General features: G+C 38.5%; 8 protein-coding genes and 3 long non-coding RNA genes across 15 annotated transcripts in view; 6 read left to right on the top strand and 5 right to left on the bottom strand.

Annotated features, from left to right (window-relative positions):
• The window catches only part of gse1b (Gse1 coiled-coil protein b), a 325,637-nt gene extending 286,460 nt beyond the window's left edge, over window positions 1-39,177 (bottom strand). For 2 of the 4 annotated variants that reach the window (XM_067419768.1, XM_067419769.1), the window contains exon 1: window positions 36,751-39,177. In XM_067419768.1, coding sequence (XP_067275869.1) covers window positions 36,751-38,919 — 2,169 coding nt within the window. In that variant the 5' untranslated portion in view covers window positions 38,920-39,177. The remainder of the gene's footprint in view (window positions 1-36,750) is intronic. The other 2 variants (XM_067419770.1, XM_067419771.1) reach the window with 1 other exon arrangement.
• Window positions 23,902-46,802, top strand: LOC137043483 (phosphatidate cytidylyltransferase 2-like). Its single transcript, XM_067419772.1, has 3 exons — window positions 23,902-24,032; window positions 44,040-44,359; window positions 46,054-46,802. Exons 2-3 carry the CDS (start codon window positions 44,207-44,209, stop codon window positions 46,792-46,794), a joined length of 894 nt encoding a protein of 297 aa, XP_067275873.1. The 5' UTR covers window positions 23,902-24,032; window positions 44,040-44,206; the 3' UTR covers window positions 46,795-46,802.
• Window positions 46,803-58,119: 11,317 nt separating this feature from the next.
• LOC137043572 (uncharacterized) lies at window positions 58,120-63,132 on the top strand. The gene is made up of 5 exons (XR_010898523.1): window positions 58,120-58,835; window positions 58,944-59,003; window positions 59,097-59,234; window positions 59,412-59,528; window positions 62,610-63,132. It is a non-coding gene; the product is annotated as an uncharacterized lncRNA (long non-coding RNA).
• A 10,512-nt stretch (window positions 63,133-73,644) lies between these two features.
• Window positions 73,645-75,281, bottom strand: LOC137043704 (uncharacterized). The gene is made up of 3 exons (XR_010898559.1): window positions 74,525-75,281; window positions 74,353-74,417; window positions 73,645-73,808 (listed from the first exon to the last, which is right to left on the bottom strand). It is a non-coding gene; the product is annotated as an uncharacterized lncRNA (long non-coding RNA).
• Window positions 75,282-76,195: 914 nt separating this feature from the next.
• On the top strand, window positions 76,196-131,623 carry si:ch211-220f16.2 (putative leucine-rich repeat-containing protein DDB_G0290503). Of its 2 annotated transcripts, none has more exons than XM_067419763.1 (21): window positions 76,196-76,385; window positions 76,786-76,950; window positions 77,270-77,419; window positions 85,870-86,152; window positions 86,703-86,818; window positions 86,904-87,030; window positions 89,017-89,084; window positions 89,390-89,540; window positions 97,424-97,530; window positions 100,830-100,941; window positions 103,521-103,654; window positions 112,885-112,994; window positions 114,044-114,212; window positions 115,101-115,205; window positions 115,352-118,567; window positions 119,307-119,432; window positions 119,542-119,694; window positions 123,106-123,203; window positions 123,284-123,397; window positions 126,906-127,023; window positions 130,732-131,623. In XM_067419763.1, exons 2-21 carry the CDS (start codon window positions 76,906-76,908, stop codon window positions 130,891-130,893), a joined length of 5,664 nt encoding a protein of 1,887 aa, XP_067275864.1. In that variant the 5' UTR covers window positions 76,196-76,385; window positions 76,786-76,905; the 3' UTR covers window positions 130,894-131,623. The 2 variants fall into 2 exon arrangements, with proteins under 2 accessions (XP_067275864.1, XP_067275863.1); XM_067419762.1 differs by having other exon boundaries at window positions 89,017-89,108.
• An 8,308-nt stretch (window positions 131,624-139,931) lies between these two features.
• On the bottom strand, window positions 139,932-147,191 carry LOC137043479 (protein phosphatase 1 regulatory subunit 3E). Its single transcript, XM_067419764.1, has one exon. It carries the CDS (start codon window positions 146,473-146,475, stop codon window positions 145,555-145,557), a length of 921 nt encoding a protein of 306 aa, XP_067275865.1. The 5' UTR covers window positions 146,476-147,191; the 3' UTR covers window positions 139,932-145,554.
• A 546-nt stretch (window positions 147,192-147,737) lies between these two features.
• Window positions 147,738-152,086, top strand: si:ch73-103b9.2 (uncharacterized protein LOC100150067 homolog). The gene is made up of 2 exons (XM_067419746.1): window positions 147,738-147,997; window positions 151,079-152,086. The coding sequence occupies exons 1-2, from the start codon at window positions 147,809-147,811 to the stop codon at window positions 151,919-151,921; spliced, it is 1,032 nt and encodes a 343-aa protein (XP_067275847.1). The 5' UTR covers window positions 147,738-147,808; the 3' UTR covers window positions 151,922-152,086.
• Window positions 152,087-155,391: 3,305 nt separating this feature from the next.
• On the bottom strand, window positions 155,392-167,563 carry atmin (ATM interactor). Its single transcript, XM_067419748.1, has 4 exons — window positions 167,250-167,563; window positions 163,098-163,223; window positions 162,707-162,906; window positions 155,392-158,939 (listed from the first exon to the last, which is right to left on the bottom strand). The coding sequence occupies exons 1-4, from the start codon at window positions 167,463-167,465 to the stop codon at window positions 157,199-157,201; spliced, it is 2,283 nt and encodes a 760-aa protein (XP_067275849.1). The 5' UTR covers window positions 167,466-167,563; the 3' UTR covers window positions 155,392-157,198.
• An 823-nt stretch (window positions 167,564-168,386) lies between these two features.
• cenpn (centromere protein N) lies at window positions 168,387-189,574 on the bottom strand. Its single transcript, XM_067419337.1, has 10 exons — window positions 189,296-189,574; window positions 188,952-188,997; window positions 184,012-184,071; window positions 182,820-182,893; window positions 182,537-182,710; window positions 182,244-182,345; window positions 173,512-173,566; window positions 171,943-172,052; window positions 169,032-169,155; window positions 168,387-168,800 (listed from the first exon to the last, which is right to left on the bottom strand). Exons 1-10 carry the CDS (start codon window positions 189,464-189,466, stop codon window positions 168,679-168,681), a joined length of 1,038 nt encoding a protein of 345 aa, XP_067275438.1. The 5' UTR covers window positions 189,467-189,574; the 3' UTR covers window positions 168,387-168,678.
• A 600-nt stretch (window positions 189,575-190,174) lies between these two features.
• Window positions 190,175-197,952, top strand: cmc2 (C-x(9)-C motif containing 2). Its single transcript, XM_067419761.1, has 4 exons — window positions 190,175-190,481; window positions 193,369-193,502; window positions 196,185-196,256; window positions 197,522-197,952. Exons 2-4 carry the CDS (start codon window positions 193,422-193,424, stop codon window positions 197,603-197,605), a joined length of 237 nt encoding a protein of 78 aa, XP_067275862.1. The 5' UTR covers window positions 190,175-190,481; window positions 193,369-193,421; the 3' UTR covers window positions 197,606-197,952.
• A 59,870-nt stretch (window positions 197,953-257,822) lies between these two features.
• On the top strand, window positions 257,823-276,061 carry LOC137043622 (uncharacterized). The gene is made up of 3 exons (XR_010898547.1): window positions 257,823-258,296; window positions 258,557-258,621; window positions 276,003-276,061. It is a non-coding gene; the product is annotated as an uncharacterized lncRNA (long non-coding RNA).
• The last annotated feature ends 12,297 nt before the right edge of the window (window positions 276,062-288,358 follow it).

Here is a 288,358-nt window from a genome sequence, read left to right as displayed (position 1 = left end):
TGCAAAAAAAGGAAGACAGTAGGCCTACATGTAAAGGCAATGCACAAAAAGTCTTTGGATAAACAAAGAAATCAAACGCGAGTAAATATCGTTGTGGCTTTCCAATGATGGCCAGAACTGAGGGACCTCAAGGGGCTGAAAAGCGACTCATTGCTGGCTGTATTTCTGCTGGACAGGTAATCTTTCATTTTGATTATACATTTTTTCGTTTTATATTTTCATGAAGCATGTATCAAGAGCACATGTAGCTGCCTAATATAGCATAACATTGCTTAGCTTTAAGTTACAATATTATACACTTAGCCATTAGTAGAGAGGATAAATACTCAATATGCTTAGTTCAAGTTAATCGCTGTCGTGTTGAATTTCGAAATTTTTTCCTTTAGATAACAAAATGCATGTGTAAAAGCTAGTACGCAGCAACTTTTTTTAGAACTAAGTTAGCTTTAGCTACTTCTAATCAACAATGCTTTCATCATGGAAACTCTTACATGCAAAACACAGTATATGTTATGAATCTTACACGAAATTCATCTTCATTACAGCATAACTGATGTTATTGGGGGAAAAAAGTATCAATGCTACCTGTTTTTAGCTTTGCCCTATAAATATAACTAGCTCGTTACCGAATTAAACAAAAATATATATTAAACTTTACCAGTATAGGTATTCTAGCTTGATAGTGAGTACTAAAAGACATCTTATTTGTTTATATTCATACTGATAAAGTTAGATTTTTTATTACATGTGATTCTAACATGATGTCACTACATGCACACTGCTCGTCTGAGGTAAATAATGCGTCTTCCAGCTGATTCCAGCTGGTGCGTTCATGCGTTTTGGGGGCGTGGCTTTGGAAAGAGCCCAGAAGGGAGAAGGTGGAGTGAATGGAAATAATGAGCTATCTTTAAAACAGTCGTGAGAGGTCTAAAGACACTCAAATTGTATACTTTCTTTTTTAGAGTACTTACATTTTAATTATGTATTGATATATAAAGAACGTTTAAACAAATTTGGAAAAAAATTTTTTTAACCAATTCTTACCTACCCTACCTTTAAAGGAGTAGTTCACATTAAAATGAAAATTACCCCATGATTTACTCACCCTTAAGCCATTTTAGGTGTATGAAAACTTTCTTCTTTCTGATGAACACACTCTAAGTTATATTAATAAATATCCTGATGCTTCCAAGCTTTATAATGGCAGTGACAGGGTCCAATGAGTTCCATCTCTCAGTTCAAAATGCTTATACTGCGTTCTAATGATAAGTCACACCAGTTACGTTTTTTTTTTCTTGTAATTTTAATATGGAAGGCGGTCTCCCGGAAGCTAGATATTTTACTTTATAAAGTTTTAAATATGGATTTTCGCTTCACTTCAGAAGGCCTTTATTAACCTCCAGAAGCCGTGTGGAATGTGTGTCTATTATGGATGGATGTGCTTTTTTGAGCTTCAAACTCAATGGACCCCATTACTGGCATTATACATCTTGGAAACATCCAGATATTTACTTCAATTGTGTTTAACTAACCCACACACCTAGGATGGCTTGAGGGTGAGTAAATCATGGGGTAATTTTTTTTATTTTAAAGTGAACTACTCGTTTAAGCCATGTTGTCAGATAAGGTATGCTAAACTTTGTGTATGTCAAAAATGTGGTTTTCCCAATTTGAGGAAAAAAACAGGAAAATGTATGTGGTATTTACACTCTCCCATTTTCTTTGCTTCTGTTTTAGAACTCTTGATGATTATCTAAACAAAACAACAAAATATGCTTTACAGTGATTTGTTCTGATTTTTTTTATTTTTCTGTCGGCTGCATGAACATATCAATCTGCTTCTTCGTGTCACAGCAATGCAAAGGAATGGGAAAATATCCAAGATCCAGGGATATTCATTTCAACATACTATGGATTTGAGACACGATAATTCTAACCCTGGATATTATTTTGGGGCAGATGCGGATGCTGGGTCTGATTAGGTATGCTGTGATTGAATAATGGAAGGCAAGGAATTTCTGCACAATTTGCAAAACCAAAAACACAGAAATGTAAGACTTCATTAATAAATCAGGTTATTTCCTGGTAGTGACGTCAAAAACGTAATCATTGGTGTATATTACTCAGAATTTTTCTTTGTAATGTTAAATAAAGCATGAAAAACTTGAATAGTGGGAAACTTACAGATATTATGCTCTCAAGTAGTAACAGATGCAGCATTTTGACTGTACCATACTTTGGCTGCATAAGAAGAGAACACATTGAAAGAGTCTGAGTTTGCAATATATTTCCTCCTCCCTTACCGCAAAACACTCGCTCTATATGGATGCATTTAAATCTGAAGCAATGATGCTTTCCTGACACATAACACACATGCACAGTTTAATAAGCCAATCGAATGCAAGTTAAAGTGCTTACCTGCTGGGCAAAATCAGGGTAAGGAGTGACAATCTAGCTGTGTCAATTGGTTTATGACCTTATGTATTGTAGCTTAAGCATGATTGGGTTGCAAATGTGCATGTAAACATGTTAGCATGATGTGTTTTTTAATGTTAGTGAGATGAGTACAAAGAGTATTTTCATGCAAAAACTTGCTTAGGCTCATGCCTGCAAGCATGTATGTAGGTTTGACAGAAAAGTGAGGATGCATGTAACTGTGTGTTAATTGACAGTAAGGAACACTGGGTAACACTTTATCAGTGTCTTCATGACATATATTACATGTAATTACCATAGTAAAAAGAGCAAATTGTGTCCCAGTAATATGCATGTTAAAAAGCAACTAGTTAATAGTGAGAATTGAACCCTACACTAAAGTGTTACACCGCCATTTCTCATTGATAGTGAAAATGATTGTTGCATTAATGCATCAAGACATGTTCTTCCAACAATAAAGGTGTGGAATTTGTCATATTGGTCATCGGTTCTATTTTAATTCAGAGAATTTTGGCTGAACTGACTTTAGTTTTAACATAATTTTAGTTCTGTAAATGCATAAATAAAATGCTATAATCTAAAGGTTGATCCTAAAATCAAATCTGTCATGCATTACAGGTAACACAGCTCAGAGATTACAGTGTGTGTTTGTATGAATCAGTGTTGCTATTAAGAGCTTAAGGAGGGCGAGGAGTCATGAATAAGGGATCAAATAGTCTTAGGATCTCTGGAATTCTTTCCACTCGATTGTATGGGGTATTCACATCATATCTGACACAAATGTCCTCAGAGTAGCATGAGTAAAAGCACACATTTCATTTCCATGATCAAACAAATTCTACAAAACAATGTTTGGTTACACTTTATTTTAAGGTGTTATTGTTACAGTGTAATTCCATTTAAAGGTGTCATGAACTGGCTTTTTAAAAAATGTTATACTTTTGTCTGAGGTCAACTAAGGATGTTTGTGTGGTTTTTACATTCAAAAACATCATAAATAATAAGTAATAGGCTATTTTCTACACTGGTTTTGAGGCTCTCTCCAAAATGATGGGTTTTGATGGGCGTGACACTGAAAACTTGGAAGTAAACGCCCACGGCTAGGATTGTATGAGATTTGCATATTTAATGAGCTCCCCTATCAGTTCACGAGAGAGAGGAGAGATTAAGGGAGAAGCGACAACCTGAATGATTCTCTCGACCACAGGGTTTGTAAACGTCTTTATCAAACAAACACAATGTTTTATTTCTCATCGACCCGCGATTGATTGGACTATTATTTTTATATTACACATAGCCCGCAAGATCGGACGATATAAGCGCGAAATGTGCGCATACACATACACATTCTGTGCCCTACAGATGTCAACTTGAGAAAGAGAATAGCAGAACAAGAACGGAATATAATGAGATTCATCGGCCTGCCGGGCTTTTCGAGCCCTGACCCATACGTGCCTGAGTCGAGCGTGCTAAAGTTATGCTCTGTTAGACACGTACACATAAGCAAAACGATCTATAACAATGCAATACTATTACATATAAAAACGCGTTTTACTCACATAAGTGTGTTGCACCATTCCTGTCGGATCCAAATCCAGCATCGACCGGAGGTTTGTTTACAAATGATTCCGCAGTAAACTGAAGTGAACATCTTCCCCATGTGAGCTGGAACTTCTTTAAAAATAAAGTTCAACCACTCATTCCTAATATATTAGGATCAGAAGGAAGCTTATGCAGCGACTGTGTTCTTCCACAACCATCTTAATTAATCTTCCTCTGCATATTTATTATTGTTGACCAGCTAGCACGAGCCCTCCATGAGTCGGTGGGCGGGGCTACTGGATTAGACGTGCTGTAGAGACGTGTTTCGTCACGCACTGATGTCAGTAGAAAACACAGGACCGTTTGCTCAGCCTGTTGTCTATAAAAGCTTTTCTTTGACTAACAAGGAAGTTTTCAGCTCTGAAACTTAGAGGACATTCTTATATTACCATGACCTTTATACATCAAAAGCTCATGGAAAAGTTGATTTCTCAATTCATCACCCCTTTAAGTACCCCTTTAAGAGTAATATTAATTAACTACATGTACTTACTATAGGGTTAGGGTAGGATTAGGATTTGATTTAGGGTAAGTTACTTATCAAACTGTCCTCCAAAAAACTCCATAGGTTTTTCTAGCACATTATTATTACAACCTATATTTACATTTTAAAGGTGCCCTAGATAGAATGAAAAATTGCCTCCTACTTCTTTTGTAAATCTCGTGAATCCAAAACTCCACTGAAAAAATAGTGCCTCTCAACATAATGCCAACCGTGACGCAAACGTTGGGGATCATTTATATGTAAAGTTGGGCATCGTTTTCATTTGAACGATTCTGATTCCGATTCTTACTTTCGATTCCGGTTCTTTTCGATTCTCGATTCCGATTCTTTGAGGGGTGGAGTCAAAACATGTCACATCGATATTCAATGCTATTTTCGACTCCACGGGGAGGAAAACGCTGCATATACTGTCAATTAGATATCTTTTATATAACAAAATAAAAATTGTCCGTCATCAAAAATTTCTTCTGAAGAGATCACTTTATATGATAAAGCTTTTAAGCTTTTTCTCCTATATAAACATTGATCAATTAGCATTAAAATTCTCACAAATATTTGCTAACTCAATGTATTTTTTACAACGGGGTAATTGTGTTGCAATAGCTTACACACAGCACAAGTAAGCTTGATTTCGAATGGTAAATTGAATTTAAAAAGACGAATAAACAGTAATAAAATAAGAACAAATAAACATATTACAAACAATAGCACAAATAAATGCAATAGAATAAAAGATACAAATGAAATAGACTGCTTTATTTTTTCAGGTAGGTCTAACATTCAGGTAAGAAACTGAATAAAAAAACGCAAAGTAGGCTAATTAAATTTAAAATAACATTGGATAATGTTTTTTGTAAAAAAAAAAAAAAAAAATAGCTTCATATGAAACCATTAAAGTTACACAAGTTGATCAGTCAAGAGCAGTGTGATCGTTTGTCTCTTTGTAGTTTGACTTTGAATAACTGCTGTCCCTTTAAGAACTGCCGCACTCATGGATCCTGAACACTGCTCCTGTTACTCAATCTTCATTTCTTCCTGAACTGTTTATGACTGTGTTTACATTAATACTCTTCAAGATGTGCACTGAGATTTTTTTTTTTGTATATTTGACCAATAATAAGCTGGAAAAAGAAGCAAATGTTTGCACTTGTATGTCAGAGGCGGCTTTATAACGGTGTGTGTGTGTTTGCTTAAGATGTGAGCGCGACATCTGCGGGGATGAGTAGAATTATATGCAATCCCGCGCGAAAATCAGACCGTTCACACACTAATACTAACAACACACTGTCATAAGGAAAAGTCCAGCAGAATGCGTGTTCGCCTGAGTGATATGCGGTGCGTGTCAACTCGCTGACGGTCGGTCGGTCGGAGAGGAGGGCGCAGCTGGGATCGATACAGTAGAAACTGAGTAGGCTATCATATCTTTTCAGATATTTCAGTATCGATATTTTTGACAACACTAGTTGCACTGTGCCGACCCAGGCTTTTTAAAAGTTAAATAAATCCCTACTTCAGAGAGCCCCGTGCCCCATGGCTAAAAGAACAAGCGGGCACGCACGCACCGGAAATCCATGGTGGCCATGGAAACCAAAACTTGCGCGCTTGGAACCGATGATCGGAACCGAAAACAAATTTTCTAAACAATTCCAATGGCATCGTTATTTTTAAAACGGTTCCAAGTTAGAGCCGGTTCTCGATGTCCAACCCTATTTATATGCACGCCCCCAACATTTGCATCCATCCAAACATGTTCATTGTCAGGTGGAAATGGAGCGAATCATCAGGTAAACAAGCTGCTCGCATGGACACACGTCATGTTCAGGCTGTTCAGGAGACCTGAGGACTTTTCTAAACTTCCCAGGATAAAAAATGTTAACAGTCATGGTTGATGTTTATAATCCGATACCACAACAATTTAATTCTAAATCTTTTGTTTGTTCGGCCCATTTCAAGCAAGCTTCGCTCAACGTTTTAAACTGAAGAAAGTGGCAACTATATTCCTGCAAGCAGTAAGTAGCGATTTTATCCACTTATTGACTGTTTAAACAATTTCCGATTTAATTGAAAGTTTCTTAGAGAGACAGCATTGTCTAGATAACGCAATATGCTAGTACAGTAAGAATAGGAAACACACAGCTCAACAAAAAAAGTGCAGTATAACATGTCTTGATACTTTTTTTATTTTTAAACGCCATATTTTTCTTATATTTTACCTTTATTCCACACCGCTGTCTCCACTGTCCTTTGAACGGCTCGTTTACTTCCTGCTTCTATGAAGCCCATCCCTCCGAAAAACGCAGTGGTCTTAGATTGGTTAGATGGCCAAATGTAGTTTCATGTATTTTTATTGGCTGAAGTGCCAAGCACAGGTTGCTGGAAACGCCACACCCCTTACCATCTATGGGCAGATCCACTCGTCCGTGCAACACTTGTCACGCCGCGCTCCACTTTATTCCTATGGGTGACATCGAGCGACTTCAACGCTTTAGCACAGCATTCCGGGAAGGCAGCGCTGCATTTGAACCGATTTGAACGCAGAAATGACGGGAAGCTTCACAACATCGCTTCAGTCGTGTCTCCAAAAGTGGATCTCCACGGTCACTGCTGTCACAGGACTTCAAAAAATCAACAGTTACCAAAGAAGTGTGTTTTTGACGGAGCGGTCCCAACGATAAATCTTCACGGTCGTGCTTTGGAAGCTTTATCGTTATGTTGTTGGCTATCGTCACGTAAGTAAACATCAGTAGGGCAGGGCATCAGCAATAATGACACTAGACTCACTTTTAACTTAATAATAACAACAATAATTTAACTTATTAACTTTATGTTTATTGACTTAATACATTGGCTTTGCGTTTTATTTAGAGCAGTTATCATAGAGAAAACTAAAATGAAATAAATGCTTCCACTGTAGACATAAACTACCATTCACCATAATGTAAAAAACAAAACAAAAACAAAAAAACAGGCAGCATGGGTTGGGTCGCATTCGGTTTGACATGAGAGTATCGAGTTTGTACCATGGGTGGTGTATTATGGTTTTTCTGTGCAGTGTAAATATTGGTACACCTATAATCCGTGACATTTAATATTTTGACATGGTATAACTATAAGCATATCTGTATATAAGCCTATCATATCGTACAAGGTTTAAAACATTTCATAGACATATCAAGTAGTAGTAAAATTTGTATGATTCAGTATCTTAGTTGATATTACTCTTGGCAATTTGTGATCATGCTACTTGTTTCATTTATAGAGTTTACATTCATTTGGGTATTATACCACACATGGTTTAAAATATTTAAATAGATATTTCTATTTGAAGAAATGTGTATGATGTAGTATTTTAGTTGATAATTCTTAGCAAGATCTGATTGGTGAGACGTGCAGAGATGGCAACACAGCTTTGACACACTCATTATTAGAGGTTTATTTGTAATATCGTGCTATTTACTGGATCACCTGTTATCCAAGAAACATGAGGAGTGAATGTGTCCGCCAAATATTTTTCCTATTATTCTGTAGAGTTTGTTATCCGTTTTCCGTGCCTTTCCGAATAAGGTATTCGACTTCGGGAACATCCCTAGTAGGTAGGCTTTTTTCAATCACAGATCAGTGAAACCTCTCATACTGCATCAAGCAGCAGTGTGTGTATTGTAAAGATGCTGAAAACACTTTCATGATTCGATTTTTAATGGTATTTGTACATGTTTGACATGCATGTTTGATAACTGACGCATTAATGTGAATCACTGTAGTGCTGTTTTACATTCACACTTTCAAAAAACATGCAAACATTTTACATTTAAGGGTACAACAGCTTGTCACTGGGGCAGTACCCTTAAAAGGACATCTTTGTACCTTTTTTACCCCTAAAATGTTCACAGTAATTCCTTACGGTACATATTGCTACTCTAAGGTACTAATATGCACCCTTAAAAAGGTACAAATATATAATTTTAAAAGGATAGTTCACCCAAAAAGGAAAATTCTGTCATCATGTACTCACTCTCAATTTGTTCCAAACCTGTATGAGTTTCTTTCTTCTGCTTAACACAAAAGAAAATATTGTGAAGAATGTTTGTAACCAAGCAGATAGAGAAACCAATGACTACCATAGTAGGGAAAAAATACTATGGTAATGAATGGTTGCTCTATCTTCTTTGTTACAAACATTGTTCCTAATATCTTATTTTGTGTTCAGCAGAAGAAAGAAACTCATACAGGTTTGGAACAACATGAGAGAGAGTAAATAATAACAGAATTACATTTTTTGAAGAGTGCAGAGAACAATCTAAAATGCAATCTAAATGTGGTGTAATATACAAAAAAACAATGACCAGGAAGATAAAACAAATGGTATCACACTTTTCTATCTTCTAAACAATTCACTATTAAAACAATGGGTCTCATTCATTTTTCCTGTCTAACTGATTCATTCAAATGCTTGTCTAATTCACAACTCTTACGCACATGAATTTGTTCTTAAAGGGTTAGTTCACCCAAAAATGAAAATTATTTCATTAATTACTCACCCTCGTTGGACACCTGTAAGACCTTTGTTCATCTTCGGAACACAAATGAAGATATTTTTGTTGAAAGCTGATGGCTGTGAAAGGCTTCAGATAGGCCTCTATTGGCATTCAGTACATTCCCACTCACAAGACCCATAAAGGCACTAAAAACATCGATACAAAGTCCATCTCACTACAGTGGCCGTGCAATCATTTTACAATGCGAGGAAAATAGTTATTGTGCGCACAAAAATCGAAATAATGACTTTATCCACCAAGTTATTGACGTGAACTTGATGCATGCGCGAGAATATGACGCAGATCCGGCGTTCAGATACATGATTCAGAAGAGCGGAGGAGCGTCGCTATCGTGTGAGTTCACATTCGAGACCTACACGGAAGACATTAAGTTGGCGGATAAAATCATTATTTTTTTATATATTTTTTTGTGCACAAAAAATATTCTCGTCGCTTCTGAAAATTTGTGAAATGATGAGTTCGGAGAAAAATGTACACATTATTACATAAATACCTGTTTGGTGGTACACTGAAGACCCAAATGCAAAGTTAACGAACATTATTGAAGGATTAAGGCGGTAATAAATCAACAGCCGGCAAGCCTGGGACGAACTCCAATCAACACTCTTTAGAGCAGTAAACACATGAAAGTGACCTGGTAAAATTACTAGGAGATTATATTTGGCTTAGAAAAATGCGCCATCATGTGCTCTTAACAGAGATTATAACGTGTCAGATAATTGTACTATTTATTGATAGTTCAATTGTATAGAGCAGGGATCCCCAGTCTTGGCCCTGGAGGGCCACTGTCCTGCAGAGTTTAGCTCCAACCCCAATCAACCACACCTGAAACAGCTAATCAATGTCTTTATAGGCCCTGTAACAGCTAAACTCTGCAGGTCCGAGATTGGGAATCCCTGGTATAGAGGGAGGCTGTATTGTCCTGCACACAGGGGCAAAACGTTGAGCCAGTTGTTACACTGTGTGCTGAATGAACAGAACTGAATGACTGATTCAGTGAAGGAGAGAGACTGGAATGAGCCATCACACAAACAGAACCAGAGGAGCAGTAAAGATGGAAAAACCCTCTCATTTCAGAGAGAGGAAGAATAAAAATAAACAGACTTCCATCACTAGCCTATCCCTGTGAGACTCGCCAACACACAAGAAAAAAAATCACAAATGAGATATCTGTTGTAACTTAATTGTTTCTCCAAGACAGAAATGGAGAGCAGTTTAATACTTGTGTTTGAATCTCCTGCTTTGAAGGTGTTTCTAAAAAAAGACCCCAGTAATCTACTTTAGAGTTTCAGAAGACAAATTATTTGAGCAAATTATACAAGCTATGCTATATTTTACAGCTCTATACTTTTTTTTCTCTCTCTGTCTCTAAAGTTGTTACTTAAACGAGACAACTGATTTCTCTATTTGCCGGGCAATAAAAATAAACTGTGTTTTTCACAGGGTACATCTTTCATTCAGCAAGAATGGGACATAGAATACAGAGATTTTCCGGGCGTGCTGCCACTGGCATGTTCAGTGGGGGTTTCACACAATTACTGGAGCTGAGACAAAAAGTCTTAAAGCGTGGTCAGGCAGGACAGGTTCTGTTTAGAGGCCAAGCGGAACCAGTCAAGCTTCTAGATCAGGAAAGAATGGCAGAGTGACACAGAACATGTCATTTTAAACACCCAGACCATTTATTTAAACTACACACACACACACACACACACACACACACACACACACACACACACACACACACACACACACACACACACACACACACACAAAAGACTCATTCAGAATGTTTATGGTTCATATGAAAACCCACATTTACAACTCAACACCTATTAAGTGTTCAGCAACTTGACCTGCCCAAATGAATGGTCGCAAAAAACTATGCTGTACATTACATTGAAATAAAAGCGTTAGTGCGATATGGCTTAGTTCAGTTTTAAAGAAAAGGGAAGCAATATGTGGTACTATTTCTTAGAGTGAAGCTCTTCATTTACGCGTGCATTTCATGTGTTTCAGAGCCTCAGAAAGGCTTGCTTGCTTCATTTATTGTGGATCAAGCAGTGCCCTCTAAAACCGGATGGTGCATTTATGTATTTGCCAGCAACCTGTCAAAATAAAAGCTTGATGGCATACTGTTTGTAAATTAAGACATTAAAAATATTACTATTGTAATTTTCTAGTAAAATAAAATATTTGTATTTGTTTATTTATTTTTACCGTACAATAGCATTACAGAATATTTCTTATTTTGTTAAATATATATAGTATATATAGTATGTATATAATAATCATAATAAAATGGTAATATTAATTGTATAGTTACATTGAATTGCCCAAAACAGTGTGTGTGAATGTGTTCTGAAAGAGGAAAATGATTTATGACTGGACAGGTTGTTAATGCACATGAAGGGACACTTACGTTACCTTTGAAAAAAAAAAAAAAAATCTGTCCAAACCACTTAGAATATAGAGATAATTCTATTTTTATAAATTGTCTCAAACATGGCAAAAGTGAGAATGTTTTCTGAATATTTTAAGGAAACATCTCATCATGCCTGTTCAAAGCGTTCATGAATGTCCTTGAAACATCGTAAGCAAATTTAGATTCATAAAACATGTGAATGGCGGAAATCCTCAATGCGGATTAATCTAATGTTTTGAGGAGTATGTGTGGCTGTCAGCAGTGTTGCCAAGTCTGTGGTGTTCCTGCAGAATTGGGCTACTTTAACACTGTTGCCGCGGGCTGTTTTTCATGTACACGGTTTAAAGCGACCCCAATTATGTGATATTTATCCCAGGGAATTTTAGCAGGGGAACCCCACTAAAAAAAACGCCATAGGATTAGTTTTGGGCAGCTTTTGAGTAGCAATTGGGCGGATTTTGTTGTGAAAACCTGGCAACCCTGGCTGTTAATCACCACACTGGTGTGGATACTGTACTTCAGAATCCCAGATTCTACGTCTTGGAGTACAGTAGTAGAAAGTTAGCCTGACAAGCCAGACCCACATCAAGATGTTTGGTCTGGGAACTCACCATTGACAGCTCAATCCGAGGGGCGGGATAAACGGTTGTCTTTCAAACTCCCTCTGCACACATTAGGATAGCGCTACAACCAATGTGAAGCGGAGCTAGTTGACAGATTAAACTTTTGCCGTATCTGGTCGGCAAAACTCCGAACACATCTTCCCTTTTTAAGAATGACTTCAATGCCATTCTTTGTTCTTTTCTCAGAGAAAAGCTTAACTCCAAGTCTTTCAGAGTGGCAGCCAAAGCCGATTCGAAAGACCGCCGTTCGCCAGCTTCAGTGTTTCACTAGAAGCATGCAAACGCAACTCTGCCTTGATTATGTTAAGCTCCACCCAACGACTCTATACACGATGTGATTGGCCTGACCAGATTAGATTTGCTGCCTCTAGGGTGCGTCTAGAATTCTAGGCTAGTAGAAAGTAACTTTTTATCAGACCAACTGAGTTAAAAATGGCATTACAATGAATCATGCTACCATTGGTGATTAAATAATGATAGTTTAGCTCATACCACCTCAAACAGTGAAAATTTATATTAATGTTATAGTTTGGTGTCAACAAAATCGTCATGGCGTTACTATGTTTATTTAGTGTATTTTAGTCTAACTTGTAGAAGTGTACAGTGTAATTCTTTTCTTTTGACTATGGTTGAATATCCAGCTGTCATTGATGATTGTCATTTGGACCTTTCTGGATTATAATCTGCCAAAAAAATATTACATTTAATTCCTCCAGCTGCTGTGAGAAAGGCTATACATGATCCGCCACCTGCATCATCCTCACATGTGATATAGCCTACCCAGGACTACTTCTTTATGTATACACACAGATGTGATGTAATGACGCAAAGACGAACGACGCCATTCTCAAATTTCCCTTGGAAAGCTACCAGTACCACTCAAATTATAGCACATTATTACAAGTTTACCATTGTGAACCGGTAAGGCGATGGTTTTAAACACTGCTTGGTTATGTACTTGCACAAAAAAGGATTTTAGATCATTTTTAACCAAAAAAAGTTACGGACTGCAGCTTTAAATATTGGAGAGACTCTATAAACAGCAAGCTGTGGAATAAGTCTTTAAAAGACAGGATTGATATAATGGCAAAAGATTGCCAAAACCTGTTCCACTGTATGAAATCACAGCAGCGGCAGGGAGGTCTGTGCTTATCATTTATGTTGATCAGAGATGCATCTAACTTTACTGCAATACATAGATGTGCTGCCTGTCATGGCCAAGTGCTTCTTAAACTTTTCTGAAACATTATAATGCATTAGTGATGCATTCTGTATTAAAACTGCAATATTCAAGTTTTATAAGACTAATAAGCAGCTGGACAGAGTCAAACAACATGCAGTGCAAAGACACACTCGCTGATTTTGCCTTCAAGTGTACTGTACAGGCCTGGAAAAATGACACAAGGGCAGTTAGTTACAGTAATTTCCACTGCTACTGAAACACACTAGTGGCACTGTGTGTGTGTGTGTGTGTGTGTGTGTGTGTGTGTGTGTGTGTGTGTGTGTGTGTGTGTGTGTGTGTGTGTGTGTGTGTGTGTGTGTATGTGTGTGTATTTGTGCACAGTCTTCCTGTTATATGAATTAACTTAAGAGAGGAATTAATGCTCTGGTTTACCTCATATGCGAACATGGGCTTGCTGAATTTCAAGCAGATTATATCAAATAAACATTTCTTGGAACATGTATTCAAGAGGTTTTGGATGGTCAAGGGCATACCGTCACACACACTCTAAAAACTAATACTATGATTTACTAAATTTTTTTGGTGAAACATTTTTACACTAAAAAAATTGAGTAAAATTTTAAAGCAGTGAAATCAATTAAAGACACCATATGAACTGAGTAAATGTAAGTAAAAAAATTAAGTAGATCTGAGTACCTGCATTTGTTACATTAACAAATTCAATTGAGTAGAAAAAATTGGGTAAAAAGCATTTTAAAAACCAATAATTATGACTAATATGAACTGTTTTTATTTATGAGTATTACTAACTTGTATAGTATAACTTTAATTTCCTCTAAACCTTTGTAAAATACTCCACAGTCCACACAAACACACTTATAAGTTACATGACATGGCCTTTTGTCGACGAGTACAGCAATAACGTTACAGCATATATTACTGTTTTGACATACGTTATTTTACAACATTTGAACTCATGTAACAAACATTTTAGAAGTAAAAATTAAACATTTAAAAGTAATTCAAGTGTAATCAACTGGTCTGTTATCCCATTTCCACCGTATCAGCTCTGTTTCTCGAGCCTGAGATGGACTAACGTTAGCGGTCTGCGGGTGGACTTTGAACTTGAGGCCGCTGTCCTGCATTTCATTCGTAGCTGAAAGATGCTGCGAGGCGCCAGACTCCATAACCTGACAATAAACAAACAGTCCCCAGTTTTAATAAGATTTTATCATCCAAATTCATTATATTCATTATCTTTACGAATAAAGTTCTGTGTTTTGAGCAACACAGCAGGCGTTTCAAAGACCAACGCCACACGTTAACTTAAGGTGACTCACACTGTCCCTGTATGTTGTTTTGAATTAAATAAAATGCCTTTTAGCACAGTAATGACTATATAGATAAAACAAAACATACAAACCTGAATTTCACTGAGGAAATGCCCCAATTCTGCGACGCTGAGAAGAAGAAACTGCTCTGGTGACTGAGGAGAATTCAAATATCCGCACTCACTCAACCGTCGAGCTGTCGTCGCGTCAGAGGGTGGGGGAGGGGTGCATTGTTTTAATCGAGGAAACTTACTCAATTTCTTCAGTGTGTGTTAAATATTAATAATCTTGATTTTAATTAAGTAATATTTGTGGTTCTTGAAACAGATCGGTTTAATTCTCCATTCTCAAATATTTTGAAATAAATTTCGCAAATGTATTAAGTATATTTAAAATAAATAATTGGTTATTTGAATACTAAATTATTTTAGTGAAAAAAACTTAAATATAACTATACATTTTAGACAAAATTAACTGTTGGATTTTTAGTCAATTATTTTGGTATGTTTAACTAAAACCATCAAGTAAATGATATTGAGAGATTTTATTAAGTTAATAAAGTTAATTATTACTGTGATATTTACTAAGCCACTGAATTATTTTTTAGAGTGCATAGATTAATCTGCAGCTTCTGAAGAAATATTGTTTCTATTCAAAAGGGGCTTCCTTAAAGAGGCTTAAAGTGACCTCCACCTGTGTGATCCTTGACCTCATATGACCCTTCATCTGTTGACACTTACAAATGCCTTCATACTTAAGCCCCTTTCACACGGCACGTCGGACCAGCAATATTCCCGGAACATTCCCGGGTCGCCTTCTGTGTGAAAGCAACCACATCCCGGAATTGATTACCGAATTGAACCCGGGTCGGGGACCTAGTAACATTGCGGGGTTTCGATCCGGGACGAGCGCTGTGTGAACAAAAGCCAAAACTAATGCCGCAACGTGTACGTAGTTATCGTGCGACTCCTAGAGCTTGTTTTTTCAATAATACAACCCTGCAGTGCCAGAAGAGCTAGTCAGTGTTTTAAACGCAGAGAGTGTTCGTATACAAAAGAAACTAAAATTAAACAAGCAGGAATGTGTGCAAACTGGACACAAATCGAGACCACGGAGCTCCTTACTATCCGCGCTGAAGCTGAGATCGCTCGCCATTATACGTCACATCAGGATGTCACGTGTCAACTCTATCCGGGACCGTTACGGGTTGCGTGTGAAAGCGCACATATTACGGTATTTCGCTGGCAGTGTGAATGGACCAAATCTAGCGGCCCGGGAACAAATGCCGGGTCGCATTATCCGTGTATTTGCCGGAATCGCAGTGTGAAAGGGGCTTTAGTGATACAGACATAGTAACCCTAGTGTGAACTCATTACAAAAAAATGTGTTAATTATTTTATCCAAGCAGTATATGTAAACACAGGATACTTAAAACACAACTAAAATCCACCTTTGACTGTCAGGCACATTCACATTACTATTAAAGGGGTGGTTGCATGCAATTTCACTTTTTTAAGTTTAGTTAGTGTGTAATGTTGCTGCTTGAGCACAAACAGTATCTGCAAAGTTACAGCGCTGAAAGTTCAATGCAAACGGAGATATTGTCTTTTAAAGGGATACTTCACCGCTTTTTCATATTAAACATTTTAAAATTAAACGAGTTGATACTAGTGATGTTACGTTCGTGAACGAATCATTCTTTTTGAACAAATCTTTTAGGTGAACGAATCGTTTTTGATGACGTAGTCTATTGACTTATGTTTCTCGTTCACTGAAATTCCTCCCTCCACCGCAGCGTGGCGCTATTAGCAGCGAGCGCATGTGCAGCTCTGTCGACTGTTTCATACTGTCAAAGAATGACAAAACCTCAAGCCAATAGCGTTTGAGTATGAGATGTGACAGAGCATGTGATTTGTTTAATTCAGTGAATGAATACGCCCTTTACTGACCGAGAGGCTTTGAGTCTGACTGAACGAGAAATGTCGTTCGTGAACGAATTGGTAGGCTACATGTCGTTCGTTCGTGAACGAAATGACCCAGTTGTTGAAGGATACTGAGAGCGAACGGCTTGTGTAGGTGGCATATTTGCAGCAAAGGAAGAAATGTACACTTTACCACTGTAATGAAAACAGTGTAATAATGCAGGTTGATGGTTAAATGATTACTACAGAGTAAAGTAAAGTGTGTTTGTATTTTATTTTATGTTTGAACCGTTTTCTTCATTATGTTTGAGTCATGTCATGCACTTCTCTAAAAACTGTAAAACAAATAAAAAATGTGACAGTGGCCTATGGTTTAAAAGATCTCGTGTCACGTCAGTAAATAGCATTCTACTGAACGAACTTCACTGACCGAATCGCTGTTTTGAGTCTGAACAAGAGAGATATCTCGTTCGTGAACGAACTGGTACTTCTCGTGAACGAAATGAACCAGCTCTGAACGATAGAGAGAGAGAGATCTCGTTCATGAACGAACTAGGCTACCTCAGTCATTTAGCATGCGTGTCAGTCTCGTTCAGCAATCAGCAGAAAGCGGATGCAAAGCACAGTTATAGACAAACCTCATGTTTATAACCCCATGTTTACCATAATCTCAGATACCGGTATATGAATGTCTAAATGTCTGACCAAACAATTAAATGTTAATCATGCAAGAAAACATGCTTTGGTCATCTGAACCACTTATTTAGACTTATTTTATTTAATGAGTAGATTATGTACATTTTAATAAAGCCAAATCAGTTTTTTTGTAAGTAAATACGTTCGTTGACTTAAGACATTACACATAAAACACTCTTTTTCATCATCAGCGGTCATATTTATGTAATATTTTTAAAAAAATGTTACTGAACGAATCAATGAACGAATCTGAACGAATCATTTTGCTGAACGAACTGAAAATGAATGACTCTCTTAAAAGAATCAAAATTTCCACCACTAGTTGATACAGACCTCTCTCGTCTCAGTGTTTGAAATTAATTGCTCTGACGCGCGGTGACATTATGATAGCATTTAGCTTAGCCCACTAAGCCCAGTTCATTCACTATGGTACCAAACAGAGATCAAGTTAGAAGCGACCAAACACCTCCACGTTTCCCTATTTAAATACAGTCACACAAATAGTTGAGCGATCAAGTATGGTGACATAAAATAAAACGTGGCGCTTTTCTAAGCGGATTAAAAAGGAGAACTATAATGTATGGAGGATTCTTCAGGCGTGACTTTTTACTGCGCCGAGTCAAAGTACTCTCAGAAGTGCTATTCCGCCATACATTATAGTTCTCCTTTTTCTATAATAATTCTCCTGAAAATATTACGCTCACACACACAGAAATGAAACACGCTCACTCACACTGCTTGCAGGAGTGTTTGTTTATATTAGAGCTTTTATCCAATCATATTTCCGGCATCATGTGTTGCCAGGGTCAAAGAAATCTGCCTTGAGGCCTTCAGAATCATAGACATCATATAGATAGACGCCCTATTGGCTGCTGGGCGATGAGATTTGCAGGGGCAATTTTGAACTGGTCATACTCCTAGTTTCGTTGCATAGCAGCAGTTAAGATGCCAGAGCACTGTGCAGCATGTTTTCCTGTTATAATCGGCGGACCATCGCAAGTATGGCTTGGGGGATTACTTTTCACAAGTAAGATTTAACATTAATATCTTCATACTATTGGTTGTATTTTGTCCCTAAATCCAGAGAATGGAGAAGGAGCAAGGATCTTTGATAGTACTGAAATCGTAGCTAGCTAACCTTAGCTAGGCTATCTCCCTCCCTCAACTCGTGTTTTCCACATAACTTAGTATTTAGATCAGAAAGAAGTTCGAAAGCACTTGTTAGATGCAGGAAACTTACTTTTAGCATTTGGAAAAGTTAAGTGCCAATTACCAACACAATCCAATCTGAAGTGAGTGAGTGAGTGAGTGAGTGAGTGAGTGAGTGAGTGAGTGAGTGAGTGAGTGAGTGAGTGAGTGAGTGAGTGAGTGAGTGAGTGAGTGAGTAGGTCACAAATCATTATACAGTTTCAATAGGGGTGACCCCTAATAGTCAAAGATTCGATGCATCGATATGCAGGACCTGATTCGACCACTGATCTCATGGTCGAATCTTCGCGTGTGTTATGAAAGCGATCGCCCCTTTAAGGGCACTGAGCTTCGCAACGGATGCGTCGCTCCTTTAAAATTTGAACCCATATACACCGACGGCGGCATTCGACGCCTGTCAGTGGCGATTAAATGTATATTTCCCTCAAATCGTGAATGTACATACTGATTTCACTAGGGATGGGACGAAATATCGTTTGACAAAATTTCGCGATACAAAACATGACGAAACGCATCGAGGTCGAAAAAAATGGATCGCGAAATAAAGATAGATGGCACTGCTGCATGATTTGCGTAGTATATAAATAATTTAGTGTATTGTGTGTGTGTGTGTGTGTGTGTGTGTGTGTGTGTGTGTGTGTGTATGGGGCAGACATAACAAAATTTAATAACAAGATTCTGTTTGATCTGAGGCATAGTTGGAAAAAGTGAGAGCAGTCAGACGCGATGCAACAGCAAACATTAAAAGGGAAAGAAAAGGGTTGACATTAGCATTAATATTCTAAACCAAAAATGCAGTTATTGCCTACATAAGCTACCATATTTTCTGTTTAACTTTTATAAGACTCCAGAAAGAAAAGTGTGTTTTTTCACTGAGCACATTCTCTGCAGTCTAAGCGCGATGCACTGCAGCTCACTCTCGCTCATGTCTGAGGTAAATCATTAACACCATAACCCCTTACAGAACACGTGTTTTATTGAGCTAAATACTTTACAATCGGCTAAAACTAATGCACAGGTTACTTTCCTGAACAAGCGCGCTCCCGAGTCGTCCGTGTTCTTCACACTGCCCACGTGAATCACGGCCCAGTTCGGCACGCACACTTAAAATACCGGCAGTTCAATAGGGAATGCGGATCTCTTAAAGGGGCCACACTATATTCCTCCTCGTATAATATAGACCTCCTCAACTGTCACTGAATATAAAGCACAGGATTGTGGGATATCAAAGGCAGCGAAGGAAATATGTACGCTGCCTTCCAAAACTCGATCAGATGAAGGTATCTCATGAGACAGGAAGTGAAGGAAACATTAGATTCGGACGCAGCTTGATCCCTTCCTGCCTTCAAATGTCCTCTGAAGGCAGCATTTTCCAGGTTTCGGACACAGCCATGATGTCTATGTTCAGAATCAATATTGCGGGCGCCTCGAGCTTAAAATAAATGGCAATGAAACAATGAGTTTAACCAATCAGATAATCACTCAGATTTAAAGAGCCAATCAGATATCGAGTTGGCGATACTGGGGCCATTTAGCAGGCGTATTGTCGCCATTTTCACGTTCTTTGATTGGATGGTCAGAGACCAACTAGTAGCCTAGTCAGAATAACTAGCAAATCACACAAGATAAAACATCTGTAGATTTAAAAGCGTTTTGTTTTTGTTTGTTTTTTAAACCACAATAGCTGATAGAGGAGTAGAAATTAATTTAATCACAGACATACAAAGCACATTTTCAAAATTCCCGCATACAGCCTCTCCAGCTTAACGCACAGTCACGGATGACTATTCGATCAGTCCCGACTAAAAACAGAACTGACTGTAATGTATGCCATAACTGATTTTGAAGTCCCGCGGATCTCCTTGATTTACTTCAGCAGAAACATATGGGTCAGCTGCACACACTGGCATGTTTTGTGTACAAATAATCAGTAACTTAGCCTATTTTAGTGAGTAGGCTATAATGCATTTTATTTAATTTTTTTTAACCTACAGTTCCATGATAAACGTGATTTATTTATTTATTGTAAAGTTATAATTTTTGTATTATTATTTTAATTATAATTATATTATTTTCAGCATTTTCATAATGTTAAAATTGTTTTGTGGGTTTAATACATTTTAATGAAAAACACTTTGTTGGTTATTATTTTTGAACCTCACATGAAATAAATTTGTCATACTTTTGAATTTTCAAGAACCATTTATGCTATTGTGTTTTCTTTCCTGTAGAATTTGCATGCAAAAAAAAAACCCCACACAATTTGCTTTCATTTTAAATGCCTGGGAAAACCGTAATTGCCATGGTTTCCGTAGTTGGAGAACTCAAAAGGAAGCCTACTACAAAAATCTGTGGCTGCGGTGAAAAGAGACTTGCTGAATTATGTTCATTGGGTTTCCGGCTTTAATAATGGAATTCATTCTCGCTTCATGAGAGACGCAACGCCCTTATACTGCGTTTCTGTATAATATTGATGGCTTCTATACCCGTGGCGTCATGACGATTTTATTAAGAGCTATTTAATTCAAGTAGGTTACAACTGAAGGCCTAGGTGTGAAATGCATGGCCCCCCACTGATATAGCATGATAGGTTGCTGCCATTACATATCAAGAACCAATTAGCTTGCACCACATAAGAATTTTGTGATTGAATTTCAAGTCATTCATTGTATAGAGCCTAGAGCTGCAACTAACGATTATTTTTTCTGTCGACTAATCTAACGATTATTTTTTCGATTAGTCGACTAATCTAACGATTTATTTTTTTACCCTTTGAAATTTTTCAAAATTCTGTGGCACCCCCTCGCATAAGTTACGCTAGAGGTGTAACAGTACAGACTGCTCACAGTTTGCTTTGTATCATGGTTTATGGTTCACGTTTCAGTACAGTTTGGTATTTGCTATGTTCAGGGGAAAAAGGACTACTGTCAAATGAAAATAAAGAAAATAAGAACAGATAACTTATATAGAAGCAGCAGCACAAATAAATACTATTGAGCAAAGATGAGAACAAAATAAACAATGCTTTTCAGGATTTTCAGGTAGGTCTAACATTAGTTTTTAGGTAGAGAAATGGAATGAAGTAATCAAAAGTAAAATAACCACACATTTAACTGTTTAAAATCAAAAAAATAATCCTTCTTAAACTTACAAAAGCTATTCAGTCAGGAGCAGTGAGTGATGTCTTTATCTTTTGTTTGACATTAAACAGACAGCAGTGAATGCTACTGCCCCTTTAAGACCCACGGATAGTCGTCGTATTTTCTGTATAAAGTTCACTGAAGGCATAGAGTAGGCTATGACAGTTTGACATACTTTTTGTGAGTTTGTCCGTTTAATCACAGGATTTGAAAGATAACTCATTATTTGCGCGCTTTGGGACGAGTGCAGAGACAGATCTTCTCATTCGAGTCTCCTTGCTACACGGGGGTGATGACTGTGAAAATGACTGCTCATATTCGGACGTACGGCAGCACTCGCATGCGTTTTATAAAGTTTACAAAGAGAGACCGTTTTGCCCACGTTTTTCTTTTATTATCGCTGTTGTTGTAGTGTATACCTGAGGAGTCAGCGCGTGTATCCATCGACAGAAACATACATACAGCATTATTTCCAAGTTACAACCCATATTAAAGATGCGTCATCAGATGCGAGATGAACCGAAGTGTAAGTGCGTCCCCGCAACTTTTGCTCGGGATCCCGGTTGGGAAACACTGGTCTGTATTGATAGACACCGCGCTGGTTTGTTTAGAATTATATGAGCGCCGTGGCCGCGTGATGAAGGCGTGTCGCAACTCTGTTATTCAACTGCTCTGGTTTTAAAAGCTATGTCATACTAAATGCGCCAAAATGCAATAAAACTTGTTTTACGGTCGAATGCAACGCGTGTGTGTGTGTGTGAGTGAATAAGAGACGCGCAAAAGGGCGGAGAGAGAAGTTAAGGAAATGCAGCTAAACGAATATGCGTGCGTCTTTTAAATAGCGTAAAAATGAATGAATGACGAATGTGGCGGCCGTTATTGATTATGTGGCAGTCCGCCACAAATTAGTCTATGTGTGAGAAACACTGTTTGGCCTCTGTTTAAAGTATTCCCATACTTTTGATATTCGCGGTCTAGGTTTTTGTGATGGAACCAGGAGCAGAAACCAACATTACGCGAGATGAACGTCTGACACGACGCGTCGACGCATTTCACGAACGTCGACGTATTTCTGTAGTCGACGTCATCGATGACGTCGACGCGTCGTTGCAGCACTAATAGAGCCGCTACTCTGTTACTCAGCAGAAGCACTACAGTACTTACAATAAAAAGTCTATGGGGTAAGCAAACTTTTCTCAGAACTGGAGATGTGTAGCTTTATGTTTTGTATTAAATATTAAAATTGTGCAGGATATACGGTTGTCTTATGGATAAAAAATGTTAGCCCTGCTGCATAAGAGACTAAAGCTATTTCTGCTAGAACCCAGTGATGCTGTCTTATGTTGGTATGATGGTGTTTCTGATAATATTAGCCAAGAGCTCAGATCTAAACATAGACAAAGTTTGTCACTCTAGCAGCAGGTCTTGATACAGCTCCCATTACACCAGAGCTATTTTAGACACACCCAGAGCAGAGACAAACAGCAATTCAACTTTTTATCTCATCTCACAGACTCACAGACAGGACCCAGAGGAAGAAAAACGTGTGGTTTAAAAAGAAAATTTCACACTAGTAAGAAACCCACCTCCTTAAAGCTTCTACACCAATATTGCCAAGTCCCTGGTTTTCAGACAGAATTGGGCTACTTAAAAAAATTAAAAGGGGTTGATTTCCACCCCTGTAAGTACGATTTTGGCGCTCCAACACCCCCTAGATGTACAAATTCAGTGTAGAATTTAGCCGTCCGATGGAGAAAATCGCATTGGGCTATTTTTGGGCAACTTTTGTTGCACAGACCTGGCAACCCTGCACCTTGACAACAGATGGCTGTATACATATAAAACTCAGCTGATCTTTGTTGAATGGCACAGCCTTTTAAATTATGATACATGCATAAGAGATACGCTATGAAAGTAAAACAACAACGATTTTACCTTCAGTCAATCAGGCATTTTTTTTGATAGAATAGAAATGTATAATTTTAAAACTAGCAATAATACTGATAAGATAACAATACTACTAATTGTACTACTACGTTAAAGGGGGGGGTGAAACACTCAGTTTCAGTCAATCTCATGTCAATCTTGAGTACCTATAGAGTAGTATTGCATCCTTCATATCTCCGAAAAGTCTTAAGTTTTGTTATATTTATAAAAGAAATATGGGCTGTACCAAGTCTTTCCGAAAAAAAACGAGCGCCTGGAGGCGTATCGTGTGGGCGGAGCTAAAGAATGATGAGCGCGCACAAAACGGTGACGTCCTCCAGCGTGGAGAAGAAAACACTACCCTAAATAAACCATGGCTATTGATCGGATTCAACTAATACATATATGATCCAGAATCAGATCCGGAGGCTGAAATAAATTGAACAGGAGAAGCAACAACAGCAGGACGTCCATCTCTGTGGTATGTACTGTATTAAGTGGCCTGTCAACATTTGTGTGTCTTCACTCGCAGTTTATGAGGACATGAATCGGTTTATGGACTATTGTATGCGACTAAACCTTAGGAGTAGCAAGCTAAACGGTTTTGCACGTCAGACTAGTGTAACGTTATACATAGAACAATGGAGTCCGTTAGTGCATTTGAATGACGAAGCATGCGATCGTGTCGTTTACTGATGTTTACTCACGCGATGATAGCCAACAGCATAGACATTTGAAGCAGTTTTACTCACCGGCTGCTTCCAAAGCAGGACCGAACCTTTATCGCTTGGACCGCTCCGTCAAAAACACACTTCTTTGGTATGATTTGGTGAAGTCCTGACAGCAGTGACTGTGGAAATCCACTTTGTGACGCGACTGAAGCGATGTTGTGAAGCTTCCCGTCATTTTTGCGTTCAAATCGGTTCAAATGCAGCGCTGCCTTCCCGGAATGCTGTGCTGAAGCGTTGAAGTCGCTTGATGTCACCCATAGGAATAAAGTGGAGTGCGGCGCGGAGTGTTTATGGGCGTGCATTTCCTCTCTCGCTCTAGTCACGCGCGCGCACCCTACCGGGAGAAGAGCCCGTACGGCCCATACAAGGACCTTCCGCTCTGTTCACGTCAAGCCGAGCCATACTCGAAAAAAACTTTCCGAAACTTGTGAGTATTTTTGACACAGAACTACTCCATCAAACGTCCAACATTAGTTTTTGAAAATTTGTCCATGTTTAGGATGGGAATCCAATCTTTAACAGTGTAAAAAGCTCAGTATGCATGAAACAGAATCCCCCCCCCCCCCCTTTAGGGCTAGGAACTGTACTCTCATTCCTGCGTAGTAATCAAGGAACTTTGTGCCGTACCATGGGTGCAGCGATGCAATGATATTAGATAATATTAGATTTCAGCGCCTGAAAATAGGCTAACTTCTGTCAACATAACCAATGTGACAAGCTGCTTGCACAGAGAGTATGCACTGCGTAATATCATTGCACAGCCGCACCCACGGTAGGGAAGCAAAGGTCCTTGATTATTACGCAGGAATTAGTTTCCTTAATTTTCTGTCGGTCTTAGTACATAGTTTAACTACACATCACAACATATAAATAGAAAAAATGTTGCTGTTATTTTGTCACTTATTGAGCAGTAGGTGCTAGCTGGAGCCATTTACCTCCAGTCTTTTTGCTAAGCTAGGCTAGCGGTGGGTGTGTCAGACTTTGCATCAGTTCGTCAGTTATGGCACACACAGAGATAAGAATGGTATGGACTTATAGTCACCGTGCTCCTTTAAAATAGTGATGTGCTGAATATCAGTATATACCTGAAAGTACTCTTCTAAGTTTAGATGGCTGCAGATGTAAATTGTATTTGCACGTCTGATAGGAGGATGTGACAACATTTGACGTAAAATCTAGGAAATAACTGTCTATACCAGCAGGTGGCAATAGTTTACATTTGTTATTCAAAAAGGAAAACTAAAACTAGTACTGCAGATATAAAAACCGTAAACAAAGCAGCTCTTGCTTATCAATTTGAATATGAAAATGTTATTCGGTTGGTCTTAATTTTCTTCATTCCAAATGTCCATGTCGCTATTAAAATATGTGTATACTGGAATGCTCAGGCTGCGTGTGTCCTCGTGACTTCATCATATGCTTGCTTTCATCCATCATTTTCATTTTTCTTCTTATGCACTGGTTTGCTAAGCTGAACAACCCAATCAGAGTGATCTCTCTCAGACTGCTCAACAGTGATTCGTCCAAAAAGCCAACTGGTTACACCTAGTGCCAACGTTGTTGAACTCACAGAAAAAACCTGATCGGATGGATGCTCAGCGATGGTGTGTCTTGGAAAAGGCCTCTTCTAGGTTTAGATGCCTGCTGGTGTGAATTATTGTTCCACATCTGACAGAAGAATCTAATAGCATATGATTATGTGTGATTATTAAAAGATGCTCTATAAATTATTTGCTAAAGGAAGTAAACTGAATCAATCTCCCAGTCTCCCTCAAAATATTGGCCTGGGACACTGTAAACAAGCTGCTATCTTTGAAATGGTTCTCTCCATCGTACACTTTTACATGTGCTCTCTCTCCCTCTCATGCGCACAGATGTTCACCCAGACATTATATCCAGCACTCTAACACCTGCTCAACCATAATCACTACCACACTTCCACAACTCAAAAATCTCTCACAGCTTAGATGACCACAGGTTCTCCATCTGTTTTTTTTTTTTTTCTAGCAAGGCCGCCTTCTGAATATAGGTGACCTTTGCCATCTGAATACTATACAAAATAGGAAATACATTGGAAAAAATGTAGAAAAATTGAAGGAAGGATACCATGGAGCAATCGACAAACAGCAATATGCTAAAGGCCTGCTAATGTTAAAGGGATAGTTCACCCAAAAATGAAAATTACCCCATGATTTACTCATCCTAAAGCCATCCTAGGTGTACATGACATTCTTCTTTCAGACGAATACAATCGAGTTATATAAAAAATGTCCTTGCTCTTCCAAGCATTATAATGGCAGTAAATGGCAGCCCAAGAAAGTGCATCCTTCCATTATAAAAGTAATTCGCCCAGCTCCAGGGGCTTAATAAAGGCCTTCAGAAGTGAAGCGATGCGTTAGTGTAAGAAAATTATCCAAATTTAACATGTTACAAAGTAAAATATCTAGCTACCGCCAGACCACCTGCCGTATTCAATCAAGCCAATGAGAGCGAGGAAAATATGATCTGAAAATCCTCTAGTGTCCCAGGCATTATGATGAGTATAATGAGTCAAATCACCACCATTTAACACACCATTACACTGTTTCAAATATCTGTAGTAAGGAAACACTTGCATTCCTGAAAAAAGTAGTATCAACAAGTTTACAATTACTGACCCAATTTGCATGCACTTAATGTGTTTCCACCTTGTTGTGAACATGAACAATTTACATGAACAATGATCTAACCTGGAAGATAAATACCAAACTTTCTTTTTTTGCTGCTGTTTCTTGCAGATTTATCTGATATTTCATCTGCATTGGCGTCTGTCATTTTATAAAATAGTGTAATTAGAGAATGTCAAATATAAACAATTCGGGACAGCCCCGAGTTATGCGTTGATTCACATTAGGACCAAGTGAAAGTAAAAAAAGAAGACTTCAAGTACTATGCTAGTTATTTTCAACCCACCTCTCTGCATATTTTGTCACCCTTACTTGATACACCTTATTCAGATCATTAGCTCACTAGGTGAGAGCTTTATGAACTGAACTAAGTGGGTGCTTCTCAAATGGAAGGCTGTGTCGTAAAGCCCTTCTTCTGCTGTCTGCGTACATGTACTGTCCATGTGACGTAATTTTCATCATTAGGAGGGTCCGCGCTGTGCGTGAGACAAAGTGGAACGCAAAAAATGTAACATACCCAGGCCTTAAGAATGCATATTTCAGCTACCACCTCATCAATCGCCGCCGAAAGCTCTCTCCAGTTGAAGGATCTCTGAAAGGCAGCATTTGTTTCGTGTCCTTAATTCAGCTCATTTTGAAGAATAAATCATCGTGAATATTTATACAGTGGGTATGGAAAGTATTCAGACCCCCTTAAATTGTTAACTATTTGTTATATTGCAGCCATTTGCTTGGGTGATTTATTAAAAAAGAAAACCTTAAATATCACATAGTCCTAAGTATTCAGACCCTTTGCTGTGACACTTATATATTTAAAGCAGGTGCTGACTATTTCTTCTGATCATCCTTGAGATGGTTCTAAACCTTAATTTGAGTCCAGCTGTGTTTGATTATACTGATTTGACTTGATTAGGAAAGCCACACACCTGTCAATATAAGATCTTACAGCTTGCAGTGTATGTCAGAGCAAATGAGAATCATGAGGTCAAAGGAACTGCCTGAAGAGCTCAGAGAAAGAATTGTGGCTAGGCACAGATCTGGCCATGCTTACAAAAAAAAATCCTGCTGCACTTAAGGTTCCTGAGAGCACAGTAGCCTCCATAATCCTTAAATGGAAGACGTTTGTAATGACCAGAACTCTTCCTAGAGCTGGCTGTCTGGGCAAACTGAGCTATCAGGGGAGAAGAGCCTTGGTGAGAGAGTTAAAGAAGAACCCAAAGATCACTGTGGCTGAGCTCCAGAGATGCAGTTGGGAGATAGGAGAAAGTTATAGAAAGTCACTGCAGCCCTTCACCAGTCGGGGCTTCATGGCAGAGTAGCCCGACGGAAGTCTCTCCTCAGTGCAAGATATATGAAAGTTTGCTAAAAAAAAACACCTGAATGACTCCAAAATGGTGAGAAATAAGATTATCTGGTCTGATGAGACCAAGATAGAACTTTTTGTCCTTAATTCTAAATGGTATGTGTAAATATTTTACCTGTCCAATACAGTCCCAACAGTAAAGCATGGTGGTGGCAGCATCATGCTGTGGGGGTGTTTTGCATCTAAAGGGACAGGACGACTGTGAATGAATGTGGCCAAGTACAGGGATATCCGGGATGAAAACCTTCTCCAGAGTGCTCAAGACCTCAGACTGGGCCGAAGGTTCATCTTCCAACAAGACAATGACCCTAAGCACACAGCTAAAATAATGAAGGAGTGGCTTCACAACAACTCTGTGACTGTTCTTGAATGTCCCAGGCAGAGCCCTGACTTAATGCATTTGCCCACATTTCTAAATGTAGAAATGAAGTTGAATAAGCCCTATTTCTAAAAACAGTGGAGTGTTCCTTTAAGAACTACATAAAGAGTAAGTTGACCAGGGGTCTCATTTATAACGCCAGTTCCCACACAAAGGTTGTGATCTATAAAAAAACAAACTTGACGCGAGAATGTGCAAACTTTTTTTTAAGCAAACATTATCATGAAGATTAAAACCAACAGTGTTATTTTTGTCGACTGATTTAGGCTATATACATCTAGTAAAATCCAAACGGAATTCAAAATGTATTTTAAAAAATATATAATAATAATAATCAGCGCTGCCTTACAATCACATTGTCCACAACGGGAGCAGAGGAGGAGATGGCGCGACTACATGTTATACAGAATAGCATGAAATACCCCTTTTTTTTAGAGAACTGCACAACACAGTGTAAAAACGAAATATTTACCTTAATGTACAAATATCATAAAATGTCAAAGTCTGCAAATACAGTCATGAAGCACAATCGCTCATTGGTCCTAACTATTACAGTGTTCATTACAAAACCGTCATGAAGAAGCATGTGTTCAACATTTTTGTCTTAAATTTTCACCTACAAAATAATTCTGTGATTTTGTCAAGGTGTCAACGATCAGTCTATTTGTTAGAAACATATAAATCCTCCGATGACCCGGGTAATGCTTCATGATGGCACGGCTGGCACTGTTGGAGGATTATGCCAATGGCAGAATATTTCATTCAGGGACATTATCAGCAAAACTGCATTAATTTTTTTTTATTTGAAGTGTTTAAAATTAACAAAATATTTTAAATTAAAATATAACTTAATTTTAAAAAAATACCTGAGAAGTATTTTATACAATTTGGTTTTATGGATATTTTGATATATTTATTCTACAACATAAAAAGGATATTGAATGATTTTCAGCAATGTAATGAGTAAGGCACAAAGGCATTTATTGTCCGTATCTAATATTTTTCATTGTCTTTTACCTTTGACACTGTTAAACATGGTGTCACGTGGATGGGAATATGCATGCAAATGATATGCAGATGAGATCATGCATAGTAAAACTAGGTGTTGTAAGCTCCATATATGGTGATTTCGGGGAGGAGACAGGGCGGAAAAGCACGCATGCACAATCTGCGGCTGGCTGTGATTTATAAAGGGATTTTTGCACAGGTTCTGGCGTATGCATGGTTTTATAAATCAGAATTTTTGTGTGCGTATAGCTTTTGTACGTACGTACACTTTTAGGATAAAATCTACGCAAAGTTTTATAAATGAGACCCCAGACGTCCCCGTTTTCCGGGAAAGTCCCGGTTTTTGGTGTTTGAGCTGTAAAATACAGCTTTACAGCTTGTTCAAAACAACCCACAAATACATTGCAAAAAAGCCTGACCAACATACAGCAGCCTGCTGGTTATTGAGCAATCATGTAGTGCTTATTTTCACCAACAGATGGCGCTGCAAGCTATGCTGGCTCTACTTGGTCGCATGCCATTACTTCATAAAGGCCTTCTCAAGCGAAGCAATGCGTTTGTGTAAGACAAATATCCATATTTAAAACTTCCACTAACTATCGTCCGTGCATTCACAAAAGACTGGCATTCCAGAGTATCGTCAAAACACCAATTCAAGGGGAGCTCTGCATTTTTAGAATGCCATGAGCGTAACGAGGCGCTGAGCGAGTATTTCACGCTCAAGCGTCGAGCGTTCGCCCTTTTTTACGGGCCGGCAAGAGTTTAAAAAAAATTCAACTTTGAGTAAAATGCAGCCCTCATCACTGTCACTTTTCACCCAGCCGTCCAATCACAGTGGAGGAGGGGCAGGACAAATACAACGCAGACCAACCACCACATTCTGCTTGTACAACATCAACAGATGACAGCAAGCAGCGTAATAACAGAACAAAATAAATTAGCACAAGAAACAGAGCAAATACTTTACATTGTATCTGCATTTTTATATAGAATCAATACAGAAACAAACTATATCTGAAATGAGATACTAATAACATTTCCGCGGATATTCCGTATCATAACAAGTAAAGACTCAACTGAAAAAAAAACCTTTCAAAACGTTCAGAAGCGCCCACATCGAGGCGTTTTCAGCAGAGTGCCTTTGGTGGACACACAGCTCAACATCTGACACACGGACCCATTATACTGTTTTATATAGGCAATATACTGGGCTTTATGTGCACTCTTTGGGTGTAAGCACAAAATCTGGCGGAATGACTAAAATGATGTGCAATATCACACCGAAAATCAAGCCCTGTAACATTAATATTTATCCAGAGCATATAAAACGAGTGAGTGTGGAGAAGCGGGATTGTGTGTCAACTTGCTGTCAAAGAGATGAGAGAGTGAGAAAGCACAGCTGGTATCATGTGAGTATTAGAAGTGTTCCAGATATTTCAGCATCGATATGTGTCACTACAACACTACAATGCACTTACTTTATTATTTCAGATGCCTTTTTAAAAGACTATATTGAAAAATTTGTATTATATAAAATTCAAACCACCAAAGTGGGTAGTATGAGTGCCTGCGTTACACGCCACTGCTGAAATCCTACCACAATTGGCGGGTTAGCGAGTGTTGAAAGAATAGTTCACCCAAAAATGAAAATTCTTTTATAATTTACTCACCCTCAAGTTGTTCCAAACCTCTATTGTTTGTTCTGCTAAACACAAAAGAAGATATTTTGAAGTTATTTGGACTTCTAAACTTCCGTAACTTACAAAAACGTTGCGCAGAAAGTTAATATGGAAGTCTAAACCTTCACAGACATCAACGATTAGCATATGAAACTCAACAATGCTGGCATGTTTCATGCTGCAATGCATGCTGGGTGTCAGCATAGTCCAAATATCATTCATGGCCATGTATGATGAGTGTAAATGTCTTAAGTGTTTCTAAATTTTTACATAAAAGATGTCGCCATTTTCAAATCACTTCATTTTTTCACATTTTTTAGTGTGGTGCAGTGATCTTTCACAACATTTTTTTTTGTTCATTAATGACACAAATTCAGACAAAACAGACTACAAGAAGAAGAAAAAACAGTGGCTTAAACCACTTTATCAGTCATCTGACTGTCATAAAAGCAGACATCTTATTCTTAACCTTATCAGGATTTCATCAATCTCTTTCTTTAACAATACACAAACATTCTCTAAAAAAACACTATTGCTGAAAAAGATTCAAATGAACAAAGTCAAGGATAAATCCCCCAAAATGGTGAATTGAAATGAAAGTTAATTTCAATAAATAATCAAAAAGATCTAGCTATACCTCTGTTAATTCTCAAGAACTTTTGTACACATATGAAAGAATTGGCAAACTGGTTTGTAGTAAGTGAATATGGTAATGTTTTGTTTTAATGTGTTCTTTTATTTGCAGTTTACTTTTGTTCTGTTATTGTTGTTCCTAAGTGATTCTGCTTGTTAACAGCAGGCGTCCAGTAGTTTTTATTTAACACTGAGGATTTGGCTGTGTATCACATTGTTACAACGTTCTCCGTGGGATTCATTAGAAATGTTTTTTGAGGAGGATTTTACTGAACTTGTCAGCAACATCATACTAACCTTTAAATTAAGAACACTGGACATTTTTATGTTCTTGTAAGGATTTTAAACAAATGTGTTAAAATTGCAAGGACATGGCACTTCATATTCAGTGTGCTTGGCACTTGTTATCTACAGAAGTGATCTACAGAAGGCACACTAAAATTCAATAAATACAATTTTATCTTATTAGATATTTCAGTAACACTTTTTATAATAAGCTCTCATTTTATTAACATTAGTTAACTTATTAACTAACATGAACTAACAATGAGCAATACATTTGTACAGTTTTTACAGTATTTTTATTTGAACAGTATACAGTATACACTATTTATTCATCTTTATTTATGTTAGTTAATAAAAAACTACAGTCATTCTTTGTTTGTTCATGTTAGATCACAGTGTATTAACTAATTTTAACAAATACAACTTTTGATTTTAATTTAGTAACCATTAAAATTAAGATTAATAAAAGTATTGTTAGTTCTTAGTTCATGTTAACTAAAGTAGTTAACTAATATTTACTAATGAATCCTTATTGTAAAGCGTTACCCATATTTCCTTGTTCGTTTAATTACATTTATTTGATTCATGGTTTCGTTTACTCATGCCTAATAAAAAAAATTACACAATAAATGTAACACTTATTTGTTCTTTTTCTTTATAGTCTTTCACAAACAACCAACAGTAACTAGTGCTTTGCATTATCCCTAAAAGACTAGTGCACACTGCACACACACTTCACCTCATATGACTTCCACAGACAGAGCAATTTGCTATCCATGACTAGCCTCTGCATTCAACTTCCAGAGAACGGCTTTCCGTATTTCAGGAAACCCCAGCGTTTATCATGGGAAAGTGTTACAGGAACAAGGAGCAGGGTAAACGAAAGCAAAACATGGTCATTTTTCATAGTAGCAGCCTAGCTGACGTCCAGACTGTGACTAAATGGTCAATTTAGTGGCTAAATTTGGTTAGCAGTATCTTTATTTCTGATACTTTTACAAAGTTGGTCAACTCTGTGTGATTAGGCTATTCATTGTTCCTGTAGCAAATGAGAAACATTAAGTTACGCCAAATGCTCAAAAGGTGGAACAAAACGCTGCAACCCATTTGAACCATGCAGAACAGACTACTTACCAGCCCAGTTTAAAACCAGATGAAACAGACTCAACATCCTCAATGGCACTATATATAGGCGAAATCATTGACTTATTGATTGTACACACAATTTACAAGACTTTTCAATCCACAAATCTCCATCCTTGCTAATATTTACAATGAATTTCCCTAAACTGTGCTAGAATTATATTAAATATTACTGCTAGTCATGTATGTTGTACAAGAGGAGTAAAGGAATATACAGTAATTACATTTTTATTATGGCCATTTATTATTTTTTCCAGCATAATATTACTTTTTCATAAAAAATATCATATATAGAGTTTTACAGTCATACCCATAATGGAATACTTGCACAGAGATTCGTGATGCACTACCGTTTTAAAATCACATTTATTTAGGTTATATATGTTATGTATATTTTTCATAGTACTCTAGTCATCGAGTTGACCAAATGCCACCAAAAATGAGTGTCCGGAAGAAGATTTCCAATTCTGGACATAATCAGAGACAGGAGAAGAGATATTCTGATATTACTGTGTACAGAATTTACACAGTAAATTTAGCACGATCATTTGAATATACTCCAAGGTTTCTACTGATGGCTACTGAAGCATACTGCATTCTACTGAAGCCAAATGCTAATCGCTGAAGTAAGTAACCCTTTAAGGCATGTCTCGAGCATTCATCATTTAACTATTTTAAAAGACTGGAATAAAGCTCCAGCACATAAAAGCAATCCTTTTTATCAGTCACATTCATTTCAAAACAAAAATGAATGGAATATTATATGATCAGTAAGAGAAAAACAGTTAATGACGGCCGTATCCTTCCAATAATTTGAAATGGCCAAATTGCCATTCTCCAGAACTCTGTGTGCTGTTGTTAGGATGACAAAAATGTTTAAAAGTCACATTTTCAGTCCAATCTAACAACTGGTCAATGTCAAAATGATTGAGATGGCCAATCAAATCAAAGTAGGCAGAGTTTACCAGTCACAGAAGCAGAGCGCATACTCCAGCGTGAAGTGTCAGTTTTAAGAAAGTGGAAGTTGGAAGAAAGTGAAACATTTAATACACGTGAACTGTTCTGCGACAGAAATTGTAAACGACCGACAGTAACATCCAGTGATCCAAACTACTTTTTTCCCCAAATATAGGCCGTTTTGAATTGAAAATATGCATATGTGATTTGTGTCATTCCTGTCAGACAAGAAACAGTTTCAGTTTTCCACATTTTTGGCACACAAATAAAAGACAGCCATGCTGTCATTCTGTACACCACATCCAACACATCAAACATGAACCACCACCTTCCACGTCACCATAAAAATGTGAAGACGGCCCCGGAGAAAACGAGCCTACCGAAGGGACAGCTGACCATGAAACAAGCACTGACACCAACTCTACCTCCGTCAAGTCCACGTGCAAAACAGATAACCAGGCTCATTGGCGAATTCATAGCGGACTATATGGCTCCATTTAACATGGTAGAGAACAGAAAATTCATCCAAATGTTCAATGTGCTGGAGCCCAAGTTTAAGATGCCATGTTGAGGACATTTTTCAGAGAAGGTAATCCCGGAAATTTATAATGAAACCAAACAAAGCGTAAAAGAGTATCTAAAAAATGACTATGTAATGAAAAAACAATAAGTTGTTGTTATACAGTAATATTTTCTTCTTTTTTTTCTTTTTTGATATCGTATTGTGACATATCGTTTCGCAACCCTGTCATATCGAGGTGCATCATATCGTGAGTTTAAGTGTATCGTCCCATCCCTAGTTTATTGACATCTTATTCTTTCTTAAACCACTTTTATAACGGACTTTTATATTTATATTACATTTTTATTTAATATATAATTAGTTCTCTAGATTTTTCTTCTGATTGTAATGTAATATATATATATATATATATATATATATATATATATATATATATATATAGTAACGAAAATAGCATTTAAGTGTCTGGATATACAAATGATGTATCTGAAGTTTAAGAAAAAAGCTGTAAGGCTAATTTGTAATGACTTAATACTTTTTAATGTAGTAACGTTTTTAAAACGTTTCACTAACAATGTAAGACTAATGATTTATAGCTAACGTTTTTAGAACGTTAATCAATAGCGAATAACGTTGGCACAACGTTCTAATAACGTTACTGCAAGAACTTTTTTGATAACTTTCAGAGAATGTTCTGAGAACGTTCCCTTTTAGCTGGGATTGCAGTCTCGCACTGTGTGACACACACACACACACACACACACACACACAGAAAAGTGAACACTGCTGGTCACTTTGAGAAGTTGTAGTGATGCTTTCTTTTCCCAGAAAGAATGTGAAACACAAATAGTTTTATTCTATTGCATGTCGCATTTTTTTTTCAATATCGCACAGCCCTAGTAAAAAGTATAGATACTGTAAAAGAAGGGTAAACCTGAAGTATAATTAAAATCAGTGTTTTACTACCAAATGTGCATTTCAGTAGGACAAAATATGCAATACTATTGCTGACTTTAGATTGTGTCCTTTATTATTGGTCCCCCATCCCACTGGTGCTAGCAAATAAAGAGCTGGTGCCACCATCTGTAAAACTTGTTGGCACCACTCTCATATGAAATTCACACAGTATAAATATATTTTTTTTAAATACAAATAAAAAAAGAGATGCTTTTGTTTAAAAAACACAAAACAAACATTTGCCTTGGTATTAAGATATCTAGACAATATGTAAATACAGCCATTTACAGCCTAAAACCCTCACACAAATTGCCACAAATTGTATAATGATATGTTGAGGTGGTTTCGTTTGTAACACCCTGAAAAAGTGTCTGTTCTGTCTCTCTGAAACATCACACACACTCACACACACAATTGCTATGTACTCACACCAGGAGACCAACAAAAGCTTGAGTTGGCCTCTGTGAAGAATGTTTTAAACAGAGCTTGCAACTACTAGACTGTCTACAAAATCTTTATTTATTTAATGCGACAGGCTCCATACTTGATCTACCCCCTGCCTTCTATGGCCGCCCCACTCACTAGAAAGAACAGCAGTCTGCCATAAAACTTTAGTTTCAACACTTGGCACACTCACTCATCAGTGCATCAGATGAACTTTTGCATGCTGGCCCAAAAACAGCTCCAGCCAAGCTGCCTAATAAACTGTGCTAACTGAGGCCCCAGAAGAATCTGAAAGACCATCTAGTGGTTACTAGAAAAAAAACAAAAAAGTAATCTGAGGTGATTCTAATGATTTTTTTTTAACTGTGTAAAGCTGTTTGTAAGAGTCTAAAGATAGAGATAATAAGCAATATGGCCCACAACATTCTTACCTTGTGCTGTGCGCTTCCACCGACCGGCTTCATGTTCTGTCCAGCCAGAACCATGGACTTACATTCCACACAGGAGCCAATTGTTAACTGCTTGCCATTGTCAATTACCAGTGTCTGGCTGACCCTTGGGGCATAGAGGAACACTGGCAAGCGGTCAACGCACACCGCTTTCAGCCCAAGAGGTCTCTTCTTCTCTTTCCTGCAGAAGAAGCAGATGAACGTGTTGCAGTTATACTGGCGTGCCCAGGGGCTGCTGGACGGGCCTGATCCTGAGCCCTGACTCTCATGTTGGGTCCACTGCCCCAACAGGTCATGGTAACACAATGCGCAGGCAGACACAAGGCCTGTGGCATCAGCGGGGCGGGCGCGGGGGGCGGGAGGGTGGACAGTTAGAAAAGGAAAAAAGGGCTCTCGCTCTCCACAACGCCCCGGAGGGTTAACGTGAAGCTGATACTCGCTTCCTCCAGAGAGCTCCTCCCCACACAAGTAACAGATGGAGGTGTGGCTTGTGGTTGTTATGGCGGCCTGAGAAGGGGTCGACAAAGGTCCTCTAGGGGGGGATACCAAGACTCCACCTTTTCCCATGGCCAGGTGGTATCTCTCAAGGAACGTGCTGACGGAAGTAATGAGCTCCTCACTTAGACAGTGGCGGTACTCTGCCCAGACCCTCTCCAATATGCTGTGACATGCGACACAGCAGTGTACCTGTCCGTTCCGTACACTCTGAGCATTTGGAGGGCATGGTAGCTGGTTTATGAATGGAAAATGCATTGCACTGCGGCCTTTACTTGCACCGGCGTGGGTGTATGCCGTCCTGACCTCTCGACCGCAATACTGCCCACATAGATAGCAGGCCTCCCTGTGATTCTGTGGCACGGAGGGGAGAGGGTGGATTTTTGGTAATCCATCCACACATTCATTCATGGCAGGTGGAGAAAGAGGGGTACCGGCACCAGTGTTGAGGGGTACTACATAGAGTCGCTGGAGAACGGGCACATCTGCTAGCTCGAACCCTCGCCACTGCTGCATTAGGGAGGAGTGGCAAGTGGTACAGACAAGAGTGTATCCACCCAGGTTGAGCGGCACAGCACCAGGTGGAGGAGTGTGAAGCCACAGAAAAGGGAAGAACGGTTCGCTGGACGCCCTCTCCTGCTTCTGCACAAACACTCTGAAGCGGCCTCCTGCTGAAAGCTGGCTTCCACAAATATAGCAGACGCATTCGTCAGCAGAAATACTGGAGTGACATTTGGCACCTTGACCCCTCTCTACATCAAAGTGCGATGATGCTGCGCGCTCTCTCTCATCATCGCTGGTGATGTCGATCTCGCAGCTGTCAGTTGCGTCTAACTCACTGGTGGACGCATGTATCCACTGCTTATTGCACGTAATGATGCCGTTGTCCTGCAGGGCTGTGCGCACCGATAGACCGTCATACTGCTGGACAGCCATGGGCACCGATGAGTGCGATATGTGATTGATGATTTTAGTCGCACGCCGATCTGATTTAGGTACGTCCTGAGCTGTGTAAACTCTGGTCGGATATCGCGCTGACTCAGGACTGCTCTTAACACTCATTGCGCTCTTTCTGCTACCTTCTCTTGAAGCTTTATTAGACGCACGGAAACCTGTGGCATTATTGCTATTCATTACACACACTGACAGGTCCAAGTCCTGCTCGGACAAATCATTATCGGAGAACGAGGACATGTCCGACTCATTGGCGTCGTAATTACTAACGCTCATTCTCCGCTCAAGATCGTAGGTAATGTTCCGTAAATCGCATTGGTATGGTCTCTTGAGCCAGTACATGCGCTTCTCGATGGGCGTCCTGTTGCGCTCGAATGAGTTCCACTGTTCGCGCAGGAAGCAGTGGCACACGGCGCACACCAGAGCGTCCCCATCCGGACCGATCTCCGGCGCGCCTGGAGCCGGGTCCTGGCCTTGAAGGAAAGGGAAAAACGGGCTATCCTTTTCCCGCTGGTATTTTACCTGTAAACTCAACTCTTTTCCCGGAGTCACTCCACTCCCACAGATAAAGCAGTGGATGAAAAAAATCCCGTTGCGCTCGGGGATGCACACGCTGCCGGGCAGAGCGCTTTCATCCCCGGGCAAAGACGAAGCCATTCGCTGGAGCGCCTTGGAGGTCGGCGTGAGCTCCGGATCGTTCATAGTTCCATGCGCAAAATGACTTCAGAATCACAGGCAGCGTGATTTCAAAGCCAGTTGCATTCTTTGTGCGTTTTCTCACATATGTAGCGCCATTGATCCCGCGGAAAAACCCGTTCGCTCCGCAAACTCACTCACTCCGCAGATTTCTGTTTTGTGTGTCAGTGTAACACTCCAGAAAAGCACATTTGGATCGTCGTCTGGAGTCCCATCCTTGTGAGGCGGTTTAATCCGTGTGCTGTTAGAGAGTAGAAAGTCTTATTGAAGTTGCCTGGCGAAGTTTCCTCACACTGTGGCTGTGAGACGAGTGAACTGAACACAGCGCCATCTCTCTCACTCACTCAGTGTCACACACAAACACCACACGCACACACACACTTAAAAGTTTGTTTCACTAGTTAGGGCACATCTCATACGCTGATTTTATAGGTTAATTATATTTTCTATCACATAACACGACCTCTGCAAATAAACATAACCCGATAGGCTACTTGTGCAAAATATTATTTAGCTAAATATAAATAAGATTGCCTCCGTCATAGACCCAAATCTTTTTTAACTTGTGAATTCTGGATTGAATTCTGTGAGGCGCTACAGGTTTATACAATTTTTTTAAATATATAATAATGATGACCTCATAGATTATAGTTTTTATATGAGGTTAATATTTTCTCTTGCACTGTAAAAAAAAAAAGGCAAATGTTGAACTTTTGCAATCGACTTGGATGTTTAAGTTATTTCAACTTAAACTATGTTAAACTGACTTTAAAAAATGAGTTACATCTTGTATAACTAATAAAAACAAATTTCTTAACTCATATTGATGAGTTAAAACAATGTAAAAACATCTCAGAGACTTGTGTAACGCACTATAATTAAATAAACATAAATTTGGCCACAGTTTTTTGAGAAAATCTCTTGTCAACTTTTCAACTTCAATGTCAGGCTTTTTTTTCTTTCTTTTTTTTCAGTTCCATTTCCATTTTTTATTTAATTATGAGGTTCAATGCTTCTTTCGGATGACTTTTCATGCACTAATTTGTGCTGGATTATCTTTTCTGCCGGTTGGCTATTTGTGCATCAAAAAGCATGTTTATTTATTAGGCTACATTGTTATCAAATTGCTAAAATCGTGTACCACCTTTTTTAGTTCAAACACACACTGTGTGTGAAGTGTATATTATTTGGCATAACCAAAACTTGCCCACAATGTTCAAATCACAAATTCACGTGATTAAGTGTGTTTTTGTTAAATTTCGTGAAACTTTTGAAGAAGGCACTAATTTACATTTGTAAGATCACTAATTGTCAGCAAAGTGCTTTAGCCTATTTATTAATAAAGCACACACACGCGCGCGCTAGTTTTTAGAGAAAATTTTAATTTCTCTGATCGGTGCATTAAGATGTTTGAAAGCAAACAAGGATGAGAAATAGCTTTAAAACCAAGACAGTGATTATTTGTCAATTCCTGCTCCCTCCTCATATCCATTAGCATAGCCTACTCTTTCTTTTTCTCTTTTTTTTCGCCCTGTCTATCCCTCCTAAAGCAGCCAGAAAGTAAACATAGGCTACAATTTATGTTTAGAATTTTTTTTATTAATCACTTTATAAGACAAGTTTATTTCTACTGAAGGCTACAAACGCTAGCTTGTTTTTTTTTATTATTTTTTTATTTTTTTTATAATAATAATAGCCTAATTCACTGGCTTAATTAAGCTTCGTTAATGTCTCTTGTCCTCTCACATTGACTGTTGCTAATTATTTCATTACATGAATCACAGCATAAATATGCCTATTTAAAATTAAAAATGACAAAATTAGACAAATTATTCGTTTGCCTGATTATTTTTGTCTGTAGTTCAATCCTAAAGCAGCTGCCAAATATGAAATGAAATGTTTAGACACGTTCTGACGGTTACTCAAGCGTCGCGCTGGAATTCGCTCCTCAGTCCTCAGCAACTCCAGTGAACAAAGCCCGTCTACTTTGACAGACAGGAGCAGGTAGCTCAGAAGATCTCGGTGCTTGGTCCTTGCTGCATTTTTTAAATTTAACTGGAGTTTTCAATATGGTTTTTTTCACCCCGAAATTCAACATATTGACACAAAATTGATAATTGCAAATCCACTGCCTGGTTCTTTGATTTGCTCTCTAATGGCTCTGTCCCCGCCCACCGAAATCGCAGAACCAATCAAATTGTAACTGGCCAGCATTCTGCAAGCAGCATTCGAATGTAATTTATACTGTGACGTCACAGTAATATGCGCTTAATCTCACTTTGCTCAGCCTGCATTATCTGCAGTTCCAGTGTTTTTCGCGCATCTTGCAGCCTGTATGGTAGCCTATAACTCATTAAAAATGGTACTACTTACTTTACTGGGACTGAGTGCTTTACTATTGACAGAAAGGAAGAAAGTCAAGAACACGAATTTAGGGCGAGATGAAAAAGTGGACCAAACTGATGTACTACCCGTGGGTAGTAGTGATGGTAAGTTATGTCCATGTTATGAGAATAACTTGATTTGTTTACTGGAGTCTACGCACTGCGCAGGGCTCTTATTTTCATGTTTAAAGTTTTTTCACGACAAGTAAGAAATTTAGAGGCACAGCTGAATTTCAGTTTCTAACTGAATCACTTAAAAGTGCACTATAGTATTTTTTTTTCAGTAAAATATCCAAAAACCACTAGGCCAGTGTTATATATTTTGTTCAGTTCCAACTATTTGTAAATTGTGAGAAAATTGCAATTTTAACCATGGACCCGGGATGTTTCAGTATAGCGTTGGAAGGAAGTTGCCTGTCAATTGTGTCATATCTGCGTTACCCTCAGTTTTATTCTGCAGAAGCGCTTTACCCTTAGCAGTGTGAACATGTCACAGCAGCGCCGAGCGAACGCACAGAGTAACGTCATAGCATCATTTTAAACACACTTAAATGTATCTAATATGATACACAGAGCTGCTTTACCTTATACTCCCGTCATAATAAAAGTCCAGGTGGTCGCGTGTGTTTGTATATTAAAGGGGGGGTGAAATGCTGTTTCATGCATACTGATCTTTTTACACTGTTAAAGACTTGGAATCCCATACTAAACATAGACAAGGTTTCAAAAGTTAAGGTGGACGTTTGATGGGAGTATTTCTTTGTCAAAAATACTACTTCCGGTTAGTCATAAGTTTCGGCAAGTTTTTTGAGATCATGCGTCCCCTTTGACGTTAATGGGGGCGGAATTTCCTTGTATGGGCCTTACGGACAATTCTACCGGAAGCGCGTGAGAGAGAGAGAGAGAGAGAGGGAGAGGGAGAGAGCGAAAGTAACAGGCTACCCCCATTAAAGCGCTGGCTTGTAGGATGCTGGACAGGTGATGTGCACATAATGTCACCAAAAAAGTGCGTTTTTGGTTGCCAGACCAAGACAGTCCTGCACAGATTCCCCAAAACCCCGCGTTAAGGCAACAGTGGATGTAATTTGCTTTTCTGGATCAGCAACTGAGTTGCACGAATGTTTATATCTGTTCGCTGCATTTCGGTGCCGACTGTTTCATAAACAAGGCCCAGCTTGACGCCGGCTTTTCCAATCACCTAATGCTGAAGGATGGAGCAGTCCCAACGATAAAGGTCCTAACGTTAGAACCGCAGGCGGTGAGTAAGAGTGCTTCAAATGTCTATGCTCATCAAGTAGCCCAAACATGATCACGTATAGTTAATTGATCAATGGAGCATGCGATGTGTAGTGCGTACATTTGTTTAGCTGGCCACTATATATGTAACTTTATGTTTGTGTATTGTAAAAGCACTCCAAACAACAATACACAAAGAGTGGGGAAATATGTTGAACTAAATAAGCACGCTTCTTCATTCAAATGCGCTACTATTCCGTGTCTATCTATGTAAACACTAGCCTGCGGTGCAAAACCAGTCCGCTTACTAACGTTACAATTGTCTACACAAACCACGCGTAAACACACAAACACACGTGCACAACTGCACTTCCCACATGTACACCTTTAAAGACAAAAATACGACGATATAATTCAAGTATAAATATGTAAATAACACAAGCCGCTAAGCATATTATATAGTAAGTGTATAACTTGTACCACATAGAGACGTCCTGCTCTAGTCGTTTTTGCTGCTGCTCCTGTTCAACTGCAGCCTCTGGGTCTGATTCCGGATCATAGATGTATGGCTGTATCTGATTAAAAGCCATATTTTTATTTTGAATAAAGTTTTTTTCCCGCTGTTAGGGATGACACAGCTTTACGACGCACTCGACTCAACACAAAAGCAGCAGCGGGCACACGTCATTATTTAGCTCCGCTCACACGACACGCCCCCACCCGCTCGGCTTTTTTCGGAAAGACTCGGAACAGCGCATCTTTCTTATATAATTATAAAAAAAATAAAGACTTTTCGGAGATATGCAGGATGCAATGCTACTCTATAAGTACTCAAGATTGACATGACACTGACTGAAACTGAGTGTTTCACCCCCCCTTTAATTGCTCCAGCGGCCGTGCTCATCTCCACAACACTCGGTCCTGCTCTGCTTCATACTACAGTAACGTTAATAACCGCAACCATTAACATGATTTCTGCCCGAGTCCTATTTTCCACCGGCTGTGAGGTGAAGACCACATGTCCCAAGATCCTGCACTCAAACTTGGCGTCATCAAACTACGCCTTTGTTTTGAAAAGGAGCCCTCCAGTGGACAGAAAGTTGCATAGTGCACCTTTAAAGCCCATTACAGCGTACATTAAAAAGCATGAATTAAAATTTTACTACAGATTAGAATTAATAATAAACGAGATTATTGATAGAGGACATTACACACCTTCTTTCCATTGATATCTTCATGAATTAATGCATTTACACAGAACATGAGCCATTTACAAGTCCAGTTTGTGCATGAATATTAATTAGGCTACATGATGTTTTCATTTAAGTTAATGAGGTGACATCTATTTATACTCACCTTAATTTATACTCAAAAGTGGAAAGCAAGAATGTGTCCTGTATGAATGAATGCTCCTCAAAAAAGTAACATCATAATTTACAGCAAGGTTAGTTGCAGTAATGTCTGTATTTATTAATATGGTTATGTTGATGTCATTACCCTCTTTAGGTCAGACTTCTCAGCATATCATCAGTGACCCTGACCCTGAAGTCCTCCCTACTTTAGAGGAACCTATCACTGCTCACCCTGAAATTGATGATGACGACGTCTTCCAAGACTGTGTGTGTGATTCATCCGAATGGAATGTCGATGTTGTCCATGCTCTCAACAGTGTCATGTGTGACTTTCATGTCAACCATCTTGACTTTAATGCCCCCCAACTCCCAGTCTCTGCCGTGTCAGACTGTAAAATTGATGTCCCCCAAGCTTCAGATAGTCCAACTGAGAACAATGTGGCATCTCATTCAAGCTTGGACAATGGCCTTCAGGTGAGGTTTCCATATTACTTAAAGGGATACTTCACCCCGTTTTATATTAAACTCTTATTCCCTTAACTAAGATGAGTTGATACATACCTCTCTTGTCTCAGTGCGTGCACTTAATCGCTCCGACGCTCTGATGGTGACATTCTGATAGCCTTTAGCTTAGCCCACTAAGCCCAGTTCATTCTCTATGGTACCAAACAGAGATCAAGTTAGAAGCAACCAAACACCTCCACGCAGAGCCGGCCCTAGAACTTTTAGGGCCCTAAGCAAAATTTGGTTGGAGGCCCTTTTGACCATTTTAAGTAAGGCCTAAAGGAAAGCAATGACTACCTTATAGACCCCTTCACGGGTGACGTCACAGGAAAATTCACAGTTCGCAATGCCCATGTCAGGGTCAGAAAGTTCATTCCATCCCATTGAATTGTATGTTAACCAGAGAATTTCTCGTCAAGAAAAAATTCCTACTTGCATCGTGAAGTGTGAAAATCCCACCAGTTGTGGAGTCAAGTTTTTCAGGATTTCCACAGGATCTCATCCGTTAAAGAACATCGACGACATATGCAAGCTATAACGGGCTGGGGTGTGTTAAAGATGTCATGCAGGTGGTGGAGTAATAACTGCTTTTAATGAATTAGCTCGAGATCGAATTCATGCTAGGTTTTTTTGTTATAAATTATAGACATGGCATCTGAGGACTAATTCTCCGTTATTTTGCTTTATTTCCAGATTCGTTCATAAGCTCGTTCTTAATGTGCACATGCGCTCTTAAATAAAGTTGCATTGAAAAACTAAGACATAAATGACATTTGTATGTATTCAAAATAAAATATATGATCATGCTGAATGTCAGCTTGCTTTATTTTGCTCAAGATAAGGATTTATTAAGTCCACGTCATGCAAACAAGAAAATCTGCTGCACAGGTCGAGAGCTATCGTTGCAACCACACAAGTTTGCGATGATGTTTATGGATGTTCGTTCGAACGATGATTTCGGGAAACACAGATTTGAACTTTGTTGATAACAATGAAACTAATAATGCTTTTGGCTAATGATGCTTTTGTGCATTCATTTAATCTAGCACAAACAATATAAATTGGTACGTTTATAGTCATTGTCTATGTTTTATATGTGCCTTATAAATAATTGCCCTTTATAGTGAACCTAAGCTGGTCCATTACCTGACTTAAGCCGAGGTAAAAAAAAAAAAAAAAAAATGTGGTAATTTATCGTTAGTAGTTAGCCCCTCACTCTCTGATTTCTGTCAATCGGGGGGAGGGGGAGATGTGAGCGAGGATGTTTCAGCCGGGACTTTTTACTGCGCCAAGTCAAAGTACTCTCAGAAGTGCTATTCCGCCATACATTATAGTTCTCCTTTTTAATCCGCTTAGAAAAGCACCACGTTTGATTTTATGTCACCATACTTGATCGTTCAACTATTTGTGGAACTGTATTTAAATAGGGAAAACTTGGAGGTGTTTGGTCGCTTCTAACTTGATCTCTGGCTAAGCTAAAGGCTATCAAAATGTCACCGCGCGTCAGAGTGCACGCACTGAGACGAGAGAGGTCTGTATCAACTGAGCGGTGAAGTAACCCTTTAACCGTTAGACATGCTGTAGTTTACACGCATAGAATGTAATTCAAGAAATTTTACATATCAATCTCCATCTAAGCATCATTAGAATTGTCTTTCTTCTAGGATTATACTAAACCCCTTCCTTTGGAGCAGCAACATCACCACTTGGAGGATGAAGAGAGAGATGGAGCCTCGGACAATGAGAGTAAACCAGACGACAGGGTTCCCGAAGTTCTCATTCCTACCAATGACACACCAGATTTTCTCAGCAGAGTCCTTTCAGGCCTTTCCTCACAATGGATGACTCTGGCAATGATCTCCTTGATCTTCATCAGTATTTATCTAGGACTAAAGGCGCTGATGATGTGTGTGCTGTGCGTTCAGATCAAGTTCTTCCATCAGATTGTCAGAATTGGTTACAATGTGTATCGCTGTTACTACATACCGTGGTTCAGAACCCTAAGCTGGTACATCCTGTTCTGCGTGATTTACTTCTTCTATGGAGAAACGGTCATGGATTATTTCTTCGCTCCGGTGCAGAGAGAGGAGTATGTACACATGCTCAGCGAATACCATCCCTTCATTTCTTCTGCCTTGTACCTCGTAGGGTTCTGCATGTTTGTTCTGTGTCTGGTGAAGGAACAGTTTCGCCAGCCGTTCTACATGTTCGCCTGTACTCATGTGATCCTGCTGAATGTAGAGATTCACTCCAGGTTAATCATTAGAGACCCTTATGAGTGGATGATGTGGTTTATGGTGCTCATCTCCTGTATTATTTGTAATAACATAATCGGTTACATGTTTGGCTTCTTTTCCGGTAGCACCCCTCTCACAGGGTGTCCGCGGGGTTTTAAAAAGTATTAAAAAGTGATAAATCCAAATTGTCAAATTTAAGGCCATTAAAAGTGTTAAATGTGGTCTCAGAGGTATTTTTTTTTTTTTTTTTTTTTTTTCCAAATTAGGTATTATTTTTTCAGACTATCAGGTGTCCTATTCTGATTGAAATGCTATCTCCGTTCGCGTTAGTTCGTTTAAATATGGACTTTAGCATATCTGGGCACATGATCAAAGATCTTTCGTCTCCGTCTCAACGTATGTTTGATGCTGACGTCATATTCAGCGGTCGTTCGGCATCATCTCAGAACAGCGGGGGTTGCGCAAGATGGCGACCGTGGAGGTTGTAAATCCGTGAGGTGGGAAAGTTTCATCTCCAAATTCCATACTTTTGTGGTAACTAGTTTAATTTGGTCGCATAGAAATTCTGCTAACTTGTTTACTCCGCATTTGAACTGTATTTGGTGCAAAAAATATATACCACTAATAAGTTTAATCCGTTGTTAACGTGCAAGCTGATTGACGTCGCTGAAAATCATGGCCGGAAAACGCAAAGAAAGACAAAGTTCCAAGAAAGACTCTCAAGAGGTGTGGACGGATGCTGAACAGGAAATTGTGGAGGTGCATAATTATGCACAAATCCTACAGCAACGTGAAACTTTGCTTTCTAAAGATTTGACCGAACTTGATTCGGCTCCGCATACCCCCGATTCAAAGAAATCAAAGAATGAGCCATCTCTTCTGGACCTGCAAAATAACGTCGTAAGATTGTTGACAGAAAAAATCAATGAAAGAGCTGACGGTCTGGAGAAAATCATTAAAAAGAATTCTGACGGGATCGAGGCTCTTCAGAAATCCACCGAATTCTTGTCTCGTGAGATTAACGACATTAAAGCAGAACTGACTGGTCTGAAAACATCGAGTAGTACTCACGACAAGAAAATACTGGATCTGGAAGCTAAAGTGAACGAAATGGAAAGATATAGAAGGCGCTGGAACCTGAGGCTTTATGGTCTTGACGAACGTGAAGGAGAAGATATTAAAAAGAAGGTCGTGGACATTTGCGCTGCAGTGCTTCCAGATGAAAGGGGAAAGTTCGTTACTGAGATTGACGTGGTTCATCGCGTGGGAAGGAGGCTTGATGTGATCCAGAAACCAAGAGCCGTGATTCTTCTGTTCAGATCCAGGCATATCAGAGATTTACTGTGGAAAAGTGCAAAGACAAGCAGTTTTTTGAAGGAAAAGAAGTTGAGGTTTGCTGAAGATCTAACAGCAGTTGATAAAGAAATCAGGAGTCAGCTGTGGCCGAGTGTTGAAGCTGCACGAAAAGAAGGCAAGAGGGCTTACTTTGTTGGGATCAGGGCGTTTGTGGACGGGAAGGAGATATTTGTGAAGTAGGCAATGACTTTTTGTCTGACTCGTGTTTAACAAGCCTACAGTATGCTAACGTTACCAGATTAACTTCAATGCTATATGCAGGGAGGTTTGGAGATGTAAACTTTTGTTCTGAAGTTTTGTGAGTATGGGTTCACTCGCTTTTTTCTCTCTTAATGTAAGAGGTATGAGAAACTTAGTTAAAAGAAAAGCAATCTTTTTGTTTTGTAGAAAATATTTTTGTGATTTTTATTTCATCCAAGAGACGCATGCATCTGAATCAGACTTCCAGTTTTGGAAAAGCCAGTGGGGAAACGATATGTGGATGTCATATGGTAGCAATCATTCTGCAGGTGTTGCAATTTTGAAAGGTAAATTTAGAGGGAAAATTGTTAAAAGTTTTTCACATTCTTTTGGAAGATGGGTCATTTTGATTGTCGAATTCAATCAGCAATATTTTGTGTTAGGGAATATATATGCAACAAACAGTGTTGTAAAGAATAAAAGTTTATTTCTAGACTTTGAAGAAAAAATCAGAAATGTTTTGGATACTTTTCCGGATGCTAAACTAATTCTTGGAGGGGATTATAATTCTATCTGGGATAATAACCTGGACTGTATTCCTCCTCGTGTGAATAGTTTAAATAACTTTAGTGAATTACATAATTTGTGTTTGGGATTAGATTTAATTGATATTTGGAGGACTCAAAACCCTACTAAACAAGAATTTACCTGGTATTCTGGTGACAGGAGTAAACAATCTAGGATAGACTTTTGGCTCATATCTAGTGTATTAGAAAATCAAGTCAGTCATGTTACTGTAGAAACTTCTGTCCTTACTGACCATAAAGTCATCTATCTAGTTATTAACTTATCTGGAAATACCGATAATAGTGTAAGAACACGAGCACACTGGAAATTAAATAAGGCAATATTGGAAGATGACTTGTTTAAAAAGGAAGTTAAAAATATAATTTTGAGTTGCTGGAACAATGCAAAGAGTTCAAATAAATACGGTAGCAATTGGGAATACATGAAGTATCTTATAAGGAAACAAGCCATTGTTAGAGGGAAAATAATAGCAAAGGCTAAAAGGAATAGAGAGGAACAAGTAATAAAAGAAATAGTTAATCTGACAAGTAATAATGTGACGAATCAACAGGACAAACTCAGGTTATTTGAATTACAGTTACAATTAGACAAGATGTATGAATATAAAGCTAAAGGGGCATTTGTAAGGTCTAGAGGAAAATGGCTTGAAGAAGGGGAGAAAAATTCCAGATATTTTTTTAACTTAGAAAAAAGAAACACTGAGTTAAATTCTTTGTTAAAATTAAATATAAATGGGGAGGTGTCTGAAGATCCGGTTAAAATTTCTAATTATATATCAACCTTTTATCAGACATTATACAGCAAAGAGGTTGATGGCAATACAAGACAATTTCTAGATAGCATAAAAGCAAATGCCAAATGTATAGATCAGGATTGTATGATGTTGTGTGACAAAGATATTTCTTTAGATGAAGTTAGATTTGGGTTCAGTAAATTAAAAGATAATAAATCTCCGGGTAATGATGGTTTGATTAGTGAATTTTACAAGGAATATCAAGAACATTTATCAGAATTTATATTGTGTGTGTTTAAAGAAGCCATAGAATGTGGTGAGTTACCTCCATCATTACGTCAGGGACTGATTAGTCTGATTCCAAAAGCTAATAAAGATACTACCCTTATCGACAATTGGAGACCGATTACATTACTTAATAACGATATGAAGATATTTGCTATTATTTTTGCAGAAAGATTAAAAAAATGCTTAGAACAAATTATAGATGACTGCCAATCAGGATTCATGAAGGGCAGACATATAAGTAATAACATTCGTTTGGTCCTAGATTTAATTGATTATAATGAATATATTGATAGTGAAAGTTTTATATTCTTTGTAGATTTTTATAAAGCGTTTGACACTGTTAAACACAATTTTATGTTTGAGACTTTAGACTTTTTTGGCTTTGGTAATTTCTTTAAAAGGGCCATTTGTACGTTATATAATGGGTGTAATAGCTCAGTAAAACTTACAAATGGCACTTCCCCTAGATTTGTTTTAGAAAGAGGAATAAGGCAGGGATGCCCAATATCACCTTTTTTGTTTTTACTTGTAACTCAGACAATGACTCTTTATATTCAAAAATTTAACTTTTACGGCATTAAGATTTTAGATAGAGAAATAAAATGCTGTCAATTAGCAGATGATACAACAATATTTGTTCGAGATTCATCAGAAATTAAAAATGTGATTGATTGTTTGAATAATTTTTCATTAGTCTCAGGGTTAAAATTAAATTTAAACAAATGTGAATTGTTCCCTCTAAAAAATTGTGATCTTCTTGATATTAATGGCATCCCTGTAAAAAATGTTATCACTTATTTAGGAATAAAAATATGTAAAGACGAAAAGGAAAGGGGTCAGCTTAATTTTCAATCTGTAGTTCAAAAAGTAAAAAATAGATTTAATTTATGGTTAATGCGAGACTTGTCAATTAATGGGAGAATTCTTTTATCAAAAACTGAATGTTTATCTCGTCTGCTCTATCCTGCTATTTCTCTAGAAGTCCCTAAAAACATCATTAAAGAAGTCGATAAGAATCTTTTTAACTTCATTTGGAGAAATAGATCTCATTACATTAAAAAAGGTACCTTAACTAATTCGGTTTGTAATGGAGGTTTAAATGTGCTTGATTTCAGCACTTCAAATACAATTTTAAAAAATAGATGGCTCAAGCATTACTATCAATACAAAAATAAAATTTGGTATTTAATTCCTAATCTAATTTTTGAAAAGATGGGTGGGGTTGCCTTTCTGCTGCAGTGCAGCTTTGACATCTGTAAAATTCCTGTTAGACTAAGTAATTTTCACAAGCAGGTGCTACTCTCATGGATGCTTATTTACAAACACAATTTTTCTCCAAACAAATGTATAATTTGGAATAACCGATATATAACGTTTAAACATAAAACTTTGTTTTTTCAAAAATGGGTTGATAATGGCATCATATTTGTTAAACAGTTATTCAATGAAAATGGGCACCTATATACATATGTAGAATTTCTTAAAAAATATAATATTCCAATAACCCCAAAAGAATATTGTATAGTGTTCGATGCTATACCATCCGGTTTAAAATCTCTGTTTAAAGGATATGTGAATAACGAGACTGTGAGTTTCAGAACTGATGTTGCAATTAAAGGAGTTAATATTACTGATAGTAGATGGAATAATTACTTTATTAGGATGTTACTTACAGAATTCAGTGCAATATCTTCTAAAACATATTGGCATTCTAAAGTTGAGTGCATTGACTGGAAATATGCATGGTTGCTGCCAAAAAAATATTGCATAATTAATAAGGTGAGAGAAGTACATTTTAAGATACTTCATCTGGTGTACCCAGTTAAAACTCTGTTTCTTCGATTTTGTGCTGATGTTGATATTGATTGTGATTTCTGTGGCACTGAGGAGGAAAATGTTGTCCATTTATTTTTCAGTTGCATTTACAGCCAAATATTTTGGGTAGATTTGGAATGTTATCTTCGTAAATGTTTAGGGATCAAAGTTTGTTTTTCTGAAAAAGATGTGTTTTTTTATTTTTATGGACCACAATTGTCACCAGATGTGGCATTCACTATTAATCTCTGTTTGATAATGGGAAAATATCATATTCATAAGCAAAAATGGGCTAAAGAAAAACCCAATTTTTTGTTGTTTCGGATAGAAATGAAGAGTTATATTGAATTATTACTTGGGATGAAAAACAGCAAAGCAAAACGTACTAGGTCTTTATGTGAAGCTTTCAGGTTATTTATTTAATGTTCTCATACTCTCTTTTTGTTTTTTTGTTTTGTTTTTTCTTTTCTTTTAATTATATAATTTAATTTTTAGACTACATTTAATTGTTTTGTATTGTTGAATTTGTGAATATATGTATTTTTGTTTTAAATTTGTTATGTATGTAACTGGCATTTAATAAAAAAAAAAAAAAAAAAATTAAAAAAAAAAAAAAAAAAAAAAAAAAAAAAAAAATCTCAGAACAGCAGCGCGCTCAACAGAAGGGGCTGGCTTACGTTTTATATTAGACTTGCTTCAAGGCATATCTTCAACGACTGTCCCCATAAGAGCAATCTTAAATGATTTATATAAAGTCTAAAATGAACAAAAAAGTTGTGAGAGAATGAGGCGCGATCCATAGACAGTATATAAACAGTGAGATCCGCGTGTCTGTCTGCTCTTAAAGGGACAGCAGCCAATAAAGCTTCCTGTCAGGGAACAGAGAAAATGACTCGCTGCTCTTGACTAAATAACTTTTGTAGCTTTAATAAGGATTAACTATTTAATTTATAGTTTATGCAGTGCAGACTGCATATAACTTTGATAACTGTATTAAATTTCTGTATATTTCCTAACTGTTAAGACAGGAAGGACTGGAGTAAACATGACATTTATTATGGGTTTATGTTAGCATTGTTTTAAGTTTACTTAAATTAAAAACTTATATTTTTGAAGCCTAATACTAAATGTAAAAAATAAATAAAAAAATCAGTAGCTGTATTAATATCAGTAATACTGGCCTTCATTCATAAAAAGATGCCATTTAATAAAGTATTTAAAATATACTGTCTTTATGTTGTTTCTACTTTAATTTGATTAACTGTGAAATTATTATATTAAAAACCTACAAAAACATTTTTTTTTATTGCAATTAATTGCGATTAGTCAAAAAAAATGTGTGATTAATCTAGTTAAAGTTTTTAATCGATTGACTAGTTTTTAGTATTTTGTTAAATTCAACAACTTATCACAGTTATAGAAATGTAATATTTGGCTCAGGTTTTGTTGTTTAAATAATTTAATTGCTGAATTACCAATTATTAATTGAAAACAAATGTGTATGCAGTAATGCTTCTCCTTAACCAACCTTTGTGAATGTTGAGATCTATTTTACTGTGTCGGAATGATAACTTATGACAGATTTCCTCCTGGTGTCGATTCTAAATCTATTCTTTTTTGTATGTTATATGTCAAAATCTGTGTAAATAATAGAAAGGTCGCTGATTAACACTTGCAATTCAGTGTCGTGATGGTTTTAAAAAATATTCTGAAGGTAGTAAAAAAGGTATTAAAAAGTAGTAAATTTAACTTAAGGATTGCTGTATATACCCTGTCTCATCTAATTGACTCCTAAGACTTTCAATATCTTATGACAGCACTTGTAAATCTTGCTGCATTCTTGCTGTCAGACCAGAGCAACAGCACCACATCTTTAACTCGATCAAGGCCCATCTGACAAGAAAAAGGCATTCTCCCTCCCTTGGAAGAGGTAGCATTTATGGACCATCCCAGGTGTATTGTGTACCAGGCAACACTCTACCAGGATTAGAGTCTGAATGAGGACAGAGATAGAGAGATTCAAGCCAACCGTTTATCGATAGACAAGATGACAGTGCAATGAAAAGGGGGCCGATCCTGTGTGTGGGAAAGAGTTCAGAAGAGAGTGGAAGAAGAGCAGAGCAGTACATGTATACAGATCTACAGCAGCTACAGTTAATGGCATATTTTGGGGATTAAAAACAATGAATAAACTATTTTGAAGAACACAATTTTCACTGCATTATTGTACTCTAGCCTGTTGGAGACTGAGATGCCGCCACCGCTGATATTTTCATATTTGCCACACTGACACTAACAGCCTATTTTAAGATCTGTCAGTTGCTTTCAGTTAACTTTGGAAAACACACACACACACACACACACACAAACACACACACACACACACACACACACACATGTTGGTCTATGTGGTTTACAGGGACTCTCCATAGGCGTAATGGTTTTTATACTGTACAAACCGTATTTTCTATCCCCTTACACTGCCCCTGCCCCTAAACCTACCCATCACAGGAAACATTCTGCATTTTTACTTTCTCAAAAAAACATCATTTAGTATGTTTTTAAGGCCATTTGAATTATGAGGACATTTGATATGTCCTCATAAACCACATTTATAGTGTAATACCCATGTAGTTATACAAATTTGTGTTCTCATAAACCACATAAACAGGCTCTCTCTCACACACACACACACACACACACACACACACACACACACACACACACACACACACACACTTTAAAACAACTTTGGGTAACACTTTATTTTACAGTGTCCTTGTTACATGTTCTTACTATAGATTACATGCAACTAACCCTCAATCAAATCTTACCCTAACGCTAGAATAAGTGCATGTTTTTAATCAATTACTCAGTACTTATATAATTAGTCAGACTGTAACAATGACACCTTAAAATAAACTGTAACCCAACTTTGTTGCCCAAAGTGATTCACAGTCATATTAGAAGAAGAGTGTAAAAAAAGTAAAAAAAAGAAGAAAAAAAAGATAAGAAGCAAATGCCATTACAATTATCATGCCTACACACAACTAACATTATCATGCCAAAGCTGAGAGACAATTACTTAAGGTCCCCCTCCTTCAAATGCTAGGTTAAAAACATACATTTTCAACTGAGACCTAAAAACATCTATAATATGGAGCCGTATAGGGCATTCATGAAACACGGGCAGAACGAATTTGTCTGTAAATCGTTTGTAAAGCCGCTCTGACCTAAATTTTCGAATTCATGAACGTTTTCGTATTTTCAAAATGTCAGTTGGTATGAAAGAAATGTACATCTGCTTCTTACCATGGTGCATAAAACATTTGAATGTTCTACTATAATTTAGGCAGACTAAAGACATTGCATTTGATGTACTATATGTAGGCCTACCATAAACTTATTTCAAAAGAGCATTGTCCAGAAGGCAGCGTTTGTCACTTTTCAGGCCGTCCAATCACAGTGGAGGAGAGGCGGGACAAGAACTACACCGACCAATTATCCCACTTTTACACCAACTGAACAACAATAATGGAGAAGTTAAAGGTGTCTTGAACTGGCTTTAAAAAAAAAAAAATTATATTGTTGTCTGAGGTCAACTAATCACGTTTGTGTGGTTTTTACATTCAAAAACATCATAGTCTCTTTTACATAGTGACTGATCACATCTAAATTTTTCAGTTGGTCGAATTGAAATTCTGTGCAATTTAATTCACAGAAATTCAGTTCGGCCAACTGAAAAATTTAGATGTGATCAGTCACTATGTAAAAGAGACAAGCTAGTAGTTGCTAGTAGTTGTCTTGCCTTATTCGGTGGTGGAAAACTCTTTTTAATTATTAAATCACATTTAATTAGTGTGCTAGAACCACGCTACGAAATCCCAATTAGAACGCAACTGACAGCTACGGTGATTGTAAAAGTAGTTACCAGTGTGGTATATGTTCATCTGTTCGGAAATAGTTTGTTAAGACAAAGATTGTTTAGAGAAAACTATGGATACGGCTGTTTTATTGTTTTTGTTTGTTTTGTTGTGAACTTGACTGTCATCTTCTGTGAAGAAGATGGCATTAACGAAAATGAAACTAGATGACATGTTATTTTGCTTAAGTTTTCAATTGACTGAAGATATAAGTTATTGTTACATTATGTTAACTCTTTCCACGCAGGCGTATAAAACCTTTTTTTTGCCAACCACCACCAGGGATTTTGACAATTTTCACAAAAATGTAGTAGCCCATATAGAATATTTTGTTTTATGAATATCTGAGCATGCAATATATCAAAAGAAAGAGCTGACCCTCTTCTTTTAAACAAACAAACAAAAATACATCTTTATCAACACTTGAATATGGGTAGGTTTCTGGGTCCACATTTCATTCACTAATATTAGATAGTTTGGATTTGCTGTGTTAATGTAAAAGGGTTACTTCAGCTATTAGCATATGGTTTGTATCAGTAGAAACCCTGGAGTAAATGATACCCCCCTCATATCCCCCTGAGACAAGAGATGTATGCATTTTCTTTCTGGAAAAATTCCTCCGATGACGCAAATTGAATTTGATGCAATTCCGATGAAGGAATTTTTGGCCAAAGGTTACAGCCAGCAGAGGGAGCCATTTCCGCATGTTTTCAACCCGCGCATGGGGGATGGGAGATCACACTCACAGCTCAGCACGCAGCTGCAGGCATTCATGGAAATGGAGCTATGGTGAGCAATGTAAGTGTTTTAACTTCTAAAATGAATTTCTATGAAAGTTAAGCTTCCAAAGGCATGAACTGAAAACGTGTCGGACTGAACACATGCTGTGAATGTATGCCGTGAGCGTGGTTGCAATTTACCTCTGCTCTGATCAGGAGAGCCCATTCAGCTCATTTATGATGGTGAATGTAATCTGACTCATGCTGCATTTGTGCTGTAAAACTTGTGCGGCGAATCAATCATTATATTGAACGGACACGTTCAGTATTTAATTGTAGTGTCTGTTCTCCAACTTAGTCACAGTAGCGGTGTCTTTGGGAATGGCCTCACTGGGCAGCGAAGCCTTCTGGTAATTGTTGTCTTTCATCCCCATGAGACAATTTTATTTTCTGTCTTTTCTCAGTCTAGAAAGCACCAAATTCAAAAATAATTTTACATTCTACTACATTAATGACCCATTTTAAATACAGATTCATCTTCCCTGAAGTACTACCCCTTTAATGATCATCTTATTTTACATATGCATTTGCTTGCATATGATTGCTTGTTTTACTGCGTCTTCCTCGCCTGTGTTTAAATCAGGAGATCCAGTAATCATTCAGAAGATGCGTAATAGCACCCCATCGCGTCTAACAGTGAAAACACGTAAACCCAGAAAATTCTGTGTTTGGCAGGGAAGCGTTTTCTCACAAATAATGGAAAATTCTGTGTTTGGCAGGGAAACGTTTTCTCACAAATAATGGAAAATTCTGTGTTTGGCGGGGAAAGAGTAAATAAATGTTTTAAATTTGACAATGTAGTGCAGTACATTGCGATCAAAGGTCAGATATTATATCTGATAATATCAGATATTATATAACATAAAAGTCTAGTCTAAAAATGGTATAGCAACCTGTGCTTTAAAAAAGTAATGTAAAAATCGAGAATCGAATTGAAACGTGAACTTAGAATCGAAAATTTTATCGAATCGAGGATTTGGAGAATCTTGACACCCCTATTTACCAATAGTATTTCGACACCACAGATTGCCAATTGGCGGGAAATAGTGTATATCATAAAAGTCAGCAAACAAACTGGGTCAGCACGTATTGATGAGGTACAGGTTTTAAATCATCTAATGAAGACCTGTAACCTCTTGAATGGACACTCTGTACCAATCACATATTCCCCACAACATGCAAGGTTCTTGTATATAAGCTGCTGACCCCCACCGCAGATTTTCAAGTCTAAGATAACTATTATTAATTTGATTAGTTAATTTTACCCTTTAATAATAATACCAGCTGACAGAGCTCCCTGTATGTTTCTAGGCTATGTATATTAATTTAAATGCAAAGTTTAATATTAATTGTCAATAAATATAATAATTCTATTAATATATGATATGCTGTATATTATAAATTATTAATATATTATATTCATCAACTAACCATTCAGAAACATCCTGTTATATTCACTGCTTTGTGAGTCTCTTCATCATTGGGTGCATTTACATGGACACCAGTAAGCCGATGACTTACAAATATCAGCTTATTGAAATAATCAGTTTTCCCCGTTTACATAAACCAGTAAACTGACAATGCAAGTAAACCACGTTTACATGACTTTATTAATAAACCGGGTTATTTCCTTGTAGTGACGTCAAACATAATAATGTCTGTGTTTGAGTATTCCAAATGTTATGTCAGTTATGTTAAATAAAGCATGTCAGCGGGAGATTTTCAGCTCATACACTGTAAAATTTTTTTTTGCGATTTTGTTATTTCAACAAATTTTTTTCAGTAGAGATAACTAGATTGTCCAGACAACAAGGCATTTTAAGTTTTCTTGTCCTCAACTAGACTGAAAGTTAAGTGAACAAGTATAATTGTTGTTTTAACTCAAAAACATATGTTGAAATAACTACACTAGATTTTCTGTTGAATGAACAAGTATAATTGTTGTTTTAACTTAAAAACATAAGTTGAACTGTTCTGGATTTTACTCCAATTATACTTTAGTCTATTTATTTAACTACAGTAAACTAAACTTAATCTACTATGTGCAGCTGATTTATATACAACACTCTAATTATATAGATATGAGCACATTTATTTAACTTACCGTATTTAATACGTACCATTCCACACCATATAAACCAAGTCTTAATTCAAGGAGTCAATGAGTAAAGAGTTTTTGTATTAACACGGCTAGTGAAAACAGCGCCATCTGGCGGAGAGGATAATTATGTACATCCAGGAAATGCACGTGCTGTATGCGCGCGCCCCCGTATCCCCTCCCCCACCGACTGACAGACCAGACGCCATTTCCCTTCAATCGCAATGCTGAGCAAATGAGTAGTGTTTACACCGGCATAGTGTTTTATCTCATTAACAGTATGAAGTTTATAACATTATATTGTGGTTGGATGGTATGTGTGTGTGTGTGTGTGTGTCCGTCCGTGCGCACCTAAACTTAGAGATATCTTCTTTGACTCGCGGTGCAGAGCGGAGGATAGAAACAGGCGACTGAGGCGAGAGAACTTTTTCACAGGGAAATATTATAAAGTAAGTGTTTTATCTCATTTACCATTTGTTTTTCATAATTTATTTATTTATACCAATATGTAACTTATATGCTGTGCGCGTTTAAACGAGCCAAAAAATTTCTCTCAGGGGACATGACTCACCGTGCAGTGCAGACATGGAGTTTACTTTTAACCAAGATAACACAAAGTAAGTTACGTGTTTAACCTCATCTACAAAGTGTATTTATGACATTATATTGTTTTATAATTATATTTGTGTGTGTGTGTGTTGTGCTCCCAGAGCCGTTGAAATACAGAGTTCCTAACGTTACACGCTTTTACCTCGCGGGGTTCATGGAGCTCTCAACAACTCGCGCCGTCTATTTGTTCGAGTGGTTGGAGGTGGACAGCAGTTTCACTATATTTGCTGCAATTTCTGGTAAATATTAACTTTATGAATTTAAATAATATCAAATTGTGAAATTTGAAGTATTCAGCCCTAATTAAATCACATTGAGTCATTGTACAGTGTAAACATTGCAACATGTTGTCAATAAGCCTATAAAATGTTTTTTTTTTTTTTTATGTTTTTTTTTATCTATTGCTCCTTGACAAGAAACTGAACTGGTTTACGGATCGGATGAAACTACATCTCGCTTCACTGCATGGTCTCTCTCTCAGATCGCCATCAGATACAGATAAGTTTCATGAAACTCCTTGAAAATTATTAAATGTGAGTTTGAATCGATACAGGTAAAATAAATAACTATTAAAGGGTAAGTTCACCCAAAAGGAAAATTACCTCATGATTTACTCACCCTCAAGCCATACTAGGTGTATTCCAGACGAATACAATCGGAGTTATATTTAAAAAAAATCTAAAGCATTATAAATGGCAGTGAATGGCAGTCCAAATTTTTAAGCCCAGAAAAAAGTGCATCCATCCATTGTAAAAGTAATCCACATGGCTCCAGGGGGGTTAATAAAGACATTCTGATGTGAATCGATGGGTTTGTAATGTAAAAAGTTATAATGTAAAATATGTAGCTTCTGGCGGGACGGCCTTCCGTATTAAAGTTACGGAAAAAGTGTAACTGGCACGGCGATGTCGTCGGATGTAGAGGGGAAGAAAAACGCAACTGGCGCAGCGACGGCATCGGACATGGTGTAAAAGAAACGTAATTGCCGCGACGATGACGTCGGACGTGGCGTAAACCTTTTGAACTTCGAGAGGCATTACACTTATTTCGTAAGTTGAAGGCGGTCCGCCAGAAGCCTTTATTAACCCCCCGGAGCCTTCTGGATTATTTTTATAATGGATACAGGGCTTGACATTAAGCATGTTCATGTGCTTGTCCGGAAAAAAGTTTGATATTTTGTGTGTGTGTGTGTGTGTGTGTTTTAATTATACTTTATTCTGAAGCAATATGCTGACCAGTATTCAATCAGCTTTGACATATTTAAATCTGCATATTTGTGAATTTTTTAATTATTATTTTTTACTTTATATAAAGGGCATTTCCCCTCTAATCTTATTAAATATAGGCTATGCTTCAGGTTTCATTTTATATTGTAAAATTTGATCTATACATTCATTTAAAATAAGACACTATAAGGGCTGTTACCAATCACATTAAATAATTTACACTGAAAAATTTAATTTGCATTAAATAATGTTTTGAAATTTGTATTTTTGGATAGACCAATAATGTTTAAACATCAAACCAAACCTCCAGTAGGTGGCAGCAGGTGGCCGTTTTAATGAGTGAGTCATTGAGTCGTTCATTCAAACGATTCATTCAAACGCTGAATCGTTCAGTAACTCACATCTCACAAATGCCATGTTGCTGTGACTTGTTGTGGTTCTGCTGTGAATGATTTTCACTGCTGAAATAGAACAAAACATTAAATATTGCTTCTTAAATGTAAGTGACTTTAAGGGAATGTTAATTTAAGTGAATGTTAATTAATTGTTTTGCTATGAACTGTCATATGAAGTCAGTGTCATTTTCAGTCGTGGTGGTATTCAGGAAAACAGGTCAAGTGTTGTAATGTCTCCTCTAGAGGCTGCACAAGTGTCAACAGCGCGACCTTGTTATCGTCAGTTCATTATATATTATTATCCACTATCAATCGCCACTTACACTAAATTAATGCAATCATTCTTGCATTTTGGTGATTCGCTAGCTATTTTTTGTTTTAATCAGGTCCTTCGGGCAAGTAAAATTCTTTTTCACTTGTCCCTTCGAAAAATCCACAAGCGTTAATGTCGAGCCCTGGGATAGATGCACTTTTTTTCTGGGCTTCAAAATTTGGGCAGCCATTCACTGCCATTTATAATTTTTGGATTAGCCAGAACTTTTTTTTAATATAACTGATTCAGGGCTCGACATTAACGCTTGTCTGGGACAAGTGAAAGAGAATTTTACTTGCCCGATGGACAAGGGCCTGATTAAAACAAAAAATAAACTAACGTTAGCGAATCACCAAAATGCAAGAATGATTGTGCATTAATTTAGTGTAAGTGGCGATCGATAGTGGATAATAATATATGATGAAATGACGATAACAAGTTTGCGCTGTTGACACTCGTGCAGCCTCTCGAGGAGAAATTACAACACTAGAGCCATTTAAGCTGTTTCCTGAATACAATCACGACAGAAAGTGACTGATTTCATGACGGTTCCATAAACATTACATTAACATTCACTTAGTCACTTACATTTTAGATGCAATATTGAGTGTGTTTGTTCTATTTCAGCAGCGAAAATCGTTCACAGCAGAACCGTAACGCGTCTCACAGCAACTGAACGATTCAGTGTTTGAATGAATCGTTTGAATGAACGACTCAATGGCTCACTCATTAAGACGGCCACCTGCTGCCACCTACTGGAGGTTTAGTTTCATGTTTAAACATACTTTCTAACATTTGTATTTGTCTATTCAAAACTACAAATCTCAAAACATTATTTAATGTAGTTGTGATTTTTCAGTGTAAATTATTTTATTTGATTGGTAACAGCCCTTATATTGTCTTATTTTAATTTAATGTATTGATCAAATTTAACAATATAGAATGAAACCTGAAGCAGAGCCTTTATTTAATAAGATTAGGGGGAAAATCCCCTTTATAAAAGGTAAAATATCCTACATTTCAAATGATTCAATATTTTTTTTTTAAATCACAAATATGCAGATTTAAATATGTCAAAGCTGATTGAACACTGGGGAGAATATTGCTTCAGAATAAATTATATTTACAACGCACACACACACGGAAAAACAAAAAAATATCGAACTTTTTTCCGGACAAGCACATTTTTTATTTGGCCAAGTGAATGAACGATTTGAAACAAGAATGTAATACACCTAGGATGGCTTGAGGGTGAGTAAATCATGGGCTAATTCTCACTTTTGGGTGAACTAACCCTTTAATATGACAGTGGTTTTAAATGTTGTTTTTGTTGCTTTTTTGCATTTGAATATTGCACTTTACTAGTAGATACAGCATGAAATAAACATGTATGAACATCAGAGAATATGTTTAAAGATACAGTACAATGTATGAAATCTGTATTGTCTCATGTAATCGCAGTGTTTCAACTGCGCAAACGTTAATAAACGTCAATAAATAGCTTTTAAGCAATGTCATGTCACATTTACCTCAGAAAAAATATTCTGTCAGCTAAAAAAAGTATATTTACTATATTGCATAGTTATTGTATTGCTGTTCTTTAGTATTTAATGTATGTTTGAATAAATATTTTATGACAGCACCACTTAAAATTTGTATCTGTGTCTCATTTTTTTCCAGCCAGATGATGATGAGAGAGACATTGTTCATGGGGTTAATGTAGGGCATCTTGACCATGAGTGAGGACATCAGACATGATAGTGCCTTCCCAGATGATGTTGTGGATGTGGATGTCATACTAGACGGAGATTGTGGTCATGGATCTAGAAGATGCCCTAAATGCCTTTGCCACACTGTTTGGGCTCGAGCTATGAGGTTATCCAACTTTTTATTTTATTTTTATTTTTAATCTAGGTTTAATGGTTGGGGAGAGCTGCAAAGCTGAAAAAAATGCAGTGAGGTAACACTGGTGCATATGTGCTGTTTATGCTCATTGATAAATGTACTGAAGCTTGAGAGCTTACACATTGTTAATTAAAATGAACTTAAATTAAGTTTAAATTAAAATGGTATAAAGCCAAATCAGAGGTGTTTAACAGTCTGTGCCGTTTCTTTTTGCAATTTTCTGAAGAAAGGACATTTCAGACCTTTTGTGTGGTTGTTTTTGGTGTTTGTTTTTGCAATAAATATAAATGTGTACTGATATGTGTTGCTGTGATTTTAATTTGCTATAGGTTTTATTCTAAATCAAATGTAATTTACAAATCAATATAGTAATGCAATTAATACTTATTAAAGCAGCTTTGCAACCAACTAAAGTGAAGTTATGATGACTAGAACATTTAAGTTCAGAAAACTGAAGTGAAGTTATGATGACTAGAACATTTAAGTTCAGAAAACTAAAGTGAAGTTATGATGACTAGAACATTTAAGTTCAGAAAACTAAAGGGGAAGTTTTTATTACTAAATGGAATTAGTTCAGATAACTTATCCAAATAAGTAAGAGAAACTTAAAAAAACCAATGCAAAAAGATAACAAAATATATTAAGTTAAGTCAACAAATAATTTTTTACAGTGTATAATCCCTCATGCAGTTACAGAAGTTTTGACTGAACCTCTTCTACATCTACTGCTTGAGAAGAGAACACATCTTTACAATTTTCTGGATCTTAAATAAGTCTGCGTTTGTGATATATGGCCTTATTTCATGCAAAATGCCAGCTCACTCTGTCTGGATGCATTTAAATCTGCTTAAAGTTTGCGTCTTTGTCACCTATCACACATGCACTCTTCAGTAAGCCGACAGAAAGCAGGTTAATGTGTTTACATGCAGCGCAAAATCGGGGTAAGAGGCAAAAAACTACCTGTGTCGACCGGTTTATGCTTATGCCGTTTATGACCGTACTCCGATAAAAGAAAACGGGTTACCGCATTCATGACCATGGTCATTGTCAGCTTATTAGGCATAGTCAGCTTAAGAACGTGCATGTAAACGCGCCCGTGACTCCAGTTTGAACATAAAAGGCTGAACAGTTTCTGACATTTTAGCAGCGTGTCTGCGTGAGGCATCGGAGCTGCTAACACAAGCTCTTGAAGCTCCATCCTCTTCTTGAAAGAGTAGCAGCTCATTTGCATTTAAAGGGACACACACAAAAATGGCACGTTTTTGCTCACCCTCAAAAAGGGAGTATTTTGAGTTAAAACTTCACATACACACTCTGAGGACATTAGAGACTTATTTTACATCTTGTAAAAAGGGGCATTATAGGTCCCCTTTTATTTGGAGCGGGTGTCACTTTGCTCACAGCTGATTGGTCCAGATTTGGGCCAGAATAAAATAATCTCTAACCCAGAATAAAATCTGCCTCGGGGTAAGTTAGCCAAGTAGCGTAAGTAACCATGGCGTTGAACACCTCTAAAAACCAATCCACCTTTTTGTGTGTGCAAAACCAAACTTAAACTTACCTGGGTATAGGAACTGAAACCTGCTTCATGTAACAGGGGCTTGTAACCATTATGGCAGTTGAACAAACTCAGGGTAATGGGATTCATTTTGAATTGACAAAAGCAAACTAATCCAATCAGGCTTTGACTATGACACTGATCATCAACATTCTGTCAACTCAAGCTTTGATCCTGAGTTAATGTGTGCACATGCAAGTGTGACATCAGTAGTGAACAGCCAATAACATGCCTTGAAAAATAGTGAAATTAAAAATCTCAGAGAGAACGACTTTGGTTGTGTCACTGTTCTGTGTGAGACCCAGACACAGAACGAGTTATTTATTAAAGGGGGGTGAAATGCTGTTTCATGCATACTGAGCTTTTTACACTGTTAAAGACTTGGATTCCCATCCTAAACATAGACAAAGTTTCAAAAACTAATGTTGGACGTTTGATGGAGTATTTCTGTGTCAAAAATACTCCTTCCGGTTTCTCACAAGTTTCGGAGAGTTTTTTTCGAGTATGGGTCAGCTTGACGTCGATAGAGCGGAAGGTCCTTGTATGGACCGTACGGTGTCTTCTCCCGGTAGGGTGCGCGCGCGCATGACTAGAGCGAGAGAGGAAATGCACACCCATAAACACTCTTTCAGCTGCAGATCCACTCGTCTGTGAACACTTATGTCGTTATAGTCCGTGCCGCGCTCCACTTTATTCCTATGGGTGACATCAAGCGACTTCAACGCTTCAGCACAGCATTCCGGGAAGGCAGCGCTGCATTTGAACCGATTTGAACGCAGAAATGACGGGAAGCTTCACAACATCGCAGATCTCCACGGTCACTGCTGTCACAGGACTTCAGCAAATCAGACCAAAGAAGTGTGTTTTTGACGGAGCGGTCCCAGCGATAAAGGTTCGCGGTCGGTGAGTAAAACTGCTTCAAATGTCTATACTGTTGGCTATCGTCGCGTGAGTAAACATCAGTAAACGACACTATCGCGTGCTTCGTCATTCAAATGCGCTAACGTTACTTCAGTGTTGTTCTATGTATAATGTTACACTAGTCTGACGTGCAAAACCGTTTTGCTTGCTACTGCTAAGGTTTAGTCGCATACAATAGTCCATAAACTGAATCATGTCCTCATAAACTGTGAGTAAACACACACAAATGTTGACAGGTCACTAAATACAGTACATACCACAGAGACGGACGTCCTGCTGTTGCTGTTTCTCCTGTTCAATTTATTTCAGCCTCCGGATTTGATTCTGTATCATTATCTGTATTAGCTGAGATCAATAGCCATGGGTTTCTCCACGCTTGAGGACGTCACCGCTTTGTTCGCGATCGTCATTCTTTAGCTCCGCCCACACAATACGCCTCCAGGCGCTCTTTTTTTTCCAGAAAGACTCGGTACAGCCTATATATATTTTATAAATATAATAAAACTAAAGACATTTCGGAAATATGAAGGATGCAATACTACTCTATAGGTACTCAAGATTGACATGCGATTGACTGAAACTGAGTGTTTCACCCCCCCTTTAACAACAATTGACACAACACAAGGAGGGTGAGGCGTGAACACAGTCCAAACAGTAGGGCACACAACAGGACAGGCTCATCGAGGATGAGGCAGCACCAGACGGGATGACAAGGCAGCAAGGCTGAGCACTTGGAGACGTGACTGAAGTAGCACCAGACTGGCCGCCACGCTGGTAGAATCAGAAACCAGGGAGGACACAGGACGCAGGGCAGGAATCAACACTAGACTTACAGCACACAATAACACACACATCGAAAAACTCATCTCTTTAACCTGGCATACACATAGAACCATATCAATTTATATTATTCAAATCAGTTAAAAGATTGTTAGGCTGCATTAACTAGGTCAGTCCAAACGGGAACACTTCCTATAACACCTGATGTACTCGTTACATTATTAGAAGAATGGCATCTGCGCTAATATTAGTCTCTATGTTTATCCCAAGGTTTGTCAGCCGGGCCATATCAAGATCAGATGGACCTACGCCTAGACACGACCACAACACGGTCCTGAAGTTCCAGCAGAGATTGTGTCAACTAGACTCTCCCCTGTGAAGGCCTCAATGACACAACAGCCAGTTGCACTGATCCTCAACAAGCCTGTCTATATACTGACGTAATGAATCGGATCTTCAACCAGATGGAACTGGATAAATATTCTGAATGGTCCAATCCAATCTGACTTCTAACTTGTAATGCTGCCTAAATCATAATCATACACTGTTCGTTCGATGGCCAGAAGAGAACTGGCCCTCCGACTGAGCTTGGTTTCTTCCAAGTTTTTTCCCCCTCCATTCTGTCACCTGATGGAGTTTAAGTTCTTTGCCACTGTTGCATTTGGCTTGCTTAGTTGGGGACACTTAATATTCAACTATATTATTGATCTACTTGCATTGACACCTTTGTATGAGAACTGAACTGAGCCGGACGATGACATCACTGTTTTCTCCAGAGCAGCTATACAGATAAACTAGCTAATTTAATAACATTTTTACAACAGAAATGAACCATCACTGAACTTACTTAGCAAGCTGGACTATTTTCTTCTAGATTTGCTGTACTGCCAATACAAACTTTGTTGCATTATTTTCTTGTTATCACTGTAAAGCTGCTTTAAAACAATTTGTATTTTAAACAGCGCTATATAAATAAAGCTGACTTGACTTTACATAACAAAAAATAAAAACTGACAAGAACTATGACTAGAGAAAACTAAAATAAAATAAATGTAAATATTACTGGAGCTAGCAAAGAGACTAATTCTATAAATAACAATCTGGAACTGCGAACAAAAGAAATAAAAAACAAGACGGAAACCTAGGAGGGAACTAGAGAGAAAAATAACAAAACAAAATCAAGAAAGAAACCAATCAAACATTTATAATAAACAAGGCTTGGTAACTTGAGAAAAAATAGAACGACAGAAACTTGACTAGAAGACAGGAAAGACAGGAAAAAAGAAACACTAGAATAATCCAAAAGAAATAAATACAAGGCTGAAACTGACAGGGAAAACTAATCGAAGCATCTGACGAGACCCGTAGACACAAACAAGAACCGAAAATTAATTGCAGTTTTTCCGAAAAATAAATAAAGCTTTTTTTTTATCTGTTCTTCATTAAATTCTTTCTCTGCTAAATTCACACTTACCACATATTTCTGTTCCATTCTTAATGCAGTGACAAATAACATGCTCCACTGACTCGTCTTCCATTCCACAATCACACACACTCAAAAAAAATGATACGTTGATTTACTTAACTTTTTTATGTCAACAGGTTCCACTTAACTGGGTTATGTTAAATTTAATAAACACTGTTTATTTCAATGCCATTTTGTTTTTGTTGTTGAATCAGGTTAACTTTCTTAAAACTATTAAATTCAATTATTTTAAAATGAATATCAAACAAAAACCGTAACAAGTAATCCAGTTTAATTTACAAATGTTATCTAACAAGAAAATATTTTACTAAATCGTATTGGCTAGCTAGGAGATGGTTACATCCATGGCATGCCCAATATATATATATATATATATATATATATATATATATATATATATATATATATATATATATATATATATATTTTATTATTTTTTTTTATTATTATTATTAAAACATTAATAATAATAAAAAAACATAAATAATTATTAAAACTTGGGTCCTCAGCCCAAGCACATGCTCTACACTTTACTACAACTATAACGTCTAAAAACACTAACATTACATAAACTTTTAAAGGTGCCCTAGAATTATTTGAAACAATATTTTAAATTGTTCTCTGATATCTAAATAGATGGTATGTGGCTTATTTAAGGTCCACAATTGTCCAGATACGGTTTTACAGGTCCATTTACAACCCTAAAAATTGTCCCTAGGATGTAATGCTCTGTTTTTGCCTTATTTGGAAGGGTTGTGAATATTAATGCAGAGTTCTGCTCTGATTGGCTGTTTCACTGCACTGTTGCTCAATGACAGCTAACACATCTATACCATCCGTCATGGCAATAATAGCTTCTCAACTTTGAATCACAAACTGAACTGGGTAGCGCATAAATAAGTTGCTTGTACAGTAACATTACAGTTTGACAGTAGAGTACTGATTTAAAAGTCGATTTATTTAGCCAAACAAAGTAATTCCCAGAATGCTTCGCTGCCCTACAATGCCACTCCCAAAGCCACCTACTAGATTACTAAATCACTGATCACTTTCCCACCGCGACCGCGTTCATTTTCATAAAATCAGTTCAGTTAGAGAAAAGACAGTACAATTAAAAACTGAATGTGTGTGTTCAATATCTGATTTAGCTGGTGAGGGAGTCTCACAGCCCAAAACGCTGCAGGAGTCATATATTGACAGTTATGGATGAGCTCATGATGAGTTCTGAGGTAAACGCGTCCGCGGCATAGATTCACAGCGCATGTTCATTCTGGCGCGTGTTCAGTTCATGCCTTTGAAAGCTTAACTTTCATTGGAATTAGTTTGAGAAGTTAAAAGACTTACTTTGCTCTGCTGGCCGCCGTTTAAACATGAATGCCTGAGGCTGCAGCTGCGAGCTGAGTGCTGTGTGATCTCCCATCCCCCACGCACGAGTTGAAAACATGCGGAAATGGCTCCCTCTGCTGGCTGTAGTCTTTAGCCTCTGGCCAACAATTCCTCCATATTTGCGTCATGGGAGGAATTTTTCCAGAAATAAAATGAATAAATCTCTTGTATCAGGGGGATATGAGGGGGAGAAGCACAATCATTCGAATATACTCCAGGGTTACTGATACAAAGCCATATGCTGATCACTTAAGTAACCCTTTAAATAAAGTGAACAGCTTTTGTGTACCTGAAGGATGCTTTCTCAATAAAAACCTTGTTTTATTTATCTCAGTATGTCCTATCCTCATCCTTGATACTATGATTTGCTCTCTGGGAGTTCTTCCTGTTGATTTCATTTTTCCTATATTTTATCTTGTATAAATGACATCCTTTACTGACTTCATCTCATTGTTTTTGCCCTGCATTCAATATGTTAATATATTTTTGCTTTCATTTTATCCTTACCTTATGATACCTCCATTATTTTGTCTTGTTTTAAAGCTTCCTTTGCTAAAACATTTTGCTATCTCATTGTAATGTCTAGTGTTTTGGTTTGTTTCATGTTCCATGTTCTTATTTGGTTATGTACAATCGCAGCCAATGTCGAATACATCTATTGGTTGATTTAGTCATGTGGGTTCTTAAATCAGTTCTGTCATTGGTTCATTGTATTGATTGTTCACAGGTGTGTCTTTAGTCATTTAGTCCTTGGCTGAATCTGAAACCACCACCCTAAACCCTCATTCACTATTCCCTACATTAGTCCACTAATATATAGTCAACTCCATCACGCAAATGCGTATAAATAGTACGAGTGTGCAATATCGTGGAATGTATACGCCAAAACAAATTTTGGCGTGCATATGCTACGCTGTTTTTCGCGTGCATATGATACGCACTTTATGGTGTGTATATGACATGCTCTTGTGTAGGATGGGGGTGGTGGGGTGGGTAGTTTGTGTGTATAATACGCCATAAAGTGCGTATCATATGCATGCGAAAAACAGCGTATGCACGCCAAAATGAGTTTTAGCGTATTCATTCCACGACATTGCACACTTTTACTATTTATACACATTTTCATGAGATCCGGCTGATAGTTCACTTGAAGGAGTGAATGAAAACGAGCCATTGAGTGTATAAGCTGAACATTCATTATTGCGGTGCAATGTGGGATTGAATGAGTGCAGTCAATAACGTCCACTATGGATTCAGACACACTACAAATGGCTGTCCCCCCAAATAATGCCCTGTTTGAGGGAATAGGGGGCAATTTCGGATTCAATCCTTGTGTAGCCTATTTAAACCCTCATGTTTGCCATGCATCTTGTATTGTGTTTGTTCTCTTTCACTACCATTGGTGAGTTCAAGTTTCGCGTCTGTTCAAGTTACCGCAGACTTTAGACAGAAGTCAGCACTGGCACCCTGAGTGGTCTGCGGCTATGCAGCCCCATACACTACAAACTGATGTGAAGCACTGTGTATTCTGACACCTTTCTATCGGAACCAGCATTAAATTCATGAGCAATTTGAGCTACCGTAGCTTGTCTGTATGACTGGAACACATGGGCCATCCTCTACTCCCCACGTGCATCAATGAGCCTTGGCCCATGTCCCTGTTGCTGGTTCTCCACTGTTCCTTCGTTGGACCACTTTTGATAGATACTGACCACTGTTATTGGTGTAGTGCAGGGACGATGAAGCGAGTTGAAACTGGGATCTTTTGCAGTTTTATTCAATAAACATGATACAAAGTTTTAGTTTTTAATTTTGTTAATAGTTTCAGGTAATAGTTTCGTGAAAAACTTTGGATCTTTTCTAAAAAATAAAAAAAGACTCATGCCTGTATTAGATCAAAATCGATAGGTACTTCTATTAAATACTGAGCAAAGGGTCTGAATACTCAGGACCATGTGATATTTCAGTTTTTCTTTTTTAATAAATCTGCAAAAATGTCAACAATTCTGTTTTTCTGTCAATATGGGGTGCTGTGTGTACATTATTGAGAAAGAAATGTACTTAAATGAGTTTAGCAAATGGCTGCAATAAAGAGTGAAAAGTTTAAGGGGGTCTGAATACTTCCTGTACCCATGCACTGTACTTGCATTGATAGTCAAACTTTCACTGCAGCAGCAGTGTTTATTCCCCCTTAAAAATGAGCACAAAGTCATGACATTTTTCATAACAATCTCTTAATCTTTAACAGAGAAGTTGTTAGGGTTATGTTCTGTTTTCTGTGTTTTGTGCATGTTTCCTTTGTTCTAGTTTCCCCACGTGTCTTATTATCGTGTTTGTAGCCTTATTAAATTACACTTCCATTAATCTTCCCTGTGTATTTATAGCCTTGGTTTGAATCATTCATGGTCTGTTCTCGCACTGGCGCCGTTGTACTGAGGCTGCCGTCGTATCATCCAAGTGGATGCTGCACACTGGTGGTAGTTGAGGAGAGACCCCTGTCATGAGTGTAAAGTGCTTTGGGTGTACAGCAGTACATATGAAAGCACTATATAAATGCCTCATTCATTCATTCATTCATTCATTCATTCATTCATTCATTCATTCATTCATTCATTCATTCATCCATTCATTCATTCATTCATTCATTCATTCATTCATTCATTCATTCAGTATAGTCTTTTGGTTCCATTGAGTTTTGAAGAAGTACTGCTGCATTTAAATACTTTCCTTTTTTTTGCGTAACCCACTGTGACATAAGAACAGACTGTAATTATGGATTTAAAGGTGCACTATGCAACTTTCCGTCCACTGGAGGGCGCCTATTCTAAAAAAATGCATAGTTTAATGCCGCCTAACATAGTTTAAGTGTGAGCGCAGTATCTTGGGACATGAGGTCTTCACCTCACAGCCGGTGGAAAAAAGGACTCAGAAATCACGTTCATGGATGCGGTTATTAACGTTACTGTAGTGTGAAGCAGAGCAGGACAGAGTGTTGTGGAGCTAAGCATGGCTGCTGGAGTGATTGTTACACAAACACACGGCTCACGAGTACCGGGACTTTTATTATGACGGGACCGGACACAATCACCGGGCGCCTGCACTTTCGCTTTTTCCGGTCATGATTATAAGGTAAAGCACCTCTGTTTATCATATTAGATACATTTAGGTGTGTTTAAAATGATGTTATGACGTTACTCTGTGCGTTCGCTCGGCGCTGCTGTGACATGTTCACACTGCTAAGAGAAAAGCGCTTCTGCAGAATAAAACAGGATAACGCAGATATGAAGCGATTGACAGGCGACTCGCTCAAACGCTATACGTCCCTGTCCTTAGTCAAATAGCAATTTTCTCACAATTTAAAAATAGTTGGAAACATTTGGGATATTATAAGTACTCAACTGAACAAAATATATAACATTAGCCTAGTGTTTTTTGATATTTTACTGCAAAGATACTACATAGGGCACCTTTAACAGCAGTTCGTATCCTTCTCTCCCAAGGGGACCACTTACTTGAGATTCACACACAGGACTTTCTGGACTATACGGTTCGCTACGACGACGGAAGCCTGCCTGTGTTTTTTCCAGGCAGGTCTCAGCACGGATACAGGAGCACACTGGCCAAGAGATGGACCTTGAGGGAGCTCCCAGGAGTTCATGGACTAGGACCCTAGGCCTTTACCACTCTTAACCTTACCGATGGACGATCTCAATGCAGCCAAGCCAGCCATCCACGCCACCACCAACCCAACACACATCAAGCCTAAGCCCAATATTGTCCTGGAGCCAGAGCCATACAAGTCTGACCAGGTGTGTGAGCCAGCAACATCTGTCCCAAAGGGATTACTAGTAGAGTATACGGGGATGGTGTAGAGCCCTGTCCTGTCAACTAAAGCGATTGTGGATGATTTATTTGGGGTATAAAGATAGAACCCTGTCTTTTGCTGCCCTGCCTCCCAACTTCTCAGCCTGTTCTGAAAATTCTGGCTGTCCTATATCAACCAAGGAAGCCATTTTTAGGTTGTTTGAGTGTTCAGTATCGGCCAGGAAGGTACATTTTATTAAACCCCTGTATACTTGCACTTCCCAGTATTTCAGCCCTGTCCTCACTTCCTCTTATCACCTCTTTGTCTTCTCCTGCGCTGTCTGCTCATCTCAGGCTAATTGTTTGCCGGCTCAGCCCTAGACTGTCAATCCCATTTGCTCCACCTACACTGTAAAAAAATTCCCCGTTAATTTACAGTAGATTGCAGGCAGCTACGTGACCTGTAGAATGCTGTAATTTTACAGTGGACCTACTGTAATCTGAAACAACAGTTAAATACTGTAAAAAATATTACAGTACTGTGCTGTAGAAAATATAGTCTGTACAGTATAATACTGTCAGGTGTTTCCCTCCCGTTATAATGTTATTTTAGTGTTCCTGCTGTAATTTTCATAAATAGTTTAATACTATAACATTTATTAAAGTACTATCAAATGTGATATTTATATTGCAACACTACAAGAAACTGATGATGTATAATTTACATTTTAAAACAAAAAACACTGAAAATTGCTGGCAAACAAATGGCTCAGACAAAAGATAACTTTAAAACATGCTTTTATTAAAGCTAATAACATAAAATCCATTCACTGAATGACAATATTTCTGCTTCACCAGTGAGACTGGGCTGAACAGAACATAATGCTGTGACTTTGCCCCACTCCATGAGTTTTTTAAGACGGTGACTAAAGATTCACAGTTGTTGCCTTTTTCATGCACATGCGTCCCTGTCTGCTTGGACACCACCTTTGCCTGGCTGGCTTTTGTTCCTCTCTTGGGGTTCACACAAATAGAGCATCTACAATATAATTACACAGAAATATAATATATTAGTGAGGTAAGTAAATATTAATTGCACTTTAGACATAAACACACTGCATTCAAATATAGGCCTTAATATTCTAGGTTGTTGACATTATGACAGTATTTGCATCAAATTTAGTTTACGTTTGATCTGAGGCATTAAGAGACCTGAGTATCTTAGAGTAATGTAGACAGCACTTTATAACTTTGTCAGCAGTATTAAAGGGATAGTTCACCCCAAAATTAAAATGTTGTTATGATTTACTCATCCTCATGTTGTTCCAAACCTGTATGAGTTATTTTCTTCTGTTCAACAGAAAAGAAGATTTTTTTAAAGAATGATGGTAACCAGACAGTTGACAGACCCAAATGACTATCATAGTAGAAACAAAAAATACAATAGGAGTCAATAGCTACTGTCAACTGTCTGGTTACCAACATTCTTTAAAATATTCTTTGAATACAGAAAAAGAACAACTAGAGAGTATGTTTTATTCTGTTTTATTGTTTTATACTCCATGCTTGCCTGTGACACTTACCTAGCAGTATCAGTGGACGCAGGGAGGGTCAGGGTGTGCTCAGCATCTGCTGCAGTGGCAGATATCTGTAGAACAGAAAAATGGTGGCCTATGTAGTGAAATGAAAATGTGTATACAGTCACAATAGGCATGAAGTAAATACTAAACAAGTGGAATACTAAGCAAAACTCACATCAGCACGGAGTATCATTGCCTCTATGTGTGACACTTGATGGCTGAAAACATAGAAAAATGTATTATGCACTCGGGGATACCACACTTTGCATTCAGCAAAAAACTATGACATTGCTGCGGGTCTTACCACATATGTTGCACATTAGCATTTTTATACTACAATCCACAGACCTACACAACAAAATAATCTTACCATTTTAACACAGACAATCTTTAATCTCTCAACGAATGGTAGGACTATGTAAAACAGAGGCAGCCAGCAGTGACTGCTAGTCTCATTGCTTTAGTGAGTAATTTAGTAATTTGCTTTAGTAATTTTTTCACATTTAAAACAAAAAAACAATACCTGATGTAGATTCGATAATAAATCAAGTCAGTTACAAAAGAACACTTTTTTTTCAGTTTGCATTTACCTTGATAAATTGGTGAAGTGAAAAGCCACATGCTGGTGATGCACCGTCGTCTGCTCTGTGCTGGCAGGGTCACAATCGGAGCAAAAATTCTTCCTTAATTTAATCCTCTTCTCATTCTTCTTTTCTCACAATAAAATATTAAAGTAATGTAATGTTAAACCTTAAATGTTATGGTAATCCTTTTTGGTTGCACGCCTGTTGATGAGATGTGATGCTTCCTGATTTTCCTATGAGTTGTGAGCAGACTCAAGCATGTGACTATAATATAAAAAATACTGTATTATCCCGTAAAACTGAACAGTAGCTTGCCGTTATTCATTTGCTCGTCAAATTCTGCCTCATTTACAGTATTCAGCTGTTTTAATGAAGAACGGTAAATTACTGTACAAAATGTCCCGTATTTTTACAGTAATTTTTTACAGTGTAGAACAACCGAGCAAAACCGTGCTCCATGCAGCCCCTTTGACCTGTCAGCTCCTCTGTTGCTCCTTGCCCCTTCGGCTCCATGGCCAGCTTCGGGAAGAGCCTTTCATTTGCTTTCCTACACTAGTCAGGAGTTTGTACTACTGCTGTAGCTATATTGTAATGCCGCGTAGCTTATTTTGCACATAACTTCATCCCCCTTTCTGTCGAAATATTCCCACACAGTAGGCTTCTTCTTTCCCTTTGCTTCATTTTGTGAAATATGTCTTTGTCCGCACATGTGATTGTATGTGTCTATGCACCCCGTGTAGGCCTACAATAAATACATAAATATGGAAATAAATGTATAAATAATTATTAATATTTTTTTTGCTTTTATTATTTATGTATTTATTTATTTATTTTTGCTTTTTTACATTTCCTTGTATATATATATTTTTGTTTGTGTTTATTTATTTTAAATATTGGCAGCTTTGACATTCCATACTCTCAATAATTGTAAAAAGTGAAAATTAGCAATGTTTTCTGTAAGCTATACTCAATAAAATGGATGCTTTACCCTTAATTTAATCAAAGAACGTTTTTACACACAATCTAATTTAGGCTATTTTTTTTATTAAACCAGTTTAGTTGGATTATGTCAAAATAATTAATATGTTTAACAATGTTCGTTTTTATATTTATTAATTTACTGAAGTTTAAATAATTCAAACACTGGTGTCAGTAAAGTCATTGTCAATCGAGTGAAGCTAGTGATCTCAGCTGGCGTCTCGGCGACTAGGCACAATGTACAGTAGGTGGCAGTAATGCTCCAAAGCAGTGAGCGCGCATTAAACAAGAAGAAGAATATTGCGCATTAGCAAGAGATGAGTGTAATATAACACATTAACCTGATAGAATATAAAGTTGCTGTGTCGCGGCTTTTAAATACAACACTCAATGTTAAACATGTGCGAGTGAACATATTGTCATGCACTGTGTTCGACATGTGACGCGATATGATTCCATGTTATTGGGAGGCAGGTAAGACTGTGTAAAGATTGTGTAAACTGGCATTTCATTTCATTTTCAAACATTCCTAGTTGCCGCAAGTCACGGTTTCAGTTCTAAGCGATTAGTATCAGATTTCTGCCACCATATAATTGGAATGAAGTTGTGCGAATTGTTCCGTTGTTATTGTTTTTTCTTTATCTTTTTTTTCCTGTCGTTTGATTGTGATGATGGTTAGCATTGTTTGTTTAGATATTCATTTATAATTTTTCTCTTCCTGAACACAGAAAGCTCCAATTAGATGGCATAGATAATGCACCTGTACAAGTATTATAATTAAATAAATGCATACAAATTATTTATTTATGTTTTTATTTGCACATTATTAACATAAACATTTATATATTTAAAATATTATTTTATTTTAATACAGGGCTGTGGAAGTCCAGGACTGGATTTGAAGTACCACTATGATGACTGTGAAATGAGTTGTGTGTCGATTTGCTTTACTTTATTTAAAACCTTCTGTCCTGGGCCACAAGTTGTGTAAACAATGCTGAAGTGGTTTTCGGCAGATGAGCCTGGCTCATCTCATGGAGTGAGTATTAAACATTCTTTAGTTCAAATATCTCATAATGCATTCTTTTTTTTTTCTTTTTTTTTTTTATGTATTTAATATCTCCTCCAGGGTACTTAGCCTTAAAGGTTAGGTGTGGGAATGTGTCATGTCAACGTATTTATTTGGTGAGATGCCGTGTAATAATCAAGTCATCCTGTTATCGCAAGATAATCCCCTTCGGGGTAATACAAGCCCCCGAACACACTCTGATCATCCTGGTTGATGATAACCTTGTTGAGTGTATATTATCCATTACATATATGTTCATCAACATTAATAGATCCTTTGCTTGCCTCAGGCTCCTGGCTCCCCATCGGTGGACACAGGCGACATACGATTTTCTGAGATCACTGAGCAGCTGATGCAAATGCAGGAACTTGTGGCTCATTTAAAAGAGTTGATCAGGGAGAAGGATGCAGCACTCGGCAATAAAGATGGACAAGTCAAGGTAACTTTCAATTGTGAAAAATATGTTCAATGTTTCAGTGGCGTGATGCCCATTGTTTTTATTTAGTTTATTAAAAAATGCATTAAGCAACTGTTCAAACATTCAATTACTTGATTACATCTCTTTTATAATGAACATGTTTTTAAGAAAGGCTCAGTCTTGCTCGTTTTGCAGAGCAGGATATATGAAAAAGCATCTTTGAGAGGAAATATAGTTAAACTTGGCTTAGTTCCACATTTTTGTGTAATTTCTATTGCTTTCCGTGTTCTTGGAATTTTAATCTTTAACTTGTATAACACTTTCTCAATTTATAACCAACAAAAAAAAAGCTTAATTTGCACAATGCGAATTAGCCACAAGGAGCACAAAAGAGAAGAAGGAAAAATAAACGGACAGAGCCTTCCGTCAGCATCTCCATTATTTTCAATGTCGTCTGCACGGCTTGTGCAGTTATCCCAAAAGTCTGTCATCTGGATGCTGACAATATTGCTCATTGTACTTTGTTCAGGGAGCGGGTGTCACGTGACATGATATGGCAACCACATAAATTAAATATAAACCAACATACCATAACTGCAGTTTCACTCAATACCCTAGTGTGCATGGTGTACTGTTAAAAGCTGCATGCAACTGTATGTTATGTAAAATATATAAGAACATATACATGGTCAAAGAATAACTGCACTTATCAGATGCTCACTGTAATCATGCGCAGCCATTTCCAATATTTTTAGACCCCTATTACATACGACAACAAAAATAATGTAACATTTATTGTTAGGCATTGTTATTTTTACACTAAAATAACATATTTTCTTAGCAATAGATGCTATTTACACTGTGCAAATAGTGATATTCTATTTACCCCATTTTAAAGTAGTTCTTTGCAATATGTGTAAATAGTAATTAGATGCTATTTATACTTTATTTTGACAGATGCATACTATTTGCAGCTCGGTATTGTTGTAAATTAACAGGATGCAATAATAACATAAATATTTATTAAAATTATTAAATTGATGCCGCCTTAATGAGCCAATAAGATTAGATTAGATCTTTATTGTCATTGTACATTTATACAACGAAATTATGTTGGAACAATCTAATTTGCAGCATAAAAACAATTAATACAAAAATATACATTCAGTCCATAATATAATAAATACATTAAAAACACAAGTTATTGCAGAAAGATCATGTGTGTCCCGAGCCCATTAGCCAATTTTTAAGACACATTTTTACCCACGGGGATCATTCATTAATGCACATGGTCCAATAGCCTAATGTCCAATATAGTCCGTTATTGCACATAGCCCCGGTATGACAGCATTATCCGCATATGTATATATGTGAATGTTGTATGCATGTAATCCCTCCCTTCACCTACCGCTATCCCTACCCAATAAATACTTTTATTTTGTTCAAATTTATTTTAAAGTTCATTTTGTTAGGCATTTTATTTCCACTTTTAGAACATTTTTATTGAAAGTAAATGCCTTTCCGATGTGATGGGAAAAGGGAGAAGGGCGAGCTCGACGAAGGGCAGGTTCGAAACCGGGTCGACCACGTCAAAACTAAGGCCGATGAGCCTTACGTTCTACTGACTACACCACTGAAGACAGTGATACACAAGCGTCTTTTTTAATCTTGTGTGGCCCAACCATTGTTAGGTGGAGCTAGTGTAAATAGCACTTGCCAACAAGGCATGCTATTTGCACTTGGTATAAATAGATACTCCGTTGTTTTTATTATTATTAGTATTTTCATTATTATTTTAATTGATTAATAATAAGTGTTACATCCATACTTGAAAATGAAATTTAATGCAAAAAACTGAATAAATGAGTCAAGTACTCACTCAGTACCATTTAAAGGGCTCATGAAATAGATTTTCAGATCTTTATATTATGTTTCTGGAGGTTAGCTTATGAAGTTAGCAAAATATTTGGCACCAAAAAAATAAAAATGTCCCTCTCTGTCAAAAACACTTGACACCTATTTCAGAAACGCACGTAAGAGCATTGGCGAACTTCACCGCACCATATTCACGCAGTATGTGTAACGTGTAACATGTTTTGATACTTGAGATATCAGTGTGGCTTTTTCTCACACTTGCTTCAGTCTATTTTCTATATATAGTTCTAAAATGTCTCTGGTTACTAAATGCAACTTCGGTTACCTGAGATGAGGGAACGAAACATTGAATCAGAAGCTGACACTATGGGGAAATTCCTTTTTTTATTAGACAATACTGAATCCTGATTGAATCAGCTCCGCAGGTTTGATTCTCAATACCGGTTCACAGTGAATGAATGCATAAGGGTGCATTTGGGAACGAAGCAAGCACCAGTTATGCATTATTTTCACATTTTGATAGATGATGATTTCTTTAGATTTATAATGAGACTCATTTGTAAACTTGTTTTCTGCCAAAATAAAAGCTCACTGGTTTATCTCTTGCATGTATAGAAATTAGGACACAACTAATTGTGAATGTTTCATTTATTTTTCAGGGCATTTGTTTTACAATATATGGTTATTACTGTCATAGAAATAATATTATAACTATATATTATTTTTATTATGAGTAGTAGTAGTATTATGTAATCTGTAGTGTAATGTAGACTGAGACACTATATCACAACTAAAAACATAGATATATATATATTTATATATATATATATATATATATATATATATATATATATATATATATATAGCACATACAGTGAGGAAAATAAGTATTTGAACACACTGCTATTTTGCAAGTTCTCCCTCTTAGAAATCATGAAGGGGTCTGAAATTGTCATCGTAGGTCCATGTCCACTGTGAGAGACATAATCTGAAAAAAAAAATATCCAGAAATCACAATGTATTCAATCAATCAATAAACTTTATTTATATAGTGCTTTTACAATCACGATTGTGTCACAGCAGCTTCACAGTGTCAAACAGGACAATATTGCAACAAAATTAGATTTGGCTGTACAGTCGTTCTGGAGAAAACAGTGATGTTATCAGCTTATTTTAATTTATCATATAGCGACAATGTTGGCAGATTAGTATTGTAGTTTATAGTTCATCATTTTAGTGTCCCCAACTGAGCAAGCCAAGCCAAAGGCGACAGTGGCAAGGAACCAAAACTCCATCAGGGCATGATGGAGAAAAATAAACCTTGGGAGAAACCAGACTCAGTCGGGGTGCCAGTTCTCCTCTGGCCTATTAACACACTGTGTATGATTATTATTCTGGCAACCTTACAGGTCAGAAATCATATTAGATCGGAATATTCAAAATTTCAGGGTATCACGCAAGAGATTTATTTAGGATGGTGCGTCGATTACACAAGAGTATGAATACTTGAAAGATTGGAGTTATTGCGCCATACAATGTATGATTTTTTAACTATTTATTTGTATGATACAGCTGCAAATAAGTATTTGAACATCTGTCTATCAGCTAGAATTCTGACCCTCAAAGACCTGTTAGTCTGCCTTTAAAATGTCCACCTCCATTCCATTTATTATCTTAAAATAAATGCACCTGTTTGAGGTCGTTAGCTGCATAAAGACACCTGTCCACCCCATACAATCAGCAAGAACCCAACTACTAACATGGCCAAGACCAAAGAGCTGTCCAAAGACACTAGAGACAAAATTGTACACCTCCACAATAGAGTGCGAATCGGGCCGCATTTTTTCTGTCCGAGTCCGGCCCGCGTCCGACAGAGCAGTAACCGAAACCGACCCAAGCCCGACAGTTAAAATCTATTTTTTTCCCTCATATACTAATGACACATGTAGCTACGTGTGTTTGTGTGGAAATAAAAGCCCGCTTTTATTAAGAAACTGTAGGAAGGCATTCTGAAATGTTTACAGACGAGCGCATCAGCACGCGCATGGGGCATCAAACGTTACACAGAGCCCAATAAAATAGCTAACTGAAATTAAATGAACAAATGTCTACTAAAAATGGCCCAAGCTAACAGAACAAAACATTAACGTAACACAATTAAAATGCTTATTGAAATGAAAGTCACTGCCAAGGAAAGGTCCTGCCAGCAGCGCTTAAGTTGCGCTCGTTGCTGCTGCTGCTGCGGATGCCGCGGGCAATATGCACACACTTGTTGCACTTGTTGTCACAGCGACACAAACAATTTTCCGCACACAGGAAGATGGATGTTAGGGTAATATTTTACATTTATTTCAATCACAAACAGGCCCATTGGCTACTTACATAATAAACCGTTTTAATTTAAAAGGTTCAATGCCTTATCGAGCTGATGTGACCGAGCCCGACCTGAACCCGAACGTCATTTTTAAATATCTGTCCGAACCCGGCTCGGGTTGGGTATCCATCCTCTACTCCACAAGGCTGGAAAGGGCTACGGGGATATTGCCAAGCAGCTTGGTGAAAAAAGGTCCACTGTTGGAGCAATAATTAGAAAATGGAAGAAGCTAAACATGACTGTACATCTCCCTCAGACTGGGGCTCCATGCAAGATGGACCCCATGCCCCTACCTCGTGGGGTCTCAGTGATCCTAAGAAAGGTGAGAAATCAGCCCAGAACTACATGGGAGGAGCTGGTCAATGACCTGAAAAGAGCTGGGACCACCGTTTCCAAGGTTACTGTTGGTAATACACTAAGACGTCATGGTTTGAAATCATGCATGGCACGGAAGGTTCCCCTGCTTAAACCAGCGCATGTCCAGGCCCGTCTATGACCATTTGGATGATCCAGAGAAGTCATGGGAGAAAGTCATGTGGTCAGATGAGACCAAAATATAACTTTATGGTCATAATTCGACTAAACGTGTTTGGAGGAAGAAGAATGATGTGTACCAAGAACACCATCCCTACTGTGACGCATGGGGGTGGTAACATCATGCTTTGGGGGTGTTTTTCTGCACGTGGGACAGGGCGACTGCACTGTATTAAGGAGAGGATGACCGGGGCCATGTATTTCGAGAGTTTGGGGAACAACCTCAGTTAGAGCATTGAAGATGGGTCGAGGCTGGGTCTTCCAATATGACAATGACCCGAAGCACAGCCAAGATAACCAAGGATTGGCTCTGTAAGAAGCATATCAAGGTTCTGGCGTGGCCTAGCCAGTCTCCAGACCTAAACCCAATAGAGAATCTTTGGAGGGAGCTCAAACTCTGTGTTTCTCCGCGAAAGGCCAGAAACCAGACTGATCTAGAGAAGATCTGTGTGGAGGAGTGGGCCAAAATCCCTCCTGCAGTGTGCAAACCTGGTGAAAAACTACAGGAAATATGACCTCTGTAATTGCAAACAAAGGCTACTGTACCAAATATTAACATTGATTTTTTTCAGGTGTTCAAATACTTATTTGCAGATGTATCATACAAATAAATAGTAAAAAACATACATTGTGAGGGATTAGGATTATGTCTCTCACAGTGGTCATGCACCTACGATGACAATTTCAGACCCCTCCATGATTTCTAAGTGGGAGAACTTGCAAAATAGCAGTGTGTTCAAATACTTATTTTCCTCACTGTACATATAGGACATTTAGTCAAAGATTTATCTATTTTTTAACAAACAAAACAAAAAAACAGTCAATTTTTTTTATGACTTTTACAGTCATAAAAAAAAAAAGTTTAGGCCTATATCATATATTTGTCATCTTAATTTATATTTACTAATATCAAAATGTACAGTCTTACAGACTATGATGAACTCTTTATGTAGCCTACATTAACAAGGATTTGGAACGGTTATGATACATTATAATGGAGGATTGCTGTGGCACTTCATTCAAGTAAAAATGTATAAATGAAGCATGGACATATGAGGTTTCCAACCGATAGCAACATTTTGTAAATATAAATAGGAGTAGTCTATCTTTAATTTATATAGTGAAGAGTGCAGTATTACAGTTTACCTGAAAACAATTTTTTCACCTGCCTGAAAAGCATGTCTTTGTTCGATTGTATTTATTTGTGGCTATTGCTTGTATTTGATTATTTGTTCTTATATTATTACTGACTGTTTACTTTTATTCAATAATTTCTTTAATTTTCTTCAACCTCCTATATGTGTAAATATCAAGGACATTATTGATTTTCCATTACATGACCCCTTTAAATAAAAAAATAAAAAAATCGTTCCAAATTTAATTATCACACATTACAAATTAATAAAAAAATTATTTCACTATTAATTCACATGCTATTATCACTCTGCAGTCACTGCTATATCCAGATAGTAATGTTTAAATAAGAACGAGGAGTTTTGCAGGAAGGAGTTTTCATTCCCATTTCTTACTTTTTAATTTTTTATTTAGTGTTAGTCAGGATTCATGTCTGTATTTAATGGGCACATGTTAGGACTGCAGCAGTATGTGTGTTAGCAGGAGTCTGATATGACTAATCTATAATCTGATATTACTATAATCTTATTATAATGTGTAGTTTCCTCAATGATCAGTGTCTGTTTGTATGTTTTGTGCACACATAAGTAAATTAAATAGTCAGAACCTCTACACATTTAAGTCTCTGGTGCTCACATTTATCTGATTCAATTTGTTAAAGGAGTCATATAATAGTACATGCACTTTTACAAGCTGATTGTATGGAAATGTGTGTTGGCAGTGCCTGTACACAACCATCCTATAATGATAAAAATCCAAGTGGCATTTTTTTTAATCCCCTTATATGTTTTCCTGTGTCTCAAATCGAGCCGTTCGACCATGTGATTGTCACACAGTCGGACATCCCTCCCAAGATTGTTGATTGACAAGCGTTTCATATCAAATCCGCCCTGAGCGAGCTCAAGCTGTCGTCGTCATAGTCCGCCATTGTATAAGTAGAAACGCTGGAGCAGAATGGCGTCTAATCGATTGTAGTGTTCTGTTATTGGGTGTAATGCAGTCATTCTGATGTTCCTAAATCCGAACCGCTGAAGACGCAGTGGCTGAGTTTTGTTTTTGTCTATGCTTTTGCAAACCGCAAAGCATTTCTCACCATGTATGACGTTTTCAATATAATACATAATCCCACGTTTATAATGAACAACGTGTTATGGTTATTGTGTTATTACGAACTGTAAACGCTGGTTTTAAATTTAATGTGGACGTGGCACCACTAAGATTAATTATGTAGATGGTTTATAACGCTGTCTGTTACTGTAAAAAAAATCGTCTTGTAACAGTTATTACACTGCATAAATAATGTTACACATCACTGACAAACCGACATTACACCGACAAAATAAGTTTTTATTGGCATTAGCTGTAACATCAATCTGTCAATGAACAAACGTAAACACATAGCATTCGCTCTAATATTACCCTGCCTGCCAGTACATAAAGATAGCTCAAAGTGACATTACGTTAACCAACCATTCAGAATCGTCCCGTCCTGTCCAGAATCCCCGAATTTCGTTGGAGCTGTCATCTTGTCCCAGTCCGACTCCGGTTCATATTGATACAGTTGCACAGCACAGATCTCCTCAGAAACCATAACTGTGCGTTCACACCGCCGGCGGCGAGAGCGGCAAGCTGGCCGGAAGTCATTCATTTTCAATGGGAGCCCGGCGGCGAGCTCCGGCGAGAGCGGCGCGGCGCGTCTTGGACGATTTGGGCGTCGAGGAGAGTTGAAATCAGCTCAACTTTATGGTAATGAGCTATGACGCGGTTCGGCGGCAACAGGCGGCAACCAGTCAGAATGTAGAAGTGCTCCGCTTGAGAGAAATCCAGAGAACGCAGGCCTGTAAACTTTGGTTCCGACCACATTAGTTCCCAAGCAATTTGTAGGAGAGGTTGATCATTGCTGTGCGGGGTTCCCTATCATTTATGACAAGATCATTCATAGTGATGTGTAATTTGTTAAGAAGTCACGCAACACTATATTATAGGCGCTAGAACGCTCGTTGTTCAGCGGGTGTGCAATTAATTCTTACTTTCACATTTAAACGATTTCATGAAGTTAATTTATACCCTACTTGTGGTTAGTATATCCATCAACATGCTTGTTTGATTTGCGGCCTCTTTAAATACAGTTTAAAAAAAGAAAAATCATTCGATCTACGTCAGAGCGGCAGCACGTCCACGGAGCTTTCTACAGCGTCGTTGTCAGGGCGGCAAGAGCGAATTTTGACGCTCTCGCCGGCGGCGGTGTGAACGCACGGTAAGAGACTCGTGTAGCCATTCTTTCGCCTCTACTGTTGTCAATGGCAACACTTCTCGTGCCACCCCACAGAACAGAGGGGCGGGGTCATTCATCATTTAAAGCTGTATACACTGAAATGGCTTGGTTAAAACAGAGCTGTTTTTGACCAGGTAAAATGAGTGTTTTCTTACAATACTAATGAGAATTTTTAATTGAAGTATATTACAAAGTTTTCATTTAGACACTAAAGAACCATATTAACTTGTATAAAATGGCATTATATGACCCCTTTAATTTATGTTTTTTTTTTTGTAGGAGTTGACAGAACAAATGCAGCACTTGCGGAGCGAGAGGGAAAACTTTCAGTCAAAGCTGGAGGCAGAGCGTCACATTACTCGGGCTCGGCTCAGAGATCTAATGGAGAAACACGACGCTGAGCTCCTCAGGGCTGCTGGTAAACATGAAGCTGAGTTGTCAGAGAAGGAGCAGGCCTTACGCAGACAGCTTGAGACTCTTCAGCGCTCTATATCACTACCTGCAGATGCCTCAGCAAACCAATCCACCTGCATCACATCTCAGAGAGTCACAGAGCTGCAAGGTAGTCAACTATGCCACATACTTATAGAATGCCATCTGCAGTTTGACCTTTGCTTCTCAGATGACTTCAGTGTGAGGTTAAACCCCTGTCCTATCAGTGACTTGGCATTGTTCATAGTAGGGAGTCTGTGATATTGACAAAACAAACTGATATTTTCTGATATTTTTGTTTATATTAATGATAATTTGTGTGTTTTTGTGCTGGTATCTTGGCCTGTTGAAGGCAGCTGACGCCCAAATATTTTCATACTCTGTTCTTTGGTCAGTTATCATCGTGACAGAAATGAACTTTTCCTTTATGAGGCATTTTTTACCTTATACCATTTCCAGGGTATTTTTGTTTTTAATGTTTAACCTTTTATTAGGGCATTTGTTTCTACTCTTATTAGATGAATAAGATAAACACACTAAAACATGCACTACTAATTTTATTTTGTGGGCCATTTTTAGGATTGTTGTGTCCTGTCGCTGCATTAATGAAACTCTCTGTGCCTTTTCTTCTCAGTAGCTTTGTTTTTATATTTCTTTCTGTTCTCTTCTGTCCAATTCAGCCCAAGTTAAACTGAAAGATTCCGAGGTCAGCAAAGCAGAGACAAAGTTCTTAAAGATGAAAGCATGGTCCAAGTCTCGGATCAGGCAGCTCGAGCAGGAGCTCAAAAAAGTTCAGGTCAGAGTATATTGCATTTTTCATCAGATTTGCACATAAATGTTCAGCTAAATTTAATTAACTTTTTTTCTGTTTTTGACTTCAGTCTGGAGTATGTCTTAATATGTCCCCTGACATCATGTCCCTACATGGTCGCATTACTGAATTGCAAGAGGAGAGAGAGGAAATGCTCAGCAAACTGGAGCTGTATGAAGATATGAAAGCAAAAAATGGTATAAATAAGCGGAGCCAGTATTTGAGTGTTTGAGTGGGGGTTAGTATTATAGACCAACAATTAAAATATCAGGTATATTATAATTATATGCACTATTTTTTTAATTATTGGGATATATTATATATTTTGTAAAACTAAATTGAATTGAAATTGTATTTAAATTGGGTCAGTTATGTAGTAGAAATGTGAAATTATTTTAAAAGTTGGTGCCTTCTATAATAATAATAATAATAATAACTTTATTTTATATAGCGCTTTTAAAAGTAAATTCTCAGAGCACTTCACATTTGTAAAATCAAGACAGATAAAACAGGGATGGTAAACACAATATAAAAAAACAAAAAAAACACAAGACATAGCAAACTCATAAAATACATCTCTTAACCAACCACAGGAAATCCCCTTTCACCCAAATGCTTCCTTAAAATAATACGTTTTGAGTAACGATTTAAACATATTCAAGGATGGTGCATTTCTAATGTTGGCAGGCAGATAATTCCATAATTTAGGGGCATTGAGAAAAGTCAGAAAATGTATTTTTGGCTCGTGTGGATGAAAGACAACAAGTCCCAGAATGCACTTGCACCGCCTCCACTGTCATTTTCATTTTTATAGTAATAAAATTTAGTTCAGATAGAGATAGAGAAAAACTGAACATTGAGTAATAATACAGCATGAGCCGAATGAGATTGGCAGCACAAACTCAGCAGGAGTCTCAGCTAATCGCGAGAGCAAACAGCTGACAGACAAGATGATCATGGAAGATTTGGTTTAAAAGCACAATGCGCCTATTTAAGTGAGTTTGTCATTGTACTGTTTTGTTGTTGTCTTTCTCATTAAGAATAACAGGCTAATGAACACACAGTTCAAACACCCCGCACCAGAATTGGTGCAAATTCTAAACCGAAACTAGAATTAGGGCGACCGCACGGGCATTCATTCATGGCCGCATTGTCATTCACAGTGCGTGTCGAGTCTGGCGCAATTTTTTTGTTAATGCCTATGGAAGCTTAACTTTCATAGGAATTAATTGAAAACACTCGCTTTGTTCCGCACCGCTTCGTTATTAATGCCCGAGCGGCCATGCTCATTTTACATTCCGTGAGCGAGATCCCACCCCTATGGGCGGGTTTAAAACATGCAGAACTAGCTCCTACTACTGGGTGTTGCCTCTGGCGAAAAAGCCTCCGGTCTGCTTTCTGAAAGAGATTTCTGTATTTTTCGTCTGTAAAAAAAACCTTCAATCAAAAAGTTATATGAGGTTTTTTTTACAGGTGAAAAATACAGAAATCTCTTGTCTCAAGAACAAGAGGGAGAAAAGCACGGTCATTCAAATATACTACCGTGTTTCTACTGCTACAAAGCTTAATGATATGTACATTTTTTCTGTTAAATAAAGGTCCAAGAGAATTAACAAATTCACATATTCTCAACTTTTCTAGAAACGTGGCTATCTATGATTGAAGGGACATGTAGATGGGAGTGGAAAGTTCTGTACTGACAACGTGCAAAAAAAAACACAGCCGTAGCCAGATAATTTCCATAACGACCAACGCAATCTACTCAGAGCAGCGCCAATTAGCATCTAATGGCGCAAATACCAGTAATTGACGAGCGCAAACCTTAGTAAATATCTTTGCATGATTAATTTAAATACTCGCCAAAAGTGAGTTTGCGCCGGTGTAAGCTGTTCGCAAATCTTGCCCTTAATATTTAGTCTTTCATCACTGTTTGTTTCATTCTTCAGAAAAAATACTAACAATTTTATCCAGGAAAGTTTCTGAAATTTGCTTAGTTTGACATTGAATTTCCCAAAATTGAAAGAGCTTTTTGGCACATTTGTTTGTAGAAGTTTTAATTCCATAAAAAGTAATGTAATGCATCAAGCATTTAATCACTTCAGAGGTTTTGAGATTGTGGGTACTTGTGTCCATCCCTAATTTGTATGTTGCTTTATGGTAAGATTTTGTTGGTAAATTGACAGATGAACTTCAGAAGCAGCTTATGGAATATAAGGAACAGCAGAGGAAGATGCAGGCCGACCTGGAGCAGGTGACCAAGAGAGCAGCATCACAGGCAATGATTCATTTATTTAGCTTTTATGACTTTATGATAAAAGTAAAGATTAAATCACTGTTACAGCCATATGTGGCCTTTTACTTTTTATTTATACTACAGTAAACAACATTATCGGTTTACTAGAGTCTCGCCTTAGAAAGGCGTTTTCAGTTTTATTTAGCATTTGTCACTAGTGTTCAACTGGCACTTTTAAAAGGTAACAATAGTATTTAACTAGCCTCACTAATCATGAAGTGGGTTGAATTGTGTATACAGTATGTGTATATGTCTGAAAACAGGTGAGCGAGACCTGCAGCATGGATGATGTGCAAGTGATGGAGTGGCAAGACATGGTTACCATGGTGACGGAGGCAGAGATGGTTCGAGATCAGGGTCACGAGAAAAATGTCATGTCCTTCAGAATAAGCCACATCGAGGAGGAGAGAGAGGGTGAGGACGCAAATGCTATACATTAACAAGTGTTTCAAAAAGAATCGTAGATTCTACCTAAAAGTAGCGATACCGATAACGATACCATTTCAATGATACTGTGTCCTAACCAGACATGCTGCGACATGCAATAAAATATAACGGAAAGACAAGAACATTCTAACTGTCAACTCATTGTGAACAGACAATCAATTCTAAGACAGATAGTTTTAGTAACTCGGTATGCATTTTTAATAATGTTAAAATGCTGTAGTGTTCATGAATATGATTCTTTAGTTTGTGCGCTCTTCTGATTGGCTGTGATAATTTTTTATTTTATTGACTTTATCTCATCTCATAGTCGTGTCACATCTACTGTGGACAGACAAATAATTTGTTGCTGGAATCTTATCACTTCGTGTCTGGTTAGGATATGGTGTTAGACAAAGCAGAAAGCATGATCAACTTGTGACGTAATAGCAAGTATGTGTTTGATTTTTTTATTAGCTAATATTAACATCAGAGTACTTTTTAAGTAGTAGACTAAGACTGAAATAGGATTGTCAAATATTCTCCAATCACTTTTTTTACAGCAACATTTTTTTATGGGTTAGCTAACTTTATTTATTTATATAGTTTTGTTATAAAAAAAATGTATATAGACAAAAACTTTTTTAATGTGTACAGTTCTTTATTTTGTGTTTTAAGTGAGCCATACTTTGTGCACTTCAGCGGCTAGGATGGCTCTCTTATCTGTTCAGTGCAGAGACAGGGCCCTTTGTTCATACACCCGGTGCAATGCGACGCAAGTGTTTTAGTTTCGGCCCAACGCAGTTATCATTTTCATGTCCAGTGCCATGTTATTTCAAATAGAAAATGCACACGCGCCCATTTGTTTGCCCATGGGCGTGCTGGTCTGAAAATGAGGTGTGTTCAGGGACATTGTTGGCGCGTTGCTATTTTGAGGCAACTGAAAAAGACTGCGCCATTGACCAACAAAAACCTTCTCTAAAGTCAATATTGCTATATATTTAGTGTTATATAAAAGGTGTGTTAGTAATATGCACCTATAGGCGGGGTCACAATGTGCATACTTGTTGCACACAAACATTTTTAAATATTAAATATTCCCCTCTGGAGAAGCGCTCAGTCTTTCCACTTGCAAATTCTGCCATGTAAATAGCGAATCTGCCATGGTGCAAGCACAACTGGCTTTTAAAGGGAATGGATTGAGACTCCGTTACGCCCAACACACCCATGACTCATTAAGAGACTAGGTACAGCCCTTTTGGACCATTTTTTTCCATCATTTAACTAGCAAAAGTGGATTTGGCTTCAGACCACGCGCTCAGATCGTTAAAATATGGCCCAAAAAGTGAAAACCCACCATGTGTCCAATTTCGTACAGTTTTTGTAAGAAACACAAGCATATTAACATGTTATATGTGACTGTATTTACGCGTCTTTGAAACAAGTCTTGCTTGTATGGTGAGACAACCACACGTTTAAAAGATGCAGTTCTATATTGTGGTTTATTATTTTGCTATTGCAAACATAACTTTGAGTTTTAAATGAACGTTTTAGTGGGGCAAATCTTCCTAAACTCAACCGTAATTCATAGGATTTCACTACTTGACACCTGGTTGCGTTTGCTCTGGTTGTCTGTTTTGTTACCACACTTTACCTTGGATCCGTGAAATTTGCTTCCTGTTTGTTTATTCATTGGCTCTGTTGTCCTTACTTGCTATGAATTGTGAAAATGGATAAACCCTTTAGGAAAAATGTCTGATGCTGTGTTCGAAATTGCCCCCATACCCTCATGCCCTCATGAACTATTTCCTACATTACTCCATTAATATAGTCCACTTGAAGGAGTGAATGAAAACAAGTGAGTAAATTCGGAAGGGCTACTGCTTTTGCATAGTTTGTGCTTGCTGTTTAATAATCATTTAAACTCTCCCATGGAAACTATAGCATGTTTAAACATTGATTTAAGCAATTTTTAATAATCAATTACAAAGGAATTTATACCTCTATGGTTGATATGATATGATTGGACCAGCTCGGTTTGGAAAATGGATGGATGGATGATTCAGCTGCGGGTGGCGTCTCCTGGCAAGACACGGAAGGTCATTCAGTGCGCGACTCTCACAGTGCTTTATGGGTATTCTCTAGCTGTTGAGCGTACATGAGTTGTACACTCGTTATTGTGATACATTGTGGGATTGAATGAGTCCACTCAATATTGTCCACTATGGTTACGGACACCACTATAAATGGCTGTCCCCTCAAATAGTGCCCTCTTTAAGGATATAGGGGGCGATTTCAGACACAGCCTGGGTTTCTTACATCTGTTTTGCACTGGAAGTGTAGCAGAATGCAGAGCGAAAGCAGCGTGCGCCCATTGTCCTTTCACACTGGCAGCATTTCTAGCGCACAACTGAACTTGAGCTGATGCTGTAGTCCTCCAATCACCATCAGCCTGTCATGTTCTTTTGTAACAGTGTTCCCCCCTATTACATACTCATGCCTTATAACTGTTAAACTATATTGTTCTATATAAATATATTATATAAACTGTGTAGTTTTATATGATACATTTGTTTTAACAAGATATGTTTTTTAGGATATAATGTAAATAGTTTAAACATGCTTTTATTCACAAACTGTTTAAAGTCATATTCGGACTGTGCGAAACACAATACACCTAATTTATATACCTTTATGTTAAAATTATAATTTTGAACACGAATAATACACTGGCGCTTTAACTGCACGTGAGATGAGCAGCAAAAATAGATTCTGCACGGCACTGCTGCTTCTGCTCTACTCCTGCTGCACTCACCTAGTGTGAAATGAGCCTTACTGACATGGTGGATTGCTTCATGAGTTTTAAAATGTTTTTATTTTTATTACAACATTTGTTTTGTAACACTTCTCTCCCACCTATTGGCCCTGAGACCCTCCTCCTCCCCATCTCCGCCTCTGTTCCTGCTCTGCATGATGGGTGCAGCCACTGAGAACAGTTTCCCATCAGTTTTGTGCATGCAGGTTTCATCGCCTCCATTGTTTGCCCCTGTCTGTGCTGCCAGTAGTTTTCTGCAACATTTAGTCTTCTAAGGAAACTCTGGCAGTACAGACGAGGCTGGCTCATGGGGTCCTGTCCTTCATCTGTCACTTTGTCTTTCTTTTTTTTTTTTGTCTTCTTCCAATTACCTGACTTTGCACAAGTCTGTGCTGTAAAATGGACCTTTAGCAACTGTTTACCAAGAATTATTACCTTTATGAATTGTAGTGTAAAGTTCAGGCTTGCACCCATTTAATTTCTGTAATAATTTACTCACCTTCATGTCATTCGGAACCAGTATAACTTTCTTTATGTGGACCACAAAAGAAGATATTTTGGAGAATACCTTAGGCCTCACTCTGATGTATTAGTAGGGTCTTAAACATTTTTGAGAACACTTTGAGAAAATAAGAAAATCAAAAAGTTTGTAACAACATGGAGGTGATTAAATGGTTGTAGTTTTTTTTTTCTTTTCTCTAGACAAGGAAATTCAGTGGGGTCCAGTGTTGTTAATATTTATTTGTTGTGGCCTCTTGTGGTCTGTTGGTTAAACCTGGTGCTCACTGATCTTTTCCCCTAACTGAATCGGACTCCCCAAAATCTTTATAATGTTGAATTTTGGAAATATTTAGGGGAAAATTGCAACTTGACGCTGCCATTTAAATAAATCATTAGATGTTATCAAACAGCATTTTGCAAGATGTTACAGCCGCATTCAGTGGGATGCGTTTCTGTAGTCAGACTAGACCAAAATACAGTATTTTGGAAAAAAAGCACCAGAAATGGGTTAGGTGTATACAGAAAAGCCTGACGTGGTCATACTCAATTCTAGTCAGAATATGATTCTGATACTGCTCCTTTGGGCTGTGATTATGGGGCGTGTTTCAACCGAACCAGGAAAGACATCAGTTGGATAGACCTACAACCAATCAGTGCAATGGAGCCACGCACAACGGCAGTTGTCAAATGTCAACAGAACTCAACTGCACTGTGTTGCCAAGTCTGCGGTTTTCCCGAGGGTTGTTTTCCATGTCCGCGGGTTGAAGAGACCTCAATTGTGTGATCTATAGACCCAGGAATGCAAATTTTAGAACAAAATAATACGTTTTATTGTTTGATGTTGTCAAAATGATCCCATTAACAGTTAACAGGGCTCTACAAAACAACTAATGATGGTGTATTATGCATGCCGAGCCAGTAGTTGGTGATGTCTCTTTGTAAAGAAACACTACCTGCCTAGAGTACGTAATGATGTACCGATGTATCGGCCAACAATCAGTATTATTTGATAAAAGCTATTATTTTCACTGTTAGCCATTAACCAATTGTTTTAAAATAGCAGATAATCAGGATTATATATCAGGAATATATATGATGATCAGGGATATATCCTGTCAATCAAAAAATGTGCTGAAAAATGTGTCACATTGCAACTCATATTGCGTGAGAAGAAAATCTCTCATGTTGAACTTAGGGCAAGTTAATGCAACAATGAGTTTAGAGTTAATAAGAGATTAAAAAAAAATAGCTACATAAAAGCAGGTTCCAATTGACTCTTTGAATCGCACATATTTCAAGCCAGGGTAGCTGGGGCTGAGGCTTTTCCCTGCACCAAGCTTCAGCCACGCCCTCCGTCAAGCGTTAACGCCAACGCTTGATGCAGCGTCACAGACAGCAGTAACAAAGCACAAAGCTCTTTTCTGTTATTGGATGCTACAAATCATTATTTGTAGCATCCACACATGGCCTTGGCATTAGCGCTTGTTCGTAGCTGGAGCGTCTTGCTGATGTGACCATCATAGTGACAACAGCTAATCACACGTCTGCTCTAGGGTTGCTTGAACACAATTGGCTAGCGTCTGCTCTAGGGTATTTGCATAGGGCGATCTGTTTGGATGACGCCTGCGTTGGCGCTTGAAAAGTTGAGAAATCTTTTAACTTCTGCCTCTTGCATTAAGAGTGATGCGACGTGATAGAACCATAGACTGTAAAAAAATATGGACATAGTGTCTGTGACGTCACCCATAGGATTCCAATAAGCCGTTCTGAAGCTTAAAGTAGGGGCGAGCTGGGCGTTGCCATCTTGCCAGCAAGTCATCGCGTCACTCCCGGATAACAGAAAATGAGGCGGCAAAGAGGCGGAATGTGGGTGGAGCTTAGGTGACGCAACGACTATAGATGCCGGATAAATGGCATCAAAAAAATCACACCCTTAATTATGCAGAACTTGAAGGCTTTATATAACGTAAACGAATGAGTTATAAAAAAAAAAATCACCCCCCTCACAGTTGTCATGAAGGGCAAAATTAGCCTTATAGGCCAAAACCAATTTGTACCAGGCTATAAACAGGTTTTTTTCTGCTGTAAAGTTGGGAATTTTAACATGTGGCTCAATGAGATTCTGCTCCCTTCTGGAGCCTGTCCCTAGTGGCCAGTCGATGAATTGCAGTTTACATTACTTCCGTATTGGCTTCAAGAGAGATCGCGGGAGGTTGCCACTTGGATAGAACCCAAAATTAATTTTCAAGCACCAAAGCAGGCCTCATCCAATCAGATCACCTATGCAAATGCCCTACCGCAGACGCTAGCCAAATGCATTCATGCAACACCTCATAATGTGATTGGCTGTTTTCACTGTGATGGTTGCTCCAGCACCAAGCTTCAGACACGCCCTCCGTCAAATGCCTACGCCCCGTGTGAATGCACTGTGAATGTCCTGACACATGCACAAGGTACAGAAAGATGTGCGCCAGTATCATGCACACAGACAGCGCGCTTAATTCAAATTCTCTTGTGAGAAAACGAGAGGCGTGTGAGATCCGCATCAGCGTCGGGTCTTAAATTGACAGCAGCAACTAATTCTGTATGTCATTAAATGTTAATAAAAGAACAAAGGGTAACAGAAAATTATTCACTGCTCTCAACTAAACAACTTTTGTAGCTTTTTTGTAGGATTAATTATATTTAATTCATAATTTATGACTGAGATACTATGGAATCCCGTTTCCACATCTAAATAAAAAGATAAAAAGAGTAATTGCAATTTTATCTCAGAATTCTGACTTTTTTTCCTCACAATTGCGAGTTATAAAGTCAGAATTGTGACTTTATATCACGCAATTACAGCTATATATCTCAGAATTCTGCCTTTTTATCAAAGAATTCTTACTTTATAACTCGCAATTGTGAGAAAATAATTCAGAATTCTGGCTTCATATCAAGCAATTGCGAGTTCATATCTCAGAATTCTTACTTTATAACTCGCAAATTGTGAGAAAAGTATGAATTGTGACTATATCACGCAATTGCTCCTTTATATCTCACAATACTGTCTTTTTAATCACAGAATTCTATCTTTATAGAATTGCAATCTTTATCTTTATGCAATTGTGGAAAAAAGTCAAAATTCTGACTTTTTTTCTCACAATTGCAAGTTATAAAGATAGAATTCTGTGATTAAAAAGTCAGAATAGTGACTTATTTTCTTACAATTGAAAGTTGTAAAGATATAATTCTGTGATTAAAAAGTCCGAATTCTGAGATATAAAGTTGCAATTGCGTGATGTGAGAAAAAGTCTGAATTTCTTTTATAATATGCGAGTTATAAAGTCAAAATTCTGAGATATGAACTCACAATTGCTTGATATGAAGCCAGAATTCTGAATTATTTTCTCACAATTGCGAGTTATAAAGTAAGAATTCTTTGATAAAAAGGCAGAATTCTGAGATATATAGTTGTAATTGCGTGATATAAAGTCACAATTCTGACTGAAAAATAAAGTCAGAATTCTATCTTTATAACTTGCAATTGTGAGGAAAACAAGTCAGAATTGTGAGTTTATATCACGCAGCTGCGAGTTTATATCTCAGAATTCTGACTTTATAACTCGCAATTGAGAGAAAAAGTTGCAATTACTCTTTTTATTTTATTATTTAGTGGCTTCCGTAAGATTATGAACTTTGTTCAAATATATTTTGTCAGTGTTAGAATGACTAAACACTATAGCCTCGTGGGCAGGCTTTAGACATCTATAGCTCAACTGCGCCTCCTGCGGCTTGCGTTTGATTCCCGACTCGAGGTCCTTTACCGTTCCACTCTTATCGACCCCATGCTTTTCCTTATACTCTACTATCCAATAAATACATAAAAAGGACAAAAGTAGACCAAAAATAAACAGCAAAAAAGAAAGGAAAAAAAAACATTCTAAATTTGTCAACTCAGTGAGTGGACAACATGTGAGGAAAGAGGTGGAGGAGAAGAGCTAATTAGCTGGTAATGTGATTGGTCTGAGTTCCTGAGTGTGTTATGCTGACAACTCACTGCTTATGGTTGTAGTTTTGTATGTGAAGAAAAGTTATCAATTGGTAAAGAGATGGTGGGAGGGGGGCATAGAAGAGAACTGAATGTTTCGAAGAGTTTGCATGTCTGAAGTGCATCTTTTTGTGGAAATATGAAGTTTTAGCAATTTGAACATTGACAGAAAAGATGCAAGCAAAGACTGATATATACTCTAGTCAGTTGATTCTTTTGATTTGCGCCATTTTCTCTCTGTTGCCTTGAGTTCGGTCTGGTGTTCACAGCCTGGAGGAGAGAGGACCCATATTGTCTAGAACAGGATGTTAAACTGGAGTAAAGTCATGCCTATTTTGCAAAGTGTGCACCTTCCCGCTGCTTTCCATCCCTTGACCACTCTCTGACCTGCACTAGAATTACCTGGCTGTCTCTCCTCATCCCTCATTTTGTACTCTGCCCTCCATATATTTGATCCATTCACTTTGTCTTGTGGCACAAAACTGATTGAGGATGACTGGTTGTTTCCTGGCTGCTCCGATCCAGCATTAGCCAATCGGCAACAGGAAGTGGAGGAGGAGTTGGCCCAGGCCCATGGACTCATCCCACAGAAAAGCAGGAAGCCCAAATATTTCACGCCACGCAGCCTACAGGTATGAACCAAAGTAATGAAATAAGTTGGATACAGACGAGTGACAAATTAAAGGAAAAAGTGTCTTAAGCCCCGTTTCCACCAAAATTACCCGGAACTATTTGTACCAGGAACTTTTTTACAGGAACTTTTCTCCCCCCCAGACCTGCAGCTGTCTGCGTTTCGACCGCGATAAAGTTCCGAGAAGATTAGGCAAATTAGTCCGGTGATGTAGGACTGCGCGCGACTGTTCCTCCAAATCAGTGAAGGACAGTAATCATTTGTGTGTGTACCGATTGAAAGATTTAGTGATCTGTTTACATGAGACGTTATCTAAACCGATCTGGTGTTTACATGTGATGACTTTCAATCGCAATCATTTTGTCACATGCAGTTTGTCTGCCGCACCAAAAATGTCAACGCTGTTTTCTCCAGCAGCTGGAGTGTGTTGACTGTAGCCATAGCAACTCTTAACGGCCACCAGGACTAATACAGTATTATTTATAGCTATTTGTTGTAAAGTGTAATAATCATCTCAGAAAAAAAAATCTTCTGTCAGGCGCAGTTAAAGTAAAAACTGCCTGGGGCAATATACGCTGTGTCATTACTCCAACATTATCTTCATAACTTACGAAATAAAAAGTTTACCCCTCAGAAAAATTAACTATCCTATCTTGTCAACATGAGCGCGGCGCGCGCCGTCACGTCATGTAAGGACACACACTTAAAAGTAATCGGTCAGGTCGTTTACATGGTGAAAAAAAATTAATAACGAGTATGGAAGAGATTCAAGCTTTGCTGCTTTTGCTGGTTATGTATAGGTTTACTAAAGAGGTAATTAACAACGACAGAAAAGAGCACTAATATGCAGATTCAGCAGCATGCAGCTGCAGCATATTCAGAAAGCTTGTAAAGCTAGATTTAAAATGACAATGTATATTATTATCAGCTATTACGGACATTGAACGTGAGATGGCTGAGACGACCGCGCGCCACCAGACAGAGAGCAAAGACTGATATTTACTGAACGCAGAACGAACCTCGCAAAAGACTTTTAAAAATGCCGGTTGAACTGCGTGAGCTCAACCAATCAGCATGTTCAGCGCCCAAGTCCCGCCCTCGAAAGTTCCTGAACTTTGAAAAAGTACTACCTCGCGAGCAGGGCCGTTTGGAGGGGGAAATATTTACCCGGAACTTCAATTTTACCCTGGTTCCTGCGGTCTAAACACACGAAGTACCACCCAAAGTTCCTAGTTCCTGGGTAAAGTTCCTGTGGTGGAAACGGGGCTTTAGTCAGGTGTTAGGCCAACACGTGCCACCAAATGTGCTTTGATATTGATTTTAAAAGTATCTGGATCCCTCCTACTTGAGGGATTGAACACCATTCTTCCAAAAGATTTGAACACGTGTTTTGATGATAGCATGGTGAGTGCTTTCTAACATGCCAGTCCAAAATCTCCCATAGGTGTTGTGTTGAGATTCTGGTGACTTCAAAGGCATAACATGCCTTGCATCATTTTCATACTCCTCAAGTCATTCAGTGAATGCTCATGTCCTGAAGTAGGGCTTTTTCATCCTGCATGAGATCCATCAGGATAAAAATGCTTCATCATTGGATAAAGCTGAGGACAACTTTACAACTGTATTGATTTACAGTGATCCGTCCCTCTTAGGGAGTGTTTTTCAACCAGACGGCCCAGGCCCACTGATTTCTATACCTGGAACAGTCATGTAAAGCAATACGATTGTAAAACTCCATGGGCATTTTTATATATATTTTTCTAGTTATGCCAAGCTCTTTTATTGGGTTGAAATTTGAGTAAAAATATATGTTTTTAAAATCCTTTTCCACTGTAAAGGTCATGTAAATTCAAGGCGGATGGGGGGCTTTCTAATTCAGAAAAGCCTTTGATTCAGAAAAGTGGAGAACCGCTCATCTAAGAGGACAAAATGGACCCAAAACATGGCTGCAAAATGCCCCCAGCCATGGGGTCCCTTAGATTTTACTTTAATTTGTCACCCATCTGTATTAAGTCCCTTTACACTTTTGCTGTGTTGCAAAGTTGAATTAAAGGAATAGTTTAACTAAATTAATTCAAACCATTTACTCGCCCCTGTGTCATTTCCAACTTTTCCTCATCAAACATAAACGAATTTTAACACTGACGAATATTTCTCCCCATATACAGTAATATAATCAAATAGTTACCAGGGTCTGAAAGTAAAAAAGGGCTATAAAAGTACTCCATATTGACTTGTGTGAAATAAGTATCTTCTGACACCATATGATTTAGTCAGAGATCTTCAGCCCTGTTTGTGGGGACCCACTGTGTCCAGCAGAATTGAGCTCCAACTATAATCAAATATGCCTGAAGCAGCTAATCAAGCTTTTTAGCTTTAGCTAAAAACTAACAAAAATGTGTTCGCATGGACAAGGCCTTTTTATGGATGCATTATTCTATTTACAAAATAGCTTTTTTTGATGGAAATGAAATGGGAGATATGTAACAATCAAGGATTCAATTAGTCCAGCCTGTGCGGTTCCAGAGTCAAGAACTAAAAAGCAAAGGTGTTTATTATTGCACTACCTAGTGTCCATCGGACACAATATAAAAATAGATGAACATGATATTTTGTGGTTGATGGTTCCTAAAACTTTTTGAACAAATGATGATGAATGCATTGGCTGAATGCTTGCCGACTTCGGGAAAGAGTGAGACAGAGAAACATGTTATGTTTTAAATCGTGAAAAGTATAAAACTTGTAAATAGACATATCAAGTAATATAAAACGTGTACAATTCAATACCTTAGATAATATTACTCTTGACAAAGCTCTGATTTCTAAGACGCGCAGGGATAGCAACGCGGCTATTTGGTTAGTGATCTCGCAGGTCTCACTTCATTCATAGTTTACACTCATTGCATAGTGATTTTAGAGGTTTATGAATAATATCATGCTATCCCCTGGCTCACTTGTTACCCAGCAAATACGAGGAGTAAATTGCTAAAATATTAGTACCAAATATTTTTCTATAATTCGATTTAAAGCCGTTGTTGATGCCTTTCGGAATAAGGTATTTGGCTTCAGGCACATCCCTAGTTAATATTTTTTCAAATGTCTTGTAACCGATCTTGAATCTCAAAGTTTGAAGATGTGGAAGAATGAAAGAAAGCCATACAGGTTTGGAAGGACTTGAGGGTGAGTAAATGATGACACAATTTTCATTTTTAGATTAAGACTCTTATTAAAAACTCGTGAAAGTAATTATTTGTCCCTTTTAAAGAAGTGATAGTTAAAAAATGTATTTTCTTTCTACAGGAAGACTTGGAATTTCATAATAGGCAAGACCAGATAGGCCCCGCTGATTGCGATGCGAATGGAGAGAATATGGGTGGCTGGTGGCCACAGCACACTGCTGTTGCAGATACAGGTGTGAAACTCACTAGACACTGGCCATATTCTAAATGTTTGCTCTCTGCAGTTTTTGGTTTTGTTTTGTTCACACACCAGTGCAATTACCTTTCTCTTTTTACCTCAGGGGCACCAGCTAATGAATTTTACATTAACATTATAAAAATGATTGTCCTAGTGGATTATATTAGAAAATGTGTACATTTGGAGGGATTTACCATCTTTTAGTAACATTTTTTTCATACCAAACAAATAACTTGTAATTTAGCAGATGCTTTTATCCGTTTTTGTTTTGTTTTTTTAACCAGTTCAAATCAGTGGTTCTGAACCTTTTTGATTCCTGATTGTCCATATTGGATATTTAATTTAATATACAGCAGATCATTTTTATTAACAGGAACTGGGAGTGTTGGTCTATTAAATGAATCATGAATTGGTGTTAAGGCCATGACCTAAAACATGACCTACTACCTAAACTGACATCAAAGAACTAGTGGAGACAAAAGCCTACTGTGTTGTCGTCATACATTATTTGCGTCTAGACCAAAAAGTTGTAATTGAACCCATTGCCAAGTCCACAGCCAATGGCCAACTAACATAATGGCAATCTGTTGAGCTACCATGGATGCATTAATTTATACTACATGTTAAAAGCTGAATTTGTGTGAACTGTTGTACTAAAAATTGCTCTAATAAGTATACTGAGGTAACTGGAAGTATAAAGTGGATATAAAACTGGAATAATTAAATATAAAGTACACTTGTTGTAGTTTCATGTCCATTTGTGTAAAAAGTATGTGGCGATTTGTCCTCCCTTTGTTCCAGTCACTGCTGTTGCTTGGCCAGTAAATGCCCATGCTTTATCTGGAGGTCCCTTTAAATTTTATTTTTATTTTACACGTAATGTCTTAAATATTTTGTAAAAAAAAAAAAAAGAGACAAAGTAGGCACACCAAAGCATCATAAATTATACTTTTTTGAGCTTTATCTTTTCATTCTGCTTTATTTTTTGTTTGAGCATCAGTTCGATATTTGTTAAATATTGAGCCTAACACAAAATAAAGTATGATTGGTGAAAGAGGCGATAACTAATGTAAAATATATAAATCAATACATTCACTTTATTTTAGAGTTGAGATTCCCTGCCCGAGCCAGAGCCTGACCCAAACCGATCAAGTGTTTGTGTTTTTTTAATCATTACTTTATTAGTCTAATTGGGTGGGCAGAAAGCTGTGCCATAATTAGAAATAATATATATTTTTTAGCAAAGTAAGAACTAATACTACAACTAAGAAAAATAAGTGTAGGCTACAAAGTTGCACAAGTCAGGATTAGTCTAAAAATGCGCGTTAAACTCACAGCACATGCAGTGATGGAGTCATGAGCAGCTCGCATGAACAGTGCACTTTGCTTAATTTAATATTTTGTTCCGAATCATTTCATTTAAAAGTGGACGTTTCAAGCGTTCTATACGCATATTTCTCATGTCTGTAAGGCAAGTAACCTGCTGAGTTGCGGTTTATTTATGAGACACGCTCCAGTTCATGAGCAATGAAAGCGATCGCTCCCGCGACTTCATGTCACCATGATAGCCTGCTATTTGCTTCTTATTTATTAAATCCAGGCAATTGGCCGAAGAAACCTTTATTAGAATTAAAATACAATTTAAACAAAATGAAACAAATGCTTTCTACAAAACAAAACTTATTAAATGTAACCACCAAAATCATTTCTGACCCACTCGCATCTTTGCACTTATCATAGTCAGATGAAATGTAAAAATATTACAATATTTAAACATAAATATGAAAAAAAAATATATAAATGCTACAACATAGTAAGCTACAGATAAATGTCTTGGCTGGATTTGAGCAAACATCATTTTAACAGTGAGCGGTTCATGAGCGTAAGCCTAGGTAATAAGCCTGCGGATTATTGAGCTAAGTCAAGTCAACTTTATTTCTATAGCGCTTTTACAATGATGATTGTTTTGAAGCAGCTTCAGTAGCCGCTTTTCCATCACCATTCAAATTGCGCAAATTGAAATTGCGAATTGAAAATACGCCCAATGGAAACGCGGCAATTTCGCAAAATCTCCCATATATCGCAAAAAAGTTTTTTCGCTCTCATGAGGTGGTTTTTCAGGCAATTCGAAAAAGGACATTTTCACAAAACTGCAATGGAAAGGTTTTTTCCGCATTTACAGGTCACCTGGTGCGGTGGCGCATTGCTGCAACATAGGGCCTATATATTATATTTTCCACTCAATTGTGTCGTAATAACAAGATATAATGTAGTTAAAAGGACAGTTAATTAGTTGATTCAGATGATTAGGTTAAAAGCTTGTTTAGAGCACCTTTTCATGATATGCAAATTTTTTGAGACTGTATGCCAAAATCGTCAGTATTAAAACAATAAAAGACCTGAAATATTTCAGTTGGTGTGCAATGAATCTAAAATATATGAAAGTTTAATTTTTATCATTACATTATATTATTCATATAATACACATTATATTTTTCAAACTGAGACTCATTGGCCTTGGCTCATATATATATATAAAAAAAAAATTCCTTTTCCCCCCCCCCCCTTGTTTAGATGGTTTGAGGTCTGTTGTCGAGGAGCTTGAACTGGAGAGAAACCAGCTGCAGGAGCAGATTTTGGTCCTTGAGAAACAATGTCAAGATCTAGGGGACCGTCTGCAACTTCAGGCTCGCATAGAATTACTACAGGTACACAGAAACTGTTTGGACTGTACGTATTAAGGCACTATCGTTATAAGCCCCAACAATTACACTACTTGCCAACTGACCTTTTGCAAAGCCCGCTCCCTTGGTAACTGCTGCTGTAAATCATGCAGAGACAAATTATTGGATTGAATTGCCATAGAAATTATTAAATAAAGTGGAAATTAATGCCCAGTCACTTTATTAAACTTCCTACAATCCGTGCAGAAGCGATACATCCCATCAGATTTAATGGTAGATAAGTGTAATCACAATTATTTATTGCAAAAATGGCAACATTGGTTCCCAAACTTTTTAGAGTGGCGTACCCCCAAGACATTTAACATCCTTATGTGTACCAATTCTCATCCACTTGGATTGCAGTCATCCTTTTTCCATCAAGGGACAATATTTGCCCCCATAAATAGATTTTGCAGTGCTTTTTTAAAGTAAATAATTTAATTTATATAAATAATGTTTTAAATTAAAAAAAGCTTAATGGACAAATATGTAATGGTAAAAAATAAAGGGATACTTTTAAATATTAAACTGAAACTGCCAGTAGATGGCGGTAACTGTCTTTATGAGTGAGCCATCGAGTCCTTCATTTAGTAACAAAACAAGTAGATTTATTTATGAATAAGTCATTAAATCTCTCACGATACGTTCAAAACCACAATTTGTTCAAAAACACTGCTGTGGTTGCAGTTCTGTTGTGGTTTTCGTTGGAACTATAATTTTTTGTTAGCAAAATAGAGCAAACAATACTGACAATACTGTTTAAAATGTACATCGCTTAATATTAACCTTTTGTTTGTTGACCTGTTTTATAAAATCAATATCATACATTTGCAGTTGTGTGGCTATTTGGGGAAAATTGCATTTATGGTAACAGCATTAAAAACAAGATCTCAAATGGGGAATGTTTTTGTATTTATATCGAAGAGAGATTGAGTCTTAAAATGATCTCTATGCACATTTTGTGTCTATTTTTCTTCATGTTAGTAAGTGCTAAATCCCCACTTTTACAAAGGTACAGTATCAAAAATCGCAGTAATGTACCATGATTTGCTTGGGCAGCATTCTATGCACACGACCTATCATATGCCATGCTGCTTGTGTGGATGCAGTCGGTTTTGCCCACAAAAGATGAGGTACTTTGAATGGATCTATGTCATGTATTTAGCCTTTTTATGGCATTTTGCCTGTTAGAAATACATGCTTAATAATTAATGTTGTTGTTTTAAGGTGGGGTAGAGATAAATGAGAGTCAAAACGCAGCTTTTTTGTTTGCATACCCACAGGTTTTTGCATTAATTTAAGTTTGAGAACTACTGATTTAGAGTTTAAGTTGTTAATTGCTGAAAATCTTATTCTGATCCTCTTCATAAAAATGCGCATATCTCATTGGAATTCACACATCACCCAAAATTCAAGCATGTCGCAACAGGTCACTAAACAGGTGAGAGCCAATGAGCATTTGATATAGGTCAACTGCATTAAATGCAAAAACATCGGCTTGATCTTAAATACAATAAAATCAACTGAGTAATACAGTGAATTCAATATTCTTAAATATATATATTCCTTAGATACTCTAGTACAGTCAGAAAAAAAAAATGTGGAAAAAGGGTTATGAAAGGAGACTTTTGTACCTCATTTACATCTGAAGTGTTCATTGTTGTACCATACGTCAAGTACATATTCTTCCTTGAGGGTACGTGCTACTTAAGGTACTAATAAGCACCCTTTAGAGGTAAGGAAGGTACATAGGGTTCAGTGACAAGCTGCTGTACCCCTGAAGGTAAAATGTAGGGGTGTGCATTGGCACTGCCTTCACGATTCAATTCGATTACGATTCACCAGGTAACGATTCGATTCAATTCGATTCTACGATGCATTGTGATGCATCAAAATTCTACTGCACACAAAGCAAATTTTTCATCAGTCATGAGGCAATACAATCAGATATTAAACAACAGATTTTATTGGCTGCTATGTGTCTCCTGTATCTTTGACATAAAAGTTATTAAATAAAATCAAATGTAATTAAATCAATTTAAATGGTACATGGTATTGGATATGGCATTTTCAAACCTGAAAAAGAAAACAATCAAAATCACAGCTTTCAGTGCTTTTTGTTTTTGTTTTGTTTTTACACACAGTGAAATAGCAGCTCTAAGACAGGGCACATCCTCAAGTCCTGTGCAAATATTAAATGTACAATGCGGGAAGCACGGAATCAGTGAAGGTAGCTCTTGTCGGTTAACTTATACCGGGGCTCAATTGTTTTAAGCATGTGGCGAAACCCTGCATTTTCTACCACATAATAGGGTCGTAGATCCTTCGCTATAAAACATGCCACCGATCGTGTGATCCTCTTTGCTCTCTTGGAGTTGTGTGGCAATGTTGACACTAGCGACTCGTCAATTCTTGGCTGGGATGTGTTGACATTTTGTGTTGTTGTTGTTGAAGTTAACTCAGGATGCCAACAATCGACATGGTTCGTAAAGTTAGTTGTCACACCAACGTGCTTAATTTTAGTGTGGCAGATTTTACACACCGCGTAAGACTTGTCTAGTTTCCCATTCACTTCATAAAATCCGAAATGTGCCTAGATGTCCGCTTTCCAAGCTTTAGGCGCATTTTTAATAACCCGTCTATCGTGGTCATCTCCCTCCGCCTCAGCCATCTTGCTTGTTGTTGTTGTTGTTATTCTCCCGGAACCGGAAGTATTTGAAACTTCACAACTTTATTGTCCGCCAGAAAATAAACAGTGACATAATCGATTATGGCACTTTGCCGCATCGATGCTGAATCGCTCATGCCCCGCATCGCGATGCATCGCCGAATCGATTATTGTTGACACCCCTAGTAAAATGTAATGCTATTTTTTTCTGATTGTTTGTAAAGTTATTAATACATAAATGCTTTATCTAAAATTTAGAGGCTGGCAATACATCAGTATTGTACCTTTTATTGTCTGTGATAAACATGAATAAATGAATGTGTGTTAGAACAACATTTTACATAAGATACAGAAGATCATGCTCCTTGGCCAATGACCAATCATATATATTTTTTTTTTTAGTAAACAAATCAACAAATCAAACACAGATATGCAGTTGTTCCTTCCACGTCCGTTGACCGTATTTCAATGGCATTTAAAGACACTGAGCAAATTAACAAATATTTTAAACAAAGAGTAGGATAAAAATGACACATTTCCACACAGTTCCATACCACTAAGTGGATCTTTTGTGAATAAGGGCTGACACAAAGCGTATAGCATTACATATGTACATCAGGTATTCAAGATTTAATTTAGAAAAGGCAACAACATAAAACAGCTAAAGCTTTTTAGGCCAATGTTACAGTAAGTGCTTCAGCGCCAACATTAACCATATTTTTAGATCATTGCTATAAAATGACACTTAAAACAAGCGAAACACAGACCTACAAAATCGTATAAGTGTGGGCCGGATAGGTTGTTTTGCCAATAATACTTTTAAAGTGCTGGGGCTTATCGAAAAGGTCAGTTTGTTGAATCTTTGTATGATGTATGATGTGATAATAGCCAGTTAATTGCCTGTGTATTGAGTGAACTATATGCAACACTCCTCTAATGCAGGCGACGTTTGGTATAGATGGTGATCAAGCATTGTCCACATCTCAGGTTTGTTTAAGTTTGTGTAAGCTTCCAAAAGCACGTCTGATCGTGGAGCCTTCTCTTTGTACTTGTTTTATCACCGTCCTCTTTACACTGTAAATACGTGTGCAGTTCACACACAGGGTGTGTAGTGGTTTTTAACAGTTTGAGTTAAGCTAGGGCTGCACAAATAATCAAAAAATATAATTGTGATTTATGTTTATGGCTGCCACAAGCTAATTGTACACTGTAAATATTATAGCATTCTATTTTAGGACTAATTCAGTTGCATCAGTTTTTGTTTTTGCAGCATTGAGCACATTTACTTAGTGGCCAGTTTTGTGAGATTGTGTACTTTGCTCACTTTCAGTATATATTTTATTCACAGATTGAAATTTTTCCAATCATTGGTCAAGAGGACCATTGTGACCATTTAGGGTGTACTCACACTAGAAATGGTTGCCTTATAGTTATACCATGCCTTGGTGCGATTGTCAGTTGTTTATTCCATTTAGATTTGTTCATCAGATGGCTCCTTACAAATCAGCTATACTGCTTTGGCTGGCAGATCTCTCCAAATTATTAATTCACGAAATGCATTAGCGTGTTGTCATAGATTTGTTTATAGATTTGTTTTAAGCATGTGAGATATTTAATTATATTATTAACCTACTTTATGTAATATTCATTATGTTCAATAATGTAACTGGGTGAATATTTGCTTGTTGTCATAATGACTGATTTCATTAGTATATTTAAATGCATTTTGAATACATTACTGAATGCATTTATTTACTGCACTTAATATTTTAAATTAATGCAATAACTGATGGTAGCGTACAATTTTAAATCAATAAATGGAAAAAACAATATTAAAACAATAGACAACTTAACATAAAAAACATTTATCATGTATCTGTGACTAACACAATTCTGTATTTACAGCATTGCAGGATTATGAATATTTGTATGCTTGTGTCAACATTGCCTTGTGCAATAAATATAATTCAGAGAAAGCAAGAAAAAGTTAATAATTTATACAGAAGGATGTGTGATAGTGCAAGAATATGGATCCACCACAGCTTCCTGAGAGACTTGCACAAGACAATAAAGGTTCAGAACATAGAGCACCTCAAACTCAGACTAAAGTGCCCGGAATCTCATCTCTCAATTGGACAATTGTATCTATACAAACATACACACTTAGGCATGAAATGGAATTAAGTATGATTATTTAGACACAACCTGACCAGGAGACCAAAAAGACCAAAAAAGTAGTCGACTAGCTATGGTTTCACTTCTTGCTATAAAAATTGTGCATAGTAGAACATAAATGGATACCCTTCTCCCTCATTTGGTTTCCATACAGTACACAAAAAAGGTTACCTTTACATATATTTAAAGTTTAAATTACTTAAATGTATAGGAATATTCCATGTTGAAAGGTATGCTCAGTCTACAAAATTTCTAGTCACTAAATGTCAGGGTTACAGTGAAACACTTAGGACATAGGTGAATGACCTCCGTAAAGTTGGCACCCCATAAACTGAAATCTCCCAATCCCCAAAACTATGCCATCTGTTCGTACTGATTTGTGCCGCAAAAATGAACGTTTGTGCTTGGTATATTTAACATAATATTTTATGTTAAATAAAATAACATAAAATCCTATTTTATGACACCCCCCCCAAAATGATAATTCCGCTTCATGGTTGCCGAGGATGTTTTGTATTTTGGCGGCAACAGAGATTGCGTGGTTGACTGGCTGCTGTCAGCTACTGAGAGGGATCCTGATAACAGTGTCATTGCACTTTACTGCATTGACTATCATAGGGGCATCACACAGTTTTTCGTTGCATTTTTTTCTTAACCTGTCATTGTCTTGGGGCCCCAGGACAGCTCGGGGGCCCCAAGCAATTGCTTGGTTTGCTTGCCTTGTGTTTGGGCCTGTCGTTTATTGTGCTTGTACCATCAAAATCAAGAGGAACACAGACAACAATGTAGCTATAATATTAAGTCTCAATATCTTCCATCATACTAACAATGTTTTAAAACTATTATACACACAATGGGCCTCATTCATGAAACTTTCGTAAATAAATGAGCAAATTCTAAATAATTTGCGCGTAAAATGGACCTTCATGAAAACTCTGCTCCAGATTCTCAAACGCTTCGTATACCACGGATTCGTTAGTTAAACGTGTGTATGTTAGTGAATTCCAAACGTGTAAAAAGGATACGTGTGCACGCTTAATCATAATTTGCATATTCCCCGCCCATGAGTTACAAATGCAAATGGTGTGACCAGGAACGCTGTGGACTCTTCTGGAATTCTTTCTCAGATTTGGCTCCAGGATTTTGCATAAATGTTGAATAGACTAATTGGTCATATGACTAGCAATAAATATTAAAATATTGTGTGTCCACCAAAGCATGTTTTAGCCAGCTAAACACCTGATGCTCTTCTGAAAATGGACAGCTGGTGGCGCTTGAAAGCGCTTTGCAAGGGCAGCGTTTTTTACAGCTGAGATTCTTTGATAGCTTTGATACAAAATATCCATGGCAGTAATGTGATACTAGTACCTAATTTTGAAGAATATTACTGAATTGCAGTAAAAAAAAACAGTATTAACTTCTCTATTATTGTTGTTTGTGTACAAGTGGGATGATTGGTCTGTGTAGTTTTTGTCCCGCCCCTCCTCCACTGTGATTGGACGGCCTGGTAAAAAAGAACAGTGACGAGGGCTGCCTATTACCCAACGTTAAACAGTACAAACTAAACAAAACAAAAAAGACGGGGTAAATCAAATCCTGAAATATTATGGTAGGCCTGTCCTACATAGTGAATCAAAATGCAATGTTATCAGTTTGCCTAAATTAGAACACAGAGCGTTCTAATGTTTTACGCACCATTTACTCGTGGTAGGGGGCATGTGTACATTTCTTTCGTACCAACTAACATTTTGAAAACACGAACATTTACATTAATCCGAAAATTTACATCAGAGCGGCTTTATGAACAATTTACACACACATTCGTTCTGCTAGTGTTTCATGAATGAGGCCCAAAGAGAATTTTCAAACAAGCGAATCACGTCAACATACAATCCATGATGACTATTGGATTTGGAGCTTGATGAAGTCAATGGCAACAAGTGACTTCATCAAGTTTGCTCTCACAAATCGAGCACAAACGGATGACACTGATTTGGACAGCATGATGTGGAGAGTGACGCCATAGCTACAGAATTATATTTGTTATTTCCGGATAAATACAATGTTCATTTTAACATAATAAAGCGACTCAAATCTAGCACAAAAAAACGAAACCTGTTTGGAACGGTTTAGACGACATGGGGTGGAAATCAGAGGTGGACTATAGTGAAGTATTTTTACTTTCTACTCAGTACATTTTTTCAAATATATGTACTTTATCTGTGTTTTTCTTTTTGGAAAACTTTTACTTCACAACATTCCAAAACATAGTGTCATACTTTTTAAACTTTTTTTTTTTAACCGTGAATACTTAATTACATAAAAAAAAAAAAACTTTCTAACTTGTATTCAAGTAAAACTGAGTAAAAATAAGAAAGTACTACATTTAAAAAATATATATAATTAAGTATTAAATTATATACAATCTAACTTGTAGTGCAGTAAAAAAGTACAATATTATGCTTTGGAATGTTGTGAAATAAAAGTCCCCCCCACACACACTTCTGCTGTCCGCCTCTGGTGGAAAGAGGTTACAGGGATTTTTTTAACGCCACAGGCACAAATTGAGCCCAACGAATGGCACAAGTTTGGAGCAATTTGAACGAAATGGGGTGGTGAGTGACATCATCACAGCTCCAGAATTATATTTGTTATTTTTGAGGGGAAGTGGATAGTGTTGATTTTGACAGCACAAACAAATAATACTGGTTTTGTTCAATTTAGATGAAACGGATCAATTTGTGGCACAAATTCATCAAAAACGTAGCACAAATGAATGGTATTGTTTTGGGAATTACTGTATTTGGTTTCATGGGGTGCCAACTTCACAGAGGTAAGTGAATGGGGTCGAATTTTAGAGCGTAGAGCCACCAACCATTATATTAGACTTGGTCCAAAAAGAAACAGTATGAACACAGAGGTCTGAGACTAAAGCCCCGTTTCCACCACAGGAACTTTACCCAGGAACTTTACCCAGGAACCAGGAACTTTGGGTGGTACTTGGTGTGTTTAGACCGCAGGAACCAGGGTCTAAAGGAAGTTCCGGGTAAATATTTCCCCCTCCAAACGGCCCTGCTCGCGAGGTAGTACTTTTTCAAAGTTCAGGAACTTTCGAGGGCGGGACTTGGGCGCTGAACATGCTGATTGGTTTAGCTCACGCAGCATTTTATTTCAACCGGCATTTTAAAAGTCTTTTGCGAGGTTCGTTCTGCGTTCAGTAAATATCAGTCTTGCTCTCTGTCTGATGGCGCGCGCTCGTCTCAGCCGTCTCAAGTGCAATGTCCGTAATAGCTGATAATAATATACATTGTCATTTTAAATCTAGCTTTACAAGCTTTCTGAATATGCTGCATACTGCTGAATCTGCATATTAGTGCTCTTTTCTGTCGTTGTTAATTACCTCTTTAGTAAACCTATACATAACCAGTAAAAGCAGCACAGCTTGAATCTCTTCTATACTCGTTATTAATTTTTTTTCACCATGTAACCAACCTGACCGATTACTTTTAAGTGTGCGCCCTTACATGACGTGACAGCGCGCGCCGCGCTCATGTTGACAAGAGAGGAAAGTTAATTTTTCTGAGGGGTAAACTTTTTATTTCGTAAGTTATGAAGATAATGTTGGAATAATGACAGCGTATATTGCCCCAGGCAGTTTTTACTTTAACTGCGCCTGACAGAATAAACTTTTTTTTTCTGAGATGATTATTACACTTTACAACAAATAAATAGCTTATATAATACTGTATTAGTCCTGGTGGCCGTTAAGAGTTGCTATGGCTACAGTTAACACATTCCAGCTGCTGGAGAAAACAGCATTGACATTTTTGATGCGGCAGACAAACTGCATGTGACAAAATGATTGCGATTGAAAGTCATCACATGTAAACACCAGATCGGTTTAGAAAACGTCTCATGTACGTTATGTACGTTGTCTCACTGTCCACTAAATCTTTCAATCGGTACACACAAAAATGATTACTGTCCTTCACTGACTTGGAGGAACAGAGGAACAGGGGGGAGAAAAGTTCCTGTAAAAAAGTTCCTGGTACAAATTGTTCCGGGTAATTTTGGTGGAAACGGGGCTTAATAAGGATCTGGGTCCTTTTTCAGGTACAGGGACAGTGTGAACGCAAAGAGATTCTGGTCCTTTTTTACTTGGTTCACCTCTTGGTTTATTTCAAGGATCATTGTTGTTTTGTTTTACAATAACAATGTTCAAGAGCAATAATGAGCAATTCATATTTTTTTCATTACTGTGCAGCCCTAGGTTAAGCCACATTTGTCTTACCGACATGAAATGCTGTTGTGCCGTGGAGTGCAATATTGTGGTTTTGCTTGTATTTTTATTATCTGTCATTTTATCTGTCAGAATGAGTCTGAGCGCCTGCAGGCACAGCTAGCCAGCCTTCGCAGTCAGCAGATTAAAGACGCAGAAAAGCATCAGCTGCTCATCGCCAGTCTAAACAAACAACTCAAAGGGTAAGCTCAAAAATGTGGGCCTAATTCTGGGGCCTAATTACAGAAACATTCCAAGATTCTTATGTTTTGTAAAGCCCAGGACACACCGAGCCAACTTCAAAGAACTTGTTGCGACGAAAGCCGGCTGTGTTGTCGCCTCTTGATGGCTAAAAAGCTGCGCTTGAACAAAACAAAAAGATAAAGAGGACTGTCAATTAGCATGTGTGTGTTCTGTGCCTGTGTGTAAGTAAATATCAGTAGGTATCAATAGTCTAGTTTTGTTATTCAACAGTACACAAAGCAGTGCTTTCCTACTATTTTGAATATCAATAACGATCTTCAATCCAGTCAGCTCGTTATTATGAAAATATTTGTATATTCGAATCAAGCTTGTGCAGAGTCCCCCATCCATCCCAGTATAGGTCATAATCTCCGCCCACTCCATGAAATTCTAATCAAGCGGCAACCTCCCACAGTTTCTGTTGAAGCCAATACAGAAGTAACTTAAATTGCAATTCCTCGACTGGCCACTAGGGGCAGGCTCGAGAAGAGAGCAGAATCTCATTGAGCCAACGGCCAGTTCGTCTCAACTTTACTCTTCAGAACCCTATGGGTATTGTTACAGACACTACGCCCATATTTTTTTACGGTCTATGATTCTAATGTAACATGAGACAAACTAAACAATCAAATTACACTTCAAATACATTTTTTTCAAAGATGGATTTGGTCGTTTTTATCACTCTGTAAGTTCAAGCGTTCTTTTTTTTAAATAAGTTTGTTTTTAGTTAGCCATTTGATGCTATAGAAACGGGGGTGTGACATCATGATTGAGAGGTGTGATTGACGGCTTCTCTGAGCTGTCAAGATTGGAGCTTTAACTTTAATTTCTAGATTTCCACAACTGTTATCACAACTGTTATAGCATTTAAAGGCGCTATACAAAATAAAGATTTATTTTTATTAGCTGATGGCCGACCGTTGGCTTGGTGTGTCCTGCCTTCAACATTGTAATTCACAAATGTTTTTTAAAAGCCATAACAATTATGTCTTAACACATCTTATGACAGACTGAGCAGCACACAGGAGTGTCTGGAGTCCTCGCTCATGGAAAAGGAGCACACACTTGCCAGAACATCAGAAAAACTGGAATGTATTGATAGTCTGAGGGAGGCTTTAGAGATAAAAGAAAAACAACACCAAGACACCGCTGACAAACTGCTTCAAACTGAACACAATGTGGGTAGTTGTTTACTGTATTGTAATAATGTGTATATATTCAACAAGATCACATCTATTTCGGGGACTCGTCTATATTATTGGATATATGTTGAGCTCCATTTCAGCTGTTGGTCACATATATTTAAAGTTGACAAATGTAGAGCTTGTAAAGACATTCTTGCATTGAGCATCCATTTTAGCTTTTTAAACTTAAAGGGTTAGTTCACCCAAAAATGAAATTGATGTCATTAATGACTAACCCTAATGTCGTTTTACACCAGTAAGACCTCCGTTCATCTTCATAACACAGTTTAAGATATTTTATACTTAGTCCGAGAGTGTATGTGTATGCCCACTTTACTGTCCATGTCCAGAAAGGTAATAAAAACATCATCAAAGTAGTCCATATGTGACATCAGTTAGTTAATTAGAATCTCTTGAAGCATCGAAAATACATTTTGGTCCAAAAATAACAAAAACTATGACTTTATTCAGCATTGTCTTCTCTTCCTTGTTTGTGTTCAATCCTCCAATAAAGATTCAAACTGTTATGAATCAGCGTATTGATTCATGATTCGGATCGCCAATGTCATGTGATTTCAGCAGTTTGACACCGGCAGTTTGATCCGAATCATGAATCAGTCCGCTGATTCATGACCGTTTGAATCTTTATTTGAGTATTGAACACAAACAAGGAAGAGAAGACAAATCTGAATAAAGTCATAGTTTTTGTTATTTTTGGACCAAAATGTATTTTCGATGATGAACGGAGGTCTTACGGCTGTGGAACGACATTAGGGTGCGTCATTAATGACACAAATTTCATTTTTGGGTCAACTAACCCTTTAATTTAGACCCAAGCATCAATATTGAGTGAGTTTTTATTGAGACTACCTTTCTATGCAGCTGGCTGAAGTTAAAAAGACATGCAGCACCTTTGAGAAGGAAAACTCAGAGATGAAAGCAACTGTTGCAGAGCTGACACTCAAACTTGGTGTACTGAAAGACAAGGTAACAGCTTACAGACGTGATTCTTCACTGGCTCCCATGTTGTTGTTTTTGTGTGCAAGATTGACAACTATAGTTTGACGAAATATATAAAAAAAATGATTTTTCTTTTTTTTAAATTTCATTAACATTCTATTTTCTTGTTTCAGATTCAGAAACAAGAGGTAACTATAGAATCATTACAGAGTGATCTGGTTCAAACAAACGATGATCTCGACAGGCTGAACACAGCTCATCTGGAAGAAAGAGCACAGCTGGTGCATGACTTGCAGAGCTGTGAGCGGGAAATCGATAGACTTCAAGATGTCATCACTGACAAGGACAAAGAAATACTGGCTTTATCATCCAGCACAGCAGAATATTCAGAGCAAATCCATGAATTAAAACAGGAAATGAAGCTGAAAGAGGATGTGCTGACTAAAGTCGAACAGGATGTTCAAATCTTTAGAGACCCACAGCTTTCTGACCAACAGTTCTTTAATGTGTTAATACCTGAGCTGATTGAACAATTGAAGAGAACTGAAAGTGATCTGAAGAGAGCGAAAAAGGAAGGGGAATCAAAGAGTAATGCAATTACAGACTTTGCAAAGAAAACAGAGGAGGATAAGAAAACAATTCAGGATCTCCACATGGAAATACAGAAGCTGAATATGAATCCAGCAAATCGCCTAATGGAAAAAGAAGAAGGGGATCAAAAAGAATTCCACAAAGAGGAACGTAATAAGTTGCTTGGTGAAGTCAGCAAACATAAAAGTGAGCTTCTGATGTTGTCTAGAAAGCTTGAGGAGCAGGTTGAATGTCAAGAGCAGCTTAAGCAAGATGTCCAAGACAAGTCAAAGATAATATTCTTATTGGAGCAGAAGCTGAAGACCGTTCAAGAGGAGACAGTAGCAGAAAGGGCTAGATTTAACAAAGAACTCCAGATTCGAGATGAAGCCAAAGAAAAGCTTGAGAAAGATTTGTCTGATAAAATTGAGAGATTTGAATTCGTGAACGATAACAACAAGAAACTTCAAGAATCACTTGAGCGGCATTTGGGGGAGCTTGCAAGGCAAAAGCAGCTTCTGGATAACGCTAAGGAGGAAATACAAGCTGTGCAAGTTCAGAATTCCAACTTGCTTTTACAAGTCAAAAGTCTCACTAATGACAATAGTCAATTAAAGAAGGAAATTGAGACTAGTGCCCAGTCTCTTTCTGATGATTCAGAAGAAAAGAAAAGATTGATAAGCAAAATATCTGAAGTTGAACTGCAGCTTTTAAAAAGTGCTAAAATAATAGAAGACTTGCAGAGGGAAAAGGAAGAACTAGCTTTCAGAGGAACTGACTTGAACAAAGAACTTGAACAAAACAAGCAATCAATGGCTGAGATTTTGTTGGAAAAAGATGCCGTTGTTAGACTCCATGAGACATCGAGTAGACAAGCTCAACAATTACAAGAGATGTTTGAAGAGAAACAAAAGGAAGTGCTTAAACTTACGCAGGTTGTGTCTGAAATGAATAGCAAGGTCACATTCATTCTCAAAGAAAATGAAGAACTTGCTTCTAAAATCGTCAGTCTTGATGAACAGAACAAGTACCTTCAGAAACAAACGAATGAACAGATGGAGTCAATCACAGAAACAACCAAGGAGAGAGAGACTTTACAAAACAAAATCTTGATTTTTGAAACGCAAGATGTGGAAAACCGTCAAATCATAGAAGATTTACTTAAGCACAAGGAAGAGTTGCTTTTGCAAGTAGAAGAATACAAAGTTATTCAACAGAAACAGCAGTCTGGAGCTGAGGCCTTACAGGAAAAGTCTTTAGAATGTGCAGGCCTCTCACAATGTCTCAGGGAGACCAAAGAGGAAGTAGATCGTCTTAGGAGAGAACTTGAGTCCTCCACTTCTCAAGTCATTCAATACAACCATATTGTCCTTGAAAAAGAAAAGGTCTTAACAAACCAAAGTACACAAATGGAAGTTTATCAGACACAACTCAAGAATTTACAAGATCGTCTATCCATACTTCAACAACAAGCTAATGAACATAAATCCGGCCTGACAGAGAAAGACACGCTGCTGCAGAAAGAATCAAATATATGTATTTTGCTACAAAAGGAACTTAGTCATGAAAGAGAACTTGTTTTTACCCTCCAGCAAGATATAAGCTCTCTTAAAGGGGACTTGGAAATGAAAGAAAATATGTTAAGAGAGAAAAATCTTGAATGCCACAGTCACTCAGAGGAATTGCACAAAAGAAACGAGTCGCTGCTTTCGCTTACTAGTCAGCTTGGTATTATGAATACAAATACTGTGAAGCTTGAGTCTGATAATGCAGATTTAAAAGACACTTTAGAGAGGCATTTAACAGAAAACGTAAGACTAAATGAGGAGTTGAGACAAAAACAAATTGAGGTTGTGGAATATCAAGATAGTGTTCAGGCAATGAATGAGCAAAATATTATAATTAAATCTGAACTGAAGAATTCAATGGAAGAAATGTTTAGACAACAAGAGATGATCACTTCTCTACAAAATGAATTGGCTAGCAAAAGGGTCGAACTGGCATCTTTGACAGAACTGTTCAAATCGGAGCACTCTCAACTTGAAGCTTTACAACTCACTCTGCATGAGAAAGAGGACATTTTCAGAACACAGGAGATGTATGTAAACAAGATGCAGGTCAAACTGTTGGAAAGTGAGGATCAAATCACTCAGAAAATAACAGTGATCTCCGAGCTTCATGAAGAGACCCAGCATTTGCAGACAGCTTTGCAAGACAAAGATGTTTTGCTGTTAAATAAAGATAAAGAGTTTTCTCAGGTTAAGACGACATTATTGGCACAATCAGAGGCATGTGAAGCCAGACTGAAATTAGAAATGGGCGTAGTTGCTAAATTTCAGGGAGAATTACAGAACTTACAAGAGAAGAATAACCATCTCATCAGCATCATTAATGAAAAGGATTCTTTATTGACGCAGGAGAAAGAGAGGTATATGCGCTTGCAAGGTAGTGCATCAGAACTGGAAAACAGCATTTCACAAATGAACTCTCAAATAGAGCATTTAACCTCAGAGATCACACTACTCGGAGAAAAACTAAATGAGAAGGAACAAATCACGTCTGCTGCTCAGTCACAAATGCAGAAACTCCAAGAGGAATATGACTTGACCAAACAGGAGTTGCTTAAAGTTATCAATGAAAAATCATTAAAGGAAGAAGAGGTCTGTAAATTGGTCCTGGAAAAGGAAGAGATCTCCAGAAATTCCTGTTATCAGATTCAGAGAATTCAGGACCAGGTACAACAACACAAGTGGCAATCCAGCGCTGTGAATGAAGTGAAGGAAAATAAGACAATGGAGAGAGAGAAACTTCACATCCTGGTTAGTGTTTAATGTGAAAAGCTTATTGAATCGAATTCAAGGATAAGAAAAAAGTTTCTAGAGTCTGAAAATGTTTGACTTATTGTTCTTGTTAAACAATGATAATCTTTCTAGGCAACACCTAGATACTAATGACACATTGATGTCCAAGGACAGTGAAGTTTAAACTTTGATGCTGGAAATCCTATGTTTTGTCTAGCTCAGAAAAAGTTACAGAACAAGGAACTAGATGCTTTTCTAGAAAGGGTATTGGCAAGTGTTCAGGTTTGAGGAGGGACATTTCTAATGACTTAAGTAGAGAGGTTTAGATAAAGAGGTTTGAGTGATTAATAATGAATATCTAAGTTGATGGGAATTGTATATGAGGACATTAACCTTGACAGAATGATTCACAGGCAAGTTTGCGGTGACAGGATGCTATGCAACAAAGCGATCCATTAAAGATGCAATTATGATGTAGTAGTTTGTCCCAAAACTGCTTACTCTGCAACACGCTTAAAAGCATGTACATTTCCTTCACTAAAAGGCTAGAACCTTTTAGGGCATAGTTTAGGATGTTAATTGGGATGCAGCATGCAACATTTTTTTCATGGGGGGTTCTGACTAATTTGGACCCAGCACTCATTGATAACATTGATATACATTTCATGTAGTATTTTGGTAAACTTGTTTCAGTATTTCATGACACGTTTTTTTCAAAATTCTCTGAAAAATAAGTTACATTTGTCTGTATCTGCAGGAGTCCATGTCTTTGCAGGGTAACGATGTGTCTCCAGAACACTGGGTCCAGTCGCACAGCCATCTGCAGCAGTATCAGCTAGAGATCCAGCAAAGAGAATCTGGTCTCCAACAACTCAATATCAGGGTATGCATCCAAATGTTCCCTCTGAAAGCTAAGTAATATCTTCTATTTACTGCCATGAATTGTTTTCCTAATATCACAGCATTTATTATAATTTTTTTATATTAACTAGTTGCAACAGGCAATTGAGGAAAAGGAAGAGGTGTCCACCCAGTTGAGCACCGTTTCCAAGTTGCTCAAAGAGACACAGCAGACTGTTAGTGAGCTCCAGAATCACTGCTATTGGCTGGAGAGACAATTTCAAAACCAGCATTCACCCACACAGGTGACTAAATGTGTCTTTCTGTAAATGTAGATATAAAGTACTGTAAAATAACAGCTACATTTTTTTTAAATAAATTATAAAATATATCTTTTTTTTTTAATCATAGCCAAGCTTAAAGGGTTAGTTCACCCAAAAATGAAATGTAATCTTTATCTGCTTACCCCCAGTGCATCCAACATGTAGGTGTCTTTGTTTCTTCAGTGGAATACAAATGAAGATTTTTAACTCCAACCGTTGCTGTGTGTAGGTCATATAATGATGTGAATGGGTGACGTTCTATAGGAGCAAAAAAAAAAAAACATGCACAAAGAGCCCTGTGGCTCATAACGACACACTGATATCTTAAGACACAAAACGATCAGTTTGTGTAAGAAATCGAGCCATATTTATATAATTTTAACCTCAAATACAACGCTATATCCAACAGCCTGGAACGCACGTCACTTCCGATATGGTCAATATCCAAACTCTGGCTCATAAATCCTATATCCAGCGCGTGGATATTGACCTTAGCGGAAGTGACATGCGTCTATCCAGCGCGAGAATTATTGACCTTACTGGAAGTGATGTGTGCTCCAGGCTGTTGGATATAGCGTTGTATTTAAGGTAAAAAATTATATAAATACGGCTCTATTTCTCTTTGTGCATGTTGTCTAAGCATGTTTTTGGAGTTAAAAATCTTTATTTTTTTTCGACTGAAGAAACAAAGACACCTTCTTGTTGGATGCACTAGGGTAAGCAGATTAACATTTTTTTTTTTTTAACTTTTTTAATTTACGAACATTTAATTTAAATCAGAATGAACTATTATTATTTTAATGTATTAAAAAAGATTTATCTGTGCGCATATTTATTTATTTTTTTATTTTTATTATAATGTGCCTTCATAATATTTTCATAATCGAAATTGCAGCAATCGCAAATGGCAACAATCAAGCTAATTTTTGATGTACAAATCAGTTTTTCTTTGTGCAACAAGGCAATATTTTACAGATTTATGAATGACCCACTCACTTTAAATGCTCTGGATCCCTTTGGTTAAACTTTCCACAATAATGAAAGTTCAAACTCCGAATTCTTAAGTTGGCGGTGCATTTGTTTCTCTGGTTCAGTCATCACAAGAGGGAAGAAAAGACTTAAGCCCCGTTTCCACCACAGGAACTTTACCCAGGAACTTTGGGTGGTACTTGGTGTGTTTAGACCGCAGGAACCAGGGTCTAAATGAAGTTCCGGGTAAATATTTCCCCCTCCAAACGGCCCTGCTCGCGAGGTAGTACTTTTTCAAAGTTCAGGAACTTTCGAGGGCGGGACTTGGGCGCTGAACATGTTGATTGGTTTAGCTCGCGCAGCATTTTATTTCAACCGGCATTTTAAAAGTCTTTTGCGAGGTTCGTTCTGCGTTCAGTAAATATCAGTCTTGCTCTCTGTCTGATGGCGCGCGCTCGTATCAGCCATCTCAAGTGCAATGTCCGTAATAGCTGATAATAATATACATTGTCATTTTAAATCTAGCTTTACAAGCTTTCTGAATCTGAATATTAGTGCTCTTTTCTGATGATATGAAACTGTAATTTTTTGTGAAGAATCAACAACAAGTGGGACACAATCATGAAGTGGAACGAAATTTATTGGATATTTCAAACTTTTTTAACAAATCAAAAACTGAAAAATTGGGCGTGCCCCCTTAAGTTAATACTTTGTAGCGCCACCTTTTGCTGCGATTACAGCTGTAAGTCGCTTGGGGTATGTCTCTATCAGTTTTGCACATTGAGAGACTGAAATTTTTGCCCATTCCTCCTTGCAGAACAGCTCGAGCTCAGTGAGGTTGGATGGAGAGCGTTTATGAACAGCAGTTTTCAGTTCTTTCCACAGATTCTCGATTGGATTCAGGTCTGGACTTTGACTTGGCCATTCTAACACCGGTATATGTTTATTTTTGAACCATTCCATTGTAGATTTTGCTTTATGTTTTGGATCATTGTCTTGTTGGAAGACAAATCTCCGTCCCAGTCTCAGGTCTTTTGCAGACTCCATCAGGTTTTCTTCCAGAATGTTCCTGTATTTGGCTCCATCCATCTTCCCATCAATTTTAACCATCCTCCCTGTCCCTGCTGAAGAAAAGCAGACCCAAACCATGATGCTGCCACCACCATGTTTAACAGTGGGGATGGGGTGTTCAGGGTGATGAGCTGTGATGGTTTTACACCAAACATAACGTTTTGCATTGTTGCCAAAATGTTCAATTTTGGTTTCATCTGACCAGAGCACCTTCTTCCACATGTTTGGTGTGTCTCCCAGGTGGTTTGTGGCAAACTTTAAACAACACTTTTTGTGGATATCTTTAAGAAATGGCTTTCTTCTTGCCACTCTTTCATAAAGGCCAGATTTGTGCAGTATACGACTGATTGTTGTCCTATGGACAGAGTCTCCCACCTCAGCTGTAGATCTCTGCAGTTCATCCAGAGTGATCATGGGCCTCTTGGCTGCATCTCTGATCAGTCTTCTCCTTGTATGAGCTGAAAGTTTAGAAGGAGGGCCAGGTCTTGGTAGATTTGCAGTGGTCTGATACTCCTTCCATTTCAATATTATCGCTTGCACAGTGCTCCTTGGGATGTTTAAAACTTAGGAAATCTTTTTGTATCCAAATCCAGCTTTAAACTTCTCCACAACAGTATCTCGGACCTGCCTGGTGTGTTCCTTGTTCTTCATGATGCTCTCTGTGCTTTAAACGGACCTCTGAGACTATCACAGTGCAGATGCATTTATACGGAGACTTGATTACACACAGGTGGATTCTATTTATCATCATTAGTCATTTAGGTCAACATTGGATCATTCAGAGATCCTCACTGAACTTCTGGAGAGAGTTTGTAGATTCTGTGTATCTCCATTATTTCCGGCAAATCTTTGAGGAAAAAAAAGCAAATATAAAATTAAAAAACATACAGTACATCTTTTTTTTATTTTATCTTTTATTTTCATTTATTGGCAGTGTGCAGAGTTACTGCAGTGCAATGGTACAGTAATCACATCACTTTTTCCTGTAATGATGTAGGGCACTACCCATGCTACTATTCATATTCTTTTCATTATTTACTTGTACATCTTTGTTTTAATCCAAATGATGTGTGCAGTTGTTTGTGTAGCAGACATGCTACTTACACTTGCTTGCTACAAAATTCAGTGGTTTGAAAAAGTTTTTTTTTCTGTAGAAAATTAGTTCTCACTGTCACCAAACTTGACATGTTTACTTAGGTCATGACGGAAACAAGTGAACATGACATTCTAAATTGATCAAGTCCAATCCAGTCAGTGGAATAGATACAAGTCCTCCTGTAGATACAATAGGGCTTTGAAATAAAATGAGAATTAAGTCTGTTAAAGGTGTAATTTCTGTTAATTTCTCAAAAGGGTTCAGTCTATGCAGAAGTTCCACCAGGAGCCCCTCAGGAACCAATCCGTGCCAATTTCAACCCAGATGGATCAGACAGCGGACACCTAAGGACGAGGTTTGTTTGAGACAGACAATGTTTATAGATGATTAATGTTGTTAGATTTTTTGTGATTCTCTTTTAAATGTTTTGTCCAGGTTAGCTGAGGCAGAGTCTCATCTGTCTCAGTTAAACTCTAGATTAGAAGAGGAGAGATCAAGGAGAGAGGCCGCAGAGGAAGCCATGCGCTTGACCGAGCAGAGAGTTGTGAGGTACAAAAAAAAAGCTCATTATTTAAATCCGAAACATTAAATCTGACATTCAGATTACTTTATGGAAGTAGAGTGTAGAATTTTCACCATAATGCCTAGGGATGTCCTAATACCATTTAAAAAAAGAAGGAAAAAAAAAACATGTTAGTAGTACTAATTTCTATCTTTTGATATATTAAAGTTGTGTATGGAAAGCACTGTGAGTTGTACAGTGTTTATCATGCCAGTGCTGTACGTTAATTTTTTTTGCACATAGCACTAGTGCTACATAGGTTGAAGTGACACTAAGAGTTCACAAGTGACATTCATAATACTTTTGACATTCCAGAAGATCCCTTATAAGGATAAAGGTTACAGCTGTCGCTGTAGACCAGTGTGTTACTCATTGCACAGCTCGCAAGCCTCATGCGTCTCGCCTAGCTTAATTCGCGACTCGCATGGCACTAAATAATACAGTGAAATGACAATTCAGTCAATAAATATATTTAATAAAAACAAGCCTATAACATAATCCATTAAAAACTATATATATTTTACATAGAAATATTGTAACCCAGGCTCATTGGAAAAGCGTGTAGCCACATTTTTGCAATACCCGAATTATGTACCTCCAGGTACGTTTACCTGCACTTTTGGGGTAAAAAGTCCTCCGGAGGCGCTAAGTGGTAATATTTTTTCTCCATTCCAGATGCGCAACATGACATCATGACTGATCTCAGAATGAATATTTATAGCCTAATTTTATATTTTGGAGTAACTCCAAGAGTAACTCCTACCCTAAACCTACCAACTCTCAACAGTATAAAACACGTAACAGTAACAGGCAAATAAATGTACAGTCTGATCGCTTTTGGGGATTTTCAATCAATCGTTTGGCCTCGGAACACTTGGGATATTTGTACTTTCTGAATAAATTATGTATGCAGTCGTATCTGCCTGTTATATCCTGTTTTTTATAATACACAGATGGGTAAGTTTAGGGAAGGGTTTGAGTTACACGTTCAAAATGTGTCTGAATATGTGTGTGTGTCCACAAGGTAAATGGATTGATAAACATACTAAATAGTTTTTTTGAAAATGTAAAAATGCAGAATGTTTCTTGTGATGGGTAGGTTTAGGGGCTCTGTGTGTGATGGGTAGGTTTAGGGGTAGGGGCAGTGTAGGGGGATAGAATGTAACAGCGTCGATAAACACACTCAAAAGTGATTATGTGTCTTAATTGCACGCCAAAATGCCATACGAATTGGCGTGTCATATATACGCCATTTCATGAGATCAGTCTGGGAATGGAGAAAAAATATTACCCCTTAGCGCCTCCGGTGAACGCTTCACCCAAAAAGTGCAGGTAAACGTACCTGGAGGTACATAATTAGGGTGTTGCAAAAATGTAGGCAGAGTCACGTATTTCCAGTGAGCCTGGCTCTGTCATTACGTCCATGACTCACTGCAGGGTTGCCAGTTTTGGCTATTTTGGCTGTCTTTGCTCCGAATGTGCTCTTATAGATGAACACATTCTCATGAAATGCGTATCTACAACACGAATATATGATTTACACGGCAAAATGACCTTTACGCGCATATGATAGCCATTGTCAACTAGGATTAGTGGATTACGCGCCAGCATCATGAGATCAGAGAGCACGCCAGAATCCAGTTCTCTTTCGCGTTTGAACAAAATATAACACGCAGAAAAAATTATGCCACAATGTCCGTTTTGTCAAGTATTCTCATTGGAAATAACATCTTAAACGAACTTAGAGTTGTGAGGAAATGAGATGCGAGACATTAATGTTAATCACTCGCTGCTTTTAACTAAAGAACTTTTGTAGTTTAATGAGGATTAATCAATATTTAATTCATAATTTATGCAGTGCATACTAATTACTGATAACTGTATTCAATTTCTATAGCCTATTTCCTACCTATTAGACAGAAAGGACACAGGTAAATATGGCATGGGTTTACGAGAGGATTGTTTTAAGTTGAAGTTTAAAGCCTAATAAATGTTAAAAAGCTTTCAGTTACACTGTAATGTTGAATGTCTATAATTAATGTTTAATAGGGGGGGGGGGGGGGGGTATTTAATTTAATAGAGACATATCTAGTATCAATGATACTGGGCTTCATTTATAAAAGGATGCCATTGAACAAATATTTAAAATATACTGTCTTTATGTTTTGTCTACATTAATTTGGCGATTTACGATTTACTGCGATTTACTATTATTACATCATAAAATATATAAAAACATATAAACACATTTTATGTTTTTATTTGCATGTGATTAATCACAATGAATCAGGAAACTGCATGATTAATAAAAAAAATTTAATCGATTGACAGCACTAAAATAAAGTTTACATTAAAAAATATATTGTGCATTGCATTGCATATTGTATGTTTGGGATGACAGACTAATAAGCAGATATTACTTATGATTGGATGTAACTTTTGATACTTCGCGTTAAAAGTGGCTCTCCTCTTGATTTTGTACTATCAATATGGCTCTCCTGAAAAAAATTGCGAAGACCGCTGCTGTAGACTGATGAAGCTTGAAGACAATAAGTATACTGTGATGATGTATGGTTTATCTGTGTTCTTAGTTATTTATTTTCATAAGAATAAGAATATTTGTAATGCAATGCTAATCGACATAGCCTTTATCGCTGCATATAATACTATAAAAGAATATCATTTTGTGATGTGAAGCCAAGTCAGATAACTTGATTAAATGTTCTCTTTTGTTAGACAAGATTGTAAACGCTTTGGAAAAAGTTTTGAAAGATTTTTGGAGTGTGTTGCTTTTAAATGCATGTTATAATTGACTAAAATTTACAGTGCTTGCAGAGATGAGCAGATTTACCGCAAAGCAAATAAACTGCTCTATAAATGCAGTGCTGTGCATTTATTTATTTATTTTTAAATTGCAGCCTTTGCGATCTTAATAATCGCACCAAGCCAAAATCGTGATTTCAGTTTAATTCAGGTTAATTGTGCAACCCTAGATAAACCTCATACACAGCCCTGTATGTTCATGATCAATTGTATTAGCACTGCTGCAATTTCTTTACAAATGCTTTCCCTTGCATAATGTTCCTTTTCAATGATAATGATGCTAGTCTGAACAGAGCTACAATGCATAACAGTGATACGAACATCTGGAAGATATTAGCACAATATAACTATGATCTTCTTCTAATAGGAAACTGTATATCCAAATGCAGGGCACACATTCAGTAAACATTGTGATCTTGTCCTGTGCTATTTTTTGTAAACAAAACAACAAAAAAATTGTCATATCTTAACACCCAATGTTTTTTACTAATGCAACATGTTTGTTGACAGCCTGAAAACAACTTTGATAAGTTCTAAAAAGAGCAATCATCAGTGCTCTCAGCATGAAAGAAGTCTGCATAGTTGTCATGAAAGCAGTTGTAGCTAAACATATTTTATAGGTATGCTGTGTTTTATGCACCATTTGATGTGTTTTTTTTGTGTTTGTTTCAGCATGGAGTCAAAACAGTCATGGCATTCTCAAAAAGACTTTAGTATTCAGCTGGAAACAGATGAGCAACAGTATGAAGAGCTTATTCTTCGGTCAAGCCGGCACCCATTCTTTCACAAGGTACTGAATATCAATCATTATATATTTATATAGTGCTTTATACAATACAGATTGTATTGTATAAAACAGCTTCACATTAATAAACAGGAAAATAATGACCAATGATACAAACTTTTTAAATATGAGAACAATTCAAAATCTGCTGTAAGTTCCAGCTCTACAAAAAACAATAGTGTCTTTATTCAGCTCAATTCAGTTCAGTGTTTATTCAGTCCAGTTCAGTAACTGTTTACAGTTCATCAATTATGAAATGAGGAGCGTTCGAGCGTTCATGCTTGCTGTTTCCAAATTTCAATGCTCATCAGAGCTTTTCTGTTAAGAGAAAGTGTATTCAATCCGGTGTTTTACTTAAATTTTGCAATCTGGCAACCATGCAAGCTCTCTTTCTTACACAGGTTATCCGAAAACCCCAATAAACAAGTAAGCTGCATTTCAGCAATCTCCATTTGAGATTTTCTGCTTAAATTAAAGTGACATTCAGTCGGTCTGTGTTCTGTCACAAATCATGAGCCACTTGTGTGCTGTTTGTGTGAGTAAATCTGCCATCAATCCTTCTCAGTGATGAACTGTAATAAATTCAAGCATGGATCTCGAAGTATGGAATTTGTGTTTGCTGAATAACTGCACTTACAAGTTATGACAATAACTTGTATAGTGACAATACAAATAACTCTGTAACAAAACAAAGCCTTTCTTGCTGTTGTTTTAATAGAACAATATTAAAGTAATGTGGAATTTCGCTGTTTTAATTTTTGTTTTTTTTCTGTTTACTGTTTCTTATTTTTTACAGTAGGCCTGCATGATAAATAGCCTATAATAAATCATTAAACTAGATGAGATAAAATAAACCATGCATACAGGTCGACATTCTCTTGAAAGTGGAACATTTCTGATTAAATGTAAAAATAAATTTCTCAAATGACAAAAATCGTTGTGATTTTATAATTTTGAGCAAAATAATGAGGATTATCAATGAAGCATGACAAAAAGTAGACTAAAATTCTCAGACATTTAGTCAACTGTAGTCAACAAAACAGTAAACGGTTGACTAAATATGATAACTAAAAAGCACATTTGACAAAAAAAAAGGACTAAGACTGAGACTATGTTTACAGTGCATATGGAAAGTGTTCACATCACTTCACTTTTTACATATTTTGTTGTTACATCCTTATTCCATTTTATTTTAACTTCAATCAATACCCCATAAAGACAACATAAAATAGGTTAGTTTGAAAGTTTTGAAAATTTATTACAAATAAAAACAAAAAGTTGATTGGACATGATCTGGAAAGGCACACAGTTGTCTATACAGTATAAGGTCCCACAGTTAACAGTGCATGTCAGAGCACAAACCAAGCCATGAAGTACAAGGAATTGTTTGTGGACCTCAGAGATGTGATTGTATCGAAGCACAGATCTGGGGAAGGGGACAGAAACATTTCTGCAGCATTGAAGGTCACAATGAGAACAATGGAAGAAGTTTGAAACCACCAGGACACTTCCTAGAGCTGGCCAAGAACCGGATGGTCACTGACAGAGCTCCAGCATTTCTGTGGAGAGAGGAGAAACTTCCAGAAGAACAACCATCTCTGCAGCACTTCACCAATCAAGCCTGTATGCTAATGTGGCCAGATGGCACATGACAGCCTGCTTGGAGTTTGCCAAAAGGCACCTGAAGGACTCTCAGACTAGGAGAAACAAAGATTGAACTCTTTACCTGAAAATGAAAACCTGCTCCAGAGCGCTCTGGACCTCGGACTGGGACAAAGGTTCGTTTTCCAACAGTACAACGACCCAAAGCATACAGCCAAGATAACAAAAGTGTGGCTATGGGACAACTCTGTGAATGTTCAAGAGTGGCCCAGCCAGAGCCCAGGCTTAATCTCTGGAGAGATCTGAAAATGGCTGTGACCCGACACTCTCCAGCCAACCTGATGGAGCTTGAGAGGTCCTGCCAAGAAGAATAGCAGAAAATGCCCAAAAATATGTGTGCCAAGTTTGAGCTATCATACTCAAAAAGACTTGAGGCTGTAATTGGTGCCAAAGGTGCTTCAGCAAAGTATTGAGCAAAGGCTGTGAATACTTATGTACAATAAGTGCAGGTAAACGTACTTGGAGGTACATAATTCGGGTGTTCCAAAAATGTAGGCAGAGTCACGTTTATTTTTCCCCCAAATAAATTTTTCACATTGTTATTACAGGGTATTGTTTGCAGAATTGAGGAAAAAAAATATTATTATTTTGGAATAAGGGTATAACAACAAAATGTGGGAAAGGTGAAGACCTGTGAATACTTTCCAGATGCACTGTAAAAGAATAGCTGTCAAATGTTCAATGTACTAGTTCAATTTTGATGTTTAAAAATTTATCAAACAAAGTTGCATCAGCTCTAAAGCAGCTCTGCGGAAAACAGTGCTGTATAAATTAGGCTTCCTTTAAGAAAACATCCATCCGGTTTGTTTTTTCTGGAAAAAGAACCTACAGATGCAGTTAAGAAAAGTTTGTGATCAACTTTTTTCAGTCTGCCTTGTCATCGGCCACTTTTCCTGTTATCCTTGGTTGTGTATCATTAGTGTTTTCAAAAAGTGTTTTTTTTTCTTTCTTTTCTTTTCTTTAATTGGGATTGAGATGAAGACCAGACTACATATTACAAGTGATCAATGCAGAAATATCGGTCATTTCAGAGGGTTCACAAACTTTTTGCGACTCTACTTCCTGACTCTAAATCTACACATTTGCCCTCATTTATCAATCTAACGTAGAAACGAGCACAGACCCGGGCGCAGAAATCATCTTACGACAGGGTTAACGTGTGACTCATGAAACATTCATATGGCACCAATCCTATCGTACTAATAAAAATCATACATTGATTCTCATTTCAATTCTCTGCCAGATTTGCTATGCTGCACGCAAGTTCACGCTATCTCAAAAACTTGCGTACACGAGCTCAGACCTGACGTGAGATTATTTCGTAGCCCCCGCTCACGTCCATGTTGATAAATGGCAAGTTTTGCGTAAAAACGGCCGTACGCTTTTTCTGTCGTACATTTTTTTTAATAAATGAGGCCCATTATGCTTATAAGTGAACTCCCATGCTAGCCTGACAAGCCAGACCCACATCAAGATGTTTGGTCTGGAAACTCACCATAGACAGGGCTCAATCCGAGGGGCGGGATGAACGATTGTCTTTCAGACTCCCTCTGCACGCGATAGGATAGCGCTACCACCAACCAGAGCAACGAAGGTGAAACAGAGCTTGTTGATAGATTAAACATTCGCCGTATCCGGTCAGCAAAACTCCGAACACATCTTCCCTTTTTAAGAATGACTTCAGTGCCGTTCTTTGTTCTTTTCTCTGAGAAAAGCTTAACTCCAAGTCTTCCAGAGTCGCGGTCAAAGCTGATTCGAAAGACCGCCGTTCGTCAGCTTCTGTGTTTACTAGAAGCACGCAAACGCAACTCGGCCATCGTCATTATGGCCCCGCCCACCGACTCGATACACGATGTGATTGGCCCGGCAAGAGTTTGGCGTTTACAGCTCAGAAGTGTATTGAGAGTTGCTAGACGACACTCACGGACAGATTAAATTTGTTGCCGCTAGGGTGCGTCTAGATTTCTAGGCTACTCCCATGCTGTAGTAATGCTCATTTTTGAGTGTGCCTACATTTTGAGCTGTGCTTTGAAATCTTGTCTTTTTTTTTAGATGAAGAGCGGGGTTCACCGGTGCCAGCGTTTGCTCAAAGGAAGGAGCATGTACTGCTGTTCCAAACTACTGCCATCCAGGGGGAAGTCACGCTACGTATTCATTGGCTACCTTCTTATGCTTCATGTGCTGGTGTTCGTGTGCCTCAGTTGGTCTCTTTAGAGAACAATTGTCATCAAAATCACGCCTGCATAAATTGTTGTGAGCAGAGTAAGAGAAGGTCTACAATACGAACTCTTCCACTTTCTGTTATGCGTCAAATAAACAGAGTATGAATGTTTTTTTTATTGTTGCCCTCTCAAATGGTGTAAAGCAGAATGGTGAACTGTGGTTTTCTTCAACCTCGAACTGAAACTTAACATGACACACTGGTTACATAATAGACTTTAACACCAGCATTTATAATGGAGAGACCTCATGTACTTTGACAGGTACGCAGATGGACATTAGACGTTTATCTGATGTTAATGCTATGCACTGAAATCTTAAATTTAGTTTAGCAGTTATGTTTTACCATTCTAATTTATTTAATGTTGTATGTGTGCAGAGAGAATATTGAGTTAATGTTTTATTGGTATGCTAAATGTGCAAAACTTTTAGCAGCCATTATAAGCAAGAAAACGCACATTGTGAGAAGCTTTACATAGATCTTTTATGAATATGATTGTTGCAATGCAGAAACGCTGGAATTGAAACATGGTTTATTTTGAGGGTTGATTGTATATGTGGAATTTACTTGTAGTATAAAATTCTCTGATTAATTTTTTTTGTAGAGCCACAAAGTTATTATTTTGCAAATCAGTCACACTACCCTGTTGTGCAATACTATCTATAAATGGAGTGATATAAGAAAAAGAGTGAATCTTTGTTGAATTAAACTACTGAGACCTTCCATATTGTCTAGTTTATTTTTATATGCGTCTATTTCTTTTCTTTCCTGTACCTAAGCAGTAAGACTTTTGCTATTAAAGGAACTGTATGTAAGAAAATATATTTCAATTAATCATAAAATGGCCCTGATATGCCAATAAAAATTAAGAAATCATGTTAATTTCACATATCACTGGCAACAGTATTCCAGTCAGGATATTGTCATTTAAAAGCCCTCAACTGATGTTGATATGTTGTGTTTTGGCCTGAAGCTCCGCCCTCCACCTATCGACCAATCATGAAGTCAGTAGTGTTTGGGCATCCGGGTTGCCAGCTCTGCTCAAGTTACCACAGCTGTAGCTACAAATGTTCCTACTGATCCAGGGGGAGAGGAGATAGGGATTGCAGTACCAGTTTTGGCCACAATCTTACATACACTTCCTTTAAATAGTAATTAAGATTTAAAGGCACACACAGTTTTTCGACGCTAGAGGTCGCCTATTCAAAACAAAGGTGCAGCTTGATGATGCCGAGATTGAGCGTGGAATCTTGGGAGTTATTGATCTGCATCCGAAACCTGGAAAATGCTGCCTTCGGAGGACACATTTGAAGGCAGGAAGGCATCAAGCTGCTTCCGAATCTAATGTTTGCTTCACTTCCTGTCTCCTGAGAGACCTTCATCTGATTGATTTTTGAAGGCAGCATACATAGTATATCCTTGGCTGCCTTTGATATCCCACAATCCTGTGCTTTCCATTCAGTGACAGTTGAGCTGGATTTTTTTTTTTCAACATTCTTGGAAACATTTGGGATAATGTAAGTACAAGGCAACAAAATATATAACATTTTCTAGTGGTTTTTAGATATTTGAATCAATTTTTTTTTTTACATATTGTGCCTTTAAGACAAACACTTAGTGGCCTTTAATTAAATTTTACAAAATATTTATTTTCTATGTACTATATTAATATCAGTATTATATCCTATATAGTAACTGTCAGAAATGATGTGTCTGGCTGAGTGAATGTTTGTGCAACACTACTTTTTACTTCCCAACAATGCTCTTCATTACAGTATGCAAGTGCCTATCTGGTGCAATAGATTCATCTATATGCTTATTGAGGACTGTCGGAGCAATTCAAGATCAGGATGGTACTTCTGGGGAAGAAATCAGTTGTACTCTATACAAATGTATACCATTTGTTTCACAGGACGTGTTTTTACGTTCCAATACATTTCAAGACAATACATTGATTTCAAATGTCCAAGTCCTCTTCAGTACTTTAAAACACATTTGGTAGCAATTACAGCCTCAAGTCTTTTTGTATGATGCGACACCTACACCTTGCACACCTGGATCTGGATTTGGCATCTCTAGAGATGTTTGCTTTCAAGTCTGGGCTCTGGGACCCTCAAGGAATTTTTTTAGGGATAGTTATCTTTCTGCAAGTTTTTCATAACTCACAACATGAGCTCTGGAGCTCAACCAGAGTGACCATTGGGTTCTTCGTCACCTTTATTTACCAAAGCCCTTCTTCCCCTGATTGCTCAATTGGCTGTTCTAAATGTCTTCCATTTATTAAGAATTGTTAAGGCTGTGCTCTTGAGAAGCTTTAATGCAGCACAAATGTTAAACTTCCCCAGATTTGTGCCTTGACATAATCCTGTGTTTAAGCTCTAGAGGCAGTTATTTTGACCACATTGGTTTTTGCTTTGATGCATTTTGATAGATTGTTGAAAACAGCTCTACAATAAAAAAATATTTAAAAAAAATAAGTTACCTGGTTGCCTTAAATTTTTGAGTTAATTGAAATTAAAAATGTGAGAATTGAGAATTGACAACCTTTATTCAAAATTATAAAAATTTTGTAATCATACTGGGTAATTGTGTTTTATTTGTGATGAGTAAAACATGCCAAATTGTGCTATTTTCACGATTTATCAAATTTTTATGTGGTTCATGAATACATGAATATTTTTCTATTAAGAGTTTCTATTTATTAAACCAACTTTCTTCATTGTATCAACTCAAATTTTTAATCTCAATCTTCTTTTACTTTTTCTTTTGGCTGTTCCCTTCAGGGGTCACCACAGCGAATCATCTGCCTCCATCTATTCCTGTCCTCTGTATCCTCTTCTCTCAGACCGACTTCCTTCATGTCCTCCTTCACTACATCCATAAACCTCCTCTTTAGTCTTCCTCTCGACCTCCTGCCTGGCAGCTCTAACCTCAGCATTCTTTTACTAATATATTCACTCTCCCTCCTCTGAACATGTCCAACCATCTCAACCTAGCCTCTCTAACTTTCTCCAAAACATCTCACATATGCTGTCCCTCTGATGTACTCATTCCTGATCCTATCCATCCTCGTCACTCCCAAAGAGAACCTCAACATCTTCAGCTCTGCTACCTCTAGCTCTTCCTCCTGTCTTTTCCTCATTGCAACTGTCTCCAAACCATTCAACGTCGCTGGTCTCACTACTGTCCTGTACACCTTTCCTTTCTTTCTTGCTGGTACACTTTTATCACACAACAGACCTGACACTTTTCTCCACCCATTCCAACCTGTGCCTGCACACGCTTCTTCACCTCTTTTCCACACTCCCCATTGCTCTGGACCTTTGTCCCTAAGTACATAAAATCCTACACCTTCTTTACCTCTTCTCCCTGTAACCTCACTATTCCACTTGCCTCTCTCTCTCATTCACACACATGTATTCTGTCTTGCTGCGACTAACCTTCATTTATCTTCTCTCCAGAGCAAACCTCCACCTCTCTAGACTTTCCTCCACCTGCTCCCTGCTCTCACTACAGATCACAATGTCATCCGCAAACATCATAGTCCATGGAGATTCCTGTCTGACCTCATCTGTCAGCCTGTCCATCACCTGTCCATCACCACCGCAAACAAAAAGGGGCTCAGAGCCGATCCTTGATGCAGTCCCACCTTCACCATGAAGTCCTCTGTCTCACCTACGGCACACCTTACCACTGTCCTACTGCTCTCATACATATCCTGTACCACTCTAGCATACTTCTCTGCCACTCCAGACCTCCTCGTACAATACCACAGCTCCTCTCTTGGCACTCTGTCATATGCTTTCTCTAAATCTACAAAGACACAATGCAGCTCTTTCTGACCCGCTCTGTACTTCTCCATTAACATTCTCAAAGCAAATAAAGCGTCTGTAGTGCTCTTTCTTGGCATGACACCATACTGCTGCTCACAAATGTCCACTTCTCCCCTTAGCCTTGTTTCCACTACTCTTTCCCACAACTTCATTGTATGGCTCATCAGCTTAATACCTCTGTAGTTTCCACAACTGCATATCTCCCTTGTTCTTGTTGCACCAAAACACTTCTCCTCCATTCCTCAGGCATCCTTTCACTCTCTAAAACCTTGTTGAACAGCCTAGTTAAAAAACTATACTGCCATCTCTCCTAGACACTTCCATACCTCTACTGGTATGTCAACAGGACCAACTTCCTTTCCTCTCTTCATCCTCTTCAAAGCTCTCCTAACTTCACCCTTTCTACTTCCTGGTCAACAATATTTGCCTCTACAACTCTTCTCTCCCTGTCATTTTTCTCATTCATCAGTTCCTCAAAGTACTCCTTTCAATTTTTTTATTTAAATAAATACAAAATTTTAAGGCAATAAGGTTACTTACTTTTTAAAGTTAAACCAACAATATTTTTTTTTGCAGTGTACCGGTTTGAGCCCCAGCTGAGCCAGGAGGCCTTTCTGTGTAGAGTTTGCATGCTCTCATGCTCTCTCTCTCCGTGGGTTTCCTCCAGGTGGTTGCACAAGTTTGTGCACTTAGTGCTGGGGTGCATTAGTAGGAAGGGCATCCGGCCTAAAACCTAATCGATGTGCAGATATTCTACTGTGGCAACCCCTAAAGATAGCAGCCGAAGGAGAGTGCTGTGGGGTGCAACGGAGCTAACGGCTCCACAGGGTAAAAGGCTCCTTTGATTTTATTTTCCTCTAAACCACAAGATGGTACAAAAACTTGCCCCTGTCAACACTTTCCAAAACATTCGCTTTTCATGATGCACCTTAAAATGTGTCTGATCTTTGATGCAAAAAAGAATCGAATATATAAATATTGAATATATTTTGAGACAAAGGTCATCTTAATGATTTTCAGTTTTTTTTTCAAAGTAATTAAAGCAAGTTTTTCAATAAGAAGAAGAATATGTAAAAGTACACTCTAAAAACTGCTGGGTTAAAAACAACCCAAGTTGGGTTGAAAATGCACTAACCCAACAATTGGGTTGATTTTACCCAACGGTTGAGTTGTTTTAATCCAGCGGTTGGGTTAAATGTTGCTTAAGACAACCCAATGGCTGGGTTAAAACAACTCAGCCATTGGGATAAAACGACCCAATTTGTTGGGTTAGTGCATTTTCAACCCAACTTGGGTTGTTTTTAACCCAGCATTTTTTAGAGTCTATGGTATTTGGGGTAAAAGGCGCCCCTGCTGTTGGAGCTAAAGGCACAATAATTAACATGAAAAGAAATATCTGGCTGACTTTCCCATTTGTTGACACAACATGGTTAGATTCAGATTTTAAATATCATATATTAAGTTGGGTGTCCACCTAGAGATAATCACCAAAAAATAAGGTTCTGCCACTGCAAAGAAAAGTAACAGTCCTTATCGTTGTGACTGACAAAACGGCAATGACTTGTAGCTGTAACGCGTAAAGTAGATTTTACGGCATGCTGAACAAACTGGAAATTATTTTTTAGATCTTTGGCATGGATGTACAATATTCAATTACCCACTTTATCTGACTTCATGTTCCTAAAGGCATTGTCATTGGTATGATGGTGCTCCCCTCTGTGATTGGGTAAAAACAAAGACTACACTCTTAATAAAAATAGTACCACTAATAGGGTTCCAGTTTAGGGTTCTTTGGCTATTAATAGCATAAACCCTTTTATAAGGTTCCATAAAGAATCATGCCTTATAAAACATTTTTAATAATGGTTTCGCTTTATTAATAATTTCATATTTTATTAATATTATGTTTTTTTTTGTCTGACTGGCTGGCCTCATATACTAGGATCATTAGAAAGTCACTAGGAAGTCATTTCAATAGGTACTTTCATTTTTGTTGTTGACACAACATTTTGTTAACACACACACAATGAGAGGTGGATACATAATAGGATTTTTAATACCCGATGTCACAGATAGGCCTACATGTTAACCTGATGACACATAATTACTATAAAAAAAGAAATAGAACTTTTAAAAACTAATACATAACCAATAGGCCCAAATATGTTATTAAGAGGTAACAAGGAAACAAGTTTTCCATGAAATTATTTGCTTAGCACTTTGTACCAAGTGGTGCAAGTGAAGCTTTGGACAACAGATCATATCGTTAGAAAAAGTTTAAACTGTGATCCCGGTGGTATTCTTGCAGAAATTTAACAAAACTGAAACATTAAAGTTATCTGAATTGTTTCATTGTTTTGAGTTTTATGAACTTCTTTTTTATTTTTTATTTAGACAAACTTAAATTTATCTGATACTGGGATGGGATTTCATGATGAGTGGAGCATGAGCTTGGTTTGAGATATATGTTATTTGTGCTATATCTTTCAGCAATTGCATGCTAATGTAGTCGAAGTATTGTGTTACCAATAAGCATTTGCTGAATTAGTTAGCTATAGTTAGCTAAATTCCCACTACTAAAAATATTTTAATTGAGATAACATGATAATTTTAAATCAAATTAACTTAAAACTGCAGTCCGTAAGTTTTGTCTCCTTTGTCGCCATCAGTTTGAAACCTGCTATCGCAGTTATTCGCGGAATTATCACCTGTAAGTGTGTTGTGCATTGGTAGGGCTCCGCTGTGCGGATAAATGTAATGTTTTTTGAGGAGTTTGTGTGGCTGTCATTCATTCACCGCACCGGTGTGGATACTGTACTACAGATTCTACATCTTGGATTATGACCAAAATAATTTTCATCGGAAAATGTAAACTAAACAAGTAAATGACATAAACAAATAACAAAATAAACAACGCTACCAATGGCGATTCAATCTAATGATCGCTTAGCTCATATCACATCAACACATGCGCATTATTATTATTATTATTATTATTATTATTATTATTATTATTGTCATGTGACTATGTTACATTTTTGTTAAATTTCTGCACAGTCTAATCTTTTGCTTTTGACTATGAGTGAATGATGATTGTCACTGATGATTGTCATTTGGACCTTTCTGGATTACAATCCACCATCAAAATGATCATTTTTATTATTCTAGCTGCTGTGAGAAAAGACTATAAATGACCACCACCTGCATCAAACAAAGAATCAAACGGTCGCAAACCAGCAGATTGATTTGTGATTCATATCGCCAATGTCACGTGATTTCAGCAGTTTGCCAGTTTGACACGCGATCTGAATCTTGAATCATGACCGTTTGATTCTTTATTTGAGGAACACGGAAGAGAAGACAATGCTGAATAAAGTCGTATTTTTTGTTCTTTTTGGATCAAAATGTATTGTCGACGCTTCAAAAGAGTCACCTGAACCAACTGATGTCACATATGGATTACTTTGATGATGTTTTCATTACCTTCTGGATGTGGACAGCAAGTGGGGTTGCACTTACAAAGGATAGAAAGCCCTCGGACTAAATCTAAAATATCTTAAACTGTGTTCCGAGGGTGAACAGAGGTCTTACGGGTGTGGAACAACATTAGGGTGAGTCATTAATGACAGAAATGTCATTTTTGGGTGAACTAACCCTTTATTGACGCAAAGAAGAACAAAGAAGATAACTATACCAGTACCACTCAAATTATAACACATTGCTTACATTTGTAAAGGTAAGGATATAATTTGAACAGAGAAAATATGCACTTGCTTGCACAAATGCTGGCTATGCACTTGCAAAAAAATGGATTTTTGGATCATTTTCCAAAAAGTTATGGACTGCAGCTTTAAAATGTTCAAGTTAACCTAACCGATTACCTCACCTATTTTTTTGAGCTTTGCTAACTTGTTCTGGTCTACAGTTTATAGCATTTGTACATTATTTAAATGTTTTTTTATGGTACTGTTTTTCATAATAAATACCACATAAACCACATTTTACCATGGTAGTGGTGTTATATGTGTGGTATATGGTTATCACAATCTAAATACTATACAGTCAAACCAAAAATATTCAGACACTAGATATCATTTTTTACTAGTGGGTGCAGGACACTATAGTTGATTTATGTGAGGATAATGTGAAAAAAAGGCTGAAGGTGTCTGAATAAATTTTGGATTGACTGTATATGACCAATGGTAATTTTAATAAAAGTAGAGTCCTAAAACTTAAACCGTCAGAGTATTTAAAATGTACCCAATAAATTAGGTTATTAAATTTTTTTGTTAAAGGAAGTGTATGTAAGATTGTGGCCAAAACTGGTACTGCAATCACTTTCAAATGACTGTAGAGCAGTGTATCCCCTCTCCCCCTCCCCCCTGACTCGAGGTTGCCAGATTGGCTGCAGGATCCAGCAGGAACGTTTGTAGCTGCAGCTGTGGTAACTAGAGCAGAGCTGGCAACCCGGATGCTGAAACACTACTGACTTCATGATTGGTCGATAGGTGGAGGGCGGAGCTTCAGGCCAAAACACAACATGTCAACATCAGTTGAGGGCTGCAACAACAACTTTTAAATAACAATATCCTGGCCGGACTACTGTTGTCAGTCATATTAGTATTTAACATTAACATGATTTCTTAATGTTTAGTGACATATCAGGGCCATTTTATGATTAATTGAAATATATTTCTTACACACAGTTCCTTTAAATATAGACTACCTCTGCATCCCAGCTCAAGCTACTGTCAAATGTGCATTTCTAAGAGACAAAACATGTAACAGCATTAATATTACATGCCTGCACTGAAAACTGTGCCAGGCAACAAAGTCAGGCAACATAAACCAGTTTAGTTTGAAACAATATGCTCAATATGCCCATTAAAAGCTGAGAAATTAATTTTCTGTTGAGATATTGATTTTGTTAGAAAAAGAAAGGCTGAATGTTCTACCTCAGATTTGTGAAATGTTCCCCCCCCCCCCTTTTTTTTTTTTTTTTACCAAGCTAAAGATTTTATTATTGGGAAGCCAAAATAAAAGATTACCATAACACTTAAAACTAAAATAAAAATGTATTATTTGATCTAAACAAGTAAAATTAGAAGACAGAGCACTGGCAGTCCAAGTGAATGATCCTATGAGAGTTTTCTATCTGATGTTAACTTAGTTCTAAGTAGGGTTTGAGTGACTTCAAATGACACTTTACCACAACATTATTTTATTAGCATTGAGGTGTGTGAGTTTACCCCGTCAACACTTAACACAGATGAAAGAACAATGAGGTTATTTTTCTATTACAGTGAATTTTGATTCCTTGCGATTTCTGTACATGCAAGCAGAAGACATACAGTGTTACTATTCAAAAGTAAAACAATGATTAACAACATGACACACTGATATAACAGCAAAACAGAAACATTAAAGACAGGTATTGCATAGGTTATGTACGCATACAAAATGTCTTTTGTGAAACAAGAAGTTCATTTGAGGGGTTTTTCGTCCACGAGGATGAAGCTACCTTTGAACAACAAATTATTACAGCACAACAAGAACAATAAAGCCTATTCCCTCAAAGAGAAAACATTACAAAGAATGAATATTCGGATGTTAAACATAAAATTGTTCATTTGTGCAAGAGTCATTCACCCACTATAGATATGCATTTAGAAAGTATTCAGACCCCTTCCCTTGTAGTCATATGCTACAATGTGTTTTTTTGTCACATCGATCTGCGCTCCATACAAACCAAAAAACATAGTAACAGAAGATTTATTAAAAAGGACACAAGCTGAAATATAACATTGATATGCTGTCATACATTAAAATTTCAGGTGCATCCCATTACTCCTGATAATCTTTCAGATGATTTATTTGAGAATAAGTTTGCAACATAACAAGAGGCAGAAACAATAAAAGTTCTGAATCCTTTCTAAATGCACTGCATAACTTGTCGTGCAGATGCTCTGTTCATACTTTGTAAAAGGTTCAGCGTTACAATCATTTGTCATTCAGTAATAAACTTCTCAATGTGCAGCTGAAGACCCAAAAAGCCTTAAAGAAAAGTGCTTAACCATTCTTGACTCATGCAAAAACGTTTATAGGGTGGTGCTTCGGGCGACATCATTTTCTATGTTCAACCATCAACTGTAGCCGAGTACAAGAGGATCAGAAAGTCATTTAATCTGCCCTGTGATCCTATATCTCAGCTTCAGTAGCAGTTATTCACAAGCCTATACATCTACAGGTAACGGGAACAGTCTTTGATATAACCGTTTCAGTGTGCTTTCACCATTCAAACTAGTGAGATGACCAAACGGTATGGCTTGAAATACTTCTCTGATCCCATACCCGTCTAACTAAAAATAACGCTTAGCTCAGACAAGACATAGCTTACACAATGTGAGGTATATTAAACACGTTCTACTGTTTTAGCATTAAAGCTTACAACTTCAGTGTAACAGTTAAGGTCTGGGCTTTATAAATGTTAATTTTCCCTGAAAATACCTATGCTCTTTTGGTTTTGTACTAAAAAAAATAATTATTCAATATACTCACATCTGATTAAAAAGAGGATAACTCAAATTACAGGAAGAGCAACCTCTGATTTGATTAAGATTACATTGTAAAAATAAATAATAATGCAAGGATGAATTTTTCACAAGACCAGCAACATGCATTAAATAGATCTAGCCCGCGCCAAAAATACTTGTTTGTTAATGTTCATATGGCAGTTTACAGAAAGTGGTGGTTTATAGTTCTAAAAAGTTACAAATATAAGCATTTTTCCTAACATTTTGCTTCAGAAGACTGGGTTCATATGGATTATCATTTATTTTGAAGCGCCAACATTCGGACACCCAAGACATTCAGAGATGAAATATTGCTCTAAAATATTTGTGTACATCTAAAGAAAGAAAAGAGAGAGAATTTTTATTTTTTGGTGGACTATCCCTTTAAGAGAGGACTTCACCTGATTTTAAAGGTGCACTATGTAACATTTGTTCAGTAAAATATCCAAAAACCACCAGGCCAGTGTTATATATTTTGTTCAATTGAGTACTTACAATATCCCAAATGTTTCCAACTATTTGTAAATTGTGAGAAAATTGCTATTTTAACCAATGAACCGGGACGTGTGAGGGAGTCGCCTGTCAATTGTGTCATATCGTTACCATCAGTTTCTGTTTTTTTGTTTTTATTTTGCAGAAACGCTTTACTCTTAAGACCTGTTCACACCAGGACGATTTTTGCGCGCATTTAACGCCGACGTTTAACGCCTTGTGTATTTTAACGTGTATTTTAACGCCTAAAATACGCCTTGGGTTTGCTTTTTTTTTGAGCTCGCCGCTTTTGTTCACGTGCCTTGAGATGTTTTACAGGAAAACACGACTTGGTGGCGCTCAAGCACAAAACTGCCTTGCTGAGCACACATTGATACAACAAAGAAGTAGTAAGTAGACATAGACAGTAAAAGAAATGGACAGAGCGTTCCCATAGACTTCAACGGCGGAAAGTGAAGTCAGTAAGAAGCACTCACTTCCTGATAGCTGAGCGAACTGCGCAGACTCAGACTGAGCCTGACGACATAGATGTGACGTGAGCCTCCTGTCTGACAGCTGTGGGTCTTCTAGTAGTTGTGGAAAGAGAAATCTGAATCCCGTTGTTTAAATATTTTCTCCCGCTGCTTTTGGCTCACTATGGGCTTCTCCCCATTCTTCTCCCTTGACTTTATGTCTCCACGTCCCCCCGACTGCCTCATAGACAGTAAAAGATTGTTTCTGAGCGTCTCCTCCTGTCTATACGGTAATTTCTCTACTGTGCGACAGAGTCGCGTTGGTTATGACGCAATCGTTAGCCTATTTTTACAAAAACAGCTTCTACGGGGCGATAGTGTAAGATACAAGGTAACGGAGCCTTTAATGCATTGCGTGTTTCTTTCGAAATAAACAATCGACAAATGGAGTCTTTAAACGCCTCAGATGTAAAGTTATTCACTGTCAAAGTGACTCAAAAATGAATGGGAGTCAATGGGATGCTAACAGCAGGTGATGGCTTGGTTAGCAATGGCTGCCCACATGGAAGGTATGCATTCCGAGGGATGGATTACCCCCTTGGTGAATGGGTTTGGCACGCATGCATGTAAATACCACAGACTGTAAAAAAATACGGATGTAGTGTCCGTGACGTGACCCATAGGATTCCGATAAGCCGTTCTGAAGCATAAAGTAGAGACGAGCTGGCCGTTGCCATCTTGCTAGCGCGTCATAGCGTGTCACTCCTGGATAACAGAAAATGGGCAAAGAGGCGGAATGTGGGCGGAGCTTAGGTGACGCAACGACTATAGATGCCGGATAAATGGCTATCCACCTGTCACTGAAAGTGGCCATGCCCTTAATTATGCAGAACTTTAAGGCTTTATATAACGTAAACGAATGAGTTATATAAAAAAAAAATCACCCCCCTCAGTTGTCATGAAGGGCAAAATTAGCCGTATAGACCAAAATCAAAATTTGTACCAGGCTGTAAACAATGTTTTTTTCTGCTGTAAAGTTGGGAATTTTAACATGGGACTCAAAGATATTCTGCTTCATTCTGGTCCCTAGTGGCCAGTTGAGGAATTGCAGTTTACATTACTTCCGTATTGGCTTCAAGAGAGATCGCGGGAGGTTGCCGCTGGGTAAATACCGTCTCTCTTCTTCTTCTGTGTGACAAGCGAGTGTCAGAAGCGTAAAGTGCCGCAGCACCACTTTGTGTACTGGGAGCGCCGTCTACTGAATTTACACGTTCACTCGGCGCAACGCCAGTGAAAATCAATTGGGTGTGAACACACAAGACGCGCTGCAAAACATCTCAAAAAATGCTGCCGATAAGTACGTGCGTTATTCGTCCCAGTGTGAACAAACCTTTACTGCAGTTTGCAACAAGTGTCATAGCAACTGCCGAGCAAATGCACAGAGTAACATCCTATCATTATTTTCAACACACTCAAATGTATATAATATACATCTCATACTCATGACCATTAAAGCGGAAGTGGCGGAATAAAAGTCCCACTGCTTGCAAGGCGTGTGTTGAGTTCATCTTATTAACAATCACTCCAGAGGCCTTGCTCAGCTCCCTCAATACTCGGTCCTGCTCTGCTTCATACTACAGTAATGTTAATAATCACATCCATGAACATGATTTCTGCCCAAGTCCTACCCTGATTCTTTTCCATCAGCTGCGATGTGAAAACCACATGTCCGAAGATTCTGCGCTCAAAACTAAGCTCATCAAACACTAGCAGATGGAAAAGTTACATAGTAAACCTTTAACAGTAAGATACAAAATCAATAGCCTGTTTGTTTGTGTATTTATAAGTTAACTGCTGCACATTTTTTCTTGCTACAGCAAGACGCTTGCCTCTGTAAATGTACTTATGGCCAAATCTTCTGCAGATAGGCTATAGCCTGACCTTAACCTTTAGCTGCAATTGGATGTGAAACATGCACGGTGATGCTGAAGCACCATGATTTCACTTGAATTTAAGAATAACAGGCACACTGGGGATTATTTAATCATTACACAATATACTAATACAGCACATGCATTGAATAATCCTGCTTTTTTAATGAATGCAGAATGGGGTTTTGTCTATGTGCACATCCATGTACTGCAAGCTAAACGATACGTTTTACACCAGTGGTAATATGCCTAATGTTACATTTGTCAAATGGTAGTTGGCTATCCGACCAGCCGCGGTTTGTCTGTAAGGGGGAGGTGAAATCAGCATTTTTTGGCGGGGTTAAAAGTCACATTCCGGCACTAAATATCACATTATTTGGGTCACTTCAACCTGCGGACATGAAAAACAGCCTGCCGCAACAGTGTTAAAGTAGCCAATTTCCGCGGGAAAACCACGGATGTGGCATGATACTAATAGGGGCAGTTAGTGCCTGGGCCCTTCCTAGCTCTACAGCGCCCCTCAATTTTCCAATGTAAATCTATGGTGGAAAATGGAACTGCAGCACACTTTAATTTAGAGCCATTGAGGCAAATTTCAGAAAGCCCCACTTATTGCACTTAAACCTCACAATATAATCACCTATGTGTATATCAGTCTGTATCAGGTCAGTAACATTTTTTTAATGCATATACTTGTTGATTAGGTAATTAGTTGGCTAGTTAGTATGTTATTCTTGTGTGGGGTAGCCTAGCATATCAAATTAATGAAAGTAGGCCAATAAATCCTTTAGTTTTAAACAACAAATACAACTTGGCTATGTTTGTTTTATGTTTGAGAATAGACATGAGTTTCTTTTCCTCACTGGAAGTTGCTCCACAACTTATTTTAAAACAACATTCGGAGGCAAAGAATGTCAATCACCGATAGAGCGCCACCCTCAGGCTGAATAACGCAACCTCTGACAAAAAAGGTAACGTTCTGCGTGTGTTCACTGTGCACGTGTGTTCAGCGATCACGATATCATATTATAGGTAATAGCTTACAGACTTAGCTTACAGAATCTGCTCTACCTACATTCACGGAGCTACTGACAATAATTTAAGTTTCCTTTCTCTACCTGACATCGATAAAACCACGACAAAATGCACAGACAAACAACGAACAATATGGTGTTCATTTTACTAATATGTGGTATATGCTACGTTTTTCATGGAAGGTCAGTAGTTTCCATACACTGCTGGAGAGGTTATAATCCTACTATGGCAAAGGCTTGGCTCATGACTATTACTTAACCAATTCGCCAATTGAAGGCTAGCCACATACCGTACTAATTAATATTCCTGAGCCAACCTTCGTCATGGCGGAATCGCGCACTAAATAAAATGGATCCAACCGTTTTCCCATTCCCTCGGGGGAGAAATTTTAAATCTGTGGCGTCTTACTCTGTAATTACTCCCATTGTTGTTGTCCCAAAATTCATCTCCTCCGACACAGTATTTGATGGCAAACTGCAGCGTTCCTCCAAAATCCAGAAAGGTCGGGGTGATGATTTTGAAGCTAAACTTGTCCGTCTGCCCGTCACTAGAATGGGGGACGTAATACGCCAGAACATCCACAAATGTCGTCCAGTTATTTAAGGTGTACCTCAAATAGACATTTTTCTCGAAAGCCACGTTAAGAACTCGCACAATCCCCGAGATGCTGAACTCATCAGCCTGAACAGACTCCAGTAAAACCTTCACTGCGATAACTCTTTCCATGAAGTCCGGCAGGGATCCTGGGTTCGTGAAGAGCAGCTCCATAAACACGGACTGGCTTGATGCGTTGGTCTTGTCGAAGTTGTTCAAGTGGAGAGCTCTGCCTTTTTTGAATTTGTCGATGATGCGCTCTGGAACCTCAGGCATATCTGTGTCGTCAAAGTGTTTGATAGAAAACAGGTCCAGTCCCAGAGCGTCGGCGAATCGTACTTTCTTTTGACAGATTGGGCTCCGGCTTCGCGCGATCTCTAATTTGGCTCTTTCAGCCGGTGTGGGGAGAGACTTGCACCTGCGACGCTGTGTCGGGCTTAGCGGGGGTTTCAGGAACGACTCTCTTCCTCTCGGCTTTTTATTCACAACGCTGATTTCTGACGGTTCACAGTCTCCATTCATATCCTCCTCTCCTTCCATGTCTTCTTCTCCGTCCTCCAGCTTTTGCTCTGGTGCTGCCAAGCTTCCGAACAGCCCAGCAATACAACTGTAGTTTCTGGGGATGCAGTTCTTTGGAGGCAGCATTACCACAGTCTCGGCTTCCATAAAATAGTCTGTAAAATCCTTTGAAAATGTACCAGTCGAGGTCTGATGCTAAGTGTCGGTCCGCATCATAGGCTGTGAAAGCGTGGAAGTCTGGAAGCTGCGATCGTTGATAGTACTGCGGATATCTGAACCAATCTTAGCCGAGATGCTTTTGCCGGCTGAATCCTACTATGGCAACGCTTTGGGTTATGAATATTAATTAGGTCAAACTGACGTTTTTGTGTTAACCTTCATCATTCGTGTGGTCAAGAAACGATATAAGCCAGTTTAGTTAATTCGCCAGCTGATTATTGCCTAACGCATACCTTTCAGCCTACTGGCTTGGGTGAAAGGCTCGTTTCTGATTAATATTCATGAGCCCATCCGTCAGATAGACACACCCCCTTCAGCAACACTCAGTCCGTGCGTTGGATCACGTCTCACAGTAGATAAAACACCGCAATTGCACTTCAGAGTAAAACATAGACTTTGGTTTTGACGCTCGGGAAACCCATCATTTATGTGGCTGTACAAAGTTTATACAACAATAGGCGCAAAAGGATTCATGTGAAAAACAAACAAACAGGCCTGTATAACGTACAACAATAATAAACATTCTGTGCATTCCAAATGCCTCAAATGGAATTAAGCACATTATACAAAATAAATGACCAAAACTACAATGTAGCAATAATGAATTTAATATTAAGATATGGAGACAAATTGCGTTTTTTAACAACAAAACCAGCTAGGTTCATAGACGCATATCTTAAAAAAAAGAACATATCAAAGAAAATACACGGTTATAATAACAAAACAGAATTTAACATAAAATAGAATTATAAACAGTAGACAGAGAGGCAAACAAACCAAACATTGAGCCATGGCCATGGGTAACAAAAAAATTAAGTTCAAAAGGAGCGAGACAGACGCATATCTTACGTGCACTAATGATGGCGTGCTCTTGTCTTTTTTCCACTACGTCATCCTCTTCAACGGTTGTCATGACAACTTGCCTCCAAACATTCGTTGTCCACAGTTTACTTATACAAATGAAATAGGGTACCATTTCATGTATTTAGACTTTTTTTTATTTTACAACATTACTACATTTAAGATGTCAGTGTTGTCAAAACAACGTAAGTTAGTAGTTATATTAAACGTATTGCATGTTTTATTTGTATGACGCATATACGCATGCATGTAAGTAAACGTTATTTGCTGTGTTTAATTTTTTCCGTATTCATTAACGTTACTATGGTACATCATTAGAATAGGTAACTCAAGGCTCAAATGATCTTTGCAGAAATTGTTGTTGTTGTTGGGTCTCAGACTGTGATTGAAGCTGTCCAGAATGAATATCACAGAAGACTATGCGTCAGACGAAACTGATGTTGAGAATCAACATGGGATTTCTGACAGCATTCAAAGGAACACCGAGTCTTCGTGCAGTCAGTATGTCAGTGAGTTGCTGGATCTCAGTGAAGAGGATTATTGCAGGGAGCACCGCATATTTAACAGCTGCACTGGCTGGGAAGAAGCTGTGAGTCAAATCAACACGACATTAAACAGAATTACACACTTCTAAGTGTGTTCTCAGAGTGCTTTATCATTTAGGCATATCACTCGCTGTCCTTTTTTGTTTCTGCTAAGTAACATTTGGTCATAAACCACTTTGGAATTAATTATAGTTCAATTTATTCATTTTTTTACAACATAATTATTAATCTCAAACTTCTGAATTAGTGTGTTGTTCTAAATATTAGAACACCTGTAATCTGATCATATTTTCTAAATTAAGTTTGCTACAAATTCTGTCAAATTCAAAATTCAAATTCAGTTATAAAGGCACTAAAATATGCACTCTATATAAAATCGTGAAGCTTAAAATCAAATGATTTTGATAATGCTTTGAATTTATTAATGAAATGCTGTATCAGCCCTTACGAAAGGAAAATATATTTACCAATATATTTTCTTGAAATATATTTTAATATATGGAATAATATATTGATGGTATTATAAAATATTATATATATATTCATGCAATATATTGCAAAATATACAAATGATTGCCACTTTCAATATATTGCAATATATTGGAAAATATAAATATTAAATCCCATATATGAAATATATTGCAATATATTTTTGTTTCGTAAGGGAGTGCAACATCTAACTTTGTTATTCTTTTGGTAGAATATATATTTTATAATTTCATACTTTTTATTCATGTAAATATTTTCATTCATTATTTTATACTTTGTATAGCCAACTAGAAGCTTGTTTCTGCCACTGAATACAAAATTAAAAAAAGGTAACTGCCACATATTCTCGCAATTCTGACTTCTCAAAATGACGTGATGTAAAGTAGCAATTGTGAGAAATAAATTTAGAATTAACTTGCAATTACGGAGCACCTAAAGGGACATGAAAAAAAAAGTAGAACATTTATTTGTGAGCTAACTATATAGTGAACCACTCGTAAAATGTTTGTGCTCAAAGAGAAAGGTTGTGTTCAATCGCAAGAACACAAATGTTTTTGCGTTACGTTTATATCTTGAAAATCTTATTATATTTCTTGCCAATTCTGATTTTTTGTCTAAGAATTTGCACAATTTAAAGTCTTAAAAGTGGTTGCGTCCATTACCTGGAAAATCCTGCCTTCTGTGGACACATTTCGAGGCAGAAAGGCATCAAGGCACATCTGAATCCAATATTAGCTCCACTTCCTGTCTCCTGAGATTCCTTCATCAGATCAATTTTTGAAGGAAGCATAAATGTATCCTTCGCTGCCTTTGATATCCCACAGTCCTTTGCATTCATTCTGTGACAGTTGATCTAGAAAAAAAGAGGGCGTCCGAAAGTTGCGTTTGCTGGTCAGTTTGTGTGTAAATGTACTTTTTTATTACCAACATTTTCCACTTCTGATGTCATTTCTAGTGAGAAATTACTAATGTAGTAATTAAATATTTGTTTTATTCTCACCAAAGCTCTATATTGTTGTTCATTATTAAACTATAACTCTGCCTAAGAAGTCTGTCTGAAATTAGATTATTAATAATAATAAGTTAAAGTTCTCACTATAAAATGAATTCCCATGTTTTAGTTCGAAGATTGTCAGGGGAACGCCAACATTTTGCAAGTGAACACAAAGTTTCTCAGTGGATCAAAATATTTAAGAATGAACGCAGAAAGCACTGACTTGATATTTTTCCTCCCATCTCATATTTTTCCCACCATGTCTCCTGTTTTTGTGTGTCACAATTCTGAGAAGAGAAGTGAAAATTGTGAGAAGAAAAAAGTTATAATTCCTTTTTTATATTATACTATTCTGAAAAAAAAGAAGTCAGAATCGCGGGTTATAAAATAGAGAATTGTGAAATATAGCTTAAACTCAAAATTCTGACTTTAGAACACGCAATTGCGTCTGTACATACAAATACAAGTCTGTATCTCACAATTCTGACATACTTAGAAAAAGGAATTGTGGGATGTATAATTTTTTTTATTTTATTCCAAGGTGAAAACAAGCTTACATATTATAATCATAATTTTAATTTCATCCATGTTCTCTATGCAGCACTGAAAATGCATCTTTTTTGTAGTATGCATTTTAGATGCAACAGTAATGTTCCCACATATTAAATCCAGAGGTGGACAAAGTACACAACTCTATTACTTGTAAAAGTAAAAGTACTACTGGTCAAATATTACTCCGTTACAAGTGAAAGTTGTAAAAATAGATGTTTACTCAAGTAAAAGTACAGAAGTATTTGTTTTCAAAAGTGCTTAAGTATAAAAGTAAATTTCCTTTTTTATGTCAATGCATTATTTTATTATTGTTGTATAAATGCCAATTATGCCATCATGGTTTAAGCCAGTCAATGATGCTCCATCTGACATACTAGCATACGACTAACTTAAACTCATTTAAATACTTGTATATAAGTTACAAAGCTCTTTATAAAGCTGCTGTCACTTTAAGGCTGAATGCACGGATCCAATACACTGATACACATCTGATATTCTCCCAACTTTACTCTTCTCTTTCTCCCAGACGTTTATATTTTTAATATTTTATAAGACATGTACCAAGTGTATGCCATTGCCAACTAAACTTATCTTATTTTTTTTTTACTGAAACATACTTTCAAAGTGCACACACTTGTGCCTAAGAACCATCTTCTTCCATTTTGCTATGAACTGATCAGTGTTCAAAAAAAAAGTTGGGTAAATTAATATGACCCTATAAGAGTGATTCCTGATAGACTGTCTGAAACAACAACAAAAAACTTTTAAAGATGAAAAAAATCATCCTCCGACTTTCAGAACTGGAACAGAAACGACTTTCGACCTAGATAGAAATGTAGTGGAGTAAAAAGTATGATATTTGTCTTTCAAATGTAGTGAAGTAAAAGTCATATGTTTCCAGAAAAAAATAATACTCCAGTAAAGTACAGATACTCAAAAAGTGTACTTAAGTACAGTACTCAAGTAAGTGTACTTAAGTACAGTACTCAAGTAAATGTACTTAGTTACTGTCCACCTCTGATTAAATCTTGCATTTGTTAATAATTTATGAGTTTACCTGAAAACTCAAAAACATATATTTTTTTAACAGGTTGAAGGTTGGGGGAGATTGCCCCCTTTTGCTGTATTCTTTCAACAGCAAAGGAAGGCGAAAAACAAGCAAGACATCATTGATTCTCATTGCCTCCTGTGTGCAGACCTTAAACTCTCTGATCTGCCCAGTTATTGCCCTGCTGGAAATGCTCTGAAAACTTTTAGAAAGACTTCCCCAACCCTTCTGGATCTTTCAAAGGAAACTCACAATAATTTCCCTTCAACCTCCTCAGATGAACTATACACTTTCAGTCTATCTTTGCAAAATATGTCAGGGCCATTAGTCAACAAATTGCTGTCTGGAGACGAACAGTGTACACAAAACAAATTACCATCAGTCTGCCATTATCATACTGAACCATGTCAAATGCTGAAGGAAAAGAGAGTTGCTTTTAGCATCAGAAGCGTTAGTGTGCTGCCTCCTGTCAGAGAGTCCAGAAACCTAAGGAGCTACAGTCTTTTTAAAAGAGCGCAGTCAACAGAAGTCACCAAGGCCATGATGCCTGGCGCCACTGCTGGTGAACGAGTGAGTGTCAGTGGTGGCACAGGACATGTTGTTGAGGTCCTCACAAACTTTATCCCAGGAGAGAACAGCTGCAGGTTTAAGGGATCCTCCAGCACAAAACATTGGCTACCTACTTTTAACGTCACTTTTCAAAATAAGTATGAATTACCTTCCAGCACTGTGGGCCGAAACCTCAGGCAGGAAGAACTGGTAAGGCCTTCCACCAGGAACAACACCAGTTATAGGTTGTATTCTGGCCACAAAACAAGAGATCTGAAAAGACCTGAAGCTCATCGACTAATGCTGGTTGGAACCAGAGTTCACATGCCTGCGTGAATATTACTAATTTTGAACTCTGAACATTGTTGCAGCATCTTTTTGGAGTACAGATAAATAGATGATGTGATTAGTGCAGGGGTGTCAAACTCAGTTCCTGGAGGGCCACAGCCCTGCAGAGTTTAGCTCCAACTCTGTTCCAACACACGTACCTCTAGTTTTCAAATAAGCCTGAAGGACTTGATTATCTGGATCAGGTGTGTTTAATTAGGTTTAAAGCTAAACTCTACAGGGCTGTGGCCCTCCAGGAACTGAGTTTGACACCCCTGGATTAAGGATTTTTTTTTTTTTTTTTTTTAAATAGCATAAGACTCAGAACACAAGATTAACACTCCAGAATATGTGCGCCACATGAAAATAACTATGCAACCATTTTATTTTCTAGTGTGCTTGTTTTTTTTTTGAGACTCTAGGATCCTTTTATTCAGAACCATGCCATTTTTTAGTATGTATATGGAGCTGGAAATATGACAAAATGATCTGAATTTGAATAGTATTTGAATTTGAAAAGTGTAATTAACTAAATTGAATATTATGTTGCATTTTACATAGTTCTGAATTAGAATTTTTAAATGTTGAATATAGAACAATTGAAATTGAACACATCTGAAATGTTTTTATGTCGAAATTGTATAGACATGTATTTTCAAACAGCAGATATTTTGTTCTGAATTAATAGACTGGAAAATTACAGTTTTTGAAAATACAGATTCAAGATTTCAGATGAAGAAGAAATTCAGATCATCAAATTCAATATATTTTAAAATTCAAGCCGCAGAAATTCAGATCTTACAGAAAGTAGGCCAGGCGTCATCATCAGGGAAGAGTAAAGAAAAGTCAATTGGCGCACAGTCCGTGTATCATCTGATCATTTCATTTCCTATTTGTACTGATATAAAGAGAAAAGATTTTTAAAAAATGATTATGATTATTAAAATGGCATCATTTGAGGGGACAGTCATTGTCCGAAACCATAGTGGACATGTACAGCCGGTGTAGGCTACACTCAACGGCTGTCTGACTTCACACACTCGTTTTCATTCACGCATTCAAGTTAACTAGCCTATTAGTGGACTAAAGTAGGGAATAGTGAATGAGGGTTTAGGGGGCGATTTTGGATTCGACAGATGACGTCAAATGCTGATTTTCTTCACTAATCAGCGATTTGTAAACCACGCGCAAAAAATGAGAAATCTAGCCGATATCTCATTTTTTAAAATCTTTTCTCTTTATTCCATTACAAAAAGGAAATGAAATGATCAGATGATACACGGACCGTGCTCCATTTGACTTTTCTGACATCCTTTACTCTTCCCTGATGATGACCTCTGGCCTACTTTCTGTAAGATCAAAATTTCTGTGGTTTGAATTTTGAATTTGATGATCTGAATTACTTCTTCATCTGAATTATGTTCATGAATCTGTATTTTCAAAAACTGTAATTTTCCAGTCTATTAATTCAGAACAAAATATCTGCTGTTTGAAAATACATGTCTATACAATTTCGACATAAAACATTTCAGATGTGTTCAATTTCTAATGTTCTATTTTCAACATTTAAAAATTCTAATTCAGAACTATGTAAAATGCAACATAATATTCCATTTTGTTAGATTACACTTGTCAATAATTCTGATTTATACAATTCAAATTCAGATCATTTTGTCATATTTCTAGCTCCATAATATGTACAGCATTAAAACTAATTAAATAATCACTGTAAAAATCAATCTGATTAAAAGCTTAATTCAAGTGTGCAAACTAGTGAAGTCTATTCTGTTCCTTACACATATACAGCTGAAGAGTACTTTGTATCCAGTGACATTTGTATCTAGCTTCAAATGAGATATAAGATTCCATGCAAATGTCCTATATATCTGTGACCAGCTGTATGTGCCCAAAATTACTTGAACATAATTATTTGTTGACACTCATAATATTGACAATATAAAACAGAAGAAAATAATAAATCACATTATAATATTAGTGTAATATACGGTGCATCTGGAAAGTATTCACAGCACTTCACTTTTCACATTTTGTTACAACATACCAAAATGGAAACGAAAAGTTAATTAAGTTACTTTTTTTCCTCAAAATTCTACAAACAATACCACATACTGGAAAACAACAACAACAAAAATCACAAGTATTTACAGCCTTTGCCATGACACTCAAAATTGAGCTCAGGTGCATCCTGTTTCCACTGAGGGTCACTCTGACAGAGCTCCAGTGTTTCTCTGTGGAGAAGAGAACCTTCCAGAAGAATAACTATCTCTGCAGCACTCCACCAATCAGGCCTGTATGGTAGAGTGGCCAGACAGAAGCCACTACTCAATAAAAAGCACATGACAGCCCACCTACCTGAAGGACTCTGTTACCCCTTTTCCACTAAGGCAGTGCTGGTGCTAGTTCGGAGCCAGAGCCTAGTTTCAAATCGGTTCTTTGTCTTTCCACAGCCAAAGCACCAGCTCCGAGCCTGGAAAAGTGGTTCTTAAGTGGCACCAAAACATTGCTGGGCTAGAAGTAAGAACCGCTTGCGTCAGCGGCTGGGGGCAGCGTGATCAACAAGACGAACACAAACTTGTGTCTGCCATTTTTTAAATAGCAGCTAACAGCTGCTCGATTGTAATCTCCGTATATACAATAATGGAGATCTACACGAATGGGTTGGATTCGTGGCGTTTTGATGGCAATCATAAAGCCATGAGCCATTTTTGATGAAAGGCTTGTTCGAGATACATTGGTGCACGCTGTGCAGCCCAATCGCCGTATGACATTAAAGTACAGCGAGCGCAAACGACTCCTTATGCTTTTGAATCGCTCACGCGGTATTTTGATATCATACGCGGAATGGTCCTTGCAGCGGCGATGCATCTCGAACAACCTGGTGTGTTTGTATTTCCTGCTGCCTCTCAGAAAGATGAGACGTATACAGTGACGTAAGACCTGGCTCTGTTGTGGCTCTGTGGAAAGCCAAACCGGTTCTTAAAGGCTCGTCAGTAGAACCAACTTAGAATTGACACTAGCACTGGCTCTGAAGTAGCACCCGGTTCATTCTGGTGGAAATGGGGCTTAAGAGTCATGTCTAGAGGAAACCAGGCACCACTTATCACCTGGCCAATACCATCCCTCACCATGGTGGTGGCAGCATCATGCTGTGGGGATGTTTTTCAGTGGCAGGAACTGGAAGACTAGTCAGGATCGAGGGACAGATGAATGCAGCAATGTACAGAGACATCCTTAATGAAAACCGGCTCCAGAGCGCTCTGGACTTCAGACTGGGGCATACGCATGTACACACATTTTTCCCCCCGTTTTTTAAATTTTTAATACATTTGCAAATATTTCAAACATTTCTTTTAGGTTGTCATTATGGGGTATTGTTTTTGTAGAATTTTGAGGAAAATTATGAATTTAATCAATTTTGGAATAAGGCTCTAATATAACAAAATGTGGAAAAAGTGAAGTGTGTTGAATACTCCGGATGCACTGTAAACAACTGTATTATGCTTGATTCGATTAATGGCCAAAAACATTCTTCTCTGCAGTTTATTTAGCGGTTTCATGTGCATCTGCATAGCCTAAACAACAGAACATAGCCATAAAATACAAATGACCAGCCTCCAAAGAACAAAAATAATCATTATATCATTATTATACATAACTATAAATAACGTATTATACCCAAGTTAAATTAGACACTTATGTTGATAATGACAAACAAAATGCAACAAAAAAGAAATTATTGGCAGAAAAAGAAACGCATGCACTCTTTACAGAGAAACACTTGAGCTTAGCCCACTCTTTCAAGTTTTCTATAGCAAGTTTTTACTATGACATCATCGTTGCCCAAACAAAATGAACACATATTCATTTGTAATATTTATTCCAAGATCTAAACAACAATTTAATTGATGTGGCTAAATATGAGTTTCTAATGTTTGGCATGAAAATACTAAAGCTCTTTTGCAGTTACAATGTTGAGAAGCAGCCAATGTAACTTAACAATCTACTTGTGGAATTTCCACTATATACATTAAGTACATATTTGTGTGGGTGTGGGTGTGTGTGTGTGTGTGTGTGTAAATGAAAATAAAGCTATGGTTGGCTTTCGGTGTAGTAAGGCCAAGGAGTAGTGAATGAGCAGGTGATTTTACAGCACACTTACAGAGATGAAACATTCAAAAGAATCAATACCAAATAAATATACAAATAAAAAATCTCTACCGAAATCATGAAAATAAAAACACAAAGGAAAGCAACTTTGCTTTCCTCCATTAAGCAGCACTGTGATTTCAGTATCTCCATTGAAAGCATATCAACACTTAAATTAAGGCATCAACTAAAGAGTTAATACAGCAAGTTTAAACTGGTATTTGAAATCATGAAGAGGGATGAACATATTCCATCAAAATTAATACATGCTTTTAAAGAAGTATTAAAGGTTTTGTTATACTGTAAACTTTTGCGATTTGCTTATTTAAATCTACTCACAGTACAGAATGCAAATCACAGTAAACAACAGCAATGTCCCAGCTCGCTTTTCAAGGAAACGTGACATCTGAAACATGCATAAGACGCAAATTCATCTGATTTAGGTTGTAAAGATTAAAATGAATATGCCATAACAGTCAGCAAGAAGTATTGGAATAAATTCTGTCACGAATCGAGACCAAAATTTACTCACAGTGACTAGTAGATGGGTCTAGAGCATTGCACAAATAAATGTAACATAAGTATACCGCAAAGCAAAAATAAAAAAAAAGGTATAAACTAAAGATAAGACTCGAGTCATTTAAACATCAGATTAGAACGTACACCTACGAGACAAGACATTTTACGCGTGGAAGGAATGTTTATCATTTCCGTCTGATTTCTTGACTTGTTTCTCAAACACGCATAAATGCACACACGCACACAAGCGCGCATGCACACACACACACACACACACACACACACACACACACACACACACACACACACACGAGGCTCTGAACTGATCTACTGCAACAGACAAAATACTTTTGAACTGATATATTTTGAACATTAACAATGAGGTAATAAAGTGCTGCAAAGGTATATTCATACGTCCTTAGATTTGGGCAGATATGCAATACATCATTGTGGAATTATGTCTGAAGTATGCATACAAATATTGAGCTCTAGATTATTGTGAGGGACTGTTTTAGGTTCTACCACCCTTGTTGCAGGAGGTACTAGGAATGACTCCATTATGTAAACTAACTCGAATCAAAATCACCTTTGATGGACCCTTCAGCTTTTGGCTTTCTCGTTGTGTCGAAATAATGAGAGGAGCTCCTCACACGTTTGGGTTTCCACCGAGCTGAAGTGAGACTCCATGTTCCAAGCCAAGTCTGCAGAAAGAAAGTCATCCACAGCTGTCTGGGTCTCATTGCTAGTGTGGAAGAGGTGGCCAAGGCTGTGAAAGGAACTGGAGATGGTCTGAGTTTCAGCACTGCTGAGCCTCACCTGCCCATCATGGGAGCAAGGCAGGGAAAGCGGAGCAGGCCTGATGTCGGTCTGTGTTTCTGTGTCTGAGGACTCTGTGCTCATGCTGAAACTAGACTGTCTGAGGATACTGCCAAGGGGCATGTGTCCACTCGTGTCTAATAGGAAGTTGAGATCTGTTTGGGTCTGGGTGTCAAACATCTCAAGCTCCAGATCATTTGATTGCACCCTTGTTCCAACGTCACTGTTGTGCCCGTTACCAAGGTTTTCAAAGAGTAGGAAGTCAGTCTGTGTCTCAATGTCCAGGAGTTCCAACGTTGTCTCCGTGTTCAGACTGTTTAAGCCACTTTCTTCCGTCTGAGTCTGAATGTGTGCTGCATTAAGGAACTCCTCAAAGTCAAAGTCAATACCAGTGTGATGCGGTTCATGCGCAGCAACTAAACCTGAAGCACAGCTCGAAGCTGCCCCGGTTATGGTGTCAGAAAGTATGTTCTCAAGGTCACGGAAGAGTATCATGGTTTGAGTCTGGTTGTCTGCAACTGTGTTTTGGTGCAAAATGTCAGTCTGGGCGCCAAAACACATGGATACAGCAGTCTTGTCCTCAAAAAGCCCAGCTCCTGTGCTGGTTAGATGATCTTCTAAACCATTGGTTCTGAAAGGCGCATCAGCCATTGCGGTCTGAGTGGAGACACTAAGTGTATCAGAATCAAAAAGATTTGTGCACATTGCTTGGTCCATCTGGCTTTCATGCACTGGGGCTGCAGAAGAGCTTGTTTGAGTTTCTCGGGTCACATTAAAGGATGAGAAACCGAAAACATCTGTCTGTGCCCCAATTGAAAAAGTGGCTTTGGTTCGTGAGGGTAGTGTCTGGGTTTGCACACTAACAGGCAGCTGAATCTGAGCGCTCACACTGATGTCCGTCTGAGAGCAAGAGGACACTGAGGCCTCACAGCAGGGGGAAACAGTCCCTGGTCCAGCATCCATCCCTTTGTCGAGGTATGATATGTCAGTTTGAATGTTTGTTGAAGTGCTTTTGTTTTTGGATCCAAGATCAATCATTGGATATCCCACAGAGACTTGACTCTCCAGATTGACCTGTACTCCTGTGCTGATCGTTTCTGGGCCCGATGTAGGTACAGGAAAGGTCTCTTTGAAAGTCTTATTGTTCAGATCAGGCACGACTGTGCCGACCGACGGTGACAAAATATGCACAGTGTTTACGGACCCTTGTGCATCCACAGACAAGACCAACAACCTCAAGGCACTGCTTTCTGCAGAGGGGAGGAGAACAGGCAGGTGGGCGAACTGCATTACAGGAACGTTGACTAGGGCCACTTTGGGCTTCGGTAGAAGGAGCTTCTGGATGTTTGTAGGGTGGTTAGTGTTGTGCTCTGTTCTGTCTGGGGCTTCAGAGACTAGTATGGTTGAGAATGCTCCTTCATCGAGCTTTTTCTTAGAGTCTGGAATTTCATTTATTTGTTCATCAGGCATAACATTTGTTGCACTGCTTGATCGTTCCATCTTCCTCTTTTTCACTGGTGGATACCTGTAAGACAAATACTGACATTCTAAGCATTTTAATAAGACATACTATGATTAACAACCTTAAACTAGGACGCAAGATATTAATAAAATAATCAGTGGCTGTCCTGACCCACACAGGCCGATTTCACCGACAGGGTTTAGATTAATCCAGGAATAGGCCTTAATTATTTAGCAATTAGGGCATTTAAGTAGCTTTAATAAACATTGCCCTAGAAAAAAAAGAAAAAACATTACTGATGTACATCTTCAGACAAAACAATGGCATTGACATATATTTAAAGGGGGGGTGAAATGCTGTTTCATGCATACTGATCTTTTTACACTGTTAAAGACTTGGAATCCCATACTAAACATGGACAAAGTTTCAAAAGTTAAGGTGGACGTTTGATGGGAGTATTTCTTTGTCAAAAATACTACTTCCGGTTAGTCATAAGTTTCGGCAAGTTTTTTGCGATCATGCGTCCCCTTTGACGTTAATGGGGGCGGAATTTCCTTGTATGGGCCTTACGAACAATTCTACCGGAAGAGCGTGAGAGAGAGAGAGAGGGAGAGAGTGAAAGCAACAGGCTATGCCCATCAAAGCGCTCGTAGGCTGCGCTGCACAGGTGATGTGCACAATTAACAATGACATCAAAAAGTGCATTTTTGGTTGCCAGACCAAGACAGTCCTGCACAGATTCCCCAAAAACCCCGCGGTAAGGCAACAGTGGATGGAATTTGCTTTTCCGGATCAGCAACTGAGTTGCGCGAATGTTTATATCTGTTCGCTGCATTTCGGTGCCGACTGTTTCATAAACAAGGCCCAGCTCGACGCCGGATTTTCCCGATCGCCAAATGCTGAATGATGGAGCAGTCCCAACGATAAAGGTCCCAACGTTAGAACCGCGGGCGGTGAGTTAGACTGCTTCAAATGTCTGTGTTTTTGCCTATGCTCATCAAGTAGCCCAAACATGATCACGTATAGTTAATTGATCAATGGAGCATGCGATGTGTAGTGCGTGTACATTTGTTTAGCTGGCCACTATATGTGTAACTTTATGTTTGTGTATTGTAAAAGCACTCCAAACAACAATACACAAAGAGTGGGGAAATATGTTGAACTAAATAAGCACGCTTCTTCATTCAAATGTGCTACTATTCCGTGTCTTTCTATGTAAACACTAGCCTGCCGTGCAAAACCAGTCCGCTTAATAACGTTACAATTGTCTACACAAACCACGCGTAAACACACACACACACGTGCACAACTGCACTTCTCACATGTATACCTTCAAAGACAAAAATACGACGATATAATTCAAGTATAAATATGTAAATAACACAAGTCGCTAAGCATATTATATAGTTAGTGTATAACTTGTACCACATAGAGACGTCCTGCTCTAGTCGTTTTTGCTGCTGCTCCTGTTCAACTGCAGCCTCTGGGTCTGATTCCGGATCATAGATGTATGGCTGTATCTGATTAAAAGCCATATTTTTATTTTGAATAAAGTTTTTCCCGCAGTTAGGGATGACACAGCTTTACGACGCACTCGACTCAACACAAGAGCAGCAGCGCGCACACACGTCATTATTTAGCTCCGCTCACACGATACGCCCCCACCCGCTCGGCCTTTTTCGGAAAGACTCGGAACAGCGCATCTTTCTTTTATAATTATAAAAAAAATAAAGACTTTTCGGAGATATGCAGGATGCAATGCTACTCTATAGGTACTCAAGATTGACATGACACTGACTGAAACTGAGTGTTTCACCCCCCCTTTAAGACATTTCAGTGCAAGTTGCTTTCAGTTTAGATGGCTCAAATAAAGCAATAAGCCTTGTAAAGCCGTGGTTTACAGTGAATTTATAACAGCTAAGGGGTGTTGTTAGGTACAGCGCAGAGAGGAGTAACCCCTCAGCGGTTCAAAACACAATATAAACCACAACTTCGCTTTTACAAAACGGTTACCAGGCAGTAAAAAATATATGTATCAGTGCAACTTTCATGAAGTAAAATCACTAAAATCCTTCCTTCCTTCCGCCAGAAAAAAAAAGTCCCCTAGCGTGAACAGCAACCATTGATCTATATAACTGCTGCAACAGACGTTACATTGTGCCATTAGATGGATCTAAGACTATTTTAATGAGTGAGTCACAAAATAGCAAAGACTTTTTTATATTAAAAGGTCTAAAACTTGTTGTGTGAAAAAGAGAACAAGACGCAACTGACAAGGACATGGAAAACCCCTTTATTGTTAAAAGGACAAGATATCATAGCGGACGTTAAACAGATTTCTTATTATAACTAATAAAAACATCATCAAAGTAGTCCATTTGTGACATCAGTTGGTTGATGTCACATATGGTTGATGGTTGGTTGATGTCACATGTTCTTGAAGCATCGGAAATATATTTTGGTCCAAAAATAACAAAAACTACAACTTTATTTCAAATAAAGATTCAAACGGCCATGAATCAGTGAATCGATCAATGATTCAGATCGCCAATGTCATGTGATTTCAGCAGTTTGGCAGTTTGACACGCGATCTAAACTGCTGAAATCACGTGACATTGGCGATCCGAATCATTAATTGATTCACTGATTCATGGCCGTTTGAATCATTATTTGAGAAACAAGGAAGAGAAGACAATGCTGAATAAAGTCGTAGTTTTTGTTATTTTTGGACCAAAATGTATTTTCGATGCTTCAAGAGATTCTAATCAACCAACTGATGTCACATATGGACTACTTTGATGATGTTTTTATTCCCTTTCTGGACATGGACAGTAAAGTGGGCATAGGCTCTGGGACTATAAAATATTTTAAACTGTGTTCCGAAGATGAACGGAGGTCTTAAGGGTGTGGAACGATATTAGGGTGAGTCATTAATGACATCAATTTCATTTTTGGGTGAACTAACCCTTTAAGGAATATGCTAAATCTGAATGCAGATAATACACTCAGTCACTTAATCTCTCTCTTGCAATAATACAAGCTTCAATGAACAATATCAATGAGAACAAACATGCTTGTGTTGCTAAGAGTGTTTACTAAGGGTGTTATGAAGTGATACAGAGATCTGCTGGGTGAAGCCGTGAATAAAACACAGCCATTGATCAATCAAAATTAAGTACTGGAACTAACCGTTTTATAAGATGCATTTTAGTCTGGGTCTAGCTTAAAGGAAGCGTATGTAAGATTGTGGCCAAAACTGGTACTGCAATCACTTTCAAATGACTGTAGAGCAGTGTATCCCCTCTCCCCCTCACCCCTGACTCGAGGTTGCCAGATTGGCTGCAGGATCCAGCAGGAACGTTTGTAGCTGCAGCTGTGGTAACTAGAGCAGAGCTGGCAACTCGGATGCTGAAACACTACTGACTTCATGATTGGTCGATAGGTGGAGGGCGGAGCTTCAGGCCAAAACAGAACATGTCAACATCAACATCAGTTGTGGGCTGCAACAACAACTTTTAAATAACAATATCCTGGCCGGACTACTGTTGTCAGTGATATAAGTATTTGAAATTAACATGATTTCTTAATGTTTAGTGAGACATCAGGGCCATTTTATGATTAACTTAAATGCATTTCTTACATACAGTTCCTTTAAGCCTTGAAGGGATAATGTCCTAGGTGAAGTCAGACATGATATTCTCTAGAAAGAAGATTAGTATCACGATTTAAGCAAGCCACGGTGGAAAATCAACATCATTTTTCATGTTTTCCCAAAATAAAACATTCCGCCACTAAAACAGTTTTAACTCTTAGCCAGATAAACCGAGTACCTGTGCTCCTTGGGAACCTCATGGCCTGTTCTGTAGATATGAGACAGCAGTGCTGCTCTACTGGCATAAGGACAACCACAAGTACAGCTGTATGTCCTCCCACAATCCTCAGCATGTCTCCGCAGGTCCCACTCAGTGCTGTAGCCATTGCTGCACTTCAAACACTTGTGCTTCTTTTCTGCATGCATCTTCATAAAGTGCTATGCCATTAAATGTAAGATTAGGAAACATGTTAGTTAGCAGCTGTTTTCCTAGCAGGACATAAAATATATATATTAAGCTATAGCAGTGGTTCCTAAACTTTTTAGAGTAATCACATATTTGACATATCTCCCAGCCCTAACTAAAGGTACAGTGAGAATAAAAATTATAGAAGGAAGCATGCAAGTACCTGTTTAACAAGCGAAAACTGAGAAAAGGGCCTATTTGGTCCTCTTGGGCAGCCTTCTATTGGGCAACAGTAGAGCTTTTGTGAATCCTTAATGTCCTTTCTAACTGTAGGGTTGACGAGACCCTCCTGAAATCAAAAGAAAAAATGTCTTATGTAACCTTGGTTCCCTACTGTCATTGGTACTCAATGCTGTTTCAGTAGCTGACACAATGGGAACATGAGAAGCACACTTCCAAAAAGCCATCGCATTCACCCTGAGGAGTTTTCATGTAAAATTTTGTCAAGCCAACAGTAGAGTTTTTCTTGATTACCATTATAGTTGAAAAGTAAAGCCCTAAATAGAATACAGGATATACTGTGTATCTACAGAGTGCCATCCTAAAACTATAGTACCTTCCCAGCTGGCAGATCATGGAAATGGTAACTAGCTCCTTGGGAAAGAATTTTCTGCATGCAACATACCTGCAAACTGACAAGTGGTGAAAAAGGTGACACGTTTCCAAATTAAATACTTTTAGGGGGATCTCTGGGGCATTGCCTCCCAGTAGAATTGTTTTGTGTTTTTAACATGTAAACGAAGCATTTGGGTGCACTCTGACAAGAAAATAACAATTGCTAAAAGTAAAAAAAAAGTTAAAAAAAACAAAAAAACATTTACACTATAGCGCTGGGCATTGTCACAAATTTCACAATTTATTTGATATTGATGAACTTCGGGCCTATCAGGGAGAGTACATAGCAAATTGTATGTACTGTACAATATGTGTGTGTGTGTGTGTGTGTGTGTGTGTGTGTGTGGTGGGGGGTATTTATTTTTGGTGGTATAAATATATTGATTCTAAAGCAATATTCTCATTCTATCAGCTTTTACATAGGCCTACTTAAATCTGCATATTTGTGATATTTACTCCAAGGCATATTTAATTTTATAAAGGCCTTTTTTGTTGTATTAAATGTATGCATCATCATTCATGTTAAATTCTTACTAATAAATGCAGTTATAATAGTAAGACACTATAGGGCTGTTACCAATCAACTTAAATAATTTAAACTGAAAAAAAAAAACAGCAATAAATAATTTTGAAATTGATGTTCTTAAAGCTACACTGTGTAACTTTTTTAGTTTATTCTTAGCTAAAAACACTTCTTTCAAAAATATACGTGCTCATAAATGTATATTTACTTATTTCAAGTAATAAAGTATTCTCATAAGTTTATAATATGCCATGAGGGGTTCGAATACTGGTCGCCATGTTGCCCCTCCATCTTGAAAGTACATTAGCCAAAGAGGGACATACCCATAAATTCAAGCTTCGCTTTTTGCGTTTTAACACTCGATGGCACAGTGTTGAATGTGAAGAGGGGGATTGCCATGTTAATCTTGGAATAAATCGGCCACCGTAGGAATTAAAACGAAATCAGAATTGAGAGGAACAGAAACTAATATTCACTGGATGGTCATATATCTTTTCACCGCGAGATGGGGGAAAATATCACAGTGTAGCTGTAATGTTTGAATATACAAAAACAAAAAATGCAATGATACTTTTAAACATGAAACTAAACCGCCAATAGGTGTCAGCAAGTGATCCTCTTAATGAGTCAGTCATTGAGTCGTTCATTCAAATGATTCATTCCAAACGGTGAATCATTCAGTACAAAACAGCACTCTGAGAGTTGGTTTCCTTTGGAAGTATTTTCGTCGGTGAAATCATGGACAATAATAATAGAACTATTTGTTTGAGTCTAAAATGTAAGTACCTAATAATGAATTAGGCTACTTGTTTATTGAACGCCTTTTGCTTAAACTGAGCTAGTACAAAAAGGTCACGCCACATTAGAGCACCAAAAAAGATCGCGACAGCTCGAGAGATGACAATACAGTCTGTATGAAATGAGCGCATCTCCCATTATTACAACATATGGTGGTATATATTACAACAATTTCAAGTATACAGTTAAACACATCTTTGTGGGGACGGGGCCTTCATTGGTTCTTACGCTTCACAATGAGTCATGACAGAAGTACTCATGAAGTTAGATGTTCCTGACAGGTTTGGGCTCCGTGATTAATTATTTGATTTGACAGTAAATAACAATGCTTGGTAACACTTTACACAATAAGGTTTCATTACTTAACTACTTTAGTTAACATGAACTAAGAACTAACAATACTAATGTTAATGTCAACATTTCCTAATACATTATTAAAATAATATTTGTGTTATTATCATTTAAGCTAGGTAGTGGGAAAAGGATATTTTGAATGCCCATAAAAATTTGATTAATAAAACAAATGTCAATTGCATCCAAGCACAACTATGAAATATGCCTACAAACTCTAACAACTTTTATTTTATAATATTTGAATAAAGAGTGAAGATGTAATTTTTTCTTGGCCTATCACCACTTTTTCAATGCTTTTCAGTTCGAGCAGTCAGATCAGATTTTATACATTTACAAATCATGTTACAAAAAGAAGAAAAGCTGTGCATTGCTTTTCCACAACAAATAAATACAGCTAATTTTTCTGTAGTTTGTGTTTATTCATTTCTTATTCATCATGCCTAGCAAAAAGCCCTGGCTCATCCTGTGCTGCACATCACTCAAACTTTCAGCCAGTCAAGCAGCTCTCATACAATGAACTGAACTTTTCTAAATAAATAAAAAATCTTTAGTTTTCACTCCCTAACATTTTATTATTAAACTATCTCAGTTTCACCAGCAAGTCTTTGCATTCTACAATAAAGACTGGATGGATAAAGATATCTGCATTGCTTCATTTAGTGAATAGCAGAGGACGATTCATGAACAGTATGATAATTTCTTCTGTCTTAAATATATTACCTGTAATCTGAACACATTAAATTCTATATAAAAGCTATCCCCAATTCTATTACACATCTAATCAAAGGATTTCATTCACATTCTAATCCCATCACTCTGTTTCTAGACAGAAACTACATTTCCAAACAAAACAGAAATCAGAAATATGTTTGATAACATTTTAGTCCCCACTGTAGTAGACACTCGATTTAATAGTTTTTTCTAAAATAAACAATTTACAGGTTACAAACAACTTACTTGTAATTCCATTTAACTCCATATATATATATATATATATATATATATATATATATATATATATATATATATATATATATATATATATATATATATATATCCTTTGAATTTGTACAAACAAAAATTTGAAATTAAATAGTAATTGTATTTTGTGATAATATTGAAACTACTGATCATTTATTTTTCCATTCTATGTATATGCTTTATGGCTTGATATCCATGAGTGTTAGGAGTTATGTTATGATACTTTTTATGAACCGCAACAAAACGATTTTCTGGTTAATAACATTCATATTCTTGTTAAATTTTATAAACACAAATCCAAATATTTGAAGATGAAACATAGGTTTTATGTATTTAATTTCTTTCTTATACAAATGATGAAAAGTAAAACTACTAAAAACTTTTTGACAGAAGAATATGATTCGAAAAACAAACCCTATAGCTGTTGGTTTATATTTCATTTTATTATTTTTAGTAATGCAATTTTGCACATGATGTCATTGTTATATTGCAATGATGTACAATTGTTGACTTCTTGTTTGTACATGACACCATACAAAATATGTGTTTAAAGTAGAATAAAACGATTCTCATTGAATTAGGGGGAACATTTAATCATAGAGATCCTATAAAACACCTAGACATCTACATGTCCCAAAATCCAAAAGCCCCTGCCTGTATCGTTCTAGTAATCCTGATGACTTTGAGTTTGTTCAGGTGTATTTGATTAAGGTTAGACTAAACTCTGCAGTAAAAAAAGATCTCGAGGGCCAGAGTTGAACTGCCCTGATATAATCAATGCACAGAACAGTACATTTCAGTAAAATGCAAATATATCAAATTATGAAAGAAAATACTTAAGTTGTAATAATCCCTTTTTACAGAAAACATTTACTGGTGCACAACACTTCTAATACATGTAACAGGAACAGTTCAGTAGGCCAAATACTATTCATTTTAGTTCACACATAGAAAATAATAATACAACAAATAAACTGTAAAACAGAGAAAACCGAGGTGAAATAAGACGCATAAACTTCCAATAACAGCTGTATAATGGTGTACCTTGACTCTGTGGGACTTGACCAGATGCATGTTGAGTGCTGGAGTGTTAGGCAGAATCTTCCCACATCCTTCCACCGTACAGAGGATGTTGGTGCGCACCTCTTTGGAGAGCTCGGTTATGGAGGGTTTAATAATCTCTCTGTCTTGTAAAGACAGCTTATCGCTGCATTTTTGCCTTTTGTGACGACTATCATTGTTGACTGTTGAAGCAGCCATGATTCAACACACTACTACAACACACACATTCCCTTCCGGATCACGTCGCATAGCAACCAACTCACCACAGACAAGTCCGCACATCCACTTCCGGAAGACGCATACAGCCAAGCACACGCCCACCAGCAACTCCATGCTGAGTGAACATTGTATAATTTTCTTTATAAGTTTTTTTTTATATAAAAAGACGTTCGGCGACTGCATTTCCAGGTGCTTTTCGCACACAGCAAAGAGCTGTCGTTTAATTTGAATGCTTTATTATCAACAGATAGCATGTACAAGAGTAACTTCCATATAACATGAGGAAAAACATCACATGCTTCACAATATAAATAAAAAAGGGAAAAGACAAGAGAAAAAAAAGAAATATAATGTTGAATAAGCATAGATACTTTTATAATTAAGGTGTTTCTTAAAGAGAAACTGATTTCACCCACTAGTTGTATAGCTTAACATTGTGATCGTGTGGTTTCTGGAGCGTCAACAGTTGGGTTACAATGTCCACGATGCATTATTTGGACATTTTTTCTCTAATCTTTTATATGGAAGAAAGCATGACTTAAGACGATTTCAAAACCAAGTAACCGGTTACATTTTATCAATGATTGTACACTATTGTAAAGGAAACCATGTGTTGTTAGCACATACTTTGTAAGGATTTGTGATACAAAATAAGTTAATTTTATTTTACAGCGTAACAAGGACACCTTAAAATAAAGTGTAACCCAAAATAGCAAGTGTGAATTAAATTTTTATTTCCATTAACATTTATTATTGAATCCTGTCATACAATATTGACTACCTGATTACTTGTGCATGGAAGTTGGTTAAAGTAGTTGCAACTTTATGCAATTGCACAGCTTGATGATAACTAAATTACTCAGGTATATTAAAAATAATTATTACAAAATATATATATATATAATCAAAAACTTTATTTTAAAAAAACATGTAAAAATGACATGCTAAAAATAATACATGCTGTATTACCACCGTTAATTGTAAAAATAACATAAAAAAACGTCTCCCCCTGCTGGATCAGTGATCATTAGCTGTCTCAGACTAAGAGGGACAACACTCATGTCATCAAGACTATACACATCTACTCTAAAGTTATCATCTTTGCAGGATGCAGGTGGCACAGTATATTCGTGTGTATGCGCATGCCAACTGAACTGACTTTCCTCTGCAACTTTCCTCATGTCACTTGTCATCAGGCTCTCTGTGCTGATGCTTGGCTGGAAACACCAGGGCCTTTGTCTGCGATAACAAAATAATTCCTTCCTTTTTGAGTGATGGCAGACAACAGCGGAGTGACAGGACCTTCAGCCATGCCTGCCAAAAGAAATATAAAAGAAATGCTTGATTTACTGCAATGAAGGAGAAAACAAGGAAACTAGGTTCTAAAGTTTGTGTACGACTGATGAAAAATGGAATGCACTTTGTGGTAAAGCTTTGAAGCCACTATCAAATGTTTTGTTAATATTCCGTCTGTGCTCTGTACTATACAAGAGAAGAGACTTGATTTTGACTTCAGTCAAGGGAAAGGGTTTTGATGCCTCTTACCTGAAGTAACACAGTGGCGGAAGGACTCTAACAGATTGCTGCTTGAGAACCTGACCACCCCTCTGAAGAACTCCTCTTTGTCACCTAGGGTGTAGTTGTCATTTCCTCTGTACTTTGTCTCAAGCTGAGAAAAACAAAAACAAAACAGAGGATCAATGTACTAAAGCCCATTTATAAACATTAAGGTGTACAGGTGGTTAAAGGAACAGTAAGCAATTTCAAATATGGCTGTTATCAAGGGTTTTCCAGGACTTCAATTTCCAAAAGTTAAATTTAAACTCTTCAAGCAGCACCTTGTACGAACCCTGGTGTTTGATTTGGTGATTTCAAATATCAACAGCGTTTCTCAGAAGTAATTCAAATGACATACATGTAATTATTAGTCACAATTAATGTTAACATATGCTATCTCTTTTTTTAGTTTTAACACAAAAATATTTAACACAATTAGTCAGCATACGTTTTTTCCCTGCCATCCTTTATGCGTTTCGTTATATGATCTTGCTATCATCCATTCAAGCATGATATGACGAAAAAAAATTAAAAATCTGTACTGCCGCACTATGTGAATATGACACGCACAACTAATAAGCACAGAATTCCGCTTCAGACCCCCCCGGCCGCATTGAGTTCTCTTTCATGCTATAACGGAAAAAAACTAGGAAAAAAAAAACTGCAAAACAGACAAAAGTATGACAAAATCCCCACTTTGTCAAGTATTCTCATTAGCACAGTCTTTAATTAGTTAAATAAAGTTGAATGAGTTAAATAAAGTCTAAATGAATGTACAAAGTTGTGAGGACTTTGGAGGTGCGTCAGGTATTAAAGTGACAGCAGCCTAATAAACTTGCTGCTGTGATGTCTGTCATTAATGTAAATTAAAGAACAAAAGATAGAGAAAATCACTCTTAACTGAATCCATTTTAAAGCTTTAATAAGGATTCATCTATAGTTAATTTAAAATGTATGAAGTAAAGACTGTGGGGTGTTCAATAACTATTTAATTTCTGTATTCTGTATATCCTACACTGTAAAAAAAAGTTCCATTAGAACTAGGGATGTCAACGATTAATCGATGATCGATTAATTGTCGATAAGATATTTGATCGATAAGACTTATCGATCATCGATTAAGCAGGGTCACGCGCGTGCGTGCGGCTCAACCGCAAAACGGGAGGAAAAATGAAGCGAGCGTGCCCGAGTTCTATTCGGGACCATTTTACAGCTGGAGTTACACCTTCATCATCATGACTGCAAGTTTGCATGTGCAATCGCAGCCTTTTGTTTTGTGCAAATGTAAGTTGTAATATTGTGTTTATTTTGTGCAGGCCTATCTATAGCTGATTTATCTCATAAGGATGCATTTGGTTAATAATTAATGTTAGAGGCGAGCGGTAGTCAAAGCGTGGGTGATCAGCTTCAGCTTTAGCTCCAACAGCAATGCACAACTAGTAATGACTGATTGGGACTGTCATATTACACAACATTAATGAAAACACTTTTGTAATAAAACATTGTTATTGTTAAGTATTTGGGTTTATTTGCCGTGTGTTTCATTGCGTTGATCCAGGAAGAGCGCGTGCACAACACGAGTCATGCATTCTGACTGGCGCATGTAACTTGTTCCAAGTGCACTTGTGCATTCGCATCAGATTGTGCTGAAGTAATTTGTAATATTAAATGTATTTTGTAACGTTATATATGTGATCAATCATATAGGATGCGTTTCTTTTAGTAAAACGCACTAGCAAATGTCTTCAGTCAGGGATGGCTACCGGTTTTCATTCAGTGCTTTCGGCTTTAGCGCATACAGAGCAATGCATAATAACGATGATTGGGACATTCATATTATATAACAGAAATGAGAACACTATTTTAATAAATGGTTGTAAAGTCATTGGGTTTAGGTGCGTTCAGAGCGTTGTTGCAGGAAGAGCGTGTCTCCCATTCTGAAAATGAATATCAGCAACTCAATTCCAGTTCACTTGTGCATTCGCATCATTTTGTGAAGATATATAATTTGTAATATTTTGTTAACTTTATATAAATCTGATTAATCTCATATAGGAAGCTTTTGGTTGAGTTAAATAACGTGCTAGCAAAGAGCTTCAGTGTAACTTACCGGTGTTGATCAAGCGCATCAGCTTCAGCTCGCGCAGTTCAAACAGCAACGCGTGACTAATAATAACTATGATTGGGACTGTCACATTACATAACATTAATGAAAACAATATTTTAATAAATCGTTTTGAATTAATTGGGTTTAGGTGACGTTTCAGCACGTTGTTCTTGCAAGTGCGTCCACACAATCTGAATAACAGATCTGAGGCCGCGTTCGTGTTGTAGCCTATTACATGTTATATTTAGTTATCAAATAAGTAATTTAATTAAATTATAAATAACATTGACTAATTTTACAATCCCATAGCCCTTTGTTTAGATAAAAAAAAATCCTTCTCATTCATTTGGTGAAGAACATAGCGTTTTGAGCAGCATTGCACATCCTGTCATGCTGTCGGCTATAAGCCACTGCTGTAGACGCATATTTCAGTATTATGGTTAACGATTAATCGATTAATTGATCGTTAATTTAAACGACGATCGATCATGGGAATTTGTGAAAATTGACATCCCTAATTAGATTAATGTACTTTTAGAAAACAATGCATTCTGGGTAATACTTGTTAGATACATTTTTTTTACATTTTAATTTTACAAAATTAATGTGGAAATTAAATGTGAAATTATTACAATATAAAAATATATTAAAAACATTAATTTTAGGTGACAGAAAAATGTGCAGTTAATTAGTATTGTTTTAATCAGTAGACAGCACTAGTAATTATATGAGACAAACAACTGATATTCAATCGAAAGGCGGTTATATAAGATCAGAGGTTTACACACTCACTTTATAGACAGCCGTTTCTAGCTTCGGTATAGATCCGTGTCCAAACGCCTCACAGGCCATCTGATGTCTCATCTCTTCATGTTCCTTGTGTTCTTTTCCAATACAGGGGTCTGTAAAAAGACCAAAACTATTATTTATAATTAAGTTGAAGGATTTATAATGCCTATTCCCCAACAGTACATATTTTACAACAGTATAGTACAGAACCATGTTAAATAACAAATTTTCATTTGCTATTCAACAAACAACACCACTAAAGTTGTAGGTACAAAACATACTGAATAAATACATATTTATCTACGCACTGATTGTCTAGTCTCTGCACTGTTGCATTTCTCACTAATGTAATTTCCATCTAGTCTTAACTTCTGAAGCTCTATGAAGTTTAAAATAGATTAAAAAAGTCATGAAACTGCAGATTTAGAAGATTTAGACCTTTGACTGGATTATTACATTATGGTTATAAACTAGTGTACTTTTGGTGTGTATGCCTTGATTACCGTAAATATCTTGTTAAGGTGAATCCTAAAGCTCATTGTAAATTGCTGCAAGTTTTTCCCTAGCATTTTTGTTGATATCTTAAAGGGTTAGTTGCCAAAATTGTGTCATTAATTACTCACCCTCATGTCATTCCAAACCCGTAAGACCTTCGTTCATCTTTGGAACACACATTAAGATATTTTTGATGAAATCCGAGAGCTCTTGCCTCTTCATAGGAAGCAATTTAATTAAACCACGATACAGTATTATTGCTATAATATAATATTATTAATAATAATATTAATTATTTTTTAAATATCACAATATGCTACTTACTATTATACTCACTTACATAGATGCTTTAACATTTCACATTGAAATCTTCCACCGGCATCTTATCATTCAGCTCATCACTCTCGTGATCAAATTAAATCTGACTCCTGATTTCCGTTGTAAATAGTGCGGCTCTCTCATCTATGGCAGCCGATGATGTGAGCACGTAAGCACCATGACGCATGTGCTAGAACTGCAATGTAAAACAGCATAGGAGACTGACACAGCCCAGAATGAAATTGTTGAATAAAGTCATTATTTTTGTTTGTTTTTGCGCACAAAAAGTTATCATTGCTTTATTAAATTAAGGTTGAACCACTGGAGTCACAGACTATTTTAACAGTTTTTACTACCTTTCTGGACCTTGAAAGTGTTAATTAAATTACTGTTTATGGAGGAGTCAGTTCTTGGATTTAATAAAAAAATATCTTAATTTGTGTTCCGAAGATGAACGATCTTACAAGCTTGGAGTGACATGAGGGTGAGTAATTATTATATATTATATGAGTATATTATTTATTCTGGGTGAACTATGCCTTTAATTATTTGTGGCCTCATCTCATACAAGCTCTACTGACCTGTATTTTTGGAAGATGTCCATTTTTGGTTAACGTTTTTAAAAAAAGCACTGGAATTTATTAAACTATGGCAAAACATATCATAAGCAACATAACTGTATACATTACAATAGACTATACACATGGATCTTCCTGATTTTTCTGCATGTAAAAGACAAATATAAAAACATGTACATACGTGATGGAAGAGCGTTTCTTTCTTGTAGGATCCTTGAGTGAGCATTTGGAAAAACCTATCAGTATATATATGACAAAAAATATTATCAAATAAGCTTAGACTTTATGTAAGAAATATCTGCAAGCATTTGTCAATCTTAGTTGTCAAAAATCAAAATGATCAGATAAACTGTCACTCTCCGTATGGATGCGGGTGGTTAGATCGGCACGATTCAAATAGAGATCACGATTCTGAACAGACAACTTTAACAAAATAACATGCAATTTACTAGAAGTTCTTACAAAATGTTAACTATACACTTTTATCCCAATACTTACTATGATAAAGAGAACAAACCCTACCATTAAAAACTGAAGGTATCTGCTCAATACAACGTGAGCCGAACGAGAGTCACGCACACCAGCAGCAGGAGCCAGATTTCATTCATCATGAGAGCGAGGAGCTGACAGACAAGATGATCGCAGAAGATTTGGTTTCAGAGCAATAGCGCCTATTTAAATGATTTGTCATTGTGGTTTTCATTAAGAATAATGGGCTAATGAACTCACAATTCAAGAAACCCACCCCCAAACAGTCTGGCGCATTGTCAATTTATGCCTATGGAAGCTTAACTTTCATAGGCATTTGTTGAAAACACTTGCATTGCTCCGACCGCATTGCTATGAATGCTTAAGCTGCGGCCATGTGCATTTACATTCTGTGAGTGAGATCCCACCCCTATGAGCAGGTTTAAAACGTGGAAATAGCTCCTACTACTGGGTGTAGCCTCTGGCCAAAAAAGGCTCAGATGACGCAAAATTGCGATAGTTGCGTCATCGGATGCTTTTTCCCCAGACACAAAATACATAAATCTCTCATCTCAGGGGAATATGGGGGTGGGGCACAATCATTTGAATATACTACAGAGATTCTACTGTTATAAAGCGCAATGCTAAATAGCTTTTAAGTAATCACTTTTAAGTAATCCTTTAACTAGTCGAGGTTCTTATAGGATTTAGAAAGTAATTCGTAATAAGTAATTAAAATACTTTTTGGAGAGTGTATAGTAATCAAATTTGACTAATGAAGCAGTAATTAGTAACTAGAAATTCATTACTTTTTTCGAGTAACTTAACCAACACTGCATGAGAAACGATTACAGTGCAACACAAAATGCTATGAAACTCAAAGCTTGTTGACAGACTGTATATGCAATACCTACGGTGGCCCAGTAGTGTAGCTGTTCTAAATTAAACCACAACACAACAAAATCACCAAAATTCAACCGAATCAAGCCACAATAAAACGGAAACGAGCCACAACACAACATGCGTTGTCAAAATTTCTCCTGTTGTCAAAGCAACGCTTCACACTCAAAGCCCCTAAAGAACAGAGGGGCGGGGTGAGCAAAGCTCATTAGCATAAAATGCACATGCACAGAAACGGCTTGGTGAAAACAGAGCTGATTTTCAAGTTTTAATTTAGACACTAAATAATCATATTAACTTGTACAAAAATGGCATTATATGACCCCTTTAAGTGTGTAACCATTGTATATCAACATAAAATATAAATTCAAAATCACCAGGAGTTGTGCACTTTTCATTTTAATATCTCCTTTCATACTATTTTCTGCTTAAAATAATTTCGAACTATAATGACCCAGTGTTTTTTTATGCAAACGCGGTTTTACGTGATTTTTACCACAGGGGTGAAGCACAAAGCTTTTAAGGGAAATAGATTTGCAGATGTTACATCTCAGCCATAAAAACAAGATCTGGACTCATGCCGAATGAGAGAGGGAGGCTGAGCCCATTTTAAGATTTGGCAGCTTTTTAATTCTGTTTTGCAATCTGGTCATCCGATATTTCGATTTCCGGGAATTTTAACAATAGTCCATTTTATAGTTCAAAAACGTTAGTCCAATTTATCCCACGGGACATCTTGTTTCTTTTCCCAAATCTTCACTCGCGGCGCACTTTTTGCAGGGAATTAAACGTTTCTTCCTTTCTTTGCTTTCGTTTTTGTCTACTACACCCGTTCACATCTTTTACTGTGGTAAAGTAGAAAACACTGTAGGACGAAATATTATTTAACACAGTTTGTGCTTGTTATTAGACTTGAGGCGCGTCAAGTTTATTTGAATAGCGCAGTTCACGTGCACCCAGCGGTTTTACTTTCGTTTTCTCTGGCAGTGAATAATCAAACATAGCCTAAATGTCTTGACCCTGTGGAAGATTAAAATTCGCTCTTCAGACGTTTTATATATATCTGGAATACAGTACAGTATTTAAAATAGCATATATGCATTAGTAATACTCTCAATTTAATTTATAGAGAAAACTATACAAAAAGATTAATGTGTGTGTGGCACTCACAACGCGCAAGAGAGGGGGCGCGGCGCCACGCCTGTTGCACGTCTTTTTTTGTTTTTTTGTATATCATGTTTTTTTGTATATCATGGGTTTAAAAGCGGTTTAAAAAAAAAAATCCATACCGTCCCAGCCCTAATTATAGCTGCATATTTATACTCGTGAATACTTTTACTCGCCATCATGGCGCTTGATGCCTAAGTGAAAATCTGCCAATTCCACCATGCAGTTGAAACGTATAATTTGTATGAATTAGAATGACTTTTTTAACATTTAAAAACACGTTAAAATTCCACATCTTGGATGTATTAAAATAACTGACTCAATAATGCACAACACTGGAATTGGAACATTTAAACAACAACAGGAATTGGCAGATGTTCCCTTGGGCATCAAGCACCGTGATAGCGAGTAAAAATGTTTTCGAGTATAAATATGCAGCTATAATGCATGTAGGTGATTTTGAATTGATATTTCATATTCGATATACAATGGTTACACACTTTAACGTAGTGTTTATATATTTGTAAGACTGGCCAATCTATAGAACAATGGCAAGGAAAACTTTGAAGAAAACGATAACTTTATTGCACTCCGAAAGCCCCCTTGTGGTCGGAAGCATTTCTGTTTTGTTTTGGAGATTTCGTTGTGTTATGGCTTGTTTCCATTGTTTTGTGGCGATTTCGCTGTGTTGTGATTTAATTTAGTACAGCTGCACTACTGGGCCACCGTTAATACCAAATGCACATTTGTATAAATCCGAATCATGAATCAATACGCTGATCCATTACTGTTTGAATCGTTATTTAAGGTTTGAAAACAAACGTGGAAAAGAAGACAATGCGGAAGTTGTAGTTTTTGTTATTTTTGTACCAAAATGTATTTTCGATGCTTCAAGAGATTCTAATTAAAGCTACACTGTGTAACTTTTTTAGTTTATTCTTAGCTAAAATCACTTAGTTCTTTCAAAAATATATGTACTCATTAATGTATATTTACTTCTTTCAAGTAATAATGTATTCTCGTAATTTTATAATATACCATTGAAAATACATAAGTGTTGAGGGTTCGGATGGCGGTCGCCATGTTGCTCCTCCATCTTGAAAGTACATTTGCCAAAGAGGGACACACCCGTAAATTCAAGCTTCGCTTTTCGCGTTTTTACACTCGATGGCACCGTGTCGAATGTGAAGAGGAGGATTGCTTGAGGCTGCTATATGACTATATGATGATGGAGGATCACTCTTAAGCCCCTTTCACACGGCACGTCGGACCCGCAATATTCCCGGAACATTGCCAAGTCGCCTTCTGTGTGAAAGCAACCACGTCCCGGAATTGATTACCGAATTCGACTCGGGTCGGGGACCTAGTAACATTGCGGGATATGTATCAGAGTCGCCAAGGAAGCGGAAAAGAGAATTAAGACGGCAACGCAACGGGCAAATCAACAAGACAAAAGTAAATATTGGAGTGGCCTTTCCAAGATGGAAAGAGCTTATGAGGAGCAACGATTTTTAAAAGAACGCCGACGTTTCCTGCTTTCTTCTCAACAGGTAATATTAATTCAGCCTATTTGTGTATATTGGATGTTTTATTGTTGCTTGGCTAATTATATCATGGTGTGCTGTGCATAACACTAGAACGATGTCTAGGATAGTTTTCCTCGCGTCAATGATGAAAAAGTATTGTTTACCTTATAACATAAATCCGTGTTCTATGACGGATAACATGAGATTAATATTTTAATTGCATTATAATTTGTTTGCCTTACGCTAGTGGTGTTGTACAATATACAGAATAATGATAGCACTGATAAAAGTTACTTTACTAAGAGCTTACATTCGTCTGGGAACCTGATGATGTTAGCAATGAACTGGTTAAAAATAACGAAAACGTAAAACTATTATTCATTTTACATAGATTAATTTGATCATAGATCACTTGGTAAATTAAATAACTGCAAATTATAATAGTTTTCAAAAATTACCTCATCACTTGAGTTGAAGCAACACTCACCGAAGAGGTCGAACTGAAAGCCATGACTAAATCGGCCACCGTAGGAGTTGAAACGAAATCGAAATTGAGAGGAGCAGAAACTATTATACACTGGATGGTCATATACCTTTTCACCACTAGATGGGAGAAAATATCACACAGTGTAGCTTTAACTAACTGATGTCACATATGGACTACTTTGATGATGTTTTTATTACCTTTCTGGACATGGACAGTAAAGTGTGCATACACTTGGATACGCTCTCGGACTAAGTATAAAATATCTTAAACAGTGTTCCGAAGATGAACGGAGGTCTTATGGGTGTGGAACAACATTAGGGTGCGTCATTAATGACATCAATTTCATTTTTGGGTGAACTAACCCATTAACCACCACAGGTTACAATGTAAAAAGACTTCAAGGTGTTCACCCAAAAATGAAAGTTAGCCTATGATTTACTCACCCTCGAGTCATCCTATGTGTATATAAAATTCTTCTTTCAGACGATTACAATCGAAGTCCAGGCTAATCCAAGCTTTTTAATGGCAGTAGTTGTAGCTCTGTTTTTGAAGTCCATAAAAAATGCACCGTCAAATAACTGCTCCACATAGCTCCTGGGGGTTAATAAAGGCCTTCTGAAGCAAATCGATGAGTTTGTGTAAAAAAATATTTATATTTCAAATGTATATTTAAAGTTATTCAAAATAATTTAAAGTTTTGGCCGATTGTCTTCCGTATTAAATTTATGGGAAAAGTGTTAAAGTGCCTCCGGTCGTTAGATGTAGTGTAAGCATCTTGAATTGCGAGAATGCACTTTCAAACACTTTTTCAACGGAAGGCGGTTAGCCACAGCTTTAAGTTTTAAATATGGACATTTTTCTCACACATAGGCATCGATTCGCTTCAGAAGCCCCCAGAGCCGTGTGGACCACATTGGACTTCAAAAACAGAGCTTCAACTAACTGCAATTATAATGCTTGGATTAGCCAGGACTTTTTAAATATTGATATATAAATATAAACTTTTTAAATAACTTTTTAAATAAAATGTGTATAATTTAAATATAAAAAGAAGATTGTCATTTACACCTAGGATGATTTAAGCTTGAGTAAATCATGGGCTGGGATATTTGATTTTTGAGTGAACTATGCCTTTCAGCTAGCCTGACAAGCCAGACCCACATCAAGATGTTTGGTCTGGAAACTCACCATTGACAGGGCTCAATCCGAGGGGCGGGATAAACGATTGTCTTTCAAACTCCCTCTGCACGGCGTGCACGCAATTGGATAGAGCTACAACCAACCAGAGCAACGAAGGTGAAGCAGAGCTCGTTGACAGATTAAACTTTCTACGTATCCGGTCGGCAAAACTCCGAACACATCTTCCCTTCTTAAAGGGGTACTTCAAAGGGGCTGGGAAAATGAATCTGTATTTAAACTGGGTCCTCAATGTAGTAGAAATGTGAAATTAATTTTGAATTTGGCGCCTTCTAGACTGAGAAAAGACAGAAAATGTATTTTTGTCTCATGGGGATGAAAGACTACAATTCCCAGAATGCTTCACTGCCCTACGAGGCCACTCCCAAAGCCACCTACTTGATTACTGTGACTGAGTTGGAGAAGACTGTGTCTGTTCAATATAATGAGTGAGTCGCCGCGCGAGTATCACAGCACTGAGCACTAACTGCAGGAGTCAGATAAATGAGCTGATGAGCTCTCGTGATGAGAGCTGAGGTAATCGCGACTACACTCATGGCATACATTCACAACGCGAGTTCAGTCTGGCGCGTTTCAGTTCATGCCTTTGCAAGCTAAACTTTTTTATAGAAATTAATTTGAGAAGTTAAAACACTTACATTGCTCACCATAGCTCCGTTTAAATGAGTGCCTGTAGCTGCGAGCTGAGTGCTGTAACAGGGTATATGCAGGAATCCTGAAGTTAATTTCAAGACCTTTTTAAGACTTTTTAAAGACCTTCTCAAAATATTTTAAGACCTCATCGCACTTCAAGTTCTAATCGGCAACAAACCTTTAATAAACAGTTTAAAATCTCTATCATAGGCCAATTTTGTATAGTTTATATTGCATATCTGTTTTACAACGTATGGAGGGCGACACATTACCTAACTGCGCATTTCGCAAAATACATGACGTCACCCGTAGACAGCACTCGCCAGGGATGGAAATTAACTTTTTTCAAAGTCTACCACTCAATGTTTTTACCAGCCACTTTTTTGTTTTTAACAAATTAATACTACAAGCTCTACAATACTTAAGTAGTTTATTTAATCTCAAGTCTCAATGAAATACTGACATTTTCACAAAGATTTGTGGTCTTTTATGGCTTCCAGTTTTATGGTTTTTAGTCCCCAGAATGAAACTAATAGTTTTGGCATCTTTGAAGCATGTTGACAACATACCGAGCAGAACATTGTCAGTAGGGATGCAACGAAATCAAAATTCTTGGCCAAAACAAAAAAGAAGAAACCAAAGGCGAAAACCGAAAAATAAAATTCAAACTAGAATGTTTAACTCGACCTCACTCATGTCTACATTAAATAATAATGCACAGGCCTAATGGCCTGCAGAAAGGTACAGAAATTGAATAAAGTAATCAAATGTAAAATAAGTGCATATTTAACTGTTTAAATGAAAGATTCATCCTTATTAAACTTACAAAAGCCATTCAATCAAGAGCAGTGTTTAATGTCAAACTAAATATAAGGACATCACTCAGGCAGCAGTAAAGGCTACTGCGCCTTTAAGATCTGATGCAGGGATATGCTCGTCTTTCTCGACTGTGCATACTATACAGTTCACTTAAGGCGTATTCAGACTATGTCTGCTTGGATACTCAAGATGGACATGTTGACACTTCTTGTGTGAGTTTGTCCGTTTTAAGCGCAAGACTTGAAAGAAAACTCAATATTTGCGCGCTGTGAGACGAGCGCGCGCTCTCGGATGATGCACAGCGTCAGATCTTCTCTCAGAGCACGCGCTCTTACAGCACGTCTTCACGCAAGTGATGACGGAGAAAACGACTGGTCATATGCACACATACGGCAGCACTCGCATCCATTGAACAAAGTTTACAAAGAGGTGAAACAGCTCGGTAGGTGAAGCGAGTTTACCGCCACAACTCAAAATCAGCCGCATTTGGCTGGTGGCGGTGCTAATGTCCATCCCTGGCGCGCGCGCTCCGAGCCGATCTCAGACTGAGCGCCCCGTTGTTTTTTAATACTTATGGGGATGAAAATAAATATATTCATAAATACTTTTTTGAGTCAAACTCTTTTGACAAAGCTTGAACAAAATACTTTCAAAATTTAAGACTTTATAAAGCCGTGATAAGACTTTTTAATACTTTATAAGGGTCTTAAATTTCAAAACATGCGGAAATGGCTCCCTCTGGTGGCTGTAGTCTTTAGCCTTTGGCCAAACATTCCTCCTATGATGCAAATATTGTCAATTTGCATCATAGGAGGAATTTTTCCAGAAATAAAATGCATAAATCTCGTCTCGGGGATATGAGGGGGGAAAGCACAATCATTTGAACATACTCCAGGGTTTCTACTGATATAAAGCCATATGCTAATCGCTGAAGTAACCCTTTAAGAATGACTTCAGTGCCGTTCTTTGTTCTTTTCTCAATTAAAAGCTTAACTCCAAGTCTTCCAGAGTTGCGGTCAAAGCTGATTCGAAAGAACACCATTCACCAGTTTCTGTGTTTACTAGAAGCACGCGCAACTCGCCGTCATTATATTAAGCCCTGCCTACCGACTCTATACACGATGTGATTGGCCCAACAAGAGTTTGGCGTTTACAGCTCAGAAGTGAATTGAGAGTTGCTAGACGACACTCGCGGCAAATTAGATTTGGTGCGGCTACCTTTCAGCATTAATTTCAACATATATGTTAAAACAAAATATTTTCAGCAATAGATAAAGGCTTAAAGCAGTTTGGAATTGTTTTTCTTTGCGGAAGCTTTGTGTAGGAGCTAATACAAAATTTAAACTCAGCATATTGCAATACCCTTACATTTAGGCTATTAAACCCAGAGCATATTTCATTTAATCGCAGTGTTTGTGAATTCACAATAGTACAATGCTGTTATATTTTAAATGGTTTTAATACATTGTGTAGGCTTAGAAAGTGGTCTAATAATGCGGTTGAAGGATTCTCGTCCGTGGAATGGGCCACTTCCAGCGTTTTCTGGTTACTCGACACCAGCAAAATTACAATCGAGGATTTTGTAAAACCGCGTACTCAAAGTTTTTCAAGGAATCGTGACAGCCTTAAAATCAATAGATCAGCAAGCCATATAAAAATTACTAATATGATGATTTGACCCAGAAGCTGCCAGTTGGAGTGTCCTGATGGGGTTACCTGTTGATAACGTCTCAGAAGCAAGTCCCTCATTGCAGTGAGACTTTTGGTGCTCAGGTGGCCATCCTTTATAGAGCCATGTTTTGTGGCTATTACTAATGCCTAGGAAAGTGAATAAACAACACTGAGATTTTATTTTTTGCATGGGAAAATTTTAAGGATTAAACCTGTCAAGTATTAAGCTGCATCAGCATCTGGTTATACATTACAAATTTAAATAAGTTATCCTAAAACAGTATGTCACACCAAATAAGATGGCAAAGGAAGCAAAATGGAAATGGATCAAAAGTCACCTGACATAGAAAGATCTTGTGTTTGGCCATGAGGTTGGATATGAACACATAGGAAGTGTGCAGATGGTGCACAACATAAGTTGGCTTAAGGTGGTTTGGTTTGCTGAAGTTGTCTCCCCAGGCAATTCGAATCCATATAGCCTCATCCTCATGTTTCTTCATCTTAATGGAAATCTTGAAAAGTAAAATCAAAAGATTCTAATTAACAAGACTACTGAGTGTTATGCTATTTAGAAAAATATATATTTGAAAGCTTGAATGCCAAATTAATTTTTGTAATTACATGCCGAATGACCCCATGCAAATGTGCTTTAAACTGCTCTTTAAACTGTGTCAATTCTACACAAATGGCATCATCTGTAGAGAAAAGGAAAAAAAAATGATTTCAGACAATTATTTATGTATCTAAACAAGTACTCAAAACAACCGGGATAGTTCACCAAAAAGTGAAAAGGCTGTCATTAATTACTCACCCTCATGTCATTCCAAACCCGCAAGACCTTTGTTAATCTTCGGAACACAAATTAAGATATTTTTAAAATCAGAGATCTCTGGCTCCTCGTAGATAGCAATTTAATAACCACTTTCAGGGTCCAGAAAGGTGGTAAAGACATACCATGTGAAAACCTAGTCCAGTGGTTAATCCGTTCTCTGATGAAGCGCTTTGAAAGAACTGCACTGTGTTTACTATGTTAAGAGAGTAGGAGACTGGCACAGATGAGAATACATTTTTGACCAAAATCGTTATTTAAAAAAATATATATATTTTATTGGGGTGGAGGTGTGTGTGTATTTAAGTAGGGCTAGGCAATATGGAGCAAAACATATATCTCGATATCTTTACAGGAAAAATAACCCCCCAAAAACTACAGCAAAAACAAATATGCCAAATACCACAAATTCTTCCTTTTTTTTTTATTGAAGTGCAAAGAGGTAGTCAGTTCATAAAGGAACAAAGTGCTTTTGTGACATTTAAACAAAAGCAAGAGGCGGGAGGCGCGCGAGCCCAGCCCCAGCGAGTCGAGCAATGCACAGAGGAGGCAAAACAAGCAAATTGGCGGAATCAGAATGCAATATAAACAATATTGATATAGATATATTTTAAATATCGAGATATCGCCCACCCCTAGTTTTAAGCACAAAAAGCATTCACATCGCTTCATAAAAGTAAGGTTGAACCACTGTGTTCACATGGACTACTTTAACAATGTCTTTACTACCGTTCTGGGCCTTGAAAGTGATAATTAAACAGCTGTCTATGGAGGGATCCGAGAGCTTAGATTTCATCAAAAATATCTTTGTTCTAAAGATGCACAAAGGTCTCACGGGTTTGCTTTGGAACGAAATGAAGGTGAATATTTACTGACACAATTTTCATTTTTGAGGGAACGAACCCCTTATTTAACTCCTTATTGCTCTATGCGCATTCCTTCAAAATCAATTTAACAATAATAAGCATACATAAAACCTGTTACCTTGTGGCTCAGTAAGCTGATGTGCATGCCAGGTGCCTTGATCAGGGTTTTCTATATGATCTAATGGGAAATAAAGTCAAATTTAGGTATGAGGCCTAGCATTAGGTAATTACATTACAAATGGTAATTTAAAGGGGTCATGAACTGCATTTAATTTTTCTTATTTTATATTTCCTGAGGTGCACTTATATTATTATGAATTTTACATCAAAATGTTATAATTTAAAAATAAAAGGCTATTTTCGACCCTCATTTTAGCCCTCTGATTTAAACTCTATTTGAAGGGGCGTGTCTTCAAAAAAAAGTTAGTGATGCAATATATTGCCCATTATGTTTTACTCATTTAACATTTTACTCGATTGTGCTTTCATGTTTTCCGTGACAGAGTCAAGAGTGGTTCTCGGGCAGTTCCTTCATACACAGAGTGGTCATCGACACGTGAAAAAAAGGCACCATTTGAGGAGTTATACTGTTTTCCTGACAACCACTGACATTTTGGAAGAATAAGCCCAAATGGACTATTTCAAAGCCACAATGAAATCCTCTGTTCCGGTGAACATGTAAATGTCATCGCAGATTGACGAGTGTTAAAGCTGTTTCACAAGGGAAAATGTTTATTTACTTTTTTTTAATTTTATTTAGGATAATATTTTCTTTATCCTTAATTTCCATGATCTAAAGAATTAAAAGGTTTTCATTTGAAAGCGTGTAGGTCTACTTGCATTATTATGTTTATATTAGGATTATATATTCAGTGGCATAAAACTGTCTTAAAATGACAATAATATTGTTTATTGCAATTATTTCTGTGACGAAATATCGCAAAACAAAAAGTAATTATCGTGACAGGTCTACGTGTGGAACTCTTTCCTTTTTTTTTTTACTGTGTTTTTATTATTACAGCATTAAAAGGTTGCAACGAGAAACATTATAGCCGATGACAGACATGTCTGTTGAGCGCACGAATGCAGTGAACTCGATTTCTGCTCTCATGAAGATTTTCATAATAACGAACAGTTCAAACATGATGTAAAAAATTGTAGACAGCTTCATTGATTATAATCGAGGCTTTGGTGGAGTCCAGAACTGATAAACTCGCTCCATGAAATTAACAGCTCTAGCGATTAGAAAGGGATGGTTCTTTGATTGCTTTCTGTATATTTATTGAATCACAATTTAAATTATTTTTATGCTACTAAAAGAGAAACAATGTGAAGATACTGGCTTGATATACTTAGAAACAATCTATCCCCATTTCATAAAACATTGTATGTTATATTGAGATTAAAACTAAGTCTTCCTCTGATTCATAGTCATGTCCCGCTAATGTTCTCTCACTATACTGTAACTTTAGAAACAGGCCACAAGAGGCAAAACTATTCAAATGATAGTCAAACTGATAAACACAATATTAACAGGGCCAAATACATGATGATGAAGAAGTAGGCATTGATTTGATTCTGCAGAGACAGAATGTTAGATCGGATGATATCTCCATGTCTGAAATATCAAATCAAATAATGACGTTTCACTATTATAGTATCTTGGACCACTTGAAAGTGTCACCTGTAGAAATCTAGTAAAAATGGCTAGTAACACTGACTGACAAGAATCTAAAGGTGCCCTAGAATGATTTGAAACAATATTTTAAATTATTCTCTAATATCTAAATAGAGGGTATGTGGCTTATTTAGGTCAAAAATTGTCCAGATGCGGTTTTACAGGTCCATTTACAACCCTAGAAATTGTCCCTAGGATGTAATGCTCTGTTTTTGAATTATTAGGAAGGGTCATAAATATTAATCGGAGTTCTGCTCTGATTGGCTGTTTTACTGCACTGCTGCTCAATGACAGCTAACACATCTATACCATCCATCATGGCAACGATAGCTTCTCAACTTTGAATCACGAACTGAACTGGGTAGCGAGTTAATATATTGTTTGTACAGTAACGTTACAGCAGACAGTAGAGTACTGATTTAAAAGTCGATTTATTTAGCCAAACAAAGTAATGTAGAAGCCACTCAAAACAGTCAGTGTCATGTTTACTACTCACCCGCTGCAAAATAATCATACTTCAGTTATCAAAAATGTATTTTAACAAATTGACTAGAAGCCTTGTCAAATGACTATTGTTTCAACTTAGATGGTGAAGAAGGTGACGGTAGCTACAAGGATCGAGTGAGCGATCTGTAAGCAACTAAACAGTAGTAGTTTCTGAGTTATGTGTTAATGATAAAATATAGGCTAATTTAGATTTTAGTCCGTCAAAAGGGATCGACATACGTATCTACTGTTGGATTTTATGACAACACTGGCCTTGATGCCCAAAGTGCCCTTTTTGTCAAGGCAAAAAAAACAACACTATTATATATATATATATATATATATATATATATATATATATATATATATATATATATATATATATATATATATATATATATATGTGTATATATATATATATATATATATATGTGTGTATATATATATATATATATATATATATATATATATATATATAATTAAAGGCCCTTTTGTGAAGGCCTGCCCTAAAATTAAATAAATTAAACAATAAAATGAATCACATGATGATGACCTTTCACCTGACGACCTCATCTCTCACGCGCCAGTGGAGAGTGGACTGAGAAGCGGATTCTTCAATACAGCGGTAACGTTAAGTGTTGTTCTCAGCGAAGTGTTTGTTTAGTTAGTATTATTATTAAATTATTTGTTATCATTTTACGACGTGGAGAGAGCATGGAGCTGTTGTTTATATTGCTGTTTCCTGTATGTGTAGCTTGTAGAAGTAACGTTAATGTTAGTTTGCTGTTAGAGGGAGAAAAGATTCACGGGCATACAGTTACACCGTCTTGTCTTTGTTATTTTACTAAAAAGTATATATACTTTAACCTATTATTTTTATTCCAGTATTTATTTAAAAAACACTGGTAAAGGCTTATACTGATTTTTCATCCTCTGAATTAGCCTATATCTGTTTTTTATTATCATTAAAAATATAACGTTATATAAATTCAGAACAGGTTTCAATCATGTTCATGCCAATAATGTTCATCACAGAGAAAAGTGTAGTTTATTTGTGCAGTTCAGAAAGGTTACTATTACGTTTTCTGTCTAAAAGGCCACCGGTAAATATAACATTTATTATAATAGGTTTATATAAAGATTGTTTTTAAGTTCACTTAAATTAATTGTTTTTTTAAAGCCTGATAAATATTGAAATTGGTAGCCTTCATTTTTACTGTAATGCAATGTCATAATGTTTCATAGAGACATTAGTATCAGTGATACTGGCCTTCATTCATAAAAAGATGCCAATACAGCACATATTTACTATATGTTGTCTTTAAATTGTTTCTACATTAATTTGGAAAGTGACTGAAATTATTACAATATCAAAATATAATTTTAGCACTAATTTTAATATGAAAAAAAAAAGTTTTTCTGTAACAGTAGTGTTTACAACAGAAAAATCACTATAGCCTGTAAACTCAATAATATATCTCTGGAAATAATACTTTATTTTTATTTTTAATTTATTATTAAAAATATTGATGTCAACGTGTCATGTCAGTCTGACGCACACCCCTTCAAGTAAAGTGTTAGCGCTTGTTTTAATGTCTATAGTCTCAGATATACTCCAGCAGTATCAGCAGCAACAACAACAGCAAAGGCAGCAAACCCACTAAAGGACTTATTTAGGAATTTAAGATTAAGATTTTACCAGAAAAGGTTTTAGAAGTTAATGTTAAAAATCTTGTTTAATATTGCTTTTTTTTTTTTGCTTGGTTTTTATTTTTATTGCATAAATGTAACTCTTCTATATTTGTAATTCAGTTTTTGCCATGAAAATAGCCACAGATACTGACATGACGTTAAATAAAATTATTCTGTACTGTACGTAACGGACCACGTTGATTTTGAATAATGACCATGTCCTACCTACAGTTTACTGTAACAGCTGTTCTTTACTATTCTGTATAACAGAATCATTAGTATAACAGTTTCTAATCCCAGAGTTATTAATCGTTTTTTTTTTTTACTTTTAAAATATGTTTTTAACTTTTGACCTTTTAAAGGTTTCTTTTCAAAACTGTATCACAGCATTTGCTGCCATATCAATACAGAAACATCTGTATTGAAACGCGTATAAGAAAGGAATGCGTCACAATATATTGCTGTATTGATGTTTTGAGCACAGCCCGATTAAAAGCCTTGTTCCATGTGCCCCTTTTATACTTTGAGCACCTGCCCCTCCAAGGGTCTCTGCACGGCCCTGGCTCTATCACGCTGATGTAAGTTCAAGTGTTTGTTTTTTAAAATAAGTTTGGTTTTAGTTAGTTATTGGATGCTATAAAAATGGGGGATTTGACGTCATGATTGACAGCTGAGACTGAACAGTTCTTTGAGAAAAGTAGTCACTGAGGTACCAATGTCACTTTTTTTCAGGAGGAGATTGGAGATTAAAAGGATGGCTCACCCAAAACTGAAAATGTGATGTTTATCTGCTTACCCCCAGGGCATCCAAGATGTAGGTGTGTTTGTTTCTTCAGTAGAACACAAATGAAGATTTTTAACTCCAAACATTGCTGTTTGCCAGTCGTATATTGCATGTCAATGGGGTCTCAATTTGATGAGTAAAAACACGACAATCGTATCCATATTAAACCCTGTGGCTCATTGCAACACATTGATGTCTTAAGACAGGAAACGATCGGTTTCTGCGAGAAACATCAAACTATCATTTTTGTGTCAACTATCCCTTTCATTTCTACATATCCATACCCAACAAAGAAGTTGAGTTCTGCAATAACCTCTATGTCTAAGGATAAAATAAATTCCCATTATCTCAATTCATGACCACTTTAAATACTAATACATGTTTAAAGGAAAAAAAGGCCATTTCAGATTTCACTCACAGATCATTTCCAAATTAGTGATGTGCTTGAGGCTAAGTCTGTTCTCCTGAGAGAGAGAGAGAGAGAGAGAGAGAGAGAGAGAGAGAGAGAGAGAGAGAGAGAGAGAGAGAGAGAGATCAATAATTTGTTAGTCACGCTAATGTACATCTAACTTGCCTGTGTACCTGTGCGTCGTACTGTTTTGGCTAGACCAGGGTTATATATTGATATTATAACGTGTTACGTTATTTTTTCAAGTATGGACATCAGTATCAATAACACGGAAATATAAAATAAAGACGTTAACTGTAGTATCATATTCAATGTTTTAAATATGAAATCATTATTTAAAGCATGTATCTCACCTCACAGAAGTTGATGACATGTTCAACTATCATCCATTTGGGTCTCGTGTAATCCAGAGCGCGCAGCTGATCTGCTGATAAACAATTCCATTTCCTCAGAAGGTTTTCTAGACTTCTGTTAGGTATTCTCCGGATTGTGCGATACAGAACGGACCTGGCTTGTGCGTCCATCGTGTGGACAAAATGTGTTTTCGGTAAAAGTTAATATAACATCATCATATCGTTGTTCAAAACAAACCGCCAGAAATCAAATCCATATCTGAACCGGAAGTTCCGGTCAACAGCAGGCGGGTAATGACATAAAAGTCTGTCATGTGCATTTATATTTGTCCATTTTTGTCTAAAATGGTCATGTCTAAATTGTCGTACTTACGAGTCATTGCGAATGTTGACGACGCCGTTTAGTTTGTGCGCTTTTAGTGTTCTGTTCAGAAAGAAAAACCATGAAGCTAGTCAGAAAACACTTATTTTAGCTGTGCGATCAAACTACATTTCCCATGATTATCTGCGGCACTAACTTACAATATAAAGATAAAGCATCAGTTACACATCTAATGTACATTATTTGCTCATGGTTGTGTTGCATTAACTCCCTATTTTGTTGTTAGATTAAAATTTTAAATTGTGCACAGAGTCATATCGTTCTTATTAAATGGCCAACTGACTAGCAATTCACAGATTTGTTATTGAAGCCATATGTATAGATATCTATGACTGAAGCAGTCTCAACGTTTGGATTTTTTAAAAATTATTATTGACAGACAGGTCTGTTTGCATAAGCAGCAGAGGTCGTGAGATTTTTTCCATCGCAAATAAATAAAAGTCTTTTACTTTCTATTCATTGATTGGTCGGCAAGGATTAGAACGAAGTGTTTGATTGGTTTTCGTTGCTGTATATCAAAATACCTTTTTCCGGAGTAGGGAACGCAATTCAATGTTTAATTGAATAGTGGGGGTTTTAAGGGGTTTTATTGCGTTATCAAGCACATAGCTGACATCTCTTTGAGACCTTAAAAATATACGAGAAGCTGAGCAAAATACATTTATGATTTGTTCTTACTTAAGTGTCATTCAATGTCAATGTTGTAAACACGTGAACTGCGCTGCCTTTCACGAGCCACAAACAACTGGATCGCCGAGCTCTACATTCAGATTATTGTCAAACGAACCGTCTGTAAGGCTATCGGTGAGTAAGTTTAATTAAATAGTTAAATAACTACAATGTGCAAGTGACTGTTTCTTCTCCCGTAGTAGTGATGGCGTAACAGTTTTACGAAGCTATCGACTTTTTAAAATAATTGGGAAATAATACAGAAAAAACATAAAGTTAACACCGTACAGCACCTCGTATAAAAAATAAAGTGTAACAACACTAATTAGAATAGTTAAAAAGGTAATGACAGTGTACACTTACAGCTCCTTACGTTATTAGTTATCCTGTATGTTTAAAATACAAGTTTTTCAGTCAATAATACAGCACCACATTTTTTTTCTTATATATTTTTTTAAATACAGCACCACATATAGTGTTTTTTTTTTTATGTTGCCGCCTTGTGCTAAAGTGTTTAAATAATTTATGTTCACATCAATCTACACAGCATGCTCCATCCCAATTTGTGATCCCAATATTTGTAAAATTATTTTAGCACAAGCTTTAACATGGCAACCAAATCGACTGTAACTCCAAAGTTATGAAGGATGTGTTAAAAACGACCAGAATTTCAAGCTTTTGGTGATTAATAGTCTCCTGTAGAACTAGCATTAAAGCTCCCCATAGGAATAACTTCCATAACAATGGAGAATTATTTAAGTTACAATTACTAAGTTTAGATAATGGCTGTATAGTTAGGCTACAAATGAGCTATTGAGCATGATAGGAAGACCCCCAACACCAATAGTTAATAAGTAAGGGTTTGTTTTTATAATACATTTTTTAGTTCTACAGATTAGGAGAAAGTTGTGTTTAAAAATGTACCTTTTTGAAATTTAGCTATTTTGGATTTTAGCAGTAGTTACAAATTAGCAGAAAGGGCATCTATGGGCATCTGTGGCCATCTGGTGGTCAAAATGATGAATAGCACGTCACAAATTGTTGTGTTTTGGTCTTATCACAGCTTCTTGCTAGGTTATTCCTGCATTGAATATATTTGGTGCCGCCAAAATTAATCTGTCCCGCCAAAGCTTTTTATTTTTATTTTTAGTTAAATGTGATTTCTGCTGTATTTAAGATGTAGAGCGCCTTAAGTCAATTAAAACAGTGTAAATAAAAATCCCTTATTTCTATGATCAAACTTCTTAGTTCACATTCTTTGCCTTTGTATCAAAATAAATACCCTTCCAATGAAGAAACATTCCAGTGATTTACTCATCAAAATAAGAAATAAAACATGATCGCTATTGGAAACAGGTGCTTAAAGGGATAGTTCACTTTGAAATTAAATTTTGATATGTTTTAGCTTACCTCACGGGCATCCGAGATGTAGGAGTATTTGTTTCCCCAGTAGTTTCAATTTTGATCATTTTAGGTCAAACCGTTCTTGTCTGTGCCTCACATAATGCAGGTCTATGGTCACCACCTCAAAGAGCATACACAGAGAAGTCCAAATTAAACAATCCCCCATCGTAAGTACACACTGATGGCCTAAGACACAAAACGAGCGGTTTGTGTGAGAAAACGAACAGTATTTATATCGTTTTTACCTCTTGTACACCACAGGAAACACTCACGCGCGCCCTTGGATCAGTCGGATGTAGTGGTGTACAAGAGGTAAAAACGATATAAATACTGTTCGTTTTCTCACACAAACCGCTCGTTTTGTGTCTTAGGCCATCAGTGTGTACTTACGATGGGGGATTGTTTAATTTGGACTTCTCTGTGTATGCTCTTTGAGGTGGTGACCATAGACCTGCATTATGTGAGGCACAGACAAGAACGGTTTGACCTAAAATGATCAAAATTGAAACTACTGGGGAAACAAATACTCCTACATCTGGGATGCCCTTGAGGTAAGCTAAAACATATCAAAATTTAATTTCAAAGTGAACTATCCCTTTAAACCTCTGTGGAACAAATTACAAAATTGCAATTTTACATATATTTAAGACTAAAATAACTTCCCAAAATTAGTTTAGAGGTTCCAGGTTTAAAATGTGTTGTCATTCTGTGTCGAAGATATGGTGGAAAGTGACTTCACTGTCTTTTGTCATTAAGAGAAGTGTAAAGTTCAAGTAACCAAGGTCTTGTGGATGCCACGTCATCTTTTTATATATGTAATAAACGTAAAAATAGTGTATGCATCTATGCAATAAACAAAAAGAGTGTATTGAGTAAATTAACACTAATAAATTGTTTTTGTTCTGTTGCAGGTAAGTGTCCCAGATTTCAAAGGACTTAAGAATGAGTGATGGGATGGGATGGGGAGGCAGTAGTATCCTTCGTCATGTCAAATTGCTTAATTGCTTTTCTAAAGTGATAGAATTATTTTATTTCATAATCAACATATATGTGACTTTTTTTTAGTGCATCGGCACTAAAATAACTGAGCCTGACTGATTTACAGAAGCGTCAATTTTGACCCATTTTAATATATAATGCACAAACATGTTTTTCAATATGTTTGAGTGAATTTGACTCACCCAAAAATGAAAATTGACATATTCTTACATTAATGTTGTTCCAAAACCCACAAGATTTGTATCTATGGAACACAAATGGATATTTTCCATAACTTCCATGTGTTCAAATGTACAAAAAAACACATTGTAAAGGTAATCCGTATGCATTTAACTGGTCATTAATTTTGGGGGAACTATTCTTTTTTTCTTTGCTTTTTTTTTAAAGTATTCTTTTCCCCCCCAAGTACTGTGAAAAAGTCTTAACCATTAGTTACCCACACACCACCATAGAATCTGAGATTATATGGATGGACAGCATAAATCCATAGAATGATTAGAAGAATCGACAACTTTTCCAAAATGCTTGAAATGCTTTACTTGCAGTACTGTGAAAAATTAAGCATTTACTCTTTATTTTTTCTTGTTCTTCAACGGTGGCCTTGCTTTAACAATGATAGTTACCCGCAGGCCAAGTGGTGTCACAATTTAAGACATACAGCCTTAACTCAGGATGCATTCGGATCTGTCACCCCATCTGCATACAGACGAGTGCAACCAGCTTATAACACTTCTCCATCAATGCCACAAAGAGGTTTGGAAAACTACTCATGCAATCATGCTTTTCAGAGTTAACGTTTTTCCTCAAATGTACAATCCATGATTCAGAGATTTAACTTTTATTTATAGTTTTCTGAATGCAGCAAACCATAAAAAGGAAAACTGGTGTAATTTACCTCATACCTTTAACCCCATGTCATTCCAAACCTGTATGATTTTCATCTGTGGACTGAAAAACAGCATACCTCATTTTGTGTTCTGTGGAAGAAAGTCATACAGGTTAGACATGAGGGTAAGTAAATTATGACATAATATAGTTTTTTGACTAAACCATGGTTTTAAATGGTTCACCCAAAAATTCTGTAATTAATTACTCACCCTCACGTTCTTTCAAACCTGTAAGACCTTCATTCATCTTCAGAATGCAAAAGATGATCTTTTTGATGAAATCTGAGAGTTCCTCCATAGACTGCTACAAAACTGACAATTTGACGCTTCAGAAAGTTAATAGATACAATTAAATGAATGCATATAAATTGAGCGGTTTAGTCCAACATTTTCTGAAGAGATGCAATCACTTTATATGATGATGATGATTGAATTTATTCACATATAAACTTTAATCAACTCACACATCAGTTGTGGTAAACGTAAGGTCAAGCATGATCGCTTGACATGTGAAAACCAATGAGGTTCATTCTCGTGTGATATGCAGCATGTTTGAGCTTCTCCAAGAGGTTTGTTCTCACATGTCAAGCAGTCTGTTTGCTGATCAATGTTTATACAGTAAATGTGAATAAAAACCTAAATTCAATCTGCTCATTATACACCAATTAGGCGGTTTGATTATGACCACTGACAGGTCACGTGAATAACACTGATTATCTCTTCATCTTGGCACCTGTCTGTGGGTGGGATATAATAGACAGAACATTTTTGTCCTTAAAGTTGTGTTAGAAGCAGGAAAAGGGAAAGCATAAGGATTTTAGCAAGTTTGACAAGGGCCAAATTGTGATGGCTAGAAGATCAGAGAATCTCCAAAACTGCAGCTCTTTTGGGGGATGTTCCTGGTCTGCAGTGGTCAGTCTCTATCAAAAGTGGTTGAGGAAGGAACAGCAGTGAACCGATGACAGGTTCATGGGTGGCCAAGGCTCAAGAACTGGTCCAATGGAAGTAGGTGGCCTGGTTTGACATCACTTGAGCCCCTTTCACACTGCACTTCGGACCCGCAATATTCCCGGAACATTGCCGGGTCGCCTTCTGTGTGAAAGCAACCACGTCCCGGGATTGATTACCGAATTCGACCCGGGTCAGGGACCTAGTAATATTGCGGTATTCGACCCGGGACGAGCGCTGTGTGAACAAAAGCCGAAACTAATGCCGCAACGTGTACGTAGTTATCGTGCTACTCCTAGAGCTTGTTTTTTCAATAATACAACCCTGCAGTGTTAGAAGAGCTAGTCTGTGTTTAAAACGCAGAGAGTGTTCGTATACAAAAGAAACTAAAATTAAACAAGCAGGAATGTGTGCAAACTGGACACAAGTCGAGACCACGGAGACCAGGAGGATGTCACGTGTCAACTCGATCCGGGACCTTTAAGCGTTGTGTGTGAAAGCGCACATATTACGGTATTTCGCTTGCAGTGTGAATGGACCAAATCTAGCGGCCCGGGAACAAATGCCGGGTCGCATTATCCATGTATTTGCCGGAATCGCAGTGTGAAAGGGGCTTTGGATGGCCGGGTGCATGTGCGTTGCTTACCTGGGGAACACATGGCACCAGGATGCACTATGAGAAGAAGGTAAGCCGGTGGAGGCAGTGTGATGCTTTGGGCAATGTTCAGCTGGGAAACCTTGGGTCCTGCCATCTATGTGGATGTAATTTTCACACATACCACCTAAATAAGCATTGTTGCAGACCATGTAAAACCTTTTATTGAAACTATATTTCCTGGTAGCTGTGGCCTCTTTCAGCAGGATAATGCGCCCGGCCACAAAGCAAAAATGGTTCAGGAGTGGTTTGAGGAGCACAACCACAAGTTTGAAGCGTTGACTTGGCCTCCAATATCCCAATTTATAGTCCAATCGAGCATCTGGGATGTGCTTAACAAACAAGTCTGATCCATGGAGGCCCTCCCTTGGTGCCAGATATCACAACACACATTTAGGGGTCTAGCGGAGTCAATGCCTCGACAGGTCAGGGCTGTTTTGGCAGCAATAGGAGGGCCAACACAATATTAGGAAGGGGGACATTTTGTTATGGCTGATTAATGTATAAAGCGATCAAGTCTTTCCAGAAAATTTTGACTAAACTGCTCAATTCATATGGATTTGTATTGCAATCTCTTTATGAACTTTTTGAACTGTCAAAGTGTCAGTTGCAGTATGGAGGGATAGAAAGCTCTCACATTTAATCAAAAAGATCTTAATTTGTGTTATGAAGATGAACGAAGACTTGCGAGTTTGGAACAACATGAGGGTGAGTAATTAATGAAAGACTTTTCATATTTGGGTGAACTATGCCTTTAAACCTGTATTAGGTGCATGCACACTGTAGATTGTACCATTTATTCTGATTATATCACTGTTTTCTGTCTTCCGATAACCTGTTACAAAATCTGTGCAATAATTAGAAAAAAAAAGTGCAATATATCTTTTTTCTTACTTTTGATTTGAAACAGGCATGTAAGTAATTAATGACTGTCTTTGTCTTCAGCATAACGTCCTCAAGTTCTTTGGCACATGTAATGATATGGACCGTGCAATGCGGGCTTGTCTCAAGAAAGAGGTGAGGACAGCATTGTGTGTTGTTTATTGTCAAAGCATAGACCATTGGTTTGAGAGCACACACTGAACTTTCTGTATCTAAAAATCACTTTGGATAAAAGACCCCATTTAAACGAGATAACACTGAATTAGTCAACTGAAGTAAAAAACTTTAAACGCAAACTGCCTGAGGAGCGATTGGGGGTTAGTTGCCTTTGTCAAGGGCAACTTGGTCGTTTCCTGCCAGGTTTGAGACTCAGAAATTGCCCTTTATACCCTTAATAGGGCATTATTTGAGTGGACAACCATTTGTAGGGGTGTCTGAAACCTTAGAAGACGTTATTGAGTGCACTCATTCAATCCCACACGCCACCTCAATAACGAGTGTACAACTGATGTACACAATGGCTGGACAAATTCACTCACTCGTTTTCATTCACTCCTTCAAGTGAAATGTATTATTGGACTAAGGTAGGGAATAGCGATTGAGGTTTTAAGGGGCGATTTCGTCCTTAGCCAGAGAGTATTGAGAACTGTATTGGGAAAGTCCAAAAAGTTCATAAGTAATTTTGCTTATCAACTTATGTTTAGTCTTTTATAGTCTGCCTTTGTTTATCTTTAAAATATGTTATACAAGATATATAATAAAAAAGGTAACATCAATTATGACAATTTAAATGTTGTTTTTTAATATATATATCTTAAGTGGTTTAAAAAAAACTGAAAATGAAAAATTTATGAATTTAAAAACTGGTTTTGTTTTTTCTGCGAAAAACAAAGTAACATATTTGAAGAATGTATCAGCTGTTTTGGTCAGTATTAATAAGGTAAACCAAACCCCACATTTTCAAGCTCCAAAAAGGACATAAAGTTTTGGACACCCACTTTTTTTTAACATGTTTACTTATTCACAAAATATGCTGTGGGCCATGAAAGTTTTGTTAATATGATCAGAAATTCTGGTTCTGGCTAGCAGCTTTAATAATACAAAAATAAATAAAATGCTGAGAGGCAAACAGCTGATACCAAGTGTGAACAATTCAATAGGTATTTTTATCAATTCAGATCAGATTATCCATGATGGGTATTAAATCCAGATGTAAACAGGGCCAAAGCACCAAATGAATAAACATGTTTATCAACTAAGATAATAAGTTAATCAGAAATCACATTACCTGAGGCATTACAATCAAAAGATTTGTGGAATCAAGTAAAGCTTGAAAAATGTATACTTTGACTTATCCAGCTGTCTTGGGCTAAATCATTTGTCTCTTTTTGTCCACACAGAGTCAGGCAAAGAGAGAGCTCAGCAAGGCTCATGCAGCAGAAATGAGACGCCGTTTAAATGAACAGCCAAAAGAGCATCCATAATGTCAAGAAGGTTCCCCTGGAATACAGAACTATGCCTGACTGGAGCATGCTTCTGGTGTTACTAGTGTGCCTAGACATTTTAAATCTGGAATACTTTTCTCTTAGTATATGTAGATTAATTTATTATGCACCTTGTGGTAAATAAGGGCAACTGAGCAAGTTGTCTAAAGATGAAACTTAAGTTTATTTAATGATGTTTCATTGCAGATGGCTGGTAGGAGTTATGCATTTACAGCTCCTACTTAAAATATGAGCTATATGTTACTGATTTGAAAAGAGGGCCTGAAATGGTCAAACGTGTGATTTAAATTCCAATTAAAAACTGCTTGAATTTGTTAAACAATTAACACTGTCACCAGCACATTTATTGTCAACTTGTCTACCTTAAGAGTCATTTAGAGAAAACTAACGTACTAGGGCCACGTTCACACTGTCAGTCCAAATCCAATTGTTTGTGTGTCTAATTTAAATCTGATCTAAAATTATTGAAGTCCGCATTGTGCATTGCAACTATTCAGATCCGATTTGTGTGTCCATGCTGCGCTTAAATTTTCCGAAAAATATCTGCATTGGTGTTTATGGCAATAACGTTGCGTTCGTAGGCATAAGCCAAAAATGACAACAACCACAGCGCAGAGGGGTTTGCAATACAGATGTTGTCTCACTTACAACATGACAATGGGTAACTGCCATGCTGTTGCCTGACGTGGTCGTACTCAATTTTAGTCAGAATATGAGTCTGAAACTGCTCCATTGGGTTGTGATTATGGGGCGTGTTTCAACCGAACCAGGAAAGAACTCAATTGGATAGACCTGCAACCAATCAGAGCAACGGAGCGACGCATTGTCAAATGTCAACATAGTTCAACTGCACTGTGTTGCCAAGTCGGCGTTTTTTCCACAGATTGTTTTCTATGTCCGCGGGTTGAAGCGACTATTATGTGATATATAGACCCATGAGTAGGCATGTGCCGATATCAATTTTTCATGTTGCGATTAATTGATGAAGTTTTATCACGATATACGATATTATCACGATATTGCAATAAGTTGCAAAAAAAAGTGTTGCCATAGCATAACAGCTTTAAGAACTATTTTTGTAAGAACAAAAATAACTGAATGTTTAAATACAATAATGCACCAAAAATATATACAGCTCTGGTAAAAAAAAAATTAAGAGACCCCTCTTGAGAAATCAATGTTATGTGGGCTCTTGATTTTTTTCAGAGCTGTAAAAGTACAATTTTCAAACAGATTAAATTGCAAAAAAATTAGGCTATAAAGAACAACAGGTAGGTCTTACAAATTACAATAATGTCTCATTAGTTTATGCATTAACTAAGATTGAGCAATAGCTACATTTGGTACAGAAAGTATAATGTTTTTGTTAATGTTAGTTAAGAAATACTGATCATTATTAGTTTTATCTTAGGTCCATTAAAAGTTATTTTGATTTTGATTTTAATGTTATTAAAAGGTAACTAAGAAATTAACATAGAATGATTAATTCTTTATAAGTATTTTTCATTGTCAGTTTGGTAATAATGAATTAATATGTTAACTAATAAAGTCGTATCTCAAAGTTATACTGAACAATAACATAATTAGAACAGTTCTAATTATTAGGGTATGTTGTAGTCCAGATTAAAGCATAAAAATGTTTAAATTTCAAAATAAATAGCCTATTAAGTCTTTAAGTGTTAAGTATTTGGTGCTGTGATGAACAACATTGAGATTACAAAAACGAATGGCTGTTTTGTTTGTTTGCTTGCTGGTTTCCGGGGTAACCGGCTGCATTCTGCAGTTCATCAGCGCCCTCTGCTGTCACTGAGCGGCACTTCAGCAGCGCGTCTCCTTCACCGGTTCAGTCATGTGCAAACGCACGTTGGGCTTGTTTATATCTGAGCGCGTCCCTTTGACGCAGAATACAGCGGTGTTGAGCATTTATACGGTTGATGAGCAAAGTATTCTTGAGTGCATTATAAAAAAAAAAAAAAATTGTTAATAAATTATTATTTACGATATTTTAAAGTGCCCACGATAACAATATCGTGCATATTCATTATCGTGATAAATCGCATTATCGAAAATCGGCACATGTCTACCCATGAGTGCGAATTTTAGCAGACAACCTTGCCAAAATAATACACATTTTACCCCCCAAACGCCATTTTTCCCCCGGACAACCCCCCGAGAAGCTATTGTTTAGGGCTAGTACTTGGCGGGTTCCCTTTCGAGAGAGGTTCCTCGTATTACGTATGGGAAAAACTCCTTTTCTCGAGAATGTGAAGCAAAACTTTTAATAAAGGTATCTATGTAAAGCGCAGTGAGCTGCACGGCCATAGCCCAGCGCGAGGAGCGCTCTGATTGGCCGGGCTGCGGCAACTGCAGGAACCTATGGTGAGGCGGCTGAGAGGAACGAACCAATGGGGGGCGTTCCAGAAGCCCGCCGAAAAAGGTGCTTATATTTGCATACAGGAGGCTATATAAGACCCTAATTCGCCATAGGTGTCAGATTTTATCTCCTTCAGCGATACCTTCGCTGGTCTCCGGAAGAAGCACCGCCGTTGAAAAGGCACCAGCGGAACCTGCAGCTGAGGACGACGGACTCCCTCTCCGCCTTCTCTGCCGTTCCAGCTACGCCATCCGGCGTTATATATCCTTTAAACTGTGTCTATGTTGAGTGTTATATGTGTTTGTGTGTGTGTTGCCGCTGCAACGCCACTTCTAGAGCTTACAGGCTTGTTCTACTCGAGGACTCTCTCGTTCCGCCGCGTCGTTAAGCGCCGCGGAAAGACGGAGCTCTTCTCACTCTCCCTCTGCTCTCGTCCCGTCGCGCTGAATAGCGCCGCGGAAAGAGAGAATGTTAGAGGACATGAGCACACTCAAGCCGAAGCTCTCTTCACTCTGCCGCCGCCGCGGCTCTTCTTCCGCCGCTGCCACAGAGTTGTTCCCACTCTTCTCTCATTCCGTCGCGCTACAGCCGCGGACAGAGAATACTAGAGTGAATAGGCGAACTCGAGCCGAAGCTCTCGTCACTATACCGTCGCGCTGAGGAGGCGCCGCGGACAGACGGAGTTTTTCCTCAGTCTTCCTCTTCTCTAGTTCAGTCGCGATATCGCCGCGGACAGAGAATACTAGAGTGAATAAACAAACTCGAGCCGAAGCTCTCGCCGTGCTAGAAGCGCCGCGGACAGAGTTTTTCCTCACGCTTCCAATTCTCTCGTCCTGTCGCTCTATCGCCGCGGACAGAGAATACTAGAGTGAATAAACAAACTCGAGCCGAAGCTCTCGCCGTGCTAGAAGCGCCGCGGACAGAGTTTTACCTCACGCTTCCAATTCTCTCGTCCTGTCGCTCTATCGCCGCGGACAGAGAATACTAGAGTGAATAAACAAACTCGAGCCGAAGCTCTCGCCGTGCTAGAAGCGCCGCGGACAGAGTTTTACCTCACGCTTCCAATTCTCTCGTCCTGTCGCTCTATCGCCGCGGACAGAGAATACTAGAGTGAATTAACTAACTCGAGCCGAAGCTCTCGCCGTGCTAGAAGCGCCGCGGACAGAGTTTTTCCTCACGCTTCCAATTCTCGTTCTGTCGCGATATCGCCGCGGACAGAGAATACTAGAGTGAATAAACAAACTCGAGCCGAAGCTCTCGCCGTGCTAGAAGCGCCGCGGACAGAGTTTTACCTCACGCTTCCAATTCTCTCGTCCTGTCGCTCTATCGCCGCGGACAGAGAATACTAGAGTGAATAAACTAACTCGAGCCGAAGCTCTCGCCGTGCTAGAAGCGCCGCGGACAGAGTTTTTCCTCACGCTTCCAATTCTCGTTCAGTCGCGCTGTCGCCGCGGACAGAGAATACTAGAGTGAATAAACAAACTCGAGCCGAAGCTCTCGCCGTGCTCATTCTACCGCCGCCGTGCTGAAGCGCTGAGGACAGAGAATACTAGAGTAAGTTAGACGAGCGAGCTCGGGCTGTTGGGTATGTCAAGAACAATGTCGCTGCAGCGCGCGCTTACTGCCAAGGAAGTTGTAATGGCTGCCTTGTCATGATAGCGCGCGCCCCTTCCACAGCGCGTTGCTGACTAGAGCGCGGCTTACGTCATAGCACGCGCTCACTGTCAGAGCATAAGGGCGTCGGAAAATGGCTGCCAAGCTAAGCCCTTTTTTCACTCTATCACTTCCAGTCCCCTTTATTCAGGCGGCTGGAAAGGTTTTTACACTGTAGACAAAGTGTCCACTACACAGTGTGCACCCCTACATAAGCACTGTTAATTCAGCCTCACAAAATCACAAATAAATCCCGCCGCGGCCGGATTACACCATATAAAGTCAACTAGCCTTATTGCAGTCAACTAGCCTGTGGTCAAACACGCTTGTCTGCATGCGTGCTTTCAGTCTAGACTAGAGCATAACGGCATTGTGGAATGGCTCACATACCACCCGCACTTCCTTACATTCTCCCAGTTCCCTTAAGTTAAGTGACTGGAGATGAAATATTGCAGTCAACTAGCCTGTGTTAAACACGCTCGTCTGCACACTAATGCTGTGTGCGTTTACCCCTGTGGATTTGCTCACTGGTTTGCACCGTGGGTATTCTACGTAGGTTGTGCGCCACTGCACATTGTTTACACTACACACAAAAGAGCTTTCTATGTAGGAAATGTGCCCACTTTATAGTCTGCACTCCTGCACCCAAGCACTTTTCACAAAGTTCACTCTCGCACACACAATATAAATGTGAGGCGTGCGCCCACTGCAAAGCCTGCACCGCCAAAACTAACACTATCCCCACAGTGTTACAAGCAGTGTTACAGCACAAGCAACCCGGCTAACAGGCCCCTATTACTAAGCGGCCAGCCCCCGAATCTAATTCAACCCCTGGCTTTACGAGCCCAGGCCTGGCAGGCCATTCCTGGTATATAATATTGGGTGTTGAACATATAAAACGAGGTTCTCGCTACAGTTTTGCTCGCAGACCCCGCGATTCAAGCCGTGGTCGAGCCCTCTGTAAGAAGCAGTGTCAGTCACGTGCTTCTCGCTGAGGCATTGAGACTGTTAAAGGAGAGAGCGGCGAAAACAGTACACCCGACGCTAGCGAGTCTGGGTTTTTACTGTCGCTAATTCCTCATGCCGAAAATGGGTGGCGGTCTCAGGCCCATTTTCCAGGCATCTGAACAAAGCACTTATGACACGCTCGTTTCAAGGTGCTGACGGTGAAACAAATCCTCGCGCACATTCGCCCCGGGAATTGGGTTTTCTCAATAGATCTGAAAAACGCATACTTCACGTTACGATAACCCCCCACCCCCACTACAGGCCATTCTTGAGATTCGCCTTCGAGGGGCAGGCTTATCAGTACAGTCATTGTCATAGACTCAAGACGGCATAAGAACCACCACGTCTTGATAATGTACATAAAATCGCTAGGGCAGCCGAGATCAGACTCTGTTCACTGCATGGCTAAGCATCTCCTTTTATGGGCAGAGCACAATCTGAGCTCCCTAAGGGCGGCTTACGTGCCAGGTATTCTGAATCAGGGTCCGGACATGTTATCCAGAGGACCCATGTCCCCAGGGGGATGGTCCCTTTACCCGCAAACAATTCAGCTCGCACAGCACACGCTGCCCAATATTTTTTCTGCAAACGCAGGGATGCCCTGGCCCATGTTGGCCCAGACTCCCTCTATATGTTCCCTCCGATCGCGATCCAGCTGCAGCCTGTGCTTTTTAATAGCCCCACTTTGGAAGAACCGCACATGGTTCTCCATACTGTTTCAGCTGTCAGACACAGCCCCATGCCTATTCTGCCAATGAAAGGGAAGGTCTGGCATCCCAATCCCGAGCTGTGGGCCCTCCACGTATGGCCCATCAACGGTATCCGGGAACCTCTCTGACAAGTTATGAACACTATTTCGGAAGCTAGAGCCCCTGCTATCTGGCAGCTCTGCTTTGAAGTGGTCAGTGGTTTTCTAACCAATGTGCTACGCGAAACATCGACGCACACTCATGCGAACTGGCGGAACCGCTCGCTTTCTCCAAGAGCTAATGGATGCGGGTCGTCCCCCCTCCATACTCGGGGTGTGTGTCTCCGCCATAGCAGCTAGCCACGCTCCGATCGCGGCACATTCACTAGGGAAAAGTGATCTTATTGTGTGTTTTCTTAAAGGGGCCAGGAGATTCAGCCCGCCTTGCCCCTACCTCGGTCCCTATTTGGGACCTCGCCATGGTTTTGGAGGCCGTGAAGGGTTCCCCCTCCTAACCACTTCAGAACACGAGCTTGAAGCACATATCACTCAAAACCGTTTTTCTGCTGGCTGTGGCCTCGGTTAACCGAGTGGGTGGCTTACCTGCACTCTCCGTGAGCCCTTCCTGTCTTGAGTTTGGGTCCAGCAACTTCAAGGTTGTGCTCAAACCGAGGCATGGTTTTATGCTGAAAGTGCTATCAACCCCTTCAGTATGCAGGTCTTTGCACTGCTTAACCCGCGTCTCAGAGAGAATAAGACGCAAACCTATTCTGCCCAGTCAGAGCATTGAGATTGTATCTAGAGCGCTCCGCCCCCTTCAGGCAGTCGGATCAGCTCTTCATTGCTTCGGTGGCCGCACTAAAGTTTGTGCTGTCATGAAACAGTCTCTCACACTGGATAGTGGATGCAGTCCCACTAGCATATAGGTCCAGGACCTAACCTGTCCTACAGGCATTTAAGCCCACTCCTCTAGAGGCATGGCCTCATCTTGGGCTTGGTCGTGTGACATTTCTTTGGAAGATATCTGTGCGGCGGCAGGCTGGGCCTCTCCGTCCACTTTTATCAGATTCTACAAGTTGGAGGTTCCAGCTCTACAAGCAGGGCTTCTCTCCATCTAGGCTCTATCTTGACCCTGGCAAACAGATTGCCTTACATTTTGGCCTGTACACATTAGTCCTTAAGCACTATTCATTCATCATATGATCCGACTATGTCCGATCAGCTGTTCAAACGAACCGACTCTTCCGGTTCTTCATTCCCCTTATAAGCCGCCTCTGTCGGTGTCTCGGGGGTTTATAACATGTGCTTTGGGTATACTGGGTCAGTCAGCACACACGGCGCTTTACATTGTGTTCCCATACGTAATACGAGGAACCTCTCTCGAAAGGGAACGTACTCGGTTACTTTCGTAACCTCGGTTCCCTGAGAGAGAGGAACGAGTATTACGTTCCGTGCCGTGTTTATGCTTCTCAGGTATCGCTTCAGTCGATCTTAAAACCTGACACCTATGGCGAATTAGGGTCTTATATAGCCTCCTGTATGCAAATATAAGCACCTTTTTCGGCGGGCTTCTGGAACGCCCCCCATTGGTTCGTTCCTCTCAGCCGCCTCACCATAGGTTCCTGCAGTTGCCGCAGCCCGGCCAATCAGAGCGCTCCTCGCGCTGGGCTATGGCCGTGCAGCTCACTGCGCTTTACATAGATACCTTTATTAAAAGTTTTGCTTCACATTCTCGAGAAAAGGAGTTTTTCCCATACGTAATACTCGTTCCTCTCTCTCAGGGAACCGAGGTTACGAAAGTAACCGAGTACGTTTTGTTGTAAAAACTTAGCAACCCCGTCTGCATGTGAGCTGAAATCAGGCTGGAATACACGATCTTTGCCGGTGTATTAAAAAAATTAAATAATTTAATGATACACATAGTACTTACTCAACATAATCATCATTTCTGAGAGAAATTGTGATGGTGAATGCATACACAAGCAAGCTCTCCGTTTAGGATTCAAACAAATATAATCCAAGCCCCTTTGATGACGTGCATGATTACTGTTGATCATCTGTCCGTCATCGTCTAAAGCCCGCCCTGATGATTTCATTGGTTCAAACAGTTTCTTTTTGGGGATAATTACTCCTCTAGCAAGGCCAGACCGAACTGCCCGACCTAAAAATGTTATGGGCGGGGCTAAGTTTGGCTGGCATCCAGGCTAGCCATGCTGGTCTTCTGAGCTCAACGTAGGAGGCTGATATGAGCAGCTTTATTCTTTGCTATCGTCTCCACCGGTTTCAAAACATTTCTCCATTATTTTGTCATTTTCTGCTAGTCCGACACTTTCCAACTTCACAACTTTGCTTCTGCAGCAACTTTCAAAATGTTTCCTAATGCAGAGGTCTTCAACGCTGCTCCTGGGGACCCACTGTCCTGCAGAGTTTAGCTCACCTTCAACGCTGCTGTTTTTAAAGGGGTGATAAATTGAGGAATCAACTTTTCCTTGGGCTTTTGATATATAAAAGGTTATGGTAATATAAGAATATCCTATAAACTTCCTTGTTAGTCAAAGAAAATCTTTTAGACACCAGGCATACAGATCTCAATATCACTCCTCGTTTCCTCGCTCCTCCGTCCTTCATCCTATGACCCGGAAACCGATGAAGCTCAGCCATCTTGTTGGAGATCTCAATTCTCTAATTGCACCACAAGCAGGGGAGGATGGAGGAGTGAGGAGGCTTCCTGAGGAGTCGTGAGCGAGGATACACTGGAGTATCCTTTGCGGAAGTGTTTTATCGACTAAACATGATTAATTCTCCTCCACCGTCACATATTGCCACAGTTTATTCATTATTATTATTATTATTATGTTTACATGTACAAGACACAAATGTTTATCAAAAATCAACACCCAACACTTGCAGAATTATAAAGCACAAGAAAATGAAACAAATAGAAACGAATACTATACAATGAATAAAAAGCAGTTAATAATTGGAATTCATTGTTAATAATAACTGGTAATATTAATTAAAATATGGACAAATGTGGTATTTTGTGGGGGTTGAAGCTTACAATATAAATAGTTATCTCTGATGTTCAAGAATCCCGACTAAATGCAGTGGTTCAGAGTCATCATTAATTGACAATCCTTTGAAGTTACATTAAAGGGAGCAAGGATATTTCATTTCACTTGATTCAAGTACTCCGTCCTTTTCATGGTGTCCTTCCCTCGCATCCTGAAGGGGTGGAGCTAAGGTGCGAGGAAAATAAGCTAGGAAAGGAAACAAGGATGCACAAATAATAATTTGGAAGCACCCAGTGTCTGATCTGCCCCAAACTTCACATGTTTGATAAAAGTCCTGACCTGAAGTTATCTACATGCCAATATTCAAAGTTATAGCGCAGGAAGTGTGTCACTTTTTGAAAATGTTTTTTCACCCAATTTACTTCAAACGTCATCAGTGTAATGTGGAAACATGACAGATATAGACATATGGATTCCTGATATTCGTATAATATTCTACATGATTTTCCGGTTTAAAAGTTGTCTGGCTATTACCAGACCAAGCTCAATTTAAAACTGAACATTAATCTGGGGGTCTGATCTGTATTTTCCACTGCACAAGAGGCGTGTTAAGAGAGCATTATTCAAATGACTCTGTATGCGATTGGATAGTCCTTCAACCAATGAGACCACAAGAGGCGTGATCAAAATGTATCGATCCATCACTTCTCTATCTGTCATCGTGTTAAACCTACCAATAACGCACCAGGAGGATAAGCCAGTCTGTGATTGGTTCCCGCAAAATCGTAACAGAAGCAGTAGAAATGAACGCACAGGTTTCCAGACTGAGTTGCCAGTCAAGATCAAATCGCCGGCCGATCAGGCTGGGTTTACCCAGTCTAGTTGATAAGTAAATTTTATAATAAACTTTCATAAAATTTAGACACACATCTTACTCTCTTACCTGACACTAACATTAAAATCACCGCTGTAGTTTCTGTGATTTGGCTCCATTTGTTAATTTTGTAATTAACTTTTTTTATTGGATGCCACAAATATTGAAATGAAAGCATGCTTATTTGCACAAGATTGGTGAACAAACAGTAGCTAAGGTAGGTCAAAAACACATGAAGAGAGGATAATACAACATCACCATTCGAACGGTATTCTGTGCTCATTTGAAACTGACGTGACATCATCTGACATGAAATTAATTAATTCAATTTAATTGAGCTCATAGATGTGACAGTTGTGGTCCGTAGTCATAGCAGCACCAACTGCTGCAGTTAATGTGGTGAATAAAACTTCATTTGTAGGGCACAGACAATATAGTTTTATATAATTAGTTTAATAATTGTGTTAATAAAAAAAATAAAAAGACCTTGAATTAAACACTGGCCTTCTGGACTAAGACAATTTTGAGCTGCAAAAAATAATTTGCACATATTTAAAAGTAACCTATTATATTATATGACATAAAAAATCTCTATATTTAAATGACATAATGGGCGTGGCTTGTGTTCATAGTGGCACCAGTTGCTTTGGTAAATGTGGCATATTTGCACGATTTTCAAATATTCTCCTGTTTAAATGCATATTGCTTTTCGTGCACAGTTGCCCTGAAGCCACCAGGGTGGCGGTGTCACCGGCTTGGGCCCGTCATCCCTGCTTGCAGCTTTAATTTATATATATTTTTTTATACAATTGCTCTGTAGGGGTCTGAATGGACTTCAAAAACCCTGTGTTTAAAGGGGAAATGAAGAAAGAGGGTTAACACACAGCTCCAACATGCATTTTAATTCAATAAATTCACATTTATAGTATTTTATCACAGTATGGTTTCAAAGCAGCTTCACAGAAAATGCATGCGTCTACATTACAATTTAAAGTGGTTTGTTATCAGAGGAGACAGTGTCCAAGTTATTTTTTTGTATTTTACTGTCATATGTGTTTATTTGCATTGATTTAATGTGAAATGATTAATTTCAGGCCAGAAAGGATAGAAATATAACCCAGTAACTCTATTCACATATACAGGTTTATATATTTTTTTTATTTTTTATAAAAAAGGTTAATAAGATTTTCACTTTCTTTTTCTCTCTCCTCTTCTCCTCCTCTTCTACCATTTCTAGTGGGGTTTGTATGCAGATTGTGGAAAAATCAATAATGATTAACCTCTAAAACCCTGCACTTGTACTTATACTCTGACCCTCAGCAACCTGCTTGATATTTAATCAGTTTTTGGCCCAAACTGTCTGAGACCTACTCAATAGTACACAAAGCTCTAATTAATTTCAAACACAGAGAGGTCTGCTTGAGGGATAATGGTACAGAGGAAGAAAGACAGTAATATGAAATGGTATTGTTGTGCTGGGGGAAGAGAAAGATATTTTTAGGGTGCGTGGGTTATTAGATTTGTATGAGATTTGTCTCAAATTCAGTTTGCGCACACACGTTGGGTTTTCATGTTTTATGACGACATGATCAAGCGTGTAGCGTTAGTTCTGGCAGGTCTGACTGTCAGCTGATCACGTCTACCTATAGAGATATGTCTATCACAGCATGCATAAAAGCTCCTTCAGTATTATCAGCAGCTATATCGCGTTTCTCTGGAGCTAATAGACCCTTTTCACAGACTGTGAAGACGCGTTTTAACGGTCAGCAATATCGTAAAAAGTTTTTTTTTGTTTTTATATGTACGCTTATAACACTTATACTTTGTATTATATTTCTTTTGCATTAAATTACACAAAAACTAGTCACCACTGCTGTAAAGGTGTTTCTAATTCAGCATCTATGTAAGTGATTATAAAAAAAAAATTCACTGCTGTTATCAATCTCACTCAATTTTCCCCTTGTTTTTGAAAGTTGTAAAATCACTACTGTGGAGTTTTCTTTTGCTATTTGAGCAAATGGGGAGAGAAAAAAGAAAAAATAATGTATACTCTTATTCACTGCTATAAAAGTTAACCCAACTATGATGACTTCTGCTCTGAGAAATCCGTGAATGCGAATAGGGTCTATTACCCTCCTCCTAAGGTCCTCTTCTCGTCAGTCATACATCCTCTTGAATCACACTTATTTCTCAAATTATGTTGTACATTAAATATTGACAATCATAATAATCATAATAATCATAATGATACACTCGAGAGAAAAAAAAAAGTCTAAACATAACCTGCATTTTTTTACAGTAAGTTGAATTTTGTGTTTACTGACATTTCAGTGTGAATGAGAAACTTTTGGAAAACGTTAGAGTGGACGGAGAGCATTTTTGAAATGAAAACTTTTTTCTATCCGGATAAATGTAGACGTAGCCAACTGAAGCAACTGAAGATAAAAAAAGACATTCATCTCTGAAGATCTCAGAGGAGGATTAAACAACTCCACATCACACGCATGTGATTCTACAGCACGAGATCTAGCACTGTTGTGGTAACTGAATGGATAAAAAAAAGTTTTTGAGCTACAACATTATACTTATACACACACCAGGCTTGTGCACAATTCAGAATTGAATTGAGAATGACTCCCAAATTCCAATTCAATTTTTGAATTTGACTTAATGTCAAAAACAGGATATAGAATTACAATTAGAATTTGAATTAAATTCTAAGAAATTCATGTCCATCTTGCCATAGCAGCTTCCTCTGCATCTGTTGAGAGAAACTTTAGTGTTTCAAGAAAGATCTTCAGACCAGAACGGTGCAGACGCAATGATAAAACATTTGAGGAGCAATTGAGAATTAGATGCATCAGTGTTGCTCAGTGAGTTTAACATTGAAATTAATGATAACTGCATTTACAACAGCTCTTTGTTATATGATTACTTTGAAATGAAAATAACATTGGAACAAAACTAATTAAACAAAACTGAGGGGGTAACTTATTTCAATTGATAATTTTCTATATTTTAGAATAAAATGTATATAAGGTTGACAGTGAAGAGTGACACTAGCCTGGATGCCAGCCGAACTTAGCCCCACCCAGAACATTTGAGCGGTCTGGACTTGATCCATAGAGGAGTAATTATGCCCGAACAGAAACAGTTCGGACCAATGAAATTGTCAGGGTGGGTTTTAGTAGGGGGGTAAAATGTGTTATTTTGGCATGATTGCCTGCTAAAATGTGCATTCCTGTGTCTATATATCACATAATTGAGGTGGCTTCAACCCGCGGACATGGAAAACAACCCGCGAAAAAAAGTAGACTTGGCAACACAGTGCATTTGAGTTCTGTTGACATTTGACAACTAACGTTATGCGTCGCTTCGTTGCTCTGATTGGTTGTAGGTCTATCCAACTGAGGTCTTTCCTGGTTCAGTTGAAATACGCCCCATAATCACAGCCCAATGGAGCAGTATCAGACTCATATTCTGACTAGAATTGAGTATGACCCATAGACCGTAAAAAAATATGGACGACGCAACATCATCCATTTCCGCTGAGCAGAGTTGAAGCTTTCTGATTCGCTGTACGGCGCTGACATCTTGGGACCGGAGTCTGCGCAGTAGTGATTTCAGGACCAGAGTGCGCAGTAGTGATTTCAGGACCGGAGTTGTGCAGCAAAGAGCAGGAAGTACAGTCACAATTTCAAAAGCCTGCACTCACTCTCACAGATTCAGAACAATTAATTATGTTTGTGTGAAATAAACAGTTATGGAAATTAAAGCTCCAATCTGCTCCCAAAAATCCCGGAAAAAGTCTGTTAGTGCCTCAGTTACAACTTCACTCAGAGAAACTTTCCTGTAGCTCAACCAGTAGAGCGTGGCGTTAGCAACGCCAAGGTCATGGGTTCGATTCCCAGGGAAAGCAAGATTGCCAAAATGTAAAATGTGTACCTTAAAAATGCATTGTAAGTCGCTTTGGATAAAAGCGTCTGCCAAATGCATAAATGTAAATGTAGAAGCCGTCGATCTCAGCTGTCAGTCATGACATCACATCCCCCGTTACATTTATAGCATGAAATAACTAACTAAAACTAAACTTATTTTAAAAACGAACACTTGAAATGAAATTGAAACTGCCTTCAATGACGTAAACTAACTTTGGGGAAAAAATATTTGAAGTGTAATTTTATTGTTTAATTTGCCTCGCGTCCATTGGGACCAAGCCTGCGCCGAGTGACTGTGACCGGTCCCAGTATAGTCGCCCCTCTGTGTTTTCTAATGTGCCGCGAAGCAAACTAAACAATAAAATTACACTTCAAATATTTTTTCCCCAAAGTATAGTTTGTCATTATCATCACGATTATTTCATTTCAAGTGTTCGTTTTTTAAAATAAGTTTAGTTTTAGTTAGTTATTTCATGCTATAAAGGGGGGGGGGGGGTGTGACATCATGATTGACAGCTGAGATCGATGTATTTTCTGAGTGAAGCTGTCACCGAGGCACTAACAGACTTTTTTCAGGATTTTTGAGAGGAGATTGGACCTTTTAGCTTTTAATTTCTATATTTCCGTACTCTTTACTACTTTCTACTAATACTGTTTATTTCCCACCAACATAATTAATTGTTCTGCATCTGTGAGAGTGTGGGCGGGCTTTTGATATCGCAGCTGTACTTCCTGCACTACTTCCTGCTCTCTACTGCGCAACTCTGGTCCCGAAATCACTACTGCGCAGACTCGGTCCCAAGATGTCAGCGCCGTGCAGGCTGTCTGAAAGCTTCAACTCTGCCAAACAGAAACGGATGATGTGTCGCATCGTCCATATTTTTTACAGGCTATGATTGGGACCGATCACTGATCGAGGCACGGAGGCTTCAGTTTCTGAGAGGGGTGCTGCAGGCTTGGTATGACCACATCAGGCCAGAGTGACACTGAAAAAAAAATAATCATGAGTCTTGTTCACAAAAAATACAAAACAATAAAATGAGGTGATAATTAAAAATAATGTGTATGTTTTTATATTATTATATATTATTTATAAGAAAATTGCGGTTCATTGTTGTATAGAAATAAAACCAAGAAATACACTTTCCAAATTTTTTTCCTAAGGAAATGTAAGCAATTTTGAGACTTGAATTTAGGAACTGATTTAACTGATAAAATTAAGGAAAATAAGGTTACTTGTTTATTTTAAGGGAATTTGCTCAATTGTGCAGTTTTACAATAGAGACACCATTGTTAGTTCCCAGCATGCTTTGCATATAGCTGGAAATGGAGATTAATATTGAAATTAAGTGTTGTTTAATGTGTTTTTGAGTGAATGAAACATCTGTTAATATATAATGTTCATTTATGTTTGACATTTGAAAAAAAAAATATTGAAAACATGGGATCAGGTTTTGAAAGAATGACTAGCTGTGTTACAAGTGTGAACAGTTTAGATTTTTGTACTAAGAGCTTTCAAAATGTACAGCTTATGAAAACAGTCCCCTCCCCCCATAAACAAACAAACAAGCAAATACACATAGATGCACTGTAATTCTTGCTTAAACGATTCTGGATAGACCAACAAGAATTGCTTACAAAAAGGTGTGATCTTTACACAGAACTTTACACACACTTTGGAATTGGATCACTATACTCCCTTAATTTAAACTAAATTAAATCATAAGGTGCTAAAAGATTCTCACCTAATATAATAATATTGATGCAAAATATAGACATTTGTCGCTCTATTGTCTATTTTCTATTCTTTACTTAATCAAGGCACATCCAATTGATAGCAGTGTATGTGCCTGAGGGTTGCAAAATCTGCCATGTGTGAATGTTCAGGTCAGGGGTGATAAATATGGCCTATCCCAGCAATGCCTTGAGCACCATGCGTGCATCTAAAAGAAATGTTATTACAGCTAGAATATATCAGTTTACATAATGCCATTTGTAATTGCACTTGGCCAGGCATGGCAAAGGGAATTTTACGAGGCTATACATTCTGAAAACCCGCTTTGAAATGGATCTGTGTCTTGGCCCCAGGGCCTCTGTGCTGCTCAGGTAATAAAATATAAAAGCTCCCATGATGCCTGGAGGGAACGTTCATGTTCTGTAAACATTAGCATAAGGGAATTGTCTTTTCTGCTGTGCAAACAAGCTATGAAACACGGCCAATGTGCTGTAATTCCCGCAGCTAGCACCTTTCATCTGTCCAGGTGCTCCTCGCTGTATGTTAAATGATTCATCAAGGTACCTCTAGCCCGTGACCCTTCTTTCAGATATCGGTCTGCAACTGGCAATAAGAGCGGGAATGAATAATTGAACGATTCCTACAAGGAAATATTCGGTGGTCTCTGAAGTGCATGCTTGCTTGTTCTCCAGCTGTTAGCTGTGTTGGGGTGAGTGAGAGAAAGAAAGACAGAATTACCATCCACAACATGATGTCTTATTTTAGAATCTGGTGAAACAGGAAGGAAATTATTACAGAGAACACTTAGAAAATAGTTTACAACAATTAATATTACACAGCTTTAAAGGGGGGGGGGGGGGTGAAACACTCCTTTTCAGTCAATCTCATGTCAATCTTGAGTACCTATAGAGTAGTATTGCATCCTTCATATCTCCGAAAAGTCTTTAGTTGTATTATATTTATAAAAGAAATATAGGCTGTACCGAGTCTTTCCGGAAAAAAAACGAACGGCTGGAGGCGTTTCGTGTGGGCGGAGCTAAAGAATGACGAGTGCGAACAAAGCGGTGACGTCCTCAAGCGTGGAGAAACCCATGGCTATTGATCTCAGCTAATAGATGTCCAGAATCAGATCCGGAGGCTGAAATAAATTGAACAGGAGAAACAGCAACAGCAGGACGTCCGTCTCTGTGGTATGTACTGTATTTAGTCAACATTTGTGTGTGTTTACTCGCAGTTTATGAGGACATGATTCGGTTTTTGGACTATTGTATGCGACTAAACATTAGCAGTAGCAAGCAAAACGGTTTTGCACGTCAGACTAGTGTAACGTTAGAACAACAATGGAGTAACGTTAGCGCATTTGAATGACGAAGCACGCGATCGTGTCGTTTACTGATGTTCACTCACGCGATGATAGCCAACAGCATAGACATTTGAAGCAGTTTTACTCACCGGCTGCTTCCAAAGCAGGACCGAACCTTTATCGCTTGGACCGCTCCGTCAAAAACACACTTCTTTGGTATGATTTGGTGAAGTCCTGACAGCAGTGACCGTGGAAATCCACTTTGAGACGCGACTGAAGCGATGTTGTGAAGCTTCCCGTCAATCGGTTCAAATGCAGCGCTGCCTTCCCGGAATGCTGTGCTGAAGCGTTGAAGTCGCTTAATGTCACCCATAGGAATAAAGTGGAGCACGGCGCGCGACATAAGTGTTCATGGACGACTGGATCTGCACCTGAGAGAGTGTTTATGGGCGTGCATTTGCTCTCTCGCTCTAGTCACGCGCGCGCGCACCCTACCAGGAGAAGAGCCCGTACGGCCCATACAAGGACCTTCCGCTCTATCGACGTCAAGCCGACCCATACTCGAAAAAAACTCTCCGAAACTTGTGAGAAACCGGAAGGAGTATTTTTGACACAGAAATACTCCATCAAACGTCCAACATTCGTTTTTGAAACTTTGTCTATGTTTAGGATGGGAATCCAAGTCTTTAACAGTGTAAAAAAGCTCTATGCATGAAACAGCATTTCACCCCCCCTTTAAAGCAGTGACAGTTGTGGTATTAGGTGCTCGCTAAAGCACTGTGTTCTGTTTGTTCAAATCACCTATTCTTGTATATTCCTTTCATATTATTATTATTCACATTACTGTAAATGTTCATTATCTGTAAATGTTTATTCTGACTAAACATATGTCTTTATACCTAGTAAAATCAGCAGCGTAAAAACAGCAATTATAGCAGTTATGTTACAGATTCCCAAAGAGTTGAATTAACAAAATGTGAGTACAAAAAAGTGAGTACTCCTTTTAGTGTAGTTACAGGGTGTTAAATTATGTGATTGTATTTTAACACTGAAAGTACAAAAATAAAGCACCAAATTGCCTTGCCTCGGAACCTCAGTGACTGTTGTGTCTATCCAGAAATAAAATAAGGTTATGACACCAAAAGCAGAGTTGGCTCGTTTGGTCTAATCAAATAGACGAGCTGTAGCTCAAGTTGCTCAATAAGTTAATGCTAGTTCTGACAGAAAGGTGTCAGAATACAGAGTGCATCGTAGTCTGTTGTGTAGTGGGCTGCATAGCGGCAGACCAGTTGGTGTGCCCATGCTGACCCGTCTTAAGGCCACCACTGGGCATGTGAGCATCAGAACTGGATCACCAAGCAATGGAAAAAGGTGTCCTGGTCTGATGAATCATGTTTTCTTTCACGTGGATAGCTGGGTGCGTGATCATTGCTTACCTGGGGAACACATGGCACCAGGATTTACTATGGGAAGAAGGCAAGCTGACGGAACTTTGAGCAATGTTTTGCTGGGAAACCTTGGGCTTGGGTCTCGACATCCATGTTGATGTTACTTTGACATGTACCACCAACCTAAGCATTGTTGCAGACCTGTCATAATGGTATGCCTGATCGGTGTATATTGATATATATATATAATATTTGGAAATAATGACAAAAAGCATTACATTTAATATTAATAAAGTTTGATCCACTTTACCAGCCAACTTAAGGTAGTATCCTTTATTGTGTACCTTTATTGCACAAATATGTTCCCATATAAATGTGAATGTATGCACAGACACTCACCTAAAGTATTATTAGGAACAGCTGTTCAATTTCTCATTAATGCAATTATCGGACCAACTTTATATTGTATATATTGTACTACAATGTACTAACGTTGTAAATAATAATTTGATACAATGCACTTATTGTGCACATGTTTTTACATTGTACTTACATTTAAAAAAAATGCCTGCATGTAATTACGTCTCTGTAATTCATTTCTGTAGTTACATTTGTACTTACACAGTTGGCACTTTCCTTACACCTAAACCTACCCTTAAACTGACCCACACCACCACACCTGTCCCAAACTCTACCCGTATCCGGCAAAGGTGTTTTGCAATACAATTTGAACACAGTAAGTACATTGTACTTATTTTTTGATGTAAGTACACAGTACTTAAGGTCACCTAAAATAAAGTGTGGCCCAATTCTAATCAACCAATCACATGGAAGCTAACCCTAACCCTACTCTGGGTTCAGGCAAATTTTCCGAGCCCGGAGCCCTCCCCGGACAGCACGCCAAATACGCATAATCTTTACTCGATTTAATTGATGTAAGTATGAACTTGTGAATAATCCTTTAGGTGAGTGTATACACATGGAGAACAGCTGATTTCTAGTTCTAGCATGACAATTAAAGGAGAGTAAATGTTAAAATTAAGTTTTATTTCACATGACTTGTTCAATATAAATATAGGGGGAGCTGTAATAGTATTTTGGAATTTTAAAGGTTTTCTGGTATGCCTGAGTTTGATAGTCTCTTTGCTAATTAATACATGCAGGATTGCTTGAAGATATAAAATATTTATAATTTAAGTTCATAGTATATTACATTATATATTTCTGTATGTGTAAAGAATGTGTTTATACTGCATGAGTAAATATCTGGAATATATTAAATACATGCATGCAGTACCATATCTTATAACACACACACACACACACACACAGACACACACACACACACACACACACGCACACACGCACGCACGCACGCACGCACGCACACACACACACACACACACACACACACACACACACACACGACGTGTATTATAACTGAATATAAAAGTACATACATTATGATATATTAGTCGACAGGGCCCCACTTTATATTAGGTGGCCGTAAGTACTATGTACTTACATCAAAAATAAGTACATTACTGTGTTCAAATTGTATTGCAACACACCTTTGCAGATATTGAGGTGGGATACAGGTAGAGTTAGGGACAGGTGTGGTGGAATGGGTAGGGTTAGGTGTAAGGGAAGTGCCAACTCTGTAATTACAAATGTAACTACAGAAATTAATTACAGACGTAATAACATGCAGGTATTTTTTAAAATGTAAGTACAATGTAAAAACATTTTAAACATTGTACACAATAAGTGCATTGTATCAAATGATTAATTAAAATATTAGTACATAGTAGTTAAGGCCACCTAATATAAAGTGGGTCCGTAGACAGTATATGAAATGAAATTGTCAATATATGAACAGCGGCAATTCCTTATGTACTATTCAATGTATTTTAATATATTAACACAATATATTATCCATATTTTCAAATGTACTGTTATATCATTAATACATTAATCATTTAAAGGGGATTTCTGTAAGGGTAGCTAAGGATGCAAACTAGTAGCACAGTATTTCATTAAATGAAATGAGTTCTAATTAGGGTTAGTCACTTTCATGCTTGAGTATGTGTGCGTCTGTCGTCTACATGTCCATATGGTGCATGCATTCAATTCAAACCAAGGTGAAGATATTAGAAAAAAAATTATATCTACAAAAATATGGCATGCAAGCTGTTACACAAAAATGTAGAATCGGTGTCTTTCAGGAAGAGGTGGTGTTCTCTAGCATTAAGCAACACGACCAGTCTCCTTGAGGCTCACTTCTTTTTCTAGATAATGATAAGCACCTCAATACGCAAGCATGATACTGCCACCTTGTGGTCAAACTAAAAAACTTCACATTTCCTCTCTTGAAAGATTTCTTCGTATCACAGATTACTATTCTAAACTTTTGTGATTACAACAATTACAATCTCACAGGTTTATTCTGTAAAAAACTTAGAAAACCAGTAACACTGTGATTAAACATACAACATACTTAATCACTAGAAATTAAATAGCATCATGTCTGATGCTTAAAAGTATATAGTTCAAGTATTTTCAGGTAAGTAGTCTATATACTTGTTGGCATAACTTGCATTATAACACAAAAACAAGACGCATTTTCCCTATGCATGTACAACGTTTCAGAATTTAATTTCATTTTACTGTAACTCATATCTTAAACCACCACACAGATGATCTACCCACTCTCCTCCTATAAAAAAAAAAACATTTTTTGTTTGTTTGTTTGTAAAACAATACTTTAGAAAAATAAATACATACATACATACATACATAATAATAATAATAATAATAATAATAATAATAATAATAATAATAATAATAATAATTATTATTATTATTATTATTATTATTATTATTATTATTATAAACTGTGACGTCAGATGCTTGAAAAAAAATCTAAGGGGTCACTAAATTTGTCAATTCTTTCACTGTTTTTTTTTTTTTTACTGAAATGTGTCCTATGGCGTGAATATAGTAGTGTGGCACCAAAGGACAACATAACTTAACACTTTTATAGTAGTTGCCATTTACTAAAATAGACACTTAATTTAAAAAAAAAAGTAAAATCATGCCTAAAGTATTTATTAACATTTGTTTTCTTTTCTTTTTAATTTATAACATTGTTCATTTATTGAGCCATGTTGAGACAGTCACACCATTGGACAATTTTGAGATTTGCCTAACATTTTTTTTTACATCGAATAACACAGCAGTTTTTAATGTTTAACCATTTACTGCATTTTAAATTATACCAATACTAATTATATTAACTTTTATCTTGTGTGACAGTGACTTCACATCAACAACTCAAATGCCACTTCTGACTGTAGTCATCATGTCCTCATGTTAAGAAGCAACATGATCTGTGAAATCTATTCGATTCAAAGCATTCCTTTTCTTTTTGTCACTCCTAATTTTTTGAATTTGCTGAATGTTCAAAGGTGGTGAGAACTCCCTTTCTTACAAGAACATATCTTTTCATAGACTCAAGTAAACCCAGCCTGATCTGCCGGCGATTTGATTTCGCCTGGAAACTCAATCTGGAAACCTGTAAATGTATTTCTACTGCTCCTGTTACACTTTTGTGGGAGCCAGTCACAGATTGGTTTATCCATCTGGCACGCTATTGGCAGGTTTAACACGATGACAGATAGAGAAATGATGGGTCGTTGTTAGCTGGTCTGATTGGTTGAAGGACTATACAATTGCATACAAAGTCATTCAAATAATGCTCTTTTATCACGCCTCTTGTGCAGTGGAAAATACAGAGAATAACACATTGTGTGTTTGTGGATTTAACTATTCCAGGGGTGAATGAAAAATGTTATAATACCTATGTTCTCCTGGTTGCGTGTGCACCCACTCCTTGGGGAAGCTAACAGAGGGGAATGGTGGATGAAGTGAGTTTGCCGAGTGAGTATATCAGGCGAGATGTAATACAGCTCCATGTCCTTCTGTACCCAAGTTGTGTATCAAAATAACACATTTCCCAGCATCAGTCCAGGAGCCTCCTAGCAATAATGACAAGCAAATAATTCTCAAATATGTTTTGCGCCAGGTAACAAAAGGAATCTTAGGCTCTCTACCTCATGGCAGAAAAGGTGAAAAGGTTGCCAATTTGTGGTGTCCTCTAGCATTAAAAGGTGCACTATGCAACTTTACGTCCACTAAGAGGGCGCCTATTCAAAACAAAAGCCGTAGTTTGATGACACCAAGTGTGAGCGCAGTATCTTGGGACATGTGGTTTTCACCTCACAGCCGGTGGAAAAAAGGACTCGGGCAGAAATCATGTTTATGAATGCAGTTATTAACGTTACTGTAGTGTGAAGCAGAGCAGGACAGAGTGTTGTAAATGGACTGCATTTATATAGCGCTTTTATCCAAAGTGCTTTACATTTTTGCCTCACATTCACCCATTCATACACAGACGGCGATGTCAGCCATGTAAGGCGCCATCCAGCTCGTCGGGAGCAGCTGGGGTTAGGTGTCTTGCTCATGGACACTTCGACACTTGGTCAGGTGGAACCGGGGATTGAACCACCAACCTTCTGGTTTGTAGACAACCTACATGAACCACTGAGCCACTGCCGCCCCAGCTGAGCAGTTGTGCAGCTGAGCACGGCCGCTGGAGCGATTATTACACCAACACACGGCTCGCGAGTACCGGGACTTTTATAATGACGGGACGGGACACAGTCGCCGGGCGTGTGCACTATTTCCGCTTTTCCGGTCATGAGTATAAGGTAAAACAGCTCTGTTCATGATATTAGATACATTTACTTGTGTTTAAAATGATGTTATGACATTACTCTGTGCGTTCGCTCGGCACTGCTGTGACGTTCTCACTGCTAACTGAAAAGCACTTCTGCCAAATTAAACCGAGGGTAATGCAGATATGACACAATTTACAGGCGACTCCCTCAAACGAAAGGTATTCAATGCTGAAACGTCCCGGTTCATTGGTTAAAATAGCACTTTTCTCACAATTTACAAATAGTTGGAAACATTTGGGATATTGTAAGTACTCAACTGAACAAAATATATAACACTGGCCTAGTGGTTTTTGGATATTTTACTGCAAAAATACTACATAGTGCAACTTTAATCAACAGGACTAGTCATTCCTTGCGGCTCTTTATTCAGCACATGCTGCACACTTTTACACAGAACGCACTTCTTTTTCTGGATAATACTAAGCACCTCTATACTCAAGCATTATACTGACATCTTGAGGTTGAACTACAAACTACAACAGAAGACAACAATGATTTATGGAGCAATATATTGGGGTACTTAGACACCATAAAACAGAGACATTACACCAAAAATGTAATGCATAAAGACAATGCAATGAAAGTGTAAAAACCTTTACCACAAAAGAATGCATGCTATTTGTCACTGAGTATGTGGATGAGATAGAGTTCCAGCAGTGGCTGGAGAGGTTTAATCATGGCCCTGTCACAAATGGCACCCTAACCACTTGCTGTCTACCTTCCTACTCTTTCATGATGTAACACTGATTATTTGATTATCGGGCAGAAGTCTGCTACAGAGCTTTCCCCGGTGCTGGCTTGGCAAAAAGAGTGCATTGAGGGCGTGTTCTTATCTTTGGTTATTGTTATTTTATATGTTCATTTGAGTTAAATATGATGAGTGAAAACTGGGTTTGATGGAAATAGTAAGTTTGACAATAAGGTTTGAGATATGTGTAAATCTGCGGAATGATGAGTGAAAATGGGTTTAACAAGAAGGTTCCTGAGTAAAAATCAGGGAATAATAATTAAAATGGATGTTATGAACGTGTTTGAGAAAGAAATGATGGAGAGGTGTTCTAATTAAGTACATGTATGTAGACTGTAAACTGAAGGATGTTTTATTTTTATTTCAGACCACTATTGTGGATCTATTTTATTTTTTTTAATTATCTTTACAACTTTTTAAACTATCCTTGTTTTTCATTTTTAATTTGTACACATGGTATTCTTTTTTCTCATGCATATTTTTCCACTGTTTTAATTAATTTCTATGTAAAAAACACTTTGAATTGCCATTGGGTATGAAATGTGCTATACAAATAAACTTGCCTCACCTTGCCTTATATCGACTGCAAAGGGGGCACTCTACAGATGTAAATGTTGATGAAAAGTTATAATTTATTTTAAAAAATAAATGGCAAAAATGACAAAATATGGAAATACGAGGTTACCGGCCGACAGTGATGATATGCACATAAATATAATAAAATATTTATTAAAATGAAATCTTCCTATGAAAAGGGAACAATAGTCTGCATCTTTGAATCACTATATCTATATAAATATTTAAATCAAACAATATACATAGTGTAAGTTTTAATTATACTTACCTTGGTCAGACAATGGACAATCAGCTACTCTGCGGACTGATAACACTCACATGCCATGGGGTTGAAATTAAGAGTGGTATTGATTGCTTCAGGAAATAGACCTTTAACAGGCAGTAATTTTCATAAGCCAGTACAACTCATATTTCATCAACAGTATGACATAACTGCGAATGTACACAAAGACAAATAAACAGCTATGGAAAAAGAGAATGAGAATATCATTATAATCAATTTATGTCTTTATACGTTCCACTTAATATGAATTAGAAACTATGACATTTAATGTTTAATTATATTGATGTTTATTTACTTACCCCCAGGGCATCCAAGATGAATATATATATATATATTAACATAGTTGCCTCATTCGACCAATCCACGCAGGCAATAATGACGAATCTATATATACACTGTTAAACCTTACCAGGTTTTTTATAAGTAAAATACTGGCAACACTGTTGCCAGCTAGTTACTGTAAAGAATTTGTTACAGTGACTAACTCGCAACAGTGTTGCCAGTATAATACTGTGTCTATACCAATACAGTGACAAACTGGCAACAGTGCTGCCAGTTTTATACCGTAAATCAGGCATTACAGTTGATAACTGGCAGCAGTGGTTTCAGTTAATTACTGTACTGCATATACATTCAAATAATTTATAATTCAGTACTCATTGTGGTACTCTTAAACTTATGACGCATTCTGTCTTGTTACTTCAATAAAAAATATATATAAGAACATTTAAATCTTTACACAAATTGACTTTATTACTTACCTAAGAATAGGCAAAAAAATGAACTGAACAGAAAAAATGTGGACTAGCTGTTTTGTTGCATCCCTAGGAAATACTGAGATTCGTCTGATATGAGGTTATTTGTATGTCTGTGTTGTTTTACTGTCATAGAAATACACCCCATTAACATGCATTGTACGAGCAACAGGAATAGCACTTCTGCCAAAGCAACGAGCAACAAGTTGAAAAATCATCATTTGTGTTCTGCTGAAGAAACAAGCACACCTACATCTTGGATGCCCTGGAGTAAGCAGATAAACAACAAATTTTCATTTTCGGGTGAACTATGCCTTTAAGAAGCTCTTGGTTTGAGGCATTGACTTTGGCTCTGTGTTAGGTCATCGCAGACCTCTGACTTTATAGATCTCATCTCTGACTCATTACGGAAGGGGCTTTCACCCTTAGTCTGAAGGATGATTTGCATTGGCTAATTTTGCTGAGTGCATACACAAGCCTGCTCATTCCATTATTTATTTGCATTACTGAAGTCTGAGGTTTTCACAGATGAGGCAATACACAAACCCCTCTCTCCTTTGCCAGGAAAGATTTTGTACAGTTCTGCATATGTCAATGTGATAAACAAACAAAAAAGACCCAAAATCAGACCCTCAATACATACCTCATAGGCTTTTGTTCACTAAATTGTATCATTGTAAAATGTTTGTGTGTGAAGAGTCTTTGCCAATTTGCTAGTACAGATTAGCTCCACAACTTTATAACAAGCAAGAGTCAATGGAAAGACGGCATTTGTGGCAGGCAAACATGCAAACATGTGGTTCATGAATCAAAGCATTGAGTAAGGTATATTAACAGAGCTTCTTCTCTAGGGGGAACCCTTCAACGTGCAGAAGGCCTAATACTCGTGAATTGATGGGTGCATCTCAATCAGATCCGTAGTTCAGTGGTCTGGGCAGTGGGCACTGACCAGGGAGTCTGCCATTTTAAGAGCTGTCTCAATCATAAAATCCTTCAAGTGCACTGAAACCTTTGCTGAAAATTCGCATAATGCACTGTGAAAACCAGCAAAGATGCTCACTATGTTCCCTTATTTTAAATTCTGAAGTGCGAAACATAAGTAAAGTATACAATGCGTCTCAACTCATTACACATAAAGACCCTGGATAGATGTTTTTCTTAAAACCATTTAATTAGGTATATATACATCACCAGACAGGTAAATGAACATAATGTAGCTAACATTTATAATAAATGTATCGCTGAAATGTTGCAGGGATTTGTACCAATCAAACAATTTATCATACTATACTTTTAAACAATTAATGTCAGAAGGTGTCATCAGTGTCCCAATATGTAGTGAGCCAGGGTCCTTACTGTCCTTACTAGTGCCGAATTTGTGTTCACAATACTGTTTCACGACCTCTAGAGAGCTGATTGAGAGACGCACCCTAAATCAATGGTGGAAATGTGTCAGTACACCGGATAAATATCATTTGTGAATACACAGCTGATCAATTAATGAATTGACAGTCTGTACTCGTATCTTCAAAATGTTCATTCATTAAACATTCATTTTTGACTGATCTACTTTTGCAGTTTTGGAACAGTTGATTCAGCTTACGGCTCCTCATTAAGTTTTATGGTATCCGCAAAACGGAATTTGACTGTTCAACAACTTTGAAATCGATTCAATGACGTCAAGGCTATAACAAGATTGGTGATCAAAGCACAGATGATCCAAACTCTCTGTTAAAAAGAGAGTTTGAAGGGCTTGATATGAAAGCATTTTATGAATGTACACTATATGCAGAGAGCATTCACTCAGTATCGTTATCTCGTTTTTGACCAAAGTGGCTTTTAGAGTCCTTGGCATCTGATTTCTTATATTTCCATTCAAGATAATAACTCTTGTTATTAAAGATTGGATGGGTTGAAAACAGCTGATTGGCTAAAGAGAACAATTATTTTAAAAAGTCTCAAAAATCTCATACAAATCCATAGCGACATGCACGCACACACACACACACACACACACACACACACACACACACACACACACACACACACACACACACACACACACACACACACACACACACACACACACACACACACACACACACACACACACACACACACACACACACACACACGTCTGGTTCACTATCTTTGTGGGGACTCTCCATAGACGTAATGGTTTTAATACCATACAAACTGTACATTCTATCCCCATACACTGCCCCTGCCCCTAAACGTACCCATCACAGGAAATATTCTGCATTTTTACTTTCTCAAAAAATACTCAACCCGTATGATTTATAAGCCTTTTGAAAAGTAGGCAATGTAGATGATCTCAGGTTTTACTATCCTTATGGGGACATTTGGTCCCCACAATGTAATATAAACAAGGGCACACACACACGAGTGCATTGTGTTTGCATGTTTTATGGGACTTTCCATAGGCGTAATGTTTTTTATATTGTATATTTTTTATTATTGTATATATTATATGATAATGTAGGGTTTATCAGCCCTTCGACCCCCCCCCCCCTCCCCCCACACACACACACACACAACAAAAACAATTCAGATTCAACCATCAATTCACATACATGTGGAGAAATTCAGAAATGTATAAATATAGGCTACATTTATATGGAGCTAGAAATATGACGAAATGATCTGAATTTGAATTGTATAAATCTGAATTATTGACAAGTGTAATCTAACAAAATTGAATATTATGTTGCATTTTACACAGTACTGAATTTGAATTTTTTTAAATGTTGAATATAGAACCTTTGAAATTGAACACATCTGAAATGTTTTTATGTCGAGATTGTATAGACATGTATTTTCAAACAGCAGATATTTTGTTCTGAATTAATAGACTGTAAATATTCCGTTTTTTGAAAATACAGATTCAAGATTTCAGATGAAGAAGAAATTCAGATCATCAAATTCAATGTTCTAAAATTCAGATTGCAGAAATTCAGATCATACAGAAAGTAGGCCAGAAGTCATCATCAAAAAAAACTTTTTTTTTTCCAACTCTGACCCTCGACGCATGTGGCAGGGCATTCAGGCCATCAGTGACTACAAACCCACCCACTCCACTCGCGCAGCCACTGATGCCAACTTCCTGAACGAGCTAAATGACTTTTATGCTCGCTTTGAAAGAGACAACAGAGAAACTGCCACCAAGCTCAAACCCTCAGCTAACCACCCACCAATCACACTCTCCTCTACAGATGTCTGCAATGCACTGAGTCGGATCAGCGTGCACAAGGCTGCTGGACCAGACAACATCCCTGGACGTGTACTCAGGGCATGTGCGCAGCAGCTCGCTGGGGTCTTTGCAGACATTTTCAACCTGTCTCTTGCCCAAGCAGCTGTACCAACATGCCTCAAATGCACTTCCATTGTGCCAGTGCCAAAACACTCTAGCCCGACGTGCCTTAACGATTACCGCCCTGTAGCACTCACACCCATCATCATGAAGTGCTTTGAGCGGCTGGTCCTGGCACACCTAAAAGATTCTTTACCACCCCCATTTGGACTCAAACCAGTTTGCCTACCGTAGCAATAGGAACACAGAGGATGCTGTTGCCATGGCACTGCACTCTGTGCTCACACATCTGGACAATAAGAACACTTATGCACGTATGCTGTTTGTTGACTTCAGCTCAGCATTCAACACTGTCATCCCAACCAAGTTAATAGCCAAACTGGGAGACCTGGGCATCAACAACTCAATGTGCAACTGGATCTTGGACTTCCTGACCAGCAGACCCCAGAATGTTCGATCAGGCTCCATCTGCTCCACGTCCATCACACTCAACACTGGTGTACCACAGGGCTGTGTGCTTAGCCCGTTTCTCTACTCCCTCTTCACCTCTGATTGCAAGCCTGTGTATGGATCTAATTCCATCATCAAGTTTGCAGATGACACTACGGTGATTGGTCTCATCAGCAACAACGATGAGACTGCCTATAGGGAGGAGATCCAGCACCTGGCCACATGGTGCACTGAAAATAACCTGCTCCTCAACACCACCAAAACGAAGGAGCTCATCATGGACTTCAGGAAAGACTCAAGAGGCACACACGACACCATCCACATCAACGGAACGGCTGTTGAGCGTGTCTCGAGTTTCAAGTTCCTGGGGATCCACATCTCGGCGGATATGACCTGGACATCCAACACCTCCAGCCTGGTCAAGAAGGCTCACCAGTGCCTCTTCTTCCTGAGGACACTGACGAAGAACCAACTCTCCTCGACTATCCTGGTGAACTTCTATCGCTGCGCAATAGAAAGCATCCTGACCAACTGTGTTACAGTATGGTATGGGAGCTGCTCTATTGCAGAGCGCAAGGCACTGCAACGGGTGGTGAAAACTGCCCAGCGCATCACAGGGACTCCACTACCTGCCATCGAGCACATCCAGAGGAAACGCTGTCTGCATCGAGCTCGCAGCATCCTTAAAGACTCCTCTCACCCAGCCTACAGACTGTTTACTCTCCTGCCCTCCGGCAGACGTTTCAGGTCCCTCCGGACCAGGACCAGCAGACTAAAGAACAGTTTTTTTCCAAAAGCTGTCTCTTTGCTGAACTCTAACCCTCACTGAACCAACTTCCCTCATACATGGCTAACTCTCCTCTCCCCCCTCACATCTGCCTTTACTTCGTTTGCACTACTGGAATGTTCATTTGCACTACAGACTGTTTAATACAGCGACATCTGTTTACTTAAGCATCTTGCACTACTCCACCTTAACTTGAATATGCTCATTTGCACTATATCATACATTGCTACACTGCTCATCTTAATCTAACTTATTGTACACATTGATTCTATGATCATATTCATAGTACATATTCACCTGTATAGTCTGTTTATAGTAATAGTTATCTGTATATTATATTTATATAGCACATATTAACCTGTATATTCTGTTTATAGCAATAATCATCTCTATTTATATCAGTACATAACCATGTCCTGCACTTATTCAACCACTGTAAATACTGCACTTTCTACTATTGCACTTCTGGTTAGACCCAAACTGCATTTCGTTGCCTTGTACCTGTACTTGTGTAATGACAATAAAGTTGAATCTAATCTAATCTAATCTAATCATTAGGGAAGAGAAAAGGATATCAGAAAAATCCAACGGAGCACCTGATCATTTTATTTCCTATTTGTAATGGAATAAAGAGAAAAGATCAAACAGCCCTTTTATACTTTTTTGTTTATTTTAGATTAATGCATGGAAAAAGAGATTTTGGCTAGATTTCTCATTTTTCGTGCATGATTTACAAATCGCTGATTAGTGAAGAAAATCTCAGCATTTGACGTCATCTGTCGTTCTCCAGGGTTGAATCCAACTTCGCTCCCTAAAAGGGCTCAACATTATCTTTGTCTGGGACAAATCAAAGAGGGTTTTACTTTCCTGACCGGACAAATAATTTATTTATTATTATATTCAATGTAAACAGCGACTGATAATGGAGTGTATCTCTGGTAACAAAGTCGCGTTGAGGCTGGCGCTGCCTGTCTCTTTGTGAGAGACATTCGTGGAGAAATCCAAACAAGTGAGCAGCAATATAAACGGAGCATTATCACGATTTCAAATACATTGTAATCGTGAATTGTGTAGCATAATTCATTATTAGGTACTTACATTTTAGACTCGAAAAACTTTTTTTGTTTTATTTCAACTACGATTTCACTGACGAAAATAGCTCCAAAGGAACAACACTCAGCGTGGTGTTTTGAACTGAATGATTCAGCGTTTTGAATGAATCATTTGAATGAACGACTCAATGACTCACTCATTAAGACGATCACTTGCTGCCACCTATTGGCGATTTAGTTTCATGTTTGAAAGTATCATTGCATTTTTTTATTTGTATATTCAAACATTTAGAACATCAATCTTATAACATTATTTATTGCTGTTTTATTTTTGCAGTTTAAATTAATTAATTTGATTGGTAAAAGCCCTAGTGTCTTACTATTATAACTGCATTTATTAATCAAATGTAAGAATTTAACATGAAATGCATACATTTAATAAGATAAAAAAAATAGCCTTTATAAAATGACATAACGCCCTGGGGTAAATATCACAAATATGCAGATTTAAGTATAAGGCCTATGTAAAAGCTGATAGAACACTGATGAGAATATTGCTTCAAAATCAATATATTTAATCCCCCCAATACACTGTACAGTACATACAATTTGCCATGTACTCTACCTGATAGGCCGGAAGGTAATCACTATCAAATCAAATTTTAAAACTTGTGACAATGCCCAGCGCTACAGTGTAAATGTTTTTTACTTGAAGCAAATGCTACCTTTACCTTTATTTTCTTGTCAGAGTGCACCAAAATGCTTCGTTTACATATTAAAAACTACTGGGAGGCAATGCCCCAGAGAGCCGCCTAAATGTATTTCATTTGGAAACGTGTCACCTTTTTCACCACTTGTCAGTTTGCAGGCATGTATTTGAGGGTATAGGGGGCGATTTCAGATTCAGCCCAGGTCTGTTCAACAAAATAGTAGTCTTATAGCATTAGAAGACTACCGCTTACTGTACCGCTTACTGTACAGGGCAGGTCCTAGATCAGGCAACTTTTCTGTGCAACTTAACGCGTTTCACAGAAACAAATGTTTATCTGATAATATAAAATATCTAAAATATAATCAGCACCCGGCCTGTCTTATTTAATTGTGTGGTAAACCACACGAAAAATGAGGAATCTCTTTTTCCGTGCATTAATCTAAAATAAACAAAAAAGTATAAAAGGGCTGTTTGATCTTTTCTCTTTATTCCATTACAAATAGGAAATAAAATGATCAGGTGCTCCGTTGGATTTTTCTGACATCCTTTACTCTTCCCTAATGATGACTTCTGGCCTACTTTCTGTATGATCTGAATTTCTGCGATCTGAATTTTAGAAGATTGAATTTGATGATCTGAATTTTAAAAGATTGAATTTGATGATCTGAATTTTAGAACATTGAATTTGATGATCTGAATTTTAGAACATTGAATTTGATTATCTGAATTTTAGAACATTGAATTTCTTCTTCATCTGAAATCTTGAATCTGTATTTTCAAAAACGGAATATTTACAGTCTATTAATTCAGAACAAAATATCTGCTGTTTGAAAATACATGTCTATACAATCTCGACATAAAAACATTTCAGATGTGTTCAATTTCAAAGGTTCTATATTCAACATTTAAAAAAATTCAAATTCAGTACTGTGTAAAATGCAACATAATATTCAATTTTGTTAGATTACACTTGTCAATAATTCAGATTTATACAATTCAAATTCAGATCATTTCGTCATATTTCTAGCTCCATACATTTATTAATTGTTTTGTGAAATTTGTAAATCTTTTTTTGTGAAAATTATATATTTGCAAACTATTGTTTGCAAACATATACACTTTTTTTGTGAATGTGAATGAGTGAATGTTTTTTTAATTATATTTTTTAAATACAAACATTTTGTTTTTACTCCATATTTAGAAATGGCAAAGTAAAACATTAAAGGGTTAGTTCACCCAAAAATTAAAATTCAGTCATTAATTATTTACCGTCATGTCGTTCGACACCTGTAAGACCTCCGTTTATCTTCGGAACACAAACTAAGATATTTTTGTTGAAATCCGATGGCTCAGACAGGCCTTCATTGACACCAATGTCATTTCCTCTCTCAAGACCCTTAAAGGCACTAAAGATGTCGTTACAAAGTCCATCTAACTACAGTGATACAATCATCTTATGAAGCAATGAGAATAGTGTTTGTCCGCAAAAAAAGCGAAATAACGGCTTATATAGTGATGGGCCGATTTCAAAACAAAGCTTCGAAGGGTTATGAATCAGCGTATTGATTCATGATTTGGATTGCGTGTCAAACTGACAAATCGCTGAAATCCTGTGACATTGGCGATCCGAATCCTGAATTGACTGATTCATAACGTGCAAAACTTTTTTTTGAATTTGGCCCATCACAATATAAGTTGTTATTTAACTTTTTTTTTGCTCACAAAACTATTTTCGTTGCGTCATAAAATGATTGTAGAACCACTGTAGTTAGATGGACTTTGTAACGACGTCTTTAGTGCCTTTTATGGGTCTTGAGCGAGGAAATGACATTGGTGTCAATGGAGGCCTTTCTGAGCCATTGGATTTCAACAAAAATATCTTTATTTGTGTTCCGAAGATGAACGGAGGTCTTACGGGTCTGGAACGACATTAGGGTAAGTTATTAATAACAGAATTTTCATTTTTGGGTGAAGTTACCCTTTAAAATTTGATGGAAATTTTAAATAACATATTGCCATAGTTTGAATGAAAACAGACTGAATTTAAAAAATACCAATATCAGTGCCTTTGGGTGTCTTGTCATCGGTCTAAGGCCCATTTCCGGCAGACCACTGCTGACTCACCATCAAGAGCCATTGAGATTCTTCAACCTGCACAATGTAATCAATAACCAGAAATGTTAATCAATGGCATTCTTAATAAGCATTGACTTGAAATACAAGGTTAGCCTGTTTTAATGGTTTACATTAAGCAAAACAACATAATGTAGAAGAAGCAAGAAGCTCCTTGTTCACCTGTTCTCAGTCTATACTGTTTTATATGTTCTGAAACTCTAAGATCAGATCTGGCATCATATCATCCAACCTGCTTTATTCATAAATTTTAGACAGTAGACTACACCTCTGTCCCCTTTTGTGTCCTTCATTAGTGACCAACATGCCAAGATCTCACACACTCAGCTAATTTGCATGCAATGTAATGCCCACTATATCTATTTACTGACAGTGCAAATAATGGTTGTCACTAAAACTTTATAACAAATCCAGAAAACAAATCTTATCTAGTGTTCCCATTCGTCATTACTTCCGTCGAAGAAGGTCAAAACACGGCGTGATCATATGCATGCGCGGATCGGTCGAATGAGGCATCTATATACACATTTCTCTGATCGCACCATGTTTTGACCTTCTTTTACGTCAGTAATGATGACAAAGGGGAACACTATAAGATTTGTCTGCTATGAGGTAAAAATATAACAAATACTGTTCAGTTTCTTGCAGAAATGAATCGTTTCGTGTTTTAAGACATCGATGTATCATCACGAGCTGCAGGATTTAATATAGATTTGTATGTCTGTGTTTTTTACTCATAGCAGCTCTCATATAAAAAACCCCATTGACATGCATTATACGGCAACGGTTGGAGTTAAAGGTAGGATAGGTAGGAATTGGTTAAAAAACTTTTTTTCCAAATTGGTTTAAACTTTCTTTATATCAATACATAATTAAAATGTAAGTACTCTGAAAAAGAAAAAAATGAGTGTCTGTAGACCTCTCACGACTGTTTTAAAGAGACCACATTATTTCCATTCACTCCACCTTCTCCCTTCTGGGCTCTTTCCAAAGCCACGCCCCCAAAATACATGAACGCGCCTCACCGACCAATCAGCTGGAAGACGCATTATTTACCTCAGCAGTGTGCATGTAGTGACATCATGTCAGAATCACATGTAATAAAAAAATCGAACTTTTATCAGTATGAATATAAACAAATAAGATGTCTTTTAGTACTCACTATCAAGCTAGAATACCGATACTGGTAAAGTTTAATATATTTTTGTTTGATTTGGTAACGAGCTAGTTATATTTATAAGGCAAAGCTAAAAATGGGTAGCATTGATACATGTTTTTCCAATAACATCAGTTATGCTGTAATGAAGATGAATTTCGTGTAAGATTAATAACATATACTGTGTTTTGCATGTAAGAGTTTCCATGATGAAAGCATTGTTGATTAGTAGTAGCTAAAGCTAACTTGGTTCTAAAAAAAAGTTCCTGGATGCGGTGTACTAGCTTTTACACATGCATTTTGTTATCTAAAGTTAAATTTTGCGAAATTCAACACAACAGCGATCAACTTGAGCTAAACATATTGAGTATTTATCATCTCTGCTAATGGCTAAGTGTATAACATTGCAACTTTATGCTAAGTAATGTTATGTTCGCTATATTAGGCAGCGTCGTGTGCTCTTGATACCATGGGCGTAGGTTTAGGGGAGGACGCTAGGTACTAGTCCCAATCAATATTTTAAGATGGCAAAATTGTCCCCACCAATATTTTAGCAAACTCCTTCGTGCTGCTATATGGATCGATTCCGTATCTTCCCGTATTTACAAGCAAAATGACGCGTCCCGCCGTATCAAACCAATACGGGACGGAATGCACAAGATTGCGTTTTAGCGGCTTTGCTGCCATAGCGACGGAGTCTCGAGAACATGCGCTGTAAACTTGCGCGCTTTTTTAAAAACATGTCGAGCTCGCGTCCACCGTTTAAACGCAAGAGGATTTCCAGATATAGGGCTGAATAGAAAAAAAGGTATCAGTGGGTCTGTCCAGTAACTTAAGATGAACCTAAGACAAACTGCACCCTTTGCAGAGAAGCATTTCAGTGTCTCAGACTGTCTGACTTAAAGCAGCAGTGATGACGGACACATCCGTGCTTCTAGGTAGGCCTATTGTTTTTTTAATGGATAATATATTAATATAATATTCCATATATTACCAAAGCTTGGCAGACTTATTTTTCTAAACATTAGACCGGTTATAGATTATAGCCTAATTAATGCTATTAATTTATAATTTAGCGATAGGCTATGTTAATAATAAATAATCCTGTCATATAAAGTTTGACATTTAAAAAATATTTAGATAATAATGGGACAAATAACTGCACAATAATATAGTCATAATAGTAAATTAATAAAGAAAATTTAATTTAAAGGGGGGGTGAAATGCTGTTTCATGCATACTGATCTTTTTACACTGTTAAAGACTTGGAATCCCATACTAAACATAGACAAAGTTTCAAAAGTTAAGGTGGACGTTTGATGGGAGTATTTCTTTGTCAAAAATACTACTTCCGGTTAGTCATAAGTTTCGGCAAGTTTTTTGAGATCATGCGTCCCCATTGACGTTAGTGGGGGCGGAATTTCCTTGTATGGGCCTTACGGACAATTCTACCGGAAGCGCGTGAGAGAGAGCGAGGGAGAGAGCGAAAGCAACAGCCTACGCCCATCAAAGCGGGGCTTGTAGGATGCTGGACAGGTGACAATTACACATAGCACATAACAATGTCACCAAAAAAGTGGGTTTTTGGTTGCCAGACCAAGACAGTCCTGCACAGATTCGCCAAAAACCCCGCGTTAAGGCAACAGTGGATGTAATTTGCTTTTCCGGATCAGCAACTGAGTTGCGCGAATGTTTATATCTGTTCGCTGCATTTCGGTGCCGACTGTTTCACAAGGCCCAGCTCGACGCCGAATTTTCCCAATCGCCTAATGCTGAAGGATGGAGCAGTCCCAACGTTAGAAGGGTTAGTGAGACTGCTTTTAGTCCGCTTACTGTCTACACAAACCACGCGTAAACACACAAACACACGTGCACAACTGCACTTCCCACATGTACACCTTCAAAGACAAAAATACGACGATATAATTCAAGTATAAATATGTAAATAACACAAGCCGCTAAGCATATTATATAGTTAGTGTATAACTTGTAACTTACCACATACAGACGTCCTGCTCTAGTCGTTTTTGCTGCTGCTCCTGTTCAACTGCAGCCTCTGGGTCTGATTCCGGATCATAGATGTATGGCTGTATCTGATTAAAAGCCATATTTTTATTTTGAATAAAGTTTTTTTCCGCTGTTAGGGATGACGCTCGACTCAACACACAGCGCGCTGCTGCACACGTCATTATTTAGCTCCGCTCACACGACACGCCCCCACCCGCTCGGCTTTTTTCGGAAAGACTCGGAACAGCGCATCTTTCTTATATAATTATTAAAAAAATAAAAACTTTTCGGAGATATGCAGGATGCAATGCTACTCTTTAGGTACTCAAGATTGACATGACACTGACTGAAACTGAGTGTTTCACCCCCCCTTTAATGTTTGAATTTCAGAATTTTTTTTTCAGTAGTGGTTATTGGTTCAAAATGACTGCTTAAAGAGACAGTGCACCCAAAAATTAAAAATCTTTCAATTTCCTTTTTAAACCTGTATACATTTCTTTGTTATGTTGAATTCCTACCATGGAAGTAAATAGGGACTTTAAGCAACAGCCACTGATGGAACGGCAACAGCGACTGGAAATAAACTTTTAACTGCCGTAGCCAAAGAACGCAAAAATCACTAAGCAACAATAAAGAGATGGCGTAATGGTTCATTTAACATAATTTGACCAAACATAAAGAAACATGTAATTTAAAAAGCAAGGAAATGGTTGCTTTTGGCATTAAATTATAAACAGATACAATTAAAATGCCACATAACTATATTTACTTATCTAATCTGTCACGCATTAATGACTACGGCAAATCAGCTGTTCTCCCGTAGTAGACGGTTACAGTAGAACGTCACGAAGTAGCAGTTAAAGTCGTGCATGCGCAATAGAACGCCAGAACGCCGTTGCCGTTCCATCAGTGGCTGTTGCTTAAAGTCCCTAATGGTGCCCCCAAAGCAGCCTGGTTACAAACTTTCTTCAAAATATCTTATTTTGTGTTCAGCAGAACAAAGAAACTCATACAGGTTTGGAACATCATGAGGGCGAGTAAATGATGACAGGATTTTTATTCTTGGGTGAGCCATCCCTTTAAAGTGCACCAATATAGGCTATTAAAGAGTTCTTTAGAAATAAATAAAATAATCAAATGTAAAATAATATAAAATGTGTTCTGTTGCAAGCTTGCATAGGCCTACTTGATTCCATGTTTATTGTTGAGCTGTTGTCATTGTTTAATTGTCACTCTTATCACTACTATCACTCTTTAAATGCCAAGTTCATAAATGATTTTCAAAAACTGATTCAAAACTGGTTTGGAGAAAAAAAAACTTACAAACAAAATAACTTATTTTCAATCTAAAAAGTGATGTGAAGCGAACGAAAATAATGAGCAGTGTTTATTGTAGATTAAAAAGTCTGAAGTCACTTGATTTTTATACTCTCCTTTTCAGAGTACTTACATTTTAATTATGTATTGATATATAAAGAAAGTTTAAACAAATTTGGACAAAAGTGTTTTAGATCAGTCCTACCTATTCCACCTTTAAAAATCTTCATTTATGTTCTACTGAAGAAACAAAGACACCTACCTACATGTTGGATGCACTGGGGGTAAGCAGATAAACATCAAATTTAAATTTTTGGGTGAACTAACCCTTTAAACCAAACCAGGAAAGACCTCAATTGGATAGACCTACAACCAATCAGAGCAACGGAGCGACGCATAACATTAGTTGTCAAATGTCAAAAGAACTCAACTGCACTGTGTTGCCAAGTCTGCGTTTTCCCAAGGGTTGTTTTCCATGTCCACAGGTTGAAGTGAAGCGACCTCAATTATATGATATTTAGACCCATGAATGCAAAATTTAGCAGACAACCTTGCCAAGATAATACACATTTTACCCCCCAAATCCCATTTTTTTCCGGTGAAGCTATTGTTTTGGGCTAGTAGTTGGCGGGTTTTTGTGTAAAAAACTTGGCAACCCTGTCTGCACGCACACTTGAATAAACGATTTTTGCTGGGTGTTGTAAAAAAAGAGTTTAAGGATACACAGAGTACTTACCAACATGATCTTAATTTCTGAGAGAAAGAGTGAAGGTGAATGCTTATATGAACAAGTTTTCCGTTTAGGATTATAACAAATTCAACCAAATGCCTTTGATGACGTGGATAATTACATTATTGTTTATCATCTTTCCATCATCATCTAAAGCCTGCCCTGACTACTTGATTTGTCCAAACAGTTTCTGTTCGAGCATAATTACTCCTCTATGGATCAAGTCCAGACCGAACTGCCCGAGCTCAAATGTTGTGGGCGTTGCTGAGTTCGGCTGGCATTCAGGCTAAGTGTATGTGTTCCCCTTACTACTGTACAATATTACTGTATGTTTTAAGTAAAATCTGCTAATCAGTGTTCACCACACATCTTAAATTCAAACACAGTTTTTGCATTTTGAAGTATTTTATTATTAGCAGTCATCTACACTGACACTGCATGCAAACTGTACAGAGCTGTGGCCTACAGAAAGAGAAACCGTGACTATGTTAATCTGTTTAACTTAACTTGGACTCTCTCAATGAAACTAATGTTGATAAATCAGTCAATGAACAAATCACACATCTCTATTTTTTTCTGGTCCTTATAGTCCAACATGTTCTCAGCTAAAAAAAGGGTTCTGTCATTGATTCCTGCTCAGTCTCAGGAGACTTCCATGTGCTGTTATTGTCCAATGTAATGAAGGCTCCTTTTATCACCCTTTTCCTCCGGGTCAAAGGGCATTCATTGAGACAAATGATCAACAAAATGAATGATGACCAAAGTAATCAGAAGTGGAAAACGTATATCATATTCTTCTGCTTGTCATTGCAACTATTCGATTCTGCTTAGCTATTAATCACAGGACCCCAGCTGACAAATAAGGTCCACGGTTGAAATATATTTCCAAAAATATAATTTTCAAAAACTTTGAAAAAGTTTGTTTTGAACATGGTTGTGATTTTCCTGTATTTGCTATGTTATTAAAGACTCTGTATTTCTAATAATTTTCTTCGTTGTGCACTTTCCTCAGTAACCATTTTCTATTTTGTGAAACATTAAAACTGGCAAGTTATGGTGAGAGCAGGGCACAACCTAACGTTGTTTGTGTAAATCCACTTGGGGTTCCGAGTTTTTTTTCCCCCACATTAATTTCACACGTCTAGTACAATTATATGGTTTGTTTCATTGATACAGTATATTAATACAGTATTCAGTATACTTTTTGTCTTGATTTACCTCGAAAAAAATGGAAGGGAAATGTGACAACATGCCCCTTAGGTGTGGTACATTGTAACGTGAGGGGCACAATGTAACATGACAGCTTAAAATGTTACCTGATATAAATCATAAAATATCCAAGATAAACTAAAACAATTTTTGTCAATGAAATACTATTATATATTTAAAATAAAATAAAGGATTTTTTTTAAATCATTAAAAATATAGTCATTTTTAATCTGACAACAAGCACATTGCTAAATACAGCTATACAGCATAGTTAAAAACATAATGATAATTAAGAATTTCTAAATATTGACTCTCAGTCATTATATACCATTTTGATCATGTCTTCAGCTGGTTAGATCAGCATTAAATAACTATCTCAAAGAACTAGCACACACATGCATGTATATATTTAAGACATATTTGCATGTAGGGAGACCAGGGGCACTGTACAGTATGTTTCCATGTACACAAGAAGAGAACCCCACATTTTGGGAGAGCCCCTCAGTGAATGTTTTTTTTTTTCCAATTGAATCAAGTGAAAAACATCTTTAATCCACAAGGAGTGAGTAGGTCTTATTTCTTTAGTAATATTAACAACAGTCAGCAAGACTGTTATTTGTAATTTTGATTGCAATAAATCTATGGGAGTAGGAGTGGGAAGACTAGGAAATTGTGGGTGCATATTACGAATAAAACTACTTTGTCAACATTTTAATTTAACATGTCAAATGCTTTTCTTCCATTTCCAGTGTAATTCATTTTTTTCTTGTATTTTAAAGATGCAAGGGGTAAATGCTGCTCAACAGAGCAAGGCAACGGGGTTCTAAGTTGGTGACAGACTTGCTGGATGGAGATGCACTTAAGTTCAGCAGCTTCCTGAATGATACGTTGACTCATATTAGCAACCTGTCAGAGAAATTGCAGCAGTAGCTGATGTCCACATGCAGTTGCCTGACCAGTACCCAGGCAGTGATCCTCAAATACAGGTACATAGATTGATTACTGTTTATATATATATATATATATATATATATATATATATATATATATATATATATATATATATATACAGTCTTGTTCAAAATAATAGCAGTACAATGTGACTAACCAGAATAATCAAGGTTTTTAGTATATTTTTTATTGCTACGTGGCAAACAAGTTACCAGTAGGTTCAGTAGATTCTCAGAAAACAAATGAGACCCAGCATTCATGATATGCACGCTCTTAAGGCTGTACAATTGGGCAATTAGTTGAAAGGGGTGTGTTCAAAAAAATAGCAGTGTGGCATTCAATCACTGAGGTCATCAATTTTGTGAAGAAACAGGTGTGAATCAGGTGGCCCCTATTTAAGGATGAAGCCAACACTTGTTGAACATGCATTTGAAAGCTGAGGAAAATGGGTCGTTCAAGACATTGTTCAGAAGAACAGCGTACTTTGATTAAAAAGTTGATTAGAGAGGGGAAAACCTATAAAGAGGTGCAAAAAATGATAGGCTGTTCAGCTAAAATGATCTCCAATGCCTTAAAATGGAGAGAAAAACCAGAGAGATGTGGAAGAAAACGGAAGACAACCATCAAAATGGATAGAAGAATAACCAGAATGGCAAAGGCTCAGCCAATGATCACCTCCAGGATGATCAAAGACAGTCTGGAGTTACCTGTAAGTACTGTGACAGTTAGAAGACGTCTGTGTGAAGCTAATCTATTTTCAAGAATCCCCCGCAAAGTCCCTCTGTTAAAAAAAAGGCATGTGCAGAAGAGGTTACAATTTGCCAAAGAACACATCAACTGGCCTAAAGAGAAATGGAGGAACATTTTGTGGACTGGTGAGAGTAAAATTGTTCTTTTTGGGTCCAAGGGCCACAGGCAGTTTGTGAGACGACCCCCAAACTCTGAATTCAAGCCACAGTACACAGTGAAGACAGTGAAGCATGGAGGTGCAAGCATCATGATATGGGCATGTTTCTCCTACTATGGTGTTGGGCCTATTTATCGCATACCAGGGATCATGGATCAGTTTGCATATGTTAAAATACTTGAAGAGGTCATGTTGCCCTATGCTGAAGAGGACATGCCCTTGAAACGGTTGTTTCAACAAGACAATGACCCAAAACACACTAGTAAACGGGCAAAGTCTTGGTTCCAAACCAACAAAATTAATGTTATGGAGTGGCCAGCCCAATCTCCAGACCTTAATCCAATTGAGAACTTGTGGGGTAATATCAAAAATGCTGTTTCTGAAGCAAAACCAAGAAATGTGAATGAATTGTGGAATGTTGTTAAAGAATCATGGAGTGGAATAACAGCTGAGAGGTGCCACAAGTTGGTTGACTCCATGCCACACAGATGTCAAGCAGTTTTAAAAAACTGTGGTCATACAACTAAATATTAGTTTAGTGATTCACAGGATTGCTAAATCCCAGAAAAAAAAATGTTTGTACAAAATAGTTTTGAGTTTGTATAGTCAAAGGTAGACACTGCTATTTTTTTGAACACACCCCTTTCAACTAATTGCCCAATTGCACAGCCTTAAGAGCGTGCATATCATGAATGCTGGGTCTTGTTTGTTTTCTGACAATCTACTGAACCTACTGGTAACTTGTTTGCCACATAGCAATAAAAAATATACTAAAAACCTTGATTATTCTGGTTAGTCACATTGTACTGCTATTATTTTGAACAAGACTGTATATATATAAAAGTGTTATTAATCTTCAGCTTAAAAATGGGTTTTCCCATTCCTAAGACCTAGTCCAATTTTAACTCCTAATATATGACCTGCCTCTTGTCATGACTTCGTCATGTTGCTCATGTATTAAATACATTTATCCTTATGAAAAGGCAAAACACTCTCACATCATGTATGCACTGAACCACTCATTGTGATTGCATTAATGATTAAGAGAGTAAAGTATTAATCTGCAAATCCTTTTGAAAAAGTAAACTAAAACATAATTTTTGACTACAAACGTGGACTGGTGCTGAGGAAGGTGTTGGATTCCAACACCTACCAAGGTGTTAACCTGAGACACAGTGACACTAGCCACAATGGCTAACAAAGAAAAACTTCTGGACAAACTGTGCGACAGCATGGACAACAGGCTTGAGGATGTGTGGTCTGGAATCCTGAGCGATACAAAGATAGTGAGCTTCCGACAAAGGCCTGATCCAGAAAACAGCGCAGGTTCTCAGAGCATCTTGGTTAATGTTCTTAATGTACATTAAAGGGATAGTTCACCCAAAAATGAAAATTCTGTCATCATTTACTCGCCCTCAAGTTGTTAATTTTCTTTTTCTGCTGAACACAAAAAAAGATAATTTGTAGAATTAGCAACCATTGACAACCATAGTATTTTTTCCCCTACAATGGTAGTCAATAGTTGCTGTATCTGCTTGGTTACAAACATTCTCCAATATTCTCCAAACAAAGAAACTCGTCAACAACTTAAGGGTGAGTGGCTGGTAAAACGTCATTGTGGAAGGTGGAATTTTAAATCCACCTGCCACAGTGGCTGGTGGTCAAAAAAGTTAATCCAAAAAATATGGTTTAAATTCATATCCCCCCCCCCCCCCCCCTCAGTTCTACAAACAATACCCCATAATGACAATTTGAAAGAAGTTTGTTTGAAATCTTTGCAAATGTACATATTACACAACTTGGTACAACTTGGTATACATATATAACAACTTAGTACAGCTCAAGGTACTGCTCATCACCTGGCCAATACCATCCCTACAGTGAAACATGGTGATGGCAGCATCATGATGTGGGGATGTTTTTCAGTGGCAGGAACTTGGAGACTAGTCAGGATCAAGGAAAAGATGAATGCAGGAATATGTATAGAGACGTATTTGATGAAAACCGGCTCCAGAGCGCTTTGGACCTCAGACTAGGGCAAAGGTTCATCTTCCAACTGGACAATGACCCTAAGTACACAGCTAAGATACCAAAGTAGTGGCTACAGGAATGTGAATCAACACTGTTAAAGGGGGGTGAAACACTCAGTTTCAGTCAATCTCATGTCAATCTTGAGTACCTATAGAGTAGTATTGTATCCTTCATATCTCCGAAAAGTCTTTAGTTTTATCATATTTATAAAAGAAATATAGGCTGTACCGTGACTTTCCGGAAAAAAACGAGCGCCTGGAGGCGTATCGTGTGGGCAGAGCTAAAGAATGACGATCGCAAACAAAGCGGTGACGTCCTCAAGCGTGGAGAAACCCATCGCTATCTCAGCTAATACAGATAATGATCCACAATCAAATCTGAGGCTGAAATAAATTGAACAGGAGAAACAGCAACAGCAGGACGTCAGTCTCTGTGGTATGTAACGTTACTGTATTTAGGGGCCTGTCAACATTTATGTGTCTTTACAAGCAGTTTATGAGGACATGATTCAGTTTATGGACTATTGTATGCGACTAGACCTTAGAAGTAGCAAGCAAAATGGTTTTGCACGTCAGAGTCAGACTAGTGTAACGTTATACAGAACAACAATGGAGTAACCGTTAGCGCATTTGAATGACGAAGCACACGATCGTGTCGTTTACTGATGTTAACTCACGCGACGAGCCAATAGCAGAGACATTTGAAGCAGATTTACTCACCGGCTGCTTCCAAAGCAGGACCGAACCTTTATCGCTGGGACCGCTCCATCAAAAACACACTTCTTTGGTATGATTTGTTGAAGTCCTGTGACAGCAGTGACCGTGGAAATCCACTTTGAGACGTGACTGATGCGATGCTTTGAAGCTTCCCGTAATTTCTGCGTTCAAATCGGTTTAAATGTAGCGCTGCCTTCCCGGAATGCTGTGCTGAAGTGTTGAAGTCGCTCGACGTCACCCATAGGAATAAAGTGGAGCACGCCAGCGCGGCGCGAGAGCAGTGTTTACGGCGTGCATATCCTCTCTCTCGCTCTAGTGACGCGCGCGCACCCTACCGGGAGAAGAGCCCGTACGGCCCATACAAGGACCTTCCGTTTTATTAACGTCAAGTGGACCCATACTCGAAAAAAACTCTCCGAAACTTGTGAGAAACCGGAAGGAGTATTTTTAACACAGAAATAAACGTCCAACATTAGTTTTTGAAAATTTGTCTATGTTTAGGATGGGAATCCAAGTCTTTAACAGTGTAAAAAGCTCAGTATGCATGAAACAGCATTTCACCCCCCCTTTAATGTCCTTGTGGCCCAGCCAGAACCCAGACGTGAACCTGATTGAACACCTCTGGAGAGATCTGAAAATGTGCACATACGCTCCCCATCCAACCTGATGGAGCTTCGAGATGTCCTGCAAAGAAGAATGGGAGAAACTGCCCAAAAATAGGTAGGCCAAGCCTGTAGCATCATATTCAAAAAGACGTGAGGTGCCAAAGGTGCTTAAAAAAAGAATTGAGCAAAAGCTGAGAATACTTATGTACATGTGATTTTTTTTAACATTTTGTACATTTTATAAATTTGCAAAGATTTCAAACACACTTCTTTCACATTGTCATTATGGGATATATAGGAAACACATTATGAATTTAATCGATTTTGGAATAAGGCTGTAACATAACAATGTGGTAAAAGTGAAGATTTTGAATAATATGAATACTTTCCAGATACACTGTACATTACTTTCTTTACGACATTACATCATTTTGTTTTCGCAGCCCTGGTTTACGAGTTCTCACAGCTTGTTCTTGACACATCGTCTGAGCAGAACTTTTTTTCTTGTGGGTGTCAGAGAACTATTATGTGATTTGTCAGAAAGTTTATGTGGGTGGGGTTAATGCGGAGAAATGGACATGTTCACCTGCTTTTCTCGTGAAGCATGGAATGTCCTGTACAGCGGGTTGATGGTGTGGCAATAGTTTGAGTCGACGTGGAATGCCCTCTGGTGGCAGTGATGGGTACTCTAGTTGGTGATGGTGACCAACTCGCATTGTCAATGTTTCAATTTTTGCCTTTACATGATAATAGACACCTTGATTTGCAGGTTCTAAACTGTTTAGGTTTGGAGGTAAACTCACAAAACTTCATACCCACATAATCTTTATAACATAATGTTATTTTCAGACTTTGTATTGCATGTTTTACAAATAACTAACACATAAAACATTTAAACGCATTAAATGTTTTTTTTTTTTTTTTTTTTTTGCTATTTTATAAGTGATATGTTTTTATGACAGTATGTTGGTGCTAATTCCCAGCCACCATTGAGGATGGCCATATAAGTGCACAGTGCTTACTGCAACTCTATTTCTGGACCAAGCTCAAGATTTTAGCAACAAACCTTTATTCACACATTAAAAAAGAAGCATGTTATCAAGACAAAGACATAATATGTGGTGATGTATTAATTATATCTTTAGCCAGATAACAATTGTGACATGCTTTGTTATTGTTACAATGCTGCAGGGCAGCTTCTTGAAAAAAAATCTCTCTCTCTTTGTCTTTATAGTTCTGTATTTTCCTGTCCCACCCCCCACTAAGTCTCTGCAGTTAGCCAGGACGTCTTGTGCAATGAGTGGGAAAGCAGCCCAGATTTAACAGTTGCGGTCCAGTGAAACCACTTCATTTCAGGACCTGGCGCTCCCATCTGCCTCCCTCTTATCCTGGAATTTGTCTCTTTGCCTCAGACAGAGCCGCAATTTTTATAAAACATACCATGCATCAAGATCAGAGCGCTGTAATCCCTCAGAAGCTCTACGTTCCTCTGACATTTCAAAGTAGCTCATGGCGCTGCACCTTATGTGCACCACAGGAAAAACTAGTATGATTTATCAAGAGGGAGGGATGAACTCTGACTCTCCAGGTCCTGTACACCAACAAACAAGGGCAGGCCTTATCTCTGTGCCCAGATGAAGGCATGAAGTTTTAGGGGATTTGGGTCAAAGATCTCCACCAGGAACCTGGGCCTAAAGACTTGATAAGCTCAATGGCTCCAACTAAGATAGACTTTCAAACAACAATAGCTCATTAATCACTGTTAGGTCTCCCAGCTTGTCTCCAAAGGAGCGTTACTGTACACAGTTCCATGGGAAAGAGCTGTGCTTTACACAGCACTTTAACAGAGATATTATTTAGAAGCAGGCTCAGAAAGTGAGGCTGTGGGAGTCTTGATTTTGTGTGTTATTGTTTCTGTTGTCTATATGTCATACAAATTTGCATACACAACAAAACAAAAGGTTATACGCTTATTTAGCAAGCTAGAATTAAAACCCAATTTTAGAACAGTGCATAGCGTGACTAGGCCAGTTAAGCCAAAACACTAATTTATAAACTTGAATATTTCATACAAAATAACACAAAATGCAATAGCGCAATGCACTGCCAACATAAAAATAAACCTTGTTTGCTTGTTCCCACAATATGCTGTTCTGAATCCTTTTAATTTGTCTTTCATTTGGCTAGCTGTAGTTTCCATAATGAAATAGACTACAGTTGCACATGGTGACATTTTTGAAAAGCTGTGCATGGATTAACTCAATATTTATTTTTGCTATTTTAGGTATTTTATTTTATGGTCTATTGGTGAATCATTGATCACTTTTGAGGAGGGAATACATTTTATCATTAGCATAGAATATACCCTTTGGGGTGATATTTTATTAATCAATGTCAAGATAATCCTGTCGAATATTATTTTTCAATAATGATAAACTGACATTATACGCTATCCCTTACATAAATGCAGGCACATAGTTGTATATTGATGGTAATACTGATTTACTCAACAGCACATTGGATGATGCAAGGTTTGCAGAAATCGTCTTCATATCATGGTTGATATTAGCATTTTGATATGTTAGCATTAGTTATGGGGAATCAAGTATCTTATTTGTTTAATAATATTATAAACAGCAAGACTGTCATTTGTCATTTTGATAGCAATAACTTGAATATCGGCATGTCACAGGAATACTAATCACTCTTCAGTTTCAACAAACCTGAAAGGTTATTTAGCCAATTTTTTAGTTTAACTGATACTACAGTTTGGACTGAACTAAATGTGTAGATGCTCTTCAACTGGATAACACAACTGAAATATTCATCAATATGCAATGTGATCTCTACACCTCAGCAAATACATTTTTTTTGATAGCTTTTGCAGGGTATTTTCCCCTCACCGTATTTCATTAGAGTTCATAAAGTTTGATTTGGCGTTTTATTATTCTTCAGAAAGAAAGACAAATGCGACCTGGTCTTTTTGGCAACACAAGCTAATTTTTTGGCCAGAGGTTAAAGATTATGACTTTCCAGTGCAGTCTGTGGCTTTCATTCATTAAAGTCAGTCTTGTAGACAAGAGGGGCTAGAGCTATACTGTATAGATTTGATTCTATTCTGTATGGCAAAACAGGAGCAGAGGATTGACTACTGCACTGCAGCAATGCGTGACCAGGGAAAGTTTTGTTTTAACTTAATGAATATTACATGAATTGGAACTAATTCCCAACAGGCAGGCCAATAACATCCTAACGCTGCGTAGAACACTGAGCAGTGCTGGAGGTGTATTGTCGCCCAATTCTCTGAAATGTGGATTGGGATCAGTGGCATGTAGTGTTGTTGTGAAGAGTGTTGTGATCTGTATTTTAAATATAGGTAAGTGAATTCTCATCCACTAAGGGGCTCTAGTAAGCATTACTTGAGACAGGAAAAAAAAGAAACAATTTCTTTATATAAAGTATCTGAATGTCCACATTCACTGGCATTATCCAATTTGTGCTGAAAATTAGTCTACATTTTGTTACTGAGACATTATAAACCAACATGGGGGGGGGGGGGGGGGTATGCATGTGAATCATCATTTAAAGCTTGCATATTATAAGTCATCATATCAAAGTTAATGGATTCAGTTCACAGCTCAAAGAAGTCACACTGTAACAAATTTCTGTAGTTGTCTTAGTTGTAGTTTGGCTTAATTAAATTGATAGTATCATCAGTTTGCTGAAGGAGCTGCAAATGAAGAACTGGGCATTAAAAGGGATGTAAAAGGGGCGGAGTCTCCACACGCAAATACTTTCTCGTCCGAGAGTTGGGAAAATAATAACTGGTGGGAATGTGATAATATGTTGTATGTATGATGTGAGTTTAACGTGTAAACAAACCTGCGTGACCATATCAATAAATATAAAGCAAATAAATTAGCCTATATCATTTTAAAGAGGGGGTGAAACACTCAGTTTCAGTCAATCTCATGTCAATCTTGAGTACCTATAGAGTAGTATTGCATTCTTCATATCTCAGAAAAGTCTTTAGTTTTATCATATTTATAAAAGAAATATAGGCTGTACAGAGTCTTTCTGGAAAAAAACGAGCGCCTGGAGGCGTATCGTGTGGGCGGAGCTAAAGAATGACGATCGCGAACAAAGCGGTGACGTCCTCAAGCGTGGAGAAACCCATGGCTATCTCAGCTAATACAGATAATGATCCACAATCAAATCTGAGGCAGAAATAAATTGAACAGAAGAAACGGCAACATCAGGACGTCCGTCTCTGTGGTATGTACTGTATTTAGGGGCCTGTCAACATTTCTGTGTCTTTACAAGCAGTTTATGAGGACATGATTCGGTTCATGGACTATTGTATGCGACTAGACCTTTGAAGTAGCAAGCAAAACGGTTTTGCACGTCAGAGTCAGACTAGTGTAACGTTATACAGAACAACAATGGAGTAACCGTTAGCGCATTTGAATGACGAAGCACGCGATCGTGTCGTTTACTGATGTTTACTCATGCGACGAGCCAATAGCAGAGACATTTGAAGCAGATTTACTCACCGGCTGCTTCCACTTCTTTGGTATGATTTGGTGAAGTCCTGTGACAGCAGTCAGGGCCGGCGTTTGCTATAGGCGAGCTAGGCGGTTGCCTAGGGCGACAATTGTGTTAGGGGCGCGAGCGCGCTCTAGTGCCGCCCATTACTACGAATCGGAACAAGCGAAATACAACATAATGTTCATTAAACATGATCATCATAGGGCGCCCCCTCAGCCACACGTTTTATTACTTATCAACCTGATTATTAGATTGAATTGATGGTGATTATTGATTATTAGTTCAGGCGTTAGGTCAGGCAAGTGCTCATCTTGCGCGTTCATCAAAAATGAGGCGTCTAAACCCGCAGGTGCACAGGGACAGAAAAAGAGAAAAAAAGAAAGGAAGAAAATTGAAAGAAAGCCCAGTATAGAGGTTAGTCTTCTCATCTCAGCCAATAAGTTGTCAAACAAAATAAAATTACTTAGTATCAATCTTATCAACTAATATTTATTTTATAAATATTATTAATATTGCCACTAAGCTATCACTTGCTAGTTTTCTACATATTACTATACGTATTGCAAACATAACCTCACTGACAATAATCTACAATAACCTACATGGATGTCATTTAAATATCAAAAGTCCAGTTCGTTATGAATATGGATAACGTATGCATGTTATTTATTAAAAGTACAAACGCTCTCTACGTGGGCGTCGGAAGGAAATTAATACGGCCTCTCGTTTTTTTTTTTTTTTTTACTGGAGCAGCCTAATGAAAGATGCCATATTATTTACATCAAACACAAATATGCTGTGTTCACCTAATTCTTTACAGTGGCTGTAGTGTAGTGGTAAGACGCACGGCATTAAGATTTGATGCAGACCGATCAGTGATTCGATCCTGCCTTTTGCCACACTCGCTCTATTCCCTTTTCCCATCACATATCAAATTGGAAAGGCATGTATTTTTAATAAAAAGTGAGAAAATGTTTGAAAAGTGTAAATAAAGCGTCGAACGTGTTTAATAATAAGTGCTTCTCGGTTAGGGGTAGGCCTAGGAAAACAGACATGTGCTGAATTAGAGACGATAAAAGTGAGTGGGGTGGGGTGGGGTGGGGTGGGGTGGGGGGCGCAAAACTCCATCTCGCCTAGGGCAACCAAAGAGCTAGAGCCGGCCCTGACAGCAGTGACTGTGGAAATCCACTTTGAGACGCGACTGAAGCGATGCTTTGAAGCTTCCCGTCATTTCTGCGTTCAAATCGGTTCAAATGTAGCGCTGCCTTCCCGGAATGCTGTGCTGAAGCGTTGAAGTCGCTCGACGTCACCCATAGGAATAAACTGGAGCGCGGCGCGCGACATAAGTCTTCACGGAGGACTGGCTCTGCACCCGAGAGACAGTTTACAGCGTGCATTTCCTCTCTCTCGCTCTAGTCACGCGCGCGCACCCTACCGGGAGAAGAGCACATATGGCCCATACAAGGACCTTCCGTTCTATTAACGTCAAGTAGACCCATACTCGAAAAAAACTCTCCGAAACTTGTGAGAAACCGGAAGGAGTATTTTTGACACAGAAATACTCTATAAAACGACCAACATTAATTTTTGAAACTTTGTCTATGTTTAGGATGGGAATCCAAGTCTTTAACAGTGTAAAAAGCTCAGTATGCATGAAACAGCATTTCACCCCCCTTTAAAATTATATGTGGCAAATGCCATGTCTGATTGTAATTTGTACATGTATTTTTATATGTACCTGAGCCCCTCCACAACTCTGTCACGACACACCACATGTCTTGAGGAGATTAAGGCCCCGTATAAATTTTGTACCGTATCAGCGTTTCGTCCACACGGATCCGGCAATTTGGAAGCATGAATCCGATCTTTTCAGAAACCAGGTCCCAAAGTGGATAAATCTGAAAACGACCATCTTCCGTTTTCGTGTGTACAGCGAATCCGTATATTTTCTGAAACAGTGATCATCACACTACGTCCAGCACGGTAAAAGAGTTAAGGGATACAACTACGGGCACTGGGCATGCGCACATCAATATCGCATCTGATAATTACCGTATCTGCATTAGTGTAAGGGTATGTTTTGGGTAGGTGTAGGTGTTAATAAAACACATCTGTTAAGTAGCAAATGTATTTATTGTTATTTTATTGTGAGATTTTGCCTCACCTCCGACCACTGCTATACCCCTTCTAGCCACAACTCTTCTTCTCCGTTTTTAGTGTATTTCTGTGGCAGAATTACAGCACCACACACTGGCCTAGCATGCAAACTACATCGTTTTTAGTCGGTTTCCGTAATCTCGTGTGGACAGAGATATTTCTTGAAACGTAGGGAAAAAAAGATCGGATTGGGAAAGCGCTGGCTTCGTGTGGATGGGGCCTAAGGCATGGATGGGAACTAACTTCCTCCAGCTGAACCCCTGGTTGACTATCCCTCATCAAATCCACTCCTCTCCCTTATTCCAGCTCATCTATGACAGCCAGGTCATCACTTTCTCCTCCTCAGTCACAAATCTAGAGGTTCGGTTTGACCCACAGCTGACCTTCAATGACCACATTAAGTACATTTGTAAAAATTCCTTCAACCACCTTCTAAACATCTCCAAACTAACTTTTTAGTTTTAACCTTTCAAGATGCAGAGAAACTGGTCCATGCCTTTGTCTCCACCAGGCTGGACTACTGCAACGGACTCTTCTGTGGGATTTTTGGCAGAAATATCCAGATGCTTCAATACATCCAGAACAGCGCTGCCAGAGTCTGAGAGTCCGTAAAAATGATCACATAACTCCCATCCTACACTCATTGCACTGGCTTCCTGTTTCATCCCGGATCGACTACAAAATCCTCCTGCTCACACATAAATGCATAACCGGACATGCACATGCATATCTACAGGAACTCATCACTTTGAAATCCTCCACCTGCACCCTGAGATCTTCAGGACACCTGCTTCTTCAAGTCCCCACCACCAGGCTTTGTACCATGGGAGATCGAGCGTTCTGCTCGGCTGCACCGCGGCTGTGGAACCGCCTTCCCAGTGAGCTGAGAGCAGTACAGAGCCTGGACCAGTTTAAAGCTGAACTGAAGATATTTCTGTTTAGAAAGGCTTTTATGCCCTTCTCATAATGAAATACTGCTTTACAATAGTTACTCGCATACACTGGATAGAGTACTAAAAATTATAGAACACAAATAAGTAGTGTATTGCTATTGAACATAATTGGAGAATTTTTTTTTTAATACTAATTTAAAAATTAGTATTAAATACTAATTTACTAATCTTCATCAGAACACTAATTTACCATCTTCATCAGATTGTATTTAGAGTTAAACTAAAAACAATTGAATCTATAGTTCATTTTGTTTACCACAGCTATTTTTTTAGTAGAATACAATTTTAACTAGCTTAATAAGAGCTTCAATTTCCATCTTTTTTTCTTGCATGGGTTTTAATAAATATTTTTGTAAACATATAACACAGAGAGCTAGTAGAATTCACTCACAAAAATAGATGACTTTGGGTTTTGCTTTGTTTAAAGATGAGGGACTAAGTTCTTTATTGTGTGTTGTGGCTGCAGCTACTGCTTCACATCTGCAGGCTGCTGTCCATTTACAACCATCAGAAAGTGAGTTGACTGTGGCAGCACTTCTAGACCCTTCTGACTGGCCAGCGATGACAGACAAAGTTTGAACAGAACTAGTGCACACACTGAAAAAAATTTAAAGTGACATTTACTTCCACACAGAAAGTGCTTGTAATCTTTACTTGGGCTATTTCTAAGTAATATTTACTTACTAGAACCACTTATTTTTATGTAAAATACACAAGTAAATTGCACTGGCAATACTCATCTACAGATTGTAACTTTCACTCAGATTACAATTGCATCCAATTACAAAACCCAAGTGAACATTGCTGATATTTCTTTGTGTTTCTTACTCATCTTTTCTTTGTAATTATTAAGTAATATTTATCATGAATGTACCAGTTAATATTAATCGTATTAAGTAAATATTTGTATTATTCTATTATATAATAATTCAATATTTTCCAAAACAAATATTTGCAGCTTAAGGGACACTTTTATTTCACAGTCGAAATGGCATCGATATATATATCTACATAACATTATAACCACAAAAACATGGCCATAGAACTCCTTGCTCGCAAATTTCAGTGCATACATATACGGACCATTTCAGTTGACACCAGACTACATATTTCCGAAAAGAGAAGATGGGAGAGGGTTTTAGAAAATTGCAGAATGGTAAAAAAATGAAGAGAAGCTGGCTGGTCTATTCTAAAAAAAATCAACAGTCTTGTCTGTTGCAAGATCTTTTCAAAGAGAGATTATAATCTAATTACCAAAAGACTGGATGATTGGAAAAATTCTGCTGACATCTTGAAAAACCATGAGCACTTCGGAACCTAACAGGAATATGGCATGGCATCATGGAATGAATTAAAAAATTGTATTCGGAAAAAAAGCAAACACTAGATCAGGTGGAAATTATGCACTTACAGGGGGAGAGACATAGGTGGCATGACTTTCTCAAAAGATTGGTATTCATTACTCAGTCTTTGGCAGAGAGAAATAGGGGTCAGAGATGAGCATCAGATGCCCTCTATGACCCAAATAATAGAAACTTCCTTAAAGGGGGGGTGAAATGCTGTTTCATGCATACTGAGCTTTTTACACCTTTAAAGACTTGGATTCCCATCCTGAACATAGACAAAGTTTCAAAAACTAATGTTGGACGTTTGATGGAGTATTTCTGTGTTAAAAATACTCCTTCCGGTTTCTCACAAGTTTCGGCGAGTTTTTTTCGAGTATGGGTCTATTTGACGTTAAATAGAGCGGAAGGTCCTTGTATGGGCCGTACGGGCTCTTCTCCCGGTAGGGTGCGCGCGCGCGTGACTAGAGGGAGAGAGAGGAAATGCACGCTGTAAACAGTCTCTCAGGTGCAGATCCAGTCGTCCGTGAACACTTATGTGCTCCACTTTATTCCTATGGGTGACGTCGAGCGGCTTTAGCACAGCATTGCGGGAAGGCAGCGCTGCATTTGAACCGATTTGAACGCAGAAATGACGGGAAGCTTCAAGGCATCGCTTCAGTCGCGTCGCAAAGTGGATTTCCACGGTCACTGCTGTCACAGGACTTCACCAAATCATACCAAAGAAGTGTGTTTTTGACAGAGTCCTGCTTTGGAAGATGCCGGTGAGTAAATCAACTTCAAATGTCTCTGCTATTGGCTACCGTCGCATGAGTAAACATCAGTAAACGATACGATCGCGTGCTTCGTCATTCAAATGCGCTAACGGTTACTCCATTGTTGTTCTGTATAACGTTACACTATTCTGACTCTGACGTGCAAAACCGTTTTGCTTGCTACCTCTAAGGTCTAGTCACATACAATAGTCCATAAACCGAATCATGTCCTCATAAACTGCACACAAAGGCCCCTAAATACAGTACATACCACAGAGATGGACATCCTGATGTTGCCGTTTCTCCTGTTCAATTTATTTCAGCCTCAGATTTGATTGTGGATCATTATCTCTATTAGCTGAGATAGATGGGTTTCTCCACGCTTGAGGACGTCACCGCTTTGCGCGCTCATCATTCTTTAGCTCCGCCCACACGATACGCCTCCAGGCGCTCGGTTTTTTCCGGAAAGACTCGGTACAGCCCATATTTCTTTTATAAATATGATAAAACTAAAGACTTTTCGGAGATATGAAGGATGCAATACTACTCTATAGGTACTCAAGATTGACATGAGATTGACTGAAACTGAGTGTTTCACCCCCCCTTTAAAGAAGTTGAACTCATGGCAAAATTTGTCCCTGTGCTAAAACATCATATATGTCCTATTCAAAGTGGAAGCAGCCACACCACATACCAGGGTAATATCATTCAAAGCGAGTTGATTGAGTTCATAGGTAAGATAATTATGGAGACAATGGCTAATGAGATCAAAGAGGCAATATATTTTTCACTAATTATGGATAGCACCCCTGATGTCAGCCATATAGAACAGGTCTCACTTACCATTAAAACTGTGGCGGTACACAATGTGGAAGTTAACAAATATTTTATGGGATTCTTTGAATCTGAAGAAACCACTTGAGAAAGCCTATCATCCCTCATTTTAAAGAGACTGCAGGAGCGCAACATCTCTTTTGAAGATTGCAGGGGACAGTCGTGTGATAGTCTCGCAAATATGAAGGGGAAAAAGAAAGGTGTCCAAGCCAGACTAGTAGAAATCAACCTAAGGCCTTTTTGTGCCATGTGCAACACACTCCTTAAACCTGGTGGTAGTTGATGCAGAAAAAAACTCCCCAGATGCTGCTGCCTATTTTTGTTACCAACAGAAGCTGTTTACTCTTTTTTCAGCCTCCACACAACGGTGGTCTATAATAAAAAGCCATGTCAATCTTACTCTGAAATCCTGGACAGAGACAAGATGGGAGAGTCAAGTGAAGAGCGTGGAAGCTGTGAGGTACAAGGCTGCAGAACTTAGGGATGCCCTTCTAAAAGTAAAGGAGAAAGCCAATGACCCGTGTGTTTAAAATGGTAAAACTTTACAATGGGGAACTAACCCATTTATTAACGATCACTGCATCAGCAACTAATGAAGATTCTACATGATTAATAGATTAAGTAATCATTAAATTGTTATTAGTTAGATATGTCATAATGCATTAATTCCTTAATAACATATTATATTAACTAAAAATTGAAATTAATGTGTTATTAATAAATGAATCATCAGCTAATGATTTATAAAGGTATCTGTCTCTCTCTCTCTCGTCCTGTCCCTCTCCCTAGGTCCCGCCCACCAGTTCGGGAGTTTGAGGGCTCCGCCCAGGGGGGGCGGGGCTTATGGGGTCAGGAGGGGATAGTGCTTCCGGAGCTCCGCTCTCTCTGCGCCCGTACTCCAACCCCCTCCCCGCCACTGGAGCGGCGGGTAGGCATGGGCTGGCCTGCTGGCGTTGCGGGGACCCGGACCATTTCGTGGACAGGTGTCCAGTGATGGAGATTGGGCAATGATCCGGGTCCTGGGTTTTAATGAGACCTTAAAACATGCCTTTCGGCAGGTCCGCTCCATCGACGGCCAGTCTCTCCAACCTGCCCTTCCCCTCACCTACCCATATTTTGCCGTCCTGAAAGATCGGTTGTATCGAGTGACCCAAGACACTCAGACCAAAGTGGATACAACTTAATTGTTAGTTCCCAAGAGCCGCCGGGAAATGCTTTTCCGGGCGGCTCACTCCAATCCTATGGCGGGCCATTTAGGACAGGCGGCCACACTAAATCGCCTCATGACCCGATTCTTTTGGCCAGGCATTCATGACAACGTGCGCAGGTGGTGCGCGTCTTGTCCGGAATGTCAGTTGGTAAACCTACTGGCCGCCCCAAAAGCGCCTTTGCGCCCTCTTCCGTTAATGCAGGTCCCCTTCGAAAGAATTGGGATGGACCTCATCGGGCCATTAGAGCGATCAGCGCGTGGGCATCGTTTTGCTTTAGTCATAAGCCCCTTTCACACTGCACGTCGGACCCGCAATATTCCCGGAACATTGCCGGGTCGCCTTCTGAAGCAACCACGTCCCAGGATTGATTACCGAATTCGACCCGAGTCGGGGACCTAGTAATATTGCGGTATTCGACCCGGGACGAGCGCTGTGTGAACAAAAGCCGAAACTAATGCCGCAACGTGTACGTAGTTATCGTGCGACTCCTAGAGCTTGTTTTTTCAATAATACAACCCTGCAGTGCCAGAAGAGTCGTCGGTGTTTTAAACGCAGAGAGTGTTCGTATACAAAAGAAACTAAAATTAAACAAGCAGAAATGTGTGCAAACTGGACACAAGTCGAGAGACCACGGAGCTCCTTACTATCCGAGCTGAAGCTGAGATCGCTCGCCATTATACGTCACATCAGGATGTCACGTGTCAACTCGACCCGGGACCGTGAAGCGTTGTGTGTGAAAGTGCACATATTACGGTATTTCGCTGGCAGTGTGAATGGACCAAATCTAGCGGCCCGGGAACAAATGGGTCGCATTATCCGTGTATTTGCCGGAATCGCAGTGTGAAAGGGGCTCTAGTGGACTACGCAACACGATACCCAGAGGCAGTGGCCCTCCGCAGCATTTCCGCGAAAAGTGTTGCGGACGCACTGTTTCGACTTATCTCCCAGGTGGGGGTTCCGAAGGAAATCCTCATTGACCAAGGCACGGCTTTTATGTCACGTACACTACGCGAACTATACGGGTTGCTGGGCATTAAATCGATTCGAACTAGCGTCTATCAACCACAAACGGACGGCTTGGTCGAACAATTTAACTCTTAAAACCATGATCCGTAAGTTCGTTCAAGAAGACGGCAAAAATTGGGACAGGTGGTAAGAACCCTTGTTATTCGCCGTGCGAGAGGTCCCGCAAGCCTCCACGGGGTTTTCCAGAGGCGAACATCATGTTCTCGCCCCTACTGGGTCGTACTAGTCTTATTCAGCACCATATCGAGACCGAGTCGGGCGTGTTAGCAGTGACTGGGCGAGCCCGATAGTTTTAGTTCCGAAAACCAATGGCTCTGTCCGGTTTTGCGTGGATTACCGCAAGGTGAACGCTGTGTCGAAATTCGACGCGTATCCAATGCCGCAGGTTGACGAGTTGCTTGATCGGCTGGGCACGGCTCGGGGGGCGGGGGGCGGGGGGGTGTTAGGGGGGGGTTGGTCTCTGCAGGCTTGACGGTTCCCCAGCCTGAGTTGGGCGGTGGGGGTATGTGGCTCAGCGAGGTCTGCAGCGGGAGAGAGAGCCGCGGGACGAGCGGTAAGTGAGTGGCTTGGACGCAGATTGATAACACCTGTATCTCGTTTCAGTAAGGGGCGCGGGGAGAGTACAAAACGCCAGGAGAAACGGAAGCAGGCGAGAGAGAGACGGACTGCTGACGCTCCCCCCACAGAGACACTGAGAAACCGGAAGCCGGAAGTGCCGCGAACCCGGAAGTGAACTGAGATATTGAATGAAAGTCACACGCTGAAATGTGCACTTTGTGTTTGAGTTATTTACCCAATAAAGAGATGTCAGCAGTCCAGCCGACCCCTTGTCCTCTTCCTTCCTTACCTAAGAACTTGTTACAGTATCATTATGTTATGACTTCACTTGTTTTGGCACATGACTATTAACTAATTGACTAAGTAATATGTAATTGTGGTTATGGGTTTTTAATTAATTTTGAATTAGTTAATAGTCGTGTTATCTAAAAAGTAAAGTCATAACATAATGATACCTTTATAAATCATTAGCTGATGATTAATTAAAGCAGACAACTGGAAGTTGAAATACATGGCTTTAACCCATTGTGGCAATTAACACATTAATTTAAATTATTAGTTAATATAATATGATATTAAGGAATTAATACATTATGACATTTAACTAATAACAATTTAATGATTACTTAATCTATTAATCATGTAGAATCTTCATTAGTTGCTGATGCAGTGATCATTAATAAATGGGTTAGTTCCCCATTAGTAATACATTAACTCATGATTATCTGTGCATTAATTAAGCATGAATTAATGCATATTTGTGCACCCGTATTGTAAAGTGTTTCTGTTAAAATTGAGGTACACAAATAAGCTGAGGAAGTAGTCATATCGCTTTGCAATCTGCACTGTAGTATGATATGACATCCTCATACAAATTCATCATGTCAGCAAATTAATGCAGTCAGAGTCCATGCAACTGGATGTTGCTGTCAGTCTGCTAATGAAAACTGAGGTCTCCCTTACAGAAAGACAGGGCTTGCTTCTGCATAAGCAACTGAGAAATATGGGAGAAGATTAATAGGAATATAGGAATCTAAAAGAATAGAAATTCCCCTGTGCATCCGATGTATGTGTTTTTGAATCAAACGTCTCTTTTGGATACTCTATTCATTGTGCGTTTGCTACAGCCACACACCCACAGCAGAGTGAACATAGAGAATATTATTAGCATTATTTTCCTCCTTTTTTGCCTATGGACTTACCTTTAGAAGGAGCAAAACCTGGAGGACCACACAAGGGATTATTTCGATCTGGCATGCCTCACACACTACCCAGATAACTCACTTTGCATTTTTTATTACACCAGCCTCAGTGAGCGGGCATGGACGATCCACTAGGAATCTATCACCCAGCTCCTGTGTCTCCAGTGATCCTACCCTACCTCCTTCGCCCACCTCTTCTCCTCTATGGATCTGCCTCCGCTGGTTCCGTTTTGTCTCTTGGCTTCCCTTCTGTTGATTCCACTCTGCCGGGTGGATATGCCTCGGTTCTTACAGTCTCCAGCACCGCCTTGTCAAGGGAATCCTGTCTCCACCTTAAGCCGCTGAGCCCGTAACTCCACCTCGGCAATGTTGTGTCCACTAGAGGGTGGAAAAGCACTGTTTTTAAAGAAAGATAGACTGTTCTGTGATCACAAATACATGTCTGATTGTTCCATGGTTGATAGGTTCTGCCTAGTTAAAGAAATGAGAATTGTCTGGAGAGTGAGAGTAAACAAAGAGTTGTTCACTGCATGTCTGGCTTGGTTTATGTTTATTTTATACCACAGGCCAGTCGACTCCATATTGGCTCCTCCTTCCCTCAGCTCCACCTGGGACCATCGTTCCTCCAGCTCTGCCTTAGTCAGCCGACGTTCTGCCTGCGTCACGGACATTCAAGCTTTCAGCTGAACTTAGTTCCTCCACCCTTATGGCACTGTCGAGCTCCGCCTTCCCTATAGCTCCTTGGCCTCTAGGACCTATGATTTCGCCCTGTCTCTATGTCTCCTCAGCTCCACCTGGGTCTCCAAATTTACTTGCTCCACCGCTGCTGGCGCTGGACATTTATGGTGTAAATGTAAGTGAATGCACTCCATGATTACTAAGGGCTTTAGGTCCAAATGTGTCTCTATGTTTTCTCTGTAAAAACTCTTTTGGTGCAGCTGTGCAAGAGACCAGTCTTGATCCCTATGCCATTGGTTAAACAGTATTGTTAAACTCTCTCCGCATACTGTACAAATCCCAGTTATCTACCACACTGTCCAAAAAGTGTCTATTTGTCCGATTTCTTAATTTGTTTCTTTTATTTTTTATTTTTTTTGGTTTAATCTCCTTTAGACAGATTCAATTGAACTTTACTTACAGACATCTCGGACATCTCCTACATCTCGGATGCCCATGAGGTAAGCTAAAATATATCAAAATTTAATTTCAAAGTGAACTATCCCTTTAATGGTGAATTTTTTTTTTTTTTTTTCAAAAGTTACCTACTGCAGTTTTAAAGCTCAATTTCATGAATAGAAATCTACTGGGTACTGCAGAGCAGATAATAGTCTGTGAAGTGTCCATCGCCATATTCCTCATAGAGTGTAATGTATATATATAAAATTGTATAATTATTATTATTATATATTTTTTTTCATATTTTAGTTGCTGCCTTACATTTTAATTATAATCAGCTCGGATGTACAAGTTATTTCAAATAACTATATAACAACAAATAATTTACTTACTGAAATTCTGCAGACGGTTGTCAGTGAAGTCCCTCAGTGCTAGACTCGTTCTGTATATGCTGTTGTCACTCAACTAACTAACTAACTAACTAACTAACTAACTAACTAACTAACTAACTAACTAACTAACTATTTATTTGTATATTAATGTGTGCATGCATGCTTGTTTCAAATCTTTCACTTTTCATTGTGATACTAATGATACTAATAAAATGCTCTGATATATGGACTGAGATATTGTTTCAGAAGGGAGGTGCTAGCGATGTCTTTTAACTGAAAATCCAGATCATCTCACGGGGCAGATACTTTCTCATTTTCCAAGCTTACTCCATATGCCATGTCTGCTCGAGCAGTTCTAGCCACTCCACTCCCTTATGAAAGGAAAATATATTTACCAATATATTACTTCAAAATATATTATAATATATTGTAAATACATGGAATAATATATTGATGTTATTATACAATATATTATATATTCCTGTAATATATTGCAAAATATACAAATGATTGCCGCTTTCATATATTGCAATATATTGGAGAATATAAATATGAAATCCCATATATGTGAATATATTGCCTAATGTATTACATGATATTTTCCAATATACTGCAATACATTTTTGTTTTGTTAGGGCTAACTGTAAATATATGTTTCAAAATCGGTATTGACCCTGATAACAATGAAAAATGAAAAATGATTGCGCAAGTGATTTTGTTTCTTTATCAACATAAAGTAATACAAAGTGAAGGGCACTAGTCTATTGGGAGAGTTCCATTGCAGATGTGGACAATGTCAAGGCTGAATACAGATTAGGGCTTGTCCTTAGCTCCCTGGGGGGCCAACACAGGACTGGCTGCCAAGTACAGTATATTACAGTAACTTGCCATGGTATACTCCCTAGTCTATTAACCCCTATGCACTTCTCTAGAACCCTGTGCTCAATGCATTCAGCTAAATGGCCATGCTCAATCCTGTCTCATCTCTCAGAGGCAAGATGATAAACTGCCTCTCCATCAGGGTGGAGAGGGGCAGAGTGAAAAGAGGAGAGGTAGTAGGATAGTTCTAGTTTTAATAATGCCTCCATGTGGCCGTAACAATATGTAAGTGCACTGGTGCAGGTGAATTACTACACAATTTGTGGGGGAGAAATTCAAACCCCTGTTGAATTAAGTGGTTTGATGCAGTCTTGAATCAAGATGTTTAACCTACAACTTTGTATGCCTGTAATTAATTTGTTGCATGTTAAAATATGCTCTGTAAGTAATTTTCTATTGTATCAACATAGTTTACTGTGCCTATACTTGCAAAATTAATACAAATAACAATCTTGATTTTAATTTGTGCCACTTATCTTTCGAAGTTTTTGGTGCATTGAACACTGTATGAATACTTTATATTGTATTCCACCATAGTAAAATGAGATCACAGGAAATTTAAAATACCTGGATAACGCCTGTTTAACACATACTCCGTCTGCAGTGCGTATGTGGTGCTTATGCGGTGCAGGAGCTGCACGCAATGTTGTGCTTTCACATATGCTGCGTTGTCAGTACACAACTTGCATACCACAAACACAGCATTTATTCATTATTTTTTTTTAATTTAAAATCCAAAAGTTGTTACTGAACATGGCTCGTCAGAATTGCAATTCTCTTTGTTTACTCTTTCATAGGAGTCAGGTTTTAACAAACTACATTTAAACAACATTTTATTCAATTCATTATTCATATTTATCTAGCCTAGCACTTTAAATTTAGCTCACACAAGTGGCAAAACATTTAAAGATAGGTTATAGCCTAAACACATTTTAAATTAGAAACTTGCAATAGGCTATTCAAAAACAGCCAACTCTCATCTTCTCTTTAGTTTTTAAACCCATTTAAAATAAATCTTGTAGGCCATAAAGAACTTTGTTTTCCACCTTCAAGAAAAGACGAGTGCTATCCATTATGACACATTTTTATAAGGCCTACCTAAATGTCAGGTAAGGTGTCGTTTCCTTGCTTTACCCAAGAAAAAAAGCCATTTGTTGACTTTGAAACAATATTTAAATTATATGCATCTGTGGTGTTTATCATGTTTATTTTAATGCGAACAATGTACTGTCACTTTAATGCAGCAGTGCAGCACAGCACAGCAAGAAATAGACTCGGTACGGAAACGATCGCCGCACTACTGCAATTGCACCCCACCTGGAACTGACGTACAGCATCTGCGTGCAGTATGGAAGCTGTAATCTGCTAACGTGTACGGAAAAAAATACGCACCCCATACGCACTGGAAACGGAGTATGTGTGAAACAGGCATAATGGTAATCAGAAATACTCTACATCAGCACTAATGATATCCGACTTCATCAGTCAGAGATCACTGTTATGCTGTTAAATTGATTAAACATGCGGTTAACTCACTGGTGGCCGCTGGTCGCTTGGTCGTCACTTAAAAAAATTAAAACTTTAATTTAACAAACAAAAAAAGGGCTCTAAACATTTTTTAAAATTAACTTAATAAAGAAGCGAAATATAACAAACTTGACATTAAAAACAAAACTGAACTATTATAATGGCTGCAACAATGTAAAAAAAAAAAAAAACACGGGGTCCAGTCGGACTCAGGCGAGAATTTTGATAAGCTGTCGGACACGGGCCAGGCTAGGGCCTCAGCTTCTCGGGACATGGGCCATGCTGGGCTCTAGGGCTGAGTGCAATAACAAATTTGTAGCCAATAAGCAGGTAAGGTGCGTGTCTACATTTGATGGTGAGAAGAGAGCGCTTAGTGCACATCATTATTCAAAACACACGACACACATGACGGACATTAACCAAGAAGTAATTCATGCTGGCTTTTGCTTGAATATGCTCGTGTGTCATGTTCGCTTGTTTGTTCATTGGCGATCGTATTGTCGCTCACTTCAGCAGTGATAAAGACCCGTTCAGTTCCACACCGTATGGAGCATTTAAATCTCCTCACTGTCTGTTTCAAGCATCAGCTCACAAAATGTGTCCAACAGCTAAGATACTATATTAATTAGGGGTGACCCCGAATAGTCGAAGATTCGATGCATCGATATGCGGAGCCTGATTCGACCACTGATCTCACGGTCGAATCTTTGCGGGTGTTATGAAACGAGGATCATACCATTTTGGCAATATGGGGGTGCTCAATATTTTAAAGAAGTGCCGGGGCGCTGAGCTGAGCGGAGCATCCGGTGTGCGACCCCTTTAAGGGGGCTGAGCTTCGCACCGCGCCTTTAAAACTTGAACACGTTCAATGAGTGTACACCATGGTGTACACACACCCGCGGCAGCATTCAACGCCTGTCCGCGGCCACTCAGGAAGTTCTTTAAAATCCTGCCGCACCACAGAGCGCTTTTTCAAGGTTTTATATTAAATTTATATTTCCCTCAAATCGTCAATGTACATACTGATTTAACCCTGTGTTAGAACTCATCGTGCAGCTCTCCTGTCAGTCAATTCAAAATTGAGCTTGCATGTATATAATGTGCGGGTCAGGTGGCGGTGTGAGATCCTGAGGCTTAAGAACGTACATGTAAACGCACTCAAAGTGTTCTTTTCCTCTCTAGGCAGGTTTTTTTTTTTTAGGTTTATTTATCAAAAGTTTTTTTAGCCTATATATTTGTGTGATGTTCCATATTTCGATCGCGGCTTTAACATGTTATGACAAAACGGTTTATGAATGTTTATCCACCACATTACCTTTTAGGCTATTTAAACCTATATTAATGTAATGAACTGCTCTGAGACAGAAGGTTGGTTGAAGATCCAAACGCAGTATTTATTGAAGGGTAATCCAAAGTCGTAGTCCATAGAACAGGCAAAAGGTCATAACAGGAAATCAGTCCAAAAAGGCAAACAAAACAGAAGGAACAGGCAAAAGGGTAATCCACGGAGAAGGCAAGAAATCAAAGACCAAGATACATGAAAACAGGGAAACGCTCAGAAATGCAGTTGTGACACTAAACAAGACTTCGCCATGAATGACAGAGTGAACAAGGTATATATAGGCAGAGGTAATGAGGTGATGAGACACAGGTGTAAACAGTGAGTGCTAATGAGTCCAGGGAAAGGATTATGGGTAATGTAGTTTGTGATGGAGTGACAGCCCGGGGTGGAGTGCCCTCTGATGGTGATCATGGGCACTCACACTGGTGAATTGTGACAATTAATAAGAAAGCCATTGTCAGTTCGTCTGTCAGTTGGCAGGCAGTTTTGGTCGCTTTATTAAAAGTTGTTGCTGTGTGCAGTGTGTAAAGGAAAATAAAAATAGTTTTACCCTTCTGCTGACAAGTGTCGTGCCTCTCCCAACCCATTCACACACAGATGATTCGACTATCAGTCGACCATAGAGAGATTCGACAATTCTGATTCGAATGTCTAAATCCTTAGTCAAGGACAGCCCTAATATTAATATATGTTTTTTTCCACTTTTGACCCATTCGGTCATAATTGTAATATGCTGTTAGCTGTACTATCGAGCTTGTGTACTATCGAGTTATTCATGAGAACTGTTTGTGTTTTGTGACCTTATAACTCTAATCTTGTCATAATTGTAATATGTCGTTAGTTGGACTATCGTGCTCTTGTACTTTCGAGTTGTCGTGAGGACGGTTTGTGTTTTTGTGATCGCTATAACTCTTAATCTTGTCATAATTGTAACTTGTTCGTTAGTTAGACTCTCAGCTCATGTTCTATCGAGTTGTCATGAGAACGGTTTGAGTTTTTGTGATCGCTATAACTCTAATCTGGTCATAACTGTAATATGTTCGTAAATTGGACTGTCAGCTCGTGTTCTATCAAGTTGTTAATGAGAACTGTTTGTTTTGTGATCGCTATAACTCTAATCTTGTCATAATTGTAATATGTCGTTAGTTGGACTGTCGGCTCGTGTTCTATTGAGGTGTAATGAGAACGGTTTGTGTTTTTGTGATCGCTATAACTCTAATCTTGTCATAATTGTAACTTGCTCGTTAGTTGGACTCTCGGCTCATGTTCTATCGAGTTGTTCATGAGAATGGTTTGTGTTTTTTTTGATGGATATACACTTTTTCAATGAATATTTGACCTGGATTAGTAACAGGCAGATTCTGCCATAGTCGTTGCCTGGGTTACGTATGTGTGGGGCTGAGCTATTAAAATAGGGGCCAGACCCTTTTTGGAGGTAGAGGCGTGTTTGTTTTGGTGATTTGAAATAACAGCAACGGTTACCAGGAATCACTTACCCCACCTTTAATAAAGAAATGAAACGAGATATAACTATGTTGATATTAAAAACAAAACTGATATATTTTATTGTCTGCAACAGTTTTTAATAGGGAGGATAAAAAAAAAAAAAAAAAAAAAAACATGGCCTCTAGACTTGGGCCGAGAATTTTGATAACCTGCCTAGCTGTCAGACGGGGCGTACATTTTTCACAAAAGAGAGTAACGTGAGTAACAAACTCATTTAAATTTGTAATTGTGTTACTTGATTTAAAAAAAAAAAAAATATATATATATATATATATATATATATATATATATAGGCAGGTCAGTTAACAGCACACCAGTTTAAAACGTTTAATTAAGACATGTTGGAAAATGTGATTATCTTTCATTTCAAATATGTATATTGTAAAGTATTCTCTTGAAAACTCTTTATTGTCAAATGTGTGTCAAATGTTTCCATATAGACCATTTCATCAAGCCAGAACACATCTGTTCTACTGTGGCGTCCCATGGCCAAAGGCTGGCTCCCCACCGAAACCTAGCGGGTTCTATCCTGGATGTAATGTGAACTGCAGAGTGTTTTTTCAAACATTAAATTGTTATTAGAGATTATTTAGATTATTTAGGTAGGCCACTCTTAGTTGTTTACTTACAGGCCTGTATTGCTGTTACATGAAAGTGAGAGTCTGTGGTTGGTCTGTGTTGAATGTAAACTCCTCTTAGTAATTTCATAATTCAGGACTAAATCTTAAGTGTCAGTCTTAAGCTGTGTCCCAAAGTGAAGTGCGCACTTGGAAGGCCGCATTTGAAGTGTGATTACGTCATAGCTGCACTACGAAGGCTGTCCCAATGTGAAGGCTGCACCCTCTGAAGGCCGCATTTGAAGTGCGATTACGTCACAGCGGGGTGACGAAGGTTCATGGGCGACTTCAAAATGCGCCCTTCGTTTCTCAGGCAAAGGAAGGGTACAGCAGATGGAACCTTCCCACAACCTCGCAGCCTTCCCTATCCCAGAATTCATAGCACACTGGTGACTACAGGATTTGACTGGTCCGTATTCCCGCAGCACTCGATCAGATTTCCCATAAAGACGGTGTAGTGGTCGGTAACTCAAGTAGCCTGGATACTATTGAACACAACAAAGCGCTTGAAGTAAACAAAACGTTTAGTACATTCGCACAGTTCCCAGTTCCCTGCCCTGATCAACCAAGATAAACTTTAATTTCCCAATTTGAACTTGCATAAATGCTATTTATTTCTCAACCATTCTCTCAATAAGAGGAATCAGTCCATTATCTCTCTTTTCGCTGCTTCTATCTTTTTTTCTTTTTTCCCTGCACTTTCTTTAAATAGCCTAAAATTAAATCTGCGTGGGGCTGTATTTCCATCCCGCTCCCGCTATTCCGCACCGCACCGCACACCATCCCGCTCATGCTTAAAGTTCACTCCATGCTCACCCTATAAATTATTTTATTCCCAACGTACCCGACTGATCCAGTTAAATTTAGTTCCCTTTCGAGAGAGGTTCCTCGTATTACATACGGGAAAAACTCCTTTTCTCGAGAATGTGAAGCAAAACTTTATTAATAAAGGTATCTATGTAAAGCGCAGTGAGCTGCACGGCCATAGCCCAGCGCGAGGAGCGCTCTGATTGGCCGGGCCGCGGCAACTGCAGGAAGCTATGGTGAGGCGGCTGAGAGGAACGAACCAATGGGGGGCGTTCCAGAAGCCCGCCGAAAAAGGTGCTTATATTTGCATACAGGAGGCTATATAAGACCCTAATTCGCCATAGGTGTCAGATTTTATCTCCTTCAGCGATACCTTCGCTGACCTCCGGAAGAAGCACAGCCGTTGAAAAGGAACCAGCGGAACCTGCAGCTGAGGACGACGGACTCCCTCTCCGCCTTCTCTGCCGTTCCAGCTACGCCATCCGGCGTTATATATCCTTTAAACTGTGTCTATGTTGAGTGTTGTGTGTGTGTTGCCGCTGCAACGCCACTTCTAGAGCTTACAGGCTTGTTCTATTCGAGGACTCTCTCGTTCCGCCGCATCGTTAAGCGCCGCGGAAAGACGGAGCTCTTCTCACTCTCCCTCTGCTCTCATCCCGTCGCGCTGAATAGCGCCGCGGAAAGAGAGAATGTTAGAGGACATGAGCACACTCAAGCCGAAGCTCTCTTCACTCTGCCGCCACCGCGGCTCTTCTTCCGCCGCTGCCGCAGAGTTGTTTTCACTCTTCTCTCGTTCCGTCGCGCTACAGCCGCGGACAGAGAATACTAGAGTGAATAGGCGAACTCGAGCCGAAGCTCTCGTCACTATACCGTCGCGCTGAGGAGGCGCCGCGGACAGACGGAGCTTTTCCTCACTCTTCCTCTTCTCTAGTTCAGTCGTGATATCGCCGCGGACAGAGAATACTATAGTGAATAAACTAACTCGAGCCGAAGCTCTCGCCGTGCTGAAGAAGCGCCGCGGACAGAGTTTTTCCTCACGCTTCCAATTCTCTCGTTCAGTCGCGCTGTCGCCACGGACAGAGAATACTAGAGTGAATAAACAAACTCGAGCCGAAGCTCTCGCCGTGCTAGAAGCGCCGCGGACAGAGTTTTTCCTCGCGCTTCCAATTCTCTCGTTCTTTTGCTCTATCGCCGCGGACAGAGAATACTAGAGTGAATAAACTTACTCGAGCCGAAGCTCTCGCCGTGCTAGAAGCGCCGCGGACAGAGTTTTTCCTCACGCTTCCAATTCTCTCGTTCTGTCGCTCTATCGCCGCGGACAGAGAATACTAGAGTGAATAAACAAACTCGAGCCGAAGCTCTCGCCGTGCTAGAAGCGCCGCGGACAGAGTTTTTCCTCACGCTTCCAATTCTCTCGTTCTGTCGCTCTATCGCCGCGGACAGAGAATACTAGAGTGAATAAACAAACTCGAGCTGAAGCTCTCGCCGTGCTAGAAGCGCCGCGGACAGAGTTTTTCCTCACGCTTCCAATTCTCTTGTTCTGTCGCTCTATCGCCGCGGACAGAGAATACTAGAGTGAATAAACAAACTCGAGCTGAAGCTCTCGCCGTGCTAGAAGCGCCGCGGACAGAGTTTTTCCTCACGCTTCCAATTCTCTCGTTCTGTCGCTCTATCACCGTGGACAGAGAATACTAGAGTGAATAAACTAACTCGAGCCGAAGCTCTCGCCGTGCTCATTCTACTGCCGTCGTGCTGAAGCGCTGTGGACAGAGAATACTAGAGTAAGTTAGACGAGCGAGCTCGGGCTGTTGGGTATGTCAAGAACAATGTCGCTGCAGCGCACGCTTACTGCCAAGGAAGTTGTAATGGCTGCCTTGTCATGATAGCGCGCGCGCGCCCCTTCCACAGCGTGTTGCTGACTAGAGCGCGACTTACGTCATAGCACGCGCTCACTGTCAGAGCATAAGGGCGTCGGAAAATGGCTGCCAAGCTAAGCCCTTTTTTCACTCTATCACTTCCAGTCCCCTTTATTCAGGCGGCTGGAAAGGTTTTTACACTGTAGACAAAGTGTCCACTACACAGTGTGCACCCCTACATAAGCACTGTTAATTCAGCCTCACAAAATCACAAATAAATCCCGCCGCGGCCGGATTACACCATATAAAGTCAACTAGCCTTATTGCAGTCAACTAGCCTGTGGTCAAACACGCTTGTCTGCATGCGCGCTTTCAGTCTAGACTAGAACATAACGGCATTGTGGAATGGCTCACATACCACCCGCACTTCCTTACATTCTCCCAGTTCCCTTAAGTTAAGTGACTGGAGATGAAATATTGCAGTCAACTAGCCTGTGTTAAACACGCTCGCCTGCACACTAATGCTGTGTGCGTTTACCCCTGTGGATTTGCTCACTGGTTTGCACCGTGGGTATTCTACGTAGGTTGTGTACCACTACACATTGTTTACACTACACACAAAAGAGCTTTCTATGTAGGAAATGTGCCCACTTTACAGTCTGCACTCCTGCACCCAAGCACTTTTCACAAAGTTCACTCTCGCACACACAATATAAATGTGAGGCGCGCGCCCACTGCAAAGCCTGCACCGCCAAAACTATCCCCACAGTGTTACAAGCAGTGTTACAGCACAAGCAACCCGGCTAACAGGCCCCTATTACTAAGCGGCCAGCCCCCGAATCTAATTCAACCCCTGGCTTCACGAGCCCAGGCCTGGCAGGCCATTCCTGGTATATAATATTGGGTGTTGAACATATCAAACGAGGTTCTCGCTACAGTTTTGCTCGCAGACCCCGCGATTCAAGCCGTGGTCGAGCCCTCAGTAAGAAGCAGTGTCAGTCACGTGCTTTTCGCTGAGGCATTGAAACTGTTAAAGGAGAGAGCGGCGGAAACAGTACACCCGACGCTAGCGAGTCAGGTTTTTACTGTCGCTAATTCCTCATGCCGAAAATGGATGGCGGTCTCAGGCCCATTTTCCAGGCATCTGAACAAAGCACTTATGACACGCTCGTTTCAAGGTGCTGACGGTGAAACAAATCCTCGCGCACATTCGCCCCGGGGATTGGGTTTTCTCAATAGATCTGAAAAACGCATACTTCACGTTACGATAACCCCCTCTACAGGCCATTCTTGAGATTCGCCTTCGAGGGGCAGGCTTATCAGTACAGTCATTGTCATAGACTCAAGACTAAACGAGCGTCTTACGGCATAAGAACCACCACGTCTTGATAACGTACATAAAATCGCTAGGGCAGCCGAGATCAGACTCTCTTCACTGCATGGCTAAGCATCTCCTTTTATGGGCAGAGCACAATCTAAACTCCCTAAGGGCGGCTTACGTGCCAGGTATTCTGAATCAGGGTCCGGACATGTTATCCAGAGGACCCATGTCCCCAGGGGGATGGTCCCTTTACCCGCACACGATTCAGCTCACACAGCACACGCTGCCCAATATTTTTTTCTGCAAACGCAGGGATGCCCTGGCCCATGTTGGCCCAGACTCCCTCTATATGCTCCCTCCGATCGCGATCCAGCTGCAAGCCTGTGCTTTTTAACAGCCCCACTTTGGAAGAACCGCACATGGTTCTCCAAACTGTTTCAGCTGTCAGACAGCCCCATGGCCTATTCCGCCAACGAAAGGGAAGATCTGGCATCCCAATCCCGAGCTGTGGGCCCTCCACGTATGGCCCATCAACGGTATCTGGGAACCTCTCTGACAAGTTATGAACACTATTTCGGAAGCTAGAGCCCCTGCTATCTGGCAGCTCTGCTTTGAAGTGGTCAGTGGTTTTCTAACCAGTGTGCTACGCGAAACATCGATGCACACTCATGCGAACTGGCGGAACTGCTCGCTTTCTCCAAGAGCTAATGGACGCGGGTCGTCCCCTCCATACTCGGGGTGTGTGTCTCCGCCATAGCAGCTAGCCACGCTCCGATCGCGGCACATTCACTAGGGAAAAGTGATCTTATTGTGTGTTTTCTTAAAGGGGACAGGAGATTCAGCCCGCCTTGCCCCTACCTCGGTCCCAATTTGGGACCTCGCCATGGTTTTGGAGGCCGTGAAGGGTTCCCCCTCCTAACCACTTCAGACCACGAGCTTGAAGCACATATCACTCAAAACCGTTTTCTGCTGGCTGTGGCCTCGGTTAAGCGAGTGAGTGGCTTACCTGCACTCTCCGTGAGCCCTTCCTGTCTTGAGTTTGGGTCCAGCAGCTTCAAGGTTGTGCTCAAACCGAGGCATGGTTTTATGCTGAAAGTGCTATCAACCCCTTCAGTATGCAGGTCTTTTCACTGCTTAACCCGCGTCTCAGAGAGAATAAGACGCAAACCTATTCTGCCCAGTCAGAGCATTGAGATTGTATCTAGAGCGCTCCGCCCCCTTCAGGCAGTCGGATCAGCTCTTCATTGCTTCGGTGGCCGCACTAAAGTTTGTGCTGTCATGAAACAGACTCTCACACTGGATAGTGGATGCAGTCCCACTAGCATATAGGTCTAGGACCTAACCTGTCCTACAGGCATTTAAGCCCACTCCTCTAGAGGCATGGCCTCATCTTGGGCTTGGTCGTGTGGCATTTCTTTGGAAGATATCTGTGCGGCGGCAGGCTGGGCCTCTCCGTCCACTTTTATCAGATTCTACAAGTTGGAGGTTCCAGCTCTACAAGCAGGGCTTCTCTCCATCTAGGCTCTATCTTGACCCTGACAAACATATTGCCTTATGTTTTGGCCTGTACACATTAGCCCTCAAGCACTTATTCATTCATCATAAGATCCGACTATGTCCGATCAGCTGTTCAAACGAACCGACTCTTCCAGTTCTTCATTCCCCTTATAAGCCGCCTCTGTCGGTCTATCGGGGGTTTATTAACATGTGCTTTGGGTATACTGGGTCAGTCAGCACACACGGCGCTTTACATTGTGTTCCCATACGTAATACGAGGAACCTCTCTCGAAAGGGAACGTACTCGGTTACTTTCGTAACCTCGGTTCCCTGAGAGAGAGGAACGAGTATTACGTTCCGTGCCGTGTTTATGCTTCTCAGGTATCGCTTCAGTCGATCTTAAAACCTGACTCCTATGGCGAATTAGGGTCTTATATAGCCTCCTGTATGCAAATATAAGCACCTTTTTCGGCGGGCTTCTGGAACCCCCCCCATTGGTTCGTTCCTCTCAGCCGCCTCACCATAGGTTCCTGCAGTTGCCGTGGCCCGGCCAATCAGAGCGCTCCTCGCGCTGGGCTATGGCCGTGCAGCTCACTGCGCTTTACATAGATACCTTTATTAATAAAGTTTTGCTTCACATTCTCGAGAAAAGGAGTTTTTCCCGTACGTAATACTCGTTCCTCTCTCTCAGGGAACCGAGGTTACGAAAGTAACCGAGTACGATTTCGTTTCCAGAATATCTCTTTTAAATTTCCCTTATAGACACTGGGAATAGGATATGATGTCCGTGCAATCATTTAGTTTTCTTATCATAGCCTACTCAACACCGTAGCTAAAAAATGTGAAAGACAAAAATAGGCTAAATCAAATGCAACATCTGTCACTCAAAATTATAAGACAAAATGCAAATAAACGAAAACTGCTGACTTACCTGTAGCTACTGCAAAATAAAGTTTTTTTATATGAATGAATAAAGGAATGAATGAATGTCGCTCACTGACGATGGTCCATTACCAAAAGTCTCCTCCAAAGGCTGCAAAGTCGTGGCCGGCACAGAACAATTTATCTAGGCTAGGCTACATTATTATTATTAGATTTAGATGCTTGAGTCCAGTCTCCCATTGTCGCAGGCTTTGGAACATGTCAAAATCCAATAAAAGCTCAATCAACAAACCTGCTAAGCCATTAACGATGCTTGGTTCATTGTTGCCAAGTCTGGAATGGGGCTGCATTTAGGCTACTGTTGCTTTAGGGTGTTTGTAGCCATAGTCCACAGGTTAAGTTGTCTTTACTTTAGAACTTTTCAATATTTCTACCGCCCGCGCGCGTTTTGGGATATTTTTTGGCCCATTTTGGCCGTGATGCCGGTACTTTGATTAGCAATTGAAGGGGTTTTGTTATTCAGACCTGGTAACCCTGTCCCTTGGTTTGCCCTTCGTGCCGCTTTGTGCACTTTGAAGGCGTGGCCTGGACTGGCCTGGCCTTCGAAGTGTGCACCCTTCACTTTGGGACACAACTTTAGAGTCCTTTCACGACACTTTGCTGTGCCACAAACAGGATTTTGGATGATGTCTTAGGCATGAACCAATCACTGAATAGATTATTGCTTATTTAAGCATATCCTCAGATAAATTCACATTAAATGGTGAAATTCCTAAGAGGAGTTTACATTCAACACACATTTGACAATAAACTGTTTTCAAGAGAATACCTTATAATATACACATTTGAAATGAAAGATAAACATGTTTTCATCCATGTCTTAATAATAATAATAAAAAAAAAACTGCTGTGCTGTTAACTGACCTGCCTATATATAGCCTAGATTTTTTTAAATATAATCAGCCACCATGGATTCCAAAAGAAAACCGAACAGGCAGGAGGAAGAAGCAATAGCTACTGCTTGCTGAATTAGTCGAACAGCCTTTTTAAAATTATATAGCCCAACATTACCAGGGCTGAAAAAGATGATGCCTGCTCTATCCAAATGACCATTTGATTAACTGCTCATTGTCAAACATGTTGAACAAATTCTTCCTCTCTTGAAAGATTTGCACGTCTACTCAGTGCCATCACAAGCCCCTACTGGCAACTCCTAACCACTTAAGAGACCTCTCGAGCTGTCTTAAATAACTGGGAGAGTAAGAGTGATTCTTAGCTTTAAGAAATTTGATAACTTGCTTTTATACTTAAGTTTGAATGTAGGAGTACATTTCATGAATTCTCAGCACTTAAGACTAAAATAGCACTTTGAGAAGCTCGATGAATACGGGCACTGGTCAGTATTATGAACATTGATCTCTTCATGTACTGGTTAGCCCAATCTGAATGCTACAAAAATCAGCAGAGTGGAAGATGTCAGCATTTCATCCATCTCCTGAAGGAAGTATAGGCTTAAAGTACTGAAAGGAGAAATGTCTCTCACCATCACTTTTCTACGTCTCCTTTCTCTGAGAGTGTGTGGACAAATTGAAATTAAATGATCATAAATGGCATTCATTTTGCCAAGAAGAGGCCCCTGTGTTCTCACAGCATGCATAATGAAAGACGGAGCTGATTATTTGTCAAGTGCAATGAGAAAGGCACCACTTATATGTCTCATACATTTTCCTTTTGTTTTCCTTTTTTGTGTGTTTCTAAAGACTCAGAATGCCCCTCAATTGATCCCAAAGGTAGTAGTAGTATTTGTGTTAAAATAATCTGGTCTTTTTAAACCAGAGAGAGAGAAAACTTCCTCGTGCAATTTCTGGGGTTCTTTACTTTGGCATATTCATCTAAAACACAAATGGAAGTAGTACCATTCTATGATTTGGATCTGCAAATTTACTTGGACTTTTGGACAACTATCAAGTAAATAAATGAATAAAAGCTTTCCATAAATAAAAAATTGTAATACATAATGCATATGATATAACTTTTTCAGTGGAAGGCTTTGTGTAAATGCCATAAATGTACATATTTCATCTGTATTGTGGATCAGCAGGAGTTTGCCCCCTTTAGTAGTTTATCTTGAGCTACTAGATTCTCTTGGTGAGCCAGGTCAGGCCCCAGGGCAGGCCAACACAGCGTTTCTTCATTAGACTGTGTGCTAACCTTGCAACAATTCATTGACATCCTCGTTTTTCATCAGGCCGCTACAGAGTTGGGCAGAGAGCATGCAACAGAAAAAGAGACAGAGAGAATTGTGTAAGCCAAGTTATTTAACCTGTGTCTAGATCTAAGACAGATCTTTATTTCTCAAAAATAAAATGTACTCAAAACACTTAAGTATTGTAAGACTGAAGAAAAAAACAACAACTAGCAAATGCTGGAAGTTCTAATTGAGGAACGAGGACTCTGAGAAAATAAAGGAAATTAAAGGGTTAGTTCACCCAACAATGAAAATTATTTCATTAATCTCACCCTCATGTCATTGGACACCTGTAACACCTTCGTTCATCTTCAGAACACAAATGAAGATGTTTTTGTTGAAAGCTGATGGCTGAGAAAGGCTTCAGAAAGGCCTCCATTGGCATTCAGTACATTTCCACTGACTCACAAGACCCATAAAAGACACTAAAGACTTTGTTACAAGGTCCATCTCAGTACAGTGGCTGTACAATAACTTTACCAAGTGACGAGAACAGTTTTTGTGTGCAAAAAAAATCAAAATAATAACTTTATCCACCAAGTTATTGTCTTCCTTGTAGGTCTCTGACGTGAACTCACCTGGAAGTCATGCAATAGCGGCGCTCCTCCTCTTCCAGGTCATGTATTCGAACGGTGGAGCTGCGTCATATTCTCTCGCATGCGTCGAGTTCATGTCAATAACTTGGTGGATAAAGTCGTTATTTCGATTTTTGTGCGCACAATAACTATTTTTGGCGCATTGTAAAATTAGTGGATCAGTGGAAATGTACTGAATGCCAATGGAGGCCTTTCTGAAGCCTTTCTCAGCCATCAGCTTTCAACAAAAATATCTTCATTTGCGTTCTGAAGATGAACGAAGGTGTTACGGGTGTCCAATGACATCAGGGTGAGTAATTAATGAAATAATTTTCATTTTTGGGTGAACTAACCATTTAACATCTAAACTCACTCATGGATTTAGCGTCCCCATCCGAGACAATGTCACACTGAGTGAATCATCTTAGCAATGACTTTAATTTAAATGCCTTTATTTTCCCAATCCCTTTTACAGAATTCACACACACACACACACACACACACACACACACACACACACACACACACACACACACACACACACACACACACACACACACACACACACACACACACACAAAAAAAACTATGGTTTAATGTGAATTCTCATTATACATGTTTGATATTGTTTCAAATGTCTTAGTATGACTGGTACAAAGACCTCATCCTCACAGAAGTAAACCAAGAAGTAATAAAGGTTTTAAGAGTTTACAGTAGAGATAATTTGATTACTGTGTGATGGGTGTGGTGTGTCTTTGGCCAAATCTTCTCTATACCTCATGCTGTCAATACAGGTCTCTAGAACTTGATTAATGCTAATTCCCATTGTGAACTTATGTTTACATTTGAAAGAGTTTTGCATCTTGGTCTGGTATTTAAGAAGATGTTGCAAAAAAGTCAGGAGGAATATTTATATGGGTCAGCCCGTAATGTTGAGTGTGTCAGTCCAGACACTCAGCGTTATGTAATTTTCAGAAGTCAGTTATCCATATTTTATTTTGTACTTCAGTTTATTTACATTTTTATTTATTCCCTACCCTAACCCTAACTCTACTTACTCTGGAATGATTAACTATTATGAACGGGTATAATTTCAAGAAAGGGTTAAACAGAATAATTAAATGTTTTTTGTTTTCTGTATTAAGCCAAAAATATCATGTCACTATGTATGTCAAGTAACCTTGTCAGAACTCCCTGATTCTAGTTTGTGATTTAAAGGCCCACTGAAGTGCCTTGAAACGCGCCGCATTTTTCAATGTGTTGATGTAATTTCCAGTGAAATGGCTTCAGTTGTTAGCAGCTCCTCCCCTTTTTTGAAACAGCCAATAGCGGGTTTTTTTAATATACAGTTTGACTAGAGCGCAAGAGCGGACCTTTCTCTGATTGGTAAAGCCAGTTTCCTCTAACACTGTTTACCATCATAATCTCCTCCATATTGCTTTGAAATGCAGCATTCTGTGCAGAATTCAAATGTCGATATGTTTGTTGTCTGCGCTGACTCACGCATATGATCCGCGCTGTGCTCTCGTGTCTGTAGTCTAAATTTAGGCCAGAGCCGTTGGGGTGTGTGCGCGGCTGGGGTGCGTGAAACTAACGTGAAAACAGACTTAATTCGCCTCAAATTAAAGCATATTTACACTGAATGGTTTCCTATCACATATATAGAGTGCTATGTGCCTTTCACCATGTAGAAATTAGTAAATGTGTGTTAAAAACTGACCGATTTCAGCCGCAGCTTCAGCAGTGTAAGGGGGCGGGCTTTAGATTCTAGAGAGCATTTTGATTGGACAAAAGATTTGACGAGAGAGTGAAGTCTGCGAGGATGTCACCAAAATCTGAGATTTGTTTTAACGGAAGTGGGGGACTATACATTTTGAATGCTTATATCTCCTAAATGCAAATTTTGTCATAGTTTTAGAACATACCAGCTTATTCATAACTTTAAGGCGAACACAGTCATACTAAAAGCTAAACAACTTAAATTTTGATTTCAGTGGACCTTTAAGCATATTTGCTGCCCTGGTGTCACGCCCTCACAACCATCGGACACAGCCACGCCCACTAGTTCACCATCAGCACTCCAACAAGGGTTCATCCCACCATCGACATCCCCTGCCACTTCGAGCTTCTTCTTCGTGCCCAAGAAGGACGGAGGCTTGCGGCCGTGCATTGATTACCGTCACCTTAACTCACAGACCATCAAATTCCACTATCCCGTTCCTCTGGTCCCCTCAGCCTTGGAACAGCTCTGTGGGGCCACCATCTTCTCCAAGCTCGATCTAAGAAGTTCCTAAAACCTCATTCGCATCCGCAAAGGAGATGAGTGAAAGACAGCCTTCACCACTCCCTCAGGTCACTATGAATATCGGGTGATGCCGTATGGGCTGTCCAACTCACCCGCCGTCTTCCAAAACTATATGAATGAGGTATTCTGTGAATTCTTAAACAAATTCGTCATTGTCTATATCGATGATATCCTAATCTATTCTAATGACCTGAGGGAGCATGAGGAGCATGTCTGTCAATTCCAACAAACGCTCTGAGACCATCACCTTTACCTCAAGGTCGAGAAGTGCGAGTTCCATGTCTCTACTGTCCAGTTTCTGGGTACATCATCAACAACCATGGCGTCAAGATGGACCAAAGGAAGGTGGACACCATCACCCATTGGCCGCAGCCCAATACCATCAAGAAGCTGCAGCGCTTCCTGGGATTCGCCAACTTCTACCGTCGCTTCATAAAGAATTACAGCCTGCTCAGCTCCTCACTCACCTCTCTGCTCCAGGACCGGCCCAAGTCTCTGTCCTGGACTCCATCTGCCACGGAGGCTTTCCACCAGCTTAAGAACACCTTTCAGTCCGCTTCGATCTTGGTCCACCCCAATCCTCATCTTCCGTTTATTGTCGAGGTGGACGCCTCATCGACCGGGGTCGGAGCGGTTATGTCTTAGTGGCAGAGGACACCCTCACGGCTCCATCCATGTGCTTTCTTCTCCAAGAAGCTATCCCCGGCGGAGCAGAACTACGACATTGGCAACCGGGAACATCTGGCGATCAAGCTCGCCCTGGAAGAGTGGAGACACTGGCTGGAGGGAGCAGAACACCCATTTGAAGTCATCACGACCATCGTAACCTCGAATACCTTTGTGACGCCAAGCAGTTGAATCATCGTCCGGCCCGCCGGGCCCTCTTCTTCACCAGATTCAATTTCAAGGTGCACACCATACAGGGGACCAAAACAACCGGGCGGATGCTCTTTCCCGCCTATACCAAGCCGACCCTGAGCCCGAGCACCTTGAAACCATCCTCCCTCCAGCCCTGGTTGTCAGCCCAATCCAGTGGGCTCTCCACGAACAGATCCAACAGGAGAATGCCCAACAGCCTGCTCCGCCGGGAGGTCCAGAGGGGCACCTCTACGTCCCGCCTCACCATCGCCTGCTCCTTCGGGACCTAGCTCATTCATCACTGGGCTCTGGACACCCAGGCAGGAGAAGGACCCTCTCGCTCCTCCGTCACCGCTACTGGTGGCCCGCCATGCCTCGGGACGTCTCCCGATTCGTCAAGGGATGTTCAGTCTGCGCCATTGCCAACACCCCTAGGAGACTCCCCGAGGGCAAGCTGGTTCCCCTTCCGATCCCCGAGCGTCCCTGGAGCCATCTGGGGATCGACTTCATGACCGACCTGCCTTCTTCCCAAGGATTCACCTGCGTCCTAGTAGTCGTCGACCGATTTTCCAAATTCTGCAAGCTAATCCCATTCAAAGGCTCACCTACCACGTTGAAAACAGCAGAGGCACTCTTCCCCCTAATCTTCCGACACTTTGGGCTTCTGGAAAACATAGTATCCGACCGAGGACCCCAATTCATCTCTAGAGTGTGGACAGCATTCTTCCATCTCCTAGGGGTTTCTGTCAGCCTCTCCTCAGGTTACCATGTTCAGACCAATGGTCAGACTGAACGGAAGATCCAGGAGATCGGGAGATTCCTGAGGGTTTACTGCCACCAGAATCAGGAGGGCTGGAGCCAGTACTTGCCCTGGGCCGAATTCGCCCAGAATTCCCTCCGGCAGTCCACCACAGGGCTCACCCCGTTCCAATGTGTCCTCTGCTTCCAACCACTGCTCTCCCCCTGGACGGGTGAGCCCTCTGAGGTCCCAGTGGTGGATTACTGGTTCCGCCAGAGCGAGAGGGTCTGGGACTCAGCTCACGTGCAACTCTAGCAGGCAGTACGGAGACACAAGCACCAGGCTGACGTCAAGCAAGGACCAACGCCGCAGTACCAGCCGGGCAAAACATTTTGGCTCTCAATTTGGGACATCCATCTCCGGCTGCCATGCCGTAAGCTGAGTCCCCGGTACATCGGACCGTTTACTATTGACAGGCAGCTGAATGAAGTCACTTACCATCTTCACCTTCCACCCACCTACAAGATTGCACCATCATTTCACGTTTCCTTGTTAAAAACCTTCACTGACTCTGTATCTTTTTCACCTACAGATCCTGGTGATGGTGCCGTACCTCCTCCTCCTCCTACCATCGACGAGGACCCAAATGTCTACCGGGAAAGAGCTATCCTCAACTTGCGGCGACGGGTGTCTCGGATGGAGTACTTGGTGGATTGGGAGGACTACGGTCCTGAGGAGCGGAGCTGGATCTCCAAGAACGACATTCTGGACCCCAACCTTCTGACTTAATTCCATCAAGACCACCCTGACCGACCCGCTCCTCTGGGCGGCGGCAGACCCTGTCGCCGCCCATCCCAGCCGTCAGGAGCCGCCCGCGGAGGAGGGGGTAGTGTCACGCCCTCACAACCATCTGACACAGCCATGCCCACTCGTTCACCATCACCCGAATACTGAACACGTGGGCACCGTCACCAGCCACACTATAAAGACACTCCTCACCTCATTCACCGTCTGGCCTAGCACCAATCTACCCACGACTACCTGTCCTTCCTAGAAGCCCTCATCATTCATCATCTTCGTCTTCATCTTCATCGTCATTGCCTTCACCATCTTCATCATCGTCTTCATCTTCACCCTCCTCATCCATCGTCTGAGTGTCACAAACCCTTCTAAGTATAACCTGTGTCCGTACCTCTCTTGAACAAACTTTGCACTAACACTTATCCATCTGTGTCCTCGTCTGTGTCTGACACCTGGGGCCTTGTCAGGGGTGTTTCCTCCGAGGAGGCAAGGGAGGCAGTGTGACATTATAATGTGACATTTAAAACTGTAAAAATCACTTGTTTTTATAACAGTGTCCAACAGCGGCACCCGCAGGTGAAGTTACATTTGGAGGCATGCCTCCTCTGAGCTCATTTCATTTTAACAAACCCCCAAAGCATGTTTGATAGGGGGTAATTGAGAATGAATAGGAGAAAGGTATTGTGAGAGGAGACAATGCCTCTTATCAGTTATGATTTAAATATGGTTTGTGCAATAAATCCTGTTTCTTTTACTGCGTGTCCTCAAATCGACCTGAATGAACTGATGCCATTAATGGGAAGACTAATTAAAAACTAAGTAATCAACTCAGCCACTTAAACATTACCACTTTATGTCACATCAAAATCTAACTTGAAATGCCCTGAAAACATGTCTGGGTTTTTGATCAGCTAGGGGAAATTAAAAGTATATCTTCGGGTCTGTGACCACTGTATACATGCTTGATGACTGGTGAAAATTGAAATAAATGCTGAACATTAGTTCACAAATATATTATATAAATTCTAACTGACTTTAGTTATTATTTTGAAATTAATAATTTGATTCAAAATGCACAAAACATTAACTTGGTGAAATGTATATAGTCTAGTAGCCAGCTCATAGAGCCCCATTGTGAACCCGGAAATGTTTAGTACACCAAAGTTTTATTGCAGAAATGTGAAGTATAAGTCCCCAGAATACAGAAAATGCCGGATGCATAATGATTGCATAATCAGCATAATTAGCATTATTAGCTTTATCGTCCATTTTGACCGCATATTTTGCACTGTATGGCCAATTTCTACAATGTGTGAGTGGTTTTAGAGGATGCTGATTTCCTTTTTGGCACTTTCAAACTTCAAAATGGTAATTCTATAATACATTAGGATACATTTAGACACGTTTTTTTTTTTTTTTTTTTTTTTTTTTTTTTACTTTCGGACAACATTTTTGGTTATTTTCATGGTAAACACAATTATTTCACATTTCAGAAATACAAGAGCTCTTGGTCTTTGATGGGAATGTTGATGACCTAAATTTGTTTACATTTCTTGAGGTCCAGTAATGTTTTTAACAAATAAGCTGTTGCAGCTAGCTGTTGTAATAGTTGTAATAAGTATGTTGTAAGCAAAGGAGCATAGTCTAGTTTTAAAGTCAAAATTCACCTTTTAAATATTTTTTATGATATCGCCTTAATATTCTTTGAAAAGTCCGTCAAGGGATTTAATGTTGACATTTTAATGTTGTCATTTACTAATATTTTCACAATAAGATAAAATGATAGTTATAATGACAGTATTGTTTAATACTTTATGAATTTCTTGTCAGATCAATTTTGTGAATGAATCTGGTGTTCTAAAATTTGTATTTAAAACCATGATTTAAAAATTTGTAATACTTTTTTTTTTCACACTTGCGGTTTGATAAGGAAAGGATTAAAAATAGTTAATATTCATTGTTATTGCTGCTTTTTTCAAGTTGTTGTAGAGGCTTATTTAACCATTCCACTCTAGGGTTAAAGGTGCACTATGCAACTTTCCATCCACTGGAGGGCGCCTATTCAAAACAAAGGTGTAGTTTGATGATGCAAAGTTTGAGCACAGCATCTTGGGACATGTGGTCTGCACCACACAGCTGGTGGAAAATAGGACTCGGGCAGAAATCACGTTCATACATGTGGTTATTAACGTTACTGTAGTGTAAAGTAGAGCAGGACCGAGTGTTGTGGAGCTGAACATGGCCACTGGAGCAATTATTAAACAAGCACATGGCTCACGAGCACCAGCAGGATGGGACACAGTCACCAGGTGTGTGCACTTCCGCTTTTTCCGGTCATGATTATAAGGTAAAGCAGCTCTGTTTATCATATTAGATACATTTAAGTGTGTTTTAAATGATGTTATGACGTTACTCTGTGCGTTCGCTCGGCGCTTCTGTGACTTGTTCACACTGCTAAGAAAGAGAAAAGCGCTTCTGCAGAATAAAACCGAGGGTAACGCAGATATGACGAAATTGACAGATGACTCGCTCAAACGCTATGCTGAAACGTCCTGGTCCTTAGTTAAAATAGCAATTTTCTCACAATTTACAAATAGTTGGAAACATTTGGGATATTGTAAGTACTTAACTGAACAAAATATATAACACTGGTCTAGTGGTTTTTGGATATTTTACTGCAAAAATTCTACATAGTGCACCTTTAAGTACTTTCAAAACAAAGAGAGATGGTTTGATCAGGTCGAAATATCAGGAAAGAAGTGTCTGTTTGCACCATGCAGTGGCACAGATGTTGACTTTAAAATATCTGGGTCCAAAGGAATCACTACTTTGCTAATTAAGAGTGAAGAGTTAGGAAACACAGCCATACATGAGACTTTGTCAAACATCATTGCTGCCGGCGGTGCTTCATCTGCTTCTTTCACAAATCTTGCTACAGCTCATATACTTCTCACTCTAGAAATATGAGCAAACGCAAGTCAGACTCATGTCGCAGAGTCAACCCGGAAAGCGAATTCTCTGCCTTTGAGTATTCAAAACAGTGCTTGTTCTGTGGTCTTATTTGTGAAGAAAAAGACTCTAAAAATCCTAACAGGTGGAATCCAGTAAAAAAAAGTCAGACTTTAGATAGGCCAGGCCTTCCATCCTTCAAAGATGTGATTTTGTCTAAATGTGATGAGTAGCTAGCCTGACAAGCCAGACCCACATCAAGATGTTTGGTCTGGAAACTCACCATAGACAGGGCTCAATCCGAGGGGCGGGATAAACGGTTGTCTTTCAAACTCCCTCTGCACGCGATAGGATAGCGCTACACCCACCAGAGCAACGAAGATGAAGCAGAGCTCGTTGACAGATTAAACATTCGCCGTATCCGGTCGGCAAAACTCCGAACACATCTTCCCTTCTTAAGAATGACTTCAGTGCCGTTCTTTGTTCTTTTCTCAGAGAAAAGCTTAACTCCAAGTCTTCCAGAGTTGCGGTCAAAGCTGATTCGAAAGACCGCCGTTTGCCAGTTTCTGTGTTTACTAGAAGCACGCAAACGCAACTCGACCATCGTCATTATGGCCCCGCCCGCAGACTCTATACACAACGTGATTGGCCCGTCCAGATTGTGAGGAATACAGCTCAGAAGGGTATTGAGAGTTCCTAGACGACACTTGCGGGCAGATTAAATTTGCTGCCGCTAGGGTGCGTCTAGATTTCTAGGCTAATGGGTAGCAGGATGATTGGGCAGAAGTTGTGAAGCTACGGGTAAATGGCATAATGGACCTACCAAGTGCTGCTGCTGGAAAACCAATTGACAGCTGCCTGTCTTGTATGGCATGTATATAGTGTATATTTGTACATAGTTCGTTGATCACACATGGTGATGTCATCTCATTGGGTGTCTTAGGGTGCTTTCACACAAGCACTTTTGGTGCACACCCAGATTTCGGTTTGTTTGGATGAGGTGAACGCTGTCTTCTGAACTCAAGTCCGCTTAAAAATGTGGTCTGGGGTTCAGTTCATGTGAACTCTGGTAAAGTTCGCTGCTGATGTGAATGCAATTGTGCTAAATCGCGGAAGTAAACTGCTATTAATGACGTATGATTTGGTAAAAATGTGTGTTTTGTGTGTGTGTTTCACTCATTTTCCTGATGAGTGTCACTGAAATACTGCAAGCAGAGAGCTGTAAATAAATGTAGGCTAATCTTGTTTTAGGCCACCAGCGGCACCTTATAGCCCTTCCCTGACGCGGGACAATATGCCCGATTGGAGATTTCCTAAACACGCTGAACTGAGCAATGACATTGTACCATTTTAATTGGCTACTTTGCTACTTTATCACTGGTAGAGCCCTGCTTTTATGCCTGAACCTGACGGGGCCCGACTTTTTTACTTCCCTAGGGCTGGGCTTCGGGCCTTTTTTAGGTTTCTCCTTCGTTTTATATTTATTTTATTAATTAAAAGGAACAATGATATGTGATGTGCTGGTGGAAACAACACAAGATCATAATAGCTTACGCGACTGTCAAGACATCGCGCAGGGTTAAAGAGTCCACACCAGCAGCGGTGCGAGTTTCTTCAGCGCAGCTGCTAGAATTATGGCCTTTACAACTGGTTCCTTCATTCGTTTTCTCTGACCAGGTATCTATCAGATTGCAAAATGACCAGGAGAAGGCCTAAATACCTTCCAAGATTCTTTTGAGACATATTTATTTCTCATCACTTAAACCAATTTAGAAGGTATGAAAGCATTTCAGACGAAACCGGACAAATGTAAATGTATCCACATGTGTCAATTTTACTTTTGGCCAACTGTTAAAAAAATAAACATGTGATGGGCTATATGTTGTAGTCAGATAGATATGATGGCGCAACACGCATCGCTACAAATGAGTAAAGCAAGCCAACGCAAATGGCTGTAAATGAAACTTAAAATAAGTCTTAGATGCTCAAAAACACAATCATCTTCAATAAAAATTAATGAGACTAAATGATCTTACCAGTGATTATGTCGCTCTCTCATATTGCGGTCTTTGAATTTGAAATGAGCTGCTGAATAAAATGTGTGAACTCCATTAAATGAGCATATACCGTGGGGAATTGAAGATTCATTTTGCGGAGGTGTAAGGTATAAGACAAACTGCATGGACAGGAACAATGAATGAAAAAGTTCTGGAGAGGGATTTCATGTCTCTCTCTGTTGGTACCACAAGCCTTTACTCGTTAGCTGAGCAAAGACTTCTGGTGGGGGTGTAGACTCGTAGGAGCGAGTCGAAGTATGCGGGTGCTGAGATTGTGGAAGATCCATAAGCAAGAGTCAGAGCTTTGAATTTGATCCAGGCAGCGATTGGTAGCTAATGCAGAGAGATGAAAAGAGGTGTGACATGAGCCATTTTAGACTCATTGAAGACAAGACGTGCCGCAGCATTCTGGATCATTTGCAGCGGTTTCATTGCACAAGATGGAAGCCCAGCCGGAAGCGCATTGCAATAGTCAAGTCTAGAAATTACCAGGGCTTGAACAAGAAGCTGTGTTGCATGCTCTGTAAGGAACGATCTGATTTTCCTGATGTTGTGCAACGCAAACCTGCATGACCGAGCTGTCTTTGAGATATGGTCTTTGAAAGACAGCTGGTCATCAAAGGTTACTCCAAGATTTCTGACCGACCCTGAAGGGGTAATCAAAGATGAACCTAGCTGGATGGTAAAATTTTGTTGTATGGTCGGATTAGCTGGGAAGACAAGTAGCTCAGTCTTTGCTAAATTGAGCTGCAGGTGATGTTTTTTCATCCATGCCGAGATGTCTGCTAGACAGCTTGAGATTCATGCAGCTACTGTCGGATCATCGGGTTGAAATGAGAGGTAGAGCTGTGTGTCATCAGCATAACAATGATATGAGAGGCCATGTGCCTGAATGATGGGTCCCAGTGATGTAGTGTAAATGGAGAAGTGGAGAGGTCCAAACACTGAGCCCTGAGGAACCCCCGTGGTCAGTTGATGTGTTTTGAATACTTCTCCTCTCCAGGCAACCTTAAAAGACCTACCTGAGAGAAAGGACTCAAACCAGTGGAGTGGAGTCTCTGTGATGCCCAGTGATGAGAGGGTGGACAGAAGAATCTGATGATTCACAGTGTCAAAAGCAGCAGGTAGATCAAGGAGGATGAGGACAGATTTTGATGCAGCTTTTGCCATCCGCAGGGCTTCTGTAACAGACAATAATGCCGTCTCAGTAGTGTGGTCCTTTTTGAAATCTGACTGGTTTACGTCCAGTTGATTAGACTGTGAGAGGAAAGATGAGACCTGGTTGAAAACAACTCTTTCAAGTGTTTTCGCTATGAATGGTAGGAGAGAAACAGGTCTGTAGTTTAGAGGTCTTCACGGGGCACCCGAGACCCGTGGACCCAGGATCCGACCCGTACAGGTTCGGGTTTTTATTTGAAATGGTCAGCTAGGTCCGGGTCGGGTCCTAATCTATTACTTCGGGTCTCGGGTCTGTTTAACGTTGTAGCCTATGTAATACGTCGATATGGCTCGGAGAACACCTGGCCGTGAGAGTCAGCATGGCTGTGTGTTTTGTGTAACTTGCAAATTGCTAAATTAGGATAAGAAAAGTGTGAGCCAGGTAATAAGGTTTAGAAATATACAACAAAAACACATCCTCTCTCTATCTCTCTCAGCCATTTAGAAAGCGGGCAGATTTAATGCATGCCTGTGGTAATAATGTACTCAAGAATATATTTCAAATCAGCAACAAGACCTCAGATGAACTGTCACATAAATGTTTTCTGTGATGCTCAGCTGATGCACGAGTGCAGTCTCAAGCGCGTGTCATGTTTCTATGGCAACCCGAGCTTCTGCAGTGACTGTAATGACTTTAAAAATAATATGAATGAACCATCTTGTTTAATCTTAAAGTTTTGCTAGTCAGACCCGGCTCAGAGAGATTATAGCAAATAAATAATGCTAACGTAAGCGGATTGCACTGAACGAGCAATAGTTATTAGTTCAAAAGGGCAAACAGTCAAAGTTATTATGCGAGTTAACTCATAAATCCGTCACTGTGAAATAAAGTTGACTTTTACAACTGAAATGATGAGTGAATTAAGCATGCTTGGAACAATTACAGAGGAATATTGTAATACATCACAATCAGGTAGGCTACAAAGGAAGCGCGACAACGGCTATATCATTAGGTTGGCTGAGACAATAAGTTATTTTCCGCAGCTTGTTTATTAACTTGTTAAGAGCAGTTTATAGTGGAATAAGAGATAGTTGGGTCCAGTTGGGTCTGTGTCTTCCCACCGGGTTCGGTTCTGTAATGGTAAACAGGACGGAAGCAATTGCAATGCAAAAGACAATGTTTATTGAACAGATACTCAGTAAAGTGATGGAAGATCGTTGCACAGATCCTTCTGTGATGAAGCCGTAGAGCGGGAACACAGACAGCAGGAGATCGTGACGCAGGGACTGAGATGGGATCCTGATGACTGTGCAAAGTGAGGATAAGTCCGTGGTGAGTTGGTGAGATCGACAATAGAAGAGTCCAGAGTCCGGTGCACAGGAAACACAAGGAACATGGAACAGGCACGCGACACGGGGAACTCAAACAACGATCTGACAACATGGAGAGGGAGAGAAGACATTAAGTAGGCTGTGATGATCATGAACAGCTGCCGCTGATCAGGCTAACCAGTGACCACGCCCCTCAGAACAAACAACGTAACGAGACACACCCACACAACATACACCTGCACCACATACACACACACAAGACTAGAATGAGACAGCGGATTTACCAACCGTGACAGGTTCCAGCTATCAAATAATAGATGGGTCCATGTCGGTTCCGGGTACTATATTTTTGGCATTTCACGGATCTGCACGGGTCCGGGTCCAGTTTTTTAAATAATAGACGGGTCCGTGTCGGTTGTGTGTAGAACATTGTGGGTCTCTTCAGGTACAAATTTTTGGACCCGTGAAGACCTCTACTGTAGTTCTCTACAAAATGAGTCTAATGTGGGTTTTTTAAGCAGTGGGGTTACCCAAGCCTGGTTGAATGTGGTAGGGAGATGCCGGTGCAGAGAAATGTGTTGATGATGTTTGTAAGTGCTGGTAAGAGTGTAGGAGAGATGGCTTGTAGAAGGTGTGAGGGGATGGGATCTAGATGGCAGGTAGTGAGATGGCTGGAGAGGAGAAGTTTAGATACTTCAGCCTCAGTGAATGTAGAGAAGGAGGAGAGAAAATATTTGGCTGTGTGTGTGGCCGATTTAAAATCGTGTCTGTGGAGATGGGTACTGACTGCTGATGATTGTGGTTTTATCTGTGAAAAAATGGGCAAGATCGTCTGCAGATAAAAAGGTTGTGGGAGGTGGTGGAGGGGGACAGAGGAAATGTTGAAAGTTCTGAAAAGTGTGTGTTTGTCTGAGGTGCTGTTGATTTTGTTGTGGAAATATGAGGATTTAGCTTTATGGATATCATGTGAGACGGAAAAAGCAGAGACTGATACTTACTCAGGTCAGATGGGTTGTTTGATTTGCGCCAAGTTTAGTCCGGTGTTCACGAAGAACATCAGTTAACCAAGGGTTAGGGGGAGTAGAGCGAGCTGGCCTAGAAGACAGAGGGCAGATACTATCTAGACAAGAAGTTAAAGTAGAGCATTAAGTGTCAGTTGCAGTGTTGACATCGATAGAGGAGAATTGTGTGGGTGAAGTAAGAGAGGATGACACAACGGAGGAGAGATGGGAGGGAGAAAGAGAACGCAGGTTTCGTCTGAAACTAACTGGTAGAGAAAGTGGAATTGTATGAGTAGTAAGATGTAGATTAAATTTGATGAAGAAATGATCAGAGAAGTGTAAGTGTTTGACCAAAGTGTTTTCTGTAGTGCAGTTGCGTATGTAGATGAGGTCAAGTTGGTTGCCAGATTTGTGGGTGTGTGAGGTAGTAAGGAGTTTCAGATCGAATGAGGATAGAAGGGAGTGAAAATCTGTAGCATACGGTTTGTCCAGGTGGATGTTAAAATCTCCAAGGATTACAAGTGGGCTGCCATCCTCAGGAAATGAGGATAGCAGCACATCTAGTTCCTCAACAAAGGTGCCTAATTGACCTGGAGGGCGGTAAATGACTACAAGATGGATTTTAGCAGGAGCTGTAACTGTAATAGCATGGTGTTCAAATGAGTTGTTGCATATGAGTTGTTGCATTGCATAGAGAGGTGTGGGTTGAGTATTTCCAATTGTTTGTGACGAGAAAACCTGTGCCTCCACCTCTGCCAGTGGCGAGGGGTGTGTGAGAAAGAGAAGTTATTAGAGAGACAGCAGGGGTTGCTGAGTCTTCTGGACCGATTCAGGTCTAAGATCAAGGCCAAGATATTCAGATTGGACTAACAACAGCCAACTAACATTTCCATAGACCCAGAGAAAAGGAGAGAGGAATAGCGTGTGATACTGGAGCGTGGGTTAGAGATAGTGGTTATGTATTCAAAGCACATTGTGAGAAAAGAAAGAAGGAGAAAGAGGACAGAGAAATAAATACTTAAGTGCGTTCTCGGTGTTCATTCTTTGGTGGAGTCGATCGTAGGTAGATTTGAAAAAAGATGTCTTCACACTTGTCGGTCTTCACACGAGGTGGCTGAACACGAGGGCTAAACGCTCCCGCTGACACTAC

The sequence above is a fragment of the Pseudorasbora parva genome, chromosome 16, assembly GCF_024679245.1.
Source record: "Pseudorasbora parva isolate DD20220531a chromosome 16, ASM2467924v1, whole genome shotgun sequence".
In the NCBI taxonomy this organism is placed as follows: Eukaryota; Metazoa; Chordata; class Actinopteri; order Cypriniformes; family Gobionidae; genus Pseudorasbora; species Pseudorasbora parva.
This window is presented reverse-complemented; position numbering and strand designations above follow the sequence as displayed.

Excerpts from the sequence above, each read along its gene's own strand:
- cenpn (XM_067419337.1), bottom strand. The coding sequence starts at position 189,466 with ATGGACGCACAAGCCAGGTCCGTTCTGTATCGCACAATCCGGAGAATA. Across the intron at positions 182,346-182,536 it reads ACAAGATCTTTCTATGTCAG|GCATTAGTAATAGCCACAAA; the intron begins GTGACTTTTGAT and ends TCACTTTCCTAG. Across the intron at positions 169,156-171,942 it reads TAGAAACGGCTGTCTATAAA|CTTGAGACAAAGTACAGAGG; the intron begins GTGAGTGTGTAA and ends TGTTTTTCTCAG.
- LOC137043479 (XM_067419764.1), bottom strand. The coding sequence starts at position 146,475 with ATGGAAGCCGAGACTGTGGTAATGCTGCCTCCAAAGAACTGCATCCCC.
- si:ch211-220f16.2 (XM_067419762.1), top strand. The coding sequence starts at position 76,906 with ATGCTGAAGTGGTTTTCGGCAGATGAGCCTGGCTCATCTCATGGA. Across the intron at positions 115,206-115,351 it reads TTGGTGTACTGAAAGACAAG|ATTCAGAAACAAGAGGTAAC; the intron begins GTAACAGCTTAC and ends TTCTTGTTTCAG. Across the intron at positions 118,568-119,306 it reads GAGAGAAACTTCACATCCTG|GAGTCCATGTCTTTGCAGGG; the intron begins GTTAGTGTTTAA and ends CTGTATCTGCAG.
- cmc2 (XM_067419761.1), top strand. The coding sequence starts at position 193,422 with ATGCATTCGGATCTGTCACCCCATCTGCATACAGACGAGTGCAACCAG. Across the intron at positions 193,503-196,184 it reads TCCATCAATGCCACAAAGAG|CATAACGTCCTCAAGTTCTT; the intron begins GTTTGGAAAACT and ends CTTTGTCTTCAG. Across the intron at positions 196,257-197,521 it reads GGGCTTGTCTCAAGAAAGAG|AGTCAGGCAAAGAGAGAGCT; the intron begins GTGAGGACAGCA and ends TTGTCCACACAG.
- LOC137043483 (XM_067419772.1), top strand. The coding sequence starts at position 44,207 with ATGTGTGACTTTCATGTCAACCATCTTGACTTTAATGCCCCCCAACTC. Across the intron at positions 44,360-46,053 it reads GCTTGGACAATGGCCTTCAG|GATTATACTAAACCCCTTCC; the intron begins GTGAGGTTTCCA and ends TCTTTCTTCTAG.
- si:ch73-103b9.2 (XM_067419746.1), top strand. The coding sequence starts at position 147,809 with ATGAATATCACAGAAGACTATGCGTCAGACGAAACTGATGTTGAGAAT. Across the intron at positions 147,998-151,078 it reads GCACTGGCTGGGAAGAAGCT|GTTGAAGGTTGGGGGAGATT; the intron begins GTGAGTCAAATC and ends TTTTTTTAACAG.
- atmin (XM_067419748.1), bottom strand. The coding sequence starts at position 167,465 with ATGGCTGCTTCAACAGTCAACAATGATAGTCGTCACAAAAGGCAAAAA. Across the intron at positions 162,907-163,097 it reads AGTTTTCGCTTGTTAAACAG|CACTTTATGAAGATGCATGC; the intron begins GTACTTGCATGC and ends TTAATGGCATAG. Across the intron at positions 158,940-162,706 it reads GAGGTTCCCAAGGAGCACAG|GTATCCACCAGTGAAAAAGA; the intron begins GTACTCGGTTTA and ends TTTGTCTTACAG.